At 38.3% G+C, this 288358-nt stretch overlaps 19 protein-coding genes and 2 long non-coding RNA genes across 37 annotated transcripts in view; 14 read left to right on the top strand and 7 right to left on the bottom strand.

Annotated features, from left to right (window-relative positions):
• The window catches only part of LOC128602329 (uncharacterized), a 3161-nt gene extending 1819 nt beyond the window's left edge, over positions 1-1342 (top strand). Inside the window, exons 3-4 of one of the 2 annotated variants that reach the window (XR_008384829.1) lie at positions 315-662; positions 750-1342. This is a non-coding gene — a long non-coding RNA (uncharacterized LOC128602329). Of the gene's footprint in view, positions 1-314 lie in introns of both variants that reach the window. The other variant, XR_008384828.1, reaches the window with a different exon arrangement.
• Positions 1343-3613: 2271 nt separating this feature from the next.
• LOC128601843 (natural cytotoxicity triggering receptor 2-like) lies at positions 3614-8152 on the top strand. Its single transcript, XM_053615239.1, has 7 exons — positions 3614-3623; positions 3670-3822; positions 4036-4158; positions 4230-4280; positions 5133-5237; positions 6476-6528; positions 7886-8152. The coding sequence occupies exons 1-7, from the start codon at positions 3614-3616 to the stop codon at positions 8150-8152; spliced, it is 762 nt and encodes a 253-aa protein (XP_053471214.1).
• Positions 8153-8309: 157 nt separating this feature from the next.
• On the top strand, positions 8310-18330 carry LOC128602323 (CMRF35-like molecule 5). 5 transcript variants are annotated; one of them, XM_053616066.1, is made up of 8 exons: positions 8310-8395; positions 10935-11111; positions 11869-11976; positions 13052-13150; positions 13225-13275; positions 15169-15273; positions 16629-16675; positions 17170-18330. In XM_053616066.1, the coding sequence occupies exons 2-8, from the start codon at positions 11078-11080 to the stop codon at positions 17434-17436; spliced, it is 711 nt and encodes a 236-aa protein (XP_053472041.1). In that variant the 5' UTR covers positions 8310-8395; positions 10935-11077; the 3' UTR covers positions 17437-18330. The 5 variants fall into 5 exon arrangements, with proteins under 5 accessions (XP_053472041.1, XP_053472038.1, XP_053472042.1 ...); XM_053616063.1 differs by having other exon boundaries at positions 11869-12189; XM_053616067.1 differs by having other exon boundaries at positions 11869-12189; positions 15169-15283; positions 17170-17299.
• A 142-nt stretch (positions 18331-18472) lies between these two features.
• LOC128602326 (uncharacterized) lies at positions 18473-23467 on the bottom strand. 2 transcript variants are annotated; one of them, XM_053616078.1, is made up of 6 exons: positions 22355-23467; positions 21935-22027; positions 20826-20924; positions 20665-20708; positions 19946-20062; positions 18473-19819 (listed from the first exon to the last, which is right to left on the bottom strand). In XM_053616078.1, the coding sequence occupies exons 1-6, from the start codon at positions 22422-22424 to the stop codon at positions 19601-19603; spliced, it is 642 nt and encodes a 213-aa protein (XP_053472053.1). In that variant the 5' UTR covers positions 22425-23467; the 3' UTR covers positions 18473-19600. The 2 variants fall into 2 exon arrangements, with proteins under 2 accessions (XP_053472053.1, XP_053472054.1); XM_053616079.1 differs by lacking the exon at positions 20826-20924.
• An 87-nt stretch (positions 23468-23554) lies between these two features.
• Positions 23555-27976, bottom strand: LOC128602322 (polymeric immunoglobulin receptor-like). Of its 3 annotated transcripts, none has more exons than XM_053616060.1 (7): positions 27810-27976; positions 27328-27624; positions 26499-26834; positions 25032-25052; positions 24835-24942; positions 24351-24418; positions 23555-24223 (listed from the first exon to the last, which is right to left on the bottom strand). In XM_053616060.1, the coding sequence occupies exons 1-7, from the start codon at positions 27850-27852 to the stop codon at positions 24038-24040; spliced, it is 1059 nt and encodes a 352-aa protein (XP_053472035.1). In that variant the 5' UTR covers positions 27853-27976; the 3' UTR covers positions 23555-24037. The 3 variants fall into 3 exon arrangements, with proteins under 3 accessions (XP_053472035.1, XP_053472037.1, XP_053472036.1); XM_053616062.1 differs by having other exon boundaries at positions 27328-27619; XM_053616061.1 differs by lacking the exon at positions 25032-25052.
• Positions 27977-29665: 1689 nt separating this feature from the next.
• LOC128601842 (CMRF35-like molecule 6) lies at positions 29666-34848 on the bottom strand. Its single transcript, XM_053615238.1, has 4 exons — positions 34563-34848; positions 32477-32818; positions 31190-31273; positions 29666-30132 (listed from the first exon to the last, which is right to left on the bottom strand). The coding sequence occupies exons 1-4, from the start codon at positions 34846-34848 to the stop codon at positions 29960-29962; spliced, it is 885 nt and encodes a 294-aa protein (XP_053471213.1). The 3' UTR covers positions 29666-29959.
• A 561-nt stretch (positions 34849-35409) lies between these two features.
• On the bottom strand, positions 35410-40145 carry LOC128601841 (high affinity immunoglobulin alpha and immunoglobulin mu Fc receptor-like). Its single transcript, XM_053615237.1, has 7 exons — positions 40077-40145; positions 37841-38176; positions 37720-37740; positions 36850-36942; positions 36268-36299; positions 35990-36175; positions 35410-35550 (listed from the first exon to the last, which is right to left on the bottom strand). Exons 1-7 carry the CDS (start codon positions 40123-40125, stop codon positions 35410-35412), a joined length of 858 nt encoding a protein of 285 aa, XP_053471212.1. The 5' UTR covers positions 40126-40145.
• A 726-nt stretch (positions 40146-40871) lies between these two features.
• On the top strand, positions 40872-55583 carry LOC128602189 (B-cell receptor CD22-like). Of its 2 annotated transcripts, XM_053615820.1 has the most exons (11): positions 40872-41181; positions 41406-41590; positions 41702-41788; positions 49505-49571; positions 50162-50506; positions 50817-51065; positions 51619-51876; positions 51954-52041; positions 52363-52408; positions 53056-53294; positions 54955-55583. In XM_053615820.1, the coding sequence occupies exons 4-11, from the start codon at positions 49517-49519 to the stop codon at positions 55007-55009; spliced, it is 1335 nt and encodes a 444-aa protein (XP_053471795.1). In that variant the 5' UTR covers positions 40872-41181; positions 41406-41590; positions 41702-41788; positions 49505-49516; the 3' UTR covers positions 55010-55583. The 2 variants fall into 2 exon arrangements, with proteins under 2 accessions (XP_053471795.1, XP_053471793.1); XM_053615818.1 differs by lacking the exons at positions 40872-41181; positions 41406-41590; positions 41702-41788 and adding an exon at positions 49077-49379.
• Positions 55584-56774: 1191 nt separating this feature from the next.
• LOC128602188 (B-cell receptor CD22-like) lies at positions 56775-65098 on the top strand. Its single transcript, XM_053615817.1, has 13 exons — positions 56775-57314; positions 58379-58539; positions 58621-58690; positions 61543-61800; positions 61991-62248; positions 62341-62598; positions 62689-62946; positions 63039-63296; positions 63385-63633; positions 63750-63831; positions 63939-63981; positions 64143-64229; positions 64718-65098. Exons 1-13 carry the CDS (start codon positions 57242-57244, stop codon positions 64817-64819), a joined length of 2157 nt encoding a protein of 718 aa, XP_053471792.1. The 5' UTR covers positions 56775-57241; the 3' UTR covers positions 64820-65098.
• A 2252-nt stretch (positions 65099-67350) lies between these two features.
• On the bottom strand, positions 67351-75246 carry LOC128601958 (B-cell receptor CD22-like). The gene is made up of 11 exons (XM_053615432.1): positions 75098-75246; positions 73990-74334; positions 73431-73679; positions 72620-72877; positions 72274-72531; positions 71926-72183; positions 71587-71835; positions 71416-71500; positions 71024-71069; positions 69725-69942; positions 67351-69632 (listed from the first exon to the last, which is right to left on the bottom strand). Exons 1-11 carry the CDS (start codon positions 75153-75155, stop codon positions 69584-69586), a joined length of 2073 nt encoding a protein of 690 aa, XP_053471407.1. The 5' UTR covers positions 75156-75246; the 3' UTR covers positions 67351-69583.
• An 11508-nt stretch (positions 75247-86754) lies between these two features.
• LOC128601959 (B-cell receptor CD22-like) lies at positions 86755-97435 on the bottom strand. The gene is made up of 11 exons (XM_053615433.1): positions 97271-97435; positions 91527-91597; positions 90419-90763; positions 89860-90108; positions 89077-89334; positions 88740-88988; positions 88569-88653; positions 88424-88466; positions 88227-88313; positions 87962-88015; positions 86755-87707 (listed from the first exon to the last, which is right to left on the bottom strand). Exons 1-10 carry the CDS (start codon positions 97288-97290, stop codon positions 87968-87970), a joined length of 1455 nt encoding a protein of 484 aa, XP_053471408.1. The 5' UTR covers positions 97291-97435; the 3' UTR covers positions 86755-87707; positions 87962-87967.
• Positions 97436-103338: 5903 nt separating this feature from the next.
• LOC128601840 (uncharacterized) lies at positions 103339-131240 on the bottom strand. Its single transcript, XM_053615236.1, has 24 exons — positions 130977-131240; positions 129742-129775; positions 125822-125906; positions 124847-125191; positions 122886-123134; positions 122095-122352; positions 121747-122004; positions 121412-121660; positions 121241-121325; positions 121096-121138; positions 120899-120985; positions 120642-120687; positions 114829-114923; positions 113947-114146; positions 108111-108181; positions 107003-107347; positions 106444-106692; positions 105661-105918; positions 105324-105572; positions 105153-105237; positions 105008-105050; positions 104811-104935; positions 104546-104599; positions 103339-104291 (listed from the first exon to the last, which is right to left on the bottom strand). The coding sequence occupies exons 1-24, from the start codon at positions 130994-130996 to the stop codon at positions 104249-104251; spliced, it is 3576 nt and encodes a 1191-aa protein (XP_053471211.1). The 5' UTR covers positions 130997-131240; the 3' UTR covers positions 103339-104248.
• Positions 131241-137966: 6726 nt separating this feature from the next.
• LOC128602293 (CMRF35-like molecule 1) lies at positions 137967-142071 on the top strand. 2 transcript variants are annotated; one of them, XM_053616004.1, is made up of 7 exons: positions 137967-138466; positions 138551-138859; positions 138951-139058; positions 139649-139696; positions 140220-140309; positions 141170-141210; positions 141292-142071. In XM_053616004.1, exons 1-7 carry the CDS (start codon positions 138427-138429, stop codon positions 141439-141441), a joined length of 786 nt encoding a protein of 261 aa, XP_053471979.1. In that variant the 5' UTR covers positions 137967-138426; the 3' UTR covers positions 141442-142071. The 2 variants fall into 2 exon arrangements, with proteins under 2 accessions (XP_053471979.1, XP_053471980.1); XM_053616005.1 differs by lacking the exons at positions 140220-140309; positions 141170-141210; positions 141292-142071 and adding an exon at positions 139975-140122 and having other exon boundaries at positions 139649-139703.
• A 5373-nt stretch (positions 142072-147444) lies between these two features.
• On the top strand, positions 147445-159760 carry LOC128602279 (adhesion G protein-coupled receptor E3-like). Its single transcript, XM_053615974.1, has 17 exons — positions 147445-147852; positions 147968-148021; positions 148720-149013; positions 149906-150040; positions 150284-150309; positions 150956-151033; positions 151132-151318; positions 151430-151543; positions 152215-152396; positions 153252-153410; positions 154546-154770; positions 155874-156103; positions 156226-156286; positions 156565-156656; positions 156803-156965; positions 157580-157680; positions 158736-159760. Exons 1-17 carry the CDS (start codon positions 147633-147635, stop codon positions 158737-158739), a joined length of 2325 nt encoding a protein of 774 aa, XP_053471949.1. The 5' UTR covers positions 147445-147632; the 3' UTR covers positions 158740-159760.
• A 3915-nt stretch (positions 159761-163675) lies between these two features.
• Positions 163676-193225, top strand: LOC128601839 (titin). Its single transcript, XM_053615234.1, has 23 exons — positions 163676-164241; positions 180579-180923; positions 181234-181482; positions 181929-182186; positions 182287-182535; positions 182683-182764; positions 182849-182891; positions 183002-183030; positions 183297-183350; positions 183605-183624; positions 187289-187409; positions 188192-188262; positions 188883-189227; positions 189538-189786; positions 190293-190550; positions 190661-190918; positions 191009-191266; positions 191354-191602; positions 191689-191773; positions 191877-191919; positions 191995-192116; positions 192328-192381; positions 192636-193225. The coding sequence occupies exons 1-23, from the start codon at positions 164184-164186 to the stop codon at positions 192676-192678; spliced, it is 3543 nt and encodes a 1180-aa protein (XP_053471209.1). The 5' UTR covers positions 163676-164183; the 3' UTR covers positions 192679-193225.
• On the top strand, positions 165484-172013 carry LOC128601684 (B-cell receptor CD22-like). Its single transcript, XM_053614959.1, has 8 exons — positions 165484-165908; positions 167728-167976; positions 169259-169516; positions 169605-169853; positions 169940-170024; positions 170254-170299; positions 170844-171061; positions 171154-172013. The coding sequence occupies exons 1-8, from the start codon at positions 165548-165550 to the stop codon at positions 171200-171202; spliced, it is 1515 nt and encodes a 504-aa protein (XP_053470934.1). The 5' UTR covers positions 165484-165547; the 3' UTR covers positions 171203-172013.
• Positions 193226-195770: 2545 nt separating the features above from the next.
• On the top strand, positions 195771-210824 carry LOC128601685 (B-cell receptor CD22). 4 transcript variants are annotated; one of them, XM_053614962.1, is made up of 10 exons: positions 196629-197651; positions 203600-203670; positions 204261-204605; positions 204916-205164; positions 205668-205925; positions 206138-206222; positions 206326-206368; positions 206479-206565; positions 206775-206828; positions 210743-210824. In XM_053614962.1, exons 1-9 carry the CDS (start codon positions 197632-197634, stop codon positions 206820-206822), a joined length of 1206 nt encoding a protein of 401 aa, XP_053470937.1. In that variant the 5' UTR covers positions 196629-197631; the 3' UTR covers positions 206823-206828; positions 210743-210824. The 4 variants fall into 4 exon arrangements, with proteins under 4 accessions (XP_053470939.1, XP_053470937.1, XP_053470938.1 ...); XM_053614963.1 differs by lacking the exon at positions 210743-210824 and adding an exon at positions 208249-209556; XM_053614964.1 differs by lacking the exons at positions 196629-197651; positions 210743-210824 and adding an exon at positions 195771-196343 and having other exon boundaries at positions 206775-209556.
• On the top strand, positions 210767-230460 carry LOC128601681 (uncharacterized). Of its 2 annotated transcripts, none has more exons than XM_053614955.1 (28): positions 210767-210889; positions 211637-211687; positions 212413-212444; positions 212682-212756; positions 212863-213046; positions 213204-213317; positions 214453-214562; positions 214672-214824; positions 216366-216449; positions 216548-216719; positions 216908-217018; positions 218135-218307; positions 218387-218545; positions 220987-221064; positions 221158-221326; positions 221519-221608; positions 223053-223237; positions 223322-223480; positions 225430-225498; positions 225618-225798; positions 226100-226216; positions 227817-227980; positions 228090-228248; positions 228398-228625; positions 228714-228946; positions 229101-229161; positions 229442-229714; positions 229952-230460. In XM_053614955.1, exons 1-28 carry the CDS (start codon positions 210871-210873, stop codon positions 230048-230050), a joined length of 3702 nt encoding a protein of 1233 aa, XP_053470930.1. In that variant the 5' UTR covers positions 210767-210870; the 3' UTR covers positions 230051-230460. The 2 variants fall into 2 exon arrangements, with proteins under 2 accessions (XP_053470930.1, XP_053470929.1); XM_053614954.1 differs by having other exon boundaries at positions 214381-214562.
• Positions 230461-232710: 2250 nt separating this feature from the next.
• LOC128601683 (adhesion G-protein coupled receptor G2-like) lies at positions 232711-251134 on the top strand. 3 transcript variants are annotated; one of them, XM_053614956.1, is made up of 23 exons: positions 232714-233123; positions 234236-234289; positions 236970-237013; positions 237174-237251; positions 237373-237544; positions 237679-237786; positions 238536-238726; positions 238826-238978; positions 239158-239235; positions 239377-239548; positions 239716-239829; positions 242064-242242; positions 243136-243294; positions 244454-244531; positions 244651-244834; positions 244950-245066; positions 245655-245836; positions 245935-246093; positions 247301-247501; positions 248731-248963; positions 249846-249912; positions 250040-250315; positions 250632-251134. In XM_053614956.1, exons 1-23 carry the CDS (start codon positions 233105-233107, stop codon positions 250737-250739), a joined length of 3126 nt encoding a protein of 1041 aa, XP_053470931.1. In that variant the 5' UTR covers positions 232714-233104; the 3' UTR covers positions 250740-251134. The 3 variants fall into 3 exon arrangements, with proteins under 3 accessions (XP_053470933.1, XP_053470931.1, XP_053470932.1); XM_053614958.1 differs by lacking the exons at positions 248731-248963; positions 250632-251134 and having other exon boundaries at positions 232711-233123; positions 250040-250219; XM_053614957.1 differs by lacking the exons at positions 234236-234289; positions 236970-237013 and having other exon boundaries at positions 232716-233123.
• A 16584-nt stretch (positions 251135-267718) lies between these two features.
• Positions 267719-287629, top strand: LOC128601838 (uncharacterized; the record flags this gene model as incomplete). The annotated part of the gene is made up of 27 exons (XM_053615233.1): positions 267719-268016; positions 268741-268791; positions 269543-269574; positions 269815-269889; positions 269996-270179; positions 270337-270450; positions 271926-272107; positions 272201-272353; positions 273373-273456; positions 273555-273720; positions 273916-274026; positions 276283-276455; positions 276536-276694; positions 278764-278841; positions 278935-279103; positions 279296-279385; positions 280837-281021; positions 281106-281264; positions 283213-283281; positions 283401-283581; positions 283887-284003; positions 285875-286038; positions 286148-286306; positions 286439-286666; positions 286755-286987; positions 287142-287202; positions 287483-287629. Coding segments are annotated over exons 1-27 (3543 nt in total), but the record flags the coding sequence as incomplete, so codon positions are not given.
• Positions 285951-286570, top strand: LOC128602204 (uncharacterized). The gene is made up of 3 exons (XR_008384813.1): positions 285951-286038; positions 286148-286306; positions 286439-286570. It is a non-coding gene; the product is annotated as an uncharacterized LOC128602204 (long non-coding RNA).
• Positions 287630-288358: the final 729 nt, after the last annotated feature.

Below are 288358 nucleotides of genomic sequence, written 5' to 3'. Positions count from 1 at the left end.
AATATTTCACTTTATGTGTAATGAATCTAGAAAATTCCACTTTTTGAATTAAATTACAGAAAAAAATTACTTTTCCATAATATTCTAATTTATTGAGATGCACCTGTGTTATATATATATACACACATACACACACACTGTATTTATAGGCTATAAATCTAGTGACACTGTCCACTCCCACATGGCCACCTCACCCCGATCTATCTTCTTCTAGACTCCCCCACTACACACGATGTATTTTAAGATCCATGTCTATTACAATGTTGTTTATGTGGTTTAAACATTTATATTCTGTGTTAAACATTTATGTCCAGGTATAAATAAGTACATCATGATCAGTACAGGTGTAGTGTTGTTGGCTGTTGGTGTGATTATAGCAATCTACTGCAAAATACATCGTCAAGGTAAAACTCACTTTAAATGTATGTTTATGATTGATTTATGGTGTTTTAATCTCACCCAGAACGACTGGACACACCTGTAAATTAAATTAAAGTCTTTGTTATAATCTCAGTGCTTCATTTAATACATTGGAGTACACAAAACTCGTCACTGTCCCAATACTCAGACTGCACTGTATATTTACTTTATATTAAATTAATCTTTGTTGCCCTTCTCATCTCTCTACAGGCTCTGAAACAGTGACACGATCTTCCACAGAGGTACAGGCCAATGATTTGCTTCAATGTTTTACTTTCACAAAACACTTTACTTACAAACATTTCAATAATTTTTGTTTTCTATTTCAGGCAAATGGAGATTATGACAATGACCAGAATTTACCTCCTCTCCAAGCGAAAGAAAAAGCCAATTTACCTGAATCTGTCTATCAGAGTCTAGACCTAACCACCAACCAATCAGTCTATCAGAGTCTGACCTTTACTAATAACCAATAAGATTCAGGATGCCACTGTTCACCATCCAACTGGACTGATCTTAACCCAAAGCTAACTACAACAGTGTTTATTTCCCCCCCCCAGTTATTCTACCTGGCCTGTGGATTACTCATTTTCAGTTTTTTTTTCTTCTTCTTGTTTCTAAATTGAGTTATTTCCTTCACCTTGCAAATGTCATGGTCATCTGATGCCAAGTCTGGATGTAACAATGCTGTACATAAAATTGTTTTTCTTTTGAACACCTTGTCATTTGTGGTTTGTAAAAAAGTTTTGTGGTCTAAATTATATTTTCTTTAATCATGTCTTTAACCTTTAGCCTATTTACAAAATGCTGTTTTGGCATCTCCATGGTATTTTACTATACATCAACAAAAAAACAAAGAAAAGCATATACTGTACCTTAGTTGCACAGGTTCAAATGATATCTGGAATCTCGGACAGGTTTCATTTCATTTTAACTGCCAGCAACAAAACCCCATCACATTTTTAATCTAGTCCAGAAGCTCACACCAGCCCTGTGTATTTTGTTTGAAAAGACACACATGCAGTGATGGATTCTTTGGTGAAGTGTTTAAAATACACTTGCTGTGGTTCACATCAGTTTGCCTACAGACGGTCTTCACTTGGAGTCCTGGAAAGTAAATGAAAGAACACAATCTCACAGGCTGATTAAATGTACATATTCACATAGCACTAGTACAGGGTTAAAAAAAATGAACCCACAAGAGATTTATCACAGAGGAGATGTGGAGATGATATTTCACTACAGACGCCATCCTGAGAAACAAACACTGTCCAAATAGGGAGGTTTACACAGTGTTTGGATCTGGTTCATATGGTCTATAAGCACAATAATGACTACTGCTGGTTAAAATGTGGTTCATGTTAATCACTTTTATTATTATAATGCTGGACTGAAAAAAATAAGTGAGCGTACACCTGTTAGAAACTAGATCCATGCTCATGTCCTTCTTTTGCCCCTTCCTAAATCATCCGTGTGGTTTCTTTGAGTCGAGGTCAGAGCTGCACAGGAATCATGATAATGACAGGAACAATAAACTCCTCTCCATGGCCTATTCCCTGGCTCTTAGCTGGTCTCCTGGTTTAACAACACTTATATGGAAAGCATGTAGGTTAGTAAACTTTATGATACATGAGTACGTGAAGGTGTTTCTCAGAGTAGCATCATGATCATCTACAATTCTGTCAAAGTCTTCCTCTTTCTAATTCTCATGAAGTACCTTTGTACTGTTTCTTGGAGAACATTGCAGTGTTCAGCCATGATTTGTTCCTGTTTCACACCTTCTCCTATAGAGGGCAGAAGGGGTTTTCTGTCACAGACTATTAAACAGTTCATGTAGGTGTATGGTGATGCACTTCACCTCACTAACACTACAGTTAATCCTGGAGTCCGTCTAGTTCACTCAAATAAAACAAACCATGTATACACAACACTAATATTAAAAGATATACATAAGCAAAAAAATAAATAAATACATTTGTACAGTAACACCATGGACTGAGAGAGAAAAAAAAAACACACGTGACATTACAGTTTACATTGCAGTACACACGTCCACTAATACTAGTTTAGTATCAGAAAGATCTGTTTAATATGAAAGCATTTTTACAGAGACTGTACTCAGCATTTCACACAGACACTTCCTGTGTGATTTTCTGTCCCCAGCCCTAAATAGGAAGTGGACGTTGCTAAACACACACTGTACAGTCTGAGGCAGAGGCGGTGAGGGTGTGTACGATAACAGAGCATTTTTTATTTTTATTTTCTGAAGTGAAGTTTGAGAGTCGGGACTTAGAATGAAGATCCTCCTCATCTTCACCTTCTGCCTGATTATAGGTAAGTAAAAGCACTTCACAATAAATCAGCAGTATCAGTGTTCAGTATCTGTCACATTAAAGCCTCGTACTGATGGACATTTAGCACAGAACTTTTATAGACGGGGTCCAGTGTTTAAACTAGTGAAGTTCTCAGGGGTGCTGAGACCTCCTGGTTATCTTCAAAAGCACACAGAGGAGGTTCCACTTCACTTACTGCAGGAGGAAACGTAGATGTTCACGTGACCTACACAGGGGAACATTCTCTCTACGTGTTTTCATCGTAAAATAGACTTTGAAGAGGTTTTGTATCTGTATATTAGCTGAAGAACAGTCCTTAACTACACATGATGTGATTAAAGATCAGGGCTAATGCTTCATCAGTGCAGTCGACCTGCAGCGTCATCTCTCTTGTTCCTGCGGTTAAACACTGAATATGAGTTTAGTATTTTCTACCGAGTGTAGCCGAGAGCAGATAGCCCTGGTGTACCACATGTATGAGTTAGATTATTAGTCTGAGTGTTATTTAAAACATCTGTATTGGTTATTGCAGATTATACCACAGTACACACACACACATAATTCGTAAATCCTTCACAGACTTATTATATTGTGCTGCATCTATGTATATCTTTTGTACCTGGTTCTTCTCTTACACGTGTCCCAATGTTTACACTTTAATATTCCTGGATACTGAGCTTCGTTCTGGTTTTATATGTTGCACCATCGTCCTGGATCATATTTCATTCCACCGTATATTATTCTCCAGCTGGTTCTGATGCTGTAACTACAGTAACTGGATATAGAGGAAGATCAGTTCAGATTAAATGCCCCTACGGATCTGGATATGAAGAATACAACAAGTATCTCTGCAGAGGTACATGTCCCCGTGTGGGGTATAATGATGTTCCTGTTCGTTCTGGATCTCCTGCTAAAGACACCAGATTCTCTCTGTATGACGACACAACAGCCAAAGTCTTCACAGTCACCATCACTGACCTGAGAACAGATGATGGAAACACTTACTGGTGTGTGATAGAGCGGACACTGAGTGATATTTACACAGAGCTTCTACTGCTGGTTAAAACGGGTGAGTTACACAGAGGATACTAAAATAATCTCACACATTAATTCATTGATTATGAACACATTGATATTGAGAGATTATTAAACCAGCATGTACAATGTAGAACAGACCTCATTTACGAAGTTTATACACTCAGATTGATAAACGAGACTCAACACCTGGATCTTTAATCTGAACGGTCTGGAATTTAAAAATGGACTGTTTCCATTCTTTCAGAAGATCCTGTCATCACTACTGTCTCACACACCACACACACCACACACTCCGCTTCAACACAGTCCGCTTCAACACAGTCCATGAGTCCATCAGTGCCTGCTGAGATCACACTTTCAACAATAGGTATGAAGATTTTGTCTGATCTCTTCATCACATTTCTCTCACATCATACATCATGTCTCGCTTTATTTCAGCTAATCCACTAAATGATGCTAACCATCCAACCATCGCTCCCTCATCTCAGGGTATGTACAATATCACATGTTATTCAAGCCTTTATTTAAATTATTGTACAGGAGACAGAGAACACAGATCAAACCAGCACAGGACAGATGACATCAGCTATAGGGGTGTAAATGTTTTAAGCATTTGGTACGAGCCCAGCATGTTGGTTTAGATATTCTGGCCTCATGACAGTATTTTAAATTTTAGTGTTCCAATTTGTAACAGACAGAACTTGCTGATTTGATATCCAGCCTGCTGCTTTCCTTAAAAATAAAGTTAGTCATCTATGTATATCCCGTGTAGTTGACTGTTTTCAGGTCATTAATGTCCACCTCTTTAATATTAATAAACTCCTCCCAGTCGGTTAACGTTAACGGATTTGAGGTGTTCAGTCCACTTCTAAACAAACTCTACAGTGGTTTTAATGCAGTGAGGAAACTGAATCAACTCCAGTAGGAACTGAATCAACCATGCCATGTTTCAGCATTTTCTGTAGATGTGAGATGCTAAACTGAGTCACGAGGCACAAACTATTCCAAAGAACAGAGCTGTAGCGCTGCAGAAACGCCATCTGTACAGGAAATTCAAACTGATCAAAAAAACAAAAAGAGAGAAATACTAGATGCGATACAATTTTTATGAGGAAATTCAGTTTTTCAGCCCATTTTTTTCTGGCATGAAAAAATGCAAATATTAGTTCCTATGTGACCAAAAATTCCAATTTCAGCCACATCAAGAGTCTGAACCCACAACGCCAATCACATAATCTACATCTTCAGTTTCACTTCACACACACACCAACCGAGACCATCTAAATGATGAGAATATGGTTTAAATTTGACTTTCACGTTATGATTGTGTTTCCCTTCCAGAATTTCCGACTTCCACTGCCATCATTGCAGTGTCTGTGGTTCTAGTTCTGCTTCTCGTTGCCTTTTTATTTGCCGTCGCCCTACAGAGGAAAAAGAAGACACAAGGTACCGCAAACACACAGTTTTAGTTTCATTCACACAATCACTTAATGTGTTACTAAATTAAGAGTGAACTCTTAAAAAGTTGGAGAGAATGATGAATGAAATATGCATTATATATGTATATATGCACACACACACCAGAGTATATAGTGTATAGTATGTCATTTGGGACACACTACACGAGTTAGCTGGTTAGCAGAGGCTAACAGCGTACACCTGTGCACCGGCTGTACACATACACAACACAAAACCACGCATTTAGAACACTCTGTAGAAGATATATACATAAATAATTAATCATACCTACAGGTTGTGATCCAGAGGTCCAGATAAAGTGTATATGGCCCCACGTTTAATGAATAATCGTTTCACAAATCCCGCGTTGACTTCAGTTAGATTTGAGCAGCAGTGTCGGTGAAATGGCGGGAACACAAACGAAGGTCAGAGTTGAACTGGTTTGATATGGTTTTAAAATTAATTCTAACCAGCGACTCTGTACATCCGCATCCTGTGGGAGTCTGTGCAAAGCTAACCAACAGCGTCCCCTAGACATGGGACAAGAGAAACCTAACCGTTTTCAGGGCAACGGGAAACCTGCATAATATGCTAATATGCTAATAAAAAACAAACTTAGGGCTCCTGGCGTTCTCCTGACAGAGCGAGGGCGTGACACTGCGCGCGCATTCTAGGTCGACTCTTGGAAATGGAGCGCGTTCATTGGATACGGAGTGAGGAGACGGTGACGTCATTTGTGATCGTTAACGAGTGCAGATTTTTATTTCAAGCCTGTTTTTTTTTAAGAGGCGCTGTTGCTGGTATTTATTATTATTTTATTATTATCATCATAGAAATATAGAAAATTAAATAATTGTAGTGGACATAGATTAACCATTAAAAATAATAAAATATTTTACACTTATAGAGGAGCACTGGACTTTGGTTGGATTGTTATATAATTTAGCATAATGAATAAGTTTCACTCCATTAATCAGGTCATTTATTGATAGTCAAACTAGTTTAAATATTTAAGTGCAGCTGGCCATGTTCTGTGTCACTTTTAACGACTAATTTATAAACATTTCTGTCGTCCCCAGTGACATAATCCCTCTAGTGGACAAAAATATACCTGCATCAGATATATAAAGACAAAGACCATTTACAAACTGTATTCATTAAATTGTTCTTTATTTCATATTATAATGTCTTTCTTAAAATGGTTAAATGCATCCCCCCCCCCACAGTCTCAGCCTCATCTCCAGCCCAGGCGCCACAAAGCTCCTCAAACCTCCATGTGGTGAGTTGTGCTTTTCCAAAATTATTTTTTGGTGTAAATAAAACCACAGAAACAAGTGTTTCGGTCACATCTGATGTATTGCACTAAATCACATTTACATTAGCTGACTTTCTGTTGAAGTTTGTATATATAACCTGCAAGGTGAATTGACTTTGTGAAGAAAACCTTGTATGTTCTAGGTGAGTATAAACAGACACATGTATAGAAATAAAATGGGGGTGTCTCACCCCATGCCAGATCTGAACCCAGGCCTCACTATATAGAAGACCTGAGCAAACTGAGTGAGTCACCACCTGAGTTAGGAAGTGAATAATTTACCAGTGTGCCACAAGGGGAACGTCTGACTGCTCACTACAGAGAACTAACCAGAAAACAAAAGTTAAAAAAAAAAAAAAAAAAAAAAAAAAAAAAAAAAAAAGTTTTTTGTTTTCTCCCCAAGAGAAGTACGCCAAAGGCTCTAAAGAGTGGCTAGATTGACAAGGCGAGGACAACCAAGCCCAGAAGAAAAGCTAGCGTACAGAGCCCGTTGCCGCGATACCCGTACCAACTTAGTCTTACCCTCACCATGTCAACGCAAGACTGAGCATTTTAGCAACTCTTAAGCAGCCCGTAAATAGGCCAGTCACAGGTGGAGCCAGTTATCATTAATTACCGAGAAGCAGCTCTCGGTCTCCCTCTGGTGGAGGGATATAGTCACTGTCCACTTTATTAGGAGGTGAACGCCTGCACATTCATGCAGTTATATAGTAACTCAGATAATGATAATAATAATAATGAGTCTTAATTGATCACATATACATTACAGCACAGTGAGATTCTTTTCTTCGTGTACCTCAGCATGTCAGGAAGCTTGGGTCAGCCATGATACAGCACCCCTGGAGCAGAGAGGCTCAGGGCCCAACAGTGGCAGCTTGGTAGTTTAAATCCAAGCTTGAACCCCCAACCTTCCGATCAGTAACCCAGAGCCTTAACCGCCAAGCCACCACTACTGTGATGAGCAGAAATAACAGTCATGTAGTATACAGTAATACAGTTCCAGTATTGTACTGTAACACAGTTATTTAATCCAGCTTTTTCTCAGACATGTCCAGAAATATTTTTCATTATGAAAACAATGAACACACACACATAAAATAATCCATTAAATCAGTTTCATTGAGCACAAATCTATTAATAAATATACTTTTATAGTTACTCTCCTTATGTCAGTGTTTCTACCTGGCTGAATTCTCTACCTGAGAATGCTGAAAAAACAATGTGTTAACTATTCTATGTGGAAATGCAAATTTAAACAGCTTAATGTTTTTTTTTAGTACACAACTTGAACACAGTTATTTCTTGTCCTTCTTCTGCTCAGGTCCCATGTCCTGTCTATGATTATGAGGAGATTAAAGACAGCAGATGTCTTTCTAACACACTTTACTCCACTGCTCAGCTACTCTCAACCCCCTCCGAGTTATATTCCAACACAGGATTACCCTCAGTTCCCTCTGATTCTTCACAAATCTTTATGCGACAGTACAACACCCATCAGATTCTCCTGATCAGGACGTCTACTCCACAGCTCAGTTACCCACAATTCTCTCTGATTCCTCAGTCAGTGCTGCTCCACCGTCAGTTATGAAATCTGGTGAAAGTCCAACATACGCAGCAGTGAGTTTTAACACCAGATCTAATGCTGCAGCTCCACCAGTGATCTACAAGAGCGACAGCAACTCATGTGACTACGCTACTGTTAATATTAACGGATGTGGCTAGTTAGCATTCATCAGAACGCTAATCATTCCGAGTTATTTGTCATTTGTAGCATGCATTATATTACTTTATACACAGTGCTGTTTAGTTCTCAAATCGGATTGGTCAGAAGGTGCTGATTCATTTTCTATAAGTACGCTGTATTATATTTTAATATATATTTTTAACATTTTAAATTGTTGGTAAATTGCTATGGTATGAGAAGAATATAACACCTGGGGCATGCGGTTATGTAAAAAATAATCAACTTTGGGGGTGTAACAGTAACTCCACTTCATCACACCACCCTGTCACTTTAGTATAACAGTAACACACACACTGTTTATTTCTTACTTTTTATATAATCCTCCTGCTTATCTACTGTGTTTATTCTTCGTTTATAGTTATACAAACTATTTCACTATATTCCAAGTTTCACCAGTTTCAAGGGATTTATAAAATCTGGGTTCAGTAGTCTATGTGTACTTATTTCTTGTTAAGGTTTATGTAGCTTTTAATAGTAAAATGTGTGGCATGTTTACACTTCCTCTTGGACATTGGGTATATCTGTGTGTATGGCTTCTTTCACTTTTGTTGAGCAATATTGCATATAGGTCATAGATTATATATTAGCTCACAGGCACACGCAATTGGCTGTTGTCTCAGTGATTGACGGGGAGAGACGGCAATGCCGTCCCTCCCACTTAGAGTTATTAGCTTTATTTACATCTACAAAAATTTTCTTACACACACACAAAATAGCAGTTGTGGCTTAATGAGAAGAAAAGCTTACATTAGTTTAGTGTCTACTGTATTGGGACCAAAGATTGCTGTAATTACAGTATGTCACTCTCACTCCAGCTCCTAAAACACAGCCATGTGGGTGTTCACTGTTCACATCTCCAATGGGTCATTGCCCTTTTTTTTTTTTTTAAAATGCATAGTTGTGAACAGATGCTGTGGGGCTTTTCTCACTCACCTTGCTTTTCCTCTCAGACTCTCTGACTACCTCTATGAGCATCTCCTCCAGATTCCTCCTTCTGTCCTCCAGGTTTCTCAGTTTGGACTCTTGAAGTCAGACAATAATTCATAATACAATATTGTATCTGAGGAGATTCTAACTACCAGGTTAACGCTTATTGCTGTGTTAATGAGTAGTGTGAGAGGTTGTATTGATTGGATTGGGGACATCCAGGTTTTCCAGATCTAATTTACTTGCCACAGATTTTATGGATAACGTTAGCTTGTTATCTGCTAAAAGAATGCTTGCTTATCTCTTCTAATTTGGTTTTCTACCACAAACGATGTGATTTAGTCATCAGTGAGAGCTTTTTGAATTGATTTGTTCATTTCGGAGGTTAGTTAGTTAGTTTACTTATGAAAATAATAATCAAACACACCTGCGTGTCATTTTCAAGTAATCCTAAAGGCTTTGGTTAGATGTTTCAGGTGTGTGTGTGATTAGGGATGGAGATCAACTCTGGTTTAGAAGCTAATTTCACACGTTCAGTGGCCTCTTCCAGTATAATGTCTGGTATTTGTGTAAACAAAACATAATGAATTTGTTTATGGGGTGCTGATGGACTAGGATTGGAGAGGGTTGGTTTTAAATGTAATGAGAATGTTTATATATGTGTTGTTTTATATACAGGGTATTTTACAAGTTACTGTGAAGGGATTTCAGGGACAAGCTTTGTATTTTTAATAATAATAATAATAATAATAATAATAATAATAATAATAATAATTCTCTTGTCTTTTTGAGCAGTGTATACTGAGTGTATACCTACAGGCATGTGTATTTATTTCAGGAATGTTAATAGAAATTGTGTTTGGTTCAAGTATCAAATATAAAATAAAATGTAAAGTTGCATTGATGAAGTTAATGTTGTTAGTAATTGTTTAAAAATGACCATGGGTAAAACCATGGGGGCCGTGCCCCAGGTGTGTAATTTATGGGAGGCCTGTACCCCAGTACTGATTCTCTTGTCACTCACATTATCCTTTAGATGGCAGCAACAAATCAGACCAACTCATAATGAATGCTATCACACTACTGGTACTGTAACAGTCAACATATACATGAAAGACATGACTTCTAAGGAACAGAAGAAGGTTACTGAGCACAGAACTTTTCTTCACACAGTGTAGCACCATACGTATCTACGATCCAGTCAAAATATTCCCCTTTCCGCCTCTCGTTAGTTATGTTTGTGTTCTCCATTGGAGAGCTTTGCAGTGTTCTCTCATGATTTGTTCCTGTTACACACCTTGTGCAATAGAGGGCAGTTGAGACCTTCACTCTCAGATGACTAAACACTGACAGGCAGCTGCTGATCTACAGTTGTCGGGTGTTACACATCTTCCCTCTAGCATTCCAATTAGTCCTGCAGTATATGTAGTTCATATAAAAATTCATTCTCAATGCAGAACACTAATATTAAAAGCTGGTACACTTTAGAAGCAGAAACATATTTTTTTTATTAATATTACATGTTTAATATTTTTTATTACTCACCAAAAGCTGCAAAAACAAGTGTCATTCCAGCATACATTGCAGGACACATATCACTTTAGTGTCAGATATACATGTATGAAAGCATTTGACTGTCTCCGTGCACCCTTTCATACATGCACTTCCTGAGGACGTTGCAACTTGTGTCTCACGCCAGCCCAGAAGTGGAAGTGGACATGACGTTGCCCTACTTAAACCACACATAAACCACACGCTGCACAGTCACAGAGGCAGAGACAGTGAGTGAGAGACCTAACAGAAACCTGTTGTTACTATTCTCTGAAGTGGAGAGTCTGGAGCATGAAGACCCTCCTCACCTTCTGCCTGATTATAGGTAAGTAAAAGATCTTCAATATATCTTATCAGTATCAGTGTTCAGTATCTGTTTCATATTAAAGCTTTGTATTGATTGGAATTAAGCACAGTCTAGGTTCTCAGGGATTCTGAGAGTTCCACTTCATTCTCTGCATTAGACACTGCATGTTCAAGTGACCTACTCTCAGGAACATCATGTCTAGTTCTTTTCAATAGATATTTGACATGGAAGAGTTTCTCTATCTGTGTACCATCTGAACAACAGTCATTAACAAGATGTTGTGACACCAGGAGCCTTGTCCTTGTCCACATTCAGACACAAAAACTTACTCACTCTAAATGGTCTGCACTTATATAGTGTGTTTTTAAACCTTAGCAGTTCTACAAAGCTTTACGGTCTGTCTCATTCACCCACACACTCACACACCAATGGTAGCAGAACTGCCGTGCAAGGCGCTAACTTGCATCGGGAGCAACTTGGGGTTCAGCGTCTTGCCCAAGGACACTTCAGTATGTGGAGTCACGTGGGCCGGGAATCGAACCTCAAACCCTACAATTAGTGGACAACCCGCTCTACCACCTGAGCCACAGCCGCACAAATAATGATAATACACTGTAGGATAATATCAGGTATATAAGGGCCAGGTGTAATACCAAAGGAAACTGAATCACTTGATACCTGAATTTTAAATATCCAGGTATAAATCACATGTGGTATATGCATGTCTCATCTACCTTTTGTTGTGCATTATTACATACAATAATCTTCTTTCCAGCTGGTTCTGATGCTGTAACTACAGTAACTGGATACAGAGGAAGATCAGTTCAGATTAAATGCCCCTACGGATCTGGATATGAAAAATACAACAAGTATCTCTGCAGAGGTAAATGTCCGTATGGGGGGAATAAAGACATTCCTGTTCATTCTGGATCTCCTGCTAAAGACACCAGATTCTCTCTGTATGACAACACAACAGCCAAAGTCTTCACCGTCACCATCACTGATCTGAGAACAGAGGATGGAAACACTTACTGGTGTGTGATAGAGCGGACACTGCGTGATAGTTACACAGAGCTTCGACTGCTGGTTAAAACGCGTGAGTTACACAGAGGAGACTAAAAAAAAAAATCTCGCACATCAATTCACTGATTACAAACACACTGTGAGTGCGACAGATTATTAAACCAGCATGTAGAATGTAGAATGGGCCTCATTTATCAAGATGGATAAGAATATTTTTTATTCGTACAGTTTTCACAGCCCAAAATACACAGGAAATGTTGCGCTCATTAAAAACATCTGTATCCAACATTTCACTCCAGAGGTTGCATAAATGTATGTACTGTATAAGGAAACTAACTAATGTAAACATTGGTTGATTGGCTTCAAATTCTATAATTGGCAGTGAGTTACTGCACATCTATATATAGACTACACGGTCACGTTTAAAATCACTTTTATTTTAGTTATAGACCTATTCGATAAATAATTTGTGACAATCAATTGTTTTACATTAATTATTTCAATGAAATGCCATCCTTAAATGAAGATGAATAAGATTAGCTGTAAAAAGAGGAACAGCTAGTGTGTGTATATCGTAGCTGACACGCTGCAATGGCTGAGCTGCATTATTGTAGTCCATACTGCGCTTAGAAGGTGCTCTTTTACCATTTAGTAGTCATTTTCAGCTGTCAGTGAGTTTTTATGGAATCTTGTAGGTATTCTTAAGTGTAAATCACGTGTACTGTGAACAAACTTGTCCATTTATCAATATACGTGCTTGCGTATGAAGGAAATCGATAAAAAAGGTATCTGGCAGAAATGTCTATTTCAGTGCTGCCATGAAAACATTGCTAAATGAGGCTCAATGCATGGATCTAGATGAATCTATAAAATGTGAACCTTTTGAGAATTTAAAAAGATTAAAAAGTAGCTTGATCCTGTTTCCATTCTCCTAGATGATCCTGCCAACAGTACTGTCTCACACTCCACACACTCTGCTCCAACCCACTCCATGAGTCCACCAGTGCATGCTGAGATCACACATTCAACAGCAGGTATGAACTTTTTTTGCTTGACCTCTTCATCATCACGTTTGATTATGTCATTCATTGCGTATCCTTTTTCTTAGGTACTCCACTAAATAATGCTAACCACACAATTAGTGCTGGTTCATCTCAGGGTAAGTAAAATATCACATTTTATATATTGAGCCTTTATTAAGATTCTTGTACATGAGAAAGTGAACACACGCCCAGCACCACAAGACAGATGTCATCAGCTGTGGTTGTGCAAATCATTTAACCACATCGCTCTGCCCTGTGGTTTACTGACTGACAGGAAGTTTCGTCAAGCATGCAACCATTATCTCTTAATACATTTTTTTGTATTTCCTTTTAGCCATTGCATCACAGTACCTTCCGATAACCTGCCCTACATTCTGTAGCCACAAAGTGCACATGCATTACTGAGAGCAAACTGTTGCTACTCAATTTATACCAAAAACAAGACATTTTGCCACAAACCTTTCTGCAGAATATTGTTCTATATGTCATATATTGCTGATGCAGAATGTAATTTTCTACAAATATATTGTGAGTATACGTGCTGAGGACCTCGGGCCTGTTGCTCAGTCTGTTGAAGGAAGTTGAAACCATTTCAGCAATGCCGAGCTGCTTGTGAAACTCAAAGCTGCAGTCACAATGACATTCCGATGTATTAGTGTGCTTCCACATATGTGGTGTTTATTCTATTTAAATCTGTGCCTGGAGTTTTTTTTTACCCCCTCAGTGTCGTTTGTCTGAGCAGGTGGGATTTTTACAGTTACGAACTGTGATCTGAAAACCTGCACCATAAACTCAAGGTGCTTTTACACATGCAGTGTTTCGTCTGTTTAAGTGGAACCCTGTTGTGTTCTCTGCCTCAGTGTGGTTCTTGAATGCAGTGAGGAAGAGAATCAACACTGAATAAACTCGACTGCAGGAACTAAAACATACCAGTTGTTCAAACTCAAATTTTATTGGTCACATACACAACCACAGACAGTACGACGTGCAGTCTCTACTTCTGTATCAGGTGCAGATATGTGCAGTTGTTTATGCAATATGTAAAATATGCTGTGCAACACCAGGCTGAGGTAGTGGGTGATGTGCAAATAAGTCCATGTTCTGGTCCTACTGTATTTGTTCCTGGTTGAGGACACAAATGGCCTGTGGGAAGAAGCTCCCCCTGAATGTAACAGAGAGAAGAGTCCATTGTTTGGATGACTGAGGTCCTTCATTATCTTCCTGGTCTTGGTCCATGCAGCACCGCTTGCTGTAGATCTCTCAGCTGATCGCACCACCTTCTGCAGATCCCGCCTATCCTGCTTGGTGCTGTTCCAAAACTAGGCTTTGATACGTCCTGTCAGGATGTTCTTGATGGTGCAGGTGTAAAACTTCCATAGCAACTTAGAGGGTAGTTTAATGTCCCTTCAGCATCTAAGGTGGTAAAGACTCTGACAGGCCTTCTTCACCAGGGTGTTGATGTGACAGGTCCTGTGTGATGTGAATGCTAAGGAACCAGAAACTGTCCACTCTCTCCACTGGGGTCTTAAGGGGGTGGTAGCTCCTCTCTTGCTTTGTACTGGAGTCCAGTATCAACTCCTTTGTCTTGCTGACGTTCAAGAGGAGGTTGTTGTCCTGGCATCAGTTCTCCAGGCTTGTATCGTTATCATATATCAGGCCCACCACAACAGTGTCATCAGCAAACTTGACAATGATGGTAGAGCTGGAAATCACAGTCATAAGTGTACAATAAGTACAGCAGGGCTGTTTTTGTGGTTCCGTTAGGTGTGAAAGCATGCAAACCGAGATTGAGTTCCTATATGGAGAAATATTCCTATTCATATATTCCAGTTTCAGCCACATCAGGACAGTCATCAACATTCTAAACACTAACCACATCCTCTTCAACTTCACTTTATCTCACCAAATGTACATTGTGGTTAATTGTTCAGACAAACTCATGAATGTCTGAATGATTAGAATATGATTTAAATGTAGCTTTCGCATTGATACTCTGCTTCCCTTCACAGAATTTCCAACTTCCACTGTCATCATTGCTGTGTCTGTGGTTCCAGTGCTGCTTCTCATGGCCTTGTTAATCGCTGTAGCTCTACAGAGGAAAAAGAAGACCCAAGGTATAAATTGGTAATATACTGGTTTAATATGCAGAAGTACATCGCTGCCTGTACAAGTTTACCGTCAGTGAGGCATTACGCATAACATGTGACCTTTAAAGCTGAAGGCATTTTTTTAGTCCAATTCTGACAAAATCTGGGGACCTGCAACTATCGCACCTCCTCAGCCTGGCAACAACTTGATCCATGTTGCTGTGGCAACTGCTCCTGTAGGGCTTCAGTGATGTGGTTTTCTTAGCGCATGTGATCTGACAAACGTATCATATCATGTTTTTTAAACTGAATCATAATCCACAATTTTATCATGAGGATGATGATGATGATGATGATGATGATGGTATTTCCTCTACAAAGAAAAAGAGTAACAGAGACCACTTAGATCAAAATCCCTTTTGAAACTAATTTTAATAAAGTGCATTTTACAGCAAAATATAAACAATTACTTTTAAATGAAAATATTCAAGCATGGATAACATATATTAAAAAAATCAGATAAAAAAGTATGTTATCTATACTAAAGTCTTCAGTATTTAAAAGTGCAATGAAGGGAAATTTGATTGACAGGTAAATTTAAATACCGAACACAGTAAATTCACTGAGTTGTTTTGACAATTATATTGAACATTTTTTATGATAATTTGATGAGTGTGATGAGTATTTCATGTTGCATTGTTTTGGTGCTTATTGCACATTTCTCAGCATTCTGTGTACAGATGAGGAATGGCTATAACATGACTTGTAACCAGCCATTTCTGGTTAATTGCTGTAATAAACCAATGAAACAGGAATCTAGTATAAGGTAAAAAAAATTATCAGTTGAAAATAATTTTTTAAGGGACCTTTTAAAAGTGATTCAGCTTTTATTTCCTGGTGTTTACATCTAGACGTGTTAAACAACATAAAACACAGAACCTTTCGTTTTGTATCAGATCACACAATTTTAGGTGAGCAAAAGTATAGGAACAAATAAGTCCTTTAGTAAATGAAAGTAAATAACACTTAATATTTGGTTGCATATCCCTTGCTTGCGGTAACGGCATCAATCCTGCGACTCACTGACATTGCCGAACTTTAATAATATTGGACTTTTGTTGTTACAAGAATTTGAGTGAGTTTTGTATTCTATATTAATTTTTTAATTCATGAGTCTCCAGTGCGAATAACAGTGACATAACAATACCACCCCCTAGTGGACAGAAATGGATATGCTTGAAGTATACATTCAAGAAACATTTACAAACTACATTCAATACTCTGCTTTTATGCATGAAATATAAATAGCTTTTATACTATGATGTGTCCTTTTTTTTTTTTTTTTGTTAAATTGCTTGAATGTATTTTCCTCTACTCTCCAGCCTTGTCTCCAGCCCAATCTCTACAAAGCTCCTCAACCAGTCATCTGGTGAGTCGTGTTTTTCCAAATCGGGTCATTACTGGAACCGGTGCACAGCAGTAGACGACGCTGAACCCCCTTAGAGAGGAAAGATTTAAGATGAAACAAAACCGAATGAACAACAGTGTAGCGATCACATCTGATGTATTACATAATCATAAACATAAATCATCAGAATTACTCAGATAGGCCTATTCGAATAAATCATATCCATATCCAGCATAATGTCATTTCCTCTCACGTGACATTATTATTTCACCTTAAATTCGATTATGAATTTTTTCTTCCTGTCTGAATTAACTGGTGAGAATGAGCGCAAAAATAGTAGTGAATTATTACACAGTTAATATGCAAATTAAAGCATACGACTGTGCTACATGAAAATATATAAGACTTGGTCTGTATTGGAGACTTTTTTGTTTGCTTTGCATAGGACTTTTGAAGACCTTAGTTTTCACAAAATGAATGCATTTTTATAATTTAATTTTTTTTCTTGCTCTCAGGTTCCACCTCCAGACCGCAGAAGCCTTTCTAACACACTTTATTCCACTGCTGAATTACCTACAATCTCCCCTGAACTTTCCCAAACTATTTACACCGGATTAGGCGCGGTTAATCCAGTTTCTGCTACGGTACACCGCCAGTCAGACGCTACCGTTGAGGACGTCTACTCCACAGCTCAGTTACCCACAATTCTCCCCGATTCCTCAGTCAGTGCGGCTCCACCATCGGTTGTGAAACCTTATGAAAGTTGTGAGGGAAATGATTAATTTCTTACTGTAATAGCTCTGTTCATGTTCATCAGTGAATAATGTCACTTGTGGTCATGTCATGGAGATTAGCACAGAACGTTCTTTCCTCTTACATTGACACAAACATGTTATTGTCTTCAGGAATGTCTGCACATCTGCTAAAACCTTGAAACCACCAAACTGGCTCAAACCTCCTAGAACTCCCTTTTTGAGACTCGCAGATGTCCAGCTCTCCTGATCTTAAAACTTATATAGGGCATGTGAGAGAGGAGTGCTTCACCGCACTTCTATCCTGTATTCATCCTTCTGTAATAGACCTAAAGGACCAGGTCTAAAGGTGCAACTCCATCAGTCACCTACTAGAATGAGAACAACTCATGTGACTGAATGTGGCTAGATAGCATGCATCATGTTGATAATCATTTTCCATTATTTGTCATTTGTAGTCCAGTACTTGTTTCTGATTGCTTAGAAGGTAATTTTTATATCAGCTCCACTGACATTAGTATGTCATCTTCCATTTTAATACATACAAAACTGTAATTGTTGGCAAATTGCTGTGGTATGAGAGGAATACAACACCCAGGGGATGCTGCTCTGTAAAATAATTAAATAAAACAAAATCAACTTTTAGGTGGTAACAGTAACTCCACTTCATCACACCACTCTGTCACTCAGTAGTTTAGTCAGTTTAATTTCTTACTTGTTAGAAATACAACGTATTCATATAATCATGGTTCAATACCTTTATTCATGTCTCATTATAGTGTATGCCTCTTTTAATAGTAAAATGTATAACACGTATACTCTTCCTCCTGCTTAACTCTGTGTAGATCTGTGTGTTTGGAATCTTTCACTTTTGTTGAGCAATATTATACATAGGTCACACATTATAAATCAGATTTATGTCTATCAGTTAGTGATTTGTTATATTTGTTATTTATTATTTCTGTATTTCCATTTGTTTCCGCCGAACTGTGAGTACACGTCTGTGGTGTTGGATATGATTAGATACGATTTGTTTCGCGTTTGCATTCAATAAAATTTAGCTTGCTCTGACCAGCTACCATCTGCCAAAAACACAGACTAAGCTGGTCAAACTGTAGATCATCGTGGTCAGCAGGTAGGTGCTGGTAGAGCGGATAGGAACCAGTTTCTGAAGTACTGCTACTCATGCTGCATCATAGAAACGTTATGAACAGTAACGCAGTTAAAACATTTAAAAAATTTCTTGATCGGTTTGGTCAAGTAATAAGTAACTTATTATAATCAGACTCCAAGTACCACTTGATTCAGAACCAAAAGTCCAGGGGATTAAGTCAGACCGGATCCAGCTCCTCCTACTGTACCTGTGCAGAGTCAGAGGGGGTGAACAGGACTCCGTGTGTTTCAGGCTGGATACACGTGTTTGTTATACGCATTGTACGATGTCTTTTAGGTTAAGCGTGAGGGTTATAGGAGGAGTTGGATCAGGTCCAGCTCCATCCCTGGATTTTTGCTTCTTATTGTTTTCATTGTTTCCTTGTCTTGTGTTTTCTTTTCATACTATATATACTACCCTCTCCAACAGGGTTTTTAGATTGATGGTACGGTAGTCTTAGTCCCTGAACTAGTGAACTAGCAGGACGATGCGTTTTCAAAAGAGACTACAAAGCACTTCTGTCAGTCGGTCTGGATAAGAGTATCTGATAAATGCTGTGAATGTAAAGGTAAATATAGGACACATCCACACTGCAAACACGAGAAACACTTCATTCCTCCCATTTCTCCACCTTTATTAATAAAGCATGGAGAATGTCAGAGAGAGAGAGAGAGAGAGAGAGAGAGAGAGAGAGAGAGAGAGAGAGAGAGAGAGAGAGAGAGAGAGAGAATGTACACAACAAAACCAGCAAGTAGTTCTCCTATTCAAGCAAAACACATCATATGTAGGCACACACTAGTATTTTATTCTATGATTATGAAGCCTATTGTAACTTACAACTAAAAAAAACCCCTTGATACACATACAAATCTCATTAAGGTAAGCATTAATACAATCTATAGAAAAGTAAGACATTTCTGCTACAAGACACTCAGATGAAGTGTAGTTACAGGAAAACACAAGAATCTAACTCACATGTGTGTATTTTAGTAAGACCAACTTACACTTCACATCTTCTGCAAGGACAGTTAAAGAAATCACTCATATCTCCTCTATTACAGAGCTGGAAGCAATTTCGGGATCAGAACAGAGTGAATTCGGCCAGGAGTTCACTGTGCCGTACTCGTGGCATTGAGTCGGATCTGCTGGCGGATCTGAGGGATCTGCTGGTGCTTCAGTGTTGGTGTTAACGTCGTTACATTGTTCTGGATGATATTTCATGTCTTTAATCTCCTCGAAATCCTCTGGAGAATGTTCAAGCTGATGAAATGTTTTTTTTAAAAAAATGAATGGAATGAGGGGGTCAAATAATGCAGATATAAACTATAGGTGAAATTAATGTGCGTTTTAATAACTGTGAGGATTTTATCTGAGAATGATGCTAACCCCAGTAGGTGACAATGAGGGATCTTTGGGTAGCTCAACATTGTTGAAAACAGTGCGTAGATCTGCTCGAAATCTGTAGTCTTCAATTTCCTCGTAGTCATCTGCAGTATGTCCAAGCTGAAGCAAGTAAAAAAAAAAACAACAAAAACAAACAAACAAACAAAGAACAACAACAAGAGATGGAAGGAATGAGAGAAATAGCACAGATTGTAATAATATATCAAATTTCTAATAATTTTGATGCTTGATATTTCACTTACTCTCATTCTAACCATTCTAAGCAACATTTCTTCATAACAATGAACAACACACTTTATGTACAAGCCTGTGTTTGTTTGTTTGTTTTTTTCCCCTAAAAGCCTTCGTTAGAAGAAATTTATACCACAGTGCTACTCAACTCTAGATTGTGATTGATCAGAAGGGTTTTTTTTTGCAAAGGTACATTTGCATTGTAAAATCAAAACGATGGACAAGAAGGACTAAGATCATAACAGACCAACAATTTAGATCCAATAAGTCTGTAGAAGAAACAAAAAGCAATAAAATGTTGGACCATTTCTTTGACGTTCGGCTAAAAAGTTGTTTTTATGCTATTGTTTCTTATTTTGTAATGTTCGACAGAGATGAATGAAGTTTATTAAATTACGAGAAAAGAAATATTCTGATCTCAGTGTATTTGTGGCACAGTGAATGATCAGACAGTCGTAGCAATGGCTCACCTCTCTGTTATTTAAGTGATCTGTGTGAGACGGCGAACTGCGATCTGTGGAGATCAGCAGAGAAAATATTCAACTTTGTTCAGCAATAAACAACAACACAATAAATGTTCTGCAATCAGGAATATGATAAGATGCATGTGACCATGGAACTAATCAGTTACCCTTTTTTTGTTTCCATTTAAGTAACAAACAGAGAACAATGGCAAAGAGCAGGAGAACCAGAACAACTGGGAGAATGATGACCACAGGGGTATCTGAAACTACATACAGGATTCAAATTATATATATATATATATATATATATATATATATATATATATATATATATATACACGTATTTACAGTATCTCACAAAAGTGAGTACACCCCTCACATTTTTGTAAATATTTGATGATATCTTTTCATGTGACAACACTGAAGAAATGACACTTTGCTACAATGTAAAGTAGTGAGTGTACAGCTTGTGTAACAGTGTAAATTTGCTGTCCCCTCAAAATAACACAACACACAGCCATTAATGTCTAAACCGCTGGCAACAAAAGGGAGTACACAAAAATTCACAAAAATACTCTGCTCTCATGGATATCAAACAATTGCAAACACAACACAGGTTTATAAAAAATATCTTTGTAAAATATAGGTGTGCAACAATTATTGGCACCAAAACTTTGTGCTAGCTCCGTTTGTCAAGATAACAGCTCTGAGTCTTCTCCTATAAGGCCTGATGAGGTTGGAGAATACATTGTGAGGGATCTGAGACCGTTCCTCCATACAGAATCTCTCCAGATCCTTCACATTTCGAGGTCCACGCTGGTGGACTCTCCTCTTCAGTTCACCCCACAGGTTTTCTATGGGGTTCAGGTCAGGGGACTGGGATGGTCATGGCAGGACCTTGATTTTGTGGTCAGTAAACCATTTTTGTGTTGATTTTGATGTATGTTTTGGATCATCGTCCTGCTGGAAGATCCAACCACGGCCCATTTTACAGTAAGCTTTCTGGCAGACAATAAAGACAATCTTTCACAGCCTTCTTTGCTCATATTACCAAGTATGCGAATATTAGTGTGTGTGTGTGTGTGTGTGTGTGTGTGTGTGTGTGTGTATATATATATATATATATATATATATATATATATATATATATATATATATATATATATATACACACACACACACACACACACACACACACACACACACACAAACACACTACATACACACTATATATACACTATACATATATAATCATTTTATGTATATATATTTTTACCTGACGCATGTGATAAAGATGATAGTGATGTCATGGTGGTCTGCGTAGTTGTTGGTGCTTGGATGGTTGGTTTTTTTGGTTTGACATCTGTAACTATCATGTGAGAAAGTTCATGCAGTGCTTTTAGAGCTTATACGTACCAAACATAATTTATGTACCAAATATATTCCAATTTAACCAATTAAGAGCAGATGAGTACTTGTCTTATATGTTAACAAAAAGTGCTTTTTTTCGTTTCTTTTCCCATTCTAGGTGATGACTGTATCATCATTGTGGCAGACTAAACAGTCGTATGCACGTTCCGCAGTTTAGTTCGTTGTGTTTCTCAGTTTTAGCTTTGGAGTCACATTACAATCGGTACATCCTCTGATGCTCAGTAACACAAAGGAGCACCAGCACACAAGTAAACTTAACACTTACCTAGGATGAGACAGATGAGAAGAATGGGCAGAGTATTAAACACAAGTTTTCCTGCAGGTGCAATCCACATTACTGCGTTATGCTCTAATCTTGTCAAGAAGATTTTATGTGAACTAAATATCCTGTTACTTCCTCCTCCCTCCCTCCCTCCTTCCCTAAAAGTGACAGCCTAGTCTTCTCCACCCTTCTATATAATAATAATAATAATAATAATAATAATAATAATAATAATAATAAACAACTTTATTTATATAGCACATTTGATACATATTACATGTACTGAATTACAATAAAGTAAAAAAAAAAACAGATAGAAGAACATAAACAAACAGTAGACATAAAAATAGTAATATAGGCAAATAATAGCAAAAAGAAATGTCACAATTAACACTTTCACTCATTCCCTTTGAGTAAGTGCTTCATCCTGATCAGGGTCACAGTGGATCGGGTGTCTAACCCGGGAACACCAGTGTGAGGTCAGGATACACCCTGGATGGGTCTCCAGTGCACCACATACTGTACACACACACATTCACACAGGCAATTTATCTTCTTAATCCACCTACTGGAATGTTTGGGAGAGGTTGGAAGAATCTGGAGAATCGGCATGAAACCCAAAAAGAACATGCACAACCCCACAGAGAGTAACCTGACCTCAGGATCCATCATGAGCTTGGGTTATATTAGATTAAGAAATAAAGCTGAAATGAAACTAATATATGTGTAATGTACCAGCAGAATTAATGAAAATAATGCAAAACTACTTCAATGCTAAAAATGATATAAAATTATTATTATTATTTTTTAGATTTTCAGTTACTATTTTAGCCTAAAAATGGAGAAGGAACACTTTTATCAGAGATCTCTGTAGTATGAAGGCACTTTGCTGTGAAAGATTTATAAACTAGTGACTTTAATATTGACTTTAATAAATGTTATGGGTAGCAGGCAGCCAGAGCTAGAACTCCTCTAATACGGTCTTGTTTTTGATAACATGCTAATATTCTTGCTTCTGCATTGTACACAAGTTGCAGAACATCATGTGAGTGATGCCTTGTAATAGTCAAAGTGAGAAAGGACAAAACCTGTGTGGATCAGTTTCTGAGGCAGGGTTTCACCAGTGCTATAAAGAAACTGATCATCTGCCATCATCGTAGTGAACTTTTAACAAAAACAAAATAGTTCAGTTTGATGCGGTCAGTCATTTTATTACTAGAAACATACTATACACACAACATTTGTGACTAATTTCAGTCAGGTGTTGATGCGCTGTGTAACAATAGTAAACAGTAGTGGTCACAAAAAGCAGAACAGCCTTGCCCTTCTTCAACCACTTCCTCTAGACATTCTGAAACGTTAACAGGAAGTGCCATGATATTTCTGCTTCACAAACTGATCATATGACAATTCATATGATTACAGAGGGGTTTGTGGGTAAATCAGAGGGCGTATTGGTTAATGAGAGAGTTTAGTGGGTAAATGAGAGGGCTTAGTGGGTAATTCAGAGAGTTTAGTGGGTAAATGAGAGGGGCTAGTGAGTAATTCAGAGGGGCTTGTGGGTAAATCATACTAGACCTGTGTACATGACTGATTTTTTAACAATTCTAATTTTATAACAATTAAAATGTGTAAAAATGATGATTATTCATTATTATCATGACCACATTTTTTTTATTATTATTATTACTTTTCTGTTTTGGAAAGGTGGACCATGGAGTAGAAATCTTGATCAACAGTGTTTGGAGATGAAGTGGCAGTTCTACCAGCTAGACTTGGAGAGATGCGACAAGTTTTGGGTTTCTTGGCGAAGGCATAAACAGTATTGGTTTGTGTGTCCTGAATCTCGTCATAGTAGGCCGAATAGGCACCCTGATAAACACACACAGAGAGAGAGAGAGAGAGAGAGAGAATAGTGTTTTATTATTTCATACTTTTACAGTATTATGCAGTTGGGGAGTTTAATATGGGGACACGCAATCAATCAATCAGTAAGTACCGTTTTTCCTCTCTCTGTCTCCCTCTCTTCACAGACGTTTCCTCTCTCGGCCGGCGAGGAGGAGGCGCCTATCAACCCAAAGTTACATGCAGGAATCACCACAATGTCTTCAAATTGCAGTCTGTAAAATGTGTCTTTACCTGACATCTCATTATATTATTTATCATCTGAAGGTTGTGTGTTGAGTTTGTTATATCTGATTGTGAAGCTTGAAATTGTCTTGTTCTATGAGCGACAAAACTTGTTTCAAGAAATAATTGCTTAACAAAATTATCTGCCTGTATTCTTTTCTTCAAAATGCCAAAATGTGTGTGTGTGTGTGTGTGTGTGTGTGTGTGTGTGTGTGGGTTAAAGATACTTAAACAGAAGATGTTTTTATGTCTTTGCTGGTGTCTAGATGAAAAAAACTTTTTCTTTACAAACAAAAACAAAACAAAAAAAACAACAGCTTCGAATAATGTGTGTTTTGTGTGTAAAATAAAACCTTTTGTCTTTGTGGACCACAGTTTGTAGAAAATCAGCACAAATCCTGCAATTAGCAATACAGCCAGACCAACGTACACGATGATGCCGATGACAGGAGACCCTGGATCTACAGGACACAGGAAGACGAATACAGACGTGATTCTGACTGCGAGCTCAGTACGGAAATATGTATGTTTGTAGAAATTTGGTTCTTACAAGGTGTGTTGCTTGATGTTGCTTGATGTCCATTGAGGTGTCGTTAAATAAAAGACAGAACACAGATTAATGAGGAATTGCTCAGTAATCAAATGGTAAATGGTCTGCACTTATACAGCACTTTTATAACCTTAGTGGTTCCAAAGCGCTTTACACTGGTTCTCGTTCATCCATTCACACACACACATACACACACACACACACCCCCCAATGGTAGCAGAGCTGCCGTGCAAGGCGTTAGCTTGCCATCAGGAGCAACTTGGTTACCCAAGGACACTTCGTCATGTGGGCCGGGAATCAAACCACCAACCCTACGGTTAGTGGACAACCCGCTCTATCACCTGAGCCACAACCGCCCACATGCTACAGTAAATGTAGTATATGGTATAGACCTGAATGTGATTATTTACTTTAGGGACCGAAAGCCTGAGTTTACGTGTGCATGAGGGATTTTTTAATCCTGCTTGCACTGAAGGAATTCTGACCCTTCACTTGAGCAGTTATTGTTTTTATCTTTGTTAACAATCTTAGGAGGGCGCACGGTGGCTTAGTGCTTAGCACGTTCGCCTCACACCTCCAGAGTTGGGGGTTCGATTCCCGCCACTGCCATGTGTTTGCGGAGCTTGCATGTTCTCCGGGTTTCCTCCGGGTACTCCGGTTTCCTCCCCCAGTCCAAAGATATGCATGGTAGGCTGATTGGCACGCCCAAAGTGTCTGTCGTGTATGAACGGGTATGTGTATGTGACACATGTCCAGGGTGTCCCCTGCTTTATGACCTGTGCTCCCTGGGATAGGCTCCAGGTTCCCTGCGACCCAGTGTTGGATAAGTGGTACAGAAAATGGATGGATGGATGAAATAATCTTAGTTGGTTCTATTTCCCAATAACGTAAAGGAACTAGTCATTTAAACTACAGGTTGAAGCAATTACTGAAGACATTGACACAAGATCCAATACGCTTTTGTGTCAATGATCTTTCTTTGTCCCACGAGCTTCATATCTGAACGTTTTGTTGGTTCCCATGTGACCACCTTAACCCGAGTCCATCGATAACATGTATTGAAAGGAAATACAACCATTTACCTTTAATACATGTATGAATCAAGTCTGGTGGTGTAGCATCTTGTGAGCACTAAAAATAACAAGCGATTAATTCAGTTTAATAGCTCGTGTCCTTCTCAGCTCTCAGAGGTCATAATCATGGTGAATCACTGCTGAATGGGCATCATGTTATCAGAATGTCATGGCGTCCATACTGAATTTGACAACTGCAGATGGTACAGTATGTGAAAAGTACAACCTTAACACCAAATCTAGCAAGGTCAGGCTATGAATTTTTTGGTAAATGCTAACACAGCTAACACGCTGTGTCTCCGGATGAGTAACTCAGGCTTTTGGACCCAACTATACATCAAATACTGTCATTTTTATTTTCCCCATAAAAACGTTCATAATACCAGATTCTCACCAGTAACTTGAAGCTGCATTTCACTGAAGATATGAAATATGTATGTCGCATATGTAGACCTTCTCATTGCAACTCCACACAGATAAAGTCCTCGATCCTCCACCGTCACGTTGCTGATGCTCATATTGATGACGTTATCCGTCGAGGAGACATTAAGAACATACCTGCCTTTCTCTTCAGATTCTGTGTAAGTGAATATGATGGCGGATATGCTCCGATTGGTCACTCTGTACACACTTTTCATGTCATTTTTATGCCTTTCTGGATATGTACAGCTGAAAGAAACCATGTCTCCAGGATGAGTCGTCTGTGAAAATGACTGTCCATCATACAGACCTTCCAGTCAAGACAAATGAGACAGGTACAACTTGTAAGAATAATACAGCTGTGACATGGGTTAATGAGTTCAATTTTCTTCTTTCAAACCATATTCATAGGCTAACTATAAGCAAAGGAGCTGGAGTAATAAAAATGAACTTGATCATAAAGTATAAATTTTCAAGAATGGCTAATAAAGCAAAGTTCCTGTTATCACCCCAAAAGATTTCCTCTTACACCATAACAATTTGCCAACAATAATTATTAAACAATGACAAGTCGTTCTTTTTATCCATTTATAGTTACATTTAATCCTGTGGATTGATTTGATCAAATTGTGTATTGATTTGATTGAATTGTGTAGCTAACTGAGGTGACAGTACATAAGCTGATAAGAATGTCAGAGCTGCTGTTGTAGATCCTTCTGACCAATCACAATCCAGATGTCAACAGCATTGTGGTGTAATTACAATCATTCGAACAGGCCTAGTTTTAAAATACAGACTCTCACCATTTTCCACTTGCAGCTGCACGTTTGATACTGTTCGGTTCTCCACTCCACATCTGTATTGTACTCCATCCTCCTGGCTTAAGTTTCTAATGAGCACGCTGTAAACTCCAGCCGAAATATCATCCGCAGCAAAGAACTTTCCTTTAATATCCCATTTTTGGACGTTCCTGCAATCCCCTTCTGTGATCCTACAGAAGTATTTTGTGTGATTGCTGTATTGTTGAGGATTGTAGCTATAATTTACAATGACACTTCCGCCTCTGTATCCTTTTACCATTTCATTACAGCCAGCCTGAGCTGCAACATAAAACAGAGTTCCTCTTTTAGACTCTTCTGATCTAAAACATGAGGCATTACATCTTACAAAGCAGAGACTTTATATATCGTTCACAAAACATAAACAGTACAATGACACAAGCTTAAAACCGAACCAGAACTATAAACTACACCTCATACTTTTAGTTTAAAGTAGAATATCTGACCTGAAATCAGGTACAAGGTGAAAATCAGACGCATGTTTATCATTGTCCTGTTTCTAACCAACAATCCAGATAGTCTGTGCTCAAAATTCACTAAGATAATAAATAAAAAACGAAGATTACAAAGTCACTACAGTCCTGCAGCCACTCAGAGAGACTGAAATGCTTTCCGTGCTGCTGAAGTGTCTCTCTCGATTTCTTAATGTGAGCACTGCCCCTTTACCTAAACCCTACTTTCAGTTACTTTACAAATGTAGAGTCACTAAGGTTTCCTGAAGTTGGCCACTTCCGCAGGTCTGAGACTCATTTAACCCACGTTATACAAATGTTAAACGTAACTGTGTTTAAAGATGATCAAGATTAAAAATACATAATTTTTTCACCCCCATAAAACAACAAAAAATTAAAAGCAACTCTGGAAGTTGGTGTTTGACGTATTCAGCTGATTTGCATATTTCATATATTTCAGTCTGGTTAATCAGGGAAGCTTTTCACTACAAGAGGAAACACATGTTATTTTATTTTATTTTATTTTTTAAAAGTAATAAATAAACCAATAAACAAACAAATAAGACACAATTTTGCATTCCAGTTTTTTTAGTCCAGTTTATTGTATACTTATTTCACTTTGAATTAAAATTTGATCCTTTTACAATAGGAAATTGTGAAAATTAAACCCATGTTTGTTTGTTTTTTGTTTGTTTTTTTCTCCAGTTCTTTTAAGGTTTACTTACTGTGAAGTGAGGTGTCACGTTAATATTCTTAGTAAGAGAACAGTGCCTCCTGGAGGATTATAGTGTAAAGTGTAACATCTGTATGGTTGAGATATTACTTCATATTATAAAAATAAGACACAGAAACAATAAAGTTTAACTAAAGAAAATGTCAAAATCATTATTATACTAGGAAAACAAAATCTGTGGGACATTCATACTTACTAAATTAAAGTTTATATATATATATATATATATATATATATATATATATATATATATATATATATATATATATATATAAATCATATAACTCAATGTTCAACATTTTTTTCAGCCTCATTTCTCTTGTTAATTTGTTGAGCAAAATGAAGCGAATGTGTTAGAGAAAAGCTTTCGTTACAAATCTTTTGTTATTGTTTTGACACACGCGTATCACATTCGATTCGGCCAAGACAGCGTTGCACTGTAATTTATTATAAAAGACAGATTTAGTTTAGAAGCTAAAGGAATAGTATCGAAGTGTTATCAGTGCCACTGGACAGTAGCGTAGACATCACATGAGTCCTCCGAGAAAGCAGAAGTGTCACTGAGGACATGTGATCTCTGCTCAAAGTGGAGTTTGGAGTAGTCTAGGGAAAGGGATTGCGTTGAAGTGAAAAGTGTTGTGTAACTCTGAGATTGTGGATGGGTTTGAGATAGCCGAATAGCGGAATACACCACTGCTTCATGATGCTGATGTCGGGTGTCTCGAGAGCAGCCCGTTGCTGCAGGTTCGGAGTGGGACGGAGGAGAGCAAGTCCGGGTTCGGTTCAGTGTTGGAGTGGCGTAAATGATGGAATCTGGGCTCTGGATAGTGGCTAAAGATGTGCTGCTTGTTGGGAAGATCTTGTCATACACATAGTTGTCCTGAAATGAAAAAAAGGGGATATATATATATATATATATATATATATATATATATATATATATATATATATATATATATATATAAATAATAATAAAATAAAACACACACACTAAATGTGTAACACAATGCCACTATCAGTATCTGTATTTGGTGTTATTATTATTTGACTGTACCTGCCTGTGGTATTTTCTAATGAATTTACCTAGTAGCATAATTTAAACTACAATGCCCCTGGCCAGCAGTTACTAAATATGAACAAATGAACTCACGTGAAAGTAAAAACTGCTGCAAAGTTTTTTTTTAGGATCTCAAATTTCTGCCAAGTTTCATCAAAAATAAAAACCTAACAGTGCACCTCTTATTCATATCTGTATTGGTATCTGTTTAGAAGGCATGATCTGTTCAAATAATGTTCACACACACACACACACACACACACACAGAGTGACCTTGTCCACTTACCACATCAGGCTCCGTGTAATTTCCAGGCTGTGTCAAGGCTGCGGGAAACAAAACAGCTTGTCTTTAAATCACAAAACATTTACGTTACAGAAGTAGAAATGTCGAGTGTGTTGTAAAGTACTTGTATCACCACCTGCTTTTGCCTTGTTGTTCTTCATAATGATGAATATGGCACTCGCAATCCCACACAACAGCAGACCTGCAGCCAGAGAGACTCCGAGATGCACAGATTTATCTGAAGCTATGATTTAACAAATAAAAAATGTCATCCACTGGTGTGACTGAAAACCTTACAGTACATGCGTTTGATGCTGGTTATTTTACCATGTGTGAGACATTCTGGTAATACTTCAGACAGAAACATTGAGTTTTTCCTGAATTATCACACCTAATCCAAATTAGGTGTTTAAACTATATAAAGGCAGTTCAGTACATGGAAAGTCCTGCCAACTTTAACATTCATGTCAGTTCTGAACCTTGTATTCTCTTATTGCATTCTGTGACTGTTCTTTGGATTTATATGGGCAAAAGTATGTGGACATCTGACCATTACACCCATATGTAGGTTAAGGTTGGAAGAAAGTAGAAGAACTCGAGTGTCCTGCACGGAGCCCTGATCTCGACCCCACTGAACACCTTTGGGATGAACTGGAACTGTAGCTTCCTCACCATCACAACATCAGCGCCTGACCTCAACCTCACTAACGCTCTTGTAGCTGAATGAACACAAATCCCCACAGCCACACCCCAAAATCTAGTGGAAAGCCTTCGCAGAAGAATAGAGGAGTTTATTATAACATCAAAGGGGAATAAATCTGGACTGAGATGTTCAACAAGCTCAAATGGCTGTGATGGTCAGGGGTGCACATACTTTTGAGGAAAAAGTGTAACTGCACTCTTCTGATTTGGCTGGAAAGAGCAGATATATTAAGACGAAGGGTAAGGAAGCCTCGTTTGGTTTATTCTGAATCAGCTGCTCCTGAAGAGGATTGAGCTTACAGATTTGGTTTCTTGCTAACAGTTCCACCAAGACCTCAAATAACAAACGAATCCACAATCATCAACAATCCAATCCAGCTACCCTAGTAATCTACATGAAGAATAGGATCTAGTTAGTGGACTCGGTGTCCTTGTCCTGCAACTGGAATTCAAACTTTAACCCCTAAGAAACTTGCTAGGTTAGCAAGGTAGGTTTAAATTGAAGCTATTTCAAACATTATGCATTAATTTATCTGTTTATAAACAGTCTCAACAAGTCACAGTCACACAGAGGAACCAGCATATTTGCATTGAGTCACCTATAATGTAGGTTTGCTGGTCCTGTGGTTCTGTGGTTCTCTGCCTGGTTGTGCTGGTTGAAGCTGTAGTTTGGGGAACAAAAGCTAGTGAGGAAAGACAGAGAGATAGGGTTAGGGGTTAGAGAGATAATCATACATTCCTGACTGTAAACATTATTTACAGTGTAATTAGGTGGTAACTCCAGGGCAAAAAAAGCCCAAGATTCTTTTCAGTTATGCAGATCGTTTCATCCTCTTTGAAACAGTGCCTATTAGTAGGTGATACTCTTTGTCTAACGACACATAAAATTGACATTTTGTAGTAATTTTTACAATATAAATAAAAAACAGATCAGTCACATGGAAAAAGTAAGTACACCCCTACATTTATCACACCTTCAAATCCATCTAATTAGAATCAGGTGTTGAATATCGGGTTCCAGTGATTAGAACCTGCTTAGGGAGTGCAGGTGGAATCTGTCTTATTTATACCTCTCTCATATCTAGTGTCTGGTGTTCCCTTTGTTATTGAGGTGTGTGATGTCATCATGCCAAGATCTAAAGAGTTCTGTAAGGCATTCAGAAAAGGCCGTGGATGCCTATGAGTCTGGCGAGGGATTTAAAAAGATCTCAGAATTATCTGAAATACATCATTCCACTGTAAGGAACATCATCTACAAATGACGCAGATTTCAAACGACTGACAATTGGTCCAAGACCAGCCGTCCCAGCTAGTTCAGCCCAAGAGCAGACTGTCTGAAGCAAAAAGAACTCTCCAAGAACCACAAAATTTCATCACAGGATCTGCAGTAAGTCTTGCAACTGTTGGTGTGAAAGCGCATGCTTCTACAATCAGAAAGAGATTGCACAAATTTGACCTGCATGGGAGGCGTGTCAGGAAAAAGCCTTCGCAAGACCAGAGTTTGCCAATGGGCATATAGGCAAAGACCAGGACTTTTGGAATAATGTGCTCTGGACAGACAAATCAAAGATAGAGGTGTTTTAACAACAGACATGTTTGGTGCAGACCAAAGACAGCTTTTCAGGAGAAGCACCTCATACCAACTGTGGAGCATGGTGGTGGAAATGTCATGGTTTGGGGTTGCTTCACTGCCTCAGGGACTGGACAGCTTGCATTCATTGATTTGTCTATGAATTCTGCATCATATCAAAGAGTTCTTGAAGTGTACTGTCTTAATTCTGGGCTTATAATGTGTTATAATGATGAATATTATCATCTTAATCCATTTTTTTTTTTGTTCAAATGAATTTGTATGACTGAAAAAAAAGTCATATCTCAGTTCTCACCATTCTCAGTGGGTACATCTTGGACTATGTGAAGCCTGAACTCTGTCCGAAAATCCGACAGCCACCTGTCCACCCCACACCAGTAAAGCCCAGCGTCCTCCAGACTCAGTTGCCTGATAGTCACGGTGAATACTTTGCTCTCCGTATCGTCCTCCAGAAAGAACCTGCTGTCCCTGGACCACATTACTCCTCTGTCCAGTCTCACAAACTCTTTTTCAGGTTTGCCTTTACTGAAGTACTTTGGGTTGATCTCACTTCCTTTGTGGTACGAACAGTGAAAAGAAATGTTTCCTCCTAGTGTCCCGTTCACTGTCATTCCTCCAGACAACATGATGGGTACGGCTGAGAGAAAGAACGAGAAAGACTTGTAAATTAAAAACAAATACGTTTCTTTTACACAGAAAGAACAGGAGAAATGAGCGACACATTCAGGAATAAAAGCTGTTAAGCTGTAGGTGTTCACTGCAATGTTAGCTAGACTCAAGCGGAAATATTTCATATATTTAACGTGGATGTTTTTCAAGGGAAGGTGTCATTAGTGTACAGAAAATACTTTCCAAGTTACACTTAAGACCTCACTGCATTTAATACTGACATTCTGCAGACACGTCACATCTAAACCCTCAGTGAATTATAAACGAGAGTGGTTAGGTGTGAGGGTTAAATGTTTTAAAAGGTACACTACGTTCACTTTCCAAGGTCACAAATTGTGATTGATGTGTCCAGCTGATTTCCAAATATGTAAAAGATATTATACCACAAGTCTAACACAAGTGTCCTGTACCACAACCCGTGTGCATAAACTTCAATCATGGATAAAACCTACAAAATCTACAGCATGTAGAAACAGTGATATACCATAGCGTTATCACTTTACCTTTGTATATCGTTGTTGTATTATTATTATTTTTTTCTCCAAATTATCAGATCTCAGAACAAAACAAACAAACAAACAAAATTATTCTCACCTCCAAAAAGAAGCACACTCACAGCAATAATGCTCATGATGTTGCTGGACGAGAAGAAAAACCCACCAAGAAAGAAAACACTAATATATTAAAATTATATTCGAAAAATGTAATAAAGCGGTGAGACTAGAGAATGAAGACAGGGTTTATGTGTGGCTCATTAAACAACGATTTTCAAAATGAATCACAATTCAGGCTGCTGGCCAGTTCTGCGAGGAAGTGAGAGACAGAGGGTGTGTGTGTGTGTGTGTGTGTGTGTGTGTGTGTGTGTGTGTGTGTGTGTGTGTGTGTATGTGTGTGTGTTTCAAATGTCACCACAAGAATAAGAAAATGTGATGATTACGAGCTGCATATGTAAATCAAAACAAAATGAAATAAAAAGAGCCGTAAGGTTTTCTTTTGGTTACTGTGGTTATGGTCAGGGTTCGATTTTGGTGCTGAGTGTGTGTGTGTGTGTGTTGTTCCGTGTGTGTGTGTGTGTGTGTGTGTGTGTGTGTGTGCGTGGATGCTCTATGAACCGTTGTTCTGTGTTTCATGTGGTTTACACTTAACTTTCCAACTTAGACACCACAGAATCAACAACATGCACACACACACACACACACACACACACACACGCATGCACACACACACAAACAGACACAGACAGACACACACACACAGACACACACACACATGCACACACACACACACACAGACACGCACACACAGACACATGCACACACACACACAGACAACACACACACACACACACACACACAGTTTATATAGGTATTTCTTAGTGATTTAATTTTAATTTTTATTTTTTACTTTTTGGCTTCACTGCTTTCTCTCTTAGTATATGGACCTACTGCAAATCACATAATGTTGACGACCCTGCAGCTGACCTATGCCATATGACATACCATCAGTCTTAAAATTCTGTTGGGAGGTAATATAGCACGAACATACAGACATTTTTTTTTAATGAAAAGTGCTAATTTATGTACTTTAATACTTAAATGGAGATGTCTTCCAGACATGCTGAGATCTGAGCAGAAAAAAGAGGATCTGAGGGAGGGAAGGAGAGGATGAGTTGAGTGTCATCTGCATACTCTAGCAGTGGCATGAGAACCCACGTGAGGATACGTCCTCACCAAGAGATTGAGTATAGAGTGAGAACAGAAGCGGACCAAGTACTGAGCCTTGTGGGACACCAGTGGAGAGCCTGCAGGGAGCAGATGTGGCTCCCCTCCACGTCACCTGGTATGAGTGACCTTCCAGGTGAATTCCGAGACTCATGAGGGTGGACAAGAGAGTCTTGTGGTTGACTGTGTCAAACGCTGCTGAAAGCTCAAGGAGGATGAGGCATATATTGGGCAGCGGTTGGTTATGGCTCAACGGCAGGATGAAAAAAGGAATCATGAAAGCTAGTGTGTTGATTCAAGCCAAACTTGACATATTACATATTTTAAACTATTACATCATTCACAATCGATGCATGTTTGTCATGTATACGCCAACTTGTGGCACAACATGCTCAAATTTCATTGGACAATGTGGAGCAGCACTGTAATTTCCCAGTCTAATTCATAAATCAGTCGAAAACTACATATTCGGTCTGTTTACATATTCGGTTCTTTTAGCCAGGTGAAATGGCTAAAAGAAAAAAAAAGATGACAAGTATCATTCATTCCAGTCCGAACGGAGGGACAAATCTGCATCTGTGCTTTAATGGTAACAAGTGTCCAATTTCAGTACTGTGTGTTGTACTGTGTTGATTCACCATGTGATGAAATGATCATAGTTGGTTAAATGACGTCCAACAGGCTGTTAGGTGAAGAACACGCCTTTATTACAGTAGCACTTTTTTATAATTCTGCAATAATAGTAAAGATAATAACGAGGAGACATATATAAAAACATCACAAATATATGTTAACTTTTCTCTGGTTCTTTAAAGAAAAAAAAATCATTTTTTGGCTTTTAGGTAGAAGTGAAGGTCTGGCACTTGTTTTCAATCTTCTCATCGTAAAAGGTGTCAAAGTCTCCAGCAGTTAGGGAGGACGGAGCAGAACTGGTGGGTTGTGTAGTGAAGAAAAGATGTTGTGGCGCTATAGCGAAGGTCTTGTGCAGATGTTTTTAGAAGGCAGTCTTAGCAGAAGAATCTTTACTTTCACTCAAGTACAGGATTTTTTCCATCACTGGTAAACACTTTATTTCACTGAAGAACATCCAAAATGAGATGATCTATAGAAGAGAGATTATCCAACACTCTGTCATGTAGAAACTGTGTAAGTGCCCCTACTCTGGAAACAATATAAATCAATCATACGGATGTTTTATCATCATGTGTGTCCTGATTTGGTGGCACAACATGTGTGTAATTAGAATTACTGTCCGATTCGGGAGCGAGGATTACTGCGTAGATTGGACGTTACTTATTATAGCTTTCTTGTACAGTTGAGTATGTAACATTGTGTCCCATGGAATAATTGAAAGCTCCAGCATCTGGAAATTGTTTTGGTTCTCTGTGGTTCTCAACGGCGTCGCTGTGGAATCTCACACTACAGTACACATGATTGGTTGATAAAGAGGTACTAAGGTGTGGTTCTTGCATGTGATTGGATGCTGTGGTGTATATTGTCTTCAATGCTGGAGAAGGATTCGGACCGGACATTCTGTCTGAGGTTTCTGAGGCATTTTCTTCTGCAGGGTCGCTGCGCTGTGTCTTCTCATAGAGGTGGACATCCTGAAATTATACAGAGGTAAAAAACAAAAAACAAAACTGTGTCTGTGTCTTTTTAACGTGATTTAATAAAAAGGGAATAAATATAAACAAACCATGTCCTCTGTTGAATTGGGCAAAGTTGTGTCTGAGAGAAAGAGAGAGAGAGAGAGAGAGAGAGAGAGAGAGAGAGAGATGCCAAATTACCTTGATTTTATTATTAAATTATTATTTAAAATGATGTATGTTACGAAGATGATTATTCTGTACCTGCACTACCTTTAATTGCTCTGCATATGAAGACACAGAAAATGAACACCACCACCAGCAGTACTGAACCAAAAGCCCCTCCAACAAAGATAAAGATCCCTGTATGTATATATATATATATATATATATATATATATATATATATATATATATATATATATATATATATATATATATATATATAAACAGATAGCAAACACTATGTCATGGTATTGAAGTATTTGTATTTGATCACATAAGAGCTGAATAACGACTGGATGCATTTCTGCTCCTCGTCTGATTGAGGATGTGTAGTATAGAGACGTTTATAGGGTCAGGATCAGACACAGATCTTTACAAGCAACGTGTCATAACAAAATATCTTCAGTACAGCCAAGTCAGGCTTTTTCTGTGGTTATATTTAACACATTTTTTTTTTTGCTCCTGACCTGAAAGTGAAATAGACACCGTGGGCTGAGATGAACTTCCTGTGCTGTCTGATGCATTTCCTTGTCTGCTTGTCACTGTTGAAATGGGCCTTTCTGTTCATAACCCACACACACACACACACACACACACACACACATACACACACATACACCCACACACACACACACACACACACACACATACACCCACACACACCCACACACACACACTTCGACATCAGATCTCCACTAACCCTAACACACGCATACACATTATAGATCAGCATCTTTCTAGCGTTGTGAGGTTTGTTTGTTTTTTGTTTAGATTAAAACGTATTTGCATGGTTCCTCTCACAGGATAGGGTGTGTTTATACACTAGCTTTGACATTACACATTCACACAAGTGCAATGTCTCAAATCGCAGACATTACGCCGTTGGTGTTGTTACTGATATAGCCGCTGTGACTTCTCTTTAACTGTGCTTTATCTTGCCACATGGTAGAGAAAGCCCCAGTGCATGACTAGCTTACGATAACATTTTTCTCCCAGAGTCCACTGAAGCTCAAATTCTCAAATTCTCCAGTGATTTCTTAAATCCTTTTATTTTCATTAACGAATGAAACGGCGTCCTTTTATCCATTTATAGTTACATTTAATTATGTGGAATGTCTGTGAAACGAGTCCTCGTTTATCAAACAGCAGCTAAAAATTTGTTGCCTCAAAAAAAAGCTGAGAAAACTTTATGAATGTAACAAGGCCCTGAAAAGTTAAGTAGTGCTAAAAAATGAATAAAAATCCTGCTTTTGACTGGAAATAGCTTTGACTGATGAAAGAACGAAGACATTTGTACATGTGTATATAGAAAATATAGAGAGAGCAGGTTCACTTACCTTCAGTAGTGAAACTGGAGTCTGTGGTCAAAAATGTAGGAAAATGTTGTTTACCACACAATCACAATTAAAAAAAAAAATGTAGATAATTAACATCAAAATATAGAAATTTAACACATACCTTTTCTCACAGTCAGATGGATGACAGTAAACAGGTCTTGTTCTGTTATGTTGACTCCACAGCCATACTTTCCATGATCCCCTAAGCTCAGGTTATTGATGTTCACCACAAACATGCTTTTCTCAGTGTCGTCAAACAGAGACAGTCTTCCTTCAAACGTCCAGGGATTCCGACTGTCAGATTTTATAAGAGTCTTGCAGTCTTCATAAATTCCTCTACAGAAATATTTAGTATAAGGTTGATATGATGCAGTGTAATGACACTTGATGACTGCAGCACCGTCTTCGATTCCTACCTCATGGACCTCATCGTTCAGCATGGCACCCATGACTGACACTACGAATAAGAAAACAGTCCTTTTTTTATTTGTTTACATAATTTAAATACATAAATAAATAAAGAAAGAAAATGTATGATAACCATTTATAATCTGCCCTTTTATGATGAATAAATAAATAAATAAACGGTAACTCATTATCTTATGTAAATGTGCTGTGCCAGTTTCTTTTGTGTTATACTGTTGTTTCAGTCAGTTATGTACAGTGAGGGAAAGAAGTATTTGATCCCCTGCTGATTTTGTACGTTTGCCCACTGACAAAGAAATGACCAGTCTATAATTTTAATGGTAGATTTATTTGAACAGTGAGAGACAGAATAACAACAAGAAAATCCAGAAAAACGCATGTCAAAAATGTTATAACTTGATTTGCATTTTAATGAGGGAAATAAGTATTTGACCCCCTCTCAATCAGAAAGATTTCTGGTTCCCAGGTGTCTTTTATACAGGTAACGAGCTGAGATTAGGAGCACACTCTTAAAGGGAGTGTTCCTAATCTCAGCTTGTTGCCTGTATAAAAGACACCTGTCCACAGAAGCAATCAATCAATCAGATTCCAAACTCTCCACCATGGCCAAGACCAAAGAGCTCTCCAAGGATGTCAGGGACAAGATTGTAGACCTACACAAGTCTGGAATGGGCTACAAGACCATTGCCAAGCAGCTTGGTGAGAAGGTGACAACAGTTGGTGCGATTATTCGCAAATGGAAGAAACACAAAAGAACTGTCGATCTCCCTCGGCCTGGGGCTCCATGCAAGATCTCACCTCGTGGAGTTGCAACGATCATGAGAACAGTGAGGAATCAGCCCAGAACTACACGGGAGGATCTTGTCAATGATCTCAAGGCAGCTGGGACCATAGTCACCAAGAAAACAATTGGTAACACACTACGCCGTGAAGGACTGAAATCCTGCAGCACCCGCAAGGTCCGCTGCTCAAGAAAGCACATATACATGCCCGTCTGAAGTTTGCCAATGAACATCTGAATGATTCAGAGGACAACTGGGTGAAAGTGTTGTGGTCAGATGAGACCAAAATGGAGCTCTTTGGCATCAACTCAACTCGCCGTGTTTGGAGGAGGAGGAATGCTGCCAAGAACACCATCCCCACCGTCACACATGGAGGTGGAAACATTATGCTTTGGGGGTATTTTTCTGCTAAGGGGACAGGACAACTTCACCGCATCAAAGGGACGATGGACGGGGCCATGTACCGTCCAATCTTGGGTGAGAACCTCCTTCCCTCAGCCAGGGCATTGAAAATGGGTCGTGGATGGGTATTCCAGCATGACAATGACCCAAAACACACGGCCAAGGCAACAAAGGAGTGGCTCAAGAAGAAGCACATTAAGGTCCTGGAGTGGCCTAGCCAGTCTCCAGACCTTAATCCCATAGGAAATCTGTGGAGGGAGCTGAAGGTTCAAGTTGCTAAACGTCAGCCTCGAAACCTTAATGACTTGGAGAAGATCTGCAAAGAGGAGTGGGACAAAATCCCTCCTGAGATGTGTGCAAACCTGGTGGCCAACCACAAGAAACGTCTGACCTCTGTGATTGCCAACAAGGGTTTTGCCACCAAGTACTAAGTCATGTTTTGCAGAGGGGTCAAATACTTATTTCCCTCATTAAAATGCAAATCAATGTATAACATTTTTGACATGTGTTTTTCTGGATTTTTTTGTTGTTATTCTGTCTCTCACTGTTCAAATAAATCTACCATTAAAATTATAGACTGATAATTTCTTTGTCAGTGGGCAAACGTACAAAATCAGCAGGGGATCAAATACTTCTTTCCTGCACTGTAAGTCAGACGAAGTGCCAATCTAAACGTCTACTGAAGATTGTTTTTCTTTCTTTGTTTTATTTATTTATTATTTTTTTTAATGAAATAGCTAGGCTTACCCGTCAGCAGGATGAAAGAGGTGCTAAAACATTTCTTCTTCATCTCCATGGAGCACAAATGAAACTCGAGGTTCCTCAAATGTGTTTAAGATCGAGTGAAAGCTGTTTGACAGTTCCTCTCACTGCAGTGTATCTCTCTCTCTCTCTCTCTCTCTCTCTCTGTGTGTGTGTATGTGTGTGTGCATGGTAGGATGTGGTTTTGAGTCACTGTTGCCTCTCATACCCTCCCTACCACACTTTATGACTCTCTCTCTCTCTGTCTCTCTGTCTCTCGGTGGCTCAGGGTTACTGATCGGAAGGTCAGGAGTTCAGCAAGGCTCTTTACCCTCTCTGCTCCGGGGGGGGGGGGGGGGGGGGGGGGGGCTGTATCATGGTTGACCCTGCACTCTGACCCCACCTTCCTGACATGCTGGGATATGCAAAGAAAAGAATTTCACTGTGCTGTAATGTATATGTGATTAATAAAGACTCATTAGCATTAACATGTGGAAATCCACACTAATATCAGTTTAGGAGATTTTCTACTCTAACACATCAGACTCACATGATTGAGAGCTAATTTTAGACAAAGCTTTGTTTCTAGACTGCCATCTGCAGTCCAATATGGAAACCAACAGCAACAATAAAAAAAGTTAAAAATTAAAAAAAAAAAACCAACCTGTTATTCAGTGGCTTAGTGGTTAGTGTGTTTGCCTCATACCTCCAGGGTCAAGGGTTTGACTCCAGCCACAGCTGTGTGCATGTCAGAGCTTGCATGTTCTCCCTGTGCTTCCAAAAAAAAAAGAGGATATGAAACTGATATGGTTGCTGTTGCTTTTGTTAGAAATAAGATCTCCTACCACATGCTCAGAACTCAGAAATGTGTTCACTCGTACATGATTTTGGGGCGTTTACATGCACTTGTGAAAAGTCATTTGAGAAGTTGTTGGGATCTGATGAAAGAACCGATGTGAGTTTACTCAAAGTTCTGAGCTGGTGAAGACTAGAACGTGGCTGTTATTTTATTTTACTATTATTATTATTATTATTTTACAGGGTTTTTTTTTGAGGATGTCGTTCATCATCACATTTCAGCTGCTTCTCATCTCTCAACTCATGAGTCTCAGTAAGTCAGTTCTGATCATTCATTCATTTCGTTATTTACTTATAATGTTCCTGAGATGTGTAAAGGATTCTACCTTGATATGAACATGGCTTACACCACAGCGCTGTTGAATTCTGGATTGTGATAGGTTATTATCAGTGTTGTCAGATCAGCAATTCTGACAGGTTTACTGTACATTAATGCGCACACACGTTCTAATAACAAACATGTTATCGTTTCTATAGTAACAGCTCATTCACAGGGACTCGTACAGGACAGATGAGTTTACAGTACACTTTGTGTTTACTTGGGCATTTACTGATAAATTCATCACTAATTCCTCTGAAGAAGCTCACGATGGATAAATATTTGACTTTGTGTGAGCAGAAGAAAGAGACAGAAGAAAAAGGCAGATGAAGGTGACTATCAGGTGAATTATTACAGAAATGTCCATCAGGTGGCTGCTTTTTTTCATAATAAACTCTCACTGTAAAGATCTTCAGCAGAACCTGCTCACGTTCTCCACCCCTCCTCTCCGCAGAACGTCAGGCCGAGCGCTAAAGACGACACGTACGCAGCTCTCGACCTCGCGGCCCGGACATCTGATGATGTGTATCACACACTTGCAGTAAGTGTTTTGTTGTGGATAAAAATGACTCTCCACTTCTGGAGTCATTTTGTCTCTCCACTTTTGATTCTATGTGTAATTTGAAAACCCCTGGTTTTGATTCTATGTGTAAGTTGAAAAGCCCTGTTTTTTGCGCTAATGGTAAGTTGAAAAGCCCTGTTTTTTGAGCTAATGGTAAGTTGAATAGCTCTTTTTTTAACCCTATTGGTATTGATATCATAGTCTTCTTGAAACATATTGGTTATTTACTGTGTAAATACAGTATAAATACTGGAGCTTAAGCTCAGGGTATCAGATCACTTCTGAGAATTCTCATTGGTGTGGATCTCATGTGGTGGAACAGAACAATAAATCTGGACCCTTGCTTCTTCTCACTCATGGCTGGTGTCTTTTTTTCTATCTCCAACTGGGCTCAGAGGTAGATGTGAGTATTGGCTTCTATGTTGAATTTTAAGTGTTTTTGGGTAATAGGCTAAATTTGAGCCAGCAGTTTACTGAAAACTGTCTGGGTTACACATGTAACCCTGTTTCCTGAGAAGGGAATGAGACGATGCGTGAGCTCCACACTGTGGGAAGTGCCCTGACGCGTGACCAGTGTCTAAAGCTTGTGTAACATCACGCCTATTTATAGGCCTGCTGTGATCAGGTGACATGGCAATAAAGCGCATAGTGTGATATAAAAACAGCACCTGTGAACCGTGCCGTCAGCCTCTATTATCTGAAGCAAAGATGCAATATGGCCCCAGTATGACAAAGCTACTGGCTACCTTCTCAGGGAACAGGGTTACAGACATTCCCTTTCAAAGGGACCTCAACATTGCGTGAGCTACACGCTGTGGGAACGACAATACCCACTCCGTCATACCGAGGGTATGGCCTGTATAAAAATATCCGAGCCCGAGGGTCACTGCAAGACACTCGAGCCCAGGATGGACTGTATGTCCAAGCTGTGATATAGAATGAATTTGTGTGGCACAGACCACACCGCTGCAGTAGAGAGACCACGCGCCTCATAAGCGATAGAGATAGCTTCCACTATCCAATTAGAGATGCGCTGCTTTGACACATCATCACCTCTACTCTCTCCACCAAAGCAGACCATCAGCTGCCCAGACTTACGCCACTAGCCAGAGCGGTGGACTTAAGTACAGAGAGCCCTTACTGGACACAGTAGGTGCAATTTCTCTTTTTCGGTGTGAGGAACAGAGGACAGAAAGCCTGCAACACTACTGGCTGGGCAGCAGATGTAGGCACTTTAGGAATATAATCCGGCCAAGGATATAGGAAGGCCATGGATAATCCAGGGACAAAGTCAAGGCAGAAAGGGGCAACAGAGAGAGCTTGTAGATCTCCTACTCACTTGAGAGATGCCAGGGCCAGCAGAAGAGCTACCTTTAGAGTCAGAAGCTTCTCTGAGGCTGACTCTAAGGGTTCAACTGGGGCACCTGACAGACCTTCCAAGACCACAGAAGGTCCCAGGAAGGTATGCATGGTCTGCAGATGGGCCTCAGCCACCTGATACCATGCATAAACCTCAAAGTTAGAGAATGTTGCTCCACAGAGGCTCCATCAATATAGGCGTGGCTGGCCAAAATGGCGGCCACATAGATGTAGAAGGAGCCACCTGTAGCTATTGCACAGTTTACTTGGTCTAGCTGACATTCATCATACCAAGAGACAAAAAGTCGCCACTTGAGCACATACAATTTCCTCATGGAAGGTGCTGTAGCATTCAAAATGGTCTCTAGAACCTCAGTTGTGAGACCAGAATCTATGACCTGGTGCCCCTCAGGGGCCAGACCCACAGTTTCCACAGTTCCGGCCGAGGGTGATAAATCAGCCCTCTGGCTTGAGACAGTAGATCCCTGTAGATGGGAATCTCTCAAGGAGTGCTGTTCAGCAGGGATATTATCTCTGAGAACCATATTCGAGCTGGCCAATAAGGTGCTACTAGCAGCAGACGTAGTCAGTCTTGGCAAACTCTCGCTAGAACTTGTGGGAGCAGAGCAAGCACAGAAAAAACGTGCAGATATGACCACAGCCACATGTGCACCATGGCATCCAGCCCCAATGCTGTGGGAGGAGTGAGGACAAACCATAGCTGGCAGTGCGTTGTCTCCTCAGAGTCAAAGACATCCACTTCCGCTTGGCCGAACCTCCACCATATGTACTCCACCACTTGAGGATGGAGCCTCTAATCCCTGGGCCTCAGCCCCTGCCTTAACAGGATGTCTGCTCCCATATTCCAGATGTACATTGCACTCACTGACAAAAACTTTCCCTCTGCCCAGAGAAGAATTAGTTGTGCTTGCCTGAACAGGGGGCTTGAACATAATCCTCCCTGGTGGTTGATGGGTGAGACCACTGCTGTGTTGTTTGTCACAACTAGCACATTAATGCTAGAAACACGGCCCGCATTTCTTTCAGCCACCACTGAAATAGTCTCCTGTGCAATAGGCCCAACAGTATGATGTTGGCTGCTGCTGCCATAAGCCCCAACAGTCTCTCATAGAGACTGGAGGGATGCCGAGATCCAGCTTTATCTTGCTCAATGTTGATAGGATTGACCCTACGCATGTTTGGGATAGAAACGCCCTCATTGTAGTAGAATCCTAATAACCTCTAGAAAAGTTGTCCTCTGCACTTGAGAAAGCATACTTTTCTTGAGGTTCAACCTGAGCCCCAAGCTCTTCATCTGGGCGAGAACAACATCTTGATGTTGAATCATCAGTTTCCTGGATCATGCTTGAATTAACCCGTCATCCAGGTAGTTTAGTACACAGATGCCCTGGAGTCACATTTGGCAGTAGTTTTCATGCTGCCAGATGGCCTTTTAGTGACGTTAACTTTTCCACATTCTACACGGCAGGCATGATGTCACACAAGCGTCAGATACCGGTCACGCACGAGGGCACTTCCCACAGAATTCAGCTAATGCAGCTTGGAGTTCCCTTTGAAAGGGAACACAGTTACTTGTAGTATGTTGTAATATTCTTTTCACTCTAAAATGAAACTCCATCATGGAATGAAATTTAAGAAAGCATAGCAAAACATTTATTTATTAAGACAGTGTTACAATAATACATATTGATTGATGACCGGCTAACCAACTGAAACCTTTTGTATTTTTGTAAATCTATGTCCTATTAAATTAAGCTATTTGGTATTTTGATGTTTTTACTTTGTTGTTACACAGCCGATTGGCCAAATTAAATAAGGTGTGCCCTCTTTCTTTTTAAACTCTCTCTCTTTTTTTTTTTTTTTTTTTTACAGATTTCTAATCCCAGTTGTCCTGCTGACACACCCATGTCCTCTGACTTGTAGAATATGGCAGTGAGTTTTTATATATATATATATATATATATATATATATATATATATATATATATATATATATATATATATATATAATGTCTATTGCATTAATCCTGCAGCTAAATATTTTTGGTAATCAGCAATATTCCCTCTTTTGGCTGCTCCAGCTTCTCATGGTCACCACATGCTAGCCACTAGTGCACCAGGGAACCTTGTAATCAGCGATATTAATGACATTAATTTTGGTGAAGATATCAGAGAGAGAGAGAGTGTGGTGATGATGACTGATGTAAATAAATGCTTGTGCACTATAACACACATTTAAAATGCTTCTGTGAGTTTTTTTCCCATTCAGACTTTACACATTGATGGAAAAAAAAAACAACAAAAAAAAACTTTTCTTTAACACTTGGTTTTGAGACTGAACACCAGAGGGAGATGTGTTTCATCACTTCATCAGTGTAAATCACACAAGAAATTGACACCACTCAATAAAAACTTGAGCAAGAATGTTAGGAACTAGACAATCACAGTTCACTCGTCACCACAGAGTTATTCATGAACATGGAGCTGCTTTTTTTTTAAACTCATACTATCTTTAATAATAATAATAATAATGATAATAGGTTGGAATAAAAATCTCCACCCAAACAGCTGTAGACCAAGCTTCGTCAACATTCATTCATCTATCCCCATGCATCCTCAGCTACAATATTTCTGTCAACACATAAATGTTGGAAATACATTTTGGGCACAAGTTTAATTTGCAGAGTTTACAGGCAATATCTCAGGACATGTACGCAGAGCAATCAGAGCTCATCTATCGATGGCATAGATACCCTCCATGCCTCATTTGCTTTTGGTCATTGTTTACAAAGCACATCATTGGCTGAGTGAGATCTGCCATGTTGGGGCGCTGAAAAAAAAAATCACTCTGTAGCACACAATTAGCACTGCAGTCTCATGCTGTGAGTGGATAATAGAAAATTCATTTCATGAAACTAGACATAAGACAGGATATTTTTGTCTTTTGACACTACTGTGTAAAGAGCATGGACACAATGTAATGGCCGTAATGTGATATTTACAGTGGAAACAGACTACACCACACATTACCCCATGTACCACTGAGAACATGCCACCAGACTGCATCACGTGTATGTTTACTGTATGATGAGAGCTGATTTTATTCAATAAGTCAAACGACTGAAGCCTAAATGAAGCTACTGTTGCACACAAGTAATGCATGTTTGGGGTAATGTAGCTTCTTTATTTGCTCACCGTTGTCTTTATGTTCTGTAATTATTTACAAGACATATTAATCATTAGAGACCATAACACACGCTGTGACAGTGCAGCTCAACCCCTCGAGCAGTGAGGTTCAGTAATTATAACAACAAAAATTACAGGCCTCCAGTCTTACTGATTACTGTCAATACCAATAGCCAAAATAATATTTGAGGGCGGGGGGGAGGGGGGTCTTATTATCAGTTTCCTCACACTACACTGCTAAAAAAAATTCTTGAAACAAGCAGAGCACACTTAAATCTAGTTAAAGTGTACTAAAATCAATCAAAAATAAAATCTGCCAATAGGGTAAGCAAAAGCAACTTGGTAAGAATTCTTGAAAATAGCATGAATATCAAGTGACTAAAAATGCTATTGGATCTTAAATCGAGACAAAAGTGCCAAAATTTAAAGCAAGCTGTGCTTATTACAAGTGACGAAAACTCAGTTATTGTAAAGTAAACTTACTTAAAATGAGTATTTCAGTCTCTTGATTGAGCTGACTTTAAGAATTTATCCTGTAATCTAAGATTAATAATTAGCTAAGAATAACACACATAAATAACTGACTTATTAAAGCACCAGAAGCATTGTTATGTGATTTAACATTGCTGTAGCACACATGAAAACAACAAACAACAAAAGCTTGACAATTAGGGGCTAAAAAACAAGAACTTCTGTAGGAGTGCTTATTAGTGGTACCACAGAACAGGTGCAAGTGATCAGTGGGATGCGTGACATGGTCATGTGACATGCTGGGGCTGATGGGTAATGTAGTTCAGTGTGGATTTCAGCGTAACCATGGCACACTGCTGCTTCATTGAAAAAAATTAAGTCCTGCAAGTAGTCTTAGTCTTTAAATAAGGAAAAACATCATTACATTTAGCTCAATATTTGCTGAAAGATCTTATTAAGACAAAGTTTCTTAATATTTTCTTAAAAATAAGATTACCGCTCTAATGCAAAACATGCTTGACAAGATTATTTTATCTTTTTTACACAAAGAATGAGACTCATTTCCCAGAAACAAGGCTTTTGTTTTTTTTTACTTTCTAATTTTTTTTTTTACAGTGTACTCAAACCTAAATAAGTGACTATTTGATTCATATTCTGTCATACACACTGAGCCCTACAGTGATCACAAATGTCCACAGCGTATTACAGTCCATGTATCATACATTAATAAAGCAACGTGATGCATGATGTTTGTTTTTTTTACATATTAATATGAGTGAAATAACCATAAAGAACCATCTAGATCTTACATTCTATTTCTACTACCATCCTTTGTGTTATGCTATGAACAACTATAGAGTCTAGACTATACACATGTACTGTACATGCATCAGAATGATCAATAACACATAAGTTATTAAAATAAAACGCCTGCTTGTGAAATGTACTGCCTTTTTGCTGGGCCTGTAAAGTCTACCATCCATACAGAACTTACTAGCAGACTGTATACTTCTCCAAAATGGCAGCAATTCAAAGCTGAATGATAGAAACTCATTTCAGCAGAAGTTATTTGGGGGTTCACAGTAACGGGGGCGGGGGGGTTAGGGGGTGTGAATACTCATGTAACCAAACTTTACATTTTTGACTGGATAATGATTTTCCAAGCTATTGAATTTGAATTTTTCCTCCATTTTCCCCCAATAACATGGTCTACTTTAAAACTAATCATGACCTGCAGTATAATCCCAGTTAAGTCCATTTCAATTCCAGCTAGTGCACGCTAAAGGCCCGAATACAATTTTGCTCTTCTTTCTTCTTCATCGTCTTCATTTTTAGCTGTGAGAACTAAATAAGAAAACCAGTGGACTGATGGGGAAGTTCCACTGTTCTGCAATTTTGAGGATCCTAATTTAAAACGGCGGAAACTTGCATGCTTTGCAGTAGAGAAAGTGCATTAGCCAGCAATAACCTGCTACTGGTTTCACACTCAGCATGGGCCATGTCTCTCACCGGAAAGTGTTCAGAGTCTGTTCAAAACTTTCATCACTATTTACACAGTTAAAGTTCTCCTTAAGAAAACTATACTCATGAAAGTTAATGTTGTTATCCTAACCCTAACCCTAACCCTATGTTGATTCAGATGATTAAAATGACCTGTGAGTGGGTTTATACTTTCGAGGCGTACAGTAGAGCCTCGATTAGGAGAACAGATTTTAACACAGTGTTTAGATCTGGATGTAAATACATGCACATGCATGCTGAAGCCTGGGATTTTTAACTTTTTTTTTAATCCAGGGATAGAAAATGTGGACTGACAAGACCGGATTGCTGTAGTGTCTTAATTTATTAAATAATGTAGTTATTTTTATGCTGTGTAGTTATAATCTGTGTGACGTAACCCGTAAAAATACATCATATCGGTTTATTGTATGTAAACGATTGATATACAAACCAGAAGGCGAAGGTCCTAATGAACACTGTGAACATATTAAACATGATTATCATGAGAGAACAATATTGAACAATACCGTGCTCTCCTACACCGCCCGTCCTCCAGCAGTTATATTTCAACGCTAATGTTGCCTTTGAGTGGCGTTTTGTGTTTTTTTCCAGAGCGTTGCTTAAACAAGTTGCGCAAATCTTCACTCACTTGCAAAATGAATAAAAAAGAGGAAATTGTGTCCCGGAAACACTCACTGCTCGTGTAGACTTACAATACAAACTATTTATTAATCATGCTCGTTATTAATCATTAGTTTGTGCAGGTGTGAGACAGATTTATTCAGATACAGTAATGCTAATGTAAGCAAGTCCATCCTCTAAACCTGCTAAAACCTCTAAAACTGTACAATTAATTTAGTTAATCAGCTTTTTAAAAAAAAAAAAAAAAAGGAAGAGAAACTTTTATGTGGCTGCTGTCGGTTTTGTTCGAAATGAGACGTCCTACCGCATGGTTAGACGTCAGAAACGTTTTCCCTCGTACACTCAGGAGAAGCAGTTTGAGAAATTATTGGCATCTGAAGAAATAACTGATGTGAGTTTACTGCTTCATGAGAAGAGTCATCTGTGTAAAGGTTATCATTAATATGCACTTCTGAGGTGGGCGAAGTCTACAACTTGGCTGTTTATTTATTTATTTATTTATTTATTTATTTACAGGTTTCTTTGAGGATGTCGCCCATCATCACGTTTCAGCTGCTGCTCTTCTCTCAACTCATGATTCTCGGTAAGTCAGTGCTGCCAATTTATTTATTTCATGATCTACTTACCTTGAAATGTGTACAGGGTTCTTCCTTGACATTAACATCGCTTACATCGCCATTGCACTGGTGAATTGTTCCGGATTGTAATTGATTAATTTTCCAAAACAGCTACAGATCGGTTTATATTAATGCGCTTGTTCTAATACATTATCATTTCTATAGCAACAGCTCATTCGCAGGGACTCGTACAGGACAGAGGAGTTTACAGTACGCTTTGTGTTTACTTGGGCACCATGGTGACGCAATGACTCTGTGTAGTTCCTCTAACCGAAGTGACAACATTAACTTGTTTTGTGTACGTTGTAACCGTAAAGAAATAAAAATATAACGTGGTAGAAGATGAATAAAACACTTGTGGTCATGCTGTTGTAGGAAAATAATCAACATCACACCATTTATTTTACTATAACAGCACCACACACAGCGGTTTATTCCTTACACATTGTATCTCCCGGAGTTCCAGAGGAGAGAAGTGAAGCTGTAAGATAACTCAGTGTTTTATGGGGCTCAGGATAATGACCTCTAATCACCTCTTTCATGTGTCATGTTTCAGGAGCTCTTGGGAATGAATGGAGTGTGACATACAGCAAACTAAATCTCTGTGCTTTAAAAGGATCTACAGTGTTTATGAACGTCACGTACACACACCCAACACATCTTACAGTGAAGAACAGGTTTTGGTTAATAAATGCAGTTCAGGGTAAAGAACCGACTGATCTGCGTAATGATTCAGGTTACTCAGGCAGAGTGGCGTATTCAGGAGATGAACAGAAACACTTCTCCCTCAGACTGAGTGACGTGAAGAAATCAGATAAACAGAAGTACTGGTTCAGAATCACAACAAATGAAGAAAAAGAAAGATACCAGGGTGAACCTGGAGTTACACTCACTGTTACAGGTAAATAAAATCATCTTATTTTCTACATCTATCACTCTGAACATAATCTCTCTTTAGATACAGGAGAGTCAGAGTTTTGAAGCGGATTACTGAAGATCTCTAACATGTTCTTTATAAATTAAATTGAACAATAGGTGCTTGTGGTAAAAGCGACTAGTCTCCAGAGTTGAGAAGGTTATTAACACTGAATGTAAAACTGAAATGATTATCATTAGATAGAAAAACACTGTGAGAGAGCAGAGTTTAACAGTAGACACTTTACTGTCTTCAGGACAGCTTTCCTGATTGAATGTTTCTCTCGGTGTGTAAGATCTTCAGGTGATCGCTCCTGCAGAAGTGACAGAGGGACAATCAGCCGTTCTGACCTGTAAAACCACCTGCAGTCTGACTGATCCAACATTCATCTGGTACAAAAACAGACGTGATTTAACCACAAACACCCCCAAGAGCAATGAACTCCACCTGCAGCCGGTCAGCAGTAAGGATGCAGGCAGTTATAGCTGTGCTGTAAGAGGATATGAACATCTCCCCTCTCCTGATCAAACCCTCAGAGTCAGATGTGAGCTTTATTTACCTTCTTATATATTTTATAACTCAATAGATCATAAATCTCTTCATATTTACAGAAATGAAGGAAAATGTACTGAAAACGTAATGACCTTGAAGTGCCTTCAGTGTCATTGTAGGACATAAAAATGTTTATTATATGAGCATATAATTAAAAAAGAAACACACACACACACACACACACACACACACATACACACACACACACACACACACACACACACACACAGGTGCTAATAACTTTAAGCATTTAGGAATAATAAATCTATACAGAATTGGATGTTGACCATGTGAAGGGAAAATGCGAGCACATACAGGCATGATAACAAGAAGGTGTCCCAGAATTATTACAGTATAAAAAGATTCTCAGATTTATGACTCTGTTGTGCAGTGAAGTGGGTTTTATTTTCATTAGGAGCCAGACATAATGTTAAATAAAAGCACTGAGATGAGCTGAAAATTATATTCAAGAGCTGAGGAAAGAAAAATCCACACTGCTTATGGCCTTGAACTGCTTTCATCATTCTTATCGTGGAACTCTCTAGATCCTCCAAAGAACGTCTCAGTGTCCATCAGCTCCTCTGGTGAAATAGTGGAGGGCAGTTCAGTGACTCTGACCTGCAGCAGTGATGCTAACCCACCTGTGAAGAACTACACCTGGTTTAAGGGGACGACATCAGTAGGAAAAGAAAAGACCTACACCATCTCCAAGATCAGCTCTGAGGACAGTGGACAGTACAAGTGCAAGTGCAGTAATGAAGTCGGACATCAGTACTCCATCAGTGTAACTCTGAATGTAGTTGGTAAGGGGGGAAACTTGCTACCTCGTTGATTATATGCTTAAAATGTGTGTGAGATTGACATCTTTCTTGGTTGACAGATTGGCCGAGTAAAGTGCTGAACGCAGTGATTCCAGTCATCGTGTGTCTATCAGGTTTATCACTTGTTCTCATCATTGTGCTTTTGAGGTAAGCTGTCAAAAATCTAGTCTACATATTAAAAAGTCTTGTACTGTATATATATATATATATATATATATATATATATATATATATATATATATATATATATATGTAAAGATGTTTCTGTATCTCCAGAATATACACTAGACACAGTAAGTGGAAAATATGAAAAGTAAAAAGCAAAGAAAAATGCCAAACCTGACCTTCTGGTTAAAGCTGACGGTTCATTGTCGTCCCAGAAGTCCTTGCATGTACAGTACAGTAGTATTTCAGCTCGTATGCAGTTGTGCGATTATTAGCGGGTTGCTAATCATTTTTTTCATACAGGAGAAAAAAGATGTACTGCTGGTCAGAACAGCGCACTGTTAAACACGTGAGTCGATAAGCTTTTCGTCTTTATTGCTGTTATGTGCATAATGATGACATTCTTTATATGAATATGTGCAAAAAAGCAACAATTTATTCTAATGCGGACGGTGTATATGATCAGACATCAGGTGGCTGGGAGCAGGTTAGTGACGGTGGATTCTGGGGAGCGTAGTCCGGGGCAGCCATGTTTGTAGGCCGCGGTGTGTTCTAGGAAGTAATGATGCAGTTGAAAAATGGTTCTTTTTTTTTTAATGTTAATTACTTATTTGTTTTCAATGAAAAGGATTTCTGATTTTAGAATGTAATTGTCAAGCAGAAATGTTTAAACAAAGTAGGTGGTCTTAGAGTTTCCTTTTTTAACTGCCTGTAAGTTTGCCGGGTTTAACCGCTTGGGAATAGTTTGCAAGATTTATTTTGAGTGGAAATAAAAATAATGTTTAAAAGGTGCATTTAAAAACATTTTTTTTACTAACTCCACTCCTGAGATGGAGAGAACAATGAAGAAAAAAAAAGCCATTGACAGTGATGTAGAGTTCACGGCGTCGTACTTTATATCAAACCTTGTAATTATTTATCTAATATAAATAATTCACCTAAATAAACACCTCAAATCCAGAATTTTCTGAAATGTGTTATTGTTTTATGATTCAGGATAGTGTCGCTGCTCAATCTGAAGCCAGTGACGCACCTCAGTCTGGCTCACACTCAGCCAATCAGGATGAAGTTCACTACGCAAGCATCGCACAACCGAGGAACACTGGGAGAACTGCAATGAGAGCTTCTGAGCAGGTTCTTTATGCTAGTGTCCAGCAGCGATGTGATAAAGTGGTGGAGAATCGTCAGGAGGATGATGTTCAGTACACTTCTGTACACTTATCCTCTTCACACAGGTGAGGTGAACTTAACCTTCATTTTTGCACCTGTAGAGTCTGTTCACTCATTAACATTAGATGTCCCATGCTGGTGTGTGTATGTTCACTCCTGATATTGTTTCTGATTCCATACTCTCTATTTTCAGCTTATTTCCAGGTTGGATTTATTCTATCACACCTGTTAATGCTGATTCATGTTTATCATATTTATTGTTTCTGTGATTTTCCCCTTATGTTGTAACAACCAATGTAATATTTATGATTTGTCATGGATTTTGTAAAGCGGCCGAGGCTGAATGACGCAACACATGTTTAGCCCCGGCTGCTTTACAAAATCCAGGACAAATCATAAATATTACATTGGGTTGTTACAAAATCAGGGGAAAATGACTGAACATTTAAGATGTATTGCATAATATACAAAACCTACTTTTGAGAAATAGTCCTTGGATTTTTTTTTTAATATCTTCACTATATTGGTGATGAAACACTCGGGAGTCTAACGCCCAACAATTATATATTTTTTTTAAACAAACATGTTGAGATGTGTAAATGCCGTGGCCATTCACATGCTAATCAGTCTTAGCGGTGCAGACCCTGGTTTGCATTTTACAGCATTAGCCTTGAGCAACCATGATAAAACATGAACAATATATATTTATCTGTGGTTTATATAGTGTACAGTGCCCTCCACTAAATATTGGCACCCTTGGCAAATATGAGCAAAGAAGGCTGTGAAAAATGTAAACTTTTGATCTTTTGTTAAAAAAGAAATTCACAAAACCACTCTGCTCCCATGGATATCAAAAAATTGTAAATAAAACAGTTTTATATATATATATATATATATATATATATATATATATATATATATATATATATATATATATATATATATACTGCATATAGAATTTTTTTTATATAGTGAAAATATATATATCTTAATCTGCAGTTCTGAACTTTTGCCTCTCTACCGCCATCTCTGGTTGAAAAATAAAATTGCAAGTTACTTGCGGAGTTTATTTATTTATTTATTTATTTATTTATTTATTTATTTATTTATGTGGGTTGGGCATCGGCACTGCTCCTCTGCGTGGATGAATCTGATGGTGTGAGTTATCCGTATGGGTTGTATATTCGCTCCAGTGCTTGACAACAGAGTATTTCTGTATTTCTCTTTATTTTTATTCGATCGACAAATTTAATGCAAGTGTTCCCTATGTCTCCTTGTCTGAGCATTTTGTCCTATTTGTTGTTTGGTGAGTACGAGGTGACTTTAGTCTTTACGGTTCTTTGATTACGCATTTGATTTACCAGTTGTTTGAATATGACTGGCATATAACTGGGGCCCCAAGGGATGCATTACAAACACTCCACCACCCTCAGCTCCCACACACCCCATACAGTAGCCGGCTCTTCTTCTTTCTGTTTACGGACCTGACATAACAACATCAATAATCAATAATTAATCGATAATAATCAATAATTGATTTTTGTTCATTTTTAACCAAAAAAAATCCCTACTGCAGCTTTAATATACATTGACAAAAACTGGCCATTGGAGTGCTTGGACCCTGCAGATCACTTCTGAAACTATATTTATTTTTTATTTTTATTATTATTATTATTATTATTATTATTATTATTATTATTATTATTATTATTTTCTCCTCTGCAGGCCTTACGATGAAACAACAGAGAGTAATTCAGTCATCTACGGCAATATTAAATGAACAACATTGGCACAAAACCCTTACACCTCAGTTTTGTGATATTTTAAGATTAGTTCACCCCAGGAGACCTCTCTGGATGACTGACCAATCAGCATCTTCGGAACAAGAAAGAAGAGGTGAAGAAATGGACACCTGCTTATACTCCGCTGTAATGAGCTATGCAGCTTTGTATCTTTTGTTGTTGTTGACATTTTAAATAAAGCTTGTACACACATTTTAGAATCTATTCAATTTCTATTGTTCTTAAAAGAAGGAAACAGGCACATCTGGACTGAAACGTTTGGACTTTCTCACTGTTTCCATGGTAAACTAGCTAAAAATATATATTAACCATTTACTGTTATTCTGTATATGTTTCACCATTATATACTCTGTATTATATTACTGCTGGCAACTTCTCTTATTATTAAAGTTTGTGTCTTTTACTCACACGTTTCTCTTTTGTCATAAATGAGTTCTAGAAAGAAATATACTCTTAAATGAAGCAATCACATTTCCACCGTATATTATTCAATTTATTACTACAACATACTATTTTAGAAATATTTGAATGCTAATTAATACTATCTTTATTCTCCCAAACTGGTGTGTTGTTCTAACTTGACTATCAGGTGAAGCAGTTTTTAGTTTACTTTCTTTTTGCTTCTTGCTCTCTTTACAATAAATGTAAAAGAAGTATTATTTTTTAATAAATGCTTATTTTATGACTTTTTTTTATTCAGTGCAAAAACATTTTAGATTTACTGTAGATACTTTTCCAAACAACAACAACGACAACAGAAACAGGAATAATAATAATAATAATAATAATAAGAAGAAGAAGAAGAAGAAGAAGAAGCTATAATAGCTAACTTTTTGACCTACACATTAGTTGGTAAATTAATTGGGCTCCTTGTCCATTCCATGACTGATAGTTTTAGGAGATTTAACTCCAGCACACAGTACGTGATGTGCAGTTATGTTTATGAAACACATTATTATAATATATATTATTATGCTCTGTGCCTTCTGTCTGTGTTTCTTGTGGCACTCTCATCAACTGGAGGCTACAGCCTGGAGATGCTGAGGATGGTACCACTTGAATTACCATAAAAAGGTTTTGGACCTCAGTTTCACATGGACGTTCTTGCTGTGGTTGCTGGGACTACGGTTGCTGCGATGGCCTTGGGACTGCAATGACCACATGCAGTTTTACACTCAGGTCTCCTTTAGTGAACAGTGGACTAGTTCAACAAACAGACTTCATATTAAACCATAATGAACTTTCTTTTACTCTCACACTATCCGTCGTTCCCCAGATGAGGACGGGTTCCCTTCTGAGTCCGGTTCCTCTCAAGGTTTCTTCCTCATATCATCTCAGGGAGTTTTTCCTCACCACCGTCACCACCGGCTCACTCAATAGGGATAAATTCACACACTTAAAATCTCTATCCTGTGTTTATTGTTTCTGTAAAGCTGCTTCAAGACAATGTCCATTGTTAAACACGCTATACAAATCAAATTGAATTGAATTGTGTTCACCAGCTTCTGGTATATTTTACATTATATTGCAGTTAAATTAACGTGCAGGACACTTTGCTTAATAGTAAAATGTATTTTTCAGTTCATTTTCATGCATGTTTGTACATACAATGTCCTGGGGACAGAAATGGCTTAAATTCTGTGGAATGGCTCTTATTATTTTGGCCTTGGTCAATCTGATGTAAGCTACTGGTTGCTCTTTACGTAAACCATTCTCATGGTACAGCTCCAAATCCATGAAATTCTTACAAGTGTTCTTTATTCATCCACAAGTCACATGTTTTCTGTTGCCCAAAACCTAGACTGGCACGGAACAACAAGCATCCACTGCTATTCAACTTTCTGGGCAAATCGAGACAAGACTAAGGTTTGTTCTGACTAAACAGCAATAATCCACATACAGTAGCAGTTAAAGAGTTACTCACCTCCTTAAGGGTGTAAGAGGAAGTTAATGGTTCAGTTTAACACTTTTTATTTCCCTTTCTCAGACACTCGGCAGGTCAGAGAGTCTTCGACATATTTAGAGTTCCCCTCCTAAGGACATAAAGACATATTATCTCATGGTAAGACAAATATTTCTTTAAGCCTTTATGTTTCTAAGAGGAATGTATTATGCTATGGCACTGATATCCTGTCTACTGGTAAAATATTGATAAAATGTAAAAAAAAAAAAAAACTAACAAACAAAAACATGTTCATCCTTTCTGACTCATGCAGGACTGCTCATCACTGCTGTTGCTCTTGTTACTCAAATTAATCGGCGTCCTTTTCCAAGTGATACCAGGTATGTATAGTATTTTTACTCAGTAGACTCTTTATAAGAAATAGAAGTTTAGTAAAAGAATGTTTCCTGTTAAATGTCGGGGGTGCGGCGTCATCACATTTAGCACTTACTGCACAAAACACCTTCCTCTTTTGCACTTCCATTTGTAAAATAAATTCAGCGTCATTTTTAACATACTGTAGAAAACGTGAACTACTTTCCTGAATACATGGCTGTTACGGCAATATCTGTAAGCTGCCATTGGGAGTGGTGGCTCAGTGGTTAAAGGCTCTGGGTTACTGATCAGAAGGTCAGGAGTTCAAGCCCAGCACTGCCAAGCTGCCTTGAGCAAGGTCCTTAACCCTCAATTGCTCAGTTGTATAAATGAGATAAATGTAAGTCACCCTGGATAAGGGCATCTGCCAAATGCCATGTAAATACATAATGACCTGCAGGTTTGTTGTACATGCTCCATATTATACTGATAGACTTCACACCTGTATAATATTTATTTCATATCTGATTCAGAGCTGTAATATTTCTTCACTGGGAGAGAAAAAAAAAACCCTAAACATGATTAAAAGCTTTATAAGGAATAAAACGCTGTATGTGTTGCTGTTACAGTAAAATACTGAGTGACAGTGCGGTGTGATGAAGCAGAGTTACTGTTACCACGGTTACAAATATTTATTTATTTATGAAAGAATATTGCATTATACTTTTGTATCCGTTTATAGTTACATGCAATGTTGGGGAACATCAGTGAAGTTAGTTCCTTTTCTCACTTACGTTATAGCAGCCAAATAAAATAAAATATCAGGAAACCACAAATTAGCATAAACTCCTCTGTCCTGAGGACATCTGAAAACGTAAAGTTACAACTCTGATAGTTTCAAAGCACTGACACTGGAGACTCCTTCCATAAATGTCTATTTACAGAAAACCACATCATTTATAAATCCATTTAGGTGGAGTCTGCGCTGTACAAGTCAAATTACGTATTAGTACAAGCGCATTTAATGCGAACCTGTGATTTGTAGCTGTCTCTTTCACTCTTTCATATATATTTCATATGTGTATTTCAGGGTCTCTGACTCAGAGGGTGTCTCATACACCAAGCAGATTGTGTGCTCTTCATCACACGTCTGTTGTGTTACCCTGCAAATACACCTACCCCAGCGGTCAAATGGTCACCAGTTCTGCATGGCATTATAGGAGGTCAAAAGGCACAGCGATTGAAAGACAGGTAGCACATTCTCTAACTAACGGGTCAAACTGCTCTGTCACGCTGGATCGTGTGACTCATGATAATGCTGGCGTTTATCAGTTCAGCTTCATGACCAGCGACTCAACCACTGATCTGACAAATGAAGATGGAGTTACGCTGGAGATAACAGGTGAGAAGTGACTGTAGAGAAAGAGTTTGGAAAAAAAAATGGACACTTTTCTTATGATGGGTGTAAATGTATTGCAGAGATTGCTGATGAAGGCTTCCTGTATTTTCTCCTAATTGTTTTCCGTGTAGGATATGATCAGTGATGTGTTTTCTGCTGTTTGATTTTATCCATTCTTTTTATGCAATATTGTACATTTTTAACTAGCACCAGAGTATTTCCTGTAGTAATAAAAGCCTAAATGTATCTACAGTGATACGTCCAAAAAAAAAGTCATTTCCATAAAAGGATATAAGTATCTGTTTATTTTGCATTAATTGACCAAACTGACCTCTTGACTTTAAGTCTTCATAAAATAGCTATATATGTAGGATATATTTATTAGGCAGCAAGTAAATAGTCAGTTCTCGAAGTTGACGTGTTGGAAGCAGGAAAAATGGTCAAGTGTAAGCATGAGCGATTTTGACAATGGCCAAATTGTGATGGCTAGACAACTGGGTCAGAGCATCTCCAAAAGTACAGGTGTTGTGGGGTGTTCCCGGTATGCAGTGGTTAGTACCTACCAAAAGTGCTTTAAGGAAGGACAACTGGTGAGCCAGCGACAGGGTCATGGGCTCCCAAGGCATGTGGGATGTGACAGTGGTGGGCAGTGGTGGCTTGGCGGTAAGGCTTTGGGTTACTGATTAGAAGGTTGGGGGTTCAATCCCCAGCACTGCCAAGCTGCCTTTAGCAAAGCCCTTAACCCTCTCTGCTCCAGGGGTGCTGTATCATGGCTGACCCTGAACTCTGACCCCAACTTCCTAGCATGCTGGGGTATGCGAAGAAAAGAATTTCACTGCATATGTATATGTGACCAATAAAGACTCATTAACATTATGTGCATGAGGAGTGAAGGCTAGCTTGTCTGGTCTGATCCCACAGAAGATCTACTGTAGCACAAACTGCTGAAAAAATTCATGCTGACTCTTATAGAAAGATGTCAGAACATACAGTGCATCACAGTTTGCTGCGTATGAAGCTGCGTAGCTGCAAAGCGGTCAGAGTGACCATGATGACCCCTGTCCACCACCGAAAGCTCCTACAATTGGCACATGAGCATCAGGACTGGACTATGGAGCAATGGAAGAAGGTGGCCTGGTCTGATGAATTAACTTTCTTTTACACCATGTGGTCGGCTGGGTGAGTGTGTGTCACATGGAGAAGAGATGGCACCAGGATGCACTATGGGAAGAAGGCGAGCCGGCGGAAGTAGTGTGATGCTCTGGGCAATGTTCTGCTGGGGAACCATGGGTTCTGGCATTCATGTTACTTTGACATGTACCACCTACGTAAACATTGCTGCAGACCAAGTACACCTTTTCATGGCAATGGTATTCCATAATGGCAGTGATCTCTTTCAGCAGGATAATGTGTCCTGAAACACTGCAAAAATTGTTCAGGAACGGTTTGAGGAACATGACAAAGAGTTCAAAGTGTTGACTCGGCCTCCAAATTCCCCAGATCTCAATCCGATCGAGTATTTGTGGGATGTTCTGGACAAACAAGTCCGATACATGTTGGCCCCACCTCACAACTTACAGGACTTAAACGATCTGCTCCTAATGTCTTTGTGCCAGATACCACAGCACACCTTCAGAGGTCTTGTAGAGTCCCTGCCTCGACGGGTCAGAGCTGTTCTGGTGGCGCAAGGTGGACCTACACAATATTATGCAGGTGGTTTAAACGGCTGGTTGGTGTATATAAAATTAAAACAGTATCTCTAAACTTTTAAAAAGTTTTTTGAAGATATATTATTACATTTTCACAACAGTAAGGGACAGATATGAAATGCTCTGAAACAACTATTTTGATTTCGAAGGGATATTTAACATAACATATGTCTAATATAGTTCTATAGCACAGCACCGCTGATTCTGGATGCTCACAAGTTGTTGATTAATTTTCTATAACTGCAGGTCTAACAATAATGCAGCTGCAAATCACAGATTTATTATAATGTTCCCGTTCTAATATGTTTTATTAACTACAAGAGAGAGAGAAATTAGAGAGGGTTCTTGAGGGAATGACTGTGTATACAATGGTGCTTGAGAGATTGTGAACCCTTTAGACTTTTCTAGATATCTGCATAAATATAGCCTAAAACGTCTGAAGATCATCAACAGCTTTTTTTTTTTCTGAGGTCCTCAGAAGTCTCCTTTGTTTGTGCCATGATACACTTCCACAAACCTGTGTTGTGAAGATCAAACTCTGATAGATCCCTGTTCTTTAAATAAAACAGGATGCTCACGACCTGATCATCATCCCATTGATTGAAAACACCTGACTGTAATCACACCTTCAAATTAACTGCTAATCTTAGACGTTCACATACTTTTGCCACTTTACAGATGTGTAATATTAGATCATTCTCCTCAATAAATAAATGACTAAGTATAATATTTTTGTCTCATTTGTTTAACACTGTTCTCTTTATCTACTTTTAGGACTTGTGTGAAAATCTAAATATGTTTTAGGTCGTAAATATAACTAAACTAAACTATAACTATGGTTAAATTTAACTCTAAATGCATAAAATATATGACATTGTTCTTAATAAATAAAAACTTTAATCATTGGCAATTTCCTGTGGTATGAGGAGAATAAACACTTGAGGGTGTGCTGTTATAGGAACATAATCAATTTGATTAACTCTGCTTCATCACACCACTCCATCACTCAGTATTTTACTGTAAGAGCAACATACTTTACATGGTGCCTTATTAGTTCTAGAATCCATGTTAACATTTATACCATTTATTTTAATATTGTTCAGCCAAGCTACACCTCTAATTAATAAAGTTTACTCTGTAATGCAGATCTCCAGGTGGACATGGAGCCAACGTTGGACATGGTGTTGGAGGGAGACTGGGTGTTGTTGACCTGTGGCTCCTGCATTCCTTCCCTCACTGTTCCCATCTACACCTGGTACAAAGATGGACGTCAGTTCAAGCAAAAGCGTGCAGACTATCAGCTGGAGCTAACAAACATTAAAGTGGAGGATGAAGGCAGCTACCAGTGCTCCATCAGTGGCCATGAAGGCCTGCTCTCCTCAGCTGTGAACTTCACTGTTAAATGTAAGACAGGCTAACAATGTCATTAGTCTAAACATGTTTACATTTACTCTCAAAGGTTTTAATAATGCCCTGCCGTTTTTGGTTTACTGCCTTCACATATTTAAGTTTTAGCATTTTATTTAAGTAGGGCAGTGAGAAATTTCTCAAAAAATCTATTTAATAAAGTTAATATTTTAATAAAATGTCTTAGATCGTCCAAAGAATGTCTCAGTGTCCATCAGCTCCTCTGGTGAAATAGTGGAGGGCAGTTCAGTGACTCTGACCTGCAGCAGTGATGCTAACCCACCTGTGGAGAACTACACCTGGTTTAAGGGGACGACATCAGTAGGAAAAGAAAAGACCTACAACATCTCCAAGATCAGATCTGAGGACAGTGGAGAGTACAAGTGCAAGTGCAGTAATGAAGTCGGACATCAGTACTCCATCAGTGTAACTCTGAATGTTCTGTGTAAGTTAAAGCTGAAGATCTCCTCACAGTTAATAAGATTAAAAAAAAAAAAACTATCATAGAAAGAAGTCTCACTTTCCTACTGATTGTAGATCCTCCAAAGAACGTCTCAGTGTCCATCAGCTCATCTGGTGAAATAGTGGAGGGCAGTTCAGTGACTCTGACCTGCAGCAGTGATGCTAACCCACCTGTGGAGAACTACACCTGGTTTAAGGGGACAACATCAGTAGGAAAAGGAAATACCTACACCATCTCCAAGATCAGATCTGAGGACAGTAGACAGTACAAGTGCAAGTGCAGTAATGAAGTCGGACATCAGGACTCAATCAGTGTAACTCTGAATGTTCTGTGTAAGTTAAAGCTGAAAATCTCCTCACAGTTAATAAGAGATAAAACTCTCATAGATTTACTTTAAAGTCTCACTTTCCTACTTATTGTAGATCCTCCAAAGAACGTCTCAGTGTCCATCAGCTCCTCTGGTGAAATAGTGGAGGGCAGTTCAGTGACTCTGACCTGCAGCAGTGATGCTAACCCACCTGTGGAGAACTACACCTGGTTTAAGGGGACGACATCAGTAGGAAAAGAAAAGACCTATACCATCTCCAAGATCAGATCTGAGGAGAGTGGAGAGTACAAGTGCAAGTGCAGTAATGAAGTCGGACATCAGTACTCCACCAGTGTAACTCTGAATGTTCTGTGTAAGTTAAAGCTGAAGATCTCCTCACAGTTAATAAGATTAAAAAAAAAAAAACTATCATAGAAAGAAGTCTCACTTTCCTACTGATTGTAGATCCTCCAAAGAACGTCTCAGTGTCCCTCAGCTCCTCTGGTGAAAAAGTGGAGGGCAGTTCAGTGACTCTGACCTGCAGCAGTGATGCTAACCCACCTGTGGAGATCTACACCTGGTTTAAGGGGACAACATCAGTAGGAAAAGAAAAGACCTACACCATCTCCAAGATCAGATCTGAGGACAGTGGGGAGTACAAGTGCAAGTGCAGTAATGAAGTCGGATATCAGTACTCCATCAGTGTAACTCTGAATGTTCTGTGTAAGTTCATGCTGAATATCTCTTCACAATTACTAAGTGATAAAACTCATATATTTAATTTAAAGTTTCACTTGCCTACCCATTTTAGATCCTCCAAAGAACGTCTTAGTGTCCATCAGCTCCTCTGGTGAAATAGTGGCGGGCAGTTCAGTGACTCTGACCTGCAGCAGTGATGCTAACCCACCTGTGGAGAACTACACCTGGTTTAAGGTGAATGAATCATCACCTGTAGGATCTGGACAGAGTTACGGAGTTCTACAGAGTGGACAGTACTACTGCGAGGCTCCGAATCAACACGGCTCTGAGAGATCAGCTGCAGTGTCCGTCACTTTAAACGGTAAGACACTGGATTATTTTTGTTCACTGAAATTTTTCTGATTCTAGTTAACTGGTGTGTGTGTGTGTGTGTGTGTGTGTGTGTGTGTGTGTGTGTGTGTGTGTGTGTACTATCAGGTGGCTCTGTAACTGTGTATGTGGCTGTTGGAGTTGGACTTTTTGGGCTTGTAGCTCTTCTCTCTGTACTCTTCTGGCTGAGGTGAGAATATTTGTGCTGGACTTACATGTAGTTATGAACATATTTACATTGAAAGCAATGAATGTTTTTATGATTAAAGTGGATAAATATTTGGTGCTTGTGAGCAGAAACAAGAGACAGAAGAAACAGAAAGAAGAACATGGCTGCCAGGTGAGTATTACGGAAGTGTAGAAGGAGAGATGCTCACCATCGTGTTCATTCGAAACAGTCAGAAGCTCACTCGGACACTCCGAGTCTCTTTTCATAATAAACTCTTACTGTAAAGATCTTCAGCAGAACCTGCTCACGTTCTCCACCCCTCCTCTCCGCAGAACGTCGGGCCGAGCGCTAAAGACGACACGTACGCAGCTCTCAACCTCGCGGGCCGGACATCTGATGATGTGTATCACACACTTGCAGTAAGTGTTTTAAGTGTTTGGATTCAACATTTGAATGTTTTTTTTTTTAAACTTCTTGAGCCTGTCCCGATTCCCGCCACTGTTCACAAAGCTCTGCCCACAGGACCTATGTTGGCCGGGAGAGTAACGTTCAACTTTACTTAATTCAGCTTTACATTTTACCCATTTTACTCACCTGTCTGTTCCTTGGCCTCTAATGTATCGCTTAGATTAGCATCTCCCTTCATCAGGCACTGATTTATTGTGTTTGGAGATTATTGACAATTATATTTCATTTATCCTGAGTGACTTTATCATCTCATCACGATACACGAGTATTTCACGTGATTGAAAGCAAAGGTATCACATTCAAAACACGCTAAATTCAACTGATTATGATTAATGACTAATATGATTAATATCTTTAATATTAAAGATAATATTTTATACATGGTTAAATCCAACATGGTAATTTATAATTTTTTAAATGCCTTTCCTCTCTCTCACAGATCGCTAAGCCAAGCCCTGCTGCTGACACGCCCACATCCTCTGACTATGAGAATATGGCTGTGTGTTTTACCCTTTTAAACTCGAATGCAACAACAGATTAAAGAGTAAACTGATGCTAATACTGGACTTTAAGTGAAGGTCTCACTGGAAGATGTGAGTGGAACGGGGTTATCTTGCATTGTGTGAGATGTTGCCTTGAAAATACAGAAAATTGCTCAATAAAAAAAAGAAAGAAAAAAAAAAACATTGCTCAATAAAAATGCTATTTGATATTAAGCCGTCAGTCATGTGTTGTGTGTGTATAATAGCACATTGAATGGCTAGAATGGCATTAAATAGATGTTTAGACCGGTCTCAGGATGATGTGAGCCAAATTTGATGAAGATTGGACAAAATTTGGAGTACTAGCAAAAATGGAACTTAGATGGAAGCATTTTCGGCATGTTACTGTAACTTTTGACCAGCAATTGTCACCATCATGAAATTTGCTACATAGCTTCAGGGAATGATCCTGAAGTTGCCTACCAAAATTTGTTTCAGTGTGCAAGGTCGTTGCTGAGATACAGCCTCACAAGTGAGTGCAGACCATATGTGCATATGCAATATTATCTTTGGTATACAACTCTCAACATAATTAGGATTGATGCTGATGACCTTCGACCTGATAAGATAATTATAATTGCTGATGACCTTTGACCTAGACCTGTCAAAACCAATTAGTGATATGGACCATACAAACTAAACCTCTCTCTCTCACATCGCGGCTTCATTGTCAGATTTGTTGACACATTACAGGAAAACCGTTCTCAAGATTCTTTTGATAACTTTTGCCCAGCTTGGTGTGAAGATGAAGTATGCCATAGTTGGTATTGATTGGACATAATATGTACCAGGTGTAATGAAAAAAACCTGTTTTGACACAATTTAAGATGTTCAACAGGAAGTAAACTTGAATTTCAGATGTTGGTAGGTGTTCACTTCAGCATTCTTCAGGGAATTATAAGAAAAATGAACCGTGAATTTAACACAAATCCTTCAAATGACATACGGACAAAAATTTGTTACAGTTTTTTGACCACAAGGTGGCGCAGTCACGAAACTTCTTGGGTACATTCAGTGCATGGTCCTGAATATAGTTATCATCTACATTTCATGATGATATGTAGATGCATTGCTGAGATACACCCTCACATCCTGTTTTTGCATTTGCCAGCATGTTATGAGAACATCAAGAGAACGGTTTTGAATTTCAAAATTCCAGTTTAGACTGGTCTCAACATGATGTGAGCCAAATTTGGTGAAGATTGGACAAATTTGGGAGGAGGAGTAGCACAAAGGGAAGATAAACGAAAGGATTTTAACATGTTATTGTAACTTTTGACCAGTAGGTGGTGCTGGCACAACATTTGTTGTCTGTTTCTTTGCCTACCAAGGCTTCATCCGAATAGCACTACTACCTTACAATACAGTAGGCCAAAAGAGTAGTATGTCTGAATTGTCTAAGTTGAGAAGATATTGGAAAGCCGTGAAGAGGCTGCCGGTGTTTTGGCTGTAGAGAAGTAGTATGTATGTACAGAAAAATATTGTGACATGATGTGTAAGCTTGGGCAGGAATCTTTTCAGAAATTTGAGGACAGGTTTAATGATTTGAACCCCTTCATGGAGGTGGATGTAAGTGAGATTGTGGAGCAGATGGCTGAACTGTTCAGTGTCAGTCAATAATCTAGTACTGGAGATGGAAATTGAGATTTTAAATCTCCATCATGATACCCTATTAAAATCTAAACTACATTTACATTTCTAGAGCTTGGTAGACTCAGAAAACTAGAATAATAATAAAAAGACATAGAAGAATAATATCTGCCTTATGTGGTTCACGTACCTTTTGTGAAGCAGAATGAAATCTGAACATTTAAACGACTCTATAAGAACGAGGTTAAGTGGATACACTCCACCATACACCTCTCATGTAGACGTCGTCTCACTAACTCTGCAAGAATGAGTGAATGCACACACATGAACTGTAAAGTAAGACGGAGCCATATGATTGGCCTATATTAAGAGACGTGATGTATGATGTATTGATTATCGTGCATGTAGTTTTGGATTTTCGTGTGAATTTAAGCTGGGTTGATGTGAGCTTGATACAACCCAAATTAAATTTACATATGATCAGGCCTACATTTGACGTATTTAATGTGTATTTCATGTGAATTTTAAAAAAAAGAAAGTTAAAAAAGAAAAAAAGTAAATGCCCTCATTTAAAGGCACACTGGATCAAAATGCACCAGTGTACACGTACGTTATAAACACTATACATTTATATATTTCACTGATTCCTGGAAGTCATATTCAGGATGAGCCTTCATTTTTAATATGCTGAGTTACAAGGAAAAATAAATCAAATATACAAAATAATGCTAAAATATCAGATATACACCAAACAAAGTAATAAACAATAATAAAACACACTTAGGCTTAGGGGTAAATATTTAAAATATTCCAGAATACTCTATATGTAAACATTAAACGTTTTATATATATATATATATATATATATATATATATATATATATATATATATATATATATATATATATATATGAATAGTTATATAGTTAATACACACGCGCACAAGGTACAAAAATATTCTTATAAATTATAAATCAACACAATTTTCATATAGCATTTTACAGATGAGTGATCTCACACCTGAACCTACATAAATGATGCATATACCTTTGTCTATCTTCCATAAATATAAATCTCTCTCTCTCTCTCTCTCTCTCTCTCTCACACACACACACACACACACACACTGCTATTAGACTTAATTAAATACTATACATACAAGAACAAGCAGTTTCCACGGATAAACGATAGACCCAGATGAGATCTATGCCCTTAGATGCCCTAATAATAAAACACCAGATCCTGATGGTTTGTTCTATAAACAGTTCTGGACTATCCTGACACCACTCTTCAACAGATTAGTATCTGAAATTAAACTGAATATGAAACTACTGATAGAAATGAATATCATCAGTATATCACTTCACCTAAAATCCATTAAAGACCCCACTTAAGCCTCTAGTTACCGTCCTTACCGATCCCATCACTGATCAACACAAACACAGCTCATTAAAAACTGACAGTTAACCACGAACATGTGTAGACTCCTCAACCTGGTACATTACATATCACATCAACATATAGAATCAGTAATAGTAACACTTGATGCAGAGAATCCTTTAATAAAGTTAACTGGACATTTCTACTCACCACTCTTCATAGATTAGATTTCAGTGAATCATTTATTCATTGGATAAAAATACTCGACACATCACCAAAGGCCACAGTTATCTCTAACGGACTGATATCACACAGTTTCACTCTACACAGAGGCACTAGACAAGGATGCCCACTCTCTACATCCCTATTCACCATTTTTATAGAACCATTAGCTGCAGCAATAAGACAGAATGTAAACATTAATGGGATCCAGACAGCAAACATGGAATACAAAATCAGTTTATATGCTGATGATATCGTACTCTTCTTACGAAAACCTATAGAATCAATACAAGAATAATAAAAAAAAATGTGTGGATAGTAGAGTAAAACTTTCAGTTACACACTTAACCAGTCCAAATCCTCTATGCTCCATCTCAACATGAAACTGCCCGAAAATACAGTACAATCTCTGTCTATCCCCATAAGCACTGACTACATCACTTATGTTGGTGTCAAAATCTCCACCAAGCTGTCAGACTTGCATAAACTCAATTTTAACCCTTTATTGAACACCAAAAATAATGATCTCCGACGCTGGATAACATTCCCCTGTCTCTCATTGGCAGAGTAACATCCATAAAAATGGCAATACTACACACAATTAATTACTTATATTCAATGATCCCAGATGAACCTCCTCCTTCCTGGTTCAAATCACTCACTTCCAGTATCGCTGAATTTTAAACCTCCCAGCATCAAACTACCCACTTTACACAGATGAAAATATCAGGAAGGACTTTCAGAGGCCCCGAACATTCAACAATATTACCTCACTAACCAAGACCAATATATAATCAAATGGATAAAGCCCAGTCAGATAAATGAGATTTGGCGAGATGCGGAACAGAAGCTATGCAATAAAATAAAAATCTCAGACCTACCATTCATCAACACCGCTATTAAATGCCACCCCTGCTTCAAAAGTCCAACAGCTTGGTGGAAATTTTATAAAACAATAAATTCACCACTCCAACTAACCGAAAACGCTCCCATATGGCACAACCCGACTTTGCAAACACAGTGAAGATAAACATCCCCGAATGGGTAGACAAAGGCATTACACACCTTAAACACATATGTAAAAAAAACAACACCTTTTCATCATTACCCTTATCTAGCTGAGAAGCATGGAGTAGAAATAAACATTTCCTTGAATTTCTACAACTTAAATCCATTATATGCTCTAAAAACAACCTAAAAGACAGCACATTATAGCCTACCACCCCCATTCGTATCAGAACTACTAAATCTCTCACAACAAATGAAAGTCTTATCCAAAATATATAAAATATTATCCAAATACAACTCCTCGATTACCATACCTTGTAAATAAAATGGGAAGACAACCGAACAATCACACCTAGAGAAGACTTTTGGCGATAACATGTCCATCGTAGCTAATAACACAAGTCTGCATCTGATACAATACAAAATAATCCATAGAATTCACTACTCAGGGCCAAAAAAAGGTATTTAAAAAATAAAAATAGAAATAGGCTCATGTGATTTTCTACTTTCCACTATGGCCAGGTGGAAGTTGTGGTGATGTTGAATAAATGGGTGAATGTTGTTTATTTCACTCTGCTGTAGATTGCAGTTGGATCCTCATCATTGGCAGGCCTACAGAAAGAGAGTAAATGATCACAGTAAGATCCAGCAGAAGATCATTTCCAGCTCTGTTAGAGTGGAGGAAACAGACCTGCTCCTCTCACCTGTAGTCAGCACCTCTGCGAGTAAATCTGACACTAGAATACTGAACCTCCTCGTCCTCAGAGGCAGAAGCTTTTACAGCAGAACTCTCAGCATTCCCAGGGTCAATGGCACTCCGACGTACAACGCTGGCATAGAGAACTTCATCCGGATTGGCTGAGGCTGAATCGGATGCCGTAGCGATTGGATTTGTCACTGCTACGTTGGCGTAAAGATCATCCTGAGGTGGGAGAACATGACATCACAGAGACAGAGGAGTGAACATGCCGAACATCTACATCGCAGCTTTGTTGAATTCTGGACTGTGATTAGTCAGAAGATGGTGATAAATAGTAGCGCTGCCCAAATCACAGCTTTATATTAATGCACTCGTTCTAATAAGTTCTAGTTTCTATAGTAACAGCTCATTCACAGGAACTCTGTTCCACCTAAACAGATTTAAAAACATGTATAATCATTGACATATTCGTTTAAGGAATCATTTATTTAACATGTATGGAAGGAGTCTCCAGTGTCAGCATTTTAACAGTCAGAGGTAAAGCTGGAACTTTTTTCCCAGCATTTTCAGGACAGAGGACTTTATGAGTTTCTCAGTAGCATAACAAGCTGGGTTTTTTTTTTACTAATTAACTTCAAGGGAGAGAATAAAGAGAGGGCTGGTGAGGAAATGTTTATCGCTGCTATAATGTCAATAAGAACAGGAACTAACCTGTTTTACAGATGTCCCACAACAATAAATGTAACTATAAACAGACAATAGTATGAAGTGTGATACATGAATAAATAAACAAGTAGAACTGGGGATGTCGGCACCACCATCTAACCCAGCCATTCTTGTTCCTAATTTATATGCCTGAGATATTTATGAAACATTCTTCAAACAAGAAGGAAGCTATTGATGAAAACATATTTCTGAGATTTGACCTTGATGTGACCATGACCTTGTTTGGATCCATTCCAAATGTAATCATTTCATCTGCTGCTTATAATGATAATTCCATATAAATCCGACAAACACCCAGCAGGTGTTCTTGAGATTTTTTGCTTATGAGAATGTCAGATGTAAGCACAGAAGGATAGAGTGGCAGAGGCAGTGCAGTCACTGGTAAATCGCTGTTTTATAAGTAAAAATAAAATAAATACAACACAAAACGCACATACTGTTATAGGAAATTAATCACCATTGTGGTGGAAACAGTGACTCATCACCCCGTGAGTTATTTCACTATAATAAAAACACGGTGAAGTTTTTAAATGACAGTACAGATACACTCCTCAACAATTATCTGTGCATTATTTACCTGTTTAAAACTTTGGTCTACTGTTGAATCAATTCTATTCTTTTTCCTGTTGAAACAAACAACAACAAAATATCAACAGTGTCCTAGTAAACACGAAACATACGCAGAGTGGTCAAAAGTATGAAAATCACACCAATATGTGGTTCTTCCACAAACTCTACCCACAAGGTTGGAAGCACACAATTGAATAGAATGTCTTTGTATTCTCTCACAGGCCCAAATCTGTTTCAGTTCACATTTTTTCATATAGTTTACATAAAACTTACTCAGTTAAAAACATGCGTGTTAAGTGGAAAAATATTTAAACATGCAGAAAATTCAGAAAAAATTCTAAATATAAACTCACTCACTTCATTTTTAAATGAAGATGAAAAAATCTTGTATTTTCTTACCTGATAAACAGGAAGGTGATGATGAGACAAACACACACAAAGACAACAGCCCCAACACCTGCGTACACACCTAAGCTCTGAACCCCTGTGTGGACGATGATGAGATAATGAATCAGTGTTAAATATTTATCAGTGTGATTCTGATTTATAGATTTACATCATCGCTCTTACTGTTTAAAGTGACGGACACTGCAGCTGATCTCTCAGAGCTTTGTTTATTCTGAGCCTTGCAGTAGTACTGTCCACTCTGTAGTGCTCCGTAAGTCTGTCCAGATCCTACAGGTGACGATTCATTCACCCTAAACCAGGTGTAGTTCTCCACAGGTGGGTTAGCATCACTGCTGCAGGTCAGAGTCACTGAACTGCCCTCCACTATTTCACCAGAGGAGCTGATGGACACTGAGACGTTCTTTGGAGGATCTAAAATGGGCAGGAAAGTGAGACTTTAAAGTAAATCTATGAGAGTTTTATCTCTTATTAACTGTGCGGAGATCTTCAGCTTTAACTTACACAGAACATTCAGAGTTACACTGATGGAGTCCTGATGTCCGACTTCATTACTGCAGTTGCACTTGTACTCTCCACTGTCCTCAGATCTGATCTTGGAGATGGTGTAGGTCTTTTCTTTTCCTACTGATGTCGTCCCCTTAAACCAGGTGTAGTTCTCCACAGGTGGGTTAGCATCACTGCTGCAGGTCAGAGTCACTGAACTGCCCTCCACTATTTCACCAGAGGAGCTGATGGACACTGAGACGTTCTTTGGAGGATCTAAAATGGGTAGGAAAGTGAGACTTTAAAGTAAATCTATGAGAGTTTTATCTCTTATTAACTGTGCGGAGATCTTCAGCTTTAACTTACACAGAACATTCAGAGTTACACTGATGGAGTCCTGATGTCCGACTTCATTACTGCAGTTGCACTTGTACTCTCCACTGTCCTCAGATCTGATCTTGGAGATGGTGTAGGTCTTTTCTTTTCCTACTGATGTCGTCCCCTTAAACCAGGTGTAGTTCTCCACAGGTGGGTTAGCATCACTGCTGCAAGTCAGAGTCACTGAACTGCCCTCCACTATTTCACCAGAGGAGCTGATGGACACTGAGACGTTCTTTGGAGGATCTAAAATGGGTAGGAATATGAGACTTTAAATTAAATCTATGAGTTTTATCTCTTATTGGCTGTGCGGAGATCTTCAGCTTTAACTTACACAGAACATTCAGAGTTACACTGATGGAGTCCTGATGTCCGACTTCATTACTGCACTTGCACTTGTACTCTCCACTGTCCTCAGATCTGATCTTGGAGATGGTGTAGGTCTTTTCTTTTCCTACTGATGTCGTCCCCTTAAACCAGGTGTAGTTCTCCACAGGTGGGTTAGCATCACTGCTGCAGGTCAGAGTCACTGAACTGCCCTCCACTATTTCACCAGAGGAGCTGATGGACACTGAGACGTTCTTTGGAGGATCTAGAGAGTTCCACGATAAGAATGATGAAAGCAGTTCAAGGCCAGAAGCAGTGTAAATTTTTCTTTCATCAGTTCTTCAATATAATTTTCAGCTCATCTCAGTGCTTTTATTTAACATTATGTCTGGCTCCTAATGAATATAAAACCCACTTCACTGCACAATAGAGTCATAAATCTGAGAATCTTTTTATACTGTAATAATTCTGGGACACCTTCTTGTTATCATGCCTGTGTGTGCTCGCATTTTCCCTTCACATGGTCAACATCCAATTCTGTATAGATTTATTATTCCTAAATGCTTAAAGTTATTAGCACTTGTGTGTGTGTGTGTGTGTGTGTGTGTGTGTGTGTGTATGTGTGTGTGTGTGTGTGTGTGTGTGTGTGTGTGTGTGTGTGTTTCTTTTTTAATGCTAATATAATAAACATTTTTATGTCCTACAATGACAGTGAAGGCAATTCAAGGTCATTACATTTTTGCCTTAATTTCTCTAAATATGAAGAGATTTATGATCTATTGAGTTATAAAATATATAAGAAGGTAAATAAAGCTCACATCTGACTCTGAGGGTTTGAGCAGGAGAGGGGAGATGTTCATATCCTCTTACAGCACAGCTATAACTGCCTGCATCCTCACTGCTCACCGGCTGCAGGTGGAGTTCATTGCTCTTGGGGGTGTTTGTGGTTAAATCACGTCTGTTTTTGTACCAGATGAATGTTGGGTCAGTCAGACTGCAGGTGGTGTTACAGATCAGAACGACTGATTGTCCCTCTGTCACTTCTGCAGGAGCGATCACCTGAAGATCTTACACACCGAGAGAAACATTCAATCAGGAAAGCTGTCCTGAAGACAGTAAAGTGTCTACTGTTGAACTCTGCTCTCTCAAAGTGTTTTTCTATCTAATGATAATCATTTCAGTTTTATATTCAGTGTTAATAACCTTCTCAACTCTGGAGACTAGTCGCTTTTACCAGAAGCACCTATTGTTCAATTTAATTTATAAAGAACATGTTAGAGATCTTCATTAATCCGGTACAAAACTCTGACTCTCCTGTATCTAAAGAGAGATTATGTTCAGAGTGATAGATGTAGAAAATATGATGATTTTATTTACCTGTAACATTGAGTGTAACTCCAGGTTCACCCTGGTATCTTTCTTTTTCTTCATTTGTTATGATTCTGAACCAGTACTTCTGTTCATCTGTTTTCTTCACGTCACTCAGTCTGAGGGAGAAGTGTTTCTGTTCATCTCCTGAATACTCCACTCTGCCTGAGTAACCTGAATCATTACGCAGATCAGTCGGTTCTTTACCCTGAACTGCATTTATTAACCAAAACCTGTTCTTCACTGTAAGACGTGTTGGGTGTGTGTACGTGACGTTCATAAACACTGTAGATCCTTTTAAAGCACAGAGTTTTGTTTTGATGTATGTCACTTTCCATTCATTCCCAAGAGCTCCTGAAACATGACACATGAAAGAGGTGATTAGAGGTCATTATCCTGAGCCCCATAAAACACTGAGTTATCTTACAGCTTCACTTCTCTCCTCTGGAACTCCGGGTTGCAGAAATAAAAACAATTCTTTACCGTCACGGCGTTTGGCTCGGTACAAGATGGAAAACCAGTACCGAGCACTGCCCGCTATTTAAATGCAGAGAAATGTGGAAATAATAATAAATCTAGTGCATGGAGAACAATATATAAAATGATATAATCAAATGTAATATAATATAATGTAAGATAATATTTGTTCTAAACAACCGGACAGAAAATCCAGAGCGCTACTGGCCAAGCCTTATTATATATTATTATATATTAAACACTGTTCATTGGTTCACCTGCAGATCAGCACCCCCTAGAGGCGAACCATCAACATTTCGTAACGTTTCGAAACAGTAATGACGTAAAGAAGCCTCGTTTACTGAAATCACGTGACTTGGATCGTTTGACATGCGTTCAGAACCAATGATTAGAAACAGAAGATTCATCAAGGTTTCAAAGCTTCAGGAAGCCCACTAATATTTAAATCGCTCTTTCACCAAGGATTCGAACCCTACCACTATCAGACCATGATTCGTACAATATCAGCTCAAGTGAGGAGCAGTGTTATATTATATTTATAATGTTGAAATTATAACAAACATCTAAATATACTGGTGGTTCTACTTGTATTTATTGTCTCTGGGGTGTGTAGTCGTGATGATGTTAATGTATGACTCACCTGAGATCATGAACAGAAAGACCAGATGAAGTGGAGAAGCCATTTTGAGGGACATCATTACTGGAAAGATTCTATAGAAACAAAATATATAAAATGTATTTATAATAAGTCACAACAACATACAATCTACTGAGCTGTTAAACCTCCTTTCTTTAGAGAAATTATTATGTGATGAAATACAATTATCACAGCATCCATCAGAAGTCTTTCATTAGCTGAGGGGTTATTTTTATACCACAGCGCTGCTGAATTTTGGATTGTGATTGGTCAGAAGGTGTCGATTAATTTCCTATAACAGCGGCTCTGACAGTAGTGCAGCTGCACATCACAGGTTTATATTAATACACTCGTTCTAATACATTATCGTTTCTATAGTAACAGCTCATTCACAGGGACTCGTACAGTGGACGCTCCACATGAACAGATTAAGGAATGTGAGTAATTGGTGATACGGTGAAGTTTTCTGTAAGGAGATGTTTATTTAACATTTATGGAAGGAGTCTCTAGTGTCAGCGCTTTGTAACAGTTAGAGGTAAAGCTGTAAGTTTGTGTCCTGATATCTTCAGGACAGAGGAGTTTATACTTTACATTACACACAGCATTAAAAGTAACAATATACATATAAAAAGTATGACATCATTATTTAAGAAAAATATTAATTAATGGCAGATTGTTGTGGTATAAAAGGAATAAACAGTAGGGACGTGCTGTTATAAGAAAATAATTAACTTCAGGGGTTTAACAGTAACTCATATTAATCACATCAGTATTTCACACACACACACACACACACACACACACTGTTTCACTTCTTACATAATAATCATATTATATTGTCATGAAACTCTTTCTGTGTGCAGATTGGCTCCCTCAACCCCGGCACAGCAGCCACACTTCTCCGTCTACATCATCCTTTATTATCCCGACTAACTCGCCAGCTATGGACTGCATGCACTACGAGATTTTGCATCCTAGCCCGGCAAACACTGACAATCAATTACAAATGCTCATAAACACAGTAAACACTGGTAAACACTAACAATCAATTACAAATGCTCATAAACACGGTAAACACCGGTAAACACTAACAATCAATTATATATGCTCGTGGACACTGACAAACACCGGTATACACAGACATATGTGGGTAAGTCAGTTAACGCAGACAAACACTGATGAATGCTGATAAACACAATAATGGCCAGTAAACGCTTATAATGGGCTGTAAACACCAATAATGGCTAGAATGGCCTGAACGCCCATAACGCCTTCTAAACACTAAGTATCACTGCAAAACACTTATATTGGCTGATGAACACTAACAAGTTGTAAACACACTTAAACACTGATAATGGCTGGTAAACATGATAACTGCTGATAAATGCTTACATAGAATGATAAAATGCAGATAGTGGTGGATAAACACTGATAATGGCTGGTAAACACTGATAATGGCTGGTAAACACTGGCTAAGTCTGTCATTAGTGAGATTTTTTATGATTGCTATGACAATTTTTTCAATACTTTTAACAATTTTCCTAAACTCTTAACACAGTTAGCACAACATCTGTCTGTGTAGGCTATACAATTAACACATTTCTGGTTGTTTTGACACAAAATGCATACAGTTAACACAAATTTTAAATGCTTGAACTTCTTTTACACACAAACTAAACCAAGAGCAAAACAATGGAACTTTACTGTCAAATTTACACATGCCTTCACACTGTATGTCAGAACAGATAACATCACGCTCTAAACCTAACCTCTAGGCTAAAGTCAAAGTGAACAGCTGTTCATATTGTGAACTGAAACACACACACACACACACACACACACACATATATATATATATATATATATATATATATATATATATATATATATATATATATTTATATATATATATATATATATATATATATATATATATCCCTGTATTTTATTCCATTTCAACTGAGAAACAGTTGATTGAACTTATGCAAATAGATCAATCACAGCTGATCCCCATCTAGGAAACACACTCAGGTGTTGAGGTTCTTTCAATCGCATGACCATATGGTACACAGTAAAAAAGGGCTTCTTTGGGCTGACCTTGTGTGGAAAAGGAACAATATAGAGCAACACAAAGAAAGTAAGGAAAATGCCTATACGAGGGAGAGGAAGATGAGTACCAGGACAAGGGTACGGGGTAATGGCTGAAAATGTTGGTAAACACAGATAATGGCTGATGAACGCCGATTAAGGATGATAAGCAATGGTAAACACTGGTAAATGCTGTTAAGAAATGCAGATAATGCCAATAATGGCCAGTAAACACTGGTAAACGCTGATAAAGGCAAAGGCTGATAAACATTGGTAAACACCGGCAAACCTTCTAATGGCTGATCAAGGCTGGTAAAAGGCCGATAAATGACAGTGGATGCTAATAAACACTGATAATGGCTAATAAATGCTGGTAAATGCTGATGAAGTCCTATAAATGATGGTAAACGCTGATAATGCCTGTCAAACATCGATCATTTCCGATAAGTGCTGGTAAATGCTAATAATGGCTGATAAACAAGGATAAATGCACATAACGGCTGATAAAAGGTGTTAAATGCCTTCGGATACCTGTTAAATACTGATTATCACTGAAAAAAACAACACCCTAATGAATTCCACACTATTTAGCAATGTAATGACCTGCCAGGTGGTACTGGGTTTTTTCACATTCAAGGAGCACAAATCCATATCTCTGTCTAGCGATCCCACAGTCACCATTCGATTATCCGTTCCACTGCCCTTCACTCACTACAACATGCACTAACCTCAACATCTGGACGCCTGCTTAGTTTAAATCCAGACATCAGCAGGGAACACATAGCCTCTAAATCACAGTTAAATAAGTTCTGGGCTCCCGGTCCAGGCACACATAGCCAACTAGGCCATTAGATATAGTACTCACACATAGTTCAGTAGAGTTAAGCCATTCAGCAAAGCAGGCCCAGGCACACATAGCTAGTACACACTCGAGTCCTATGGCTCATCGGAGCAGCAGCAGTACACAAGTTTTGTCAGTCAGATCTGTATCATCGGTCTGTGCACGTCTGTCAGAGCACGTATTCATACTCGCTCAGCAGCAGCAGCATAGCAGATCTGGTCTACAAGACTAAACCTACTTACACACTCCATTTCTATCAATAACAGCTGAGAATCTCATTCAGAGAGTTGTCATGACTGAACTTTTTATAGAGGTTTTAATTATTCACAATAATCAAACATTCACAAGCCACAAATGAAAACCTGTACATGAAGTCACTGTTATCAAATCTACTCAGAGAAGCTAACACATGCTTAAAACATTGCTTCATTATTATGCAGTAATTTGCATATTCATAGAAGTGTCATTATTTGCACAGCAGAATCTGATACTTGAAAGAGAGATTTTCTGGAAAGATGTCTAAAGTTAAATAAAATACAAAAATCACGCATATTTTACAAACCAGGATGTTTTAATACAGAAAGGTGCAGTTCTGTCAGTTAAGGTAAAGAATCGGGTAAAAACAGAATAATTATGTAAATTTATTATTGTGCATGAAGCTAAGTAAATATTTCAAGTGTAAATAGAGCGTGCACTAGTGGGACAAACAGCAGTGATAACCAATTCTCTGTCTCGCTGGTTCATAAGTTTCAATATTGTCACCAATAAACTCAATTAAACAGCAGAAGATTTCATCAGAAACTAAGAAAGGAAAGACCAAGTATATAGAAGACAAACTGAACTGAAACTCTAGCTGTATGAAACACATCTGATAAATGAATAGAGCTACATGTATTGGCCCCGATGGCCTTCCACACTCCATCATCACAGTACCACCAACAGCTGCAGCTACATAATCAGCCTTTCTCCTCTCTGCTCCTGGAGTACTCCTGCTCTACTAATGTCAGTGTTTTCCCTTTTCCCAACACACCTGATTCAACTCAGCAGATAATTAATAAAGCAGACCTGAGTGTGTTAAAGCAGGAAAATAATATATAAGATAAAAGTACTATATAAGATAACATTACTCCTGTATGAGGACTCAGAAACATGACAATAGAGGTGGGTCACATGACCAAAATGTGAGTGTTGATGTGATATATCCTTCAAGGTATTGTGGAGGGGAGGTATTTCTGAAACTCTACAACTCACAGCTGGGGTTCCTCAGGGGTCAGTTCTGGGTCCACTGCTCTTTTCTATTAATACTAAATCTCTGGGGCCTGTGAGAAGTTTCATGGCTTCTCGTATCATTGCTATGCTGTTGACACGCGGCTCTATTCGTCCTTCCAGCCTGAAGATCCATCTGTCACTACATGAATCTCTGCTTGCCTGTCTGAAATCTCAAACTGGATGAGGGAACACCACCTTAAGATCAGCTTGGCAAAATCTGAGCTTCTCTTCATCCCAGCCTGTCCCTCAATCAACCACAACCTCACCGTACAGCTCGGCTCAACCACACTCAAGTCAATCAGGACGGCCAGGAACCTTGGGGTGACTTTTGATGACAGCTTGACCTTTAGAGAGCACATTTCAACAATTACATGGTCCTGTAGGTTCATCCTGTACAACATCAAGAAAATCAGACCCTACCTCACCGAACAGGCTACACAGATACTAGTCCAGGCTCTTGTCATATCAAAACTGGACTACTGCAACTCACTACTCTCGGGCCTCCCGGCCAGCTCCATCAAACCTCTTCAGAGGATTCAGAATGCAGCAGAGCACCTCGTCTTCACCCAGACCAAAATAACCCATGTCACACCCCTCTTCATCTCCCTCCACTGGCTTCCTGTAGCCGCCCGCATCAAATTCAAAGCGTTGATGCTCACCTACAAGACCTTGTCTGGAACAGCACCCCCTACCTCAACTCTCTCCTGAAGGCTTACGTTCCCTCATGCAATCTGCGATCAATCAACGACCGACGCTTAGTAGTAAATACTCAGCGTGGCTCAAGGTCCCTTTCCAGAACCTTCAAATTAACTGTGCCTCAGTAGTGGAATGAACTTCCAACCTTAATCCGGATCACAGAATCTCTCATCATCTTCAAAAAACAGCTAAAGACCCACCTCTTCCGTGAACATGTAACTAACCCCAAAAATGACAACCCCACATTATTTAAAAAAAAACAAAAACAAACAAACAAAAAAAAAACATGCTGCCTGATTCTTACACCTCTACTCTGTGCACTTTGCTTTTCTAGAACTCAATTATAAATCTTGTACAGTAGCACTACTTGTATTGTTCTCCGCCTGATATATCGCTTTGCTTGTATTTCCTCATTTCTAAGTCGCTTTGGATAAAAGCGTCTGCTAAATGAATAAATGTGAAAAATAAGCATTAAACATTGAACATGAGGAGAAAAAAAATTTAAACATTTTTAATATTTGCCATTTTAAATTTTCAATATATTTTTTTAATGTTCCGAGTTTGAAATTGTTATAAAAATACACAAAAAGCAACAATTATCTCAGATATAATTCATCATGAAATCAGTATTATACTGTATATCCATAATTCCCAGTACAGATAAACAATCAGTAAAAACGGCTAAATATCACGTAGTTCCCAATTTAACACCACAAAGTACAACCGCACTGAAAACCCAACACTGAGCCTCTCCATGTTCAGGAAATGTACATATAATGAGGAAATTTAGTAAATAAAAATATTAAAGTTTAATGTTATCTTACGGTGCCTTCTCGACCCTCATGTCCAGCAACCAAACTACGACTAAATGAAAGCGTGAGAGAAAGAGAGTGTGAGTAAGACGTGCTGACGATGTACTGTATGTGTGAACACACCCCTTCGTTTCCTCTTTATTGCTAAATTTGTCCCTCCTTCTGAACTGGAGAAAAAAACACAGACAAAGAAAGATAAAAGATTTGCATTTTTAATGAATCTAAAAGAAAATACTCGACATGCTCCCTAAATATAATAAACCCTAAGAGACTAGCACTGAAGCAGAGAGTTTTCACCTCGAGTATGATAAAGTCATTTTTGTGTAATGTGTTGCGTGTTTGTGCATTTATTACCTCAGGTGTTTTACACAAAAGAAAATTAATTATACCAGACTTTTTATTATTTTTTTTATTAATTAAGCCTCAAAACTTTAGGCTTAATTACGATTTTCACAAAGGTCTCAATGCACCAGCAAGACTGTGTTTGCACCAGAGTAAAAAGTGTGCATGCACTTTGTACTGGACATTTTAACACATCAGTCCAATGTGTGAACAAATGAACCTACTGCCTTTCCACGTCAGGAAGTGAAACAACACCCCAAACCACCAAACACAGGCACTACAATGTTTTAAACTTTGTCTTAATTTGAAATAAGGTCTTATGGATATTTATCTAATTGTGTGGTATATTTGATCTTATTGTGAGACTTTCTATCCTCCCTAATGTGATACAACAAGCATGTGGTATTTTTATCGTCTATATCTAAATTAAGAAGTAAGCCAATGCCCTTCATAAATGAACAGCCTAGCTCATTGCTTGAAAATGATCTAATGCTAATGCTAATCTTTACTACTGCTAATGCTTGCTAATGCTAACTATCCATGAGTGGCGATAATACTGAATATAAGGCAGTAATATTGAAGATAATACTATAATGCTGAATAAAATACTACAATAGTAAATATTATACTGTAATACTAAATGTAATACTATAATGCTATAATGAGTATTATACTACTGTTTACTATATGCAAATGTTGTACTGTAATTATAATGCTGTAATACTTAAAACTGCAGTATGGATTTTTATTTTTATTTTTTTGTTAAAGTTGAAGGAGAAAAAATACAATTATTGTGAGTAAGTATATAAAAAAAAAATCAGTGTTCAAACTGTCTCCTTACCTTATCTCGATTCGCAACATTAAGCTTGCGGATGATGCTCAACTCATCCTCTCGTTCAGATCCTCCATCAGATCCCCTTGTTTCTGCTCAGATCTCAGCACATCTGGCAGACATCTCATCATGGATTGCAGATCATCAGCTGAAGCTTAATCCCAGCAAAACATCCCAGGTGATTCATCACTATGTCAGGATCTTGTGATCTCCCTGGACAACGCTCTGATCCCACCTTCGGTTACTGCAGGCAACCTTGGGGTAACCATGGACAATCAACTGTCCTTTTCCTCTCACATTGTTAATTGGACATGCTCATGTTGATTTCTCCTTTACAACATCAGAAGGATTTATGCATTCCTATCCATACAGGACACTCAGGTGCTGGTTCAGTCTCTTGTCATTTCGAGACTGGACTACTGCATCTCCTGGCAGGTCTGACTCTGAGTGCCATTCGACTTCTGCAACTGATCCAGAATGCAGCTGTTCGACTTGTTTTCAACCTTCCTAAATTCTCCCACACCACCCAAATTGCTACGCTCCCTCCACTCGCTTCCTGTATCTGCCCGCATCAGATTTAAAACTCTGGTGGACCAGCACCCACTTACCTCAAAGCACTTATCACACCCCGCACTGCACCACACTCCCTCCGAAACTCTAGCACCACTAGACTGGTGCCACGGTCTCTCAGGGTACAAGGAAGACAAGCATCAAGACTCTTCTCTGTTCTGGCACCGAGGTGGTGCAATGAACTTCCCCATGATGTCCGAACAGCTGAGTCACTGGAGATCTTGAAACGACGTCTAAAGACCTACCAAAGGAAATGGTGTAAATGGTGAACGTTTAGACTCACAGTAAGTCATCAAATATGAATATAGCACTCTGTGAGATTTCAATATACAAATAATGATTGGACGTTTGAGAAATTTTTCATTTTCATATTCTAAAAGCGACTCATGTAAACACCTTAATCACAATATTGTCTTATTCAGAATAAGATCAATAATTAGATTACTGCTGTCCATGTAAACGTAGTCACTGATACATGACTATGTGAATAGAGGTTTATTTCTGGAAGGAGTCTCCAGTGTTAGCGCTTTGTAACATTCAGCGGTAAAGCTGTAACTTTAAGTTTTCCGACCTCTTCATGACAGAGGAGTTTACACTTCACGGTGTCTCTGTTACACGACAAGCTGCATTTCTTTTGTTTTATTAAGTTCTAGATAGAGAATAAAGAGAGGCTGGTGCGGGAAAAGCCTTTATATATATACTGCTATGATGTAAGTGACAACTGGAACTAACTTGTTTCGTGACATTCCATAACATAAACTGTAACTATAAACGGATAGAAAAGTTTGCAAATCGCTATTGTATTAGAGAGAAAAAAAAAACACATGGAGACATGTTGTTATGGGAAAATAATCAGCGTCAGGGTGGTGACAGTAACTTTGCTTCATCACACCACTCCATCACTCAGTAGTTTACACCACATACACACTGTGTCTCATTTCTTACATAATAATCACATTATATTCTAGTAGTATGAGGACCACTCTTTACAGAAATTTAAATTAATTTAAAAAATAGTCGAACATTCACAAGCGACACATGAAAACCTGTGCATGAATTCACTAACTGACGTGCGCTAATTTGCATATTAATTGAATTGTCATAATTTACCTATCAGAATCTGATATTTGAAGGAGAGATTTTCAAAACACGCGTTAAATAGAATACAAAAGTCATGCACATTTTACAAACCAGCGGTCTTTAAACTATCATCATTTTACACCTTGCATGTGTACGTTATTCTTGTGCATGAGGATGTCTGTACAGTACATTTCGAACTGACCTCCTGACCAGAAACCCCTAGTGGTAGGAAAGTGTAATTACTCTAAACTGATTATGACGAGCTCGATCGCACGTAATCACATCAGCATAACGGACAGAGGAACTACTGACTTTGGTGGACACGATGCAGGTGACAGATGAAATGTAAAGTAAAATCATACAGAAGGTGCATCATAAGAGTGATTTAGATGCATAGCTGCACAGCTTGTGCAGGAATCACAGCAACTCACCCTACTTTTAGAGAGGCCAACAAAACACATGTATTCATATCAGTCACGCTGCAGTGATTTACTTTTCCAAACGTTGTAGCAGAAAAAAACAACAATAATGAAGGATTTTAACACCATCGCAAGGACAATAAATGTAAGTGGTTTGCCATATGTGGTTATTTGGGGGTGGTTAATTATATAAATGAATGTGGTTGTGCACAAACAGACAGGATCAGCGGACATTTCAGAGACAGATCTGCAAACATTTTTACAAATTTATGACAAGTATTCTGTACAAACATTTCAGTATTTAACGTACCCGCAGAGTGCGTATTCAAACTTCATGTGCAATGGCCCAATGGCGAATAAAGAAAAGCGTGAGAGGAAGAGTGTGTGGTGAAGATGTGTTGCTGATGTTGTTTTGTATAAACACCTTTCCTTTTTCCCCGAATCACTTAATCACTTCAACAGAAAGCTGTATTTTTACTACCAACACCACAATATCTCAGATATAATTAGTCACAGTATTGAAATCATATCTCAATATTTCCCAGCGCTGATAGGTGATCAGTAAAAGTTTCTGAATATAGCAGAGTTAGCAAAAGAAATGACAAAGTGCATTGAAAATAAAATGTACACTGAGCCTATGAGTCTATGTTCAGGAAATGTAGATATTAGACTAATGAGTGAATTTAGTAACTAAAAACTTTCAACTTTTTTCTTACCTTGTGTACTCGACCCTCCAAGTCCAACGGCCAAACAGGGAATAAAACAAAGCTTGAGAGAAAGTGTGTGTGGGGGTTAAGACGAATTGATATTGTTTTGCATAAACACACAATTTTATTTCATCATTTTTCTGAGGTAGTCACTTCTTCTGAAATGGACAAAATACTCCAAACAAAGAAAGAGAAAGAAAGAGATTTATTTATTTATTTATTTTCTGATTTACACTTTACCCTCTCGAAGCCCATCTCAACATTACACAACTATGAAGAACTGAAGCAGCACTCTGAACCTTGAATTAGGCTGAGAAAGGAGACCTCTTAGCATCTGATAGCGCTTCCCTGGAGTTGTTTAAGCCTTAAAAAAAGTTAGCATGGTGTCAGCATGAGAGTAAACAGTGTATGCATTGTACTTGGGGTGTTTTTATCACTTCAGTCCATATGTGTAAACAGAAAGGGAGGAGGTTCAGATGAATCCACTGCCTCAGCAACCGAGTAAGTGAAACACAGCACAGTCATCATCACCCCAAACCACGTAACACACACAGTACACAATGTTTAAAACTGTCTGTTCAACTTTAAATAAAGAGCTATAACACACGGTAGGATACGAACACATAGTGTATTTATAATATGGATAGCACAGTATGTTTTCCTGTCCTCTTTAACATTTATTTTAACAGTAAGAGAGAGTGTTGAATTGTCCTGTAGTGCAGTAACACTGCACTGCCACATGGGGCAGTCATGAGCAGCTACTTTTCTAAACACCTAAACACTAATCTCACAATTCAATCCTGTTTTTAGTAATTAAACAGAAAAAGGAATACATTGAATGTAAGATAAAAAATATAGATAAATAATAAAGATGTTGTGATTAAACTTATCGGGAGTGTGCATGTTGTTATTGAAGAAGTAGAAGAAGAAGAAGAAGAAGCCTTTATTTGTCACGTATACGTTACAGCACAGTGAAATGCATTTCTTCGCATATCCCAGCTTGTTAAGAAGTTGAGGTCAGAGCGGAGAGTCAGCCATGATACGGTGCCCCTGGAGCAGAGAGGGTTAAGGCCTTGTTCAATTGCCCGATTTGTAGTGAAAAGCAATGTATAATGAGGATGTATTTGTGTATGAGAAAAAGAGGGAAAGACTAAACACATGTAAGTGTCATATACAGTATCTCACAAAAGTGAGTACACCTCTCACATTTTTGTAAGTATTTGATTATATCTTTTCATGTGACAACACTGAAGAAATGACACTTTGCTACAATGTAAAGTAGTGAGTGTACAGCTTGTGTAACAGTGTAAATTTGCCGTCCCCTCAAAATAACTCAACACACAGCCATTAATGTCTAAACCGCTGGCAACAAAAGTGGAACTTTACTCGGGAAACCCCCAGCACGCCCTAGGCAACCCCGCTGCTACGAAACACTTCACCTCACACCCCCATTTCGACACACACACACACATGCACACCCACACCCTCTCACAACCTGTTGGTGTATAAAGATTTTCTCCACGAGAGACACTGAAACGGCCTCCTGTGTGTCTGTGCTCTGTGCCCTGCTGGCTAAGTTCCCTACAATAATTATCAGAACTAATCTTTTATCTGTCATTCACAGGTCGGATAAATAAATAGGACTCTTTTTTTTTTATATAAACTCCAGATCCTAACTTAAATCCAGTTTAAAGACCAATGAAATTCCAGACAGGATCTTTAATCCAAATACATTTCTTCTAAAGCATCAGATTGCAGACTGAAGATCAGAGCTGTAAAATCAGCCCTCTTTGGACATCATGTGTAACTGTTTTAAACATCTCAACTGTTCATGTGCAAAGACGAATATATTCCTGGAGCACAACAGCAGTGTAACACACATGATTCAGATCTGTAATTACTTACCCAAACCTTCATTTAAGTGTGATCGAGCCGCTGTAACATGGAGATTCTCTCTATGACTGAGCACTATAAACATGCAGCAGATCACACAGAGATTATTTATGTTTATTGCTTATTAACGTTTATTTTACTTTGTAAAATTAGTAGGAGGAGCAGCAGGAGTATTTTTACTCTACTCAGAGTAGATTATTTTGGGAAGTAACAGTACTGTTATGATATTTGACTTGAACAGCGACATGAACAGTTCACATAAAAAGTGGAATAATATGTTTTATCTTTTTATTTGGAGTGAGACAAAATGAAACAAGGATGTATATGAACAGCTTTGGCTAGTTAAAGTAGCTCTACTGCGATATATACAAGAGCTTTATCCTGGTCAGAGTCACAGTGAATCAGGAGTCTATTCCAGGATCACTGGCTGACAATCAGGAGCTCATGCTGTGTTTGAATAAAGCTCATAACTCGTAAAACAACCAAAGAAAACGGCCCCTCAACTCAGAATTCCTACTCAGAAGGTCAGGAAGGTCTCCTCAACCCTGAGTTCAGTACATGACATCAGACCAACATGGCCACTCACACCATCAACAGTAAATAAAACATCACTTCACTACTTTAAATGAGTTTATAGCAGTAATTACTTTAGATCAATCAGCACTGACACATTAGCTGCTTAAATCTATAACACTGACCTACAGCGTACAGTTCTGAGAAAGTTAAAACATAATTAGTTTTATTTCTCACTAAATACACATTCTCTGCTAAATATATTTACATTCTGGACTTCAGTTGAGCTTCAATCCCTTTATTCATTTACAATATTCACAATAAAGAAGCGATAACTAATGAGTGAAAACTCTACAGCTGACTGGAACAGTCCTAACCTGCTGGCAGTAGAAAAAGTACTTCACACACTGCTATAAAATGATTAAAGCTGCTTTAAATGGCTGTAAGATGCTGATGTCGCTGGTGTAAAGGAGCGATTCAGTTTCTCCACTTCAGTGAGGAGCTCTCTCTATTCATCAGCTGTTTCAGGACTCATTTCATTCATCATGTTCCTCAAAGAAACAACACACAGAAACATCAGAACTGTGTGTTAAAGCAGAACACGTTACTAACATTTATTTACATCAGTCATCATCACACACTCTCTGATTTACGTTTATTAATATTACTGATTAGGAAATAAATCTAAAATTACTGTTGGAGTTACAGCTGTGTATTGTAGCTCTCACATCTTCAGATTAAAAGAATAATATTATCACATTACTCGAATCTAATGGTGGTTTGGGGTTTGAAAGATAAAACTCACTGCTCTTTAGTCAGAGGAAGTGGGCGTGTCAGCAGGAGGACTGGGATGAGAAATCTGTGAAAAAAGAAAGAGGCCACGCCTTGTTGAATTTGACCAATCAGGTGTGTGACTCCAAAGTAAAATCAAAACCTGAGAAAACAGCTCTCACTGCATAAATCTGGATTTAATAGAACACAGATTTCCAACAATAAAATACATCATCATTCGGTTAGACCATCATCATCAAACATACTACAAGGAACTGTGTTTTTGAGTAAACACTTACTGCAAGTGTGTGATACACATCATCAGATGTCCAGCCCGCGAGGTCGAGAGCTGCGTACGTGTCGTCTTTAGCGCTCGGCCCGACGTTCTGCGGAGAGGAGGGGTGGAGAACGTGAGCAGGTTCTGCTGAAGATCTTTACAGTGAGAGTTTATTATGAACAAAGCAGCCAACTGATGGACATTTCTGTAATAACTCACCTGATAGTCACCGTCATCTGCCTTTTTCTTCTGTCTCCTGCTTCTGCTCACACAAAGTCAAATATTCATCCATCGTGAGCTTCTTCAGAGGAATTAGTGATGAATTTATCAGCACAAAGAAATACAAATTATTGTATGTTCTTACCTGATAAACAGGAAGGTGATGATGAGACAAACACACCCAAACACAACAGCCCCAACAGTTGCGTACACACCTAAGCTCTGAAACCCTGTGTGGACGATGATGTGATAATGAATCAGTGTTAAATATTTATCAGTGTGATTCTGATTTATAGATTTACATCATCGCTCTTACTGTTTAAAGTGACGGACACTGCAGCTGATCTCTCAGAGCCGTGTTGATTCTGAGCCTCGCAGTAGTACTGTCCACTCTGTAGTGCTCCGTAACTCTGTCCAGATCCTACAGGTGATGATTCATTCACCTTAAACCAGGTGTAGTTCTCCACAGGTGGGTTAGCATCACTGCTGCAGGTCAGAGTCACTGAACTGCCCTCCACTTTTTCACCAGAGGAGCTGATGGACACTGAGACGTTCTTTGGAGGATCTACAATAAGTAGGAAAGTGAGACTTTAAATTAAATCTATGAGTTTTATCTCTTATTGGCTGTGCGGAGATCTTCAGCTTTAACTTACACAGAACATTCAGAGTTACACTGATGGAGTCCTGATGTCCGACTTCATTACTGCACTTGCACTTGTACTCTCCACTGTCCTCAGATCTGATCTTGGAGATGGTGTAGGTCTTTTCTTTTCCTACTGATGTCGTCCCCTTAAACCAGGTGTAGTTCTCCACAGGTGGGTTAGCATCACTGCTGCAGGTCAGAGTCACTGAACTGCCCTCCACTATTTCACCAGAGGAGCTGATGGACACTGAGACGTTCTTTGGAGGATCTAGAGAGTTCCATGATGAGAATGATGAAAGCAGTTCAAGGCCAGAAGCAGTGTAAATTTTTCTTTCATCAGCTCTTGAATATAATTTTCAACTCATCTCAGTGCTTTTATTTAACATTATGTCTGGCTCCTAATGAATATAAAACCCACTTCACTGCACAATAGAGTCATAAATCTGAGAATCTTTTTATACTGTAATAATTCTGGGACACCTTCTTGTTATCATGCCTGTATGTGCTCGCATTTTCCCTTCACATGGTCAACATCCAATTCTGTATAGATTTATTATTCCTAAATGCTTAAAGTTATTAGCACCTGTGTGTGTGTATGTGTGTGTGTGTGTGTGTGTGTGTGTTTCTTTTTTAATTATATGCTAATATAATAAACATTTTTATGTCCTACAATGACACTGAAGGCACCTCAAGGTCATTACGTTTTCAGTACATTTCCCTTCATTTCTGTAAATATGAAGAGATTTATGATCTATTGAGTTATAAAATATATAACAAGGTAAATAAAGCTCACATCTGACTCTGAGGGTTTGATCAGGAGAGGGGAGATGTTCATATCCTCTTACAGCACAGCTATAACTGCCTGCATCCTCACTGCTGACCGGCTGCAGGTGGAGTTCATTGCTCTTGGGGGTGTTTGTGGTTAAATCACGTCTGTTTTTGTACCAGATGAATGTTGGATCAGTCAGACTGCAGGTGGTGTTACAGATCAGAACGACTGATTGTCCCTCTGTCACTTCTGCAGGAGCGATCACCTGAAGATCTTACACACCGAGAGAAACATTCAATCAGGAAAGCTGTCCTGAGGACAGTAAAGTGTCTACTGTTGAACTCTGCTCTCTCAAAGTGTTTTTCTATCTAATGATAATCATTTCAGTTTTATATTCAGTGTTAATAACCTTCTCAACTCTGGAGACTAGTCGCTTTTACCACAAGCACCTATTGTTCAATTTAATTTATAAAGAACATGTTAGAGATCTTCATTAATCCGGTACAAAGCTCTGACTCTCCTGTATCTAAAGAGAGATTATGTTCAGAGTGATAGATGTAGAAAATAAGATGATTTTATTTACCTGTAACATTGAGTGTAACTCCAGGTTCACCCTGGTATCTTTCTTTTTCTTCATTTGTTATGATTCTGAACCAGTACTTCTGTTTATCTGTTTTCTTCACGTCACTCAGTCTGAGGGAGAAGTGTTTCTGTTCATCTCCTGAATACTCCACTCTGCCTGAGTAACCTGAATCATTACGCAGATCAGTCGGTTTTTTACCCTGAACTGAGTTTATTAACCAAAACCTGTTCTTCACTGTAAGACGTGTTGGGTGTGTGTACGTGACGTTCATAAACACTGTAGATCCTTTTAAAGCACAGAGTTTTGTTTCGATGTATGTCACACTCCATTCATTCCCAAGAGCTCCTGAAACATGACACATGAAAGAGGTGATTAGAGGTCATTATCCTGAGCCCCATAAAACACTGAGTTATCTTACAGCTTCACTTCTCTCCTCTGGAACTCCGGGTTGCAGAAATAAAAACAATTCTTTACCGTCACGGGGTTTGGCTCGGTACAAGATGGAAAACCAGAACCGAGCACTGCCCGCTATTTAAATGGATAGAAATGTGGAAATAATAATAAATCTAGTGCATGTAGAACAATATACAAAGTGATATAAGCTAATGTAATATAATATAATGTAAGATAATATTTGTTCTGAACAACCAGACAGAAAATCCAGAGCGCTACTGGCCAAGCCTTATTATATATTATTATATATTAAACAGTGTTCATTGGTTCACCTGGAGATCAGCACCCCCTAGAGGCGAACCATCAACATTTCGTAACATTCTGAAACAGTAATGACGTAATGAAGCCTCGTTTGCTGAAATCACGTGACTTGGATGGTTTGATATGTGTTCAGAATCAATGATTCGAAACAGAAGATTCATCAAGGTTTCAAAGCTTCAGGAAGCCCACTAATATTTAAACTGCTCTTTCACCAAGGATTCGAACCCTACCACTATCAGACCATGATTCGTACAATATCAGCTCAAGTGAGGAGCAGTGTTATATTATTTTTATAATGTTGAAAATATAACAAAAATCTAAATATACTGGTGGTTCTACATGTATTTATTGTCTCTGGAGTGTGTAGTCGTGATGATGTTAATGTGTGACTCACCTGAGATCATGAACAGAAAGACCAGATGAAGTGGAGAAGCCATTTTGAGGAACATCATTACTGGAAAGATTCTATAGAAACAAAATATATAAAATGTATTTATAATAAGTCACAACATCATACAATCTACTGAGCTGTTAAACCTCCTTTTCTTTAGAGAAATTATTATGTGATGAAATACAATTATCACAGCATCCATCAGAAGTCTTTCATTAGCTGAGGGGTTATTTATTTTATACCACAGCGCTGCTGAATTCTGGATTCTGGATTGTGATTGGTCAGAAGGTGTCGATTAATTTTCTATAACAGCGGCTCTGACAGTAGTGCAGCTGCACATCACAGGTTTATATTAATACACTCGTTCTAATACGTTATCGTTTCTATAGTAACAGCTCATTCACAGGGACTCGTACAGTGGACGCTCCACATGAACAGATTAAGGAATGTGAGTAATTGTTAATGCGGTGAAGTTTTCTGTAAGGAGATGTTTATTTAACGTTTATGGAAGGAGTCTCCAGTGTCAGCGCTTTGTAACAGTTAGAGGTAAAGCTGTAAGTTTGTGTCCTGATATCTTCAGGACAGAGGAGTTTATACTTTACATTACATACAACATTAAATGGAACAATAAACAGATAAAAAGTATGACATCATTCTTTTAGAAAAATATTAATTAATGGCAGATTGTTGTGGTATAAAAGGAATAAACAGCGGGGACGTGCTGTTATAAGAAAACATTCAACTTCATGGGTTTAACAATAACTTTAATCACATCAGTATTTCACACACACACACACACACACACACACACACACACACACACACAGACACACACACACACTGTTTCACTTCTTACATAATAATCATATAATATTGTAATGAAACTCTTTCTGTGTGCAGATTGGCTCAACCCCAGCAGAGCAGCCACACTTCTCCGTCTACATCACCCTTTATTATCCCGACTAACTCGCCAGCTATGGCCTGCATGCACTACGAGCTTTTGCATCCTAGCCCGGCAAACACTGACAATCAATTACAAATGCTCATAAACACGGTAAACACTGGTAAACACTAACAATCAATTATATATGCTCGTGGACACTGACAAACACCGGTATACACAGACATATGCAGGTAACGTCAGTTAACGCAGACAGACACTGATGAATGCTGATAAATACAATAATGGCCAGTAAACGCTGATAATGGGCTGTAAACACCAATAATGGCTAGAAGGCTTTGCTAATGGCCTGAAAAAAACCCATAACGCCTTCTAAACACTATCACTGCAAATCAGTTATATTGGCTGATGAACGCTCACAAGGCTGTAAACACACTTAAACACCGATTATGGCTGATAAACATGATAAATGCTGATAAATGCTTACATAGTCTGATAAAATGCAGATAGTGGTGGATAAACACTGATAATGGCTGGTGAACACTGATAAATGCTGATAAATGCTTACATAGTCTGATAAAATGCAGATAGTGGTGGATAAACACTGATAATGGCTGGTAAACACTGGTAATGGCTGGTAAACACTGGCTAAGTCTGTCATTAGTGAGTTTTTTTTATGATTGCTATGACAATTTTTTCAATACTTTTAACAATTTTCCTAAACTGTTAACACAGTTAGCACAACATCTGTCTGTGTAGGCTATACAATTAACACATTTCTGGTTGTTTTGACACAAAATGCATACAGTTAACACAAATTTTAAATGCTTGAACTTCTTTTACACACAAACTAAACCAAGAGCAAAACAATGGAACTTTACTGTCAAATTTACACATGCCTTCACACTGTATGTCAGAACAGATAACATCACGCTCTAAACCTAACCTCTAGGCTAAAGTCAAAGTGAACAGCTGTTCATATTGTGAACTGAAACACACACACACACACACACACACACACACACACACACACACACATATATATATATATATATATATATATATATATATATCCCTGTATTTTATTCCATTTCAACTGAGAAACAGCTGATTGAACTTATGCAAATAGATCAATTACGGCTGATCCCCATCTAGGAAACACACTCAGGTGTTGAGGTTCTTTCAATCGCATGACCATATGGTACACAGTAATAAAGGACCTCTTTGGGCTGACCTTGTGTGGAAAAGGAACAATATAGAGCAACACAAAGAAAGTAAGGAAAATGCCTATACGAGGGAGAGGAAGATGAGTACCAGGACAAGGGTACTGGGTAATGGCTGAAAATGTTGGTAAACACAGATAATGGCCGATGAACGCCGATTAAGGATGATAAGCAATGGTAAACACTGGTAAATGCTGTTAAGAAATGCAGATAATGCCAATAATGGCCAGTAAACACTGGTAAACGCTGATAAAGGCAAAGGCTGATGAACATTGGTAAACACCGGCAAACCTTCTAATGGCTGATCAAGGCTGGTAAAAGGCCGATAAATGACAGTGGATGCTAATAAACACTGATAATGGCTAATAAATGCTGGTAAATGCTGATGAAGTCCTATAAATGATGGTAAACGCTGATAATGCCTGTCAAACATCGATCATTTCCGATAAGTGCTGGTAAATGCTAATAATGGCTGATAAACAAGGATAAATGCACATAACGGCTGATAAAATGTGTTAAATGCCTTCGGATACCTGTTAAATACTGATTATCACTGAAAAAAAACAACACCCTAATGAATTCCACACTATTTAGCAATGTAATGACCTGCCAGGTAGTACTGGGTTTATTCACATTCAAGGAGCACAAATCCATATCTCTGTCTAGCGATCCCACAGTCACCATTCGATTATCCTTTCCACTGCCCTTCACTCACTACAACATGCACTAACCTCAACATCTGGACGCCTGCTTAGTTTAAATCCAGACATCAGCAGGGAACACATAGACTCTAAATCACAGTTAAATAAGTTCTGGGCTCCCGGTCCAGGCACACATAGCCAACTAGGCCATTAGATATAGTACCCACACATAGTTCAGTAGAGTTAAGCCATTCAGCAAAGCAGGCCCAGGCACACATAGCTAGTACACACTCGAGTCCTATGGCTCATCGGAGCAGCAGCAGTACACAAGTTTTGTCAGTCAGATCTGTATCATTGGTCTGTGCACGTCTGTCAGAGCACGTATTCATACTCGCTCAGCAGCAGCAGCATAGCAGATCTAGTCTACAAGACTAAACCTACTTACACACTCCATTTCTATCAATAACAGCTGAGAATCTCATTCAGAGAGTTGTCATGACTGAACTTTTTATAGAGGTTTTAATTATTCACAATAATCAAACATTCACAAGCCACAAATGAAAACCTGTACATGAAGTCACTGTTATCAAATCTACTCAGAGAAGCTAACACATGCTTAAAACATTGCTTCATTATTATGCAGTAATTTGCATATTCATAGAAGTGTCATTATTTGCACAGCAGAATCTGATACTTGAAAGAGAGATTTTCTGGAAAGATGTCTAAAGTTAAATAAAATACAAAAATCACGCATATTTTACAAACCAGGATGTTTTAATACAGAAAGGTGCAGTGCTGTCAGTTAAGGTAAAGAATCGGGTAAAAACAGAATAATTATGTAAATTTATTATTGTGCATGAAGCTAAGTAAATATTTCAAGTGTAAATAGAGCGTGCACTAGTGGGACAAACAGCAGTGATAACCAATTCTCTGTCTCGCTGGTTCATAAGTTTCAATATTGTCACCAATAAACTCAATTAAACAGCAGAAGATTTCATCAGAAACTAAGAAAGGAAAGACCAGGTATATAGAAGACAAACTGAACTGAAACTCTAGCTGTATGAAACACATCTGATAAATGAATAGAGCTACATGTATTGGCCCCGATGGCCTTCCACACTCCATCATCACAGTACCACCAACGTCACAGCTACATAATCAGCCTTTCTCCTCTCTGCTCCTGGAGTACTCCTGCTCTACTAATGTCAGTGTTTTCCCTTTTCCCAACACACCTGATTCAACTCAGCAGATAATTAATAAAGCAGACCTGAGTGTGTTAAAGCAGGAAAATAATATATAAGATAAAAGTACTATATAAGATAACATTACTCCTGTATGAGGACTCAGAAACATGACAATAGAGGTGGGTCACATGACCAAAATGTGAGTGTTGATGTGATATATCCTTCAAGGTATTGTGGAGGGGAGGTATTTCTGAAACTCTACAACTCACAGCTGGGGTTCCTCAGGGGTCAGTTCTGGGTCCACTGCTCTTTTCTATTAATACTAAATCTCTGGGGCCTGTGAGAAGTTTCATGGCTTCTCGTATCATTGCTATGCTGTTGACACGCGGCTCTATTCGTCCTTCCAGCCTGAAGATCCATCTGTCACTACATGAATCTCTGCTTGCCTGTCTGAAATCTCAAACTGGATGAGGGAACACCACCTTAAGATCAACTTGGCAAAATCTGAGCTTCTCTTCATCCCAGCCTGTCCCTCAATCAACCACAACCTCACCGTACAGCTCGGCTCAACCACACTCAAGTCAATCAGGACGGCCAGGAACCTTGGGGTGACTTTTGATGACAGCTTGACCTTTAGAGAGCACATTTCAACAATTACATGGTCCTGTAGGTTCATCCTGTACAACATCAAGAAAATCAGACCCTACCTCACCGAACAGGCTACACAGATACTAGTCCAGGCTCTTGTCATATCAAAACTGGACTACTGCAACTCACTACTCTCGGGCCTCCCGGCCAGCTCCATCAAACCTCTTCAGAGGATTCAGAATGCAGCAGAGCACCTCGTCTTCACCCAGACCAAAATAACCCATGTCACACCCCTCTTCATCTCCCTCCACTGGCTTCCTGTAGCCGCCCGCATCAAATTCAAAGCGTTGATGCTCACCTACAAGACCTTGTCTGGAACAGCACCCCCTACCTCAACTCTCTCCTGAAGGCTTACGTTCCCTCATGCAATCTGCGATCAATCAACAACCGACGCTTAGTAGTAAATACTCAGCGTGGCTCAAGGTCCTTTTCCAGAACCTTCAAATTAACTGTGCCTCAGTGGTGGAATGAACTTCCAACCTCAATCCGGACCGCAGAATCTCTCATCATCTTCAAAAAACAGCTAACTTCCGTAACTAACCCCAAAAATGACAACCCCACATTATTTAAAAAAAAACAAAAACAAACAAACAAAAAAAAAACATGCTGCCTGATTCTTACACCTCTACTCTGCGCACTCTGCTTCTCTAGAACTCAATTATCAATCTTGTACAGTAGCACTACTTGTATTGTTCTCTGCTTGATATATTACTTTGCTTGTATTTCCTCATTTCTAAGTCGCTTTGGATAAAAGCGTCTGCGAAATGAATAAATGTGAATCTGACTTTAAAAATAAGCATTTAACACTGAACATAAGGAGAAAAAAAAATTAAACATTTTTAATATTTGCCATTTAAAATTTTCAATATTTTTTTAATGTTCCGAGTTTGAAATTGTTATAAAAATACACAAAAAGCAACAATTATCTCAGATATAATTCATCATGAAATCAGTATTATACTGTATATCCATAATTCCCAGTACAGATAAACAATCAGTAAAACGGCTAAATGTCACGTAGTTCCCAATTTAACACCACAAAGTACAACCGCACTGAAAACCCAACACTGAGCCTCTCCATGTTCAGGAAATGTACATATAATGAGGAAATTTAGTAAATAAACAATATTAAAGTTTAATGTTTTCTTACGGTGCCTTCTCGACCCTCATGTCCAGCAACCAAACTACGACTAAATAAAAGCGCGTGAGAGAAAGAGAGTGTGAGTAAGACGTGCTGACGATGTACTGTATGTGTGAACACACCCCTTCGTTTCATCTTTATTGCTAAATTTGTCCCTCCTTCTGAACCGGAGAAAAAAACACAGACAAAGAAAGATAAAAGATTTGCATTTTTAATGAATCTAAAAGAAAATACTCGACATGCTCCCTAAATATAATAAACCCTAAGAGACTAGCACTGAAGCATAGAGTTTTCACCTCGAGTATGATAAAGTCATTTTTGTGTAATGTGTTGCGTGTTTGTGCATTTATTACCTCAGGTGTTTTACACAAAAGAAAATTAATTAATACCAGACCTTTTATTATTTTTTTTATTAATTAAGCCTCAAAACTTTAGGCTTAATTACGATTTTCACAAAGGTCTCAATGCACCAGCAAGACTGTGTTTGCACCAGAGTAAAAAGTGTGCATGCACTTTGTACTGGACATTTTAACACATCAGTCCAATGTGTGAACAAATGAACCTACTGCCTTTCCACCTCAGGAAGTGAAACAACACCCCAAACCACCAAACACATGCACTACAACGTTTTAAACTTTGTCTTAATTTGAAATAAGGTCTTATGGATATTTATCTAATTGTGTGGTATATTTGATCTTATTATGAGACTTTCTATCCTCCCTAATGTGATACAACAAGCATGTGGTATTTTTATCGTCTATATCTAAATTAAGAAGTAAGCCAATGCCCTTCATAAATGAACAGCCTAGCTCATTGCTTGAAAATGATCTAATGCTAATGCTAATCTTTACTACTGCTAATGCTTGCTAATGCTAACTCTAGCTGAAATGTACTCTAGCGGCCGCCGTACATCCTGGGGGCAGATCTTTGTGAACAAGAGTGTGAGTGTGTCGCGTGAGAAGATATTTGAAGACGAACACACTCTACACTGAAAACACAAACACTGCAGTTACAGAGAAGATTATATCTAGAAATATCCGTGAGTGGAGATAATACTGAATGTAAGGCAGTAATATTGAAGATAATACTATAATGCTGAATAAAATACTACAATAGTAAATATTATACTGTAATACTAAATGTAATACTATAATGCTATAATGAGTATTATACTACTGTTTACTATATGCAAATGTTGTACTGTAATTATAATGCTGTAATACTTAAAACTGCAGTATGGAATTTTTTTTTTTTTTGTTAAAATTGAACAAAAATCAATTATTGAGTATATTAAATAGATCAGTGTTCAAAACTGTCTCTTTACATTGTCCTGATTCACAAATCAACTCATCCTCTCGTTCCCTCCCTCAGATCCCCTTGTTTCTGCTCAGATCTCAGCACATCTGGCAGACATCTCATCATGGATTGCAGATCATCAGCTGAAGCTTAATCCCAGCAAAACATCCCAGGTGATTCATCACTATGTCAGGATCTTGTGATCTCCCTGGACAACGCTCTGATCCCACCTTCGGTTACTGCAGGCAACCTTGGGGTAACCATGGACAATCAACTGTCCTTTTCCTCTCACATTGTTAATTGGACATGCTCATGTTGATTTCTCCTTTACAACATCAGAAGGATTCATGCATTCCTATCCATACAGGACACTCAGGTGCTGGTTCAGTCTCTTGTCATTTCGAGACTGGACTACTGCATCTCCTGGCAGGTCTGACTCTGAGTGCCATTCGACTTCTGCAACTGATCCAGAATGCAGCTGTTCGACTTGTTTTCAACCTTCCTAAATTCTCCCACACCACCCAAATTGCTACGCTCCCTCCACTCGCTTCCTGTATCTGCCCGCATCAGATTTAAAACTCTGGTGGACCAGCACCCACTTACCTCAAAGCACTTATCACACCCCGCACTGCACCACACTCCCTCCGAAACTCTAGCACCACTAGACTGGTGCCACGGTCTCTCAGGGTACAAGGAAGACATGCATCAAGACTCTTCTCTGTTCTGGCACCGAGGTGGTGCAATGAACTTCCCCATGATGTCCAAACAGCTGAGTCACTGGAGATCTTGAAACGACGTCTAAAGACCTACCAAAGGAAATGGTGTAAATGGTGAACGTTTAGACTCACAGTAAGTCATCAAATATGAATATAGCACTCTGTGAGATTTCAATATACAAATAATGATTGGACGTTTGAGAAATTTTTCGTTTTCATATTCTAAAAGCGACTCATGTAAACACCTTAATCACAATATTGTCTTATTCAGAATAAGATCAATAATTAGATTACTGCTGTCCATGTAAACGTAGTCACTGATACATGACTATGTGAATAGAGGTTTATTTCTGGAAGGAGTCTCCAGTGTTAGCGCTTTGTAACATTCAGCGGTAAAGCTGTAACTTTAAGTTTTCCGACCTCTTCATGACAGAGGAGTTTACACTTCACGGTGTCTCTGTTACACGAAAAGCTGCATTTCTTTTGTTTCATTAAGTTCTAGATAGAGAATAAAGAGAGGCTGGTGCGGGAAAAGCCTTTATATATATACTGCTATGATGTAAGTGACAACTGGAACTAACTTGTTTCGTGACATTCCATAACATAAACTGTAACTATAAATGGATAGAAAAGTTTGCAAATCGCTATTGTATTAGAGAGACAAAAAAACACATGGAGACATGCTGTTATGGGAAAATAATCAGCGTCAGGGTGGTGACAGTAACTTTGCTTCATCACACCACTCCATCACTCAGTAGTTTACACCACATACACACTGTGTCTCATTTCTTACATAATAATCACATTATATTCTAGTAATATGAGGACCACTCTTTACAGAAATTTAAATTAATTTAAAAAATAGTCGAACATTCACAAGCGACACATGAAAACCTGTGCATGAATTCACTAACTGTCGTGCGCTAATTTGCATATTAATTGAATTGTCATAATTTACCTATCAGAATCTGATATTTGAAGGAGAGATTTTCAAAACACGCGTTAAATAGAATACAAAAGTCATGCACATTTTACAAACCAGGGGTCTTTAAACTATCATCATTTTAAACCTTGCATGTGTACGTTATTCTTGTGCATGAGGATGTCTGTACAGTACATTTCGAACTGACCTCCTGACCAGAAACCCCTAGTGGTAGGAAAGTGTAATTACTCTAAACTGATTATGACGAGCTCGATCGCACGTAATCACATCAGCATAACGGACAGAGGAACTACTGACTTTGGTGGACACGATGCAGGTGACAGATGAAATGTAAAGTAAAATCATACAGAAGGTGCATCATAAGAGTGATTTAGATGCATAGCTGCACAGCTTGTGCAGGAATCTCAGCAACTCACCCTACTTTTAGAGAGGCCAACAAAACACATGTATTCATATCAGTCACGCTGCAGTGATTTACTTTTCCAAACATTGTAGCGGAAAAAAACAACAATAATGAAGGATTTTAACACCATCGCAAGGACAATAAATGTAAGTGGTTTGCCATATGTGGTTATTTGGGGGTGGTTAATTATATAAATGAATGTGGTTGTGCACAAACAGACAGGATCAGCGGACATTTCAGAGACAGATCTGCAAACATTTTTACAAATTTATGACAAGTATTCTGTACAAACATTTCAGTATTTAACGTACCCGCAGAGTGCGTATTCAAACTCATTCATGTGCAATGGCCCAATGGCGAATAAAGAAAAGCGTGAGAGGAAGAGTGTGTGGTGAAGATGTGTTGCTGATGTTTTGTATAAACACATCATATTGTTTCCTTTTTCCCCCGAATCACTTAATCACTTCAACAGAAAGCTGTATTTTTACTACCAACACCACAATATCTCAGATATAATTAGTCACAGTATTGAAATCATATCTCAATATTTCCCAGCGCTGATAGGTGATCAGTAAAAGTTTCTGAATATAGCAGAGTTAGCAAAAGAAATGACAAAGTGCATTGAAAATAAAATGTACACTGAGCCTATGAGTCTATGTTCAGGAAATGTAGATATTAGACTAATGAGTGAATTTAGTAACTAAAAACTTTCAACTTTTTTCTTACCTTGTGTACTCGACTCTCCAAGTCCAACGGCCAAACAGGGAATAAAACAAAGCTTGAGAGAAAGTGTGTGTGGGGGTTAAGACGTATTGATATTGTTTTGCATAAACACACAATTTTATTTCATAATTTTTCTGAAGTAGCCAGTTCTTCTGAAATGGAGAAAATACTCCAGACAAAGAAAGAGAAAGAAAGAGATTTATTTATTTATTTATTTTCTGATTTACACTTTACCCTCTCGAAGCCCATCTCAACATTACACAACTATGAAGAACTGAAGAAGCTCTCTGAACCTTGAATTAGGCTGAGAAAGGAGACCTCTTAGCATCTGATAGCGCTTCCCTGGAGTTGTTTAAGCCTTAAAAAAAGTTAGCATGGTGTCAGCATGAGAGTAAACAGTGTATGCATTGTACTTGGGGTGTTTTTATCACTTCAGTCCATATGTGTAAACAGAAAGGGAGGAGGTTCAGATGAATCCACTGCCTCAGCAACCGAGTAAGTGAAACACAGCACAGTCAGCATCACCCCAAACCATCAAACACACAGTACACAATGTTTAAAACTGTCTGTTCAACTTTAAATAAAGAGCTATAACACACGGTAGGATACGAACACATAGTGTATTTATAATATGGATAGCACAGTATGTTTTCCTGTCCTCTTTAACATTTATTTTAACAGTAAGAGAGAGTGTTGAATTGTCCTGTAGTGCAGTAACACTGCACTGCCACATGGGGCAGTCATGAGCAGCTACTTTTCTAAACACCTAAACACTAATCTCACAATTCAATCCTGTTTTTAGTAATTAAACAGAAAAAGGCATACATTGAATGTAAGATAAAAAATATAGATAAATAATAAAGATGTTGTGATTAAACTTATCGGGAGCGTGCATGTTGTTATTGAAGAAGTAGAAGAAGAAGAAGAAGAAGCCTTTATTTGTCACGTATACGTTACAGCACAGTGAAATGCATTTCTTCGCATATCCCAGCTTGTTAAGAAGTTGAGGTCAGAGCGGAGAGTCAGCCATGATACGGTGCCCCTGGAGCAGAGAGGGTTAAGGCCTTGTTCAATTGCCCGATTTGTAGTGAAAAGCAATGTATAATGAGGATGTATTTGTGTATGAGAAAAAGAGGGAAAGACTAAACACATGTAAGTGTCATATACAGTATCTCACAAAAGTGAGTACACCTCTCACATTTTTGTAAATATTTGATTATATTTTTTCATGTGACAACACTGAAGAAATGACACTTTGCTACAATGTAAAGTAGTGAGTGTACAGCTTGTGTAACAGTGTAAATTTGCCGTCCCCTCAAAATAACTCAACACACAGCCATTAATGTCTAAACCGCTGGCAACAAAAGTGGAACTTTACTCGGGAAACCCCCAGCACGCCCTAGGCAACCCCGCTGCTACGAAACACTTCACTTCACACCCCCATTTCGACACACACGCACACATGCACACCCACACCCTCTCACAACCTGTTGGTGTATAAAGATTTTCTCCACGAGAGACACTGAAACGGCCTCCTGTGTGTCTGTGCTCTGTGCCCTGCTGGCTAAGTTCCCTACAATAATTATCAGAACTAATCTTTTATCTGTCATTCACAGGTCGGATAAATAAATAGGACTCTTTTTTTTTTTTATAAACTCCAGATCCTAACTTAAATCCAGTTTAAAGACCAATGAAATTCCAGACAGGATCTTTAATCCAAATACATTTCTTCTAAAGCATCAGATTGCAGACTGAAGATCAGAGCTGTAAAATCAGCCCTCTTTGGACATCATGTGTAACTGTTTTAAACATCTCAACTGTTCATGTGCAAAGACGAATATATTCCTGGAGCACAACAGCAGTGTAACACACATGATTCAGATCTGTAATTACTTACCCAAACCTTCATTTAAGTGTGATCGAGCCGCTGTAACATGGAGATTCTCTCTATGACTGAGCACTATAAACATGCAGCAGATCACACAGAGATTATTTATGTTTATTGCTTATTAACGTTTATTTTACTTTGTAAAATTAGTAGGAGGAGCAGCAGGAGTATTTTTACTCTACTCAGAGTAGATTATTTTGGGAAGTAACAGTACTGTTATGATATTTGACTTGAACAGCGACATGAACAGTTCACATAAAAAGTGGAATAATATGTTTTATCTTTTTATTTGGAGTGAGACAAAATGAAACAAGGATGTATATGAACAGCTTTGGCTAGTTAAAGTAGCTCTACTGCGATATATACAAGAGCTTTATCCTGGTCAGAGTCACAGTGAATCAGGAGTCTATTCCAGGATCACTGGCTGACAATCAGGAGCTCATGCTGTGTTTGAATAAAGCTCATAACTCGTAAAACAACCAAAGAAAACGGCCCCTCAACTCAGAATTCCTACTCAGAAGGTCAGGAAGGTCTCCTCACCCCCGAGTTCAGTACATGACATCAGACCAACATGGCCACTCACACCATCAACAGTAAATAAAACATCACTTCACTACTTTAAATGAGTTTATAGCAGTAATTACTTTAGATCAATCAGCACTGACACATTAGCTGCTTAAATCTATAACACTGACCTACAGCGTACAGTTCTGAGAAAGTTAAAACATAATTAGTTTTATTTCTCACTAAATACACATTCTCTGCTAAATATATTTACATTCTGGACTTCAGTTGAGCTTCAATCCCTTTATTCAGTTACAATATTCACAATAAAGAAGCGATAACTAATGAGTGAAAACTCTACAGCTGACTGGAACAGTCCTAACCTTCTGGCAGTAGAAAAAGTACTTCACACACTGCTATAAAATGATTAAAGCTGCTTTAAATGGCTGTAAGATGCTGATGTCGCTGGTGTAAAGGAGCGATTCAGTTTCTCCACTTCAGTGAGGAGCTCTCTCTATTCATCAGCTGTTTCAGGACTCATTTCATTCATCATGTTCCTCAAAGAAACAACACACAGAAACATCAGAACTGTGTGTTAAAGCAGAACACGTTACTAACATTTATTTACATCAGTCATCATCACACACTCTCTGATTTACGTTTATTAATATTACTGATTAGGAAATAAATCTAAAATTACTGTTGGAGTTACAGCTGTGTATTGTAGCTCTCACATCTTCAGATTAAAAGAATAATATTATCACATTACTCGAATCTAATGGTGGTTTGGGGTTTAAAAGATAAAACTCACTGCTCTTTAGTCAGAGGAAGTGGGCGTGTCAGCAGGAGGACTGGGATGAGAAATCTGTGAAAAAAGAAAGAGGCCACGCCTTGTTGAATTTGACCAATCAGGTGTGTGACTCCAAAGTAAAATCAAAACCTGAGAAAACAGCTCTCACTGCATAAATCTGGATTTAATAGAACACAGATTTCCAACAATAAAATACATCATCATTCGGTTAGACCATCATCATCAAACATACTACAAGGAACTGTGTTTTTGAGTAAACACTTACTGCAAGTGTGTGATACACATCATCAGATGTCCGGCCCGCGAGGTCGAGAGCTGCGTACGTGTCGTCTTTAGCGCTCGGCCCGACGTTCTGCGGAGAGGAGGGGTGGAGAACGTGAGCAGGTTCTGCTGAAGATCTTTACAGTGAGAGTTTATTATGAACAAAGCAGCCAACTGATGGACATTTCTGTAATAACTCACCTGATAGTCACCGTCATCTGCCTTTTTCTTCTGTCTCCTGCTTCTGCTCACACAAAGTCAAATATTCATCCATCGTGAGCTTCTTCAGAGGAATTAGTGATGAATTTATCAGCACAAAGAAATACAAATTATTGTATGTTCTTACCTGATAAACAGGAAGGTGATGATGAGACAAACACACCCAAACACAACAGCCCCAACAGTTGCGTACACACCTAAGCTCTGAAACCCTGTGTGGACGATGATGTGATAATGAATCAGTGTTAAATATTTATCAGTGTGATTCTGATTTATAGATTTACATCATCGCTCTTACTGTTTAAAGTGACGGACACTGCAGCTGATCTCTCAGAGCCGTGTTGATTCGGAGCCTCGCAGTAGTACTGTCCACTCTGTAGTGCTCCGTAACTCTGTCCAGATCCTACAGGTGATGATTCATTCACCTTAAACCAGGTGTAGTTCTCCACAGGTGGGTTAGCATCACTGCTGCAGGTCAGAGTCACTGAACTGCCCGCCACTTTTTCACCAGAGGAGCTGATGGACACTGAGACGTTCTTTGGAGGATCTACAATAAGTAGGAAAGTGAGACTTTAAATTAAATCTATGAGTTTTATCTCTTATTGGCTGTGCGGAGATCTTCAGCTTTAACTTACACAGAACATTCAGAGTTACACTGATGGAGTCCTGATGTCCGACTTCATTACTGCACTTGCACTTGTACTCTCCACTGTCCTCAGATCTGATCTTGGAGATGGTGTAGGTCTTTTCTTTTCCTACTGATGTCGTCCCCTTAAACCAGGTGTAGTTCTCCACTGGTGGGTTAGCATCACTGCTGCAGGTCAGAGTCACTGAACTGCCCTCCACTATTTCACCAGAGGAGCTGATGGACACTGAGACGTTCTTTGGAGGATCTAGAGAGTTCCATGATGAGAATGATGAAAGCAGTTCAAGGCCAGAAGCAGTGTAAATTTTTCTTTCATCAGCTCTTGAATATAATTTTCAACTCATCTCAGTGCTTTTATTTAACATTATGTCTGGCTCCTAATGAATATAAAACCCACTTCACTGCACAATAGAGTCATAAATCTGAGAATCTTTTTATACTGTAATAATTCTGGGACACCTTCTTGTTATCATGCCTGTATGTGCTCGCATTTTCCCTTCACATGGTCAACATCCAATTCTGTATAGATTTATTATTCCTAAATGCTTAAAGTTATTAGCACCTGTGTGTGTGTATGTGTGTGTGTGTGTGTGTGTGTGTGTTTCTTTTTTAATTATATGCTAATATAATAAACATTTTTATGTCCTACAATGACACTGAAGGCACCTCAAGGTCATTACGTTTTCAGTACATTTCCCTTCATTTCTGTAAATATGAAGAGATTTATGATCTATTGAGTTATAAAATATATAAGAAGGTAAATAAAGCTCACATCTGACTCTGAGGGTTTGAGCAGGAGAGGGGAGATGTTCATATCCTCTTACAGCACAGCTATAACTGCCTGCATCCTCACTGCTGACCGGCTGCAGGTGGAGTTCATTGCTCTTGGGGGTGTTTGTGGTTAAATCACGTCTGTTTTTGTACCAGATGAATGTTGGATCAGTCAGACTGCAGGTGGTTTTACAGGTCAGAATGGCTGATTGTCCCTCTGTCACTTCTGCAGGAGCGATCACCTGAAGATCTTACACACCGAGAGAAACATTCAATCAGGAAAGCTGTCCTGAAGACAGTAAAGTGTCTACTGTTGAACTCTGCTCTCTCAAAGTGTTTTTCTATCTAATGATAATCATTTCAGTTTTATATTCAGTGTTAATAACCTTCTCAACTCTGGAGACTAGTCGCTTTTACCACAAGCACCTATTGTTCAATTTAATTTATAAAGAACATGTTAGAGATCTTCATTAATCCGGTACAAAGCTCTGACTCTCCTGTATCTAAAGAGAGATTATGTTCAGAGTGATAGATGTAGAAAATAAGATGATTTTATTTACCTGTAACAGTGAGCGTAACTCCAGGTTCACCCTGGTATCTTTCTTTTTCTTCATTTGTTATGATTCTGAACCAGTACTTCTGTTCATCTGTTTTCTTCACGTCACTCAGTCTGAGGGAGAAGTGTTTCTGTTCATCTCCTGAATACTCCACTCTGCCTGAGTAACCTGAATCATTACGCAGATCAGTCGGTTCTTTACCCTGAACTGAGTTTATTAACCAAAACCTGTTCTTCACTGTAAGACGTGTTGGGTGTGTGTACGTGACGTTCATAAACACTGTAGATCCTTTTAAAGCACAGAGTTTTGTTTTGATGTATGTCACTTTCCATTCATTCCCAAGAGCTCCTGAAACATGACACATGAAAGAGGTGATTAGAGGTCATTATCCTGAGCCCCATAAAACACTGAGTTATCTTACAGCTTCACTTCTCTCCTCTGGAACTCCGGGTTGGAGAAATAAAAACAATTCTTTACCGTCACGGGGTTTGGCTCAGTACAAGATGGAAAACCAGTACCGAGCACTGCCCGCTATTTAAATGGATAGAAATGTGGAAATAATAATAAATCTAGTGCATGTAGAACAATATACAAAGTGATATAAGCTAATGTAATATAATATAATGTAAGATAATATTTGTTCTGAACAACCAGACAGAAAATCCAGAGCGCTACTGGCCAAGACTTATTATATATTATTATATATTAAACAGTGTTCATTGGTTCACCTGGAGATCAGCACCCCCTAGAGGCGAACCATCAACATTTCGTAACATTCTGAAACAGTAATGACGTAATGAAGCCTCGTTTGCTGAAATCACGTGACTTGGATGGTTTGATATGTGTTCAGAATCAATGATTCGAAACAGAAGATTCATCAAGGTTTCAAAGCTTCAGGAAGCCCACTAATATTTAAACTGCTCTTTCACCAAGGATTCGAACCCTACCACTATCAGACCATGATTCGTACAATATCAGCTCAAGTGAGGAGCAGTGTTATATTATTTTTATAATGTTGAAAATATAACAAAAATCTAAATATACTGGTGGTTCTACTTGTATTTTTTGTCTCTGGAGTGTGTAGTCGTGATGATGTTAATGTGTGACTCACCTGAGATCATGAACAGAAAGACCAGATGAAGTGGAGAAGCCATTTTGAGGAACATCATTACTGGAAAGATTCTATAGAAACAAAATATATAAAATGTATTTATAATAAGTCACAACATCATACAATCTACTGAGCTGTTAAACCTCCTTTTCTTTAGAGAAATTATTATGTGATGAAATACAATTATCACAGCATCCATCAGAAGTCTTTCATTAGCTGAGGGGTTATTTATTTTATACCACAGCGCTGCTGAATTCTGGATTCTGGATTGTGATTGGTCAGAAGGTGTCGATTAATTTTCTATAACAGCGGCTCTGACAGTAGTGCAGCTGCACATCACAGGTTTATATTAATACACTCGTTCTAATACGTTATCGTTTCTATAGTAACAGCTCATTCACAGGGACTCGTACAGTGGACGCTCCACATGAACAGATTAAGGAATGTGAGTAATTGTTAATGCGGTGAAGTTTTCTGTAAGGAGATGTTTATTTAACGTTTATGGAAGGAGTCTCCAGTGTCAGCGCTTTGTAACAGTTAGAGGTAAAGCTGTAAGTTTGTGTCCTGATATCTTCAGGACAGAGGAGTTTATACTTTACATTACATACAACATTAAATGGAACAATAAACAGATAAAAAGTATGACATCATTCTTTTAGAAAAATATTAATTAATGGCAGATTGTTGTGGTATAAAAGGAATAAACAGCGGGGACGTGCTGTTATAAGAAAACATTCAACTTCATGGGTTTAACAATAACTTTAATCACATCAGTATTTCACACACACACACACACACACACACACACACACACACACACACAGACACACACACACACTGTTTCACTTCTTACATAATAATCATATAATATTGTAATAAAACTCTTTCTGTGTGCAGATTGGCTCAACCCCAGCAGAGCAGCCACACTTCTCCGTCTACATCACCCTTTATTATCCCGACTAACTCGCCAGCTATGGCCTGCATGCACTACGAGCTTTTGCATCCTAGCCCGGCAAACACTGACAATCAATTACAAATGCTCATAAACACGGTAAACACTGGTAAACACTAACAATCAATTACAAATGCTCATAAACACAGTAAACACCGGTAAACACTAACAATCAATTACAAATGCTCATAAACACGGTAAACACTGGTAAACACTAACAATCAATTATATATGCTCGTGGACACTGACAAACACCGGTATACACAGACATATGCGGGTAACGTCAGTTAACGCAGACAGACACTGATGAATGCTGATAAATACAATAATGGCCAGTAAACGCTGATAATGGGCTGTAAACACCAATAATGGCTAGAAGGCTTTGCTAATGGCCTGAAAAAAACCCATAACGCCTTCTAAACACTATCACTGCAAATCAGTTATATTGGCTGATGAACGCTCACAAGGCTGTAAACACACTTAAGCACCGATTATGGCTGATAAACATGATAAATGCTGATAAATGCTTACATAGTCTGATAAAATGCAGATAGTGGTGGATAAACACTGATAATGGCTGGTAAACACTGGTAATGGCTGGTAAACACTGGCTAAGTCTGTCATTAGTGAGTTTTTTTTATGATTGCTATGACAATTTTTTCAATACTTTTAACAATTTTCCTAAACTGTTAACACAGTTAGCACAACATCTGTCTGTGTAGGCTATACAATTAACACATTTCTGGTTGTTTTGACACAAAATGCATACAGTTAACACAAATGTTAAATGCTTGAACTTCTTTTACACACAAACTAAACCAAGAGCAAAACAATGGAACTTTACTGTCAAATTTACACATGCCTTCACACTGTATGTCAGAACAGATAACATCACGCTCTAAACCTAACCTCTAGGCTAAAGTCAAAGTGAACAGCTGTTCATATTGTGAACTGAAACACACACACACACACACACACACACACACACACACACACACATATATATATATATATATATATATATATATATATATATATATATATATATATGTGTATATATATATATATATATATATATATATATATATATATATATATATATATATATCCCTGTATTTTATTCCATTTCAACTGAGAAACAGCTGATTGAACTTATGCAAATAGATCAATTACGGCTGATCCCCATCTAGGAAACACACTCAGGTGTTGAGGTTCTTTCAATCGCATGACCATATGGTACACAGTAAAAAAGGGCCTCTTTGGGCTGACCTTGTGTGGAAAAGGTACAATATAGAGCAACACAAAGAAAGTAAGGAAAATGCCTATACGAGGGAGAGGAAGATGAGTACCAGGACAAGGGTACTGGGTAATGGCTGAAAATGTTGGTAAACACAGATAATGGCCGATGAACGCCGATTAAGGATGATAAGCAATGGTAAACACTGGTAAATGCTGTTAAGAAATGCAGATAATGCCAATAATGGCCAGTAAACACTGGTAAACGCTGATAAAGGCAAAGGCTGATAAACATTGGTAAACACCGGCAAACCTTCTAATGGCTGATCAAGGCTGGTAAAAGGCCGATAAATGACAGTGAATGCTAATAAACACTGATAATGGCTAATAAATGCTGGTAAATGCTGATGAAGTCCTATAAATGATGGTAAACGCTGATAATGCCTGTCAAACATCGATCATTTCCGATAAGTGCTGGTAAATGCTAATAATGGCTGATAAACAAGGATAAATGCACATAACGGCTGATAAAATGTGTTAAATGCCTTCGGATACCTGTTAAATACTGATTATCACTGAAAAAAAACAACACCCTAATGAATTCCACACTATTTAGCAATGTAATGACCTGCCAGGTGGTACTGGGTTTTTTCACATTCAAGGAGCACAAATCCATATCTCTGTCTAGCGATCCCACAGTCACCATTCGATTATCCGTTCCACTGCCCTTCACTCACTACAACATGCACTAACCTCAACATCTGGACGCCTGCTTAGTTTAAATCCAGACATCAGCAGGGAACACATAGACTCTAAATCACAGTTAAATAAGTTCTGGGCTCCCGGTCCAGGCACACATAGCCAACTAGGCCATTAGATATAGTACCCACACATAGTTCAGTAGAGTTAAGCCATTCAGCAAAGCAGGCCCAGGCACACATAGCTAGTACACACTCGAGTCCTATGGCTCATCGGAGCAGCAGCAGTACACAAGTTTTGTCAGTCAGATCTGTATCATCGGTCTGTGCACGTCTGTCAGAGCACGTATTCATACTCGCTCAGCAGCAGCAGCATAGCAGATCTGGTCTACAAGACTAAACCTACTTACACACTCCATTTCTATCAATAACAGCTGAGAATCTCATTCAGAGAGTTGTCATGACTGAACTTTTTATAGAGGTTTTAATTATTCACAATAATCAAACATTCACAAGCCACAAATGAAAACCTGTACATGAAGTCACTGTTATCAAATCTACTCAGAGAAGCTAACACATGCTTAAAACATTGCTTCATTATTATGCAGTAATTTGCATATTCATAGAAGTGTCATTATTTGCACAGCAGAATCTGATACTTGAAAGAGAGATTTTCTGGAAAGATGTCTAAAGTTAAATAAAATACAAAAATCACGCATATTTTACAAACCAGGATGTTTTAATACAGAAAGGTGCAGTTCTGTCAGTTAAGGTAAAGAATCGGGTAAAAACAGAATAATTATGTAAATTTATTATTGTGCATGAAGCTAAGTAAATATTTCAAGTGTAAATAGAGCGTGCACTAGTGGGACAAACAGCAGTGATAACCGATTCTCTGTCTCGCTGGTTCATAAGTTTCAATATTGTCACCAATAAACTCAATTAAACAGCAGAAGATTTCATCAGAAACTAAGAAAGGAAAGACCAAGTATATAGAAGACAAACTGAACTGAAACTCTAGCTGTATGAAACACATCTGATAAATGAATAGAGCTACATGTATTGGCCCCGATGGCCTTCCACACTCCATCATCACAGTACCACCAACAGCTGCAGCTACATAATCAGCCTTTCTCCTCTCTGCTCCTGGAGTACTCCTGCTCTACTAATGTCAGTGTTTTCCCTTTTCCCAACACACCTGATTCAACTCAGCAGATAATTAATAAAGCAGACCTGAGTGTGTTAAAGCAGGAAAATAATATATAAGATAAAAGTACTATATAAGATAACATTACTCCTGTATGAGGACTCAGAAACATGACAATAGAGGTGGGTCACATGACCAAAATGTGAGTGTTGATGTGATATATCCTTCAAGGTATTGTGGAGGGGAGGTATTTCTGAAACTCTACAACTCACAGCTGGGGTTCCTCAGGGGTCAGTTCTGGGTCCACTGCTCTTTTCTATTAATACTAAATCTCTGGGGCCTGTGAGAAGTTTCATGGCTTCTCGTATCATTGCTATGCTGTTGACACGCGGCTCTATTCGTCCTTCCAGCCTGAAGATCCATCTGTCACTACATGAATCTCTGCTTGCCTGTCTGAAATCTCAAACTGGATGAGGGAACACCACCTTAAGATCAGCTTGGCAAAATCTGAGCTTCTCTTCATCCCAGCCTGTCCCTCAGTCAACCACAACCTCACCGTACAGCTCGGCTCAACCACACTCAAGCCAACCAGGACGGCCAGGAACCTTGGGGTGACTTTTTATGACAGCTTGACCTTTAGAGAGCACATTTCAACAATTACACGGTCCTGTAGGTTCATTCTGTATAACATCAAGAAAATCAGACCCTACCTCACCGAACAGGCTACACAGATACTAGTCCAGGCTCTTGTCATATCAAAACTGGACTACTGCAACTCACTACTCTCGGGCCTCCCGGCCAGCTCCATCAGACCTCTTCCGATGATTCAGAATGCAGCAGCGCGCCTCATCTTCACCCAGACCAAAATAACCCATGTCACACCCCTCTTCATCTCCCTCCACTGGCTTCCTGTAGCCGCCCGCATCAAATTCAAGGCCTTGATGCTCACCTACAAGACCTTGTCTGGAACAGCACCCCCTACCTCAACACTCTCCTGAAGGCTTACGTTCCCTCACGCAATCTGCGATCAATCAACGACTGACACTTAGTAGTAAATACTCAGCGTGGCTCAAGGTCCTTTTCCAGAACCTTCAAATTAACTGTGCCTCAGTAGTGGAATGAACTTCCAACCTCAATCCGAACCTCAGAATCTCTCACCATCTTCAAAAAACAGGTAAAGACCCACCTCTTCCATGAACACCTAACTAACCCCTAAAATGCCAACCCCACATTATCCTAAAAATAAATACATAAATAAAACTACCCTAGCTCTTACACCTCTACTCTGCGCACTCTGCTTCTCTAGAACTCAATTATCAATCTTGTACAGTAGCACTACTTGTATTGTTCTCTGCTTGATATATTACTTTGCTTGTATTTCCTCATTTCTAAGTCGCTTTGGATAAAAGCGTCTGCTAAATGAATAAATGTGAATCTGACTTTAAAAATAAGCATTTAACATTGAACATGAGGAGAAAAAAAAAAAACATTTTTAATATTTGCCATTTAAAATTTTCAATATTTTTTTAATGTTCCGAGTTTGAAATTGTTATAAAAATACACAAAAAGCAACAATTATCTCAGATATAATTCATCATGAAATCAGTATTATACTGTATATCCATAATTCCCAGTACAGATAAACAATCAGTAAAAACGGCTAAATGTCACGTAGTTCCCAATTTAACACCACAAAGTACAACCGCACTGAAAACCCAACACTGAGCCTCTCCATGTTCAGGAAATGTACATATAATGAGGAAATTTAGTAAATAAAAATATTAAAGTTTAATGTTATCTTACGGTGCCTTCTCGACCCTCATGTCCAGCAACCAAACTACGACTAAATGAAAGCGTGAGAGAAAGAGAGTGTGAGTAAGACGTGCTGACGATGTACTGTATGTGTGAACACACCCCTTCGTTTCCTCTTTATTGCTAAATTTGTCCCTCCTTCTGAACTGGAGAAAAAAACACAGACAAAGAAAGATAAAAGATTTGCATTTTTAATGAATCTAAAAGAAAATACTCGACATGCTCCCTAAATATAATAAACCCTAAGAGACTAGCACTGAAGCAGAGAGTTTTCACCTCGAGTATGATAAAGTCATTTTTGTGTAATGTGTTGCGTGTTTGTGCATTTATTACCTCAGGTGTTTTACACAAAAGAAAATTAATTAATACCAGACCTTTTATTATTTTTTTTATTAATTAAGCCTCAAAACTTTAGGCTTAATTACGATTTTCACAAAGGTCTCAATGCACCAGCAAGACTGTGTTTGCACCAGAGTAAAAAGTGTGCATGCACTTTGTACTGGACATTTTAACACATCAGTCCAATGTGTGAACAAATGAACCTACTGCCTTTCCACCTCAGGAAGTGAAACAACACCCCAAACCACCAAACACAGGCACTACAATGTTTTAAACTTTGTCTTAATTTGAAATAAGGTCTTATGGATATTTATCTAATTGTGTGGTATATTTGATCTTATTATGAGACTTTCTATCCTCCCTAATGTGATACAACAAGCATGTGGTATTTTTATCGTCTATATCTAAATTAAGAAGTAAGCCAATGCCCTTCATAAATGAACAGCCTAGCTCATTGCTTGAAAATGATCTAATGCTAATGCTAATCTTTACTACTGCTAATGCTTGCTAATGCTAACTCTAGCTGAAATGTACTCTGGCGGCCGCCGTACATCCTGGGGGCAGATCTTTGTGAACAAGACTGTGAGTGTGTCGCGTGAGAAGATATTTGAAGACGAACACACTCGACACTGAAAACACAAACACTGCAGTTACAGAGAAGATTATATCTAGAAATATCCGTGAGTGGAGATAATACTGAATATAAGGCAGTAATATTGAAGATAATACTATAATGCTGAATAAAATACTACAATAGTAAATATTATACTGTAATACTAAATGTAATACTATAATGCTATAATGAGTATTATACTACTGTTTACTATATGCAAATGTTGTACTGTAATTATAATGCTGTAATACTTAAAACTGCAGTATGGATTTTTTTTTTTTTTTTGTTAAAATTGAACAAAAATCAATTATTGAGTATATTAAATAGATCAGTGTTCAAAACTGTCTCTTTACATTGTCCTGATTCACAAATCAACTCATCCTCTCGTTCCCTCCCTCAGATCCCCTTGTTTCTGCTCAGATCTCAGCACATCTGGCAGACATCTCATCATGGATTGCAGATCATCAGCTGAAGCTTAATCCCAGCAAAACATCCCAGGTGATTCATCACTATGTCAGGATCTTGTGATCTCCCTGGACAACGCTCTGATCCCACATTCGGTTACTGCATGCAACCTTGGGGTAACCATGGACAATCAACTGTCCTTTTCCTCTCACATTGTTAATTGGACATGCTCATGTTGATTTCTCCTTTACAACATCGGAAGGATTCATGCATTCCTATCCATACAGGACACTCAGGTGCTGGTTCAGTCTCTTGTCATTTCGAGACTGGACTACTGCAACTCACTCCTGGCAGGTCTGACTCTGAGTGCCATTCGACTTCTGCAACTGATCCAGAATGCAGCTGTTCGACTTGTTTTCAACCTTCCTAAATTCTCCCACACCACCCAAATTGCTACGCTCCCTCCACTCGCTTCCTGTAGCTGCCCGCATCAGATTTAAAACTCTGGTGGACCAGCACCCACTTACCTCAAAGCACTTATCACACCCCGCACTGCACTACACTCCCTCCGAAACTCTAGCACCACTAGACTGGTGCCACGGTCTCTCAGGGTACAAGGAAGACATGCATCAAGACTCTTCTCTGTTCTGGCACCGAGGTGGTGCAATGAACTTCCCCATGATGTCCGAACAGCTGAGTCACTGGAGATCTTGAAACGACGTCTAAAGACCTACCAAAGGAAAGGTGTAAATGGTGAACGTTTAGACTTACAGTAAGTCATCAAATATGAATATAGCACTCTGTGAGATTTCAATATACAAATAATGATTGGACATTTGAGAAATTTTTCGTTTTCATAGTAGTAATATGAGGACCACTCTTTACAGAAATTTAAATTAATTTTAAAAATAGTCGAACATTCACAAGCGACACATGAAAAACCTGTGCATGAATTCACTAACTGTCGTGCGCTAATTTGCATATTAATTGAATTGTCATAATTTACCTATCAGAATCTGATATTTGAAGGAGAGATTTTCAAAACACGCGTTAAATAGAATACAAAAGTCATGCACATTTTACAAACCAGCGGTCTTTAAACTATCATCATTTTAAACCTTGCATGTGTACGTTATTCTTGTGCATGAGGATGTCTGTACAGTACATTTCGAACTGACCTCCTGACCAGAAACCCCTAGTGGTAGGAAAGTGTAATTACTCTAAACTGATTATGACGAGCTCGATCGCACGTAATCACATCAACATAACGGACAGAGGAACTACTGACTTTGGTGGACACGATGCAGGTGACAGATGAAATGTAAAGTAAAATCATACAGAAGGTGCATCATAAGAGTGATTTAGATGCATAGCTGCACAGCTTGTGCAGGAATCTCAGCAACTCACCCTACTTTTAGAGAGGCCAACAAAACACATGTATTCATATCAGTCACGCTGCAGTGATTTACTTTTCCAAACGTTGTAGCGGAAAAAAACAACAATAATGAAGGATTTTAACACCATCGCAAGGACAATAAATGTAAGTGGTTTGCCATATGTGGTTATTTGGGGGTGGTTAATTATATAAATGAATGTGGTTGTGCACAAACAGACAGGATCAGCGGACATTTCAGAGACAGATCTGCAAACATTTTTACAAATTTATGACAAGTATTCTGTACAAACATTTCAGTATTTAACGTACCCGCAGAGTGCGTATTCAAACTCATTCATGTGCAATGGCCCAATGGCGAATAAAGAAAAGCGTGAGAGGAAGAGTGTGTGGTGAAGATGTGTTGCTGATGTTTTGTATAAACACATCATATTGTTTCCTTTTTCCCCCGAATCACTTAATCACTTCAACAGAAAGCTGTATTTTTACTACCAACACCACAATATCTCAGATATAATTAGTCACAGTATTGAAATCATATCTCAATATTTCCCAGCGCCGATAGGTGATCAGTAAAAGTTTCTGAATATAGCAGAGTTAGCAAAAGAAATGACAAAGTGCATTGAAAATAAAATGTACACTGAGCCTATGAGTCTATGTTCAGGAAATGTAGATATTAGACTAATGAGTGAATTTAGTAACTAAAAACTTTCAACTTTTTTCTTACCTTGTGTACTCGACTCTCCAAGTCCAACGGCCAAACAGGGAATAAAACAAAGCTTGAGAGAAAGTGTGTGTGGGGGTTAAGACGTATTGATATTGTTTTGCATAAACACACAATTTTATTTCATAATTTTTCTGAAGTAGCCAGTTCTTCTGAAATGGAGAAAATACTCCAGACAAAGAAAGAGAAAGAAAGAGATTTATTTATTTATTTATTTTCTGATTTACACTTTACCCTCTCGAAGCCCATCTCAACATTACACAACTATGAAGAACTGAAGAAGCTCTCTGAACCTTGAATTAGGCTGAGAAAGGAGACCTCTTAGCATCTGATAGCGCTTCCCTGGAGTTGTTTAAGCCTTAAAAAAAGTTAGCATGGTGTCAGCATGAGAGTAAACAGTGTATGCATTGTACTTGGGGTGTTTTTATCACTTCAGTCCATATGTGTAAACAGAAAGGGAGGAGGTTCAGATGAATCCACTGCCTCAGCAACCGAGTAAGTGAAACACAGCACAGTCAGCATCACCCCAAACCATCAAACACACAGTACACAATGTTTAAAACTGTCTGTTCAACTTTAAATAAAGAGCTATAACACACGGTAGGATACGAACACATAGTGTATTTATAATATGGATAGCACAGTATGTTTTCCTGTCCTCTTTAACATTTATTTTAACAGTAAGAGAGAGTGTTGAATTGTCCTGTAGTGCAGTAACACTGCACTGCCACATGGGGCAGTCATGGGGCAGCTACTTTTCTAAACACCTAAACACTAATCTCACAATTCAATCCTGTTTTTAGTAATTAAACAGAAAAAGGCATACATTGAATGTAAGATAAAAAATATAGATAAATAATAAAGATGTTGTGATTAAACTTATCGGGAGCGTGCATGTTGTTATTGAAGAAGTAGAAGAAGAAGAAGAAGAAGCCTTTATTTGTCACGTATACGTTACAGCACAGTGAAATGCATTTCTTCGCATATCCCAGCTTGTTAAGAAGTTGAGGTCAGAGCGGAGAGTCAGCCATGATACGGTGCCCCTGGAGCAGAGAGGGTTAAGGCCTTGTTCAATTGCCCGATTTGTAGTGAAAAGCAATGTATAATGAGGATGTATTTGTGTATGAGAAAAAGAGGGAAAGACTAAACACATGTAAGTGTCATATACAGTATCTCACAAAAGTGAGTACACCTCTCACATTTTTGTAAATATTTGATTATATTTTTTCATGTGACAACACTGAAGAAATGACACTTTGCTACAATGTAAAGTAGTGAGTGTACAGCTTGTGTAACAGTGTAAATTTGCCGTCCCCTCAAAATAACTCAACACACAGCCATTAATGTCTAAACCGCTGGCAACAAAAGTGGAACTTTACTCGGGAAACCCCCAGCACGCCCTAGGCAACCCCGCTGCTACGAAACACTTCACTTCACACCCCCATTTCGACACACACGCACACATGCACACCCACACCCTCTCACAACCTGTTGGTGTATAAAGATTTTCTCCACGAGAGACACTGAAACGGCCTCCTGTGTGTCTGTGCTCTGTGCCCTGCTGGCTAAGTTCCCTACAATAATTATCAGAACTAATCTTTTATCTGTCATTCACAGGTTGGATAAATAAATAGGACTCTTTTTTTTTTTTATAAACTCCAGATCCTAACTTAAATCCAGTTTAAAGACCAATGAAATTCCAGACAGGATCTTTAATCCAAATACATTTCTTCTAAAGCATCAGATTGCAGACTGAAGATCAGAGCTGTAAAATCAGCCCTCTTTGGACATCATGTGTAACTGTTTTAAACATCTCAACTGTTCATGTGCAAAGATGAATTTATTCCTGGAGCACAACAGCAGTGTAACACACATGATTCAGATCTGTAATTACTTACCCAAACCTTCATTTAAGTGTGATCGAGCCGCTGTAACATGGAGATTCTCTCTATGACTGAGCACTATAAACATGCAGCAGATCACACAGAGATTATTTATGTTTATTGCTTATTAACGTTTATTTTACTTTGTAAAATTAGTAGGAGGAGCAGCAGGAGTATTTTTACTCTACTCAGAGTAGATTATTTTAGGAAGTAACAGTACTGTTATGATATTTGACTTGAACAGCGACATGAACAGTTCACATAAAAAGTGGAATAATATGTTTTATCTATTTATTTGGAGTGAGACAAAATGAAACAAGGATGTATATGAACAGCTTTGGCTAGTTAAAGTAGCTCTACTGCGATATATACAAGAGCTTTATCCTGGTCAGAGTCACAGTGAATCAGAAGTCTATTCCAGGATCACTGGCTGACAATCAGGACCTCATGCTGTGTTTGAATAAAGCTCATAACTCGTAAAAAAACCAAAGAAAACGGCCCCTCAACTCAGAATTCCTACTCAGAAGGTCAGGAAGGTCTCCTCAACCCCGAGTTCAGTACATGACATCAGACCAACATGGCCACTCACACCATCAACAGTAAATAAAACATCACTTCACTACTTTAAATGAGTTTATAGCAGTAATTACTTTAGATCAATCAGCACTGACACATTAGCTGCTTAAATCTATAACACTGACCTACAGCGTACAGTTCTGAGAAAGTTAAAACATAATTAGTTTTATTTCTCACTAAATACACATTCTCTGCTAAATATATTTCCATTCTGGACTTCAGTTGAGCTTCAATCCCTTTATTCCGTTACAATATTCACAATAAAGAAGCGATAACTAATGAGTGAAAACTCTACAGCTGACTGGAACAGTCCTAACCTGCTGGCAGTAGAAAAAGTACTTCACACACTGCTATAAAATGATTAAAGCTGCTTTAAATGGCTGTAAGATGCTGATGTCGCTGGTGTAAAGGAGCGATTCAGTTTCTCCACTTCAGTGAGGAGCTCTCTCTATTCATCAGCTGTTTCAGGACTCATTTCATTCATCATGTTCCTCAAAGAAACAACACACAGAAACATCAGAACTGTGTGTTAAAGCAGAACACGTTACTAACATTTATTTACATCAGTCATCATCACACACTCTCTGATTTACGTTTATTAATATTACTGATTAGGAAATAAATCTAAAATTACTGTTGGAGTTACAGCTGTGTATTGTAGCTCTCACATCTTCAGATTAAAAGAATAATATTATCACATTACTCGAATCTAATGGTGGTTTGGGGTTTGAAAGATAAAACTCACTGCTCTTTAGTCAGAGGAAGTGGGCGTGTCAGCAGGAGGCCTGGGATGAGAAATCTGTGAAAAAAGAAAGAGGCCACGCCTTGTTGAATTTGACCAATCAGGTGTGTGACTCCAAAGTAAAATCAAAACCTTAGAAAACAGCTCTCACTGCATAAATCTGGATTTAATAGAACACAGATTTCCAACAATAAAATACATCATCATTCGGTTAGACCATCATCATCAAACATACTACAAGGAACTGTGTTTTTCAGTAAACACTTACTGCAAGTGTGTGATACACATCATCAGATGTCCGGCCCGCGAGGTCGAGAGCTGCGTACGTGTCGTCTTTAGCGCTCGGCCCGACGTTCTGCGGAGAGGAGGGGTGGAGAACGTGAGCAGGTTCTGCTGAAGATCTTTACAGTGAGAGTTTATTATGAACAAAGCAGCCAACTGATGGACATTTCTGTAATAACTCACCTGAGAGTCACCTTCATCTGCCTTTTTCTTCTGTCTCCTGCTTCTGCTCACACAAAGTCAAATATTCATCCATCGTGAGCTTCTTCAGAGGAATTAGTGATGAATTTATCAGCACAAAGAAATACAAATTCTTGTATTTTCTTACCTGATAAACAGGAAGGTGATGACGAGACAAACACACACAAACACAACAGCCCCAACACCTGCGTACACACCTAAGCTCTGAAACCCTGTGTGGACGATGATGTGATAATGAATCAGTGTTAAATATTTATCAGTGTGATTCTGATTTATAGATTTACATCATCGCTCTTACTGTTTAAAGTGACGGACACTGCAGCTGATCTCTCAGAGCCGTGTTGATTCTGAGCCTCGCAGTAGTACTGTCCACTCTGTAGTGCTCCGTAACTCTGTCCAGATCCTACAGGTGATGATTCATTCACCTTAAACCAGGTGTAGATCTCCACAGGTGGGTTAGCATCACTGCTGCAGGTCAGAGTCACTGAACTGCCCTCCACTATTTCACCAGAGGAGCTGATGGACACTGAGACGTTCTTTGGAGGATCTAAAATGGGCAGGAAAGTGAAACTTGTTTCTATGATAGTTTTTTTAATCTTATTAACTGTAAGGAGATCTTCAGCTTTAACTTACACAGAACATTCAGAGTTACACTGATGGAGTCCTGATGTCCGACTTCATTACTGCAGTTGCACTTGTACTCTCCACTGTCCTCAGATCTGATCTTGGAGATGTTGTAGGTCTTTTCTTTTCCTACTGATGTTGTCCCCTTAAACCAGGTGTAGTTCTCCACAGGTGGGTTAGCATCACTGCTGCAGGTCAGAGTCACTGAACTGCCCTCCACTATTTCACCATAGGAGCTGATGGACACTGAGACGTTCTTTGGAGGATCTTAAATGGGTAGGAAAGTGAAAGTTTAAAGTAAATCTATGAGAGTTTTATATCTTCTTAACTGTGAGGAGATTTTCAGCTTTAACTTACACAGAACATTCAGAGTTACACTGATGGAGTACTGATGTCCGACTTCATTACTGCACTTGCACTTGTACTCTCCACTGTCCTCAGATCTGATCTTGGAGATGGTGTAGGTCTTTTCTTTTCCTACTGATGTCGTCCCCTTAAACCAGGTGTAGATCTTCACAGGTGGGTTAGCATCACTGCTGCAGGTCAGAGTCACTGAACTGCCCTCCACTACTTCACCAGAGGAGCTGATGGACACTGAGACGTTCTTTGGAGGATCTAGAGAGTTCCATGATAAGAATGATGAAAGCAGTTCAAGGCCATGAGCAGTGTAAATTTTTCTTTCCTCAGCTCTTGAATATAATTTTCAGCTCATCTCAGCTTTTATTTAACATTATGTCTGGCTCCTAATGAATATAAAACCCACTTCACTGCACAATAGAGTCATAAATCTGAGAATCTTTTTATACTGTAATAATTCTGGGACACCTTCTTGTTATCATGCCTGTGTGTGCTCGCATTTTCCCTTCACATGGTCAACATCCAATTCTGTATAGATTTATTATTCCTAAATGCTTAAAGTTATTAGCACCTGTGTGTGTGTGTGTGTGTGTGTGTGTGTGTGTGTGTGTGTGTGTGTGTTTCTTTTTTAATTATATGCTAATATAATAAACATTTTTATGTCCTACAATGACAGTGAAGGCACTTCAAGGTCATTACGTTTTCAGTACATTTTCCTTCATTTCTGTAAATATGAAGAGATTTATGATCTATTGAGTTATAAAATATATAAGAAGGTAAATAAAGCTCACATCTGACTCTGAGGGTTTGATCAGGAGAGGGGAGATGTTCATATCCTCTTACAGCACAGCTATAACTGCCTGCATCCTCACTGCTGACCGGCTGCAGGTGGAGTTCATTGCTCTTGGGGGTGTTTGTGGTTAAATCACGTCTGTTTTTGTACCAGATGAATGTTGGATCAGTCAGACTGCAGGTGGTTTTACAGGTCAGAACGACTGATTGTCCCTCTGTCACTTCTGCAGGAGCGATCACCTGAAGATCTTACACACCGAGAGAAACATTCAATCAGGAAAGCTGTCCTGAAGACAGTAAAGTGTCTACTTTTAAACTCTGCTCTCTCAAAGTGTTTTTCTATCTAATGATAATCATTTCAGTTTTATATTCAGTGTTAGTAACCTTTTCAACTCTGGAGACTAGTCGTTTTTTTCTCCCAAGCACCCGTTGTTCAAGTCAATTTTGTAAGAATGCTTATGTTTCCCGTTTGGTTATTTTTTGGCAATCAAATAAAAACATATTAGGAACGTTCTCTCTAGGTTCATTTTTTTTTTCGTAACCAAAAACGAACCGTCCCAGAACATTGCAGGGAGACTTTTTTTTGTATTCTCTAAAGGTCATTTCAGGTCAATTTAGAGAATTTCCATTTGCTTCAAGCACTGGCAAATCCAGGGGTGGGGACAGAGGGGTACTGGCCAGCCCTAGCTGAACAATGAGAGAAACATTAAATCTGCTTCAGTGAACAATCTACACCTTTAACTCTTCCCAACCAGGTACAGGTACAGACGAAGCCCCTCACCATTTGGGCATTCCTTTGTCTCTCCGAGTACCATTTGCATGCATTTACATACCTTCCTCAATAACAGCTCATATTCCTATGACTTCCTGAAAACCATATATGGAGTTGTTCCTGTCTTACATTGCTATTCCTTTTGTTTTAAGCAAATATTCCCTTCTGCCTAGCCAATCAGTAGTTAAACCATTGTCTCTATTGTGTAACTCTTGGAAACACTTGGTGCGGGAAGTGTGTAGCATATCGAGGGCTCTGTCTTTTTGTGTACTATCTTTTTCTCTTTTCCTAACATAGCAACCATCTCTTCACAAATCCTAACAGTATATCTACTGTCAAATCGTAACAATAAATAAACCTGAAAAGTTGTTAAATAAATAAATAACATTCAGACTCTGACTTACTAAATCTCTGTGTGTGTGTGTGTGTGTGTGTGTGTGTGTGAGATAATAATAGTGAATGGTCAATTTTGTGTTGGAATATGAGATTTGGAGTTTTAGAATGTACTAACTACGGAAAAGTCTTGGCAAATAAAATAATTTCACACAAATAATGTCATTTATTAATACAACCAAATGGTAGGTATTCGATTGTAAGAATAAATACAAATAATAATAAAAAACCTGAATTCAGTAAGTAGCAATAAAAAAAGTTTATCTTGATAAATTATCGTCTTATAGAAATTTAAACTGACTTGAAATTCTCACAGTAAAGTTTTACGCTAACATGTGTACTCTGATCCTCCTTCACATTGTGGTTTGAAGTTTTCAGCACATCATATAATTTTTTACTGATATTATACTCAATTTATAATTAAACATACATTTTTATACAGCATTTTTTAATCGCATTAATATAGTATGTGTATACTGTATACTGTATGTGACGTATAAAAAAGTGGTGGCTCAATGCTTAAGGCTCTGGGTTACTGATCCATAGGTTGGGGGATCAAGTCCCAACACCACCAAGCTGCCCCTGTTGGGCCTTTGAGCAAGGCCCTTAACCCTCTCTGCTCCAGGGGCACCATATCATTGCTGACCCTCTGCTTTTACCCCAACTTCCTAACAAGCTGGGATATGTGCAGAAAAGAAGTCCACTGTGCTGTAATGTATATGTGACAAATAAAGGCTGCTGCTTCTTCCTCAAAATATATGTGATAGGTGTAGAAAATAAGATGATTTTATTTACGTGTAACAGTGAGTATGACTCCAGGATGACCCAGCCATCTTTCTTTTTCTTCATTTGTTATGATTCTGACAAAGTACTTGAGTTCATCTGTTTTCTTCACGTCACTCAGTCTGAGGGAGAAGTGTTTCTGTTCCTCTCCTAAATACTCCACTCTGCCTGAGTAACCTGGTTCATTACGCAGATCAGTCGGCTCTATCCAGTCAATTGGGTTTATTACCCAAAAGCCGTTCGTCACTGTAAGATGTGTTGGGTGTGTGTACGTGACGTTCATAAACACTGTAGATCCATTTAAAGCACAGTGATTTAACTGACTGTATGTCACACTCCATTTATTCCCAAGAGCTCCTGAAACATGACACATGAAAGAGGTGATTAGAGGTCATTATCCTGAGCCCCATAAAACACTGAGTTATCTTACAGCTTCACTTCTCTCCTCTGGAACTCCGGGTTGGAGAAATAAAAACAATTCTTTACCACTGGAAGAAAATTGTGTGCAGGATCTGGACATAGCGGTGTGTTCTGAACTCAGGACTCGTAATGTGGAATTAAAATTTAACAGCATGCACTACTATTCAGTCTTCACTTACATCTGTTTTACACTTCTTTATATGCGGTGTCACTGATTTACACACGCACACACACGCAAACACACACACACACACACACACACACACAGACATATATCTGTATTCAGACCTCAGATTTAACTACAGACTTAAACACTATTCAGACGTTATGTGAGAGTTATGTACGGGGGCGGAGTTTTTCAGAAACAGAGGCGTGTCTTAGTTAAACGTGATTCTGACCTTGAACTTAAGTCCATTTTACTCACACAATATCAGCTCAAGTGAGGAGCAGTGTTATATTATATTTATAATATTGAAATTATAACAAAAATCTACATATACTGGTGGTTCTACTTGTATTTATTGTCTCTGGGGTGTGTAGCCGTGATGATGTTAATGTGTGACTCACCTGAGATCATGAACAGAAAGACCAGATGAAGTGGAGAAGCCATTTGGAGGGATATCAACGCTGGAAAGCTTCTCTCTCTCTCTCTCTTAAAATAACAAAAAACAACTACTTATAATAAGTCACAAAAACAACAAACAATCTACTGAGCTGTTAAACCCCTTTTATGTGATGACATACAATTATCACAGCATCCATCAGAAGTCTTTCATTAGCTGAGGGATTATTTATTTTTTATACCACAGTGCTGTTGATTTCTGGATTGTGATTGGTCAGAAGGTGTTGATTAATTTTCTATAACAACAGCTCTGACAGTAGTGCAGCTGCACATCACAGGTTTATATTAATACACTTCATTGTCACCTACAGTGTTTCCATTGACAGAGTAAAAATAACCAAAATATTTGGCCATATTTTGTCTCAGGTCAGTTACTTCATATTAATTTCTTATTAATAGTCACACTAGCAGTCGTGCTGTTTATCTGTGGCCTCGTGCCTGCGGCTGAATCACAGCCGATATTCAGTAGAACAGCATTCTTGCTCATATTGCTTAGTTAACTTTAAAAATAAGCATTTATCATTGAAAATAAGGAAACATAAAAAATATTTATAGGAAAAATTGCGAGGTTTTGCCATTTTAAATATTCAAGAAGAGTTTAAAATTAGTATAAAAATACACAAAAAGCCACAATTATCTCAGACATAATTTTTCATGAAATGTAACCCTGTTCCCTGAGAAAGGAACGAGACGTTGCATTAGCTGAACACTATGGGAAGTGCCCTCGTGCATAACCGGTATCTGAAGCTTGTGTAACATCATGCCTATTTATAGGCCTGCTGTGATCAGGTAACGTGACAAATAAGCACGTCACGTGATATATAAAAGACACCTGTGAATCAGCCTTATTATCTGAAGTGAAAAGCTACACTTTTCAAAGCTACGCAATGTCTCGTTCCCTTCTCAGGGAACAGGGTTACATGTGTAACTCAGACTTTCCCTATCAAAGGAAAGTCAAGCTTGCATTAGCGGAACACTGTGGGAACGAGAATACCCACTCCGTCATACTGAGGGTATGGCCTTTTCAAAAAGATCCGAGCCCGAGGGTCACTGCTAGACACTCGAGTCCGGGCCGGAATGTATATACAGGCTGTAAAATCGAATGAATATGTGGGGCGTAGACCACCCCGCCACAGCACACACATCCTGTAAGGATACCCCTTTGGACAAAGCCTTCAAAGAGGCGGCCCCCCCCATGGAATGAGCCCTTATGCCCAGATGCGTAGCGAGACTGTGCACCTCATAAGCGACAGAGGTTGCTTCCACTATCCAATTAGGGATGCACTGCTTCAACACAGAGTCACCTCTACTGTCACCACCCAAACCGACCAGCAGCTGCTCTTACTTACACCAGTGGCCGGAGTGATGGACGTAAGTACAGAGATCCTTTACTGGACCTAGTCAGTGCAATTTCTCTTGTTCCGGTATGAGGAACAGAGGAGGGCAGAAAGCCTGCAACACTACTGGCTGGGCAGCAGATGTAGGCACTTTAGGAATATAATCCGGCCTAGGATACAGTATGGCCTTGGCTAATCCATAGGTAAAGTCAAGGCAGGAAAGAGCAACAGAGAGCTCTCCTACTTGCTTGAGGGATGTCAGGGCCAGCAGAAGAGCTTCCTTTAGAGTCAGAAGCCTCTCAGAGGCTGAATCTAAGGGCTCAAATAACCCTCAAATTTAGAGGATATTGCCCCACAGAGGCTCCATCAATAGGGGCATTGCTGGCCAAAATGGCAGCCACGTAGACCCTGATTGTAGGAGGAGCCAACCCCACTGAGAAACGTCCTTGTAAGAACTCCAGGACTGTAGCTATTGTGCAGTTCGCTGGGTCTAGCTGATGTTTCTCACACCACGAGACAAAAATTTATATGCCACTCCATATGAGGGCCTCTCCAGAAACCCTGAGCTGGACAGCCATCTAAGACTGCGCCCCAGCCCATGAGGGAGGTGTCTGTCATTACCGTCTTGCGATAAGGAAACAGCCCTAGAGTGTGACCCAAGGCTAGAAACTGGGGACACTTCCAAATTCTCAGAGCACGTAGGTATTGCCGCGTGACACAGATTACTCTCAGAGGTTTCGTCCTCGGACGAAACCCCCAACTTTTCTGCCACCACTGAAACGGTCTCCTGTGCAATAGGCCCAATGGTATGATGTTGGCTGCCCATAAGCTCCAACAGTCTCTCTTACAGACTGGAAGGGATGCCAAGATCCAGCTTTATCTTGCTCAATGTTAGTAGGATTGACCCTATGCATGTTGAGGATAGAAATGCCCTCATCGTAGTAGAATCCTTATAACCCCTTGAAAAGTTGCTCACTGCACTGGAGAACGCATACTTTTCTGTTGTTCAGCCTGAGCCCCAAGCTCTTCGTGGGGGCGAGAACAGCATCTCGACTGAACGATATTTCTATGTGGAAATATGCACCATTTAAATCTCTCATCACAAACCAGTCCTCAAACTGAATCTGTGGCATGATAAGTTTGAGCGTCAGCATCTTGAACTTGTATATCCGAAGAGTATGGTTCAGATGATGCATATCTAAAATTGGCCACATACTCCCATCTTTTTTGCGGACCAGGAAATAATGGCTGTAGAAACCTCCTTCCCTTAGGGAACAGGGTACATGTTCTATGATCCCATTGTCCAAGAGAGATCTTACTTCCTGCGCTAACGTCGGGCTCTGCTCTGTGCTGACTACTGTGGTGAACTGGACCCGGTAACCTTTTTTATGGTAGACAGATCCCATGGAGACACATTTGGCAGTAGTTATCACGCTGCCAGATGGTCTTTTAGTGACGTTAACTTTTCCACAGTCTATTGAAGGGAAAGCATCAGATTTTCGTTCCCCTGTTACAGAACACTGAAAACTTGGGACAGCCTTGGCTAGGGGAGGCCCTACAGTAGCACTGGGGGCTAACTGCCCTAACAACCTCATGTCCCCTGATACGTCCCTCCACGGCCCCTCAGGACCGCTCCTCTTTGTCTGCTTAGCCTTTATGACCATTCTCAGATCAGGCCTATTAGCAGGCCACGACTGTGGCTGCCTGGTTCCCCTGGCTGTCTGAAGGACCTGGAAGAAAGAGCAAGAGATAGAGCAGCACTCATCTCCAGCTCCTCTTCAGATCCATACGAGATCCCCTGGACCTGAGACCGCTGGCTGCCTCGGCAGCGGCTGGCCCAGATCTGCGAGGCTCTGAAACCCAACTCACTTTGGCTTCCGAGAAGAGAGCGAGTCGCAAGCTGAGTTGCCTAATGAAAGGCGTTCACAATGCGTACAGTCAGACCTCTCAAGGGCTGCCCTGGCATGCTCCAACCCTAGACACTTCACACAGAAAGTGTGCAGTCCTCCCTGTGATGAAACGGGAGCAAAGCGTAACATACTTCCTGAACTCACTCACTCATACTTTTCTCCCTTTTTTTTTAAGGGACAGAAAAGAAAAGAGATTTTCCCTTTTTTTTGGAAAAGAAGAGTCTTTTTGTGAGCATTACACAAACGACCGACATGCAGTCTCGCTGAAGATAATAAGGCTGATGGTGCGGTTCACAGGTCTCGTTTATATATCTCGCGACGTGCTTACTTGCCACGTCACCTGATCATGGCAGACCTATAAATAGGCATGATGTTACACAGGCTTCAGATACCGGTCATGCGTGAGGGCACTTCCCACAGCGTTCAGCTAATGCAACGTGGAGTTCCTTCATATAAGCAATAAGTAAAAGCTGCTAAATGTCACGTAGTTCCTAATTTAACACCATAAAGTACAACTGCACTGAAAAGCCCAACACTGAGCCTCTCTATGTTCAGGAAATGTACATATAATGAGGAAATTTAGTAAGTAAAAAATATTAAACTTGGATGTTTTCTTACTGTGCTTTCTCGACCCTCAAGTCCAGCAACCAAACTACAATTAAATAAAAGAGCGAGAGGAAGAGTGTGTGGTTAAGATATGCTGACAACGTACTTTGTGTGATCACATTTTGTTTCCTCTTTATTGCTGTATTTGTCCCTGCTTCTGAATTTTTGTGAGAAAAAAAACAGACAAAGAAATATAAAAGATTCACATTTTTAATTCATCTAAAAGAAAATACTCTACACTGAAGCAGAGAGTTGTGTGATAAAGTCATTTTTGTGTAATGTGTTGCGTGCTTGTGCATTTATTACCTCAGATGTTTTACACAAAAGAAAATTAACTACACCAAACATTGAATAAGATTAAAAACTTTACTAATATTTACCAACATATGTAAATGCAAGATTGTGTTTGCACCAGAGTAAAAACTGGTTGCATGCATTGTGTACAGGACATTTTAACACGACAGGCCAGTGTGTGAACAAATGTAAACCCACTGCCTTTCCAACTCAGGAAGTGAAACAACACCCTAAATAACCAAACACATGCACCACAAAGTTTAAAATGTTCTATCTTCCAGACATTTTATATACCACTTATCCTACAGGGTAATGGGGAACCCATCTCAGGGAGCATCAGGAACAAGGTGAAGTACATCCTGGACAAGGTGCCAATCCATCGCAGGTCACAATCATACACATTCATATGGACACTTTGGACATGCCAATCAGCCTACCATGCAGGTCTTTGGAATGAGGGAAACCAGAGTACCAGGAGGAAATCACCGCAGCACGGGGAGAACATGCAAACTCTGCACACACAGGGCGGCAGCAGCAGGAATTGAACCCTCAGCCCTGGAGGTGTGAGGCAAACATGCTAACCACTAAGCCACTGTGTGCCCTGTGTCTTATCTTAATTTAAAATAAATAATTTAGAAGGTATTATGGTTATTTATGTAATTATGTGGTATATTAATGTGATACAACAAACATTAGGTATTTTTATCATCTATATCTAAATTACAAAGTAAGCCAATGCCCTTCATAAATAAAAAGACTAGCTCACTGCTTGGAAATGATCTCAAGAATGGTGTCAGCTCAGGTAGTAAAAAAAAAATAATTCAAATGTTGAACCTAACTACTTAACCTTTAGAGTGGTGACTAATGCAGCTTTAACTAATGCAGTTCAGGAAATGTACATATAATGAGCAAATTTAGTAAATAAACAATATTAAAGTTTAATGTTATCTTACTGTGCCTTCTCGACCCTCATGTCCAGCAACCAAACTACGACTAAATAAAAGAGCGAGAGAGAAAGAGAGTGTGAGTAAGACGTGCTGACGATGTACTGTATGTGTGAACACACCCCTTCGTTTCCTTTATTGCTAAATTTGTCCCTCCTTCTGAACTGGAGAAAAAACCTCAGACAAAGAAAGATAAAAGATTTGCATTTTTAATGAATCTAAAAGAAAATACTCGACATGCTCCCTAAATATAATAAACCCTAAGAGACTAGCACTGAAGCAGAGAGTTTTCACCTCGAGTATGATAAAGTCATTTTTGTGTAATGAGTTGCGTGTTTGTGCATTTATTACCTCAGGTGTTTTACACAAAAGAAAATTAATTATACCAGACTTTTTATAATTAATTAAGTATAAATACTTTACTAATATTTTCAAACATGTGTTAATGTATCATCAAGACTGTTTGCACCAGAGTAAAAAGTGTGCATGCATTGTGTACAGGACATTTTAACACATCAGTCCAATGTGTGAACAAATGAAGCCACTGTCTTTCCACTCCAGGAAGTGAAACAACACCCCAAATCACCAAACACACATATTACACAATGTTTTAAACTTTAAAAAATAATTTTAAAATAATTAAAATAAATAATTTAAAACGTATTATGGTTATTTATGTAATTGTGTTGTATATTTTATCTTATTATGAGACTTTCTGTCCTCCCTAACGCGATACAACAAACATTAGGTATTTTTATCATCTATAACTAAATTACAAAGTAAGCCAATGCCCTTCATAAATAAACAGACTAGCTCATTGCTTGAAAATGTTCCCAAGAATGGAGTCAGATCAGGTAGTAAATATATATATATATATATATATATATATATATATATATATATATATATATATATATATATATATATAATTCAAATGCTGAACCCAACTACTTAACCTTTAGAGTGGTGACTAATGCAGCTTTAACAGGAAGTGTCAGTGTTGAATTGTCCTGTAGTGCATTGCCGCTGCTCTGCCACACGGGGCAGTCATGAGCAGTTACTCTTCTAAATACTAATCACATTTCAATCCTGTTTTTAATGCCTCCCTTCATCACTCAGAAGTGTGTGTCACCTACATCACATGGGTGTGACTGTGTAGTGTGGAGAACATTATTCAAGATAAACACACTCGATACTGAAAGCACAAACACTGCAGTTTCAGAGAAGATTATATCTACAAATAATCATGAATGAAGATAATTAATTTAAATACTGAATATTATACTATAATACTTAATATTTTATCAGTATAAGTTAATGATGATGTGACAGGAAAAAAGCTCACAATTCATAACAAAACAGATTTTTATATAATGCTGAATGAATGTATTAGACAATGAAAGTTTATATTTGCGTAAGCAGAACTCAGAATAAATGTGTAACTCAGATCTTTACACATGACTGAGTGAAATTATCTCAACAGCTCCTCCTTCAGACCAAAGGAGTCACAGCAGGAGATGGTCATAGAGAGAAACACATGAACCCAGTGTTAATTATGGCTTCACAGGACTGTAAACACTGATACACACCGGCATGATGAAGTACAATCAATATTTTAGATGCTCATTTATCATACACACTTCATTGTAAATGACCTCATTTAATCACACACTGCAACTTAATGCACCAGTGTATACATGGTAAACACTATATATTTAGATATAGATTTAGTTATTTTATATATATTTCACTGAAAGAGTTACAAATAAAGAAATAAAACACATAACAGAAAGTAGTCATAAAATAACATATTTAAACTAGCAAATGTAATATTTATCATAAAATATAGTACACAATAGGATTGTGTTTAAATATTCAAAAATACTGCTGCATATTTAATGAACATAATAATGGTAATTTATCATAAATATGTTTCAAAATATAATTATATCTTATAAACTAGTAAAAACAATTACATTAATGCATGTAGCAGGTAACTGTTGTTGCTCACAACTGGCATTCCACAGGGGTCAGTTCTGGATCCACTGCTCTTTTCTATCTACACTACATCTCTAGGGCAGGTGATTGAGTCTCATGGCTTCTCATATCATTGCTATGCTAATGACACCCAGCTCTATTTGTCCTTCCAGCTTGACGATCCATCCGTCTCTGCACATGTCTCTGCTTGCCTGTCTGACATCTCAAACTGGATGAGGAAACACCACCTTAAGCTCAACCTGGCAAAATCTGAGCTTCTCTTCATCCCAGCCTGTCCCTCAATCAACCACAACATCACCGTACAGCTCAGCTCAACCACACTCAAGCCAACCAGGACAGCCAGGAACCTTGGGGTGATTCTTGATGACAGCTTGACCTTTACAGACCACATCTCAACAACTGCATGGTCCTGTAGGTTCATCCTGTACAACATCAAGAAAATCAGACCCTACCTCACCGAACAGGCTACACAGATACTAGTCCAGGCTCTTATTATCTCCAAACTGGACTACTGCAACTCACTACTCTCGGGCCTCCCAGCCAGCTCCATCAAACCTATTCAGATGATTCAGAATGCAGCAGCATGCCTCGTCTTCAACCAGCCCAAGAGAACCCATGTCACACCCTCTTTATCTCCCTCCACTGGCTTCCTGTAGCCGCCCGCATCAAATTCAACGCCTTGATGCTCACCTACAAGACCTTGTCTGGAACAGCGCCCCCTACCTCAACTCTCTCCTTAAGGCTTATGTTCCCTCATGCAATCTGTGATCAATCAACGACCGACGCTGAGTAGTACTCAATGTGGCTCAAGGTCCCTTTCGAGAACATTCAAACTAACTGCTCATCAGTGGTGGAATGAACTTCCAACCTCAATCTGGACCGCAGAATCTCTCCATCTTCAAAAAACAGCTAAAGACCCACCTCTTCCATGAACACCTAACCAACCCATACAAAATAAATAGATAAATAAATAATTTACTCTGGCACTTACACCTCTACTCTGCGCACTTTGCTTCTTCTGGAACTCAATTAATGGATCTTGTACAGTAGCACTATTTGTATTGTTCTCTGCTTGATATATCGCTTTGCTTGTATTTCCTCATTTGTAAGTCGCGTTGGATAAAAGCGTCTGCTAAATGAATAAATGTAAATGTAAATGTAATGTATTCCGTCATGTTGGTGGCTTTTACAGAATAGAAGGAATTTTATTAAATTGGACCTTTACAATATTTTATTGAATATTCATGCTTTAGAAGAAAGCTATTTGATTAAAGATCCTATCTGGAATTTTAATGGTCTTTAACCTGGATTCTGAGCTAGGGTGCAGAGTTTATAATGAGTCACCTTTATATATCTAAACTGTGAATGGCAGCTAACAGTTTAACCCTGATAAATATTTGCACTTATCCAATATTCTCCAGTTGTGTTGTTTAAACTTGTCATGATTTGAGATCTTGTGGTTTTTATCCAGCAAGTGTCCAGAAGACATCAGAAGGTTTAAAGATGGCTTTACACTGTATGATATTCAGCCTGATTTTGCTGACACAGAAAAAACTTACACACTGTAAAAGAACTGTTTGGTTGTGAGCTGAGATCGGTGGTCTTACAACACATAATGCGACACGCTCACCAGCGGATGATTAAGTGCCACTGGTCTGGCAGTATGAGCGCTCTTAAAGCACTGCCGAAATCACACCGTGTAAACCCAGCTTCATTTACAAATTATCCATCAAAGTTTCTAGAAGCGTTCCACTATGACCAGGTGGAAGTTGTGGTGATGTTGAATAAATGGGAGAATATTGTTTATTTCACTCTGCTGTAGATCACAGTGGGATCCTCATCATTGGAAGGCCTACAGAAAGAGAGTAAATGATCACAGTAAGATCCAGCAGAAGATCATTTCCAGCTCTGTTAGAGTGGAGGAAACAGACCTGCTCCTCTCACCTGTAGTCAGCACCACTGCGAGTGAATCTGACACTAGAGTACTGAACCTCCTCATCCTCAGAGGCAGAAGCTTTCACAGCAGAACTCTCAGCGTTTCCCGGGGTCAACGGCACTCTGGTGTACAATGCTGGCATAGAGAACTTCATCCTGATTGGCTGAGGGTGAATCAGATACAGTGTTGATAGGATTTGTCACTGCTACATTGGTGTAAAGATTTTCCTGAGGTGGGAGAACACGACATCACAGAGACAGATGAGTGAACATGCAGGAAATCTAACTTTATACTGCAGCACTGTTGAATTCTGGACTGTGATTGGTCAGAACATGTTGATTAGTGTTCTATAACAGCAGAACTGACAGTAGCGCATCTACAAATCACAGGTTTATATTAATGCACTCTTTCTAATCCGTTATGCAGTATCAGGGCTTTGCAACAATCAGATGTAAAGATTTCAGACACAGGAAAGTCTTCAGGACAGAGAAGTCTGTTAGAATGCTTTGCTGAATTTTTCCCTCATATTAATTTCAAGAGAGAGAAAAAAGACACTGGTGAGGGAACGACTGTTTATAGCTGCTATAATGTAAGTGACAACAGAACTAACTTATTGTTTTGTGGATGGTCCCCAACATTAAATGCAACTGTAAATGGATAAATTAGTTTGGTATGATCTTTATTAAAAAAAACAAAAAAACAAAAAAACAAACAAACAAAAAAACAAAACGGAAAGAAATGTTCATAAATTGGTATATGAGGAATAAAACATTTGGGGACATGCTGTTATAGGGAAATCATAAACGTCAATGTGGTAACAGTAACTCATCTTCATCACACCACCTCATTGACTACGTTTACATGGACAACAGTAATCTAATTATTGACCTTATTCTGAGTAAGACAGTATTGTGATTAAGGTGTTTACATGAGTCGCTTTTAGAATATTCCTTTCATGTTCCTGTTTTACATGTTATAGAACATAGATCGATTAATGGCACACGTCATTACGTCCCCACGCCACGCCGTCTGACGTCCCTCCAGAATTTCATGTATCGACACACAGTTCGTCTTCATTATGGTAACGTATACAGTTTGGGGTGTTTTAATTTTATGAAAGCTTCAAGTGCGGTTAATTATTTGTCATGCTGTACGTGCAAATAGACGACTGCTTGAAGCCGTGGGCTGCGTCCCAAACCGTGTACTTACCGTCTATATAGTAAATGAGATGCATGTATTTCTCTTACTATATAGCAGGTAAGTATGTGGACGCATGCATGGATGCATCCATGCTCTCTTGTTTGGTGTCAAACAGTTGAGCACTGACATGTGTGTATGTGTCCTGTCGCACAATGCGGTGAAAACTCTCACACGACGTTAATAATGTGATTAAGGTGTGTACATGTCTGTAATGCACGTCGATAATGCGACTGAAAAAGATTGCTCTGGGTTACTAATCAGACCCCAGAACTGCCAAGCTTCCACCGTTGGGTCCTTAAGCAAGGCCTCTTAACCCTCTCTGCTCCAGGGGTGCTGTATCATGGCTGACCCTGTGCTAGGGGATGGGGGGTTTGTCCTGACCAATTCCCACCCTACCAGCCCTGCACTCGTGTGTCCACTTGCACAAACCAGAGTTTGTAATGTAGACAAGATTTTGAACACACTCGTCATTAAGAGTAAAATCAGAGCAGTTGCTGTGACTATGAGTAAGTATAGATCAATAAATACATAACATGTATTATACATTTCAGTGTTTTGCTTACTCAAATGTTGGGAAATTAAAAAAGAAATAAAATGTAAATAATAAAATCCATCCATCCATTTCCCATATCCTACACAGAGTCGTGGGGAGCCTGGAGCCTATCCCAGGGGACTCGAGACACAAGGACGGGGAACACTCTGGACAGGGTGCCCATCCATCGCAGTGCACAATCGCACACACTATGGACAATTTGGAAACGCTTATGAACCTACAACGCGTGTCTTTAGACTGGGGGAGGAAACCGGAGTACCCAGAGGAAACCCCTAATGCATGCAAACTCCACGCACACAAGGTGGAGGTGGGAACCAAACCCCACCCTGGAGGTGCGTGGCAAACATATTAAACACTAAAAAAAAAAGTATAAATTAATGAAACAGAATAACTTAAAAGTAAAACACAATTACACTGAATCTTAAAATATAATAGAGCTGCAGAGGTTTTAGTAAGTGAACGCTCAGAAAAGGAAACCATCTGAATGTATGCGTAAAGAACTGTGTATTTAAAATAGGTTTAAGAAAGGTCAATGTTTTGACTTATCAGTCCTTAAAAGGGTGTGTGTGTGTGTGTGTGTGTGAGTGTGTGTGTGTGTGAGTGTGTGTGTGTGTGAGTGTGTGTGAGTGTATGTGTGGGTGTGTGAGTGTGTGTGTGTGTGTGTGTGTGCGTGTGAGTGTGTGTGTGTGTCTGTGAGTGTGTGTGAGTGTCTGTGAGTGTGTGTGAGTGTATGTGTGGGTGTGTGAGTGTGTGTGTGTGTGAGTGTGTGTGAGTGTATGTGTGGGTGTGTGAGTGTGTGAGTGTATGTGTGTGCGTGTGAGTGTGTGTGTGTGTCTGTGAGTGTGTGTGAGTGTATGTGTGGGTGTGTGAGTGTGTGTGTGTGTGTGTGCGTGTGAGTGTGTGTGTGTGGGTGTGTGAGTGTGTGTGTGTGTGTGTGTGTGCGTGTGAGTGTGTGTGTGTGTCTGTGAGTGTGTGTGAGTGTCTGTGAGTGTGTGTGAGTGTATGTGTGGGTGTGTGAGTGTGTGTGTGTGTGAGTGTGTGTGAGTGTATGTGTGGGTGTGTGAGTGTGTGAGTGTATGTGTGTGCGTGTGAGTGTGTGTGTGTGTCTGTGAGTGTGTGTGAGTGTATGTGTGGGTGTGTGAGTGTGTGTGTGTGTGTGTGCGTGTGAGTGTGTGTGTGTGGGTGTGTGAGTGTGTGTGTGTGTGTGTGTGTGAGTGTGTGTGTGTGTGTGTGTGAGTGTGTGTGTGTGTGTGTGTGTGAGTGTATGTGTGGGTGTGTGAGTGTGTGTGTGTGTGTGTGTGTGTGAGTGTGTGTGAGTGTGTGTGTGTGTGGGTGTGTGTGTGGGTGTGTGTGTGTGTGCGTGTGAGTGTGTGAGTGTGTGTGTGTGTGAGTGTGTGTGTGAGTGTGTGTGTGTGTGTGTGTGAGTGTGTGTGTGTGTGTGAGTGTGTGTGTGTGAGTGTATGTGTGGGTGTGTGAGTGTGTGTGTGTGTGTGTGTGTGTGTGAGTGTGTGTGAGTGTGTGTGTGTGTGTGTGTGCGTGTGAGTGTGAGTGTGTGGGTGTGTGAGTGTGTGTGTGTGTGTGTGAGTGTGTGTGTGTGTGTGAGAGAGAGTGTGGTGAGGGGAGACTGACGTCTTCACTTCCTTGAACTGAACCACAATGTGTGAGTTGTTCATCTTGAGCAATGATCATTCCCACAACTCCGGACTTCGTAACCATCTCAAACAGCTGAACACAGACGAGCTTTAAAAGGAACTGGATCATTTCGGATTATAATGAAGCTCCTTCTCGGTGTTATTTGTGTCCTCCTCTCGGGTGAGTTGCACCTTTTTATTACATAAAATTACAAGAAAATATGAGACACTCCAAACTTTAAATAAATTATGATCTGTTCGACAGCACGAAGCTTCGTGACATCTGGGATTAAAATGAATGAATATGAAGGACAGTCAGTCACAATAGAGTGCTCTCATGTGTGGGCAAACGGTAACAGGAAGTACTTCTGTAAAGACCCGTGTAAAGAAGAAAAGGATGTTGTTGCTGACTCGGTCAAACCTCTTCATGTGAGATATCAGATACAGGACAGAGGGAACGTCTTCACTGTGACTATTGCTGACCTGAAAAAGACGGACTCCGGGAAATACTGGTGTGCAGTAGACAGAATGTTTGGTGACACGTACACTGAGGTCAGCCTTACAGTTCTTGAGGGTACGGTCTAAAAGTTGTAGAGAAATGACTGCAAAAATACTAAAACTAAAAACTAAAAAACTGTAACATGATTCACTTTTTTCCCTCACAGCGCTGCCGAGTTCTCCATCACTGAGCACACGAACTCACATTTATTCTCCAAGTACTATTAGTTATCTGGGAAGTACTTCAATAACACCCAATGCCACATATACAACAGGTACGCACACTTATACCACAGCACTCAATTCCGATTGGTCAGAAGGTGTTGATTAGTTTTCTAGAACAGTGGCACTGACAGTAGCGCAGGTTTATATTAATGCTCTCATTCTAATACGTTATCGTTTCTATAGCAACTGCTCATTCACAGGGACTCCGACGGCAGACGCTCCACATGAACAAATCGAAAAAAGTGCGTAATTGTTGATAGGGTGAAGTTTTCTATAAGGAGAAATGTGTTTATTTAACGTTTATGGAAAGAGTCTCCAGTGTCGGAGCTGTGTAACAGTCAGAGGTAAAGCTGTAACTTTAGGTTTTCCGACGTCTTCATGCTTCAATGATTTCCTCTGCTTACTCTGGTTTCCTCCCCAGTCCAAAGATATGGGTTGATTGGTGTTTCCAAATTGTGTACGATTGTGTCCTGCGATGAGTTGGCACCCTGTTCAGGGCGTCCCCCGCCTTGTGCCCCGAGTCCTCTGGGATGGGCTTCATGCTCCCCCATGACCCTGTATTGAATAAGCGGTACAGAAAATGCTGGTGAAAGTGATTTCAACCTGTTTTAAGTGAAAATTCTTTTTCTTTCTGCTTCAGTTACTATAGCAACAAATCAGCCAACTGACAACAACAACCAAACAACAGGTGAGAGGTGCTAACATTTGTTGTCTTTTTGCTTTTTGACTCCTTTCTTTCCCCCCAAACCACAAATTCACAACATTATTCAGTCTTTGCCTGTATCACTAAAATCTTACTCTAAAATAAGACTTACAAGATAACATTACACATTGCATAGCCTGTATGCATAAAAAAAATCTATTTAATTTAGTGTAAAATCATAACAAGTAGCAATGCAGTCCAGGCCTTATACTGAAAGTTTTTTGTGTTTTTTTTTTGTTGTTGTTGTTGTTGTTGCTAAAAAGACAGAAGACAGGTATAGAACCTTACATTACTGCCAGGCCTCGATTAGTCTACAGGAGCCTTAAAGGAGGTTTACACAGAGCGAGGAAGAGTTCAGAAGGTGGTTGCGTTCTGTCAAGGCTTTCTTCAGGAAGTTGTGGTTTTGCTTAGCAAGTTGAGCTAAGACAGTGCATTCTACAGAGCATGTCATATCATGTAACATGCCATGATAACACTGAGAAGAGAAATAATGTGTTTGTTTTGTTAGATTGGCGACTTTACCTCTATGTGTCTGTGGGGGTTTTACTGCTCACTTCACTGGTGTGGATTCTGGTGTTTTTAACTTTATGTTATAAGGGTAAGACACACACACACAAACACACACACACACACACACACACACACACACACAAACACACACACACACACACATGCACACGTACTTTACCACTGAGTGATTCATGCTGTTACAGTAAAATACTGAGTGATTGAGTGGAGTTACTGTTACCACCCTGAGGTTTTCCAATAATATCAAATCCCTGAGTGCTTTATTCATCTTAAACCACAGCTATTTGCATAAATAACAATTTTTAATTATTAAAGAATGATACAGCATATTTTTTTTATCCATTTACAGTTACATTTAATGATGTGGAAAGTCAATGAATCAAGTCAGTTCCTGTTCTCATTTTATGTTAGAGCAGCTATAGACAGTCGTTCCCTCACCAGCCCTCTCTTTATTCTCTCTCTTGATGTTAATAAGACAAAAAACAACAATGCAGATTGTCGTGTTATCGAGAAACCGCAAAGAAGCATAAACTCCTATTTCCTGAAGATGTCGGAAACCTTAAAGTTACAGCTTCACCTCTGACACTGGAGACTCCTTCCATAAACGTTAAATAAACATCTCCTTACAGGAAATTAACAATTACTCACATTCCTTAATTTGTTTATGTGGAGTGTCCACTGTCCACTTCCCTGTGAACTAACTGTTGCTATAGGAACGATAATGTATTAGAACGAGCGCATTAATATAAACCTACGCTACTGTCCAAACTGTTATACAAAACTATTCAATACCTCCTGACCCATCACAATCCAGGATTCAGCAGCACTGTGGTGGATCAAATGCTAGGGTTTTTTATTATGTGTCGTGACTAACAAGAGAAAAAACATTAGCATTTTTCTGATATTAAGTACAAGCCTCTTGCATTTCAGAGACTTCGGTGATGTTGCGGTGTTGCCCAGGAAGACCAAAGGTGAGCAACCAAGAAAAGAATTCTCTGGAATTGACAAATCGTGAGAATACTTTGAATAACCTCATCTGTTTCCACTTCAAGGCTTCTGACTCTGAAGGCAATTCATTTGAGATCCAGAACTCCATTTCCCATAATCCTTGTCCTGCCAGTACACACACGCTACCTGAATACGAAAACATTCTGAACGTCACCACCACATCGCCTACCTACAATATATACACTGTTCAATGAAATAAATGTCTATCTAGTTGATTATTAATTTTCATATCACAACACTATATATTGTTCTATATTTTGTATGTATACCTTTTGCAATGAATTTGAAAATGTCATTTCCTGCTTACTGTCTGTGAGTAATTTATGCCCAAGAGTTTTCCAGTTAAATAAAATAAATAAATAAATAAATAAAATACGGTGCAATGCACAGGTAATAGCATGTGTGTGTGTTTGTTCAGGGAAAAATAACTAAAATATAAATAAATGGCCTAATAGATAAATTAACAGATATACATATTTTAAAATGACAAAAATGTTATGAATGTTGTCTAATTATGTGTTCATTAATTTATTAACTCATTTTTAAAATTATATTTATTTTATAATTTAATTTGCCATTTATTTGTATAAATGATAAATTATTCATAAGGTACGTTTTTATTGATTTGATTCACAGTTCTCTAGATTTGTTTTTTTTTTTTTCTGAAATGATCAACGCCACTCAGTGGCTTGCTCAGTTGGGATAAATTCACACCTTTAATATTTGTATACCATGTTGATATTTCTGTCAAGCTGCTTTGAGACAATGTCTATTGTAAAAAGTGCTATACAAATAAAATTGAATTGAATTGAATCATAAAAATTCACACGTTCCTTCCTGTGTTTGTTTATTTATTCATGCATTTCCTTGTCCTTACACTAAAAAGTGTATCAAGTGTAGCATAGCTGAAATTCAAATACCTTCGTAGTTGCACAAAAAAAAAAAAAAAAAAAAAATACAAATAAATAAATAAAAATAGACAAATATTAAGCCTGGCATAAACTTATTTAAAATTTTATAGCATAAGATTAGCTATAATTGATTGGAAAAGTCTAAATTGCCATTTTTGTTCATGTTGCAATGTTTTTCTCATTATTCTCTGTTTTAATTTTGTATTTTATATGTGTACTGTAACTTGAAAATCAGGTCCATGCTTTGTTTGCAATCGAGTGTGTGTGCAGTTACACACTGTAGAGGGCAGTGTACCTCGGAGACGTACTAATTAGGCCCTATACATCTATAAATATAAAATGAAAGGTTAAAATCTATTCTGTTTAAGTCTGAATACTGGGCTAATGAATGACATGTTTGGGAAATAAAACAGATTTGGATGCAAACATCAACTTCATTTCAAATTCAACTTCATTTCCTAAAATTAATACCCTAATTATGTTCAATGAATGTGTGTAATTACATGTAATAAAAACCGCCAAGCCACCACTTCCCCTATCTATCTATCTATCTATCTATCTATCTATCTATCTATCTATCTGTCTAGATAGGATCTAGGTGTGTGTGTGTGTGTGTGTGTGTGTGTGTGTGTGTGTTATTATTATTATTATTATTATTATTATTATTTATAATATTAATATAGTTAAAGTGTTATAAGTGTACTGTATTGAACTTCTGCTGAAGTTTTTGTCCTGATACTGTGTCATTGTTTAAAGCACTCTCCTATGTGTGTGTGAGAAGGTCACAGAAGGGTCAAAGACAACATTTGCACTGGTGTGTGCGTGTGTGTGCGTGTGTGTGCATTCCTGTTGGTCACATGGCTGGAGTTGGGATGTCGGGAATCATACTGTTCATCCATTAAACACAAAATTGTTAATACTTTTCATAAAATCAGATTTTATGGTTCATTTATATCCACATGTATGAATGAATTAACTATATAGAACCTCATCCTCAATACAGTATTACACAGTATTATACTATAACAGCAGCATACACAGTATTTTATTCCTCACATTTTTGATCAGAAAATTAAACAGAGGTTTTTCCGCAGTAGCACAGGGTTATAAAGAGTCAAGCCAGCTTAATATTTCATTATAATCTTACTAAACTACCGTTATAATTCCTGAGATGATCTGATTATCTTCTGCGATGTCCTTCATTCTCAGGAAATCTCTGTAGTCATGTTGAAGTGAGATAAAAAAAAACCCTACAAATTTCCTTGAAGAAATTCTGAAGATATAGTCATACTCATACTTCAGCACACATAATTTAACCTGATTAGAGAAGTTTATGGAAACACGGACATCCCTGTAAGTGTTGATGTACTAGAATTAAGCATAATGTCATTGATCGTGTAACTGTGCTTATGTACATTATGTGTGATTTACTTTTCACTATTATACATTTATCCCACATCAGTGATGAATTCTGGACTCCGGTTGATCAGAAGGCATTAATTCGTTTTCTATTACAGCAGAGAGTCTTTATACAGAATATTAAACATCCTGCAGGTTCAAATTTGAATAGTCTCGGTGAATTATATACAAGCCATTGTAAACTTTTCCTTTATACAGGTTTCCATTTTATGGCTGCTTCAGTGGTTTGGTGATGTGCATGTAAATGTTGCATTGCCTTTGGATTTAAATAATTATCGACCCATGTCAAAATGACCTTTTCTTTCTAGACTTTTTTTGGAGAAGGTTGTCTTTCATCAGATTTTCTTGTTTTTACAGTAAAAATCACATAATCGACAAATATCAGCCTGGTTTCCGAACAAGACAGAGTACTAAGTCTGCCCTCTTGAAAGTGACAAATGGTGTATTGGTATCTGTGGATTCATGGAAGCGTGCTAATCTAGTTTTGATAGATTTTAGCCCAGCCTTTGATACAACTGAACATACCATTCTTCTGAAGCGTTTATGGCAGTTGGATGGAATTCAAGGCAGTGCGCTTTATTGGTTTGCTTCTAAGCTGAAGGATAGATCTTTCTTAGTTGAAAGAGAAGTGGTAGACAGTAGTGGTTAAGACGTTGAATTTTTGATTGAAAGGTTGTGAGTTCAAATCCCAACACTGCCAAGCTGCCACTGTTGGGCTCTTGAGCAAGGCCCTTAACCCTCAAGTGCTCAGATCTATAAATGAGATAATTGTAAGTCGCTCTGGATAAGGGCTTCTGCCAAATGCTGTAATGTAACGTCATGAAATTGGGAATTTCTCCTCGTTTTCTGCTCCTATCACTGGTGGAGTACCTCAAAGCTCTATTTTAGGCCCTATTTTCTTTTTCTTTGTACATGCTTTACTTTTTGGGTGCTAATTTTTCAGAAATATAACATTTCCTATCATTCAGCTTTAGCTAGTTTAATGCTGTCTCTGCTTTACAATCTCTTTTTGTCTGTTTTGAGTATATTAAAAGATGGACCGTGGCTAATTTTCTCCAGTTAAATAAATCAAAGATGGCCCCCGTGACTCTAATACTATGGTAAATAGTAACATGGGACCTTTATCCTCATAACTTACACTCACAAGCCAAACATCTAGATGCCATTTTTCATTTGCCTTTCAAATTTGACAGTCAAATTAATCTTGTACTCAAGTGCAGTTTTTATCTTTTAACTTATGGATATTGACAAATTAAAAACATTTTTAACTTTTAATGATTTGGAGACTGTGATACATACTTTCATTTAATCTAGACTTGACTATTGCAATGCACTTTATATGTGAGTTACTCAATCTTCCGTCTCACGCCTTCAGCTGGTTCAAAACGTTGTTGCTAGGCTTTTGACTGGAACCAGGAAATGTGATTCTATTACTTCCTGTACTAGCTTTGTTCTGGCTTATAATCTCATACAGGATCCAGTTTAAAGTGTTATTAATTGTTTACAAGGGCTTGCTTGGTTTCGCACCGCTCTATATTTCTGACAACAGTAATCTAGACGTCACGGTCATCACATAGCTTCAATGAATTGACCCTAGGTCATGATTAACACTGAAGGGTGATAGAGCTAATTCAATTGCAGGACCTAGTCTTTGGAATAAATTGCCACTTTACATTAAGTCTTCACCAACTCTCGAGTTTTTTAAATCACGTCTCAAAACCCAACTTCTTGTTTTAGCTTTTGAATCTGTCTAAATGTAGTATTCTTACTTGTATTGTCATGTGTCATTTTTAGTTCATCGGTACGGCACTTTGGTCAACAGTTGTTGTTTTTGTATGTGCTTTAGAAATAAATGTGACTGATTTGACTGAACAGTAACAAATCAAGTGAGGAACAAATCAAGACCAGACTGACCAGACTCCCTACAGCAGTGTTTTTTCAAGCTGGACCCTAGACAGCACACATTTTTGTTGAATCCATGGTACTGATGTGTTGGGGAGCTGGGAGAGAGCTCCAGCATGTAAAAGCTGAGTTACCAGAGAACCGACTGGGAAACATGAACAGCAAGGCAGCTCATTCAGAGTAATTCCGTCCACAATAATGTTAATCATTTATAATCATCGATAATGTCACTGATTTGCCATTTTATTAGGTCCCTTGTATCTGCACTCATTAGCAGAAAGCCCCAAAAAGCTCAGGAAAAAAAAATGCTTCAGTGATTTTGAATAAAATACTTTAACAAACAGGATAGTTTCAGAATGTGAGCATGAACACAAGCAAAGCATGTATCGAATAGCTCTAGAAGATAACTCTGCCTATCTACCTATCTGACTGAGATGGACAGTCCAGACTTCTCCATCCAAAGCTACAGTTTGTAGCACCTTCTGGAGGATCCCAAGATGTTCCCAGGCCAGCTTTGAGATATAATCTCTCCAGCAGGTCCTGGGTCTGCCCCAGGGTGTCCATCCAGTAGGATGTGCCTCAAACATCCTTCCAAAATTCCCAAATCACCTCAATCACCTCAATCCACTCAAACCAGAGGAGCAGCAGCTCTACGCTGAAATTCTCCCAGATTGTCAAGCTACTCAACCTATAATAAAGCGTAAGCCCAGAAACCCTGAAGAGAAACCTTATATCCAATGCTTGTGACCTTTTTCTTTCAGTCATTACCCCCAGCTTGTGACCGTAGATGAGGACAGGGACATAGACTGTCGGCAAACTGAGCCCCTGTTTCACTTCACAAACTGGTATACTGACCATAACACCGCTGCAGCTGACATGATCCATTTGTCAATCTAACATTCCATCACTTATGAATAAGATCCTAAGGTACTTAAATTCCTTCCCCATGTACAAGGTCTCTCCCTCACCTGCCTGTAGCATCCCATTCATTTCCATGGGAAAATCATGGCCTCAGACATGGAGGGGATGATTTTCATCCCAGCAGTGAAACTTTGTCAAGTTTGTGAGGCCCAGTGCAGAAGGTGCTTAGACCCTTATCTGATGTTACCTCCAGCCCCACCTCCCATACTAGACACGTGCAAGGGCTGTAGCATGAGTATTGTTTTGGTCACCTGGTAATTCAAACACGCTTCAGCGACACATGAAGCCAGCCAAACAGATCATGCTGCATCGCAGGGCAGTGTGACACATGAGCTCACGGATGAGTACAATTGGCTAGTGTTGCTATGATTCACAGAGTATGCTCCTGCCACCCAGAGAACACAGCCGATTTTTCTGTCTTTACTCCCTGCCATGAATGGCCGTGGTGTCATCATAATTTCAACCTGTGAGCTGCCTATAATGCTTTTGTTTAGGGTGAACGCTTTTGTGTTGCACCAATCAGGAGTACTGGTATGAGTATTTTAAGAATCTAGTTGATTGAAAATCATTTGCAAATAAATATTCAGGCAGAGCAGTCACATGTTGTTGAGGGTGGGGTGGGAAGTTCAGTTAGTGAAGGCCCACCATCAACAAACTAATGATTATTAGATTTAATGGAAGATGGAATGAACTGTTATTATAGTTGGCACAGATTTATGTCTTGAGTATCACAGTCATGCTTTAAACACCTCAGTTTATCCATGAATGGTTTGTGCATAAGAAAGTAGGCTTATATTTAAAGATGTAAGGAAAATGATGACTCGACTACATAGAGCTACAGGTGTTAATCCAAAGACACACATGCACAGAGAAAGAGGCCCAACATCACAACCACAACATTTGACTATGGCATGAATTTCCTGGAATACATGCAGAGTTCTTCCACCCAACGTTGACTAATGATAAGAGCCTTTGTTTGTTTGTTTGTTTCACTGGAAAGCTGTTGATACGACATTGCCATAGAAACTCATAAACATTTGTGGTACACAACTTTCTGTCACCATGACCAAAACCCAGCCAGAATCTGGCAAGCTCCTATTCACTTGCATTGTAGAATAGTGTAGTACAAATATTCCAGCGTTTATTTCTACATAAGGAGATTTGAGGAAGCTTCTAAATCTGGTGTTTTTTTCAATTTACAAAGTTTTTAAAGTATCTCTCTAAAGCCATGCATGAGAAACAAAGATGGGAGAGTGAGAAAGAGAGAGAGAGAGAGAGAGAGAGAGAGAGAGGCCACACCCAGCTACTGCTGCTCTCTTATCGGTCCTTGTGCTGATGATGTCATCACAACCGTTCAGTTGGACAGACCTGAGCTTGTCCACCATCACAGTCTCACCATACAGGTGCAACAGTACAGAGCAGAAAGAAGAAAGATGAGCTGTTTTTGGTCATGTGAGTGTACACTCTTTATTCTTCATTCGAAACTAAATCTATACGAAGAAAAGACGTAGCATAACATTAAATTTATCAGCGATATATGAGGATTTTGTTTGTATTACTTTAACAGGGATTGCCATGATTCTACTGACTGCACATGCAACCGTCAGCACTGCTCAATACCGTAAGTTTACTAAATGAATGTATATATATATATACACACACACACACACACACACACACACACACACACACAGACATATGCATTATATGACAATGCCATATATTTATTATTCTTCCTTTAGTTTTAAAGTAGCATTTTTAGCTACTTTTAGGCTTTTACCATATTACCCACTTCCTTTTATGTTTAAATTATTATTATTATTCTTTCATTCATCCTTCATTTACGTTGCTCGTGAAAATGAAGTCACACAAATAATTTTGACTTGTAGCCAGAACAGAAGTGTCCATTACAAGAAACTTTTTAGAGATCATTTGACTAAAACATTCCATTATCCATTAAATCGATTTGAATTTATCATTAGTGAATGATTTATACTATTCCTATCACGACGTTGAAAAATAGGAGTTTTTGAATTTGTTATGAGTTATGAAGTAAGGAATAAAACATTCTGTCGGTGATTGCGTGGATTTTTTATTTATTTATTTTTTTTACGTGGAGCTTTGCTGTTCAAGCGAATGCCCTGTAACTATAGAAACGATACTCTAAAACGATAACCTTCCGACCAACCATGATACAGACTTCATGAGCACTGTGGTGTATGTAAATGTGCTTATCCTTAATCTCAAATACAATATTTATTTTCCACACTTATCATTTAGCTACATTAATAGAACATCTATTTATGTCTTGTCCCTCAGCTTCTTGTCCAAGTTATACAAACAAATCTGAGCCATGGCGGAATGTTGGCTTTTGCTCCACCTTTTGTAATAACACTGACATTAAGCTGAAGGAGGGATGGTACCGCTTCATCGGTATTGGAGGAGACCAGGTGATCTCTTCCTGCGCACGTGCCCAGAATAACACCGCTGGAAACATCACGGATTACAACTTATTCACGTGTAACTCAAACATCAACTACACGGATTATATAACCTGCAGCCAAGGATTCACTGTCTACTACCTCCGCCCCACAAAAAGAACTTATGCTACACGTGAGAAAAACTTTGACTATGCTAATAAAACAAAAACCATCAATGTTTTTGATATTTGTTGTATACTTACTTATTTACTTGTTGTATAGTCTCATCAGTTCATTCTGCACATTTATATATATATATATATATATATATATTTATATATTTATATCACATTAGCATAGTTTGTACAAATTTGTTTACCAGCAGTGTAAATATAAACAAAAGAAATCTGCGCATTTTTACTAAGTTAGCACGTTTTTTGTTCCTTATAGTTATTGCGGTTCGAAATCCCTGAAATCTCTCTATCACTGCTGTAAAATAAACTAATAAAAAAGAAAACAACAACAATATTTTAAGAGTTATACAAACCTAGCTTGAATTACTCTTTTATGGTTATGCACTAACATTATTAAGATTTTAAATTAATATTATTTAGAAACTATGCAAATATGAACAAAAACATCACAGACTGAAATCCCTGAAATCCTTACTTCACTGTTTCAAATAAACAAACAAAACAAAAAAAAAGCACAAATAAAAAATAAATAAATAAATAAATAAATAGATAAATATATCCAATAAACAAATAATTGAATTACAAAAAATTGTAGCAAAGTCCCGCTACAATCAAGATTTCCCGATAACCAAACGTTAGTTCCTCGGACAGGATTTCTGACAAAAATAAAGTCAACAAAATAAACATAATTAGTTGTTGTTTTTCCAACAGCTTTAATATTTTGTAAATCATGCAGAATAAACCCACGTGAATTAAATGACATGATTAAATGAACGGTTGGAGTGTAGGAAGTCTGTCAACACGTTATTTACACGTCTGAACGTCTAGAAACAGCAACAATTAAAGCAAAAAGTGTAAAAGAGTTTGATTTGTTTATCCTCCTGTCGACAGGTCATTCATCCTGCAGCAATTCCTCTTCCTGTGGAGACCATGCTCAGTGCGGTACTGTTTATGGCAGCTGTGTGTGTGAACCTGGCTTAACAGTGTCTACAGACATAATGGGAAACAACACGTATGGATGCTCAGGTACGAGCTCTGCTTTAAAAAACAAATAAAACAACAACTTAACCCCCCCCCCCCCCACCCCCACAGTGACGTCATGCGGTAATGCAGTGCTTTTGGGGATATGTTAGCACACTGTACGAGTAAAATGAGGATGGGGTGCATTACAAAAAGATGACCTTATTCAAACAGCTTTGAGACATTCTAATTCTAATTTATTCATATTAAAATGATCATTTATTCTCTCACTCTTATTTTTTTTTCCAGTTCTTAAAGTGTCACCTGGTTGCCAGGTAAGATTAAACGAAACAGGTGTCAATTTTTGGCTTTATAATATTATTTTTAAAGTGAATTATTAGTATTTAGTCTTTCTTGTTTTTCATATTCAGCGTTGGAAAATCTTGATGTAAATGGATTCAGTAATGCTTTAAATGCTATGCACCTCACATGTTTATTTATTTATTTAATTCTGCATTTTGTTTAACCATCAATACATCATCTGGCCTCGTATTCCAACATTTATTCAAATTCAAATGCATATATATATATATATATATATATATATATATATATATATATATATATATATATATATATATATATATATCGAGACTTGCACTGCAGTACATTTGATTGTTAGTTTCAGAAATATTTAGCTAGCTAGTTTTGATGTGCTACGGCAGTACTTGGCAGGTAGCATGTTATGGGAAAAGCTACGTTTTGAAAAGAAGAAAGAAAACATGGGAGAAAATGCAGTTATATTTGTAGCTAATTGGTAGTTTTATATTTTATCCATATTACATGTATTTTCTCAAAAAAAGCTATGCTAACATTTTAGCAGTGTGGTCGGTTGATATTTGACACGTTTACATTTATGAATAAATGGAAATGATATGGTACTTTAAGTTCATTTTAATAGTGATTTTTTTTTTTTTCTAGACAGCAGCTTGCGCACAGGACTTTCTGAACAACATTGATGCAATTCTAAACAATACAGATGAGCCTCTACCACAGAAGGTAAGATATATTTGTGACGTAATTATCCGATTCTGAATTTCCGGATGATCATTGCATGTGGATATGTGCTCACTGGATGTCTCTCTTGCTTTTGATAGACTGTGGAATTGTATTTGGGCGCAATGATGAATATTACAGCTACCATTACTGGACAAAATTCTACTGACAGCAAGGAGTTAATCGACTATGGAAATAATTTACTGGCTGTCACTGGGAAACTGCTGTCTGCACTAGTGGCACCAACAGACACCAACAGCACGACAAAAATTGCCGTCAACGATATGGGTATGGAACCTGCTTGAAAAATTGCAAAAATTGAAAAACGACTGAATTTAAGTTAGTCTACATAATCTACTAATTACACTGGACTACAATCCCGTTTCTGGATTTTTCCAGAGGCTCAAATATTTTCGGTTGGAATGAACACTACCTTGGTGGAAATCCCCCTGCTCTACGCAAATGGTTCTTCCCTGAATATTGATCTCATTGGGATTTCCCAGAATAACAAAGGTACAGTAGTAATCTTTTTGTATTTACTCTTGTGTCTGACAAATATATGTATATTTATGTATATAATGTATATTTAAGTCAGTGTGCAGAATATCTGCTACTTTATTTTAATATTATAATACAATTATTGATCCTGTTTTCATAGTTCAAACTGAGCAAAAAAAAAGTTTGGCAGATTTGAAATGTTTTCTATAATAATACTTTTCTTCACACTCATGTGAGTATGTTGATCAGTGGGGACAATGGGGCAGTGGTGGCTCAGTGGTTGAAGGCTCTGGTTACTGATCAGAAGGTCAGGAGTTCAAGCCCCAACACTGCCAAGCCCTCAAGCAAGGCCCTTAACCCTAAACTGCTCAGTTGTATAAAATTAGATAAATGCAAGTTGCTCTGGATAAGGGCATCTGCCAAATGCCATAAAATGTAATGTAAATGTAATTTATCTATAAATTACCGAGTAAATTATGTTATTTACAAAAACAAATTCAAAATTGACATACAGATTATATCATAAACTCTAACCACATTTGATTCACAGCATGCAAAATACAAATTTCCAAATTGTGACAGTTGTAGTTTTAATTATTATTATTATTATTATTATTATTATTATTATTATTATTGTTGTTGTTGTTGTTGTTGGTGGTGGTGGTGGTGTTTGTTTGTTTTTCCAGGATCAGCTTCTGCGATCTTTGCGAGCTACGCGAGCATGGGCAGCATATTGAAACCCAACTTCTTCAAGGCCACTACAAACACAACTAAAACCATGATGTCCACTGTGGTGTCAGCAACACTTCCTAAAACTGCCAACACAAATCTCACCAAACCAGTCAGCTTCACCTTCATGCACAGCATTGCAAGTTATTTTGACTTAATCATATCAGATGAGTTTATTTGGTAACGTTATTTGGACAGTCCCCTATTGTACACGCTTCAATACATTGAAAGACCATCAACAACTGCTCATGTGACTGCCATCAACGAGCCATCCACTAAAATTAAACATGTCAATCTTTTACAGTTGTTGTTATTCAGTAGGTAGTCTATGCACTCTCTATAAATCAGAGCTCATCAGCTGGTGGACAAATTTCAGCAGGTTGAACCATAGTAGTCGATAAATACTGTAGTAGAGCTGATAAATGTATGAATAAAGTCATAAATCAGAGACAGGTGGAGACATTAAATCGTCACGTCCAAGTTGGCAGGCAGAATATTGTTGCATATTGTAAAGTTAACTAATTAAAAACAAATTAAATAGCACACTAATCTGTGTGAAAACTGGTCGATTTACGTTATGTGCTCAGCTTCATACCGGCATTGTTTTCAAATTAGATAACAAAAACTGTACTAGCGACACACACTCACCTGAGCCACCAACAATCTGGTACAAATCTACATGCGTTGTATGTGAACGCTCATATAACATTAGTGAGAACAGTGGGTTAATGGTTAAGCATTAAAGGCTAATTGATGTCGTCATTCAATCATGTTATTCACTTAGACACCAGACTTTTGTAAACAACGTAGCTGAACCTACAAAGTTTACTTGATGACCCTGACAAGAATGAGAAGGTTTTTTGTTTGTTTGTTTGATTGTTTGTTTATTTTTACAATATTTGGATAGTACAGCTAATCACTCATAATGTTTAGTAGATCATCTATAAACTATTGATAAATAAGGTGTCATGGTTACTTTTCTTTCATTGGCCAGGCATTAAACAGTGCGGGACAGCTCTCCTGTGTGTACTGGAAGGACACTGAATGGGTTGAAAATGGTTGTAGCATCACAACGAATAGCAGCAACTTCACGGTGTGCTCCTGTACTCACCTGTCTACCTTCGCTCTCATCATGCAGACCAACCCAGACAATGTAAGAGACCAGTAGATTCTGGTATGAGAAATGTAAGGTTTTAACGTCTATTCCTTTTACATGAATGAATATTATTTGTCAATTTTTACATCAAAAGGTTGATGGAATGCAAAACTTGTTATTTTTCATGAAATCACCACCCACTTTTGACCACCCCTTGTGGTCAAAACTGGTATAACATGAAAGAAGCATTTAGCTCCCGCAATTTTTTTTTTTTTTTTTTTAACCAGGCTTCATAAAAGGTCAGGCCTGGTTCATACAGTACTTTTATGTTGATGTGTAATTGAGTTGTGATACAGAGAGGGGGTTTATGGTTTATAAATGTGGAATGTGGAGAGACACGGTGACACTTTTTTAATGCAGCAGCCTTCAGGTGACTGCTGATCCTGTAGGATCACACACTTTACTTTCTCTTTCTTCTAACAGACTCCCAATTAAGTCAAGATGTAGGTGATGTAAATCACAGTAAATAATTATCCCATGCTTGCTAGAACTGTTTATTATTGTGCCCCTTGCCCCCTGGGATAGGCTCCAGTTTCCACGTGACCCAATAAGGATAAGCAGTACAGGAAATGGATGGATGGATGGATGTAAATGCTTTCAGTGAGCAGTGACTTGGTTTATAATTGATCAAACAAATTTACCTTCTATTTTTATTCCTACAGTGAAACATGGAGCTCTGCTTTGTTTTCGCTGATTTTTGTTTGCCTTTTCCTGTAAATTCTGGTGTGGCTCATGCAACACTGTCCCCTAGTGGACACTCTCACATTATTTGCAAATATAAAAACTTCAAACTTTGAGAAAGTCCACACTCAATGTCCTGACATGTTCAGCTCTACATGCTGACAGAAGTATAAATCACCCCTAAGAAGAAAGAAAAGACAGTTCCCACTTGTGGTCAAAGTTGGTATAGCGTTAATTGTTACCGTATGCTTTCAGTTTTGGGTGGAAAAATTGAACGTGCATTATATTTATTTCATACAATCCTTCTTATTCCTTCTTATTAAGGGAATCCAATACATCCATAGTTTACTGTTTAATAAATAAATAAATAAATAAATAAATAAATAAAGTGATCACTGAAATTTTATTTATTTTTTTTGTCAGATGTATTAAAATGTGATGTGTATTTAAGTTGCAGGATGGTGGTGATGATAGTGCCATGGATCTCATTAACACAGTGGCTGTGTCCGTGGGGTTGGTGTTCCTCATCTTGACTATATTGACTCTTGCTGTGTGCCAGCGAGGCCAGAATGTGACCAACACAGCTTTGCTCAATCTGTGTTTAAGCTTGTTTCTTGCGCACCTGTTTTTCCTGCTCACACAACAATACCTGGAGACCGTAAAAAAAACATATCAGGTAAGTGTGATTACTAATATACAGTCATCTGATGTGAGTTTGATGACTTCCTCTCTTTAAATACCCTCACTACGATTAGTGTTTGTCAAGTCAATCTGGACTCTTTAACTACTTCCTGTGTCTTTGGTCTATCATGGTTCTCCTTCACTGACACTTTGGGTTAGTAATGGACTCTCCTGAACTGAATATCCTCCATCTAACTAACACAACAAAAGCATAAGACTATACCCAGTCATAGCAGAAGTTTGTAGTTAATCCTCGAGGGATCGTACAAGGTGGGATATATTTGCCATTGGCCCTATAGACGTACTGTACAGTGCTGTACATAAATTTTCAAGTTTGTAGTGTTACAAACAGTAGCTCAAAATTGGGATTATTTTTCATGAAGGTACACATAATAACCCAGTGTGGGGAAATCAATACAGATTGCAAAATTATCTACAATTCAACACTATTAAAGTTGTGTTTGTGTATGTGTTCACCCTGCTGCTGTGAGCAGTTACCATCAGAAGTTACACAATTAGACAAATTGAGTTGACCTTTGTGCAAATAAAGTGCCATATGATCTCAGTGTAAAACCATCAAAAGGCCAGCAAGATGCTACCATCAAGCTCCTTCGCTGTGAGGATTAGTCACCTTCAGCCTCTTTGTTGTTTCTCTGATTAACCCACTTTTTTACACGCTCAATGACTTTTGGTTGAGAGATTCCTGTAGGCACATCGGTGTCACATCAGTGTCATTTGCTTTCAGATTTTAATAACGGATTTAGCCTACCTCTGAGAGATGTTCAAAGTTAGTGATTTCTAGTGTTTTTAAACCAAAGCCTAATTGATTGATTAGGACAAGACTACTTCAGTCACTCCTTGGACTTCATGATGCTGTTTGTTTGTCTATCGAACTCTGCGTTCGTCCAGGAACAGGTGTATTTATATTGAGATCACGTGACACTTTTATTTGCACATGACTCCGTTTAACTAATCATGTCACTTTTGATACAATCCCAGCTAAAAATAATATTATCCCACTCTCTGTCTTTCTTTCTATCTCTGTGTCTTACCCTATATGCCTCTCTCTCTCTCTCTCTCTCTCTCTCTCTCTTACAGCTGTGTGTAGTGCTGGCTGGTGTCATACATTTCCTCTTTTTATCAGCGTTTGTCTGGATGTTGACTGAGGCGGTTTTGCTCTACATCTTTGTGAAGAACCTATCAAGGATCACTTCAAAGCAGCAAGAGGTGCTTAGCTGGAAATGCATGCTTGTGATCGGATATATCATCCCCCTGTCTGTGGTGGGCGTGACTTCTGGACTGTATCCTGATGCCTACGGTAATGATAGGTAAGAGACTGGTTAAAGCTTTAGCTTTGAACTGTTGTACCATAACATGATCTATTATGATCTGATGACACTATGCACAAAATTGTACTTAATTTAAGAACCCCTGGTTTACCTGTGTGCAGATGCTGGCTTAAGACTAAATTCGTCTGGAGTTTTCTGGGTCCCGTGACTTGCATTCTTGCTGTAAGTCCTAAATACAGATGCATCGAGCTGTAGAGCTGTCAGATGTATTTATAATATCTATTGCTTAACTTACAACTTAACATTTGCAACAACGACCTACTAATATCAGTAAAAGCAAAACAAAGAATTTTTTTTATTTTTTATTTTACTTTATTAATATACAGTATGAATAAGATATACTTGTGGATCATGTTGCAAATATTCAAATTTGGAATTAAAATGTACATCCTTGTCTAATCATTTAGATCTAATCTAATTCATTTCCATCACTCTTACAGATCAACTTGCTTCTTTCTTGTGTGATCACCGTAAATCTCAGGATGGCTTTATCAAAGCTGGATAGAAACGTTTCGCACCTAAAACACACCCGGTAATACACATCACACACCTTAGCTAATTCACCTAACAATATATTTACATATTTACATAAATACTTTCTGTAAATTCTTTCTGATTTTCCTCCTCTCTCTCCATCTCTCTCTCTCTCCATCTCTCTATCTCGTTCTCTCTCTGTAGGACCCTTGTGTTTAAAACCCTGCTCCAGTTCATCATTCTTGGCTGCCCTTGGACCCTGGGCTTCTTCGTTGGGAACAGCCGCTTGATAGATATTGTCTTCCTGTTCTTCAATTCGCAGCAGGGAACCTTCATCTTCTTTGTTCATTGTGTCCTCAACCAAGAGGTGAGAAGTTACTGGTTCATGAGGGAGCAGATAGAGTCGTACCCACTCAGTCGAATTGTAGTGCCGTGCCTCGTAACCCTTAAATATTCTGCTTATTTTTATTATTGTTATTTATATTACTTATTTTATTTACACATATTGAGGTTAACCGCAGTGCTGTTGGATTCTGATTTTTATGGCGGACGCTCCAGATTAAAAAAAAGCAAGTCATCTTTGATACAGTGACGTTTTCTGTAACGAGGTGTTTATTTAACGTTTACGGAAGGAGTCTCCAGTGTCAGCGCTTTGTAACAGTCAGAGGGAAAACTATAAGTTTTCTGACATGCGCGGTACAGAGATGTTTGGTCTTTGTGGAGAGGCTGGTGAAGGAATGAATGTTGATAGCCGAGTGAGAACAGAAGCAAACTTGTCTCACGGATGTTCCACGCCATTAACATGTAACTATACAAGGCTGAAAGTGTACTTTAATCAATGTAGAATTGTAAGTATTGGCAGATTGCTGTGGTGTAAGTGGAAAACAACATGCTGTTATAAGAAAATAATCAACTTCGGGTAGTAACAGTATGCTAACATCTGTAACATTGCACCATCGGTTTGATTTTACTTGATTTTAGATCAGGCAGCAGTACAGGAAGTGGTGGATTGCCCTTCGCCACAGCTCCATGTACAAGTCCATGGCAGAAGACCAGAAGAGTGCTTCATATTCACATTCAAAGTAATATGAAACAACATGAACGTCTTGTTTAAAGAACAGTCAGTGTGTCACATGACCAAGGAATATGAAAGCGAATCTAACCCTAACCCTAACTGTAGCTGTTTTCACTCTTAAATGTACTTTAATCAAGATTTGTATGCAAACAGTCGGTGAATTTCGGCCGTCATATTTCGGCTAACCGTTTCTGTACAAAATACGTAATTACACTGAGAATCTGAAAGGAAATGAATGACGCAGAACACACGATACAGCTATTTGTTTTTATATCCTTTGACTAAATAGCTAGCGGTAACTTCACCCTGTACAACATGTGATACTGGACTACAAAATCATCCGTCTAAGTATCTGAATTCTTACGTAAACCTGAAAAGAACCTAAAATAATCAATTATGATGTTGTGATGTAGGATTTATTCTACAACATCGGTGGTTTGCTGTTAAAGGCCTTTAATTTCACAAGCTTTTGTAAATACGTTCAAATGTTAACGACAAAATTAACCAAGTTTTACCAATGTAAAACGACAAGTTAATTCCACTTTGCCTTTTTGACAAGTATATTTAAAATTTATACTCATACTCATGTTCTTAATGTGGAATATATAATAACGTGATATAATAATGTATCATTTATCATTTTGTGTCTCAGAAGAATAACGTATAATAACCGAAGCTCTTAAGCACATTTGTGACATTATTTTAACTGATCATCTTATTATTTTAAGCAGTTTAAGAGAATGTTTTTTATTTTAACTACACATTTCAGGGTTTTAATTATTACCTGGTATTTCAATATAATAATAATAATAATAATAATAATAATAATAATAATAATAATAATAATAATAATAATAAATAGAAGAGGAAGAAGATGGCACTTCAGCATTTGTTTCATAACTTTTTTGTGTATTTGAAAAAATAATAATTTGCATTTGTAAAATTATATTGTTAAATATATAACATGTTAAAGTAAATACATAAAGACAATCACAAATAATTAAACATTTCTGTTTCTGCATCTTGTTGGTGTTGTTGTGAATTCAATTTTTGTTTTTACAGATGATCTTGAAGAAATGTAATTGAAAGTCATGGAAAAATCACAAAGATTCTGATATAGCTCCTGAGATGCAACATGTGTGTGTCCTTTTTATAATTGTTTTAATAAATCTGGAATTCAAAGCGTTTCAATATTACATTGCAAAAAAAAAAAAAAAAGAAAGAAAAAGAAAAAAAAAGAAAAGAAAAGGAATAGCTTTTTATAAATAATTCGTGTCCTACAAGTTTTTATAGCAAAATGACAAATGCAATTTACTTGAATTATTCAGTGATGACATTTTAAATGATTAGAATGCCTTTATAATATTTCATTAATATTTTGGTCAATTTATAATTACTCACAGGCCATTATTATACAAAGATTATATTATATTATATTATATTATATTGTACTATATTTGAAAGGAAATTCTCTTATATCATGTACCCTCTTATATTATAAACTGCTATCAAATGCCTATGATGAATGTATTCATTTAATTACCTCTTTAAATAAGCTGATCAACTGCTATCCTTGATTATAGCTATATACTTGAAATACACATGTATTTCCGTGTCAACATGACACAGGACTTATTTTGTATTTTGACTATGTGCTGTGTGTTTTGTTTAAATCTGTCTGACACCTGGACCAGTAGAAACTGTCCACGCACTGCTGTTATCAAAGTATATAAATACTCTTGGTTTGCATGAATAAAGTGGGATGTCTATTTGAGCATGCATGTGTCCGTGTGTGTTCACTTAGGCTTCCCAGATCGATCTGAAGCTCTCTGAGGAGAACCACACTTTCTAAGCACAGAACTAAAAGTTAATAGAAGTAATGGTAGAACAGGTTGAAAGGGCTGACGGAGATCTGAAGACATAAATATTTACATTGTGATAAATGAAAATCTAACAATATTATACCTTATTATACTATATTGCATTATATTATATCATGTTATATTATATAAAGGTTGTGAAGTTCAAGCATGTGGCATTATATTTTATAAATAAGGCATTAATTCTAGCCCATCATTAGAGCTTTAAAGGTTACTGATGTAAATGTAAAAGTAAATCTAATGCATTATAAGTGCCTGCAAGTATAAGTGCCTGAATTACTAGAAATGCCTAGAATTTCTCTCTAGGTATATAGTTATGCTTTTTGGAATGAACTTAAATGGCATTATCTAATTTATCACAGATGATAATTGTTCTTAGACTAACTTACGAGTCAAAAAACAAAGGTTTCTACACAGAACCGTTATTCATTTAGGTTTTATGAAGACTCATTTTCAAAATCAGTGTAATCAAACACCAAATTACAAACTAATATTTAAAAAAACCACAACCACACAGCTGTTTATTTATGTTAATTATATGGTTCTGTGTCACCAATAGCATAGTCAAATACTGTAACATTTTGATATATATATATATATATATATATATATATATATATATATATTTATATATATATATTTATATATATATATATGCTGATCATAATGAAAACACAGTATGTTTTAATGTATTTAAACAGATCAAAACTGACTACTCGAGTCATTCAGGTATAAATATAAATTAATTATTAATTAAATATAAATTATATATATATATATATATATATATATATATATATATATATATTAGAGGGAAATATTCCATAATTAGTCTATATACAGTGGGGCTTTTCTATATTTCTGCATTAATATGACCTAAAACATATTCAGACCTAAATGCAGACCACACAAACCTATTTAAATAAAAATGAGACAGAATATTATACGCTGTCATTTATTTACTGAGGAAAATAATCCAATATTACATATAATACCCTCTCAGCTCCAGGGGCGCTGTGAGTCTGCCTCTGCCCTCTGACCCCAGCTTCCTGACATGCTGGTAAATGCAAAGAAAAGAATTTCACTGTATATGTGATCAATAAAGACTCATTATTAAAATGTGCTTCAGTGCTTATTCAGTTCTTCCAGAGTAATAGTTGTGAGAGGGTAAAGAGTTAATAGATAGATCCTTTAATAGATCTGTGCTCTGACTATAACTGAAAATGTAAATCCACACTTGATGTCATCACTGAGGCCACATTTACACGAATGTATTTTAGCATAAAAGAATAAGGAAATGGTGCAGTCTGTTGCAAAAGAGCACTTTTGAGCAGAGGAGATCATTCAAGCATGAAGCTGCAGAGGAAATGCTAACTTTAACAGGAAAATGCAAATAACTTCATCACAGTCGAAAAAGCAGCTCTGAAACTTTCTGCTTCAGTGCTAAAGGTGCTAATCTTTCTCTGCTTCAGCGCTAATGGCAACAATAATCTTTTAAGAGTATGTTTAATATTTTGAGCGTGTTTATTTTGAGATTTAATTTTGCATGGGTAGGGGGAAAAAAATTCTGGTGTGTTTTCTCTCTTCCTTTGTCTGAGCATTTTCTCCTTTTCAGAAGACGTGACTACTTCAGCAAAAAGAGGAAGCAAAATTGTGTGTTTATGCAAAACAACAACATCTTAACCCTCAAACACACTTTCTCTCACGCTTTGTTTTATTCCCTATTTAGCTGTTGGACTTGGAGGGTCGAGTACGCGCGGTAAGAAAAAAACAGTTGAATGTATTTTATATGTAATTTACCGTTAGTCTACGTCACTCATTATATCTATATTTTCTGAACGTAGACAGGCTCAGTGTTCATTTTATTTCAATGTACGTGCCATTTCTTTTGCTAACTTTGCTACACTTAACTATCAGTGCTGGGAAATATGGAGAAATAATATCAATATCGTTATAAATCATGTCTGATATATTATGGTGGTGATTGTAAAAAATGCACCTTTCTGATTTCTGCCACCCCATACACACACACACACACACACACACACACACACACACACACACACACACACACAATTTTCAGTGTTAAATTATTTCTCAAATATTTTATGTTATAAATGGATAGAACTGTTTGGGTTTTTGTTTTTGTTTTTTTGCTGACAGTTTATTATAAATCTGTTTATATTGTGACACATATCGTATACCTTTAAATTTCTTCAAGTCCTATGATATTATTGAGATATTTGTTCTGCTATGGGAGTAATTTTGTCTTGTATAGTTTAATATTTTCCTGCTTTAATACACACACATCTGCTTTGTTAATTATTTAATGAGTTGAATCAGGTGTGTTGGGAAAAGGGAAAAAATTAACAGTAGTATAGAGCAGCTACTATCAATAATATACTATCAATAATCACCGCTGTTTGTCCCACTAATATTTGCTTAACTTCATGCACAACAAAACATTTTACTTAATTATTCTTATTAATAACTTTTTTTTAATTTACCGATTTCTTTACCTTAACTGCTAGCACTGTGTCTTTTTTTGGTTTAGAGGTCCAAAGTTCTAAATGTGTGTGTAAGAAGTATCGGTATGCATAAGGAAATCAACATTTATCACACATGCACATACGTTGATCAATCCTAGACTTTGTAAACTGCTCTGATTGTGCACAACCATATTCATTTGCATAATTAACCATCCCCAAATCACCATATACAGTAAACCACTTCCCCTTTAAAAGCCTAGTTACCTGCTCATGGGACTGCTTGCTGTGGAGAATGTCAAAAGGTCTAAGAAGACAAACTTTCCGACTGTTGCACACAGAATTGACTCACTGATGTTCTGCACAATGAAAGAATTATGAGTTCCACCTGGACCACGTTCAGGAAACTCACCTGTGCATCACCACTTACCTGTACAGTAACGGAGTCATGGCCGTTTATGTTCACATACGTGAATTTCTAAGAACTGGGCAATTGTATGACTACATGTGTGCAATTCAGGTGTGGCTCATATCAATGGGCTAGCAGGGCTAAGCCCCCAAGGTAACAATAAATAAATAAATACATATAAGGTTTTGTTTTTTTGGCAACCATATTGTCTTATTTGCAGTTAAAATGTTTTAAAGAGGGTTATTTTGGATTTTATTTTTTTAAACCGAGCACAATAGCGCCACTAGCGGTCATAAGAAAAACACACAGAACTATATGAAGTGATACTGTGGGTTAACCGTAAGCGCTGTAGATTCACACAGCCAATCAGTGACAGTCTTGGCAGGTAAATACACAGAGTGACACGCCCACTACATTTGAGCTTTATTAGAGATAGTATATTTCAGTTTCAATGACGTGTTTTAGACTGAATGTGAACAAAGTGGATTATTTACTCTATTGGCATTACATTTACAGTGTTTTACAAAAACAATTTACAGATGATGATGATGATTATTGTTGTTGTTGTTGTTGTTGTTATTATAATTATTATTATTATTATTATTATTATTATTATTATTATTATTATTATTATTATTATTTTATCAAGAGACATCAGTAGCCTATATAATATACTGGTCAACCCTAATAGTTTAACTGTTGAGTTATTGATAGATTTTAGCCCTGCCATTTAATATCACTACTAGCTGCCACTGGTGCATCAGACACTTTTTATTTATGAGACAATTGGCTGCCAATATTGCTGTTAACACTTATTTATATCTACACTACACAATAGTTTGCAGTCCATGTCCTGTGTATGTATTGTCCTTGCGATGGTGTTAAAATCCTTCATTATTGTTGGGGTTTTTTTTCCGCTACAATGTTTGGAAAAGTAAAGCACTGCAGCGTGACTGATATGAATACATATGTTTTGTTGGCCTCTCTAAAAGTAGGGTGAGTTGCTGAGATTCCTTCACAAGCTGGGCAGCTATGCATCTAAATCACTCTTATGATGCACCTTCTGTATGGTTTTACTTTACATTTCATCTGTCACCTGCATCGTGTCCACCAAAGTCAGTAGTTCCTCTGTCCGTTATGCTGATGTGATTAAGTGGGATCGAGCCGGTCATAATCAGTTTAGAGTAATTACACTTTCCTACCACTAGGGGTTCTTGTCAGGAGTAGTTCGAAATGTACTGTACAGACATCCTCATGCACAAGAATAACGTACACATGCAAGGTGTAAAATGATGATAGTTTAAAGACCCCTGGTTTGTACAATATGCATGACTCCTGTATTCTATTTAACACGTGTTTGGAAAATCTCTCCTTCAAATATCAGATTCTGATATGTAAATTATGACAATTCAATTAATATGCAAATTAGTGCACAACAGTTAGTGAATTCATCAGTGAATTCATGCACAGGTTTTCATGCTTGTAGTATTACAGAGAAACTGGAAAGTGTAAACTCCTCTGTCATGAAGATGTTGGAAAACTTAAAGTTAAAGCTTTACCTCTGAAAGTTACGAAGCGCTGACACTGGAGACTCCTTCCATAAATAAACCTCTCCTCATGTATCATTTTGTCTAAAGAAAGTCAGTTTAACCATTTAGTAGCTTCTATTGTGATTTTGTTACTTGGTGTAATGTTATTTTATGATTTTATTTGCATCTAGAATCTTTACTGGAGAATGATGCCTTTTAAAACGACTTCTCTGCTTTGTCTGATCTTTCTCCTCATGATCACGGGTGAGTCAAACGTTTACTTTATCACAGTCGCACACACTGGACACAATAAAAACACATTTAACCACCAATATTTGAACAATGTCTGAACAATTTCTCAAAAGTCCAATCAGTGGACATCAGGGGGTTTTTTTTTTAGTTTTTTTTTTTATTTTATTTTATTGTTGCTATATTAAAAACTCACTTACTGCTGTATTCAGATCTGATGCCTTAAGTCTAAACGTTATGTCAGTATTCACACAGGGAAAAGTTCCATGTATTTGGGTGAAGCAGCTGGTTAAATGGATTGTCAGGGCTCCCTATTCAATTTCACATGTTCAGTAGTGTGTAGACCACGACTTTAAACACTCACTTTTAAACCTTAAAATAATCAGTGATAGAAAATACTAACCAAAGAAGGAGATAGAATGTTGTCTTTGCTGTCAAATATATGATATCACATTAAAGCAGGAGAGAATTTTAAAATGAAAATACATTAAAAAAAAAAAAAAAAAAAAAAACACTAACACAATCGTATAATAATGAGAAAACGGCATTGAAATAAAACTAATAAGAGTCTAGTATATTGCCAATATTGTTGTGTGAATAGTCCTAATTGTAATTATCACATAAATCAATGCAAATTTGTTAATATTTACATTATGCTCCACACTCATTATTCAGCAACACATAAAATACTGAGCATTTGACTAAGATATCCTCTAAGGTCTGAGAAAATAAAAATAAAACTTTTGGTGGACTTAAAAAAGTATTATATTCTTAATTAATTAATAGTGTTATATTGATGTATTTAATATTGGCCCTGAATGGCATTCTGTAGTGTGTTTGAGTGTATTTAAAGCTAAAGCATACATTTCAGCATGATATATTGTGGTTATAATACACTGTCAGACAGTGGTGCTAAGTTCAAGGTAAGAATCACGAGTAACTACTGTAATTTCTACATTTATAAAGGACCTAAATTTGTGAAATAGACAAAAGGTATTTTATATGCCTGTGAAAACTTGAATTCCAGGATACAGAAATACTGTGGTTACTAAACGGTGTCTGTCAGTGACACTGGACTTAAAATATAAAATAGTGTGAATAGTGGATCATGATGCAGATGCACAGTTTGAATATTAATTCCACATTACGAGTCCTGAATTCAGAACACACCGCTATGTCCAGATCCTGCACACAATTTTCTTCCAGTGGTAAAGAATTGTTTTTATTTCTCCAACCCGGAGTTCCAGAGGAGAGAAGTGAAGCTGTAAGATAACTCAGTGTTTTATGGGGCTCAGGATAATGACCTCTAATCACCTCTTTCATGTGTCATGTTTCAGGAGCTCTTGGGAATAAATGGAGTGTGACATACAGCGAAACAAATCTCTGTGCTTTAAATGGATCTACAGTGTTTATGAAGGTTATGTACACACACCCAACATATCTTACAGTGAAGAACAGGTTTTGGTTAATAAACGCAGTTCAGGGTAAAGAACCGACTGATCTGCGTAATGAATCAGGTTACTTAGACAGAGTGGAGTATTTAGGAGATGAACAGAAACAGTTCTCCCTCAGACTGAGTGAGGTGAAGAAATCAGATGAACAGAAGTACTGGTTCAGAATCACAACAAATGAAGAAAGAGAAAGATACCAGGGTGAACCTGGAGTTACACTCACTGTTACAGGTAAATAAAATCATCTTATTTTTTATGTACATTTGCCCCAAAAAGTATTTGGACAATTAAGCCACATTTACAATTTTATGACATTTCTTTTTCTTCAATAAATTTCACACTTAGTATTTTCACTGCATTAGAAAATAACATCAAATCAAATGGCATTTATTTTAAAGATGCCACAAGTACACTTTTCAAGCAAGACACGTTCCAAAAACTATGTTTAGAAATATTAAAATAATAGATATACTGTTCATAATTAGACAAAAAGTATGTGGACACTCAACAGTAGCTTCATTCAAGTTCACAGTTACAGTGGTATAGTGTTTGTATACTGTAGTTTCATCCTTTGATTTGATTTGCAGAACGTCTTGACAATGTCTGCGCCTGAAATTAAGCAGTTCATGTAACTGTTGTGGTGGATTTCTTTTCTAAGTTTTAACCAATAAAACTATTAGTTCCTCCACAATAGAGCCTGAACAGTGCGTTCGTTTCTTCTTCATTGCATCATCCATGGATGCTCTATAGAGTTTAGGTCAGGGATCTGGGAAGTGTTCTTTAAAAAGGCTGCTGGTGCTTCAGATCCTCATCCTGCTGAAATATCCACTTCTATATCTTTAACAGTTTCTTTGCTGATTTCTGCAAATTCATAATGCCAACAATGAACACAAACTCACCAACACCAGTGTAGGTTCCCTTAATGCAGTTTGGTTGGAAATCTTCTCCTGGCTTTCTCCACACAAACACTCTACCATCAGATCCATCCAAGTTCCATTAGGATTCGTCTGAAAAATAAGACGGTTCTCAGAGGCTGCTGTCTTTCTGTGCATGTTCTTTGTGAATTTCACTCTTGCTTTCTTATTCTTGAGGCTGATTAATGGTTTCTGTTGCATTTTTCTCTCTCTTTATTCATTCTCATTGATGCTGTTTTGAGTAGTTGGTGCACTAAGTTGTGTCTGAACCATTGAGATCTGAAGCAATCCTTGCTGCTGTTTCACATCTGCTTTTCTTGATTTTACTCAGATTTATCCTGTCCAGTTTGCTGGTGGTATTTTTGGGTCTGCCTGTATGTTGTCTGGTTTCACTCATAAGTCCTTCCTCTTTGAGCTTAAAGCTGATCCAAGCAAATTTATAGTGGATGTACAGTATGTAGTCAGTTACCTTTAATTTCATAAACACGCCCCTAGCAGAGTAACACCGTGCGGTTCATCATATTACTATGAGGAACTCATTTCATTATATGGATTGTTTGTGACAACCAGAATAATATTAAGTGTCTAAATACTTTTATTTTGTATCTATTATTTTTAAATTTGTAAACATATCTGTTTTTGGGAAACTTTGTTCTTGAAAATTGTGCTTGTGATTTTCGTTCATTAAAATAAATGGCATTTGGTTTGAAATGTTGTTTTCTAATGCAGTGAAATTGCTTATATTTTTGTAAGTGGGGCTTCAGTATTCAAGTACTTATTCCGGCCACTGTATATCCCTCAGGTCATAACCTCTCTTCACACACAGGAGTGTCAGAGTTTTATTCTAGATTAATTAATGTTCTTACTGAAATAGGTTTCAGAGGTTTGTACCTGATTAATGAGAGTCTCTGAAACATTCATACTGGATTATGGCAATGTATACCAAGTGTTGTCTCAGATTGATCTGATAAAATAGCGACTATTCTCCAGAGTTGAGAAGGTTATTAACACTGAATATAAAACTGAAATGATTATCATTAGATAGAAAAACACTTTGAGAGACCAGAGTTTAACAGTAGATTCTTTACTGTCTTCAGGACAGCTTTCCTGATTGAATGTTTCTCTCGGTGTGTAAGATCTTCAGGTGATCGCTCCTGCAGAAGTGACAGAGGGACAATCAGTCGTTCTGATCTGTAAAACCAACTGCAGTCTGACTGATCCAACATTCATCTGGTACAAAAACAGACGTGATTTAACCACAAACACCCCCAAGAGCAATGAACTCCACCTGCAGCCGGTCAGCAGTGAGGATGCAGGCAGTTATAGCTGTGCTGTAAGAGGATATGAACATCTCCCCTCTCCTGATCAAACCCTCAGAGTCAGATGTGAGCTTTATTTACCTTCTTATATATATTTTATAACTCCATAGTTAAAAAAAAAAAAAAACACATTGATGTAAATATATAAATAAAATAAGAAGTAAGGAAGGGGCAAATTTATTTCAATGACTGACTGATTCATAAAAGTAAAAAATAAAATAAAATAAAATAACAGACAAGGTGATCAGAGTTGAATGGCTTTACCATAAGCTGAAGAGCTAGCTTATTTGCTTATTTAATTTATCAGGTCTTTCATCAGATCCATACAATGTTTTTTCCACCATCCCTCAATATCCTCTGCCTTTGTATTCATCTAACGCTTCTGAGGGGGTGAGAAGTTTGGTGCGGGTGGTGGTTATCTGCCTCAGCTGAAGATTGGTGGTTAGATATTGGAGACCTGTCCGATCCCCATGACTAAGAGGCTGTTGGCTTTAGTCACACCATTCGTGCTGTGCACTTACCCATGTGTTCACCACAGCAGTCAGGAGGAGCTAGATGTTAGGGTTGCTGGGAGAGGGCATGCATTGATGATTTACCTTTAACTAGTAGGAGATGTGCAGTTCTGCTGGAGTAGCAGCTGCTGACCACATTGTTGTGTCCACGTGGAGGGTGCAGTATACACCGATCAACCATAACATTAAAACTACTGACTGACAGGTGAAGTGAATAACATTGATTATGTTGTTACAATTGCACCTTGTAAGGGGTGGGATATACTAAGTGAGCAGTCAGTTCTCGAAGTTGATGTGCTGTAAGCAGGAAAAATGGGCAAGCGTGAGGATCTGAGCGGCTTCGACAAGGGCCAAATTGTGATGGCTCAATGACTGGGTCAGAGCATCTCCAAAATGGCAGGTCTTTTGAGGGTGTTCCCGGTATGCAGTGGTTAGTACCTAGCAAAAGGGGTCCAAGGAAGGACAACCGGTGAACCAGCAAGAGGGTCATGGTCACCAAAGGCTCACTGATGCACGTGGGGAGCGAAGGGTCATGCTTGATAAGGTCCCGTAAGGTCCAGATCATAGAGCACCCCAGACAGTTCCCAGAACAAATGATCCTTTGGACGCAATGTGTCTTCTGACTACATGTAAAAATTAGAAATAAAATAGCATAACCCCCTCCACCATCTCTATCCTATACCTTTGATAGAAGCCACACATAATGTTGAAAATAAGTGGTGAGAAGTGCTGAAAATAGTTAAAAATCTTCAAGTACTGATGGAAGATAGTAAAGGAAAAAAACATTGAGTATGGTCATAAACTGCTCTCCTCCCTCGTATAATGGAACTCTCTAGATTCTCCAAAGAATGTCTCAGTGTCCATCAGCTCCTCTGGTGAAATAGTGGAGGGCAGTTCAGTGACTCTGACCTGCAGCAGTGATGCTAACCCACCTGTGGAGAACTACACCTGGTTTAAGGGCACGACATCAGTAGGAAAAGAAAAGACCTACAACATCTCCAAGATCAGATCTGAGGACAGTGGAGAGTACAAGTGCAAGTGCAGTAATGAAGTCGGACATCAGGACTCCATCAGTGTAACTCTGAATGTTCTGTGTAAGTTAAAGCTGAAGATCTCCTCACAGTTAATAAAATAAAAAAAAAACTATCATAGAAACAAGTTTCAGTTTCCTACCCATTTTAGATCCTCCAAAGAACGTCTCAGTGTCCCTCAGCTCCTCTGGTGAAATAATGGAGGGCAGTTCAGTGACTCTGACCTGCAGCAGTGATGCTAACCCACCTGTGGAGAACTACACCTGGTTTAGGGTGAATGAATCATCACCTGTAGGATCTGGACAGAGTTACGGAGCACTACAGAGTGGACAGTACTACTGCGAGGCTCAGAATAAACAAGGCTCTGAGAGATCAGCTGCAGTGTCCGTCACTTTAAACAGTAAGAGCGATGATGTAAATCTATAAATCAGAATCACACTGATAAATATTTAACACTGATTCATTATCACATCATCGTCCACACAGGGTTTCAGAGCTTAGGTGTGTACGCAGGTGTTGGGGCTGTTGTGTTTGTGTGTGTTTGTCTCATCATCACCTTCCTGTTTATCAGGTAAGAACATACAAGTTTGTTTGTTTTTGTTTACCACATTGAGTCAGATTTTTTTTTACAGAATTGTCTGTTGTTTCACTGTATGTGTCTGTGTGTGAACAGTTTACTAGTAAACATTCCTATTTTAACTGCATGAGTTTATGCATGTTTAGTGTTTACTGGGACAGCACTAATGTATTTAACATATTTCCTTCAATGTTGATTATTTCTTAAATGTTTTTTTCAACAGGAAAAATAAAAGAATTGTGTCAACAGTTAACCAAAGTTTAAAACAGGTAAATAAATGTACAGATAATTGTTGAGTTGTGTATTTATATTGCTATTTAAACACTACACTGTGTTGCTCTTATAGTAAAATAATCAGTTACTGTTACCACATTGACGTTTATTATTTTCTGGTAACAGTATGTCCCCAAGTGTTTTATTCCACATATACCAATTTACCAACAATTAAATTTTAATAAAGATCATGTCAAACTAATCTATCCATTTACAGTACATGTAATGTTGTAAAAATAAATAAATAAATAAATAATTTCTTATTCTCTCTTGCATTAGTTCACCACTAGCCTCTTCATGCTAAGATATTTAATTCAGCAAAGCATTCTCACAGACTCATCTCTCCTGAAGACTTTCCTGTGTCTGAAATCTTTACCTCTGACTGTAGCAAAGCCCTGATACTGCATAACGGATTAGAACGAGTGCATTTATGACCTTCTGACCAATCACAATCCAGAATTCAACAGTGCTGCAGTATAAAGTTAGATATCCTGCATGTTCACTCCTCTGTCTCAGTGATGTCATGTTCTCCCACCTCAGGAAAATCTTTACGCCAATGTAGCAGTGACAAATCCTATCAACTCTGTATCTGATTCAGCTTCGGCCAATCAGGATGAAGTTCTGTATGCCAGCATTGTACACCAGAGTGCCGGTGACCCCTGGAATGCTGAGAGTTCTGCTGTGAAAGCTTCTGCCTCTGAGGATGAGGAGGTTCAGTACTCTAGTGTCAGATTCACTCGCAGTGGTGCTGACTACAGGTGAGAGGAGCACGTCTGTTTCCTCCACTCTAACAGAACTGGAAATGATCTTCTGCTGGATCTTACTGTGATCATTTACTCTCTTTCTGTAGGCCTTCCAATGATGAGGATCCCACTGTGATCTACAGCAGAGTGAAATAAACAACATATAGCCATTTATTCAACACCACCACAACTTCCACCTGGCCATAGTGGAACGCTTCTAGAAACTTTGATGGATAATTTGTAAATGAAGCTGGGTTTACACGGTGTGATTTCGGCAGTGCTTTAAGAGCGCTCATACTGCCAGACCAGTGGCACTTAATCATCTGCTGGTGAGCGTGTCGCATTATGTGTTGCAAGACCACCGATCTCAGCTCACAACCAAACAGTTCTTTTACAGTGTGTAAGTTTTTTCTGTGTCAGCAAAATCAGGCTGAATATCATACAGTGTAAAGCCATCTTTAAACCTTCTGATGTCTTCTGGACACTTGCTGGATAAAAAAACACAAGATCTCAAATCATGACAAGTTTAAACAACACAACTGGAGAATACTGGACAAGAGAAAATATTTATCAGGGTTAAACTGTTAGCTGCCATTCACAGTTTAGATATATAAAGGTGACTCATTATAAACTCTGCACCCTAGCTCAGAATCCAGGTTAAAGACCATTAAAATTCCAGAGAGGAGCTTTAATCCAAATAGCTTTCTTCTAAAGCATGAATATTCAATAAAATATTGTAAAGGTCCAATTTAATAAAATTCCTTCTGGTCTGTAAAAGCCACCAACATGACGGAATGGTGGCAACTGTTACCTGCAACATACTATATGATGATAATTGTTTTTGTTGAGTTCATTTCACTCAGTCATGTGGAAAGAACTACATACATTTATTGAGAGTTCTGCTTATGAAATTTTCATTGTCTAATACATTCATACAGTATTAAATAAAAACGTGTTTTGTTATGAATTGCAAAGTTTTTCCTGTCACATCATCCTAAACGTATACTGATGAAATATTCAGCATTACAGTATTTTATTCAGTATTTAATTGAATTATCTTCACTCGTGGTTTATTTTAGCTATACTGTTCTCTGTAATTGCAGTGTTTGTGCTTTCAGTGTCAAGTGTGTTTATCTTGAACAATCTTCTCCACACTACACACTCACACCTGTGTGATGTAGGAGACACACACTTCTGAGTGATGAACGGAGGAATTAAAAATAGGACTGAAATGTGAGATTAATAGGTGCTTCTCATTTCTTATTCATACAACCTTGTTTGCTTTCCTTGCTTCCTTTCCTTGCTTCTTAGCTCCACCCCTTTAGGATGTGAGAGAAGGATGCAAGGATGAGATGCGAGGAGAGAGGAATCAAAGTAAGCCGAATGGACTCAAGCGTCACATCAAAGCGACGTCAATTAATGATGGCTGTGCTCAGCCGGGGGACCTCACAGCGCTTCAGCGATCTGCCGTTATGTTGTTGGAGTTTGGTTAATAACAACATTCTTAATAAAGCAAAATGCACTGATAGTATGGGAAATATCTGGGTTATATAATGTGACAAATTTTAAAGTCAGGAAAGAAGGACAACAGAGGCAGGCTTAACACTCCGGTTCTTTATTGCGTTCTTTCCGAGATCACTGTTCTGTTTGCAATTTTTGACACAAAATTTGACACTCTTCCTTGCTCTTGGCGTCTCTCTCTCTCTCGGCACGTGCCTTTCCCTTTTTTATCCTCGCCTCACTGCAACAGAGAATATCCATTAGTAAACATTCCCCACAGGTGTGCACTCCTTAACTCTTGACTTCTCCTGCTCCGCTCTCCATTCACAAATCAGCGCTCGTCCACGCCCCCGCCTCCACAAAACCCCACCGCCCGACTCAGGCCTGCCGTCTGGGCCAAAATAAATGGGAGAGAGAAGTTAGAAGCATGCAGAAGTGGTCCGCCACACTTTGCCGCTTTTACCTGCATGATATGCCTGTTGGTATGGCTTAGTCCACTGGACCGGGTCTGGTGCCCACTTTTTAGTGAGATCAGTCAACGAGCTGGTGACTATAATAATTAGGCACGGACCTCCCAGAAACTGTCTCACCTCCTTTTTGGTCTTGGGTCTTGTACAGGTCGCAATCGCTGCGGTTTTGTTAATTTGGTAAATAAATGGTAAATGGCGCACTTATATGGCGTTTTTATCCAAGGCACTTTACATTGTGTCTCATTCACCCATTCACACACACTCACACACCAATGGTAGCAGAGCTGACATGCAAGGCGCTAACTTGCCATCGGGAGCAACTTGGGGTTCAGTGTCTTGCCCAAGGACACTTCGGCATGTGTAGTCATGTGGAGTCACGTGGGTCGGGAATCGAACCGCCAACCCTACGATTAGTGGACAACCCGCTCTACCACCTAATCCACAGCCGCCCGTTTTGGGGCGCACCTGCACCTGCACCTGCCCATGACCTAAGTGGAAGCCCAGATACTGTACTGCCACCCGTCCAATCGTGCACTTCTTCGAGTTCACCGTGAGCCCCGCCCACCTCAGCGACCTCAGGACCACTCGTAAATGCTGCATGTGCCACGGCCAATCATGACTATAGATAATAATATCATCTAAATAGGCAGCGGCACATGCCGCTTGCGGACGAAGCACCTTGTCCATGAGCTGCTGGAATGTCGTGGGCGCCCCAAACAACCGGAAAGGAAGGGTCACGAATTGGTGTAATCCAAGCGGAGTGGAAAAAGTCGTTTTTCACAGGACATGGGAGTTAAGGGGATCTGCAATATCCCTTGGTTAAATCCAGTGTCGAGTAAAAGTGAGCTGCGCCTAACCAATCGAGCAGTTCATCAATGCGAGGCATTGGGTATGCATCAAATTTAGACACAGCGTTGACTTTGGGGACCAAAACCACCGGGTTGCTTCAGTCACTGTGGGATCCCTCAATTACCCCCATGTCCAGAATAGCCTGGAGTTCGTCCCGTACCTCCTTTATTTTGTGTTCAGGCAGTCAATATGGGCAGGTGCGTATCACCACGACTGGGGTTGCCTCATTGTGGCGTTTTATGAGGTGTGTGCAACCGGGAATGGCGGGAACACATCAGAAAATTCCATCTATACTTTAGACACATCCGTGATTTGGGACGGAGAGAGGTGGCCCCACGCAGGACAGGGTGCCTTGAGGGCCCACTTTTCGGAGCTCCTCTCTCCCAGGCACTACGGTTGCCAAAGCTACAGGCACTGCCTCCCTCCATGGCTTAAGGTGGTAAATTTGGTGCTCTCCGCCTCTATCCGTTTGCTTTACTTCATAGTTGATATCCCCGACTGGTCATGTGACCTCAAATGGCTCTTGCCACTTGGTGAGTAATTCTGAGCTCGACATCGGTAGTAAAACGAGTACGTGATCTCCCAGTGTGAATTCCCATAGCTGAGTACCCCTGTTATACAGCTGGGATTGGCGTTGTTGCGCCTGTAGTAAATTCGCATGGGTTATTTGTCTGAGGGTGTGGAGATTTGCTCTCAGGTCAAGAACATACTGAACTTAATTTTTACTCTTTGAAGGTCCTTCCTCCTCCTAATTTTCTCGAATCACGCCGAGCACGCAGGCGGCCTGTGGCCGTATAATAATTTGAAAGGGGAAAATCCTATGGAGGCTTGTGGGACCGCTCATACTGCGAACAGCAGGGGCTCTAACCACTTATACCAATTTCGTGCATCTTTGTGAATGAACTTCCAGATCATGTTCTTAAGTGTTTGATTAAAACGTTCCACCAGCTTGTCCGTTCGTGGATGATAAATGCTGGTGAGGATGGATTTTATCCCCAACATCCCTTACAGATCGCCTAGTGTTCATGACATTAACAAGGTGCCCTGGTCAGTCAGGATCTATTTTGGGATCCCGACCTGGGAAATAATGCGGAAGAGCACCACTACAATATTCCGTGCCGAAATGCTGTGGAGCGGCACGGATTCTGGGTATTGCGTTGCATAGTCCATTAAGACTAACACAAAGCGATGCCCACGTGAAGACCGCTCTAATGGCCTGATGAGGTCTGTCCCACCTCTTTCAAAGGGGACCTTGATTAATGAGAGTGGGGGCAACGGTGCTTTTGTCATTGATGGTGGATTCACCAGCTGGCATATGTGGCATGGCGCACACCTCCAGCGTACATCGGAATCGGTCCAGTGTTTTCCCCTGCTTTAAGTGCCCTGCCATGGGATTATGGTTAGCCGCCTGGAATACCAATTCCAGACGGCTCCCCAGAACCAACATTTGTTTGACCTCTTCTTGTGCCACCCTATCGTGATTTACTGAAAAATACGGGTGGGAGAGCATAGCATTAGGCTGGGCCCGCTGACCATTGATTACTCTCTCTTGGTCAAAGGCGTGCTTTGGTGTTTCGTCACGTGACAGCTCCAAGGGAAAATCCCCAAGGGGAATCCACGCCAAGATGGGCGGAGCACCGCTGTGGTGTGGTGAGGTTGAATAAATGGGTGAATGTTGTTTATTTAACTCTGCTGTAGATCACAGTGGGATCCTCAGCATTGGAAGGCCTACAGAAAGAGAGTAAATGATCACAGTAAGATCCAGCAGAAAATCATTTCCAGCTCTGTTAGAGTGGATGAAACAGACCTGCTCCTCTCACCTGTAGTCAGCACCGCTGCGAGTGAATCTGACGAATCTGACACTAGAGTACCGAACCTCCTCGTTCTCAGAGGCAGAAGCTTTCACAGCAGAACTCTCAGCGTTCCCGGGGTCAATGGCATTCTGATGTACAACGCTGGCATAGAGAACTTCATCCTGATTGTCCAAGGCTGAATCAGATACAGAGTTGATTGGATTTGTTACTCCTTCTGGTTTGGAAAAGCAACCAACATGGAATAGCGAAAACAGTCACCTGCTACATGCTATATGATGATAATTGTTTTTGCTGATTTATCAGTTATAATTATATTTTGAAATATATTTATCATAATTCACCATTATTATGTTTATTACATATGCAGCAGTATTTTTAAATATTTAATAACAAGCCTAAGAACATTTTATTGTAAATATCACATTTATATCTGTTATTTTATGACTATTTTGTGTTTTGTGTTTTATTTCTTTATCTGTAACGCATTCAGTGAAATATATAAATATATAGTGTTTATCATGTATACACTGCTGCATTAAGTTGCAGTGTGTGATTAAATGAGGTCATTTTCTTGAAGTGTGTATGATAAATGACCATCTAAATTCTTTATTGTACTTCACCATGCCGGTGTGTATCAGTCTTTACAGTCCTGTAAAGCCATAATTAACACTGGGTTCATGTGTTTCTCTCTATGACCATCTCCTGCTGTGACTCCTTTGGCCTGAAGGAGGGGCTGTTGAGTTCATTTCACTCAGTCATGTGTAAAGATCTGAGTTACACATTTATTCTGTAAATATTAAGTTATACATTTATAATGTAAACTTTCATTTTCTAATACATTCATTTGGCATTAAATAAAAATATGTTTTGTTATGAATTGTGAGCTTTTTTCTTGTCACATCATCATTAATATATATTATATATGTATATAAATACCCATAACACCTACAAATTATTTATTTTAAAGTAAGACTATTCATTGTGTAGCAAGTGAGAGAGAGAGTGTGTTTGTGTGTGCATGTGTGTGTGCATGTGTGTGTGCATGTGTGTGTGCGTGCTTGTGTGTGTATGTCTGTGTGCGTGCATGTGCGTGCATGTGCGTGCATGTGCGTGCATGTGCGTGCATGTGCGTGCATGTGCGTGCATGTGCGTGCATGTGCGTGCATGTGCGTGCATGTGCGTGCATGTGCGTGCATGTGCGTGCATGTGCGTGCATGTGCGTGCATGTGCGTGCATGTGCGTGCATGTGCGTGCATGTGCGTGCATGTGCGTGCATGTGCTCGTGTGTAGGTAGCTCAGAAGGTCATGAGTTCAATCCCCAGCACCACCAAACTGTTGGGCCCTTTAGCAAGGCCTTTAACCCTCAACTGCTCTGATGTATAAATGTAAGTCGCTCTGGATATGAGCATCTGCCAAATGTTGTTTGTGTGTGCTGGGGTGATGATTCACTTCCTCAGTAGGTTCATTTGTTCACACATTGGGACTGATGTGTTCAAATGTTCTGTACACAATGCATACTGGTGCAAACACAGTCTTGCCGATGCATTAACACATGTTTGAAAATGGCAGTAAGTTTTTAGTCTTAGTTAAAAAACAAAACAAAACAAAAAGTCTGGTATAATTAATTTTCTTTTGTGTAAAACACCTGAGGTAATAAATGCACAAACACCCAACACATTACACAAAAATGACTTTATCATACTCGAGGTGAAAACTCTCTGCTTCGGTGCTAGTCTCTTAGGGTTTATTATATTTAGGGAGCATGTTGAGTATTTTCTTTTAGATTCATTAAAATGTGTATTTTTTATCTTTCTTTGTCTGTGTTTTTTTCTCCGATTCAGAAGGAGGGACAAATTTAGCAATAAAGCGGAAACAACACGGTGTATTCACACTTACATCATCAACACATATTAACCACACTCTCTTTCTCTCTCGCTCTTTTATTTAGTCGTAGTTTGGTTGCTGGACATGAGGGTCGAGAAGGCACAGTAAGAAAACATTCAACTTTAATATTTTTACTTTTTTATTTTACTAAATTTTCTCATTATATGTACATTTCCTGAACATGGAGAGGCTCAATGTTGGGTTTTCAGTGCGGTTGTACTTTGTGGTGTTAAATTGGGAACTACGTGACATTTAGCCATTTTTACTGATTGCTTATCTGTATTGGGAATTATGGATATACAGTATAATACTGATTTCATGATAAATTATATCTGAGATAATTGTGGCTTTTTGTGTATTTTTTAGAACAATAATCAAACTCTGAATGTTAGAATAGTTGTATTGAATATTTAATATCCCAAACTGTTGCATTTTTTTCATAAAATTGTTTGTTTCCTTATATTCAATGATAAATAATTCTTTTTAAAGTTAATTAAGCAATATCACATGAGCAAGAACACTGTTATACTGAATACCGACGTGGCTATGATTCGGCCGCAGGCACGAGGCCAAAGATAAACAGCACGATCACTAGTGTTACAGTTCTATTAATAATAAATTAATATCAATTATCTGACCGCAGACACAATATGGACAAATATTTTGGTTATTTTTACTCCGTCGATGGAAATAGATCCTAGAGAAGCCAGTACTGCATGTTTCCATGGTAACGCACAGACTGACTGACAGGCCATAGTAAGTGTAGGAGCAGTTTCAGTGTTTGTTTTTTTGCTGTTTTTTGCTTTTTTTCTGACAGTTTCTTAGCAAGTGTTTATATAGTGATCATACTGTGTACCGTGAAAATGTCTTCTGTTGTGTATGTATAATGTATAACATTTTTGAGTAAGCAAATTATATATTTGAATACTGTTAACTTTGTTGGAGTTAACTTTTGACCTTGCTTGTGATTGGCTGTGAGAATACAAAATAAAAAAGGTGGTGCTCCATGAGGCAGCACACTGAAATAGAGTTTTCCTCAGGTAGATTTGTACAAGTGTTCTTTATTGGCAATTCTTTTAGTTAATCACCAAATAAAAGCCATCACTTGAAAAGACAGTCCGTAATTGTATTTGTTTTTTTTTTTCTATTAAATACATCTTCAAGTATGGTCTGAAGTGTGATTTGATATTTTGGTCATGTGACCCACCTCTATTATCATGTTTCTGAGTCGTGCAACAGGAGTAATGCTATCTTATACAGTACTTTTATCTTACAACCCAAATTCCAAAAAAGTTGGTACAGTAAGGAAAATGCAAACAAAAAGAGTTGTTTGAAAACGTCTGGGTTACGCATGTAACCCTGTTCCCTGAGAAGGGAACGAGACTTTGTGTTTAGCATAACACTATGGGAGCGCCCTTGCGCGCCACCGGCATCTGAAGCTTGTGTAAAATCATACCTATTTATAGGCCTGCCGTGATCGGGTGACGTGGCAATTAAGTGTGTCGCGTGATATATATATGGCACGTGTGAACGCCTGCCGTCAGCCTCTATTATCTGAAGTGAAGACGCAATTCACAGGCCTACCATGATATGAAAAAGCTACGTAACATCTCATACCCTTCCCAGGGAACAGGGTTACATGCATAACCCAGATGTTCCCTTTCAAAGGGAACTCCACGTTGCGTTTAGCATAACACTATGGGAACGAGAATACCCCCTCCATCATACCATGGTTTACGGCCTGTTCAAAAAGACCCAAGCCCGAGGGTAACTGCAAGACACTCGAGACCAGGTGAATGAATGAATGAATGAATATCCAGGCTGTAATATCGGATGAATGTGTGTGTTGTAGACCACCCTGCAGCAGCACACACATCCTTGTAAGGATACCCCTTTGGACAAAGCCTTCGAGGAGGCAACCCCCTTAGTGGAATGAGCCCTTATGCCCAGAGGCGTAGCAAGACCATGCGCCACATAAGCGATAGAGATTGCTTCCATTATCCAATTAGAGATGCGCTGCTTTGACACAGCATCACCTCTACTGTCGCAGACCAGCAGCTGCTCCACTTTAAGGGCCCAAATAGGGCACTTGACAGACCTTCCAGGACCACAGAAAGGTCCCAGGAAGGTATGCGTGGCCTGCAGATGGGCCTCAGTCGCTTGACACCACGCATAAACCTCAAAATTAGAGGATTTTGCCCCACAGAGGCTCCATCAACAGGGGAGTGGCTGGCCGAAATGGTGGCCATGTAAACCCTGATTGTAGAAGGAGCCCGCTAAGAAATGTCCTTGTAAGAACTCCAGGACTGTAGCTATTGCACAGTTCACTGGGTCTAGCTGGCATTTCTCACACCACAAGACAAAAAGCTGGCACTTGAGCACATACAATTTCCCCGTGGAAGGTGCTCTAGGGTTCATAAAAATAAATAATCCCTCAGATAATGAAAGACTTCTGATGGATGCTGTGATAATTGTATTTCATCACATAATAATTTCTCTAAAGAAAAGGAGGTTTAACAGCTCAGTAGATTGTATGTTGTTGTGACTTATTATAAATACATTTGATATATTTTTTTTCTATGGAATCTTTCCAGTAATGATGTTCCTCCAAATGGCTTCTCCACTTCATCTGGTCTTTCTGTTCATGATCTCAGGTGAGTCACACATTAACATCATCATGACTACACACCCCAGAGACAAAAAATACAAGCAGAACCACCAGTGTGTTTAGATTTTTGTTAAAACTGCAACATTATAAATATAATATAACAATGCAAGTGAAGACTGAATAGTAGTGGATGCTGTTAAATTTTAATTCCACATTACAAGTCCTGAGTTCAGAACACACCGCTATGTCCAGATCCTGCACACAGTTTTCTTCCAGTGGTAAAGAATTGTTTTTATTTCTCCAACCCGGAGTTCCAGAGGAGAGAAGTGAAGCTGTAAGATAACTCAGTGTTTTATGGGGCTCAGGATAATGACCTCTAATCACCTCTTTCATGTGTCATGTTTCAGGAGCTCTTGGGAATGAATGGAAAGTGACATACATCGAAACAAAACTCTGTGCTTTAAAAGGATCTACAGTGTTTATGAACGTTACGTACACACACCCAACACGTCTTACAGTGAAGAACAGGTTTTGGTTAATAGACCCAGTTCATGGTAAAGAGCTGACTGATCTGCGTAATGATTCAGGTTACTCAGACAGAGTGGAGTATTTAGGAGATGAACAGAAACACTTCTCCCTCAGACTGAGTGACGTGAAGAAATCAGATGAACAGAAGTACTGGTTCAGAATCATAACAAATGAAGAAAAAGAAAGATGGCTGGGTCATCCTGGAGTTAGACTCACTGTTACAGGTAAATAAAATCATCTTATTTTCTACATCTATCACTCTGAACATAATCTCTCTTTAGATACAGGAGAGTCAGAGTTTTGTACCGGATTAATGAAGATCTCTAACATGTTCTTTATAAATTAAATTGAACAATAGGTGCTTGTGGTAAAAGCGACTAGTCTCCAGAGTTGAAAAGGTTACTAACACTGAATATAAAACTGAAATGATTATCATTAGATAGAAAAACACTTTGAGAGAGCAAAGTTTAAACGTAGACACTTTACTGTCTTCAGGACAGCTTTCCTGATTGAATGTTTCTCTCGGTGTGTAAGATCTTCAGGTGATCGCTCCTGCAGAAGTGACAGAGGGACAATCAGTCGTTCTGACCTGTAAAACCACCTGCAGTCTGACTGATCCAACATTCATCTGGTACAAAAACAGACGTGATTTAACCACAAACACCCCCAAGAGCAATGAACTCCACCTGCAGCTGGTCAGCAGTGAGGATGCAGGCAGTTATAGCTGTGCTGTAAGAGGATATGAACATCTCCCCTCTCCTGATCAAACCCTCAGAGTCAGATGTGAGCTTTATTTACCTTCTTATATATTTTTTTATAACTTAATAGACCATAAATCACTTCATAGTTACAGAAATGAAGGAAAAAGTAATGGTGTAAGTAATGAAAGCAAAAACGACAGACAATGACCTCATCATTGTAGGATTTTTTAAATTGCATTATATTAACACAGAATCCCATCTCTATAGATCATTTAAAGGGAAAATACGAGCACACACAGGCATGATAACAAGAAGGTGTCCCAGAATTATTACAGTATAAAAAGATTCTCAGATTTATGACTCTATTGTGCAGTGAAGTGGGTTTTATTTTCATTAGGAGCCAGACATAATGTTAAATGAAAGCACTGAAATGAGATGAAAATTATATTCAAGAACTGATGAAAAAAAAAATCCACACTGCTTATGGCCTTGAACTGCTTTCATCATTCTCATCATGGAACTCTCTAGATCCTCCAAAGAACGTCTCAGTGTCCATCAGCTCCTCTGGTGAAATAGTGGAGGGCAGTTCAGTGACTCTGACCTGCAGCAGTGATGCTAACCCACGTGTGAAGATCTACACCTGGTTTAAGGGGACGACATCAGTAGGAAAAGAAAAGACCTACACCATCTCCAAGATCAGCTCTGAGGACAGTGGAGAGTACAAGTGCAAGTGCAGTAATGAAGTCGGACATCAGGACTCCATCAGTGTAACTCTGAATGTTCTGTGTAAGTTAAAGCTGAAGATCTCCTCACAGTTAATAAGATTTTAAAAAAAAAAAAAAAAAAGCTATCATAGAAAGAAGTCTCACTTTCCTACTTATTTTAGATCCTCCAAAGAACGTCTCAGTGTCCATCAGCTCCTCTGGTGAAAAAGTGGAGGGCAGTTCAGTGACTCTGACCTGCAGCAGTGATGCTAACCCACCTGTGGAGAACTACACCTGGTTTAAGGAGAATGAATCGTCACCTGTAGGATCTGGACAGAGTTACGGAGCTCTACAGAGTGGACAGTACTACTGCGAGGCTCAGAATCAACACGGCTCTGAGAGATCAGCTGCAGTGTCCGTCACTTTAAACAGTAAGAGCGATGATTATTCATTCCTGTTTGATCACTGCTCTGTTATCCTCTATGGATGAACTTTTAAAGAACGGTTTTTCACTTGCCCTGTGTGTGTGTGTGTGTGTGTGTGTGTGTGTGTGTGTGTGTGTGTGTGTGTACTATCAGGTGGCTTTGTAATTATGTACGTGGCAATTGGAGTTGGACTTTTTGGCCTTGTAGCTCTTCTCTCTGTACTCTTCTGGCTGAGGTGAGAATATTTGTGCTGATAAATTCATCACTAATTCCTCTGAAGAAGCTCACGATGGATAAATATTTGACTTTGTGTGAGCAGAAGCAGGAGACAGAAGAAAAAGGCAGATGAAGGTGACTCTCAGGTGAGTTATTACAGAAATGTTCATCAGGTGGCTGCTTTGTTCATAATAAACTCTTACTGTAAAGATCTTCAGCAGAACCTGCTCACGTTCTCCACCCCTCCTCTCCGCAGAACGTCGGGCCGAGCGCTAAAGACGACACGTACGCAGCTCTCGACCTTGCGGGCCGGACATCTGATGATGTGTATCACACACTTGCAGAAGTGTTTACTGAAAAACACAGTTCCTTGTAGTATGTTTGATGATGATGGTCTAACCGAATGATGATGTATTTTATTGTTGGAAATCTGTGTTCTATTAAATCCAGATTTATGCAGTGAGAGCTGTTTTCACTTTTTGATTTTACTTTGGAGTCACACACCTGATTGGTCAAATTCAACAAGGCGTGGCCTCTTTCTTTTTTCACAGATTTCTCATCCCAGTCCTCCTGCTGACACGCCCACTTCCTCTGACTAAAGAGCAGTGAGTTTTATCTTTTAAACCCCAAACCACCATTAGATTCGAGTAATGTGATAATATTATTCTTTTACTCTGAAGATGTGAGAGCTACAATACACAGCTGTAACTCCAACAGTAATTTTAGATTTATTTCCTAATCAGTAATATTAATAAACGTAAATCAGAGAGTGTGTGATGATGACTGATGTAAATAAATGTTAGTAACGTGTTCTGCTTTAACACACAGTTCTGATGTTTCTGTGTGTTGTTTCTTTGAGGAACATGATGAATGAAATGAGTCCTGAAACAGCTGATGAATAGAGAGAGCTCCTCACTGAAGTGGAGAAACTGAATCGCTCTTTACACCAGCGACATCAGCATCTTACAGCCATTTAAAGCAGCTTTAATCATTTTATAGCAGTGTGTGAAGTACTTTTTCTACTGCCAGCAGGTTAGGACTGTTCCAGTCAGCTGTAGAGTTTTCACTCATTAGTTATCGCTTCTTTATTGTGAATATTGTAACTGAATAAAGGGGTTGAAGCTCAACTGAAGTCCAGAATGTAAATATATTTAGCAGAGAATGTGTATTTAGTGAGAAATAAAACTAATTATGATGTATTAACTTTCTCAGAACTGTACACTGTAGGTCAGTGTTATAGATTTAAGCAGCTAATGTGTCAGTCCTGATTGATCTAAAGTAATTACTGCTATAAACTCATTTAAAGTAGTGAAGTGATGTTTTATTTACTGTTGACGGTGTGAGTGGCCATGTTGGTCTGATGTCATGTACTGAACTCAGGGTTGAGGAGACCTTCCTGACTTTCTGAGTAGGAATTCTGAGTTGAGGGGCCGTTTTCTTTGTTTTTTTGTGAGTTATGAGCTTTATTCAAACACAGCATGAGGTCCTGATTGTCAGCCAGTGATCCTGGAATAGACTCCTGATTCACTGTGACTCTGACCAGGATAAAGCTCTTGTATATATCGCAGTAGAGCTACTTTAACTAGCCAAAGCTGTTCATATACATCCTTGTTTCATTTTGTCTCACGCCAAATAAACAGATAAAACATATTATTCCACTTTTTATGTGAACTGTTCATGTCACTATCAGGATCTGAAGCAAACAGACATAAATTTGGTGTCAGCAACTTTTTTTTTTAAAAAAGTATATTTTGGTCTGTGAGTGATTTCTGTAATCACAGGACAGTTATTATAGATAAAGGAAAAACTTGTGCTGCCAGACCTCACAGAAGTGTTTGAAATTTAATCAGTTATATTAATCATTATTCAGCTTACATAATAAACAATCCAGAAGTGTATTTAGTGTAGGTTTAATTTATTATATATTGAGCTTAAATGTTGATCTGCCTTAAAGTGCTGAAAATGCTTGAAATTTCACTTACTAGTGATGGCAGAATGAAGCTTTTGCTCCAACTGTACCGATAAAGAGTTCATTACTCAAAGCTTTTCATCGCAGTGTGTGGGGCGCACGGTGGATGAGTGGTAAGCACGTTCGCTTCACACCTCCAGGGTCAGGGATTTGATTCCCACCGTGGCCCTGTGTGTGCGGAGTTTGTATGTTCTACCCGAGTTGCGGGGGTTTCCTCCCCCCAGTCCAAAGACATGCATGGTAGGCTGATTGGCATGTCCAAAGTGTCCGTAGCGTATGAATGGGTGTGTGAATTTCTTTGCACGGAAGGAGCCTCCCTGGCGCACCCTGGGTAACGTTCAGTATGGTACTGCTGAGCGGCTGATCCTTCCACCACGATGGTTCCACGAAAAGAGGAAGGTCTCAGTGTGTGATAGTGACACCTGGTGGACAAAAAGGTGAATCACTTCTGTTATTGTACTTCATCCTGCTGCAGGTCTTTAAACTGGATTGGAGCTAAGACCTGAAGTTTATAAAGAGTCATATTTATTTATCCGACCTGTGAATGACAGATCAAAGATTAGTTCTGATAATTATTAGCACTAATATGCTTGTAAAGTGTGACAAGCAGGCCTGGGGACTGACAGATCAGGATAAAAAAAGAAAATGGTAAATTTAATCCATTACAGTTAGGTCACAAAACAAAGTAATCAGATTACAGGTACATTTTGTAACAAATGGGAATACTATCAGGATTTTTATTTATTTATTTATTTTTTCATTTAAAAGGAAAGAAAGGAAATGTCTTTTTAATTGGGTGCAGAGTTGCATATGGCACTAGTAAATGCCTGAAATTATTGTATTCTTCATATTACTTGTGTAACAGGGTATTTCAAAAGGTAATTAAATAAGCTTGAGTGAAAATCATTCATTTTGACATGGACAGAACGATCCATTCATATAAAGTGAGGGAGTAAAATGTGCATAAGGACACTGTGTGATAGGATCATCACTAAATCATTAAATGTGCTTCTGAGACTTGGCAGTGATAGTGCTTGTGTAACTGGGGGAATGACAGAAAGGTGACAAGGTAGTGTTTAATGGTTTTTATTAAGAAATAAGAGCTGTTTGACAGTGTTGATTCTATTTCTCCTCTTTGTCAGAACTTCCCCTGGCTTAGAGAACGCTCTTTCACATGGTAAAGAGGAGGCTGGTGTACAAAGGAACTGCAATGCCAAAGTGTATAAATGACCAAAACTAAACCAAAAGTGCAAAAATTCACCAAGAAAAAAAAACGTAAACAAAAACAAGAAATAATTTGTGACAAATAATTAGTGATTATTTAAATGTAGTATATTGATTATCCAACTTTCAGAGTACAGTACTCCTCACATCCCAAACCAATCAGACTGATCCAAAAGATCTGGGGTTCTGACAGGCAAAGTGAATCGAGCACGTGATTGGACAGAAAGTGAGGTTTCGTTTGTCATCTATCACGTGATTCTGTGAAACCAGTACACTCCCCAGTACTGGTTTCACTGGAGATGGTGTTGCCTCCTCGATACATGCCTCGAAGCTTCAGTGTCGTACCTAATGTCACTACTACAGGTTTGTCTGATCAAGCAAGTGTCAGAAGTTTGCGAACTCTCTGTTTAACACTTTTAAAGGGGCAGTTCACATTTAAAATGTCCAGTGGTGCGGCGTTTAGCAACTCCAGATGCTGGTCGACATCCAGATCAGGGAACAGCAAATCCAGCTATAGTTGTGAACTAAGTTATTAAATTGCAGGTTAAAAGTCAAATGAAACTGAGATGAACAGTGCCGAGACAGGATTTGAGCTTCAACAGATGAGAAAGGTAGTTTGTGGAGAGACACAGAGAATAAAATCGGCGTGTGGTCCGAGAATATCGTGTCAGAACTGGAATAAAGTTGATTTGATGTTCGATATTCACGGAAATGTTTCAATTTGCAATTTGCAATGCAATTTGTTTCCCTTGTTTCTATTTCTTTACTATTCTCTCTGGAGAATCTGCTCAGGTCCCCAAGTAATCTGCTACTCCAAAGGGGGAAAAAGTCTGTAAATATCAAAAATCTAAAAGGTGTGCTTCATACCTGACAGCTAGATGAATACTTTACAGTTGGTTTTGTGACTGTAAGTCATTCCATTCAAATGGAAATGAGCTTTAAATAATAGTATATTTTGTGTATGGGCCCATGCTGCAGTGAAATTCATGTCTAATTTAAATGTGATTTAATAGTTTATTTTGATAAATATCAAAAATCTAAAAGTTGTTTCTCATACCTGACACCTAGATGAACACTTTACAGTTGGTTATATGACTGTAAGTCATTCCCTTCAAATGCTATTGAAGTTAGAAACGTGTTTAACAATGTAGTATGTAACTTTAGAGACGGTCCCTTAATGTCCGCGAATATCGAACGTACAGCCAACTTTATTCCAGTGAATATCGAACGTCCAACGTCAAACCAACTTTATTCCAGTGAATATCGAACGTCCAACGTCAAAGCAATTTTATTCCAGTCTCATTTAGGATCAGTTTAGAGAAGGGACTTAAATCTCCCACCCGTGACCAGGATTCGGTTATAAACATAACATCCAACTTGTGAAAGAAGGAAAAGTCGAACCGAGGACCAGGAGACCAGCAGGAAGTGCGCAACAATTCGGGAGCAAAGGATTCTGCTTTAACACACTCAGGTCTGCTTTATTAATTATCTGCTGAGTTGAATCAGGTGTGTTGGGAAAAGGGAAAACACTGACATTAGTAGAGCAGGAGTACTCCAGGAGCAGAGAGGAGAAAGGCTGATTATGTAGCTGCGGCTGTTGGTGGTACTCTGGTGATGGAGTGTGGAAGGCCATCGGGGCCAATACATGTAGCTCTATTCGTTTATCAGATGTGTTTCATACCGTTAGAGTTTCAGTTCAGTTTGTCTTCTATATATTTGGTCTTTCCTTTCTTAGTTTCTGATGAAATCTTCTGCTGTTTAATTGAGTTTATTGGTGACAATATTGAAACTTATGAACCAGCGAGACAGAGAATCAGTCAACACTGCTGTTTGTCCCACTAGTGCACGCTCTATTTACACTTGAAATATTTACTTAGCTTCATGCACAATAATAAATCTACATAATTATTCTGTTTTTACCCGATTCTTTACCTTAACTGACAGAACTGCACCTTTCTGTATTAAAACATCCTGGTTTGTAAAATATGCGTGATTTTTTATTTTATTTAACTTTAGACATCTTTCCAGAAAATCTCTCTTTCAAGTATCAGATTCTGCTATGCAAATGATGACACTTCTATGAATATGCAAATTACTGCATGACAATGCAGCAATATAATATTACAATATAATATCTAACAGCACATCCCCACTGTTTATTCCTTTTATACCACAACAGTTTAACAGCTCAGTAGATTGTATGTTTTTGTTGTGACTTATTATAAATAAATTTGATATATTTTGTTTCTATAGAATCTTTCCAGTAATGATGTCCTTCAAAATGGCTTCTCCACTTCATCTGGTCTTTCTGTTCATGATCTCAGGTGAGTCACACATTAACATCATCACGACTACACACCCCAGAGACAATAAATACATGTAGAACCACCAGTATATTTAGATTTTTGTTATAATTGCAACAGTATTAAATATAATATAACACTGCTCCTCACTTGAGCTGAAATTGTGTGAGTAAAATGGACTTAAGTTCAAGGTCAGAATCACGTTTAAGACACGCCTCTGTTTCTGAAAAACTCCGCCCCCATACATAACTCTCACATAACGTGTGAATAGTTTTTAAATCTGTAGTTAAATCTGAGGTCTGAATATTGTGTGTGTGTGTGTGTGTGTGTGTGTGTGTGTGTGTGTGTGTGTGTGTATGAGAATCAGTGACACTGGATATAAAGAAGTGTAAAACAGATGTAAGTGAAGACTGAATAGTAGTGGATGCTGTTAAATTTTAATTCCACATTACGAGTCCTGAGTTCAGAACACACCGCTATGTCCAGATCCTACACACAGTTTTCTTCCAGTGGTAAAGAATTGTTTTTATTTCTCCAACCCGGAGTTCCAGAGGAGAGAAGTGAAGCTGTAAGATAACTCAGTGTTTTATGGGGCTCAGGATAATGACCTCTAATCACCTCTTTCATATGTCATGTTTCAGGAGCTCTTGGGAATGAATGGAGTGTGACATACAGCAAACTAAATCTCTGTGCTTTAAATGGATCTACAGTGTTTATGAACGTCACGTACACACACCCAACATATCTTACAGTGAAGAACAGGTTTTGGTTAATAAACCCAGTTAAGGATATAGAACCAACTGATCTGCGTAATGAACCAGGTTACTCAGGCAGAGTGGAGTATTTAGGAGATGAACAGAAACACTTCTCCCTCAGACTGAGTGACGTGAAGAAATCAGATGAACACAGGTACTGCTTCAGAATCATAACAAATGTAGACAGAGAAAGATTCCTGAGTTATCCTGGAGTTAGACTCACTGTTACAGGTAAATAAAATCATCTTATTTTCTACATCTATCACTCTGAACATAATCTCTCTTTAGATACAGGAGAGTCAGAGCTTTGAAGCGGATTACTGAAGATCTCTAACATGTTCTTTATAAATTAAATTGAACAATAGGTGCTTGTGGTAAAAGCGACTAGTCTCAAGAGTTGAGAAGGTTATTAACACTGAATATAAAACTGAAATGATTATCATTAGATAGAAAAACACTTTGAGAGAGCAGAGTTTAACAGTAGACACTTTACTGTCTTCAGGACAGCTTTCCTGATTGAATGTTTCTCTCGGTGTGTAAGATCTTCAGGTGATCGCTCCTGCAGAAGTGACAGAGGGACAATCAGTCGTTCTGATCTGTAACACCACCTGCAGTCTGACTGATCCAACATTCATCTGGTACAAAAACAGACGTGATTTAACCACAAACACCACCAAGAGCAATGAACTCCACCTGCAGCCGGTCAGCAGTGAGGATGCAGGCAGTTATAGCTGTGCTGTAAGAGGATATGAACATCTCCCCTCTCCTGCTCAAACCCTCAGAGTCAGATGTGAGCTTTATTTACCTTCTTATATATTTTATAACTCAATAGATCATAAATCACTTCATATTTACAGAAATGAAGGCAAGTTTAATGGTTTAAGTAAGAAAAAGCAAAAGATGCCTGACAATGACCTTATCGTAGGAAATATTTTATTTTTTATTATATTAACACATGATTAAAAAATCTAAACACAAGTATTAATAACTTTAAACATTTAGGCATAACAAATGCATACAGAATCCTATCTCTATAGACCATTTAAATGAAAATGCGAGCACACACAGGCATGATAACAAGAAGGTGCCCCAGAATTATTACAGTATAAAAAGATTCTCAGATTTATGACTCTATTGTGCAGTGAAGTGGGTTTTATATTCATTAGGAGCCAGACATAATGTTAAATAAAAGCACTGAGATGAGCTGAAAATTATATTCAAGAACTGATGAAAGAAAAATTTACACTGCTTATGGCCTTGAACTGCTTTCATCATTCTTATCATGGAACTCTCTAGATCCTCCAAAGAACGTCTCAGTGTCCATCAGCTCCTCTGGTGAAATAGTGGAGGGCAGTTCAGTGACTCTGACCTGCAGCAGTGATGCTAACCCACCTGTGAAGAACTACACCTGGTTTAAGGGGACGACATCAGTTGGAAAAGAAAAGACCTACACCATCTCCAAGATCAGCTCTGAGGACAGTGGAGAGTACAAGTGCAAGTGCAGTAATGAAGTCGGACATCAGGACTCCATAAGTGTAACTCTGAATGTTCTGTGTAAGTTAAAGTTGAAGATCTCCTCACAGTTAATAAGATTAAAATCAAAAAAATAAATAAATAAATAAAAACTATCATCGAAACAAGTTTCACTTTCCTACCCATTTTAGATCCTCCAAAGAACGTCTCAGTGTCCATCAGCTCCTCTGGTGAAATAGTGGAGGGCAGTTCAGTGACTCTGACCTGCAGCAGTGATGCTAACCCACCTGTGGAGAACTACACCTGGTTTAAGGGGACGACATCAGTAGGAAAAGGAAATACCTACAACATCTCCAAGATCAGCTCTGAGGACAGTGGAGAGTACAAGTGCAAGTGCAGTAATGAAGTCGGACATCAGGACTCCATCAGTGTAACTCTGAATGTTCTGTGTAAGTTAAAGCTGAAAATCTCCTCACAGTTAATAAGAGATAAAACTCTCATAGATTTACTTTAAAGTCTCAGTTTCCTACTTATTGTAGATCCTCCAAAGAACGTCTCAGTGTCCATCAGCTCCTCTGGTGAAATAGTGGAGGGCAGTTCAGTGACTCTGACTTGCAGCAGTGATGCTAACCCACCTGTGGAGAATTACACCTGGTTTAAGGGGACGACATCAGTAGGAAAAGAAAAGACCTACACCATCTCCAAGATCAGATCTGAGGACAGTGGAGAGTACAAGTGCAACTGCAGTAATGAAGTCGGACATCAGGACTCCATCAGTGTAACTTTGAATGTTCTGTGTAAGTTAAAGCTGAAGATCTCCTCACAGTTAATAAGATTTTAAAAAACTATCATAGAAACAAGTTTCACTTTCCTGCCCATTTTAGATCCTCCAAAGAACGTCTCAGTGTCCATCAGCTCCTCTGGTGAAATAGTGGAGGGCAGTTCAGTGACTCTGACCTGCAGCAGTGATGCTAACCCACCTGTGGAGAACTACACCTGGTTTAGGGTGAATGAATCATCACCTGTAGGATCTGGACAGACTTACGGAGCACTACAGAGTGGACAGTACTACTGCGAGGCTCCGAATCAACACGGCTCTGAGAGATCAGCTGCAGTGTCCGTCACTTTAAACAGTAAGAGCGATGATGTAAATCTATAAATCAGAATCACACTGATAAATATTTAACACTGATTCATTATCACATCATCGTCCACACAGGGTTTCAGAGCTTAGGTGTGTACGCAGGTGTTGGGGCTGTTGTGTTTGTGTGTGTTTGTCTCATCATCACCTTCCTGTTTATCAGGTAAGAACATACAATAATTTGTATTTCTTTGTGCTGATAAATTCATCATATAATTCCTCTGAAGAAGCTCACGATGGATAAATATTTGACTTTGTGTGAGCAGAAGCAGGAGACAGAAGAAAAAGGCAGATGACGGTGACTCTCAGGTGAGTTATTACAGAAATGTCCATCAGGTGGCTGCTTTGTTCATAATAAACTCTCACTGTAAAGATCTTCAGCAGAACCTGCTCACGTTCTCCACTCCTCCTCTCCGCAGACCGTCGGGCCGAGCGCTAAAGACGACACGTACGCAGCTCTCGACCTCGCGGGCCGGACATCTGATGATGTGTATCACACACTTGCAGTAAGTGTTTACTGAAAATCACGGTTCCTTGTAGTATGTTTGATGATGATGGTCTAACCGAATGATGATGTATTTTATTGTTGGAAATCTGTGTTCTATTAAATCCAGATTTATGCAGTGAGAGCTGTTTTCTCAGGTTTTGATTTTACTTTGGAGTCACACACCTGATTGGTCAAATTCAACAAGGCGTGGCCTCTTTCTTTTTTCACAGATTACTCATCCCAGTCCTCCTGCTGACACGCCCACTTCCTATGCCTACTGGACAGTGAGTTTTATCTTTTAAACCCCAAACCACCATTAGATTCGAGTAATGTGATAATATTATTCTTTTAATCTGAAGATGTGAGAGCTACAATACACAGCTGTAACTCCAACAGTAATTTTAGATTTATTTCCTAATCAGTAATATTAATAAACGTAAATCAGAGAGTGTGTGATGATGACTGATGTAAATAAATGTTAGTAACGTGTTCTGCTTTAACACACAGTTCTGATGTTTCTGTGTGTTGTTTCTTTGAGGAACATGATGAATGAAATGAGTCCTGAAACAGCTGATGAATAGAGAGAGCTCCTCACTGAAGTGGAGAAACTGAATCGCTCCTTTACACCAGCGACATCAGCATCTTACAGCCATTTAAAGCAGCTTTAATCATTTTATAGCAGTGTGTGAAGTACTTTTTCTACTGCCAGCAGGTTAGGACTGTTCCAGTCAGCTGTAGAGTTTTCACTCATTAGTTATCGCTTCTTTATTGTGAATATTGTAACGGAATAAAGGGATTGAAGCTCAACTGAAGTCCAGAATGTAAATATATTTAGCAGAGAATGTGTATTTAGTGAGAAATAAAACTAATTATGATGTATTAACTTTCTCATAACTGTACGCTGTAGGTCAGTGATATAGATTTAAGCAGCTAATGTGTCAGTGCTGATTGATCTAAAGTAATTACTGCTATAAACTCATTTAAAGTAGTGAAGTGATGTTTTATTTACTGTTGACGGTGTGAGTGGCCATGCTGGTCTGATGTCATGTACTGAACTCAGGGTTGTTCATATACATCCTTGTTTCATTTTGTTTCACTCCAAATAAACAGATAAAACATATTATTCCACTTTTTATGTGAACTGTTCATGTCACTATCGGGATCTGAAGCAAACAGACATAAATTTGGTGTCAGCAACTTTTTTTTTTAAAAAGTATATTTTGGTCTGTGAGTGATTTCTGTAATCACAGGACAGTTATTATAGATAAAGGAAAAAACTTTTGCTGCCAGACCTCACAGAACTGATCAGTGTTTGAAAATTAATCAGTTATATTAATCATTATTCAGCTTACACAATCTTACATACACAAGAAAGACGATAAGGATAATCCAGAAGTGTATTAACGTAGGTTTAATTTATTTTATATTGAGCTTAAATGTTGATCTGTATTAAAGCACTGAAAATGCTTGAAATTTCACTTACTAGTGATGGCAGAATTAAGCTTTTGCTCCAACTGTGTTGATAAAGAGTTCATTACTCAAAGCTTTTCATCGCATTGTGTGATAGTGACACCTGCTGGTCAAAAAGGTGAATCACATCTGTTATTGTACTGCATCCTACTGGCGACTGTGGGGTCTTCTAAGTGTGAACAGTACTGAAATATCATAACAGTACTGTTACTTCCCAAAATAATCTACTCTGAGTAGAGTAAAAATACTCCTGCTGCTCCTCCTACTAATTTTACAAAGAATAAAATGTCATACCTAAAATAAGCAATAAACATAAATAATCTCTGTGTGATCTGCTGCACGTTTATAGTGCTCAGTCATAGAGAGAAACTCCATGTTACAGTGGCTCGAACACACTTAAATGAAGGTTTGAGTAAGTAATTACAGATCTGAATCATGTGTGTTACACTGCTGTTGTGCTCCAGGAATAAATTCGTCTTTGCACCTAAACAGTTGAAATGTTTAAAACGCAGTTACACATGATGTCCAGCAGGGCTGATTTTACAGCTCTGATCTTCAGTCTGCAATCTGATGCTTTAGAAGAAATGTATTTGGATTAAAGATCCTGTCTGGAATTTTATTGGTCTTTAAACTGGATTTGAGCTAGGATCTGGAGTTGATAAAGAGTCATATTTATTTATCCGACCTGTGAATGACAGATAAAAGATTATATTTGTCTGATAATTATTTACACTAATATGCTTGTAAAATGTGACAAGTAATAATTTTAAAAGACCCTCTAAAAATCACACAGTCTAAAACCTGCTTTTTTTTTTCAAATTAGTTCAAATCATAGGTAAATCATGTGAAGATGTCCATCTGGAGAGTTTCTAGAAGCGTCCCACTATGACCAGGTGGAAGTTGTGGTGATGTTGAATAAATGGGTGAATGTTGTTTATTTCACTCTGCTGTAGATCACAGTGGGATCCTCAGCATTGGAAGGTCTATAGAAAGAGAGTAAATGATCACAGTAAGATCCAGCAGAAGATCATTTCCAGCTCTGTTAGAGTGGAGGAAACAGACCTGCTCCTCTCACCTGTAGTCAGCACCGCTGCAAATGAATCTGACATTAGAGTACTGAACCTCCTCATCCTCAGAGGCAGAAGCTTTCACAGCAGAACTCTCAGTGATCCCCAGTCAACGGCTCTCCGGTGTACAATGCTGGCATATAGAACTTCATCCTGATTGGCTAAGGCTGAATCAGATACAGAGTTGATTGGATTTGCACTGCTACTCTGCCAATTTCATTAAATTTATTCTGGTTTGTAAAAGCCACCAGCATGACAGAATAGCGACAACAGTTACCTGGTACATGCTATATGATGATAATTGTTATTGCTGATTTACAATTATATTTTGAAAAATATTTATGATAATTTACCATTATTGTTTATTACATATGCAGTAGTAATAAGTATATTTTATTGCAAATATCATGTATCTGTTATTTTATGACTATTTTGTGTTTTGTGTTGTATTTCTTTATTTGTAACTCATTCAATGAAATTGATAAATATGTAGTGTTTATCATGTATACACTGCTGCATTAAGTTGCAGTGTGTGATTAAATGAGGTCATTTACTTGAAGCGTGTATGATAAATGACCATCTAAATTTTTTATTGTACTTCACTATGCCAGTGTGTATCCGTGTTTACAGTCCTGTAAAGCCATAATTAACACTGGGTTCATGTGTTTCTCTCTATGACCATCTCCTGCTGTGACTCCTTTGGCCTGAAGGAGGGGCTGTGGAGTTCATTTCACTCAGTCATGTATAAAGATCTGAGTTACATATTTATTCTGAGTTCTGCTTACGCAAATGTAAACTTTAATTTTCTAATACATTCATTCAGCATTATATAAAAATCTGTTTTGTTATGAATTGTGAGCTCTTTCCTGTCACATCATCATTAACTTATACTGATAAAATATTCAGTATTACAGTATTATATTCAGTATTAAAGTATTAAATTCAGTATTTAATTGAATTATCTTCACTCATGATTATTTGTAGATATAATCTTCTCTGTAACTGCAGTGTTTGTGCTTTCAGTGTCGAGTGTTTATCTTGAATAATCTTCTCCATACTACACATTCACACCCGTGTGATGTAGGTGACACACTTCTGAGTGATGAAGGGAGGCATTAAAAACAGGATTGGAAGGTGATTAGTATTTAGAAGCGTAACTGCTCATGACTGCTCCGTGTGGCAGAGCAGCGGTACTGCACTAGAGGACAATTCAACTGGGCGCTTGTATATTATGTATATTATCTTTTATTGCAACCGCAAAAAGTCTTCAACAATAGAAATGTAGGGTAAACATGTCGGATCTTCGGCTTCATGCTATAACACAGGCGACATCTGTTAACAGCTGTTAGGCTGCGAAAAAATAGCTGTAAAATAAACATACACTGCAAGAGGGTTGCCAGATTGAATTCGTTAGCGCCTACGATTTAGCTCAGCTATGTTAAAACGTAATTCCTAGAATAATATTATCGCAAGGATCACCGGTAACCTCAAGGTAATTATATTTAAAAAGGAAAAAAAAGAGAGAGAAAGTGGGTACGGTGGGAGAAAGTAATGTCCCAATCTGGCAACCCGGTGCTCTGTGATCTCTCTCATCTCTTTGCTGAGTGAATGAGTGAGGGGGTGAATTTGGGCGGAGACGCACGAGAAGTTTGGCAACAACTTTAGCTCGTCTCTTCCTGTTAAAGCTGCATTAGTCGCCACTCTTAACGGTAAGTAGTTTGGTTCAACATTTGAATGATTATTTTACTCCCTGAGCTGACTCCAACCCTGGGAACATTTTCAATTAATGAGCTAGTCTGTTTATTTATGAAGGGCATTGGCTTACTTTGTAATTTAGATATAAATAATAAAAATACCCAATGCTTGTATCGCATTGGGGAGGAGAGAAAGTATAATAAGATAAAATATAACACACAATTACATAAATACCCATAAAACCTATTCATTACTTATTTTAAAGTAAGGCAGACCGTTCTAAGACACTGTGTGTGTGTCTCTCTCTGTGTGTGTGTGTGTGTGTGTGTGTGTGTGTCTCTGTGTGTGTGTGTGTGTGTGTGTGTGTGTGTCTCTGTGTGTGTGTGTGTGTCTCTGTGTGTGTGTGTGTGTGTGTGTGTGTGTCTCTGTGTGTGTGTGTGTGTGTGTGTGTGTCTCTGTGTGTGTGTGTGTGTGTCTCTGTGTGTGTGTGTGTGTGTCTCTGTGTGTGTGTGTGTGTCTCTGTGTGTGTGTGTGTGTGTGTGTGTGTGTGTGTGTGTGTGTCTGTCTGTCTGTGTGTCTGTCTGTCTGTGTGTCTGTCTGTCTGTGTGTCTGTCTGTCTGTCTGTGTGTGTGTCTGTCTGTGTGTCTCTGTCTGTGTGTGTCTCTGTCTGTGTGTGTCTCTGTCTGTGTGTGTCTCTGTCTGTGTGTGTCTCTGTCTGTGTGTCTGGGGTGGTGTTTCACTTCCTGAAGTGGAAAGGCAGTAGGTTCATTTGTTCACACATTGGACTGATGTGTTAAAATGTCCTGTACACAATGCATGCACACTTTTTACTCTGGTGCAAACGCAGTCTTAATGATACATTAACACATGTTGGAAAATGAAAGTAATTATTTTTAGCCTTAATTAATAATACAAAAAATAGTTTGGTATAATTAATTTGTTTTTGTATAAAGCATCTGAGGTAATAAATGCACAAACACGCAACACATTACACAAAAATGACTATCATACTCGGGGTGAAAACTCTCTGCTTCAGTGCTAGTCTCTTAGGGTTTATTATATTTAGGGAGCATGTAGAGTATTTTCTTTTAGATTCATTAAAGTGTGTATTTTTTATCTTTCTTTGTCTGTGTTTTTTTCTCCAGTTCAGAAGGAGGGACAAATTTAGCAATAAAGAGGAAACAAAATGTGTTCACACATATAGTACATCGTCAGCACATCATCACACTCACATCGTCAGCACGTTTTAACCAGTCTTTTTCTCTCTCACGCTTTCATTTAGTCATAGTTTGGTTGCTGGACATGAGGGTTGAGAAGGCACAGTAAGAAAACATTAAAACTTTAATATTTTTACTTACTAAATTTCCTCATTATATGTACATTTCCTGAACATAGAGAGTCTCAGTGTTGAGTTTTTTAGTGCGGGTGTACTTTGTGGTGTTAAATTGGGAACTACGTGACATTTAGCAGTTTTTACTGATTGCTTATCTGTACTGGGAACTATGGATATACAGTATAATACTTGTTTCAAGATAAATTATATCTGAGATAATTGTGGCTTTTTGTGTATTTTTTTATAACAATTTCAAACTTGGAACGTTAAAATATTTGTATTTTTTTTCATAAAATTGTTTGTGTCCTCATTTTCAATGATCAATAATTATTTTCAAAATTAATTAAGCAATATCACATGAGAAAGAACACTGTTATACTGATTATCGGCATGGCTGTGATTCGGCAGCAGACACGAGGCCACAGATGAACAGGACGATCACTAGTGTTACAATTCTATTAATAATAAATTCATATCAAGTAACTGACCTCAGACACAATATGGTCAAATATTTTGGCTGTTTTTGCTCCATCAATGGAAATAGTTCCGATAGAAGCCTAGGCAGCATGTTGCCATGGTATCACACAGACTGACTGACAGGCCGTAGTATATGTAGGAGCAGTTTCAGTGTTTGTTTGTTTTTTTGCTATTTTTCTGACAGTTTCGTAGCAAGTATTTATTTAATGATACATAATGCGTACCCTGAAAATGTCTTCAAGTATAGTCTGAAGTGATTTGATATTTTGGTCATGTGGAAAACTTATGAACCAGCGAGACCAATAATCAGTAACCACTGCTGTTTGTTCCACTAGTGCATGCTCTATTGAAATTTGAAATACAGTGGGGGAAATAAATATTGGACGCATCAACATTTTTTTTTTCAGTAAATATATTTCAATGAGGCTATTCACAGGAAATTTTCACCAGACATCAGAATTACCTCAAGAAATCTGGAAATATAAATAATTCACAACATTAAAGTCCATAAATAAAGTTTTGTGTTATAAAGTGGAATGGCACGGGAAAAAAGTATTGAACACGCTAAGAAAAAGCAGTTCTCCAAGGCAAGGTAAGGCAAGGAACCAGCTGAGGTATCCAGGGTATCACACAAGAAACATCTCATGATGGGTAAAAGCAAAGAGCTCTCCCAAGACCTTCACAGCCTTATTTTTGTGAAACATATTGATGGAATCGGATACAGAAATATTTCAAAACTTCTGAATCTTCCAGTAAGCACCATTGGGGTCATTATCCGCAAGTGGAAGCAACATCACTCCGTCAACTACCGGCCATGCACAGGAGCTCCTCACAAGATTTCTGACCAGGGAGTCAGAAGAATAGTCAGAAGAGTAGCCCTAGAGCCAAGGACCACTCGGAAAGAGCTCCAGAAACACTTGGAGGCAGCAGGTGCCATCGTCACAGAGAAAACTATAGGCAATGCACTCCACTGCTCATGCTCACCCCGCAAGACTCCATTACTAAAGAAAAGGCATGTCGAAGCTTGTTTTAAAGTTTGCTACAACTCATTTGGATAAGCTTATGAAATACTGGGAGAGTGTAGTCTGGTCAGATGAGAGAAAAATTTAACTTTTTGGCTTCCATACTACACACCATGTTTGGAGAAGAAATGGCATGGCACATCACCCTAAAAACATTCACCAGGATGATGAAGACGAGATGTGGGTGGACCTTCCTGCAGGACAACGATCCAAGCATACAGGAAAGGAAACTCTCAATTGGATTCAAAGAAATAAAATCAAGGTGAAGAATGGCCCAGCCAATCACCTGACTCGAATCCAACTGAACATGATTTAAAGACAATATGTTTGGAAGACTGCGGCCCATTAATTTCTTCATACAGGAAGCGTCTTGAAGCTGTCATGACAAACAAAGGCTTCTCCACTAAGTATTAAATACATTTCATTTAGCGTGTTCAAAACTTTTTTCCAGTGTCATTCCACTTTATTACACATAAGTTCATTTATGGACTTTAATCTTTGGTTCCCTTTCAAAGGGAAAGAGACATTGCATTAGCTGAACACTGTGGGAAGCGTGTGATCGGTATCTGAAGCTTGTGTAACATTATGCCTATTTATAGGCCTGCCGTGATTAGGTGACATGGCAATTAAACGCATCATGTGATATATAAATGGCACCTGTGAACCGCACCATCAGCCTTGTTATCTTCAGAAAGAGTGCATCTCAGTCGGGTGTGTAACGAAAACAAAAAGACGCTTCTATCATTTCCAAAAAAAAAGAAAGAAAAATCACTTTTCTTTTCTGTTTCTTTAAAAAAAGGAGGAAAAGTATGAATGAGAGAATTCAGGAAGTGTGTTATGCTTGCTCCCTTTTCATCGGGGGGGTCATGACACAATTTCTGGATGAAGTGTCTAGGGATGGAGCATGCCACAGCTGCCCTAGAGAGGTCTGACTGTGCGCATTTTGAACGTCTTGTGAACTCGCTGTCTTCTCGGCCGAAGCAAGTTGGGTGTCGGAGCCTCGCGGATCTCAGGTCCTGAGGATCTAGTATGACCTGGAAGAAGAGACGGAGATGAGCGCTGCTCTTTCTCTCGCTCTGTCTTCCGGGTCCGGCTCTCATCTGGATTTTGGAGCTCGCATCGCGACTCCTCCCTCCACTATGGAGAGCCAAAAAAACACCCCCAAAAAAACGCAGGCACAACTAATTCTTCTCTGGACAGAGGGAAAGGTTTTGTCAGTGGGTGCAATGTACATTCTGGGCAACTGGAATGTGGGGGTAGACATCCTGTTGAGGCAGGGGCTGCGGCCCAGAGATTTGTGCCTCCATCCACAAGTTGTGGCGTCCATATGGTGGAGGTTTGGCCAAGCGGAAGTGGACGTGTTCGCCTCCAAGGAGACAACACACTGCCCGCTATGGTTCGCCCTCAATCCTACCGCACCTTTGGGGCTGGACGCCATGGTGCATATCTGGCTGAGGTCACATCTATTTGCTTTTCCCCCGATGGCTCTGCTCCCACAAGTTCTAGCAAGAGTTTGCCAACACTGTCTACGTCTGCTGCTAGTAGCACCATATTGGCCAGCTCGAATATGGTTCTCAATGATAATATCCCTGCTAGACGGCACTGCTTCCCATCCTCAGGAATCTAATGTCTCAAGACGGAGGGCTGATTTATCATCCTCGGCCGGAACCATGGAAACTGTGGGTCTGGCCCCTGAGGGGCACCAGATCATAGATTCTAGTCTCACAATTGAGGTTGAATGTTGAATGCTAGAACGCCATCCACGACGAAATTGTAAGACAAAAAGTGGCATCTTTTTGTCTCAAGGTGTGAGGAACGTCAGCTAGACCCAGCGAACTGCGCAATAGCTACAGTCCTGGAGTTCTTACAAGGACGTTTCTCAGCGGGGTTGGCTCCTCCTACAATTAGGGTCCACATATTCACCATTTCGGCCGGCCATGCCCCTAATGATGGAGCGTCTGTGGGGCAACGTCCACTAACTTCGAGGTGTATGTGTGGTGTCAGGCGGCTGAGGCCCATCTGCAGACCATGCATACCTTCCTGGGACCTTTCTGTTCTGTCAGGTGCTGCATTTGAGCCCTTGGGGTCAGCCTCTGGAGAAGCTTCTGACTCTAAAGGTAGCTCTTTTGCTGGCCCTGACATCTCTCAAGCGAATAGGAGATCTACAAGCTGTCTGTTGCCCCTTCCTGCCTTGACATTACCCCTGGATTAGCTAAGGCTTTCCTGTATCCTAGACCAGATTATATTCCTAAAGTGCCTGCATCTGCTGCCCAGCCAGTAGTGTTACAGGCTTTGTGCCCTCCTCCATTCCTCATAACGGAACAAGAGAAATTACACCAACTTTGTCCAGTAAGGGCTCTCTGTACTTACGTCCACCGCTCCAGCCAGTGGTGTAAATCGGAGCAGCTGCTGGTCAGCAACAGTAGAGGTGATGCTGTGTCGAAGCAGCGCATCTCTAATTGGATAGTGGAAGCAATCTCTATCGCTTATGAGGCGTGGTCTCGCTACACCTCTGGGCATAAGGGCTCATTTCACTAGGGCGGTCACCTCCTCAAAGGCTTTGTCTAAAGGGGTATCCTTACAGGATGTGTATGCTGTGGCAGGGTGGTCTACCCCGCACATATTCATTTGATTTTACATCCTGGATATACATTCTGGATCGGGCTTGAGTGTCTTGCAGTGACCCTCGGGCTCGGATATTTTTGAACAGGCCTTACCCTCGGTATGACACAGTGGGTATTCTCATTCCCACAGCGTTGAGCTCACGCAACATGGAGTTACCTTTGAAAGGGAACGTCTGGGTTACGCATTTAACCCTTTTCCCTAATAAGGGAATGAGACGTTGTGTAGCTTTCCCATACTGGAGCATGCCTGTGAATTGCATCTTCGCTTCAGATAATAGAGGCTGATGGTACAGTTCACAGGTGTCATTTATATATCACGCGACATGCTTAATTGCCACGTGACCTGATCACGGCAGGCCTATAAATAGGCCTGATTATACACAAGCTTCAGATACCGGTTATGCGCATGGGCGCTTCCCAAAGCGTTCAGCTAACGTTATGTCTCATTCCCTTCTCAGGGAACAAGGTTATATGCGTGACCCAGACGATTTCTTTATATGTGCAGATTTCTTGAGTTAATACCAAAGTCTGGTAAAATTTTCATGTGAATGTCCTCATTGGAAATATATTTACTGGAAAAAATGTTGATGCGTCCAAGACTTATTTCCTCCACTGTAATTGCTTAGCTTCATGCACAAGTAATAAATATACATAATTATTCTGTTTTACCCGATTCCTTACCTTAACTGACAGCACTGCGCCTTAGTGTATTAAAACATCCTGGTTTGTAAAATATGCGTGATTTTTGTATTTTATTTAACTTTAGACATCTTTCCAGAAAATCTCTCTTTCAAGTATCAGATTCTGCTATGCAAATAATGACACTTCTATGAATATGTAAATTACTGCATGATAATGAAGCAATGTTTTATGCATATGTTAGCTTCTCTGAGTAGATTTGGTAACAGTGACTTCATGTACAGGTTTTCATTTGTGGCTTGTGAATGTTTGATTATTGTGATTAATTAAAATATCTAATTAAAAAAATGATTAAAAAGAGCGATTGTCATATTCAGTGGATATAATATGATTATTTTGTAAGAAATGAAACACTGTGTGTGTGTGTGTGTGTGTGTGTGTGTGTGTGTGTGTTTGTGTGTGTGTAAAATACTGATGTGATTAATATGAGTTACTGTTATCACCCTGAAGTTGATTATTTTCTTATAACAGCACGTCCCTACTGTTTGTTCCTTTTATACCACAACAATCTGCCAATATTTTTTTTTTCTTAAAGAATGATGTCATACTTTTTATCTGTTTATTGTTACATTTAATGCTGTGTGTAATGTAAAGCATAAACTCATCTGTCCTGAAGATATCAGGACACTTAAACTTACAGCTTTACCTCTAACTGTTACAAAGCGCTGACACTGGAGACTCCTTCCATAAATGTTAAATAAACATCTCCTTACAGAAAACTTCACCGTATCAACAATTACTCACATTCCTTAATCTGTTCATGTGGAGCGTCCACTGTACGAGTCCCTGTGAATGAGCTGTTACCATAGAAACGATAACGTATTAGAACAAGTGTATTAATATCAACCTGTGATGTGCAGCTGCACTAATGTCAGAGCCGCTGTTATAGAAAATTAATCGACACCTTCTGACCAATCACAATCCAGAATTCAGCAGCGCTGTGGTATAAAAATAAATAATCCCTCAGATAATGAAAGACTTCTGATGGATGCTGTGATAATTGTATTTCATCACATAATAATTTCTCTAAAGAAAAGGAGGTTTAACAGCTCAGTAGATTGTATGTTGTTGTTGTGACTTATTATAAATACATTTTATATATTTTGTTTCTATAGAATCTTTCCAGTAATGATGTCCCTCCAAATGGCTTCTCCACTTCATCTGGTCTTTCTGTTCATGATCTCAGGTGAGTCACACATTAACATCATCACGACTACACACCCCAGAGACAATAAATACAAGTAGAACCACCATTATATTTAGATTGTTGTTATAATTGCAACATTATAAATATAATATAACACTGCTCCTCACTTGAGCTGATATTGTGTGAGTAAAATGGACTTAAGTTCAAGGTCAGGATCACGTTTAACTAAGACACGCCTCTGTTTCTGAAAAACTCCGCCCCCATACATAACTCTCACATAACGTGTGAATAGTTTTTTAAATCTGAGGTCTGAATATTAGTGGTGTGTGTGTGTGTGTGTGTGTATGAGAATCAGTGACACTGGATTTAAAGAAGTGTAAAACAGATGTAAGTGAAGACTGAATAGTAGTGGATGCTGTTAAATTTTAATTCCACATTACGAGTCCTGAGTTCAGAACACACCGCTATGTCCAGATCCTACACACAGTTTTCTTCCAGTGGTAAAGAATTGTTTTTATTTCTCCAACCCGGAGTTCCAGAGGAGAGAAGTGAAGCTGTAAGATAACTCAGTGTTTTATGGGGCTCAGGATAATGACCTCTAATCACCTCTTTCATGTGTCATGTTTCAGGAGCTCTTGGGAATGAATGGAGTGTGACATACAGCAAACTAAATCTCTGTGCTTTAAAAGGATCTACAGTGTTTATGAACGTCACGTACACACACCCAACACGTCTTACAGTGAAGAACAGGTTTTGGTTAATAAACTCAGTTCAGGGTAAAGAACCGACTGATCTGCGTAATGATTCAGGTTACTCAGGCAGAGTGGAGTATTCAGGAGATGAACAGAAACACTTCTCCCTCAGACTGAGTGACGTGAAGAAATCAGATGAACAGAAGTACTGGTTCAGAATCACAACAAATGAAGAAAAAGAAAGATACCAGGGTCACCCTGGAGTTACATTCACTGTTACAGGTAAATAAAATCATCTTATTTTCTACATCTATCACTCTGAACATAATCTCTCTTTAGATACAGGAGAGTCAGAGCTTTGAAGCGGATTAATGAAGATCTCTAACATGTTCTTTATAAATTAAATTGAACAATAGGTGCTTGTGGTAAAAGCGACTAGTCTCCAGAGTTGAAAAGGTTATTAACACTGAATATAAAACTGAAATGATTATCATTAGATAGAAAAACACTTTGAGAGAGCAGAGTTCAACAGTAGACACTTTACTGTCTTCAGGACAGCTTTCCTGATTGAATGTTTCTCTCGGTGTGTAAGATCTTCAGGTGATCGCTCCTGCAGAAGTGACAGAGGGACAATCAGCCGTTCTGATCTGTAACACCACCTGCAGTCTGACTGATCCAACATTCATCTGGTACAAAAACAGACGTGATTTAACCACAAACACCCCCAAGAGCAATGAACTCCACCTGCAGCCGGTCAGCAGTGAGGATGCAGGCAGTTATAGCTGTGCTGTAAGAGGATATGAACATCTCCCCTCTCCTGATCAAACCCTCAGAGTCAGATGTGAGCTTTATTTACCTTCTTATATATTTTATAACTCAATAGATCATAAATCACTTCATATTTACAGAAATGAAGGCAAATTTAATGATTTAAGTAAGAAAAAGCAAATGATACGACAATGACCTTATTGTAGGAAATTTTTTTTAATTATTTTATTAGCATATAATTAAAAAATCTAAACACAGGTACTAATAACTTTATGCATTTAGGCATAACAAATGCATACAGAATCCCATCTCTATAGACCATTTAAATGAAAATGCGAGCACACACAGGCATGATGATAAGAAGGTGTCCCAGAATTATTACAGTATAAAAAGATTCTCAGATTTATGACTCTATTGTGCAGTGAAGTGGGTTTTATATTCATTAGGAGCCAGACATAATGTTAAATAAAAGCACTGAGATGAGCTGAAAATTATATTCAAGAACTGAGGAAAGAAAAATTTACACTGCTTATGGCCTTGAACTGCTTTCATCATTCTTATCATGGAACTCTCTAGATCCTCCAAAGAACGTCTCAGTGTCCATCAGCTCCTCTGGTGAAATAGTGGAGGGCAGTTCAGTGACTCTGACCTGCAGCAGTGATGCTAACCCACCTGTGAAGAACTACACCTGGTTTAAGGGGACGACATCAGTTGGAAAAGAAAAGACCTACACCATCTCCAAGATCAGCTCTGAGGACAGTGGAGAGTACAAGTGCAAGTGCAGTAATGAAGTCGGACATCAGGACTCCATCAGTGTAACTCTGAATGTTCTGTGTAAGTTAAAGTTGAAGATCTCCTCACAGTTAATAAGATTAAAATAAATAAAAAAATAAATAAAATAAAAACTATCATCGAAACAAGTTTCACTTCCCTACCCATTTTAGACAGTCACTTTAAACAGTAAGAGCAATGATGTAAATCTATAAATCAGAATCACACTGATAAATATTTAACATTGATTCATTATCACATCATCGTCCACACAGGGTTTCAGAGCTTAGGTGTGTACGCAGGTGTTGGGGCTGTTGTGTTTGTGTGTGTTTGTCTCATCATCACCTTCCTGTTTATCAGGTAAGAAAATACAAGAATTTGTATTTCTTTGTGCTGATAAATTCATCATATAATTCCTCTGAGGAAGCTCACGATGGATAAATATTTGACTTTGTGTGAGCAGAAGCAGGAGACAGAAGAAAAAGGCAGATGAAGGTGACTCTCAGGTGAGTTATTACAGAAATGTCCATCAGTTGGCTGCTTTGTTCATAATAAACTCTCACTGTAAAGATCTTCAGCAGAACCTGCTCACGTTCTCCACTCCTCCTCTCCGCAGAACGTCGGGCCGAGCGCTAAAGACGACACGTACGCAGCTCTCGACCTCGCGGGCTGGACATCTGATGATGTGTATCACACACTTGCAGTAAGTGTTTACTGAAAAACACAGTTCCTTGTAGTATGTTTGATGATGATGGTCTAACCGAATCATGATGTATTTTATTGTTGGAAATCTGTGTTCTATTAAATCCAGATTTATGCAGTGAGAGCTGTTTTCACTTTTTGATTTTACTTTGGAGTCACACACCTGATTGGTCAAATTCAACAAGGCGTGGCCTCTTTCTTTTTTCACAGATTTCTCATCCCAGTCCTCCTGCTGACACGCCCACTTCCTCTGACTAAAGAGCAGTGAGTTTTATCTTTCAAACCCCAAACCACCATTAGATTCGAGTAATGTGATAATATTATTCTTTTACTCTGAAGATGTGAGAGCTACAATACACAGCTGTAACTCCAACAGTAATTTTAGATTTATTTCCTAATCAGTAATATTAATAAACGTAAATCAGAGAGTGTGTGATGATGACTGATGTAAATAAATGTTAGTAACGTGTTCTGCTTTAACACACAGTTCTGATGTTTCTTTGTGTTGTTTCTTTGAGGAACATGATGAATGAAATGAGTTGAAATCTCCTTGATAGATTAGAAAATGTTGTTGGTATTAAGGGAACAGTCCTCTCCTGGTTCAGGTCTTTTCTCACCGATCGTTATCAGTTCGTAGATGTAAATGGTGAATTCTCCATGCGTACTGAGGTTACTTTTGGAGTTCCACAGGGTTCTGTTTTAGGCCCACTGCTCTTTACTTTATATATGCTACCCCTAGGTTAAATTATTCGTAAACATATAATTAGCTTCCACTGTTATGCTGATGATACACAGTTGTATGTTTCAGCGAAGCCAGAGGACAGACAGAAGCTTAGTAAAGCTGAGGATTGTGTAAAGGACATTAGACATTGGATGTTAACTAACTTCCTTCTACTTAATTCTGATAAAACAGAAATACTTTTATTAGGCCGACGTGTAGCTAGAAGTAATCTTTCTGATCACATGGTTACTCTGGATGGTCTTTCTGTTTCATCATGTGCAGCAGCAAAAGACCTTGGAGTGATTATTGACTCCAGCCTATCATTTGATGCTCATGTAGATAATATTACTAGGATAGCCTTCTTTCATCTCAGAAATATTTCTAAGATAAGAAACATATTGTCACTACATGATGCGGAAATACTAGTTCATGCATTCGTCATCTCTAGATTAGATTACTGTAATGCCTTACTGTCTGGATGTTCCAGTAGGAATATAAATAAGCTCCAGTTAGTCCAGAATGCAGCTGCTAGAGTCCTAACTAGAACTAGAAGGTACGACCACATCACACCGATATTATCAATACTGCATTGGCTCCCAGTAAAATCTCGCATTAACTATAAAATACTTTTATTAACCTATAAAGCACTAAATGGTCTCGCACCATAATATCTAAGCGACCTTTTGGTTTTCTATGATCCGCCACGCCTACTTAGATCAAAAGATGCAGGCTATTTGACGGTACCTCGAATAGTGAAGGCTACAGCAGGGGGAAGAGCTTTCTCTTATAGAGCCCCACAGTTATGGAACAGTCTTCCTATTAGTGTTCGGGACTCAGACACAGTCTCAGTGTTTAAGTCTAGGCTTAAAACGTATTTGTTTACTCAAGCCTACCCTGACTAGATTCTGTTCTACTACTTCGCAGTCATAATTATCTTTTTTCTCCCTCTCTCCTTTCGCCGAGCCCCACATGAATTTATGGAGATACTAGAGATCCAGATCCTTTCTGCCTCTGGATGGAGCTCAGATCTTCTCTAATTCCAGACTGCTGCTAAGGCCATACAGACTTCATATAAATCCATAATGAACTTTTTCACACTATCTGTTGTTACCCAGATGAGGACGGGTTCCCTTCTGAGTCGGGTTCCTCTCAAGGTTTCTTCCTCTTAAAACATCTTAGGGAGTTTTTCCTTGCCACCGTCGCCACTCAGTGGCTTGCTCAGTTGGGATAAATTCGCACCTTTAATATCTGTATACCATGTTGATATTTCTGTAAAGCTGCTTTGAGACAATGTCTATTGTAAAAAGCGCTATACAAATAAAATTGAATTGAATTGAATTGAGTTGAAACAGCTGATGAATAGAGAGAGCTCCTCACTGAAGTGGAGAAACTGAATCGCTCCTTTACACCAGCAACATCAGCATCTTACAGCCATTTAAAGCAGCTTTAATCATTTTATAGCAGTGTGTGAAGTACTTTTTCTACTGCCAGCAGGTTAGGACTGTTCCAGTCAGCTGTAGAGTTTTCACTCATTAGTTATCGCTTCTTTATTGTGAATATTGTAACTGAATAAAGGGATTGAAGCTCAACTGAAGTCCAGAATGTAAATATATTTAGCAGAGAATGTGTATTTAGTGAGAAATAAAACTAATTATGATGTATTAACTTTCTCAGAACTGTACGCTGTAGGTCAGTGATATAGATTTAAGCAGCTAATGTGTCAGTGCTGATTGATCTAAAGTAATTACTGCTATAAACTCATTTAAAGTAGTGAAGTGATGTTTTATTTACTGTTGACGGTGTGAGTGGCCATGTTGGTCTGATGTCATGTACTGAACTTGGGGGTGAGGAGACCTTCCTGACTTTCTGAGTAGGAATTCTGAGTTGAGGGGCCGTTTTCTTTGTTGTTTTACGAGTTATGAGCTTTATTCAAACACAGCATGAGCTCCTGATTGTCAGCCAGTGATCCTGGAATAGACTTCTGATTCACTGTGACTCTGACCAGGATAAAGCTCTTGTATATATCGCAGTAGAGCTATTAATCATTATTCAGCTTACGCAATCTCACATACACAAGCAAGACAGAGTAAGAACAATCCAGAAGTGTATTAACGTATGTTTAATGTATTTTATATTGAGCTTAAAATGTTGATCTGTATTATCTTAAAAATAAAGAAGTTTATTATCTGTTTATTGTGACTGTGACACAGCAGTGAGCATTTTATCTGTGACACAGTGTTCATGGTGAAAATTAAATTGCTGCTTTAACCATTTTGTATTTTCTGCAATGGAATGTTTGTGTGTGCACACACTGGCCACTTAATTAGGAACACCCATAAGCCTGTTCATAAAGTAATAACAACTGTTTGTTCCAGAACATTACATCTAATGATAAATGGTTTAAAAAAAGAAATAAAATACTAAGACTAATAAATAAATAAATAAATAAATAAACTCTAATGTCGAAGTGCAGGGTTTTGACAGGAATAAAACACTTGGGGATGTGCTTTTATAGGAAAATAATCAACTTTGCAGTGCCATCATTAGCTCTGTTTAATCACACCACCCAGTTACTGTCTTTCACTAAGTTGTATTCATAACCTTGTGATTTCGGATCATTTGGCCATCGTGGGGAATGAACGACACGGTTATACAGCTATGCCGAAGGTGGAGGAGGTGCGGGGTGGTCTATGCTGCACACATTCATTCAATATTACAACCTGGGTATATGTTCCAACCCAGGCTTGAGTGTCTTGCAATGACCCTCAGGCTCTGACTTTTTGAACAGGTCGTGCCCTCAGTATGACGGGGAACGGGTATACTCGTTCCCACAGCGTGAAACTCACACAACATTGAGTTCCCCATGGGGTGCACATGTAACCCTGTTCCATGAGAAGAAACGAGGCGTTGCGTAGCTTTGTCATACTGAGGTGTGCCTATGAATTGCGTCTTCGCTTCAGATAATAGAGGCTGATGGCGCGGTTCACAGGTGCCATTTTTATATCACGCAATGCGCTTAACTGACACCTGATCACCACAGGCCTATAAATTCTGGGTAAGAGAACTCAAACAAAACTTGGACCAATCAGCTGTGAGCAAAGTGAGAGAAATCTGACGCATCAAAGTTAATCCTTTAGTGTTTGCGTTGGCTTTTCCTGATGACCATCTGTGACAAATATATGGATTTTCAGCAGATGGTACAGTTTATCTCTACCGGCTTCTTGATACGCACATTAAAAATCTGACTCAATGCCTGGTTTACGCACAAAAAATATGCATACAGTATGAACCGGCCCAGGAGTTTTCCCCTCTTTACACTCTCCAAGGCATTTCATTAAAGACACGGTTTGCACTCTTGTTTCTTTTTCATCATAATTCTGTGATTCTACTTCTCTGGAACTTTGTATATGCAAAATCTGCTCCGCTGCCTCTCTAACAATGGTGTATCACATTTCAGATGCCAAATGCAAATGATTTACAGATTTACTGATATGGAGACAAAAAGAATTTTCCAGCTTCATTTGGACCACACTTCGCTTACCCTCTCTGTAAACAAGAGAAGATTTCACCAAAATACCGAACGACATGACTCTTCTACTGAGAGGTGAGTATTTCACTGACAGACTGACGGGCTGGGTGTTTCTCTTTCTTTCTTATGCCCATCGTTAATACGGGGGACTTAATTAAATTATTTTAAAAGCATAAAGCAATTTATCATCAATGCTTTTCTCTACACACTTTCTGTTATCATACAGTAACAGGAAGGAAAGTATTTAAAAATAGGTGTAAAATAGGTGTTTGCTTCTGCCTTATTTTGTTTTGTGTCCTTTTTATGATTACATACTGTATGGGGACCAGGATCACCTGTTAAAAAGAAAAGCTATAGTTAGTTTCATTTTATTGAATAATTTAATTTGTATTTAATAAAATGAGGTCAAACATATTTTGAAACATATTTAAAATCATTTAAAAATTGTGTTATCATATTGGCAGGATTTAAATATAATTTAATATTTTAATTTCATAATATACATTCATTTAGTCCAGATCAGTGTCAACAGAATCAATATTGTAGTGTCAATATTGATATTACTACTACTACTACTACTACTACTACTACTACTAATAATAATAATAATAATAATAATAATTGTTGTTGTTGTTGTTGTTGTTGTTTATGTCATTGTTTTGTTTAGTTTTCCAGTGATTTTTTTTTATTAAATGTATATATAGTTCATCCCACTAACACAGGAAATCATTTCTTACACTTTATATTATAATTATAACAGATTTGCAGATGAGGCGTGTAATGGATAACAGAAATAAATTAATTCCTGTGTCTCCCCTCCAGGAGTCACTGTTCTGTTACTAACATTTACAGCATGTGATACTTCACTTGACAGTAAGTAAACCATAAAAGAACCAAAGGAACTGTGAATTCACTTTATTTATTTTTTATTTCATATTGCTTGTTTAATGTACAAAAAGAAAAAAAAAATCATAGTTAAATATTTTTACGATAAACTGGACTCGATTGGAAACGATATGGTTTAAGATTGCCCATTTTTATGCATCTTGTATCTGAATTGTATCCTGATAACACTTTTTATAAGCACGTGTATTCACACTTGTAGCCAAAAGCATCACTGATTAGCCAGACTAAAATCTGAAAGCACCAGGCATTAATACGTAAACCAGCTCATTGCATTGAAAGACTATCTTCTTGTGTTGCTCTTTGTTTTCGGTTGTTTTATGAATAAGATGATTGTTACATTGTTGCTTCACACATTCATGCTTGTTGTGCTGTTTTTAATCTCGATTACCTGTTTGTTGTTGTTGTTGTTGTTGTTGCATTTACACTTGTATAATGTGGTTAAAATGAGACTTTATGCTGAATCAATATCTCAACTGCCTAAATATTCACAAAAAACAAAAAACTGCCAAAAAAAACAAAATCCTTTTGAAATATTGCATGTCTGTATTCATAAATGTCTGTATTCATGAAAGAACGAAAGAAAGAAAGAAAGAAAGAAAGAAGGAAGGAAGGAAAGAGGATTAGAGGATGGATGGATGGATGATAGCTAGATTATAATTCTGTAATAGTGCACTTGTTTTTTTTTTTTTCAGGTGTCACTTTGGAATTGCTTGAAAAATGCCAGGTATGTTTAACTGGAGAAATAACTGGCAACCTTTAAGCAATTATTGTCCTTTGTGCATTTGCTATTGCATTTTCTTCTTAGTATTTGATCATTCCTTCACGTTTCAATCAATTTCTAACGACACATCCTTAGGTATAAAATGAATACACTTCTGAAAAAAATATTCATATTAAGGCATCTTTAAAAACATAAGAAAATGAGAGTTTTTATACAAATATAAATAGTTTTTTGCTTTAGGATGATCCGGAAACACTGGACTTCTTGGACCAAATCTGTAACATTACAGAGCAGATATCAGACTTATCTCAGGAGGTGAGATGCATTTGGTTTCTTTATTGTGAATATAAATGTATTAATTGGCAGGATTACTATTACATTTCAATGTGTAAACATCGGTGTCTCTCTACCTGTTGTGTAGGAAGTGGAAAGTTGTTTGAGTTTAATCATGTATCTCACAACTTGTGAAATAACTGATGCTCCTGACCAAACTACTCTAAGATCCTTGGGAAATAAGTTATTGCAGGTAAATGAAAACCTGGTGTCTAATCTAGTGAAGGAAACAGACACCTACAGCAACATCAGCTTCTCTGTCCAAAATTTAGGTAAGAAATCTGTTTGTAAATTGTAGAACACTACGGCTACAGTACATGTACAGAACGATTTCCTGTTTGATTTGGGAAACCAGTGAGCAACTGTGTACCCTATAGAGTAAGGTTGGCACTAAAGAAAATCGCTTGGTCTTGATTATTATCTTTCCAGAAGTTCAAGTTTTCATGATTGGACCTAATGTCACCTTGAATGAAATCCCCACACTCATCACAAGCTATGCGTCTTTGTATATCGATCTCATCGGGATTTCAGAGGAAACAGATGGTAAAGTAGTCATTTGTTTCCAGCTAATTCCTTGATAATTGAGTCGTAGGCATAAGGAATTAACACGGAGGGGCTGTATATGTTTGGATCATAATTTCTCAAAAACAAATCCAGCTTGTCATGCTCCAAAGCATATGTTGTAATACTTGTTTAAATTCTCCTCATATTTTGGCTGTTCAATTAAAATATCTGATGAGTGGACAAAATAAAATCTGTCCCAGTCTCTGTATGAAGAATACATGAAAATTGAGTAAAAATAATGTGTACCACCATGTTACCCATCAATTTTTACCCATTGAAAGCTTCCTTTCTTCATGTTTCAAAGTTCACCAAAATTCTTAAGTACATGGGCTACAGTCCTCTTTCAAAATCCCTTAAAAATGTTTCAAATATTCAACCCAATTTCTAATTATACCATCTCCTCTGAAAGTATTGGAACAACAGGGCAAATTGTTTTGTTATTGCTATACACTGAAGATATATTTGTATATTTGGGTTTGAGATCAAAATATGAGGAGATAGATACAATATAATATAAGGAGATAGATCAGAATTTCAGATTTCATTTCCTGATAGTTACATCTAGATGTGTTAAGGCAGACCACACAATTTTTAGGTGAGCAAAATTAGAGAAACAGATAGTTTTACTGTAAAGTTCTCCCTTCAGTCTCCTCTTCAGGAGGTGAAATGCTGCTCAGTTGGGTGAAGGTCTAGTGACTGACTTGGCCAGTCTAAAACCTTCCACTTCCCCCTGTGATGAAGTCCTGTGTTGAGGTGGATGTGTGTTGTGGATCGTTGTCTTGCGGCATGATGAAGTTCCTCCTGATTAATTTGGAAGCATTTCTCTATAAATCTGCAGACAGAATATTCCTGTAAACTTCTGAGTTCATTCTGCTGTAACCATCATGAGTTCCATCATCAGTAAAGATTAGTGAGTCTGTTCCAGAAGCAGCCGTGCAAGCCAAAGCCATGACACTACCTCTACCTCCAAAAGAATCGGCTGTTCCGATACCTTCGTATATATGCACTTGGTAGCTTTTAATCAGTATTTTTCTTTACTCAGGATCAGCTGCTGTGGTCTTCATGAGTTACACAAACATGACAGACATCTTTAAACCTAGTCTCTTTGACACAGATATCATCTCAAAAAAAAGTTTAATGTCAGCTGTGATCTCATTCTCACTTCCTCAAACCTTCAACACATGGATCCTTGAGACAATCGACTTCACTGTTAGTCACATCAAAGTATGTTAGTGTTTTTTTTTGTTGTTTTTTTAAAAATTATTCCCAATACAGTAAATATTAATTGTAATACATTTATAGTGTTTATTTTTCTATTTTCACAACTGGCTAGGAGTTAGACCCAAGGGCCATTCTGTCTTGTTTGAACTGGGAGATAAACGATTGGCCTAGCTGTTTCATCTCACAGACCAACAGAACTCACTCTGTGTGCTCTTGTTATTATGGGACTACATTTGCTCTCATCAGTGAGACTGAGCCATGCATGGTAAGACACCTGTATGCACTTATAAAATACAGTTAACTCCAGAATTATTGGCAACCTTCATGAAAATGAGATAAATGAATATATAACATGAATATAAGCCGCTAGAAGGTTATGACTTGGCTGTAAATACACAAAAAATACATAAAAAAGGGAATCAACGAAGGTTAGGTTAGGTGGGGTTTAACTTTATTGTCATTGACAGAGTATGAGTACAGAGACAATGAAATGCAGTTAGCATCCAACCAGTAGTGTCAATAGTAAATAAGTTAAATGAAATGAACCTATTAAGCGATGCTAACATAACGCAGGCAACACTCTGCATTTATTTAACGCCTATCATCTCAACATGCTTTGATTTTTGGCATGGAAGTGTCCTTTATATCTCTTGCTCTCCTCAAGCAACGCTTAAAAAAAATCCGTAATTTTCCTTAGGGAACATGTCAACACAACATCATTTTAAAATCATTCACTTATTTCAGCCATCCTTGAGTAAGTCAGTGCCCCATGTCATACAGTAAGCAGATTCAGCTCAATTTTTTTATCCTATCCATAAATTGGCATAATCTGCTTTTTAAAGTGTGTCTAGTAACCCACAACTAGCCATAATCTGAGTCATCAGAAGGTGTTGATTAATATACATTTATATTACATTTACATTTATTCATTTAGCAGACACTTTTATCCAAAGTGACTTACAAATGAGGAAATGCAAGCAAAGCGATATATCAAGCGGAGAACAATACAAGCAGTGCTACTGTACAAGATCTTTAATTGAGTTCTAGAGAAGCAAAGTGCGCAGAGTAGAGGTGTAAGAGTAAAAATATATTTTTTTTAAATTATGTGGGGTTGGCATTATAGGGGTTGGTTAAGTGTTCACGGAAGAGGTGGGTATTCTGCTTGTTTTTTGAAGATTTTTGAAGCAGTCCAGATTGAGGTTGGAAGTTCATTCCACCACTGAGGAACAGTTAGTGTGAAGGTTCTGGAAAGGGACCTTGAGCCACGCTGAGTAGGAACTACTAAGCATCAGTCGTTAACCAATCGCAGATTGCGTGAGGGAACATTACCTTAAGGAGAGAGTTGAGGTAGGGGGGTGCTGTTCTAGACAAGCTCCTTTATGTGAGCATCAAGGCCTTAAAACTGATACGGACAGCTACAGGTAGCCAGTGGAGGGAGATGAAGAGGGGTGTGACATGGGTTCTAATTTTCTATAACAGCAGCTCTGACAGTAGTGCAGCTGAAAATCACAGGTTTATATTAATGCACTTGTTCTAATACATTATTGTTTCCATAGTAACACAACATTCACAAGGACTCCTATTCGTCATCACCATTAACATTATTTGCAAGATGTTAGATCTGACACTTTATTGTAGGCCTGTTTAATCCTTTAAAGCCTGTTTTTTTTTTTCTTTTGGACGAAAATCTAAACCTATGGAGTCAACATTTATCTTTTTAAATGAGAAAGGCATTATATTCATTTTGATCTCCGACATCAGAATTTATTTAAAATCAAATCTGTTGATTTTTGTTATTTTATCTAGGTTAATTCAACTGAATACTGTGAAGAGGATTTCCTGTATCGTATGTTGGACTACATATATTCCATAGAACAATTACCACAGGAGGTAAGACTGGTGATTCTGTTATTGTTCAAGTCTTAGTAAAAAGGATGGTCTTTTGATTTTAATATGTATTTATGGAAATATCTCTGCTTGTTGTGAAGGCTGTGGAACATTATTTGAACACAACATTGAACCTTATTACACATGGTGAAAAACAATCTGCGTCATTATACTTTGGAGATATATTACTGGAGGTAAATGAGATGCTGCTGTATATACTGGAGAAGCAAACAGATACCTACAATTCCATCAGCATCTCTCTCCAAACTTTAGGTATGGAACCTGCTAGTAAATTATATCTTATATTTACATTTACAATATCTCTTTCCTTCACACTTCTTAGTTCAGTGGCCTATGTTTTGTTTCTGTGCAAACCTTTGAACATTTAAAAAAAAATTAAGATGCCATTAAAAAAAACATAGACCTAGAACTAGGTTGAATCTTGATTTCTATCTTTCCAGAGGTTCAAGTTTTTGTGGTTGGACCTAATGTCACCTTGAGCAAAATCCCCACACTCATCACAAGCAATGCATCTCTGGACATCGATATCACTGGGATTTCAGACAACCAAAGTACATAAGTAGCAGTTACATGTTTAATATTGTGTGTTTCCCTTTTAAAGGCTTGGGTCAATGAATTTTAAATCAAATAACATTTTGTAATATTTCAGCAGCTTCAAATAGGAGTGGGCAATCTAGTAAAAATTTCATATGGACATCGATCTCATTGAGATTAGAAAGTACAACTATGTTATAGTGGTAACTTGTTTCTGATTAATTGTGGAGGGTTGTCAGCCTGGACAATTTTTTCCATGTGTTTTGGGAGCATGGCTTTGGAATGAACACTGAATGGAGAAGCTGTATTGTTTAGATCATGGATTTATAAAATGCTGGTTATACAAAAATGGCAGACTCTTAAGCAGATAGACATTTTTTTTCCTCAAATAAATTAAAATGCTTTATATTCATTTGAAGGAATTAATAATATAATTTCAGAACAGTAGGGAATATGTGGTCAGTCAGATTTAAGAGAACTTATACAATACCAATAACATTACAGGGGTGGAGACAGGACAAAAACCAAAGCAAGAACACACATGGTAACATATACAGAGACACGCCAATATGGAAGCACGTGCTGCACTGCACGCTTCCTCAAGCAGCACTCTGCGTCTCACACTCAGTGCTCGGGGTAAATCCCTGACAGATGTTTATATAACTACTTCAAAAACAGCGACTTACAACTTAAACAACTGGTGTCTTCACTCAGTGCCCAAACACTTAATACGTAATTACTTAATAATTAATAATAATAATTAATTAATTAATAATAATTAATAATAATTAATTAATTAATACTTAATACATGCTATTAAAAGAAAAGGTGATGTTACACAGCCGTAAACTGTCGACTGTCCCAACTTTTTTGGAGTGTGTTGCAGTCATCAGATTTGAAATGAGTGTATATTTCCACAAATAAATAAAATTCACAAAGTAAAACATCAAATAGTGTGTTAATAATGTGATTTCAATAAAGTACAGGGTGAATTGAATTTTCAAATCACTTTTTTTGTTTGTTTTGTTTTGCAAATCCACAAACTTCACATGTCCTACCAAATAATAATAATAAAAAAAATTATCTCAGAACTGAGGTCAAAAGTGTCATTTGAATTTCTATTTCAATTTCAGGATCAACTTATGTGGCCTTCATGAGCTACACGACCTTGGGAGGCATCCTAGAACCTTACTTCTCTGACCAATTTGATGACTCAATTAAAACCATTATATCTACTGTGGTGAAAACAACAACCTTCAACTTGCTCAAGGGCTTCACCCTCAACTACACCCTCAAACATGTCATTGTAAGCTATTTGACCTTTCAATTTTTTAATTTTTTTTTAAGAATTTAATAATCACTTTTTCTCATTTGTCATTGGCCAGGAGTCAGTCCCTGAGGGCATTCTCTCCTGCGTACACAGGGATTGGTACATGTGGGATACAGGTTACTGTACCGTCACACAGACCAACAGCACTCACACTGTGTGTTCTTGTAATCAGCTGATACCCCTGGCTCTGTTCGTGCTGACTATCCCATGCCGGGTAAGAGATCCTCACTACATACCATCAAGCCTAAGTATCAGCCTAGTTGACTGGGATAAAAATACTGGGTGGCCCTGAGTAAGGATAAAAACTCATTTAGGACATAACATTTTACAGTACTGTTCAGTAACTCATATGTTACTTTGCAGGAACTAAAAAAGCAGGAATATATGAGTGGTTCTCCATTAACACTTATCTTATTCCTATTAATTAGTGAGAACTACTAGGTAGTTAATCAGTAAGTATGTTAGTTGGAGTTCACTATTAACTATGCAGTAATTACTGAGTCCCACATTTCTCCTGCAGAGCTACTAGATAACTATGGCTGTTTTATTCAAACTACTGATTATTTACTGATCCCATCATCATTAATTACCATTAACATATCCGTACAATCCTCCCGGAGAGCTACTGTCTAATATACCTCAACCTATTTCAATACTTCAATGTCCAAAATGTAAATATCTATGAGTTATAATAGGTCTGCTCAAAGGAGCATAGGGTCTGAGTGGGATTTTATTTAGCCAGTCAAGGTCTAAAGAGAGAAATGGATAACAATAACCTCCAAAAGTACAAGACTGTAATATAGCAATAAGCAACAAATATATTTCATTAACCTACTTTAATTTTTTTTTTGTAAATTTCTTTTAAATAACAAAAATAATTAAGGAATTACTGTATGTAATATTGTTCTACATCATTATTAACTACTGAGTAACGTCACAGTAACACTGCACAAATTACTGATAAATCTGTTTAGTAAATCAATTTCTTTTGCAAGCTCTTTTAAGGTTTTTAACAGAGTACACTTTCAGACCACAAGCTTGTCTGTAGAGTATAGAAAGTACTAGATGTGATAAGGGCAAATTTCATTGTTTACACATTAGATGTATTTTGGACAGTATTACTCTGCTTTAAACAACATTTAATCAACCTTATTTTAATGTTGATTAATTGAACAATTTAACAATGTTACCCTTCGGTAAAAACGTCCCAATGTCACACAGGTTTCCGTGTACATAACCGCTCCGTGTACATAACTGCTCCGCCAACCAATCAGTGTTAACCGATGCACTGAAAAGATGCACAACATGTAGTCAGCTCATGGGAAGACTGCAAGCTAGCATGAGTCTGTGTCTCCGTATGCTACATTTACCCATGATCTGCCTCTATGCATTGTGACACACAAAAAATACAAATAAGCGTTAAAGTAGAATTATTAATCGGCCAGCCTACTTGAATTTCTACAGAGCCCCACAATACCCAACATCAGTCTCGAATTAACTTCCTCTTTACTAGCGCTTCTCACTACTCATTTACCTCGCCCGACACCAGTGCGTGAACCTCACTAATGCTCTTGAATGCGTCTGATTGAACACAAATCCCCAGAGCCACGCTCCAAAATCTATTGGGAAGCTTTCCCAGATGAATGGAGCTTATTATAAGAGCAAAGGGGGAATAAATCTGGAATGGGCCGACATGGGTGTGATTGGTTAGGTGACCACATACTGTTAAATATAGCATACATTAAGGTAAGAGATCTTGAGGAGGAAGGTTTGTTTCTGCATACAGACCTATGAGTTGTTGAACAATATTGTAAAGCATTAGGAAAATCAAGCTAAAAGTTCAGAAAGCTAGCACTCACCACTTCTGCATTTAAGTGCACAGTAACATTTATCCTTCTATTGGTGCAATTATATATGGTTAAAGCCTTCGTTATGCACAAGCAAGATGGATAAGTGGTGTATTCAGGAATTAATTTCGGTGGTGGTGGGGTGGGAGATATGATAAATAAGATTGCACTCTACAATTAAATGCAATGCTTGTGCAGTTTGGGCGGATAACACACACCACTAGAAGTAGAGAGTATTTTAGAATTTGTTTCATCTAACACGATGCGCCATCAGCTCATTTTATTTCATATTAATAACATTAATAGGTATGTGGAATAAAACACCTTTATGACAGTTCCACTTAAATGATTAAAGTAACACGCTAATAGGTGGAAAATTAGATCTTACCTTATAAAACCAGATCTATGCTTCCTCCTGCAATAAACCTCCACTCCACCACACCTGAGTATCAAAGCAGAATCAGAGAGGAACCAGAGCAGAACAAATTTCTCAGCCTCAAAGAAGCATAAACAAACAAGCTAAAGTTTTTGACCTAAAACTTAGAGTGGAGAACAAAATTCACACTGGCAGCTATCCATCCACCCAACATCGGCTAGCTAATACATTAACATCACAGCTGGGCTAGGTCTCATTTGGGTAGCTATCTAGCTTACTGAAAAATAGGGGAAAAAATGTCTCAGCCAGAGATTTCACTTTGATTAAACATGGTTTTGATGCATCCAAACAAAACATTTAAGACTCTTTTCTGGATGCTAATGATATATTTGTGTTCACAATAATAACTGCCTATGATTTATGTTTATCTAGGATAATGTGACAGTACAGTGTGCAATGAGATTCCTGGATCAAATTAGGTACAATACAGCTGAACACTTACCGCAGAAGGTAAGCCTGTCTTGTCAGTATGAGGTGTTCATTTTATTTTTGTTCAATGCCTTTTGATATGTACTCATTGGAATTTCTCTGGCTGTTGGACAGCTTGTGACACTTTATTTCAACATGACAGTTAATCTCATGAGTCATGTGAAAGATGTTGCTTCGGAAGAGAATGATCTAATATCCTTTGCAAATAAAGTATTGGAAGTCACTGAAAAACTGGTGTTTACCCTGATGGAGAAAACAGACAACATCTCTCTACAAAATTTAGGTATGGAACCTGCTTGTTAATGTTAATGCTACTTCATACAATCTACTCCTTTTAGTTAAGAGTTTTGTCTTCCTATAGTTCTTAGTTTCAGTTTTAAACATTTTGCCATATAGGATTTAAAACACATGATAGACTATACACCCTAAAGAATATGGGTAGATCACAGCTGACTCTTTATTTCTATCTTTCCAGATGTTCAAGTGATTGTAGCTGGACCTAATGTCACGTTCTTCACAAGCCATGCATCTCTGGATATCACTAGGTTTTCAGAGAATAACCAAGGTGCAGAAGTAACATTACATGTTAAATGTTGTGTCTGGCTAAATGTTGCCCCTTTAAAGGTTTGAATGAATGTTAAATCAAATAACTTTTTGTAATATTTTGGCATGTTCAAATTGGACTAGGTGATCTGCCTAAATGATCATGTTGCGTTTTTTTGTGGCTCATCATCCACAATGTGATCAGGATTATTCCATGGTATTTAAAATAATATCTGATTTCCCTTTTGGTGAAAAAGTAGCTCTCTGAGGAAACATAACCTCAAAGAAAAAGAATGACAAGAGTCCACTTAACCCAAAGTACGTTTTCAAACAAATTTTAATGAAGTGAACTGCCCAACAAAATGTAAACAATTTTTTTTCTAAAATGAAAACAATCAAGCATGGATAGCATATTTAATAATGCAAAAGAAAAAGTATGAAATATATAATATTTCTAGTAGACAGATTTGAACACATTGAACACTGTGAAAGCAGCAGCTGAATTTAGCCACAAAGACGTCTCAGAGCACACAGACATGGTATAAAAATGATCATCTTTGGCTTCATCAGTTTGGAGAACCTATATTATGTTAATTATTGCCTACATGCAATGTATTGAAAACACTAAACTCACTTGTGCACAAACAATAGTCACCTCATGTTTAGTGCTACTAGGCTCTCGCAGTCTTATAGAACAAAAAAGAAAAACACAGCTTATTACAGTTCTTACACAACTTACTTATTTATGGACTTTAATGTTGTGAATTATTTATATTTCCAGATTTCTTGAGTTAATTCTGATGTCTGATGAAAATTTCATATAAATAACCTCATTGGAAATATATTTACTGAAGAAAATGTTGATGCGTCCAATACTCATTTCCCCCGCTGTATCTTGCAATTACAGTTACTTTAAGTAACTTATTAGTATGTCAATCATGTGAATTCTAACTTGTGCATCTACATGGTCAGCGATGTTTGGCGATGCCCATTAACAGCAGCAACAACTGTATTGCTTTTTGTCATAATTATACATTTGAGTTGTTTAAAGAAATTAATTATCATTTTTTCTACTGTAAAATATACACCCTTAATCAAGTCCGTCTCCAGCTTTACCAGCAATCATTTACGCCAGTGTGAGATTCACCTTCTTTAAAGTGAACACCCATAGGATTTGTGATGTTACGTGAAGCTTTTACTTTTTCTTTTCTTTTTTTTAAAATAAAGCTTGCTTCCTGGCACAGCCCTCTGGACTAGTGAATAGGGTGCATAGGCTAAATAGAATAGAGTAAGTCTGGTTCATAAAACAACTTGGGATGCCATGTCTGGGGTTAATTTGACAATAAGGTATGAAATGTACAAAAATTTTGACTTGGGCTTAATGATATCTTAAAAACTACAGAGTTAAAATAAAGTTCTTAAAATGTATATTGTATTTGCATATTGAACTTTAATTTTTCATTCAGTCCCAGGTTCTGTGGCCTTTGTGAGCTACACTAACATGTCAGACATCCTCAAACCTGCATTCTTCAAAACAATTATCAACACAAACAAAACGCTGATATCCCCTGTGGTATCAGTTTTACTACCCCAAACCACAAAAACGACACAACTCACCAAATCAATCAAGATCACCTTCATGCACACCAGTGTAAGTTATTTACATTTTTATTGAGCACATTTTAATGACAATTTTAATAATCCCTTTTATGTATCACCATTCTTCACTTTCTAGGTGTTAGAACCTGAATTCAGTCTCTCCTGTGTGTACTGGAAGGAAAAAGAATGGCTTGAAGATGGCTGTGAGATCATACAGACTAACAGCAGTCACACAGTGTGCTCATGTAATCGCCTGAATACGTTTGCTCTCATAATGGAGACTGACCCATGCAGGGTAAGACACCAGTGTACTGTACATAGTACATTGGTATATGTGATATATAGTATGCACAGTAAGCGTCACAAACAATACAACTGCCTTTTCATTCGTTCTCCATATAGTAACTATAATTGTAGCTGGGCAGTGATGGCTCAGTGGTTAAGGGTCAGGGTAACTGATCAGAAGGGTGGGGGTTCAAGCCCCAACAGCACTACACTGTCACTATTGGGCCCTTGAGAAATGCCTTTAACCCTCTCTGCTGCAGGGGTGCCATATCATGGATCATAACAAGCTGGGACATGTAAACAATGTGTATACAGTCAAGAATTTGGACTGCGACACTATTTTCATAATTTTGCCTCTGTACACCACCACAGTGGATTTCCAGTTCCAGACGTCAGGCAGTCATTGACTACAAAGGATTTGCATCTAAGTATTTAAAATAATACTAAGATTTATGATTATGTAAGCTTGTCCAATTGTGTTTTAGAGCCTGTGACAATGGAGGGACTGTGCAAGAAAATAGCTGTAATTCTTGAACAGTTCTTTTTTTTTTAAAAGCTCTTGAATTAAAGCTGAAAGTCTGCACTTCAGTCACATCTTGATTGCTTCATTTCAAATCCTTTGTGGTGGTGTACAGAGGCAAAATGACAAAAATCATGTCGCTGTCCAAATACTTATGGAGTGACTTTATGTGACAAAGAAAGGCTTCATGATATAAGGAACTCTGGCACATCCGGTGTAATAGTATGAAGTAATGGAATAGAGGTTTTAGGTATGAGTCTCTGGTTGTATCCCAGTAACCTAATAACCTGAGGCTTGGTGATAGGTAAGCTCTTTATGGCAGCAACCCAGCATCTGTGGCTGGTCTGCTTGAGACATCAGTAGGATGTGGGCCCATGGAAGCCATAAAGAAGGATCTGGTATAGCCAGATAAAGTTGGGGTGTGCATCTGGTTCCACTTACTTTTTGTTTTTGGGAATAGCATTACAATTTCCCTCCACTGGAACTAAGAGGCCCAAACACCGTTCCAACAAGACAGTTCCCTTGTACACAAAGCAAGCTCCATGAAGACATGGTGTGTTAAGTTTGGAAGAAGGTCGAAGAACTCAAGTGTCCTACACAGAGCCCTGACCTCAACCTCACTGATCACCTTTGGGATGAACTGAAACACCAACTGCACCCCAGACCTCCTCACTCCTCAACATCAGTGCCTGACCTCATCCTCAGAGTGGAGAAATTAAATCTATAATGTTCAACAAGCAAATATGGGTTTGATTGGTCAGATGTCCACATATATTTGGCAATATTGTGTGTGTCCACTTATGTCCAATGCCCAAGTATGTCCACTGATTTTTGTAAGCACAGTGTTGTATTTAGTTAACTCTGAAAGTATGCACTGTGGGCATCACTGTATGTAAGCAATATTTAACCAATAAAACTGTCATGCTTCGTAGGCGGAGACGGAAGCAGTTGCAGGTATGCAGATCAAAGCAATATAATCCAAAGGGGAAAGGCAAAGTTCGTGGTCGTAAAACAGGCAGGGGTCAGGTGATCAGGCAAACAAACAAAACAAGGCAAGGCAGAAATCAGGGTCGAGAGCAGAAACAATGGTCAAAGTCACTTGTCAAAAACATGATCAAAAGGCTTGGAGAACGGCAGAGAACAAGCCTACTGAACGTTTACTTCGCGTCATCTGAGTGTTCCCAAAGTTCCTTTTATGCTGTGAATGAATGTGTGTGTGATTAGGTGCAGGTGTGTGAGGTTAGAACTCTGGGGAACGTGAGCACATGCGTGTGTGGGAAGTGTAGAGGCCATGTTTGTAGTTCGCGGTGCCTCCTGGGAAACTGAGTCATGGTTTGGCTGTGATATGACAAAAACTGATTATCTTTCCATTTCTGATTCTGAAATCTAGATTATCACGATATACTATTATTCACGGGAATAATATTCTTTTTACCTAGGTTAATTTGACAGAATCATGCATCAAGAATTTCTTGAATCAAATCTCAGCTCAAGAATTACCACAGAAGGTGAGACCCATGTGGCGCTGTTATTTCTTTATTTTTAATGTGAAGTGGGGCTTTTTTGGACAGGATGGTCATTTTGTTTGAAAATGTAATCATTGTGTATCTCTCTCGCTGTCGGTTAGGTTGTGGAACGTTATTTGAACATCACAATTAATCTTCTGACTCGTCTAATAAAACAAGCTACTGACAAAAACATACTCACATACTATGGAAATGCTGTATTGGTTGTAAATGAGAAATTGGTGTCTACACTCGTGACAAAATCACACACCAACAACATCAGCATCACTCTCCAACATTTAGGTATGGAACCTGGTTATAAATTATATATAACACCAGAGCTAGCTTTCTAGCATTGTACATTCACAAACATGCATTACTTTTGACTTCTTTTAATGAAGAGAATTTAACGTGTACCTTAATTCCATAATCTTTCACTTTCACATCTTTGTATTACGTATTTGAATTGGTACTAACATAAATATCATTTTCATAAATATGTTTCAGCTTTTCTTAGGTGGGCATTTTTTTTGTTGTTGCATCATTTCCCATGTACCCTACAAAATTAGAGTTAGTAGCTGACCCTTCATTTATATCTTTTCAGAGGTTGTAGTATCCATGGTGGAGGCACCTGTTGACACTGTAAACAACATTTCCCAACTCAAAACAAGCAACGCTTTCATGGATATCGATCTCATTGGGATTTCAAGGAATAATAAAGGTATAGTAGTATAGTAGTAACATTTACATGAGTAATATTAATATTGTCTAAACTAACTATCCCTCTTTAAAGGTGCAGAAAGTGAATTTTAATACTTGTTTTATAATAGTGCTTTTGGAGAACTTTTAAAGTAGAGGCAAAATACATTCACAACAAAGATAGATCTTGTACAATAAAGTGGACCAAGACTTTATGAAGTCTCCAAAGGAACCACTCATTAGGCATCTCATTATTTTGAGTTTCATAACACATTCAGGACCTCCACATGACATCAAAGAAGGTGATCGTGACATTTGGCTCAATAAGTTTCCCTACAATAACCTGTTAATTATATAAATATTACTGTTCAGTATAAGCATAGAGAAGGGCAAGACAGCTAGACCATAGTAACATCTAATCAAAATTACTATAGATATTAGAGGGACTGACTTGCATCACACCATGTTTAGCAGAAATAGAAGATTTATGGAACCTCTCAAGACTCTCTCACCATCCCAAAATGCTTCTGGAAATCTCCCCTTGCAGTTCTGGTTTCCAAAGGGGTTTTATAATAATAATAATAATAATAATAATAATAATAATAATAACTAGACTGGTACATTTCCTGAAGAAAATGTGAGTGGTGCTTGTGGTGGCGAAACCAGGATGGGGTGCCAATATTTTTGAGAGTCGACAGCGTAGGGTGCCAATACTTTTAAGAGTCGGCAGCGTAGGGCACAATACTTTTGAGAGCCAGCCGTGTAGGGTGCCAATATTTTTGAGAGCTGGATGTTTAGGGTGCCAATACTTTTGAGAGCTGGACAGGCTGCCTCTCAAAAGTATTGGCACCCCACACGGCCGGTTCTAAAAGTATTGGCTCTAAAATGTATTGCTGCCCCAATCTGTCTAAAAAGTATTAAAGCCCTATCTGGCCAGCTGTCAAAAGTATTGGCACCCTGTGTGTCTGGCTCTTGAAAGTATTGGCATGCTATGCGGTCTGCTCTAAAAGTATTGGCATCTTGCACGGCCAGCTCTAAAAGTATTGCCTCCGTACAGATTCGGCACTACAATTTATTGCTGCCCGATCTGTCTAAAAAGTATTAAAGCCCTATCTGGCCAGCTGTCAAAAGTATTGGCACCCTTCACCTCCGGCTCTCAAAAGTATTGGCGCCCCACGCGTCCAGCTCTCAGAAGAATTGGCGCCCTGCGCAGCCAAGTCTCAAAAGTATTGGCACCTTTCGCGTCTGGCTGTCAAAAGTATTGGCGCCCTGTGCTTCCGGTTCTCAAAATTGGACCTGACTGTATATCAACTTTCTGCTTTAACGGTTTAACTAGAGAATACTGATATTAATTAGTCCACATGTAGTTTGTTCAAGGTCTGAAATGATTTCTAGTCACTTGTGAAGGTTTTACATAGTGAATGTAAAGGAAACATTTAATCCAATCAGGCTATTACATAACCACCAACACTACTGGTGCATGTATGCTTCACATCATTCCTTAATCCAGATTCCAGATTAATCTAAAGCAGCATGGTGCTTAAATCACAAAGCAGTGATGGAATTAAAGTATCAATGTAGCTTAAAACGACAGCAATCTTTCAGCTTTACTGTAACTTCAGGATCAGCTGCTGTGGCCTTCATGAACTACGCTGGCATGGCAGAAATCCTGAAACCTAGCAACACAGAGAAAACCATGATTTCCACTGTGGTGTCAGCAACACTTCCTAAAACCCCGAACACATGGTTCACCCAACCAGTCAACATCACCTTTAAACACACCAAAGTAAGTTAGATGACTTCTGCAGCACTGGCAGCTGCCATTTTTCTTTTATAATAAGTAAGTCTTGGAATCCTTTTCAATCATCACTTTTCACATCTTCTCTATTGGTTAGGAGTTAGACCCTGAAGGTAGACTCTACTGTGTGTACTGGATGGATAAAGAATGGGTTGAAATTGGCTGTGCTGTTCTACAAATTAATAGCACTCACACTATGTGTTCCTGTAATCACCTGTCAGTGTTTGCTCTCATCATGGAGGTTGTTCCATGTAAGGTAAGAGACCAGGATGTATGTATAGTTGATCAAAAATGATCAGGCTAGTTAACTAATTAAAAATCAGCTAATGAAGACTACAGCTAATGCCTACAGCATATCTGACCATTTAAACATGGTTGTGTTTGTTCCTCTCTCTGTTTTCTTAGAAACTATTTGGAGCCACATTGTCTCTGCACTGTAACCCTCTGCTGGACATGTCCATTGCTCAGGGAGTGGGAGTTTTCTTCCTGTCCTTGTGTCTACTGTCATTTGATTTTTGTTGTCAGGACCCAAATAAAACCAACACAGCCATAATAAACTTGTGTTTAAACCTCCTGATGTTTCACCTTCTCAACCTGCTCAAACCTCTTTTCCAACCCCATCTACGGCCCCCGGTGAGTGTTGGTACCACCTGTATACACCTTTAGCAGGACAAAATCAATATTTCGATATTTCCTAACCATTTCCCCCGTCTCTTTCCAGCAAGCATGTGCAATTGTGAATGGTATCCGGTGGTTTTTCTTCATCTCTGCATTTGTGTGGATGTTCATCGAGACTGTGCTGCTCTTCCTATTCTTGAAGAATAAATCCCAGATCAGATCAAACCTGGGACAGGGGATTATGTGGAAATGGTTAAATATGATTGGATACCTCATTCCCCCTGTAGTGGTGATTGTGTGTGCTGTAGTCCAACCACAACAATCTATTAACGAAGAGTAAGTGTGGAAAGTGGGTAGAAGAAGTTTAGTTCATTTTCATATCAATGCTTTAAAAAAACTTTTATTGAAAATATGTTTTTTTTTCTTTATGTTTTTATACCAGTGTCTGTTTTAAATAGAATATGAACTGTATGTCTTTTTCTCTTTGTAGATGCTGGGGATCTAAGGATATAGACATGATCTTTGTCGTTCCTGTACTTTTCATTGTTGCAGTGAGTACTATAGACATCTTTTTTAGTAAACCTAATGAACCATGAAACATGGCTTATTCAGTGAAACAATACAATATAGTTTTCTAATATTGTTGCAAGCCAAAAATGTTAAACCGCATACGTGTGTCTGGTCTGCGCTAGTAGCAATAATGAAATTTAATCTGGTTTAATAAAAATCTAAACTCTCTCTTAGAGGTTACATAGCACTCGTACCATTTATGATAAATTGCATCTAACAGAGCAGCTGAATTGATCAGATTTATCTTATTGTTGTGTGCAGTCAAATGTGCTTCTCTTCATCATCATCATTACGATGATGATCTTCACCTTGAAACAGCTGAGAAATCAGAGCATACGGAGGCGCAACAGAAATGACACAGATCTCATGATGCGTGTGATGTTTAAAAGCCTGGCCCAGTTTATCATCCTTGGTTGCTACTGGATACTCCAATATATCCCCAGTGATAATGCGGCTTTATATAATGTCTTCCTGTTCCTCAACTCCCAGCAGGGCACCTTCATCTTCATCGTCCACTGTCTCCTCAACCAAGAGGTCATTTACCTGTCTCACTTAAAGACTTTTCAACTATTTCACCTACTCTTCTACGGTGGATTTACACAATATTAGTAAACAAATTTGTTTCATTGAAGGATTTTGAGCATTTAGGAGGCTTAATGAAAACTTTATCAGAACTGAAGAATTGCGTTTTGTAATAGACAAGAAGTACAGACTTTCTATTGAAATTTGTGAGCCTATTCTGATCAATATGCTTTCTTTATCCTCTTCCAGGTCAGGCAGAAGTACAGGAAGTTTCTGTGTGATATTTTCTGCTTTAAATCCCTTGGAACCACTACAGAAGTTGAGCAGACTCACGAGACTCAGCACTGAATTCACAATAACAGAATTTTAGAAATCAATACAAGTGACACAAATTTCAACACCCATATCAATACAAATAACAAAGCCAAACATATTTCTTCACTTAAAAATAACAAAAACAATTTAATAGGTAATAAGTGAGGAATGAACAGCGTGTATGTGTGTTGCTATTAGAGTAAAATACTGAATGATGGAGTGGTGTGATGTGAAGTTACCGTTACCGCCCTGAAGTTGATTATTTTCTTATAACAGCATGTCTCCATGTGTTTTCTTCCTCATATACAACATCAAATAGCCAATGATTACTTCTTATTTACTTAAAGACGCATTATACTTTTGTATGTTTTTACTATTTACATATTCATAGTTACATTTAATGTTGTGGAACATCCTTGAAATAAACTAGTTCCTATCACTTGTGTTATAGCAGTCATGGACATCATTCCCTCTACAGCCTCTCTCTCTCTCTCTCTCTCTCTCTCTCTCTCTCTCTCTCTCTCTCTGAAGTTAATAAGACAAAAAATCAGCTTGTAATGTTACTGAGAAACCATCAATTCCTCTGACCTGAAGACTAGTTTCAAAACTAAAAGTTATGACTTTACCTGCATCATCCACAACAAAAAGTCCCTGTGAATGAGTCATTACTATAGAAACAATAACACAGAAAATATATAGCTGCAAGCAGTAATTAAGGGGGCCAAGCACTATCTGTCCCCACCCCTTAGTTACAGAGGTTGACCAAAGGCACTGGGACCATCAGCACTTCTTCCAAAGAAGATACTAAATTTGAAAGCAAAATGCCCAACTGTTGCTGAGATATCACCTCACTTCCTGTTTGGCAACTTAGCCATGAAATTTGTTTGCAGGATATAGACGTCATACATATAAAAAAAAAAAAATTGAGGAACTGTTTTTTGTTGTTGTTTTTTACTGATCTCATGAAGCTGTGATTCAAATTATGTGGTGTTTGGACTAAATTAAAAAAAAAAAAATTCTGTATGGAAGATTATGAATTCTTACATGTCAAACTCTCTGCACCTTCCAAGGAACTAAGAGAAAGAATCATGATTGCATGTTAAGCAGTTCAAAAGGTATGAGCAGTTCTACTAATTTGTGAATTACAGTGCACCCGAGAGGGGATTTAGACAAAACCTCCTGGAGTCTCTTAGGACAGTGTCCTTTACTCACCTACTTTACTCAAAGTTTGGTCAAAATCCATCATACCCTAGCTGAGATATGTGCTCATGAGATGTCATAAATGTACTTGTTGTTGACGTTGCTGGTCACTGATGGCGTGTATTCCTCCAAGTTGGTGGAGTCGCTGTCGGTTGCAGCCCTGAATATGTGCCACTCAGTGTCCTCATAAAAGTCTTGAGGAACAGAGATGGCTCCTGCTGGCTAGGTTTTTCACCTGCTTCAAAACCGGTTTGGAACATCTGATGAGCGGTCTGTATGTTGGGATTAGCATAACAGAGATGTGGTCTGAGTAGCCGAAGTGGGGACGGGGCTCCGCCCAGTATACGATGGGGATGTTTGTGTAAACAAGATCCAGTGTTTTCGTCCCTCTCATTGCAAAGTCCACATGGTGATGGAATTTAGGACTGAACATCCATCATACCAAAAGCACATTTTGATCCGGTTGGTTTCCCGATGCTCTCTTCCAAATATCATCCTTAGTCAACAAAATTTGTCAGAGGAGAAGTGAAAGTCTTTGTTCAAATTGAAAATGGCCAGTTTTCTGTATGAGAAATCATAAATTTATTACATCAAGAATTCTCAGCAAGAAATGTTCCAGGAAATCAAGAACAACAAGAATCTTGATTTGATCTTGAGTGGTTCAAAAGTCATGAGCAGTTTGACAAATATGTAAATTATACTGCCTCCTTAAAGGTGAATTTAGACAAAACTTCTTGGAGACCCTTCAGTAATATATGGGACAAAGTTTGGTAAGAATATGTCACACCTTGACCTATTAGAATACAGAATTCTATATTACTGTGGTATTAAAAACTAAAAACATACGACTGCTAGTGTAATAGTAACAACTTCAGTTAGTAAAGTGATTTTTTTTGTTTGTTTGTTGAGTTATCGCTTTGCAATGCACACCTTTCCATATGCAGCATGAGTAACCATTCAAGAAAATGAAAAAGTCTGAGACAAGCGATAAGATATGCATTTTAAGATTTGCATACTCATGACCCTAAATGAGGAAAGTCAAAAAATGTAAAAGAAAGACAGAGAAATTAACCAGTATTTCAGACATCTCCAATGTGGAAATGGGTCAAATTGACTGATAACATAACAGGAGGGTTAAATACTTTCAGTTATCTCTTCTTTTTCCTAGAAACATGCTGTTATTATTTCAGAGCCTTTAATTGGTGTTAATCACTAGAATATTTTAAAAGTCAAAGTTTTAAAAAATGTATGTTAGCTTCAGGGCCCTTCAGGGTCTCACAAAAATGGTGATGTAGCCCAGACAGAATTTGAGTTTGATATTTGAGTCGTATGGCCAAAAATTCACTATGATACAAATATTATATTTTATCAGAAAGCATGATTTGTGAAGGAGCCCCAACTGGACATTTTGACTGCACACTTAATTAAGACAGGCTAAATCCAGCCCTGATGGGAACAAAATGGGACATACTTCAGAACCAGGGTTCGATGAAATTAATGATTTTGAGGTGAACATCACCATTAGTAACGTGCATACATGTGAAGCGGAGTCGGATTCTGCCGGCGAACCATAATTCAGCACAACATCCGATGTGCACAACGTACTAAAGATTTATCTCATGTAACTTTTTTTAATCCATATCGTACAGCTCTGATGTGAATGTACTGTATAGGCAAATGCTTTAACGGTGTTAGTGCAACACTAACAATGATGCACACACATAATTTGCCAAATGCAAATGATTATGGTTTGCAGATATGTACACATACGAAGAGGAATTTTCATATCCAGCTCCAGTTGAATGATCACACTCATATTTACGTTCTCTGTCAACAAGAATTTTTTCATGGACTATCCAGGACACTTCACCTAAAATAAATAGAAAAATGATTCTGCTATTAAAAAGTGAGTATTTTACTTTTAGACATAACAGTGTGGGGTGTTAGGAATGGGTTGGTGTCTGCTTGCATAGAAAAGATGACTGATTTGTGTATTGTTATGTATGTGTATGTAATGATATGTGAATTGTTATGTGTGGGTTTTTTTCTTAACGTGAAGTATGTTACGCTTTAAAACTTGGTTGGATTTAAGCAGTGAAGTTTACATATTCTAATTAATATTTCATATCAATATTTCCAATTTCATTTCAATTATATGTTATGCCCCTTAAGAGTATGTTTAGTATTATAACACGATGAAAATAGGGAACCTATTTAAAATCTAATAATAATTCAATTCAATTCAATTCAATTTTATTTGTATAGCGCTTTTTACAATAGACATTGTCTCAAAGCAGCTTTACAGAAATATCAACACGGTATACAGATATTAAAGGTACGAATTTATCCCAACTGAGCAAGCCACTGAGTGGTGACGGTGACAAGGAAAATCTCCCTAAGATGTTAAGAGGAAGAAACCTTGAGAGGAACCCGACTCAGAAGGGAACACGTCCTCATCTGGGTAACAACAGATAATGTGAAAAAGTTCATTATGGATTTATATGAAGTCTGTTTGGCCTTAGAAGCAGCCGTAGTCCCAGCAATCTGGAATTGTTTGGTTTTTTTTCAAACTGCTCCAGGTTTCCTGTGACCCAGTAGGATAAGTGGTATAGATGGAGTAGTAGTAGTTGTAGTAGTAGTAGTAATAATAATAATAATAATAATAATAATAATAATAGAATGAATTTATGGACATTATTGTTGTTGCTGTTGTTGTTGTTGTCATCATTGCTATTTATAAAAGGTTTTTTTTTGTTTTGTTTTTTTGTTTAATGAATAATTAGTTTTAAAAGAACAAGTAGTATCCCAATGGATGATTTTATTTATTTATTTATTTATTTATTTATTTATTTATTTATTTGCCCCCTCATTTTACAATTACTTTTAGTCCATTTGAATAATTCTATGTATTATATATCTTCCTAACATACGAAATACTCATTTAGTGGACAATGGAAGGTAACAGCATGATGTGTATAACAGATACTAATACAATTCATTCATGTGTCTCTCCTCCAGAAGCTACTCTTCTGTTAGTAACAGCATTTACAATGTGTGCTACTTCATCTTTCCGTAAGTAAACCAAACTATAAACTATATTCTAAAAACTAAAAGCACAAACTGTGGATTAAGTCAAAAACATGCATATATGGCCAAAAGTATGTGGACACGTGACCATCACAAAATCTAACCACAACACTGTATGGAACATCTTTGTACGCTGTAGCATTAGAGTTTCCCTTCACAGGAATTAAGCGGCCCAAACCTGTTCACCATGAAGACAATGTGTGTGAAGGTTGGAAGAAGGTGGAAGAACTCGAGTGTCATGCACAAAGCATTGACCACAACCCCACTGAACACCATTGGGTTTGGGTTGAACTGGAACTGGAGCCTCCTAACCCTAGCCCTAACCTGGCCTCAACCTCACTAATGCTCTTTTAACTGAATGAACACAAATCCCCACAGCCACTCCCCAAAATCTAGTGGAAATACTTCCCAGAAGAGTGAAGCAAATTATAACAGCAAAGGGTTAATAAATCTGGAATAGGACGTTCAACAAGGACACATGGGTGTGATGGTCAAGGGTACACAAACTTTTGGCAATATTGTGTATCTCTTCTAAAGAAACAGAATCTCATTCATATTTCATATTTGGCGTTGGGCATGCAAAGATAAAATTTGAATGTTTAAAAGTTTCAAATAAACAAAAAATTGAACTGAATCTGGAATCAAATTGTTTAAGGACATCTTTGTTGAGCCAAGATTCACACATGAGGTTATATCAAATGTTGCTTTTGTTAGCTCATTGCTCTGTTACTGTATGTTTTCATGAATAACATCTGTAATTTGCTATTAATCACTGTTTAGACATGATGTTATGATATAGAGCTCTTGGTAATGTTAGACTAGCTACATTCTGTGGAGATAATGAGTGCATATAAGCTAATAATTAAACTTCTAGATAAATTTGTGATGGTTTGTAAATATACTGCTGCACTCCTAAAATTGCAGCAAAAATAATAAATAAATAAACAAATAATAATAATAATAATAATAATAATAATAATAATAATGAAAGCTGCATTTTTGGGGTCAAACACCCAGCCCCAGTGAGCCGCACATTCACAGACACGCTACAATTGTTGCATAAGCAATCACAGGAAAGCTACATTACTACATGGCAAAGGGATTCAAGAATGATTTGTACTTTCACACATTTGCCAGTATGTTATGGGAGAACAGTTTTGAATATCAGAGTTCCTCTGATAAATTTTGTTTAGAAAGTTATCAAGATGATATGAGCCAAATGTGGTGAAGATTTGGACAAAATTTGGAGAGGCAAAAAATGGTGCACAGATGGATACATTGTTAGCATGTTATTTTAACTTTTTAGCAGTAGGTGTCACTGTCACAAAATTTGTGTCAGTGTGCCAGGTTGTTGCTGAGATACAGCCTCACTTCCAGTTTTCTGCATTTGCCAGTGTGTTACAGGAGGAAGGTTTGAATATCAATATTCCTTTGATAACTTTTATTTGGACAGATCTCAAAATGATGTGAGCCAAATTTGGTGAATATTGGACAATATTTGGAGGAAGAGTAGCAAACACTGCAGTTAGATGTAAACCTTTTTCAGCATGTTACTTTTTACTTTTGACCAGTAGGTGATGCTGGCATGAAATTTGTTGCATAGCCTCAGGTCATGGTCCTGAAGATTAATATCAAGTTTTGTGTTGGTGTGCAAAGACATAACTGGGATAGCCTCACTTCCTGTTTGGCAACTTTACTGTCAGATTCATTGGCCCATTACGGGCAAATTGTTTGGAATATTCAAAATTATTTTGATAACTTTTTTGAGAATTACTCTGCGGATGATGTATGCCAAATTTGGTGATGATTTGACAAAATTTATAGGAGGAGTAGTGAAAAAACAGTTTTTGACAAAACCCAAGATGGTGGAAAATCCAATCAGGCAGAAATTGATGTCAGGGTGGACTGAAGAAGAAGAAGAAGAAGAAGAAGAAGAATAAACATAGAATAACAATAGTGTGCCTGTGGTCCTTCGGCTTGGCCCCCTAATAATAATAATAATAATAATAATAATAATAATAATAATAATAATAATAATACACAAGGCAACTCAAAAGTTGGGTCATCTTTAACCCAATAGGATATTTATTCAAATACATAAAAATCACACATGAACTCTTGATGTCGGTAACGTCTCTCATCAACAAGTCATTTCTTTGCACAGAACTGCCGCTTAGTGGTTGTATTTTTTTTGCACCATTCTTAGTAAAGAGAATGTTGTGTGTGAAATCTCAGGAGATCAGCAGTTTCTGAACAACTAACCAGATCAAAACACATATTTCAGCAAAGTATTGGATGAGCCAGCAACAGTATTTCTTTGAAAATATTCCAGTGACTGGACTGAAAGCCTAAATATTTATTCATAGGTTTTGAATAATTTGGGGCCCTTTCACCAAAGGCCCAGGTCAGTCTGTACGTAAGTCCAGCTGTTGTGGTAACAGTAACTCCTCATCACCACACCACCCTGTGTACTCGGGGTAGGATTCCAGTTGATAGCGATGAACAGATGATTCTCATGTGTTCCTTGTCTCAATAAAGGATTTGTCTTGTCTATTCTGAAAACCAGCAGTATGACTGAAAATAAATAAATAAATAAACAAATACATAAAGCTTGACTTTTTAGATATCTTTAGAGAAGGTTTACAGGATTATAATTCTTGTGTAGAGGATTTTTTTTCAGACTGCTGGACATTGCCTGAATATTGCCAGGTATGATTTAGTCCTTCATATCCACTCTCTGTGGAGAAAATAACGAAGTCTTTGGTTAATCGAATTAATAAATGAAAATGAATAATAATATAAAATAAACGATTGATTAATTCATTCATTCCTTCATTGTTTGCTGATTTTTTTCTCCTTCTTCTTCTAGGCTAATCTCACAGCAGAGTGTGCAACAGACTACCTTGATGATGTTAAGAACTGCATACCAAAAGAATTATCTAAGACAGTGAGGGATATTTGGTGCTATTATATCTTTACTGTGAATATAAATACAAATATAAATTGCCATGATTTGAGTTACATTTGAATATGTAGTCATTGGTGTCTCTTTGGCTCTGTTTGGGCAGGAAAGTTATTTAAACAAAATAATGACTCTTGCAACAAATGTGACGAACGGCACTCCTGACCAAAATAATCTAAACTCCTTTGGAAAAGCTGTGTTGGATGTAAATAAACAACTCGTGTCCGTAGTCCTGATGAAAACAAACAACAATACCAAAATCGTTGCCCAGAATTTAGGTATGCAGACTGTGTAACACTGCACCTACATTTCTACAATATCCAGGGGTGGAGATGGGAGATGTGAAAATGCTTCATCGATATAGGTTTTGAACACTGATACTGAACACTGATATTGATTTATATCTTTCCAGAGGTTCAAGTGTTTATGATTGGATCTAATCCCAACGGGTATTATAGCCCCAAACTCAATTATGTATCTGCAGATGTCAACCTCACACAGCTTCCACAGATGAATGCCGGTACAGTAGTAACCTTTCCAATTGTCCCTTTATCATTTTTCCTTCTCTAAAGGTGGAGCCAGGTCATTTCTAATCAGAGCACTTTTTGTAGTACTTCAAAGCTTGATGGACTTGATTAAAAGATGTTCAAAGGACACACGGTGGTCTCTGTGGTAACCCCTGGTTATGGAAATAGACTGTTACCACCTTACTACCCTCTTGATGTAGAGCCCACCTCCCTGAATCCTTTGTGCAGACATAATTACTTTATTGAATGCTTAACACTCAAACCAAAATAATAATAATAATAATAATAATAATAATAATAATAATAATAATAATAATAATAATCTACAGGAAAAACTTACACCACAAAATAAAAACTATAGTTGGTCATGTATAATATATCATTTCCATTTTGGAGCAATGGCAAGAAAACAGCAGTATCCATGTTGCTCAGCATGAGAAAAGAGAAGAGAAGAGGCTTTCCAGGTTCAAAAGTTATAAAAGTTATAAAAGTGTATTTTTTTTTTTGTTGTAATTATAAGTTCATTTGAATGAAATCCAACTATATCAGAAAAAAAGTTATTATTTTTCTTCCCCTGTAAAAGGTAGGTTTAATTCTCTAATATGTACATGTATGTGAATGTACAGTACATATATATTATACGTATGCACTATGTGTAGTTTTTTTTTTTCCCATGGAACGTGATAGCGTAACATTGCATGTGAATTAAATAAACCAAATTTTCTCTTCAATTTAATTTCAGTTTCAAGATCAGTTGCGGTGGCCCTCATGAGCTACACCAACGTGACAGACATCCTTAAACCCAGCTTCTTCAAGACAGTTACCAGCGCAACGAATACCACCATTATGTCCGCCGTTGTGTCAGCAGTACTTCCCATAACCACCAATAAAGACCTCACCATACCAGTTGACTTCACACTCACACACATCACAGTTATTATTATTATTATTATTATTATTATTATTATTATTATTATTATTGTTATTATTATTATTGCAATTTCTATCATTTTCTATCTTGTGACTTTCTAGCCATTAGACCCTGAGGCCTTTCTCTCCTGTATGGACTGGGAGACGAACTCATGGGACACGTGTTCCCTCACACATACCAATAGTACAATGACTGTGTGCTCTTGTAATCGCCTGACTACATTAGCCCTCATCAGTCAGACTGACCCATGCAGGGTAAGATAACTCTATAAACTTATATACATGCATATAGAGATAACTGGTGGTGCAGTGGTGCTGAGCGGTGTAGAGTTTCACATGTTCTAACAGTGTTCATGTGGGTTTCATCTTGGTTCGCCAATTTGTTCCCACTTCTCAAAAGCATGCTAGCAAAACTAACTAGTGTTTTCCTCCAGTTTAATTTGACAGTGCAGTGTGCAATGGCCTTCCTGAACCAAAGGCAGTATAACATAGCTCAAGACTTACCACAGGAGGTGAGAAGAGTCTGATGCTGTTATTTTCTAATTGTGAACATAAATGCTTTTATGGACAGCGTGGTCATTTCATGTCATGTACTCACGGGAATCTCTCTCTGTCTCTCTGTCTCTCTGTCTGTCTTTCTGTCTGTCTGCTAGACTGTGGAAAGATATCTGACCACAATAATGAATCTAACAGCTGGTGTTATGAACAAATACGAGCAAAACTCTTACGGAAATGCTTTGATGGATGTCACTGAGAAACTTGTGTCTGCACTGGTGAAGAAAACATGTAACTACAATTCCACAAACATCACTCTCCATAATTTAGGTCTGGAACCTGCTAGTAAATACTACACCTATATTGTGCATTTTATATGCTCATATTTATCTATCTTTATACAAACCATATCCTTCTTACGTCATCTTCTTGGCTATTGTGTTTATGCTTATTTATTTTTGAACACAGACAAACACTCCTGATTTATTTCTCCCCAGAGGTTCGAGTTTTCATGGTCGGACCCCGTGTCAGCTTGACCAAAACCCCTACACTTATCACCAGCAGTGCCACTATGGATATCAATCTCATTGAGATTTCAAATAAAAACGAAGGTATAGTAGCAAACTTTATATCTTTAATATTGCCTCTGGATAAAAGTCCCCCATTTTAAGGTGCCATCAGTGATTTCTTCAGTCTTTCTTCATCGCTGTGTTCCCATGCTTCTTTACATAGTAGAAAATAATTAAATGAAGATGTAGATCACCTCTGTCCAACCATTTAGTGCAAAGCCATGCCAATCATGTTACCTGCTGATTCTGAAAGCACAAGCTTTTAGGCTTCTAGCCTCAAAAACGTGCATGTGGCCTTGAACAGGTCGTGAATTACCCCTCTCCCCACCTATAGGTGGAGGCATATAAACAATAATAACTTTATGAGCTCTGCATCAACTGCAATCCAGCTTTACGTGAGTGGTAGTGGGTAACGTTTTTTTTTGTTGTTGTTGTTTTTTTTCCTGGTCTCTGTGCTGCTCTTAACAGTATGAAACACCTCTAAAGCAAAATGCATTTTATATTTACAGGTGTTAAAATTATTCAGCCATACAGGTCACACCCGTGCGTTCTCTCAATCCTGCAGACAGAATTAGCATGCACAAACTCTGAAAGCTATGCTAACGATTAATGTAGAGATAAGGGCCTTGCTCCAGGGCCCAGCAATGGCTGTCTGGTAGTGCTGGGATTTGAACTCACGACCTTTTGATCAGAAGGCCGATGTCTTAACACCTGAGATACCCCTTCCCCTAGTACCAAGAAGGATTAGACATGTTGTCTGCAGAGGAATCCCAAAGTCCTACTTGTTTTAAAAAATGTCAGGAAAAATAACATCAGAAAAATATCTCTAGTTTCCTATTTATTTTTTTTTTCTTCCCTGGAACAAATTATGGTCTTTTTTTTTTTTTTTTCTTCTTTTTTTTTTTTTAAACAATTTCTTCCAGTGATGAAGTCACAGTTACATGCATTTAAAGAAAACAAAGCTGTTACGATTGCCCTGGTTTTTTTTTTCATTACGCTTATTTTAATACAGTCTGATGCGGTCCTTCCCCTGCATCCCAGGATCCTTTTCTGCGGTCCTTAAAAGCCACTCATTTTCGTTTTTAGATAACTGCAGAATTCTACCCATCATCCCACTTTTACTCTGCCCTTCATTCACAGCCTTTTCACTCATCATCCAAACTCCTCCTCACCTTTCCTTTACACTCTGAAAGATCCTTCCATTCTTCCATTCTTGCACATCCTAAACATTTTACTGCTGCTGATACACCAGTCCCATTGCTTCTTGAACGGTAGACTACCTCAATATCTTTGAGATCCCCAGATCAGAATATTCTTAAGATAGAATCAAGCATACATCAGTGCACACCACACTCACAGGATATAAACACAGAGATCCTGCTACAGGTTTATGATCCCATAAGTGCATTATTCATAATTTTCTGAAGCCTAACAAGAGTTCCTCCTTCACCGTAAGGATTTTTTTAAAAAAAGTAATTATATTGTATTTATATAGATTTTCTCTTGTAAATTAAACATGTTACGGCCCAGTCTAGGTTAGGCCTCACAGAGTAACCAGCTCGGGATTCAGTGGAATTTGACCTTTAAATGAGGGAGGCCAGGAATAACAACATAAACAGGGTTGTTCAAAAAAGTTGGGGTATATTGTAACACATGATTATATACATATAACTGTACAAATGAACCAAACCAGGCGTAACCAGGCGTAACTTCAAAATAATAAACAAAAGAATTCTATTGTTAGGTAGCTAGCTTATCTAAAAGGAAAACAACAAAGAAAATACAAATACTTCCCTAACTACCTAAGCCAAAAACAGAGACAAAAAGACCCTCTCCCAAAAGAAATGGCAGCCACACCCCTACTGCCAGTGAACCAAGTGAACATATATACAATGGTGAATAAAATGCACATAAACAGAAACAGGGACAACCAAACTCAAAGTCAAAAACCAGGCAAGAATCAAAACCAGAACAGCAGTCAGAATACAGAATTTGATAGTCACAAGGGCAAGCAACACAAACCAAACAATCTCCTAACAACTAATCACACATAACCATCTCCAACATCCCACACCATTCTCACTCCTCTTCCTCTTTAAATATCACCTCCATTTAGTGATGTTATCTGGGGAGGCGGGAGCAAGGCAGGCTAGGGCAGGCTGGAAACTCTGGGAGGGAGTTCGGACCTGCACACAAAATATGGCACAGCACACAAAAAAAACTTCCCATCCCCAAGATAGCGGGTTGTAACAAACATCAAACTTAATGTATTTCAGGGTCAGCTGCTGTGGCCTTCATGAGCTACACCAATATGGCAGACATCCTAGGACCTAAATTCAACACATTTACAAACACAAATAAAACTGTGATGTCCATGGTTGTGTCTGCAACACTTCCCAAAACCACCAACACGGAGCTCACTGAACCCGTCAGCTTCACTTTGAAACACATCAAAGTAAGTTACTGGTTCTTTAAAATGTTGTTACGTACAGTGCGAATTCTTCTACTTGGCATTCTTTTTCCGATCGAATACAACGATTTTCATTACAAATGATATTATTTACAACAACTTACGTGAAAACTTTCAAATATTTCCATGAATTTCAGAGTTTCTTAGTATCACGTTCGTCCCCTTTGTGCTTTAACGACAGTGTGCACTCGAGCTGCACGGACTCCAAAAGTTTGTGTAAAACTTTATGATCCATTTTAAATCAAATCCATTGGCATGTCATCCGAACACATGCTTCAATAGAAGAGATTAGACCTTCAGAAAATCTGATCCTTTGTACAAAGCAGTTAGCATGGCCAATAGCACAAATGTGCTTACATATAAATAGGAATCTAGAGATAGTGCAGAATATTAAATATTCAGTTTATTGAACATTTACTTTCTTTGTTATAAATACTTTTATTTATTTCCAATTTGAAAAATAATAATAATTTAAATCCCACATTTTCAATGTTGGGCTCAGACATTTGGACCCCACTGTATGTTTCAGAATATTATTTTATATATAATCGTGTTTGGTTTAGGGTGCTATGGTGGCCCAGGTAGAGTTGGTGCCTTGCAGCTTCAGTGTCCAGGATTCAATCCTGAGCTGTTTACTGGCTGTGGAGAGTTTTCCATGTTCGCCCCATGTACATTTGGTTACAGGTACTTCAGAAAAACATACCAGCAGGTGAATTGCCCCTAGGTGTATATAATTATATGATGAACAGGGTGTATTCCTGTCTAGCACCCTGTGTTTCACTTCGAGACCCCCGCCATTATAAAGTTCTGGTGAAGATGAATGAGTGAATTAATAACTTTGCAGACTGTTTATTCTTTCTTCTTTTTCTGTTGGCTAGGAGTTAGCTCCTGAAAACATTCTCACCTGTATGAACTGGCATGAAAACACATGGAAAGCAAATGACTGTAATGTCACAGAGACCAACAGCAGTCATACTGTATGCTCATGCAGTCGCCTGGGTACCATCATGCTCATCATGCAGACTGATCCATGCATTGTAAGACATCTCCATACCTACTGTACATAAATATATATGTATAAATATTTACAATTGATTAAAATATTCAACATGTACAATAAGTGAAACCTAATGAAAGTGTTTATGATGAGTCGTAGAAGCATATGATGAAGCAAAAGCTGTGCATTAGAATTTAACACTAGAAGTTAAACATGGCTAAGCTTTCACTGGTGTGACTCATTTTACTATTTCTTCTATTACCTAGTTGCACAGTCAGAGTTACTTAGCTCTCTGTAGCGCTAACTATCTTTGAATTGAATATGAACTTCATATTTGCCATGGGTAGATCTTTATCCTGGATTGAATTGATGCATATGTTTGTGTGTGTGTGTATTTTAGCAATAATTATGCAGTATTAGCACCAATGTATTGTACACATATTGTATTTGTCAGATTTGACACACTGCAATGTTTTGGTCCACCATTCACTGGCTGTCAGTGATGTACCTTGCCAAGAACCTGAAGTGCTCCCAAACCCCAGACCTTAAATTTGGGGGGGAATTTTATAGCTTCTGCTTGTTGATGAAAGCCATTGCTGGTGTTGGTTTTCTCAAGCTAGTATGCTAGTATGCCAAAAGCAGCATGCTTTTCTAAATCCACTTTGTCCTTTCCCAACTCAAGACAAACAAAAACACATAATTATGTCCGATGTGAGGCTCTCGATTCGAAACATCTGCGTATCAAACAGTACATTCAACAGGCTGCATAAAAATGTAGGCTCGTCCTCATAAAATACTGCTTCTATGACATGAAGTGAAACAAATAATACAATACACTATATCACAACGATACTATACACCAACAAGACCCTGTGTAAACTCCAGAAAGTACTTAATTTTTTTATTTAATAACATCTGTAACAGCATGCTGCTTCAGGAAGTGATGCCCTTACATAAAGCACGTATAATAACATACTGTATAATGAAAAGGAGATGCTGGCGGGAAAGTTCACAAACATTTTGTCAATGCATTTTCATTTAATTGCTTACATGACACGTAAAAAATTGGGGCAGAATTGAAACTAAATGAACAGTTTTCAACGTTATATTTTTGATGCACAAAAATGAAAAAGGTAAAACCTGTGTAAATTTCTTCTAATGGCGTATTAGTGCTCACAGAAATAACGATTTTTATCTAGGGTTCTTTGACAGGACTATGCACAAAGAACTTCCTGCTTCAAATTCCTGCCAACATACCTGAAGAATTACCAGAAAAGGTGAGACATATGTGGTTCTGTTATGTCCTAATCATTGTTGTCAAGTGGGGTTTTTTTTAGGCAGGAACCAGCCTGTCCATTTCATTTGAATTCTGAATCTCTCTCTGACTGTTGGATAGATTGTGAAAAACTATTTGAGCATCATGATGAATCTTACGACTCGTGTGTTAGTCAGTGTTCCTGACCAAAAATATCTAATGTCCTATGGAGATTATCTATTGAATATAACCGTGCAACTGGTGTCTACGCTGGTGAGGAAAAGAGACACCTACAGCAACATCAGCATGTCTCTCCAAAATTTTGGTAGGAAAAGCTGCTTGCAATTTGTAGCTATGTTTTTAAACATTGATGATGCCGATAAGAAACTAAATTCCTGACTGAAGAGAACTTGAACTTCACAAATTTTATATCTTTCTAGATGTTCAAGTATTTATGGTGGTTGGACTCAATGTCTCCTCGAGTGAAATTCCTCAATTTAGTATTAGAAACACTTCTATGGATATTGATCTTGTCGGAATTTCAAAGAACAACAATGGTACGGTAGTAATCTTACCTCATTTTAACATTGTGTCTGGCTAAATGTTAACATGATTTTTAACGTCTGGCTTAAGAGTCCGAAACAAACTCTCGGAAGCCTTGAGTGTCCATGTCCCGAATAAACTTTTACATGATAGACAGGCAACTATGTTCTTATAAAAAGAAAGGTGCATACCATAACATAGCTGAGCAACCACTTAGAATGGTGCATCACTAGGGGAGGCTGTGGCTCAGGTGGTAGAGCGGGTTGTCCACTAATCGTAGGGTTGGTGGTTTGATTCCCGGCCCACGTGACTCCACATGCCGAAGTGTCCTTGGGTAAGACACTGAACCCCAAGTTTCTCCTGATGGCAAGTTAGCGCCTTGCATGGCAGCTTTGCTACCATTGGTGAGAGTGTGTGTGTGAATGGGTGAATGTAAAGCACAGTGTAAAGCACTTTGTAGAACGGCTAAGGTTAACAAAGCGCTATATAAGAGCAGACCATTTACTGTAAAACCACCTTGGTTTAAAAGCTGAAGAATCCTCATAATTTTCATTTTTATCTTCGTTTTCTTTTTATTAATTTCAACTTTATTTTGACTTCAGGATCAACTGCAGTGGCCTTCATGAGTTACACCAACATGACAAACATCCTCAAACCTACCCTCTTTAAGACAAATACAAACACAAGTAAAACCATGATGTCCACTGTTGTATCAGCTTTGCTTCCCAAAACCACCAACAAAAGCCTCAACAAGCCAGTCAACTTTACCTTCAAACACATCAGTGTAAGTTCATTGTCTTGAACAACTGAACAGAATTTCCTTTTAAAATATGTTTAATAATCACCTTTTGTGTTTACTTTTCTCATTTTCCCACTGGCTAGGACTTAGACCCTGAAGGCATTCTCTCCTGTGTGTGCTGGAAGAACGAAGCATGGCTTGTAGAAGGTTGTAGAATTATACAGACTAACAGTTCTCACACCGTGTGCTCTTGTGATCGCCTGGCTACCTTTGCTCTCATCATGCAGACTGACCCGTGCAGGGTAAGAGATCAGTATTTACACATACGCAGTGGTACATATATCGTACTGTAGAAACGGTATGGTTTGAAGCGGTATAAAAATACTCATGAAAAATCAGGTGGGATGTATTTAAAGATTGCAGCTTTATATTTTTGAGTTATTTGAAGTCGCATGAGAAAATGGTGAACTTCTTTTCAGCAATGCATTTGCATGTTCAGAGTTTTCATAGCCCAAGTGGTCATAGTTTTTTGATTATCTTAGCTTTTAAAAATGAAGTCACTGCCATAGACCTCTATAGCAGCTGTAACACCAGCTTCCAGCTCGATGTCACAATCTTTTCCCATTACTTGTGAAGAAGATGGATAATTAATCTCATCTATCTACCAGGGACAATGTCTCTCCTCTCACCTAAATGATCCAGTTGGAAAATCCAACTCTTTTTCATTCAACTATTGGAGTATCGTCTCTAGAATGCAGGGTGAAATGAACCTGATGCTTTTTTACTAAGATGTTTAAGTGAGTCAGTCAGTGTCACCAACCAGATTGTCTATTACCAGTGTTAGCTAGTTAATAAATGTTATCTAGACACATTAGCTGATCCATCCATATAATGTAGATTTTGGGGCGTGGCTGTAGGGAGTGTCTGGATGGTGTAGGAATGAACGGTGGACAGTGAACCGTTTATGTTAATGGTGTAAAAATTACTGGACTTTTTATGGTCCCCTACTTTTTAAGGCAGGTAAATTGGCTGCTCAGATGTTCCTCTGCCGGATGTGTGTTGTTCCATCATTATTTCACTTACAGGCAATCAGATAAAAAGCTCTAGAGACTATTTCAGGTGTGGAATTTGGATTTGGAATCTGTTGCTGTTTACGCTCAATAGTTAAGTTGAAAGAGCTGCCAATGCCAGTGAAGCAAGCCATAATTAGGCAGAACATGTGGCCAGAAAGAGTTAGTTGGTGAGTTCAGGAACACCAAAAGGCTCAAGAAGAGCACATAAAACAACTGTGGTGGATGAGAGAATAATTAATTTCCTGATGAACAGTTTGCTAGATCAAGAACGTGCCTTTCATTCAATTCCTGTTTATTTTTTATTTTTATGATTTTTGTGGAATATTTATTAACAAATCATGCGAAAATAATGTTCTTCCATGTTTAACGTTCTCTTTCTATACATACCTCTACCTCAGCACCAGTACTTTATTGTCGCTGCCCTGCTTCTCTGCAGAGTGACCGTCTCATGAACATGCTCATTGCAGTGGCTATAATAGTGGGACTCGTATTCCTCAGCTTGTCCATACTGACATTCAGCTTTTATTCTCGGAACCCAGTGACCAACGCAGCTCTGATAAACCTGTGCATAAACCTTCTGCTGTTTCACCTTCTCAGTCTGATCAAAACTCTTTTCCTGGCCCAAATACATGCCCTGGTGAGTTTTATCACATCATTATTCCCCACACTGTTGAACTCTGTATTCTGACTGATCAGAATGTGTTGATTATTTGCCTATAACGACAGCTCTGACAGTAATGTAGCTGCAAATCAGGTTCATATTCATGCACCTGTTCTAATACTTTATCATTTCTAGAGTAAAAGCTCATTCACAGACGCGGATTCAAAATGTATGTTGTTTTTGATACAGTTTATATAGTAAGGAGATGTTTATTTAACATTTATATAAGGGATCTCCAGTTTTAACACTTTATAATAGTCAGAGGTATTTAAATATATATATATATATATATATATATATATATATATATATATATATATATATATATGATAACATTTCTCCATCTTCAGAGCGGAGGAGTTTACGCTTGCATTTGTTTTCATAAGAGAGAAAATATTAGAGGATGGTGAGGGAATGACAGTATGGCTGAAAGTATGACCATCACACCCATATGTGTTTGGTGAAAATCCCATTCCAAAACGATGTATATAAATATAGAATTGGTCCTGTTATAACAGACTCCACTCTTCTGGGAAGGCGTTTCAGAAAGTGGGTATTCAATGGCCATGGGAATTCTGCCACAAGAGCAGTAGGGAGGTTGTTAGGGCGAGAAGAAGAAGACAAGGTGTTCAGTGGGGTTGAGGTCTGGGCTCTGGGTTGCAGGCCTCGACCTTGGCAAAACAAGACTTTTGGACCTCACTTTGTGCACAAGGGCATTGTCATGCCAGGTGTGAACAGGTGTGAACATTTTAGTTCAAGTGAAGGGAAATTGCGGTTCTACAGCATACAAAGCATTTCAAGACAAATATATACTTCCAACTGTAGCACCAGTTTGGGGAAGACCTGCATATGGGTGTGATGGTCCTTTTGTCCCTGTAGTATAGCTGCTATAACTTGGTTCACAAGTGGTTCCCAACATAAAATGTGACTGTAAATGTATAAAGTGTGATGTTTCGTTCTTTAATTAAGAAGGAAATGGAATAGTATGCAAATTCCTGTGGTTTAAGGGGGAAAAAACACTCGGAGATAAGTTGCTATAGTAACAGTGGCTTCACTTTTTCACACCAGTGTTGTTGATATAACTGTAATGGCACACCACAAGTGTTTTATTTCTTACATACACTGTTAGCTGATGAGAATTATGATCTATCTGTTCCCTAAGGTTCTCTCTCTCTCTCTCTCTCTCTCTCTTTCTCTCTCTCTAGCCACTGCGTGCAGCGCTGGCTGGTGTCCAGTGGTTCTTTTTAATGTCTGTTTTTGTATGGCTGTTCATTGAAGCTGTGCTGCTCTACATCTTTGTGAAGAACCTGTCAGATATCAGATCAAACCCGGAGGAGGTGTTTAGCTGGAGATGGTTAACTGTGATTGGATACCTTGTTCCTCTGGGAGTTCTGGGCATGTCTAGTGTACGCTTTCCTGAGGGTTACATCGATGAAGAGTGAGTGTGCCTTCAGCTCTGACAGTAGTGCCGCTGCAAATCACAGGTTTATATACTGCATGGCCAAAAGTATGTGGACACCTGACCATCACATTCATATACGTGTGCTTCTTTCCCAAACGGCTGTCGTAAAGTCGGAATCGCACGATTGTATAGAATGTCTTTGTGCGCTGTAGCATTAAGATGTCTCTTCGTTGGAACTAAGGGGCCCAGACATATCCCAGTATGAGAATGGCTGTGTGCACAGAGCGAGCTCCATGAAGACACGGTTTGCCAGAGTTGGAGTGGAAGAACTCGAGTGTCCTGCATAGAGCCCTGACTTCACTGCCTAACCTCACTAATGCTGTTGTGGCTGAATGAACACAAATCCCCACAGCCACGCTCCAAACCTAGTGGAAAACCTTCCCCAAAGAGTGGAGGCTGTTCAAGCCAAAAACTGGGGACCAACTCCATAGTAATGCCCATGGTTTTGGAAAGAAATGTTCAGCAAGCACATCTGGTTGCCATGGTCAGATGTCCACATACTTTTGGGCATATAGCATATTAATGCACTCGTTCTAATGTTATCACATCTCTATTAACAGCTCATTCACAGGGATTTGTATGGCAGTCACTTGTACACTTGTACGATGATAAAAAAACAATGTGTGTAATCACGTTTTTTTGTAAGGAGATGTTCATTTAACATTCATGGAAGGAGTCTCCAGTGCATAATAGAAATAAAAGACATATTCATATAGGGAACAGATTAACGTCAGGGTGGTAACAGTAACTCTGCATCATCACACCAACCCGTGACTCAGTATTTTACTATAACAGCACCATACAGTGTTTCTTACAGCATTATTTATGAACATGCACTATATATTTTTCTCTTTGTAGATGCTGGGTAAACGAGGACAAAAGTGTGATCTTTATTTTTGCAGGTCCTGTTCTTTTCACTGTTACAGTAAGTCGTTTTTTTTTAAAACCGCATATCTGATTGAAGCTAGTAGCAGGTGTGAAATCCAGAGGGGTTAATCTCTCTCACAAGTTAACTACCAGGTGTGTATTTTATTTTCATTTTCCCTGTGCAGGTAAACCTGATCGCTTACCTTCTCATCATCATCATCATCGTGATCTTCACTGTTAAACACCTGAAGGACGAAGTCTTACAAATGAGTAACACCTCTTATAGGAATCTCTTAATGTGTCTGACGTTTAGAAGCCTGACCCAGTTTATCGTTCTCGTGTGCTACTGGATACTCCTGTACATCCCCAGCAAGGACGGGATTTTATACCACGCCTTCCAGTTGCTCAACTCCCAGCAGGGCACGCTCATCTTCCTCGTCCACTGCCTTCTCAACCAAGAGGTCAGCACTCACCTGAGAGACACTTACCTGTCTTCTCACTTAACGTCTCGCCTACTCTGATACAATGGCATTAGAACATATGTATTGTATTAAACATTCCATATTTACATTCAACATTTAGATTTATTTCTACCATTTACATTTCGATTTATATTCAGATTTCACAGGAAACCTTCAAATCACTCTCTAAACATAATGCGAACAGCCTCAAATGTTCAAGAAAAGGTCTTTTTTTACATTTGGTGCCCCATGTTGTAGGAGTCTAAACTTCTAAACTTATAATTAACTATTTTGGCCTCTCTTTCTCTATCTCCAGATCAGGCAGAAGTACAGAAAGGTTCTGTGTGCTTTCTGTCTCGCCAATAATCCAGTAACAACCTCCCGGAGTGTCAGGGGACAACCTGAAGCTTCACAGAACAACTGATAAAATGTTACGTTAATAATATATCTTGTGAGGAATGATGCTACACTTGTCTTGTTAGTAAATGGGATATTTTATTATACATGAATCTTAAGTAAAGAATGAAATAGTTGTATTTTTCTATAACAGCGTGCCCTAGACAATTTCGACCAGTAATTGTATTACGACACGTTACACTTTTTTTTTTCTTCCACTCATAGCTACATTTAATGTTGAAGAAGCTCCTCAAAACAAGTTAGATCAGGGTCCTTAACCTTTTGGGCAAATGGCCATAAATAATAGATATCATGAATTTTCTTAAACAGCGTTTTTGTTCCAATGTATACCAGCTATATAAAGGAATAACAAGTAAAAAAATTAATAAAAAGTTAAAAATAAACATTTCTATGTCATTATGATTCAATTGGTTTGTTTTCTTATAGTAGAAATATCAACATTATACATATTTTTGGAAGTAAAACTCAGTTTTGTCCAAAATTAGATGCAGAAAAAAATAAAAGAGCTGAAAGCCACTTATAGAATGAATAGTGTATTTTATTTTATTTTATGTTATTTATTTATTTTCTTACTGCATTTGTATTATTTCTCTTGGGTATTTTACGGAAAGGGAATTTTGTACTTCTCGGTTTACCTTTTTAAAGAGTTTATTTGATCCTTTTTGTAGTAAAAGGCCTATACCATCTGGACATAAGTCATATTCTCGTATATGTATACTGTATATGTATACTGTATTTATTTTAAGAATGTTATAGGGAATTATAAAAATGTCACACAACTCATCCATTTGAAGATGTTTAATGTTTGAAGAATTATACATCATAAAAATGGAAAACTATTTAAAAAAAAAAGCTAACTTGTGGATTTTCATTATGCAAATATAAGTGTAACGACACAGGGTTATATGCAGGAAGTAAGTGTAGGAGCAATGTCTTTATTAACACAACACAAGCAGACAAAACACAGGGAGCGTGGTCTATACTGAACAAGATTAACTAGATCAAACGTAAGGCTAAAGTCTAGGCATTGCACGAGAACAGGACATGGAAATAAGACCGCTTCGCGAACGTAACGCGTTCACTGGCAAACACTCAGTTAACATGACGTAACCATCTACAAATAATACTGCGCGAAGTGCACAGCAACACAAGGGGTTTAAATAAACAACATACTCAAACTAAAATACAGACACCAGGAGTAAATGAAGACACACCCCAAACATGAACCAATGCTTAAACAAGGAGAGAATCAACACAACCAACGGCACATGTCCATACACAAAAATCTTGTGCATGCGCGCACTCAGAAGCCGCGCCGCAGTGCCATCTGGCGGCGAGGGCGTAACAATAAGACATAAAAGTAACAGTACAATAAAGTAAAATCATACTGTACGTCAATAAATCGTGTTAAGAATTTGAGTGGAAAATGTGGTAAAAATGAATAAATAAAAGCTTTGTATCTGCAGCCTTTACGCAAATACAATGTATTTATATTATATAAGGTACACTATGTTACGTGTCAGTTATATAAACGATGAGCGAAGTTACAAAAAATGAAAAGTCAAAATGAAAAAAAATGAAAAGGGCACACGGTGGCTTAGTGGTTAGCACGTTCGCCTCACACCTCCAGGGGGTTGGGGGTTCGAGTCCCACCATGGCTCTGTGTGTGTGGAGTTTGCATGTTCTCCCTGTGCTGTGTTTCCTCCCCCAGTCCAAAGACATGCATGGTAGGCTGATTGGCATGTCTAAAGTGTCCATAGTGAATGTGTATGTGATTGTGCCCTGCGATGGATTTGCACCCTGTCCAGGGTGTACCACGCCTCGTGCCTGATGCTCCCCGGGATAGGCTCCAGGTTCCCTGTGACCCTGAAAAGGATAAGCGGTATAGAAGATGGATGGGAAAATCATAGTCATAAAACGCTATGTTATAGAAAATTATTTTACTCGCCATCACCACTTCCTAATAATGTCTGGCTTGTGGTCTGTATTTTACTGCTACATTCTAGAGTTTCTTTAGTCTGTCACGCTTCGTGACGTGATGAAGTTCAGGCGGATGCAAGTGCAGTATGAACAGGTTTTATTTAAGAGAGAGAGACAGGCAGACAAATCCAAAACGTGATCCATAAACGTAATCCAGTAACATGCAAAGTTCAGGCAATCGGTAAACAGGCATACACAGGGCTAGGGCTAGGCAGGAATCAAGGTCGTGGTCACGGACAACAGGGTCGAGATACAAAACATGAAACGTAAACTACAGCCAGGGACTGGTCGCGGAAAAACCAGCGTGAACTAAACTAACAAACCTAAACATGACATGAACTATGAACTAAGACTAAAACTAAAACTAAGAATCGAAACATGAAACTATGAACTGTGGTTCTCTATCGTAATGACTCTAAACCAATCTCCTATCTAACTCAATATTCCGCGTTGTGTGCCGGGAGGTGCGCGGTATATATGCGGAAACCTAATCAGCCTCGTAATGGCTGACGGCTGAGGGCAATTCAGACACACATTAAACAACAACCAATGACAGGACGGGGAGGAGACGTAACAGAAACATAAACAAATGCACGTGTCAAAATGTCACGATTGTCCACAAGGGAAAAGCAGGTGCTCGTGCACCTGCTCATGCAGGCGCGCTCGCTCACATGCTCCACAGCGCGCTGCTTAAAGGGGAACTCGTGACAGAACCCCCCCCCCCAAACATCCATCTTCATTGGTGGCCCCGGCCCCCTGGGCAGAATGTCCCAAGCAGAGCCAGGAGACCGCACGGCGTTCTTGGCAAAACAAAAAAGCAGAGTGACGTTCACGGCGAAGCAGGAAAGCACCATGACGTCCCCGGCGGAACAGGAAGGCAGAGCATCGTCCCCGACGAAACAGGAAGGCAGAGCGACGTACACGGCAGAGCAGGGAAGTGGAGCGACGTCCTCGGCGGAGCAGGAAGGCAGAGCAATGACCACAGCTGAGCAGGCAGGCTGAGCGAAGTCCTCGGCGGAGCAGGGAAACAGAGCGCTGTACTCAGCAGTGCAGGAAAGCGAAGCGACGTCCCCTGCGAGGCCAGGGAGAGGAGCGTGGGTCTCCACGAGGCCAGGGAGAGGAGCAAGGGTCTCCGTGAGGCCAGGGAGAGGAGCAAGGTTCTCCGCGAGGTCAGGGAGAGGAGCGAGGGTCTCTGTGAGGCCAAAGGGAGGAACGAAGCTCTCCGTGAAGCAGGAGGGGGGAACGAAGTCCTCCGTGGAGCAGGAAGGGGGAGTGACACACGGCGCGCAGCAACGAAGAGGAACGACATCTTCAGCGAAACATAGAGGCAGAGCGACGTCCTCCGCGAAGCAGGATGGCATAGAGACAACCTCAGCCGAGCAGGAAGGGAGAGCGACGACCTCAGCCGAGCAGGAAGGGAGAGCGACGACCTCAGCCAAGCAGGAAGGCAGAGCGACGACCTCAGCTGAGCAGGGAAACAGAGCGCCATACCCAGTGGTGCAGGAGTGCTGAGCGACGCTCTCGGCTGAACAGGAGTGCCGAGCAGCATCCCCAGCAGAGTGGGCAGGCTGAACGAGATCCATTACAGGGGAGGGAGGGTGGGAGATGACCTCATACGGGGGCACTGAAGTCACCAGGTTAACCTCAGGCTTGAGCGGATCTTGGTCGGCCGTGTCGGTAGACTTGGGCTTGAGCTGAGCTTGGTCAGCCGTGTCGGTAGACTTGGATGTGAGCAGAGCTTGGGCGGCCGGGTCAGTAGACTTGGGCGTGAGCAGAGCTTGGTCGGCCGTGTCGGTAGACTCGGGCGTGGGCAGAACTTGGTCGGCCGGGTCGGCAGGCTTGGACGTGAGCGGAACTTGGTCGGCCGGGTCGGCAGGCTTAGATATGAACGGGACTTGGTCGGGTGGGTCAGCAGGCTTCTACATGAGCGGAACTTGGTCAACTGGGTCAGCAGGCTTGGACATGAACGGAACTTGGTCAGCCGGGTCAACAGGCCTGGACATGAACGGAACTTGGTCAGCCGGGTCGGAAGGTATGGATATGAACGGGACTTGGATGGCCGGGTCAGCAGGCTTGGACATGAGCGGAACTTGGTCAACTGGGTCAGCAGGCTTGGACATGAACGGAACGTGGTCGAAATGTCACGATTGTCCACAAGGGAAAAGCAGGTGCTCGCGCACCTGCTCGTGCATGCGCGCTCGCTCACATGCTCCACAGCGCGCTGCTTAAAGGGGAACTCGTGACAACGTCCCATTTTCATTGCACTAGTACTAGACCAGTAATTTTTTTTATTTATTTGTGCATACATACACTGACTTACAGCCTACAAATGTTAGACTAGGTTATAAGAAAAACAAACAAACAAAAAAAAAACATTAAAAATTCATAATAGTTGTGTTTACATGCACTACATACTTACTATATTAAGGAAGATATTAATATTTTACATCCATAATAACTGTTGCATTTGGATGTCCTTCCTGTTGATTTGTTTGCTTGCGAACAGACTTCAGTGGAAACTTCATTTGAAACTTCAGTGAAACTTCAGTGGAAACTTCAGTTGAAACCTCAGTGAAAACTTCAGTGGAAGCTGCTTAGTTCCTTTAAAAATAAATATACCATGGTTTTAAATGCAAATGCCTTAGATTTACAGATAAACGCACACAAACAGTGCCCTGTGTCCAGCTACGCTCGTGCGAACACACTCCATTTTGTAAATGAGAAAATTTACATTTAACCCAACAGTGCGTGCTGATAAAAACAGTCCTTCCACTTACTGCCCAAGTAGAAATAGTGTTTTTTGTGAAAACATACAAAGTAAAAGTAACTGCAGTGGAAGAGATCGCTTATTTCCCTCAGAGTAGTTGTTTAAACGTTTATAGTTTAGCATCGTGGCCCGGCTGTAGAAATAAAGAATCGGTTTAGAGTATCGTTTCAGCTGTGACACAGTGTTCACGCCGATAATTAAGTTGCTGCTTTATCCACTTTACTAAAAGAAGCACCGAATCAAATGTTTTCATATACTCGCTGGCCACTTTATTAGGAACAGCTGTAGATCCTCCGCCTGTTCGTTCATAAGACTGTACGATCATGCGGCAGCTGAGCAATTCGCACACCCATGCAGATACAGGTCAAGAGCTTCAGTTAACGTTTATGTCAAACACCAGAATGTGGAAAAATGTGATTTCAGTGACTTTGACCGTGGCATGGTGGGTGGTGCAAAGGTGGAGTGGGTTGAGGTATTTCAGAAACTGCTGGGATTTTCATTCACAACAAAAAAATATTTAAAAAAACAAAAACAAAAAACAAGCAAAAAAAAACAATACAACATAGTAATCAATGACAAACGGCTGTGGTATAAGATGTATAAGACTCTTGTGGGCCTACTGTTACCACCGTACTTCATCAGACCACGCTGTCACTCAGTATTTTACTATACCAGCACACACCAGTGTTCAGATCCATGCAGCTCTGAGGAATACAGGAAGTTGTTCATGATAATAGTTACCAAAACCAAGCTGTGATGGGTTCGTGGTGATTATTTAAGGCTCACTGTAGGAGTGAAAAACTGCTGGTCATGAGCTGACTCTAACTGTCGTAAATTAAGTAAACGGGGAACACAGAAGAATCAACGTTTTTAAGAATTTTAATGAGTGCTCGGAAATAGCATTGCAACATGCACAGGTAAACATTTCTTCTCTTATTCATTGCTGAACTACAGCAGGAAACTTGACTGCCATCTAGTGGTGCATTAATGTAAGGATCAGCAACAAAAAACAAAGCTAAAAGCCATGAGCCTCATGCCGCGCGCGCATGTGTGTGTGTGTGTGTGTGTGTGTGTTTTATAACTATCTCCATTTTAGTCAGTCTTGAGATTATTTAATACACACAGACAGGGCCGGAGTGGGACTCATTTTCAGCCCTGGAGTTTCATGCCTCAGACCGGGCCACTTTAGTTCACGACTGACTATAATAAAATAATGTAATTAAAACCTCAGTATACAAGTCTGCAATAGTGCACTGTTCTCCACAGCCTTGTAATTCATTGTATTTTTCAAAAATATCATCATTTCCAATTCAAATACAGTAGCCTAAGTGTTGCTTCACAGTGAAGATTTATTTAACAACAGTATTCTTTACAACAACACAATGCAATGTTTAACAGTATCAGAATCTATTTTCTGTAAAATAATAATAATAATAATAATAATAATAAATAATAATAATAATAATAATAATAATAATAATAATAATAAATAGTGTTAATAAATATCTAAACCTTGAAATGAAAAAATATCAAATAAATACAAATATAAAATAAAAAAATAAATAATAAAGAATAAAGTAAAATGCATTGCACTTTCTAATGACACCATCGTCTATTTTTCCTTTGCATAATTTAAGGAAACGGCTGCTTTACAACTTCAACACAAATATGAGAACATTAGTTAAAGGGTAAATCTCCAACACTATTCTTTAAAACATCACAATGTCCTTTTCTGCAATATCTGAATATATATTCTGTGCAAAATTATTCACAGATATCCAATCCTTAAACACAAATAAAGAATAAAACAAGTGTTGCACTGTTCTCTGCGAGAATTCTTTTCACAGTATAACTTTCTAATGACGACTTCATCTCTTTTTCCTCTGCAGAAGTGTAGCTTCAAGGACACATGGCCAACCCTAAAACATTAATAAACGCCTGAACAATGCACTGGTCTCTGCAACTTTGTTTATCACAGTGTCATTGTCCAAAGACATAAGAATTTCAATCCTTTGGTGAATGTGTTTCCAATCTTTCATGCCTCCCTTTATGAAAGGGCCATCACTTACCAAAGGTGCAAATGCCAAACAAACGGAACAGTACAGAGATTGTGTTTTTGTTGTTGTTTTTGTTTTGTTTTTTTTTTCACAGTAAGACAGCCACTTGCAGTTTGTGCCATCTTGGCTATTGAAAACCTTTGAGGTTTGTTGAGGATGATAAGAAATAAATGTATGTATATTTTGTGACTGAGGTTGAGCAAAGTGATCAAAAATATCAACAGAATCATCTTCATCTGCCTTGTTCATAGCTTGTGGTTCTGGGTTGTGATGCTGAATTGTTATCTCTGTTATCAGTCTCGAGTAGACTCTGCTGCTCCCTTTCACATGTCCTTCTGTATCCCTAGACTCGAGTGCACCTTAATCACAATAAAAAGCATTCTGTAAGCTTTAACATATTTGACATGGAAAGCACATTTAATTTAAACTACTAAAATATCCAAATGGCAAAATATGCAGACTTATTTCATATGACTTTTATCCTATTCCCATTCAATCATGGGCTTTGTATATTTAGGCTACTATCTTTTGATAAAAGACATATAATGGGTCACTAACACTTGGGCATAGAAAATTGTTATAGGCCTAATGTAACTAATGTGGTCATGTTTGCTAATTCACACACTGTGGTACAACCGCTTACCTGTGTCTTACACAGTGAGAGCGTCAATCTCCTGCATAGGCCTACAACTGCGTCCTGGCTCTGCTTCTGACACTAAATCAACTTTCACTAATTGTCATATTTCTCACCACAAATCTCCCCTTTTTACAAAGCTTTCTGATCAAGTCAAGTCAGTTTCACTAATGTAGTGCTGAATCATCTGGTATCATTCATTATCTCAGGGCATGTTTTATTGAGCAGGTGTAGCCTACACCATACTCTTCATTAATATTAATTCTTCTCATTCTTATATTCACTCAATGAGCAATAGAGGCTTCTGCTGCTGAAGAGCTACAAGAAAAAGTTTGATACAAAAACATGAACGGTGGTTTGCAGACAACGTTGTTTTGCACGGCTTCTAGCTTCTTGCACTGCTCCTAACTAGCTTAACTTTAGTTTACTAAATTTAGTTTAATTTAGTTTACTAGTTTAATCTTGCCTTTTCAGCGCCGCCTTTGCGCTTTCTATTATCCATTTTAGCCTATATCCTTTTATCAAGGTGCCGCTGTTGGGGGAGTCAAAAGATAATTACATCAAGTGGACTGCGGTAAAATAATCAATAAAAAGAGTGGGGCTGCAGGAAAATAATCAATAAAAAGAGTGGGGCTGCGGTAAAATAATCAATAAAAAGAGTGGGGCTGCGGGAAAATAATCAATAAAAAGAGTGGGGCTGCGGTAAAATAATCAATAAAAAGAGTGGGGCTGCGGTAAAATAATCAATAAAAAGAGTGGGGCTGCGGTAAAATAATCAATAAAAAGAGTGGGGCTGCAGGAAAATAATCAATAAAAAGAGTGGGGCTGCGGGAAAATAATCAATAAAAAGAGTGGGGCTGCAGGAAAATAATCAATAAAAAGAGTGGGGCTGCGGGAAAATAATCAATAAAAAGAGTGGGGCTGCAGGAAAATAATCAATAAAAAGAGTGGGGCTGCGGGAAAATAATCAATAAAAAGAGTGGGGCTGCGGGAAAATAATCAATAAAAAGAGTGGGGCTGCGGGAAAATAATCAATAAAAAGAGTGGGGCTGCGGTAAAATAATCAATAAAAAGAGTGGGGCTGCAGGAAAATAATCAATAAAAAGAGTGGGGCTGCGGGAAAATAATCAATAAAAAGAGTGGGGCTGCAGGAAAATAATCAATAAAAAGAGTGGGGCTGCGGGAAAATAATCAATAAAAAGAGTGGGGCTGCAGTAAAATAGCGCAGGCAGCCTAGCGACATTATCTATATTTCAACCCAGTGCCATGACAACACCGGCCCTCGCGGCCCAAAATACAGACCGGCCCACCGGGAATTCTCCCGGTGCTCCCAATTAGCCAATCCGGGCCTGCGCCCACTACATGTGAGCTTTATTAGAGATAGTGTATTAGTTTCAGTGACGTGTTCTAGATTCAGTCTCAGGAGTAATGAATGTGAACAAAGTGGATTATTTACTCTATTGGCATTACATTTACAGTGTTTTACAGAAACCCAGAGCAATTTACAGATGATGATGATGATGATGATGATGATCATTATTATGATTGTTATTATTATTATTTTTATTTAGTTATTTATTTTTATCAAGAGACATCAGTAGCCTATATAATATATTGGTCAACCCTAATAGTTTAACTGTTCAGTTATTGGTAGATTTTAGCCCTGCCATCTAATATCCCTACTAGCTGCCACTGGTGCATCAGACACTTTTTATTTATGAGACAATTGGCTGCCAATATTGCTGTTAACACTCATTTACTTAATAATAATACACTACAATATGGTGTTAAAATCCTTCATTATTGTTGTTTTTTTTTTCGGCTACAATGTTTGGAAAAGTAGATCACTGCAGCGTGAGTGATATGAATACATGTGTTTTGTTGGCCTCTCTAAAAGTAGGGTGAGTTGCTGAGATTCCTGCACAAGCTGTGCAGCTATGCATCTAAATCACTCTTATGATGCACCTTCTGTATGGTTTTACTTTACATTTCATCTGTCACCTGCATCGTGTCCACCAAAGTCAGTAGTTCCTCTGTCCGTTATGCTGATGTGATTACGTGCGATGGAGCTCGTCATAATCAGTTTAGAGTAATTACACTTTCCTACCACTAGGGGTTTCTGGTAAGGAGTGGTTCGAAATGTACTGTACAGACATCCTCATGCACAAGAATAACGTACACATGCAAGGTTTAAAATGATGATAGTTTAAAGACCCCTGGTTTGTACAATATGCATGACTCCTGTATTCTATTTAACACGTGTTTGGAAAATCTCTCCTTCAAATATCAGATTCTGATATGTAAATTATGACAATTCAATTAATATGCAAATTAGTGCACAACAGTTAGTGAATTCATTAGTGAATTCATGCACAGGTTTTCATGCTTGTAGTATTACAGAGAAACTGGAAAGTGTAAACTCCTCTGTCATGAAGATGTTGGAAAACTTTAAGTTAAAGCTTTACCTCTGAAAGTTACGAAGCGCTGACACTGGAGACTCCTTCCATAAATAAACCTCTCCTCATGTATCATTTTGTCTAAAGAAAGTCAGTTTAACCATTTAGTAGCTTCTATTGTGATTTTGTTACTTGGTGTAATGTTATTTTATGATTTTATTTGCATCTAGAATCTTTACTGGAGAATGATGCCTTTTAAAACGACTTCTCTGCTTTGTCTGATCTTTCTCCTCATGATCACGGGTGAGTCAAACGTTTACTTTATCACAGTCGCACACACTGGACACAATAAAAACACATTTAACCACCAATATTTGAACAATGTCTGAACAATTTCTCAAAAGTCCAATCAGTGGACATCATTTTTTTTTTTTTTTAGTTTTTTTTTTAATTTTATTTTCTTGTTTCTATATTGAAAACTCACTTACTGCTGTATTCAGATCTGATGCCTTAAGTCTAAACGTTATGTCAGTATTCACACAGGGAAAAGTTCCATGTATTTGGGTGAAGCAGCTGGTTAAATGGATTGTCAGGGCTCCCTATTCAATTTCACATGTTCAGTAGTGTGTAGACCACGACTTTAAACACTCACTTTTAAACCTTAAAATAATCAGTGATAGAAAATACTAACCAAAGAAGGAGATAGAATGTTGTCTTTGCTGTCAAATATATGATATCACATTAAAGCAGGAGAGAATTTTAAAATGAAAATACATTTTTAAAAAAAACACTAACACAACTGAATAATAATGAGAAAACAGCATTGAAATAAAACTAATAAGAGTCTAGTATATTGCCAATATTGTTGCGTGAATAGTCCTAGTTGTAATTATCACATAAATCAATGCAAACTTTGTTAATATTTACATTATGCTCCACACTCATTATTCAGCAAAAAATAAAATACTGTAGCACTTGACTAAGATATCCTCTAAGGTCTGAGAAAATAAAAATAAAACTTTTGGTGGACTTAAAAAAGTATTATATTATTAATTAATTAATAGTGTTATTTTTATGTATTTAATATTGGCCCTGAATGGCATGCTTCCTGTTTTTCTACATGTAGCTTTAGAGCTAGCGCTCGTAACCGCATCCGGGGACCTTTGAGAAAGCATTGCGATTTTGAGCAATAGCTTTGACCCTAGCGCCCGAAACCGGAATCAAAAAACTGTATGTATACTGAGGAAAGGTGAGTGTATAGTTGTCATTTCCTTGGGTGAAGACTTGGTCGTGTTAATTTCTTGTGAAAGAAAAACCATTATCAGACCCTGTGTGGTCTACAGTTGTTCTTTATTTTTCTCCTTAAAAGAAAACCATTATTAGACTCTGTGTAGTGTCTGGTTGTTCTTTATTTTATTTTATTTATATTTTGAGTTAAGATAATTGTAATCCTTTTTGTTCTTTAATAAACTGAAGTCCATATAAAGGACGATTCATATACCTTACTTCAAGAGTAAATTCCTTTGTTACCAACTTCTTCAGTGAAAGAGAAAGGAATTCAAGGGTTCTCGATCCCAGCGGTACGAAGACTCCACCTCCTGAGAAGGTAAGAGGAAGTAGTTCTACAAGCTCTATCAGTTGTATGACAGAGTAGCAGGTAGAAGACTAAAACCTGGGATACGGAATTCCCGGGAAAATACAGTAACTACAAAAACTACAGTAGACTGCAGTTTTGATTTTTTTTTATTTTCTTGTTTCTTTATTAAAATCTCACTTACTGCTGTATTCAGATTTGATGACTTAAATCTAAACGTTATTTCAATATTCACACAGGGAAAAATTCCATGTATTTGGGTTAAGCAGCTGCTTAAATAAATTTTCTGGGCTCCTTCAATTTCACATGTTCAGTAGTGTGTAGACCACAACTTTAAAAACCGACACACACTTATAAACCTTAAAATAACCAGTGATAGAAAATTCTAACCAAAAAAGGAGAAAGAATGTTATCTTTGCTGTCAAATATATAATATCACATTAAAGTAAGAGAGAATTTTAAAATGAAAATACATTAAAAAAAACCACTAATACAATCATAAAATAATGAGAAAATGGCATTAAAATAAAACTCATAAGAGTCTAGTATATTGCCAATATTGCTGCAAGAATAGTCCTAGTTGTTATTATCAAATAAATCAATGCAAACTTTGTTAATATTTACATTATGCCACACTGATTATTCAGCAATACATAAAATACTGTAGCATTTGACTAAGATATCCTCTAAGGTCCTCTGAGAAAATAAAAATAAAACTTTTGGTGGATGTAAAAAAGTATTATATTCTTAATTAATTAATAGTGTTATATTGATGTATTTTATATTGGCCCTGAATGGCATTCCGTAGTGTGTTTGAGTGTATTTAAAGCTAAAGCATACATTTCAGCATGATATATTGTGGTTATAATACACTGTCAGACAGTGGTGCTAAGTTCAAGGTAAGAATCACGAGTAACTACTGTAATTTCTACATTTATAAAGGACCTAAATTTGTGAAATAGGCAAAAGGTATTTTATATGCCTGTGAAAACTTGAATTCCAGGATACAGAAATGCTGTGGTTACTAAACGGTGTCTGTCAGTGACACTGGACTTAAAATATAAAATAGTGTGAATAGTGGATCATGATTGAATGTTTGAATATTAATTCCACATTACGAGTCTTGAATTCAGAACACACCGCTATGTCCAGATCCTGCACACAGTTTATTCCAGTGGTAAAGAATTGTTTTTATTTCTCCAACCCAGAGTTCCAGAGGAGAGAAGTGAAGCTGTAAGATAACTCAGTGTTTTATGGGGCTCAGGATAATGACCTCTAATCACCTCTTTCATGTGTCATGTTTCAGGAGCTCTTGGGAATAAATGGAGTGTGACATACAGCGAACCAAATCTCTGTGCTTTAAAAGGATCTACAGTCTTTATGAACATCATGTACACACACCCAACACATCTTACAGTGGAGAACAGGTTTTGGTTAATAGACCCAGTTCATGGTAAAGAGCTGACTGATCTGCGTAATGAATCAGGTTACTCAGACAGAGTGGAGTATTTAGGAGATGAACAGAAACACTTCTCCCTCAGACTGAGTAACGTGAAGAAAACAGATGAACACAAGTACTACTTCAGAATCATAACAAATGAAGAAAGAGAAAGATACCAGGGTTATCCTGGAGTTACACTCTCTGTTACAGGTAAATAAAAAATCATCTTATTTTCTACATCTAGACAATTAGACGATTTAAATGAAAATACGAGCACATACAGGCATGATAACAAGAAGGTGTTCCAGAATTATTACAGTATAAAAAGATTCTCAGATTTATGACTCTGTTGTGCAGTGAAGTGGGTTTTATATTCATTAGGAGCCAGACATAATGTTAAATAAAAGCACTGAGATGAGCTGAAAATTATATTCAAGAACTGATGAAAGAAAAATCCACACTGCTTATGGCCTTGAACTGCTTTCATCATTCTTATCGTGGAACTCTCTAGATCCTCCAAAGAACGTCTCAGTGTCCATCAGCTCCTCTGGTGAAATAGTGGAGGGCAGTTCAGTGACTCTGACCTGCAGCAGTGATGCTAACCCACCTGTGGAGAACTACACCTGGTTTAAGGGGACAACATCAGTAGGAAAAGGAAATACCTACAACATCTCCAAGATCAGCTCTGAATACAGTGGAGAGTACAAGTGCAAGTGCACTAATGAAGTCGGACATCAGGACTCCATAAGTGTAGCTCTGAATGTTCTGTGTAATTTAAAGCTGAAGATCTCCTTACAGTTAATAAGATTAAAAAAACTATCATAGAAACAAGTTTCACTTTCCTACCCATTTTAGATCCTCCAAAGAACGTCTCAGTGTCCATCAGCACCTCTGGTGAAATAGTGGAGGGCAGTTCAGTGACTCTGACCTGCAGCAGTGATGCTAACCCACCTGTGGAGAACTACACCTGGTTTAAGGTGAATGAATCGTCACCTGTAGGATCTGGACAGACTTACGGAGCACTACAGAGTGGACAGTACTACTGCGAGGCTCCGAATCAACACGGCTCTGAGAGATCAGCTGCAGTGTCCGTCACTTTAAACAGTAAGAGCGATGATGTAAATCTATAAATCAGAATCACACTGATAAATATTTAACACTGATTCATTATCACATCATCGTCCACACAGGGTTTCAGAGCTTAGGTGTGTACGCAACTGTTGGGGCTGTTGTGTTTGGGTGTGTTTGTCTCATCATCACCTTCCTGTTTATAAGGTAAGAACATACAAGAATTTGTATTTCTTTGTGCTGATAAATTCATCATATAATTCCTCTGAAGAAGCTCACGATGGATAAATATTTGACTTTGTGTGAGCAGAAGCAGGAGACAGAAGAAAAAGGCAGATGACGGTGACTATCAGGTGAGTTATTACAGAAATGTCCATCAGTTGGCTGCTTTGTTCATAATAAACTCTCACTGTAAAGATCTTCAGCAGAACCTGCTCACGTTCTCCACCCCTCCTCTCCGCAGAACGTCGGGCCGAGCGCTAAAGACGACACGTACGCAGCTCTCGACCTCGCGGGCCGGACATCTGATGATGTGTATCACACACTTGCAGAAGTGTTTACTGAAAAACACAGTTCCTTGTAGTATGTTTGATGATGATGGTCTAACCGAATGATGATGTATTTTATTGTTGGAAATCTGTGTTCTATTAAATCCAGATTTATGCAGTGAGAGCTGTTTTCTCAGGTTTTGATTTTACTTTGGAGTCACACACCTGATTGGTCAAATTCAACAAGGCGTGGCCTCTTTCTTTTTTCACAGATTTCTCATCCCAGTCCTCCTGCTGACACGCCCACTTCCTCTGACTAAAGAGCAGTGAGTTTTATCTTTCAAACCCCAAACCACCATTAGATTCGAGTAATGTGATAATATTATTCTTTTAATCTGAAGATGTGAGAGCTACAATACACAGCTGTAACTCCAACAGTAATTTTAGATTTATTTCCTAATCAGTAATATTAATAAACGTAAATCAGAGAGTGTGTGATGATGACTGATGTAAATAAATGTTAGTAACGTGTTCTGCTTTAACACACAGTTCTGATGTTTCTGTGTGTTGTTTCTTTGAGGAACATGATGAATGAAATGAGTCCTGAAACAGCTGATGAATAGAGAGAGCTCCTCACTGAAGTGGAGAAACTGAATCGCTCCTTTACACCAGCGACATCAGCATCTTACAGCCATTTAAAGCAGCTTTAATCATTTTATAGCAGTGTGTGAAGTACTTTTTCTACTGCCAGCAGGTTAGGACTGTTCCAGTCAGCTGTAGAGTTTTCACTCATTAGTTATCGCTTCTTTATTGTGAATATTGTAACTGAATAAAGGGATTGAAGCTCAGCTGAAGTCCAGAATGTAAATATATTTAGCAGAGAATGTGTATTTAGTGAGAAATAAAACTAATTATGATGTATTAACTTTCTCAGAACTGTACGCTGTAGGTCAGTGATATAGATTTAAGCAGCTAATGTGTCAGTGCTGATTGATCTAAAGTAATTACTGCTATAAACTCATTTAAAGTAGTGAAGTGATGTTTTATTTACTGTTGATGGTGTGAGTGGCCATGTTGGTCTGATGTCATGTACTGAACTCAGGGTTGAGGAGACCTTCCTGACCTTCTGAGTAGGAATTCTGAGTTGAGGGGCCGTTTTCTTTGTTGTTTTACGAGTTATGAGCTTTATTCAAACACAGCATGAGGTCCTGATTGTCAGCCAGTGATCCTGGAATAGACTTCTGATTCACTGTGACTCTGACCAGGATAAAGCTCTTGTATATATCGCAGTAGAGCTATTAATCATTATTCAGCTTACGCAATCTCACATACACAAGCAAGACAGAGTAAGAACAATCCAGAAGTGTATTAACGTATGTTTAATGTATTTTATATTGAGCTTAAAATGTTGATCTGTATTATCTTAAAAATAAAGAAGTTTATTATCTGTTTATTGTGACTGTGACACAGCAGTGAGCATTTTATCTGTGACACAGTGTTCATGTTGAAAATTAAATTGCTGCTTTATCCATTTTGTATTTTCTGCAATGGAATGTTTGTGTGTGCACACACTGGCCACTTAATTAGGAACACCCATAAGCCTGTTCATAAAGTAATAACAACTGTTTGTTCCAGAACATTACATCTAATGATAAATGATTTAAAAAAAGAAATAAAATACTAAGACTAATAAATAAATAAATAAATAAACTCGAATGTCGAAGTGCAGGGTTTTGACAGGAATAAAACACTTGGGGATGTGCTTTTATAGGAAAATAATCAACTTTGCAGTACCATCATTAGCTCTGTTTAATCACACCACCCAGTTACTGTCTTTCACTAAGTTGTATTCATAACCTTGTGATTTCGGATCATTCGGCCATCGTGGGGAATGAACGACACGGTTATACAGCTATGCCGAAGGTGGAGGAGGTGCGGAGTGGTCTATGCTGCACACATTCATTCAATATTACAACCTGGGTATATGTTCCAACCCAGGCTTGAGTGTCTTGCAGTGACCCTCAGGCTCTGACTTTTTGAACAGGTCGTGCCCTCAGTACGACGGGGAACGGGTATACTCGTTCCCACAGCGTGAAACTCACACAACATTGAGTTCCCCATGGGGTGCACATGTAACCCTGTTCCATGAGAAGAAACGAGGCGTTGCGTAGCTTTGTCATACTGAGGTGTGCCTATGAATTGCGTCTTCGCTTCAGATAATAGAGGCTGATGGCACGGTTCACAGGTGCCATTTTTATATCACGCAATGCGCTTAACTGACACCTGATCACCACAGGCCTATAAATTCTGGGTAAGAGAACTCAAACAAAACTTGGACCAATCAGCTGTGAGCAAAGTGAGAGAAATCTGACGCATCAAAGTTAATCCTTTAGTGTTTGCGTTGGCTTTTCCTGATGACCATCTGTGACAAATATATGGATTTTCAGCAGATGGTACAGTTTATCTCTACCGGCTTCTTGATACACACATTAAAAATCTGACTCAATGCCTGGTTTACGCACAAAAATATGCATACAGTATGAACCGGCCCAAAAGTTTTCCCCTCTTTACACTCTCCAAGGCATTTCATTAAAGACACGGTTTGCACTCTTGTTTCTTTTTCATCATAATTCTGTGATTCTACTTCTCTGGAACTTTGTATATGCAAAATCTGCTCCGCTGCCTCTCTAACAATGGTGTATCACATTTCAGATGCCAAATGCAAATGATTTACAGATTTACTGATATGGAGACAAAAAGAATTTTCCAGCTTCATTTGGACCACACTTCGCTTACCCTCTCTGTAAACAAGAGAAGATTTAACCAAAATACCGAACGACATGACTCTTCTACTGAGAGGTGAGTATTTCACTGACAGACTGACGGGCTGGGTGTTTCTCTTTCTTTCTTATGCCCATCGTTAATACGGGGGACTTAATTAAATTATTTTAAAAGCATAAAGCAATTTATCATCAATGCTTTTCTCTACACACTTTCTGTTATCATACAGTAACAGGAAGGAAAGTATTTAAAAATAGGTGTAAAATAGGTGTTTGCTTCTGCCTTATTTTGTTTTGTGTCCTTTTTATGATTACATACTGTATGGGGACCAGGATCACCTGTTAAAAAGAAAAGCTATAGTTGGTTTCATTTTATTGAATAATTTAATTTGTATTTAATAAAATAAGGTCAAACATATTTTGAAACATATTTAAAATCATTTAAAAATTGTGTTGTCATATTGGCAGGATTTAAATACAATTTAATATTTTATAATATACATTCATTTAGTCCAGATCAGTGTCAACAGAATCAATATTGTAGTGTCAATATTGATATTACTACTACTACTACTACTACTACTACTACTACTACTACTACTAATAATAATAATAATAATAACAATAATAATAATAATAATACTTGTTGTTGTTGTTGTTGTTGTTGTCATTGTTTTGTTTAGTTTTCCTGTGATTTTTTTTCCTGTCATTTCTTCATTTCTTACACTTTATATTATAATTATAACAGATTTGCAGATGAGGCGTGTAATGGATAACATAAATAAATTAATTCTCCCCTCCAGGAGTCACTGTTCTGTTACTAACATTTACAGCATGTGATACTTCACTTTACAGTAAGTAAACCATAAAAGAAACAAAGGAACTGTGCGTTCACTTTATTTATTTTTTATTTCATATTGCTTGTTTAATGTACAAAAAGAAAAAAAAAATTCATAGTTAAATATTTTTACGATAAACTGGACTCGATTGGAAACGATATGGTTTAAGATTGCCCATTTTTATGCATCTTGTATCTGAATTGTATCCTGATAACACTTTTTATAAGCACGTGTATTCACACTTGTAGCCAAAAGCATCACTGAATAGCCAGACTAAAATCTGAAAGCACCAGGCATTAATACGTAAACCAGCTCATTGCATTGAAAGACTATCTTCTTGTGTTGCTCTTTGTTTTCGGTTGTTTTATGAATAAGATGATTGTTACATTGTTGCTTCACACATTCATGCTTGTTGTGCTGTTTTTAATCTCGATTACCTGTTTTGTTGTTGTTGTTGTTGTTGTTGTTGCATTTACACTTGTATAATGTGGTTAAAATGAGACTTTATGCTGAATCAATATCTCAACTGCCTAAATATTCACAAAAAACAAAAAACTGCCAAAAAAAACAAAATCCTTTTGAAATATTGCATGTCTGTATTCATAAATGTCTGTATTCATGAAAGAACGAACGAAAGAAAGAAAGAAAGAAAGAAAGAAAGAAAGAAAGAAAGAAAGAAAGATGGAAGGAAAGAGGATTAGAGGATGGATGGATGGATGATAGCTAGATTATAATTCTGTAATAGTGCACTTGGTTTTTTTTCCAGGTCTCGCTTTGGAATTGCTTGAAAAATGCCAGGTATGTTTAACTGGAGAAATAACTGGCAACCTTTAAGGAATTATTGTCTTTTGTGCATTTGCTATTGCATTTTCTTCTTAGTATTTGATCATTCCTTCACATTTCACCCAATTTCTTACGACACATCCTTAGGTATAAAATCAATACACTTCTGAAAAAAAAAAAATTCATATTAAGGCATCTTTAAAAACATAAGAAAATGAGAGTTTTTATACAAATATATATAGTTTTTTGCTTTAGAATGATTCGGAAACACTGGACTTCTTGGACCAAATCCATAATGTTACAGAGCAGAGATCAGACTTATCTCAGGAGGTGAGATGCATTTGGTTTCTTTATTGTGAATATAAATGTATTAATTGGCAGGATTACTATTACATTTCAATGTGTAAACATCGGTGTCTCTCTACCTGTTGTGTAGGAAGTGGAAAGTTATTTGAGTTTAATCATGAATCTCACAACTTGTGAAATAACTGATGCTCCTGACCAAACTACTCTAAGATCCTTGGGAAATAAGTTATTGCAGGTAAATGAAAACCTGGTGTCTAAACTGGTGAAGGAAACAGACACCTACAGCAACATCAGCTTCTCTGTCCAAAATTTAGGTAAGAAATCTGTTTGTAAATTGTAGAACACTACGGCTACAGTACATGTACAGAACGATTTCCTGTTTGATTTGGGAAACCAGTGAGCAACTGTGTACCCTATAGAGTAAGGTTGGCACTAAATAAAATCACTTGGTCTTGATTATTATCTTTCCAGAAGTCCAAGTTTTCATGATTGGACCTAATGTCACCTTGAATGAAATCCCCACACTCATCACAAGCTATGCGTCTTTGTATATCGATCTCATCGGGATTTCAGAGGAAACAGATGGTAAAGTAGTCATTTGTTTCCAGCTAATTCCTTGATAATTGAGTCGTAGGCATAAGGAATTAACACAGAGGGGCTGTATATGTTTGGATCATAAAAAACAAATCCAGCTTGTCATGCTCCAAAGCATATGTTGTAATACTTGTCGAAATTCTCCTCATATTTTGACTGTTCAAATAAAATATCTGATGAGTGGACAAAATAAAATCTGTCCCAGTCTCTGTATGAAGAATACATGAAAAATGAGTAAAAATACTGGGTACCACCAGCATCCAACCAATCAGAACAAGGTGGTGTGTCTGATTGCCTGTAAATCATTTTATCCATCAATTTTTACACATTGAAAGCTTCCTTTCTTCATGTTTCAAAGTTCACCAAAATTATTAGGTACATGGGCTACAGTCCTCTTTCAAAATCCCTTAAAAATGTTTCAAATATTCAACCCAATTTCTAATTATACCGTCTCCTCTGAAAGTATTGGAACAATAGGGCAAATTGTTTTGTTTTTGCTGTACACTGAAGGTATATTTCTATATTTGGGTTTGAGATCAAAATATAAATATAAGGAGATAGATCAGAATTTCAGATTTCATTTCCTGTTAGTTACATCTAGATGTGTTAAGGCAGGCCACACCATTTTTAGGTGAGCAAAATTAGAGAAACAGATAGTCTTACTGTAAAGTTCTCCCTTCAGTCTCCTCTTCAGGAGGTGAAATGCTGCTCAGTTGGTTGAAGATATAGTGACTGACTTGGCCAGTCTAAAACCTTCCACTTCCCCCCGATGAAGTCCTGTGTTGAGGTGGATGTGTGTTTGTCTTGCTGCATGATGAAGTTCCTCCTGAGTAGTTTGGAAGCATTTCTCTATAAATCTGCAGACAGAATGTTCCTTTAAACTTCTGAGTTCATTCTCCTGCTATCATCATGAGTTCATCATCAATAAACATTAGTGAGAATGTTCCAGAAGCAGCCATGCAAGTCCAAGCCATAACACTACCTCCGCTATGCTTAAGTGATGACCTTGTATGTTTTGGATCATGAGCAGATCCTTTCCTTCTCCACACTTTGGCCTTTCCATCACTTTGGTAGAGGTTCATCTTGGTTCCAGAACTTTTGTGGCTCATCTCTGTATTTCTCTGTGAATTCCAATCTGGCTTTCTGATTCTTACTGCTGATGACTGGTTTGCTCTTAAATGTTTAAACTATCACTCTAACAGGGCAACAAGAAACCCCTGTTAGTCAATTGTGTTTTGATATTTTTGATCACTTGAAAAATTGGTGGGTTCAAACAAAATGTTCTACATTGTTCAAAACATCTAGGTGTAAATATCACAAAATGAAAGCTGATCTATTGTTTCATTTGAGGTCAATCCAAAAAATGTCATCAGTGTATGAAAGAAAGAAAGAAAAAGAATCGGCTGTTCCAATACCTTTGTATATATGCACTTGGTAGCTTTTAATCAGTATTTTTCTTTATTCAGAATCAGCTGCTGTGGTCTTCATGAGTTACACAAACATGACAGACATCTTTAAACCTAGTCTCTTTGACACAAATATCACCTCAAAAAAAAGTTTAATGTCAGCTGTGATCTCATTCTCACTTCCTCAAACCAAAAACACATGGATCTCTGAGAAAATCGACTTCACTGTAAATCACATCAAAGTACGTTAGTCTTTTTTTTTTAATTCCCAATACAGTAAATATTAATTGTAATACATTTATAATGTTTCTTTTTCTCCTATCACAACTGGCTAGGAGTTAGACCCAAGGGCCATTCTGTCTTGTTTGAACTGGAAGAAAAGGGGATGGCCTACCTGTTCCATCTCACAGACCAACAGAACTCACTCTGTGTGCTCTTGTCCTTATGGGACTACATTTGCTCTCATCAGTGAGACTGACCCATGCATGGTAAGACACCTGTATGCACTTATAAAATACAGTTAACTCCAGAATTATTGGCAACGTTCATGAAAATGAGATAAATGAATATATAACATGAATAGAAGCCACTAGAAGGTTATGACTTGGCTGTAAATACACAAAAAATACATAAAAAAGGGAATCAACGAAGGTTAGGTTAGGTGGGATTCAACTTTATTGTCATTGACAGAGTATGAGTACAGAGACAATGAAATGCAGTTAGCATCCAACCAGTAGTGTCAATAGTAAATAAGTTAAATGAAATGAACCTATTAAGCAATATGTCACGCTAACCTAATGGCTGGCAACACTCTGTGTTTATTTAATACCTTTCGAAGTTATCTCAACACGCTTGCATTTTTGGCATGGAAGTGTCCTTGATAATACCTCTTGCTCTCCTCAAGCAACACTTAAAATTAAATCCATAATTTTCCGTAGTGCCTTCTGGTCACACACTGTGCAGTTGATGCAGTTTGTAACGGTGCTTTCAATGGTACATTGATAGAAGTTGACATGATCTGAGTCTCCTCAGAAACAAGGAGGTGTTTGGCACTGAGGTGCCAGAATGGTCATGAACTGATGGATCATACCACAGGTGCAAATAAGCAGCTAATGCTAGTGAACTAGTGACTAAATCTGTTTGATCAGAAGGTGTTGATTAATTTTCTATAACAGCAGCTCTGACAGTAGCACATCTGCAAATCACAGGTTTATATTAATGCACTTGTTCTAATACATTATCATTTCTATAGTAACAGCTCATTCACAGGGACTTCTATTCTTCATCACCATTAACATTATTTGCAAGATGTTAGATCTGACACTTTGTTGTAGGCGTGTTTAATCCTTTAAAGCCTGTTTTTTTTTTTCTTTTCTTTTGGATGAAAATCTAAACCTATGGAGTCAACATTTATCTTTTTAAATGACAAAGGCATTACATTCATTTTGATCTCCGACATCAGAATTTATTTAAAATCAAATCTGTTGATTTTTGTTATTTTATCTAGGTTAATTCAACTAAATACTGTGAAGTGGATTTCCTGTATCGTATGTTGGACTACATATATTCCATAGAACAATTACCACAGGAGGTAAGACTGGTGATTCTGTTATTGTTCAAGTCTTAGTAAAAAGGATGGTCTTTTGATTTTAATATGTATTTATGGAAATATCTCTGCTTGTTGTGAAGACTGTGAAACATTATTTGAACACAACATTGAACCTTATTACACATGGTGAAAAACAATCTGCGTCATTACTATACTTTGGACATATGTTCATGATTGTAAATGAGATGCTGATGAATAAACTGGAGAAGCAAACAGATACCATCCGCATCTTGCTTCAAACTTTAGGTATGGAACCTGCTAGTAAATAATATAAAACTACATCTTATATTTACATTTACAATATTTCTTTATTTCACACTTCTTAGTTCAGTGGCCTATGTTTTGTTTCTGTTCAAACCTTTGAACATTTAAAAATTTTAAGGTGCCATTAAGAAAACATAGAACTAGAACTGGGCTGAATCTTGATTTCTATCTTTCCAGAGGTTCAAGTTTTTGTGGTTGGACGTAATGTCACCTTGAGCAAAATCCCCACACTCATCACAAGAAACGCATCTCTGGACATCGATCTCACTAGGATTTCAGGCAACCAAAGTACATAAGTAGCAGTTACATGTTGAATATTGTGTGTTTCCCTTTTAAAGGCTTGGGTCAATACATTTTAAATCAAATAACATTTTGTAATATTTCAGCAGCTTCAAATAGGAGTATGCAATCTAGTAAAAATATCATATGGACATCGATCCTATTGGGATTTGAAAGCACGGCTCTGGTATAGTAGTATCTTGTTTCTGGTTAATTGTGGAGGGTTGTCAGCCTGGACAATTTGTCCATGTGTTTTGGGAGCATGGCTTTGGAATGAACACTGAATGGAGAAGCTGTATTGCTTGGATCATGGATTTCAAAAATGCTGGTTATACCAAAATGGCAGACTCTTAAGCAGATAGACATTTTTTTTCCTCAAATAAATTAAAATGCTTTATATTCATTTGAAGGAATTAATATTATAATTTCAGAACAAAAGGGAATATGTGGTCAGTTAGATTTAAGAGAACATATTATGTATCGTTCAATCATATTTGATTTCATGCGCTGAATTACAGCATTAGGAGGGTCGAAAACAATGTGAGATCCATGTTTCATTGTAGGAATAATAAATAGAAGATAACAAGCGAGTTTGTGGCTTTCAAGCTGGTGGCATTTGTAGACTGAGCAGCTCGGTGCACTCCACTAAGTAGCAGATTTGTTGTTTTATGTGTGTTATGTCTACTGATCCAAGAAACTGGTGTTCATCCATCTATTCCATCTATTTCATCTATTCCACTGGAGCTCATCCCAGTGGAACTACCATCTGCTCAGCGAGGTGACACAGGCAGCAAGGGAGAGAAAAGGAAGGTGTGGCAAGAAGACTGGGATATGCGCTAGGCTACAAGCTAACCAGTACAAACCAGCTCTACTTTCTATCTTTCTTGTCAACTCCTGCTCACTAACCAACAAAATGGATGAAATCAGGATGAAGATCACCTCACAAAACATGCACAGTCATATTTTGATAATAATGGAGACCTGGCTGGATGGAAATATCTCTGACACTGCTATCGAGCTAGCAGGCTACACAAAGGGAGAAGGATTGCGCATTTAAATCAATAACGGATGGTGCACAGCTACACACATCATTGAAAAACACTGCTCTCTCGACATAGAATACCTCATGGTGAAGTGCAGACCCTTTTTTCCCCGAGGGACTTTGCAATCATCATTGTTATGGCTGTATATGTACCACCACAGACTAATGCTAAGATAGCCCTTTTCAAGCAACATGATGCCATTAAGTCAGATTACTGCATACCCAGATGGAATGGCTGTGGTAACAGGAGACTTTAATTACATGAAACGAAAGTCAATTCTATTGACTAAATTCTACATGTATGTTCATTGCCCTATGAGAGAAGGTAACATCTTGGACTAGGCCTACACCAACATTCCAGAAGCCTACAAAGCCTCACCATCCCACACCTAGGACTGTCAGACCACAAGTTCGTACTCCTGACCCCGTCCTAGAAACCAGTAATCTGCAGAGCAAAACAGACTGTAAAGATTGTACAAGTATGGACCAATGAAACCACTGAAATCCTCCAAGACTGCTTTGACAGCACAGAGGGGTCCCTCTTTACACAGGAAGCAGAAGTCAAGAACGTTTTTATTGTCATTCCTCTATATATCTTGTATACATTGGAATCAAATGACGTTTCTTCAGGACCATGGACTTAACATGAAACAGGTGAGATGATCATGACATGTGAAGGATACAACCATTAACATTACAGGAGTGGAGACAGGACAAAAACCAAACCAAGAACACACATGGTAACATATACAGAGACATGCCAATGTGGAAGCACGTGCTGCACTGCACGCTTCCTCAAGCAGCACTCTGCGTCTCATGCTCAGCGCTCACAAAAAAAAAAAAAAACAACTTACAACTTAACCAACTGGTGTCTTCACTCAGCACTCAAACGCTTAATACGTGTTATTAAAAGAAAAGGTGATGTTACACAGCGGTAAACAGTCGACTGTCCCAACTTTTTTGGAGTGTGTTGCAGTCATCAGATTTGAAATGAGTGTATATTTACAAAACAAACAAACAAACAAAATTCACAAAGTAAAACATCAAATAATGTGTTAATAATGTGTTCTCAATAAAGTACAGGGTGAATTGAAATTTCAAATCACTCTTTTTGTTTGTTTTGCAAATTCACAAACTTCACATGTCCTACCAAATAATAATAAAAAACCATTATCTCAGATCTGAGGTCAAAAGTGTCATTTGAATTTCTATTTCAATTTCAGGATCAACTTATGTGGCCTTCATGAGCTACACGACCTTGGGAGGCATCCTAAAACCTTACTTCTCTGACCAATTTGATGACTCAATTAAAACCATTATATCTACTGTGGTGAAAACAACAACCTTCAACTTGCTCAAGGGCTTCACCCTCAACTACACCCTCAAACATGTCATTGTAAGCTATTTGACCTTTCAATTTTTTTATTATTTTTTTAAGGATTTAATAATCACTTTTTCTCATTTGTCATTGGCCAGGAGTCAGTCCCTGAGGGCATTCTCTCCTGCGTACACTGGGATTGGTACAGGTGGGATACAGGTTACTGTAAAGTCACACAGACCAACAGCACTCACACTGTGTGTTCTTGTAATCGGCTGATACCCCTGGCTCTATTCGTACTGACTATCCCATGCCGGGTAAGAGATCCTCACTACATACCATCAAGCCTAAGTATCAGCCTAGTTGACTGGGATAAAAATACTGGGTGGCCCTGAGTAAGGATAAAAACTCATTTAGGACATAACATTTTACAGTACTGTTCAGTAACTCATATGTTACTTTGCAGGAACTAAAAAAGCAGGAATATATGAGTGGTTTTCCATTAACACTTATCTTATTCCTATTAATTAGTGAGAACTACTAGGTAGTTAATCAGTAAGTATGTTATTTGGAGTTCACTATTAACTATGCAGTAATTACTGAGTCCCACATTTCTCCTGCAGAGCTACTAGATAACTATGGCTGTTTTATTCAAACTACTGATTATTTACTGATCCCTTCATCATTAATTACCATTAACATATCCGTACAATCCTCCCGGAGAGCTACTGTCTAATATACCTCAACCTATTTCAATACTTCAATGTCCAAAATGTAAATATCTATATGAGTTATAATAGGTCTGCTCAAAGGAGCATAGGGTCTGAGTGGGATTTTATTTAGCCAGTCAAGGTCTAAAGAGAGAAATGGATAACAATAACCTACAAAAGTACAAGACTGTAATATAGCAATAAGCAACAAATATATTTCATTAACCTACTTTACTTTTTTTTTTTAAATAATAAATATATGTACCGAATTGGCTTATGTAATATTGTTCCACATCATTATTAACTACTGAAGAACATCACAGTAACACTTCACAAAATACTGACGAATCTGTTTAGACCACAAGTTTGTCAGTAGACTATAGAAAGTACTAGATGTGGTAAGGACAAATTTCACTGTTTACACTTTAGGTGTATTTTGAACAGTATTACTCTGCTTTAAACAACATTTAATCAACATTATTTTAACTAAAGCATCAGTCTCGAATTAACTTCCTCTTTACTAGCACGTCTCACTACTCATGTACCTCGCCCGACACCAGTGCCTGAACCTCACTTATGCTCTTGAATGCATCTGAATGAACACAAATCCCCAGAACCACACAAGGAAAGCCTTCCCAAAAGAGTGGAGCACAATTGTAAGAGCAAAGGGGAATAAATCTGGAATGAGCAGATATGGGTGTGATTGATATGGTGATATGGTGACCACATACTGTTATATATAGCGTAAATTAAAGTAATAGATTTTTAGGAGGAAGGTAAGGCTTAGTTAAGATAAGTGTTAATGAAGAACTACTTATTTGTTTCTGCATAGTTACCTATGAGTTGGATTAGGAAAATCACGCTGAAAGTTAAGAAAGCTATAACTTCTGCACTTAAGTGCACAGTAACATTTATCCTTCTATTGGTGCAATTATATATGGTTAAAGCCTTCGTTATGCACAAGCAAGATGGATAAGTGGTGTATTCAGGAATTAATTTCGGTGGTGGTGGGGTGGGAGATATGATAAATAAGATTGCACTCTACAATTAAATGCAATGCTTGTGCAGTTTGGGTGGATAACACACACCACTAGAAGTGAAGGAATGTATTTAGAATTTGTTTCATCTAACACGATGCGCCATCAGCTCATTTTATTTCATATTAATAACATTAATAGGTATGTGGAATAAAACACCTTTATGACAGTTCCACTTAAATGATTAAAGTAACACGCTAATAGGTGGAAACTTAGAGCTTACCTTATAAAACCAGATCTATGCTTCCTCCTGCAATAAACCTCCACTCCACCACACCTGAGTGACAAAGCAGAATCAGAGAGGAACCAGAGCAGAACAAATTTCTCAGCCTCAAAAAAGCATAAACAAACAAGCTAAAGTTTTTGACCTAAAACTTAGAGTGGAGAACAAAATTTGCACTGGCAGCTATCAGTCCACCCAACATCGGCTAGCTAATACATTAACATCACAGCTGGGCTAGGTCTCATTTGGGTAGCTATCTAGCTTATTGAAAAATAGGGGGGAAAATTCTCAGCCAGAAATTTCAACCATAAACATGGTTTTGATGCATCCAAACAAAACATTTAAGACTCTTTTCTGGATGCTAATGATATATTTGTGTTCACAATAATAACTGCCTGTGATATTTGTTTATCTAGGATAATGTGACAGTACAGTGTGCAATGAGTTTCCTGGATCAAATTAGGTACAATACAGCTGAACACTTACCGCAGAAGGTAAGCCTGTCTTGTCAGTATGAGGTGTTCATTTTATTTTTGTTCAATGCCTTTTGATATGTACTCATTGGAATTTCTCTGGCTGTTGGACAGCTTGTGACACTTTATTTCAACATGACAGTTAATCTCATGAGTCATGTGAAAGATGTTGCTTCGGAAGAGAATGATCTAATATCCTTTGCAAATAAAGTATTGGAAGTCAATGAAAAACTGGTTTCTACCCTGATGAAGAAAACAGACAACATCTCTCTACAAAATTTAGGTATGGAACCTGCTTGTTAATGTTAATGCTACTTCATACAATCTACTCCTTTTAGTTAAGAGTTTTGTCTTCCTATAGTTCTTAGTTTCAGTTTTAAACATTTTGCCATATAGGATTTAAAACACATGATAGACTATACACCCTAAAGAATATGGGTAGATCACAGCTGACTCTTTATTTCTATCTTTCCAGATGTTCAAGTGATTGTAGCTGGACCTAATGTCACGTTCTTCACAAGCCATGCATCTCTGGATATCACTAGGTTTTCAGAGAATAACCAAGGTGCAGAAGTAACATTACATGTTAAATGTTGTGTCTGGCTAAATGTTGCCCCTTTAAAGGTTTGAATGAATGTTAAATCAAATAACTTTTTGTAATATTTTGGCATGTTCAAATTGGACTAGGTGATCTGCCTAAATGATCATGTTGTGATTTTTTGTGGCTCATCATCCACAATGTGATCAGGATTATTCCATGGTATTTAAAATAATATCTGATTTCCCTTTTGGTGAAAAAGTAGCTCTCTGAGGAAACATAACCTCAAAGAAAAAGAATGACAAGAGTCCACTTAACCCAAAGTACGTTTTCAAACAAATTTTAATGAAGTGAACTGCCCAACAAAATGTAAACAATTTTTTTTTCTAAAATGAAAACAATCAAGCATGGATAGCATATTTAATAATGCAAAAGAAAAAGTATGAAATATATAATATTTCTAGTAGACAGATTTGAACACATTGAACACTGTGAAAGCAGCAGCTGAATTTAGCCACAAAGACGTCTCAGAGCACACAGACATGGTATAAAAATGATCATCTTTGGCTTCATCAGTTTGGAGAACCTATATTATGTTACCATAATATGCCTACATGCAATGTATTGAAAACACTAAACTCACTTGTGCACAAACAATAGTCACCTCATGTTTAGTGCTACTAGGCTCTCGCAATCTTATAGAACAAAAAAGAAAAACACAGCTTATTACAGTTCTTACACAACTTACTTATTTATGGACTTTAATGTTGTGAATTATTTATATTTCCAGATTTCTTGAGTTAATTCTGATGTCTGATGAAAATTTCATATAAATAACCTCATTGAAAATATATTTGCTGAAGAAAATGTTGATGCGTCCAATACTCATTTCCCCCGCTGTATCTTGCAATTACAGTTACTTTAAGTAACTTATTAGTATGTCAATCATGTGAATTGTTCTAACTTGTGCATCTACATGGTCAGCGATGTTTGGCGATGCCCATTAACAGCAGCAACAACTGTATTGCTTTTTGTCATAATTATACATTTGAGTTGTTTAAAGAAATTAATTATCATTTTTTCTACTGTAAAATATACACCCTTAATCAAGTCCGTCTCCAGCTTTACCAGCAATCATTTACGCCAGTGTGAGATTCACCTTCTTTAAAGTGAACACCCATAGGATTTATGATGTTACGTGAAGCCTTTACTTTTTCTTTTCTTTTTTTAAAAATAAAGCTTGCTTCCTGGTACAGCCCTCTGGACTAGTGAATAGGGTGCATAGGGTAAATAAAATAGAGTAAGTCTGGTTCATAAAACAACTTGGGATGCCATGTCTGGGGTTAATTTGACAATAAGGTATGAAATGTACAAAAATTTTGACTTGGGCTTAATGATATCTTAAAAACTACAGAGTTAAAATAAAGTTCTTAAAATGTATATTGTATTTGCATATTAAACTTTAATTTTTCATTCAGTCCCAGGTTCTGTGGCCTTTGTGAGCTACACTAACATGTCAGACATCTTCAAACCTGCATTCTTCAAAACAATTATCAAAACAAACAAAACGCTGATATCCCCTGTGGTATCAGTTTTACTACCCCAAACCACAAAAACGACACAACTCACCAAATCAATCAACCTCACCTTCATGCACACCAGTGTAAGTTATTTACATTTTTTTTGAGCACATTTTAATGACAATTTTAATAATCCCTTTTATGTATCACCATTCTTTACTTTCTAGGTGTTAGAACCTGAATTCAGTCTCTCCTGTGTGTACTGGAAGGAAAAAGAATGGCTTGAAGATGGCTGTGAGATCATACAGACTAACAGCAGTCACACAGTGTGCTCATGTAATCGCCTGAATACGTTTGCTCTCATAATGGAGACTGACCCATGCAGGGTAAGACACCAGTGTACTGTACATAGTACATTGGTATATGTGATATATAGTATGCACAGTAAGCATCACAAACAATACAACTGCCTTTTCATTCGTTCTCCATATAGTAACTATAATTGTAGCTGGGCAGTGATGGCTCAGTGGTTAAGGGTCAGGGTAACTGATCAGAAGGGTGGGGGTTCAAGCCCTAACAGCACTACGCTGTCACTATTGGTCCCTTGAGAAATGCCTTTAACCCTCTCTGCTGCAGGGGTGCCATATCATGGATCATAACAAGCTGGGACATGTAAACAATGTGTATACAGTCAAGAATTTGGACTGCGACACTATTTTCATAATTTTGCCTCTGTACACCACCACAGTGGATTTCCAGTTCCAGACGTCAGGCAGTCATTGACTACAAAGGATTTGCATCTAAGTATTTAAAATAATCCTAAGATTTATGATTATGTAAGCTTGTCCAATTGTGTTTTAGAGCCTGTGACAATGGAGGGACTGTGCAAGAAAATAGCTGTAATTCTTGAACAGTTCATTTTTTTTTTTTAAGCCCTTGAATTAAAGCTGAAAGTCTGCACTTCAGTCACATCTTGATTGCTTCATTTCAAATCCTTTGTGGTGGTGTACAGAGGCAATATGACAAAAATCATGTCACTGTCCAAATACTTATGGAGTGACCGTATGTGACAAAGAAAGGCTTCATGATATAAGGAACTCTGGCACATCCGGTGTAATAGTATGAAGTAATGGAATAGAGGTTTTAGGTATGAGTCTCTGGTTGTATCCCAGTAACCTAATAACCTGAGGCTTGGTGATAGGTAAGCTCTTTATGGCAGCAACCCAGCATCTGTGGCTGGTCTGCTTGAGACATCAGTAGGATGTGGGCCCATGGAAGCCATAAAGAAGGATCTGGTATAGCCAGATAAAGTTGGGGTGTGCATCTGGTTCCACTTACTTTTTGTTTTGGGGAATAGCATTACAGTTTCCCTCCAGTGGAACTAAGAGGCCCAAACACCGTTCCAACAAGTCAGTTCCCCTGTACACAAAGCAAGCTCCATGAAGACATGGTGTGTTAAGTTTGGAAGAAGGTCGAAGAACTCAAGTGTCCTACACAGAGCCCTGACCTCAACCTCACTGCTCACCTTTGGGATGAACTGAAACACCAACTGCACCCCAGACCTCCTCACTCCTCAACATCAGTGCCTGACCTCATCCTCAGAGTGGAGAAATTAAATCTATAATGCTCAACAAGCAAATATGGGTTTGATTTGTCAGATGTCCACATATATTTGGCAATATTGTGTGTGTCCACTTATGTCCAATGCCCAAGTATGTCCACTGATTTTTGTAAGCACAGTGTTGTATTTAGTTAACTCTGAAAGTATGCACTGTGGGCATCACTGTATGTAAGCAATATTTAACCAATAAAACTGTCATGCTTCGTAGGCGGAGACGGAAGCAGTTGCAGGTATGCAGATCAAAGCAATATAATCCAAAGGGGAAAGGCAAAGTTCGTGGTCGTGAAACAGGCAGGGGTCAGGTGATCAGGCAAACAAACAAAACAAGGCAAGGCAGAAATCAGGGTCGAGAGCAGAAACAATGGTCAAAGTCACTTGTCAAAAACATGATCAAAAGGCTTGGAGAACGGCAGAGAACAAGCCTACTGAACGTTTACTTCGCGTCATCTGAGTGTTCCCAAAGTTCCTTTTATGCTGTGAATGAGTGTGTGTGTGCTTAGGTGCAGGTGTGTGAGGTTAGAACTCTGGGGAACGTGAGCACATGCGTGTGTGGGAAGTGTAGAGGCCATGTTTGTAGTTCGCGGTGCCTCCTGGGAAACAGTCATGGTTTGGCTGTGATATGACAAAAACTGATTATCTTTCCATTTCTGATTCTGAAATCTAGATTATCACGATATACTATTATTCATGGGAATAATATTCTTTTTACCTAGGTTAATTTGACAGAATTATGCATCAAGGATTTCTTGAATGAAATCTCAGCTCAAAAATTACCACAGAAGGTGAGACCCACGTGGCGCTGTTATTTCTTTATTTTTAATGTGAAGTGGGGCTTTTTTGGACAGGATGGTCATTTTGTTTGAAAATGTAATCATTGTGTATCTCTCTCGCTGTCGGTTAGGTTGTGGAACGTTATTTGAACATCACAATTAATCTTCTGACTCGTCTAATAAAACAAGCTACTGACAAAAACAGTCTCACATACTATGGAAATGCTGTATTGGTTGCAAATGAGAAATTGGTGTCTACACTCGTGACAAAATCACACACCAACAACATCAGCATCACTCTCCAACATTTAGGTATGGAACCTGGTTATAAATTATATAAATTATATAACACCAGAGCTAGCTTTCTAGCATTGTACATTCACAAACACGCATTACTTTTGACTTCTTTTAATGAAGAGAATTTAACGTGTACCTTGATTCCATAATCTTTCACTTTCACATCTTTCTATTACGTATTTGAATTGGTACTAAAATAAATATCATTTTCATAAATTTGTTTCAGCTTTTCTTAGGTGGGCATTTTTTTTGTTGCATCATTTCCCATGTACCCTACAAAATTAGAGTTAGTAGCTGACCCTTCATTTATATCTTTTCAGAGGTTGTAGTATCCATGGTGGAGGCACCTGTTGACACTGTAAACAACATTTTCCAACTCAAAACAAGCAACGCTTTCATGGATATCGATCTCACTGGGATTTCAAGGAATAATAAAGGTATAGTAGTAACATTTACATGAGTAATATTGTCTAAACTAAACTATCCCTCTTTAAAGGTGGAGAAAGTGAATTTTAATACTTGTTTTATAATAGTGCTTTTGGAGAACTTTTAAAGTAGAGGCAAAATACATTCACAACAAAGATAGATCTTGTACAATAAAGTGGACCAAGACTTTATGAATACTCCAAAGGAACCACTCATTAGGCATCTCATTATTTTGAGTTTCATAACACATTCAGGACCTCCACATGACATCAAAGAATGTGATCATGACATTTGGCTCAATAAGTTTCCCTACAATAACCTGTTAATTATCTAAATATTACTGTTCAGTATAAGCATAGAGAAGGGCAAGACAGCTGGAGCATAGTAACATCTAATCAAAATTATTATAGATATTAGAGGGACTGACTTGCATCACACCATGTTTAGCACAAATAGAAGATTTATGGAACCTCTCAAGACTCTCTCACCATCCCAAAATGCTTCTGGAAATCTCCCCTTGCAGTTCTGGTTTCCAAAGGGGTTTTATAATAATAATAATAATAATAATAATAATAATAATAATAATAATAACTAGACTGGTACATTTCCTGAAGAAAATGTGAGTGGTGCTTGTGGTGGCGAAACCAGGACGGGGTGCCAATATTTTTGAGAGTCGACAGCATAGGGTGCCCATACTTTTAAGCGCCGGCAGCGTAGGGTGCAATACTTTTGAGAGCCAGCAGCGTAGGGCACCAATATTTTTGAGAGCTGACAGCATAGGGCGCCAATACTTCTGAGAGCCGGACCCGCAGGGCGCCAATACTTTTGAGAGCCGTAGGCGAAGGATGCCAATATTTTTGAGAGCCGGACGCACGGGGCGCCAATACTTTTGAGAGCCGGACGTGCAGGGTGCCAATACTTTTGAGAGCTGCATGCAAAGGGCGCAAATACTTTTGAGATCCGGAGGCGAAGGGCGCCAATACTTTTGAGAGCCAGAATCAAAGGGCACCAATACTTTTGAGAGCCGGAGGTGAAGGGTGCCAATACTTTTGAGAGCCGGAAGCCCCGGGCGCCAATACTTTTGAGAGCCACACACAAAGGGCGCCAATACTTTTGAGAGCTGGACAGGCTGCCTCTCAAAAGTATTGGCACCCCACCCGGCCGGTTCTAAAAGTATTGCCTCCGTGCACATTTGGCTCTAAAATGTATTGCCGCCCCACTCTGTCCACCTCTAAAAAGTATTGGCACCCTGTGTGTCCGGCTCTTGAAAATATTGGCATCCTATGCGGTCTGCTCTAAAAGTATTGGCACCCCGCGCGGCCAGCTCTAAAAGTATTGCCTCCGTACAGATTCGGCTCTACAATTTATTGCTGCCCGATCTGTCTAAAAAGTATTAAAGCCCTATCTGGCCAGCTGTCGAAAGTATTGGCACCCTTCGCCTCCGGCCCTCAAAAGTATTGGCGCCCTGCGCAGCCAAGTCTCAAAAGTATTCTCACCTTTTGCGTCTGGCTGTCAAAAGTATTGGTGCCCTGCGCTTCCGGTTCTCAAAAGTGGACCTGACTGTATATCAGCTTTCTGCTTTAACGGTTTAACTGGAGAATACTGATATTAATTAGTCCACATGTAGTTTGTTCAAGGTCTGAGATTATTTCTAGTCGATTGTGAAGGTTTTACATAGTGAATGTAAAGGAAACACTTAATCCAATCAGGCTATTACATAACCACCAACACTACTGGTGCATGTATGCTTCACATCATTCCTTAATCCAGATTCCAGATTAATCTAAAGCAGCATGGTGCTTAAATCACAAAGCAGTGATGGAATTAAAGTATCAATGTAGCTTAAAACGACAGCAATCTTTCAGCTTTACTGTAACTTCAGGATCAGCTGCTGTGGCCTTCATGAACTACGCTGGCATGGCAGAAATCCTGAAACCTAGCAACACAGAGAAAATCATGATTTCCACTGTGGTGTCAGCAACACTTCCTAAAACCCCGAACACATGGTTCACCCAACCAGTCAACATCACCTTTAAACACACCAAAGTAAGTTAGATGACTTCTGCAGCACTGGCAGCTGCCATTTTTCTTTTATAATAAGTAAATCTTGGAATCCTTTTCAATCATCACTTTTCACATCTTCTCTATTGGTTAGGAGTTAGACCCTGAAGGTAGACTCTACTGTGTGTACTGGATGGATAAAGAATGGGTTGAAATTGGCTGTGCTGTTCTAGAAAGTAATAGCACTCACACTATGTGTTCCTGTAATCACCTGTCAGTGTTTGCTCTCATCATGGAGGTTGTTCCATGTAAGGTAAGAGACCAGGATGTATGTTAGTTTATCAAAAATGATCAGGCTAGTTAACTAATTAAAAATCAGCTAATGAAGACTATTAATGAAGACATTTAAACATGGTTGTGTTTGTTCCTCTCTCTGTTTTCTTAGAAACTATTTGGAGCCACATTGTCTCTGCACTGTAACCCTCTGCTGGACATGTCCATTGCTCAGGGAGTGGGAGTTTTCTTCCTGTCCTTGTGTCTACTGACATTTGATTTTTGTTGTCAGAACCCAAATAAAACCAACACAGCCATAATAAACTTGTGTTTAAACCTCCTGATGTTTCACCTTCTCAACCTGCTCAAACCTCTTTTCCAACCCCATCTACGGCCCCCGGTGAGTGTTGGTACCACCTGTATACACCTTCAGCAGGACAAAATCAATATTTCGATATTTCCTAACCATTTCCCCCGTCTCTTTCCAGCAAGCATGTGCAATTGTGAATGGTATCCGGTGGTTTTTCTTCATCTCTGCATTTGTGTGGATGTTCATCGAGACTGTGCTGCTCTTCCTATTCTTGAAGAATGTATCCCAGATCAGATCAAACCTGGGACAGGGGATTAGGTGGAAATGGTTAAATATGATTGGATACCTCATTCCCCCAGTAGTGGTGATTGTGTGTGCTGTAGTCCATCCACAACAATCTATTAACGAAGAGTAAGTGTGGAAAGTGGGTAGAAGAAGTTTAGCTCATTTTCATATCAATGCTTTTAAAAAACTTTTATTGAAAATGTGTTTTTTTTTCTTTATGTTTTTGTAACAGTGTCTGTTTTAAATAGAATATGAACTGTATGTCTTTTTCTCTTTGTAGATGCTGGGGATCTAAGGATATAGACATGATCTTTGTCATTCCTGTACTTTTCATTGTTGCAGTGAGTACTATAGACATCTTTTTTAGTAAACCTAATGAACCGTGAAACATGGCTTATTCATTGAAACAATACAATATAGTTTTTTAATATCGTTGCAAGCCAAAAATGTTAAACCGCATACGTGTGTCTGGTCTGCGCTAGTAGCAATAATGAATTTTAATCTGGTTTAATAAAAATCTAAACTCTCTCTTAGAGGTTACATAGCACTCATACCATTTATGATAAATTGCATCTAACAGAGCAGCTGAATTGATCAGATTTATCTTATTGTTGTGTGCAGTCAAATGTGCTTCTCTTCATCATCATCATTACGATGATGATCTTCACCTTGAAACAGCTGAGAAATCAGAACATACGGAGGAGTAACACCAATGATACAGATCTCATGATGCGTGTGATGTTTAAAAGCCTGGCCCAGTTTATTATCCTTGGTTGCTACTGGATACTCCAATATATCCCCAGTGATAATGCGGCTTTATATAATGTCTTCCTGTTCCTCAACTCCCAGCAGGGCACCTTCATCTTCATCGTCCACTGTCTCCTCAACCAAGAGGTCATTTACCTGTCTCACTTAAAGACTTTTCAACTATTTCACCTACTCTTCTATGGTGGATTTACACAATATTAGTAAACAAATTTGTTTCATTGAAGGATTTTGAGCATTTAGGAGGCTTAATGAAAACTTTATCAGAACTGAAGAATTGCATTTTGTAATAGACAAGAAGTACAGACTTTCTATTGAAATTTGTGAGCCTATTCTGATCAATATGATTTCTTTATCCTCTTCCAGGTCAGGCAGAAGTACAGGAAGTTTCTGTGTGATATTTGCTGCTTTAAAACCCTTGGAACCACTACAGAAGTCAAGCAGACTCACGAGACTCAGCACTGAATTCACAACAGAATTTACAAAATAAACAGCATGTCTCCATGTGTTTTCTTCCTCATATACAACATCAAATAGCCAATGATTACTTCTTCTTTACTTAAAGACGCATTATACTTTTGTATGTTTTTACTATTTACATATTCCTAGTAACATTTAATGTTGTGGAACATCCTTGAAATAAACTAGTTCCTATCACTTGTGTTATAGCAGTCATGGACATCATTCCCTCTACAGCCTCTCTCTCTCTCTCTCTCTCTCTCTCTCTTTGAA

The sequence above is a fragment of the Ictalurus furcatus genome, chromosome 26 (genome assembly GCF_023375685.1).
Source record: "Ictalurus furcatus strain D&B chromosome 26, Billie_1.0, whole genome shotgun sequence".
Taxonomy (NCBI): Eukaryota; Metazoa; Chordata; class Actinopteri; order Siluriformes; family Ictaluridae; genus Ictalurus; species Ictalurus furcatus.
This window is presented reverse-complemented; position numbering and strand designations above follow the sequence as displayed.

Coding starts and splice junctions, on each gene's coding strand:
- LOC128601843 (XM_053615239.1), top strand. Junction 4,281..5,132: donor CATCGCTCCCTCATCTCAGG/GTATGTACAATA, acceptor TTTCCCTTCCAG/AATTTCCGACTTCCACTGCC. Junction 5,238..6,475: donor GAGGAAAAAGAAGACACAAG/GTACCGCAAACA, acceptor CCCCCCCCACAG/TCTCAGCCTCATCTCCAGCC.
- LOC128602323 (XM_053616063.1), top strand. CDS start 11,078: ATGAAGACCCTCCTCACCTTCTGCCTGATTATAG. Junction 11,112..11,868: donor CACCTTCTGCCTGATTATAG/GTAAGTAAAAGA, acceptor TCTTCTTTCCAG/CTGGTTCTGATGCTGTAACT. Junction 13,151..13,224: donor GATCACACATTCAACAGCAG/GTATGAACTTTT, acceptor CCTTTTTCTTAG/GTACTCCACTAAATAATGCT.
- LOC128602326 (XM_053616078.1), bottom strand. CDS start 22,424: ATGTGGATTGCACCTGCAGGAAAACTTGTGTTTAATACTCTGCCCATT. Junction 20,709..20,825: donor TAAATGGAAACAAAAAAAGG/GTAACTGATTAG, acceptor TGATCTCCACAG/ATCGCAGTTCGCCGTCTCAC. Junction 20,063..20,664: donor ATCACTTAAATAACAGAGAG/GTGAGCCATTGC, acceptor TACTTGCTTCAG/CTTGGACATACTGCAGATGA.
- LOC128602322 (XM_053616060.1), bottom strand. CDS start 27,852: ATGATAAACATGCGTCTGATTTTCACCTTGTACCTGATTTCAG. Junction 26,835..27,327: donor GCAGCTGCAAGTGGAAAATG/GTGAGAGTCTGT, acceptor CTTGACTGGAAG/GTCTGTATGATGGACAGTCA. Junction 24,943..25,031: donor AACATCAAGCAACACACCTT/GTAAGAACCAAA, acceptor TGTGTCCTGTAG/ATCCAGGGTCTCCTGTCATC.
- LOC128601842 (XM_053615238.1), bottom strand. CDS start 34,848: ATGATTCCTTTTTTCATCCTGCCGTTGAGCCATAACCAACCGCTGCCC. Junction 32,819..34,562: donor TGGTGAGGACGTATCCTCAC/GTGGGTTCTCAT, acceptor TCTTTCTCTCAG/CCGTACCCATCATGTTGTCT. Junction 31,274..32,476: donor AGATGTACCCACTGAGAATG/GTGAGAACTGAG, acceptor TTTCCTCACTAG/CTTTTGTTCCCCAAACTACA.
- LOC128601841 (XM_053615237.1), bottom strand. CDS start 40,125: ATGGAGATGAAGAAGAAATGTTTTAGCACCTCTTTCATCCTGCTGACG. Junction 36,943..37,719: donor CTCCAGTTTCACTACTGAAG/GTAAGTGAACCT, acceptor GGTTATGAACAG/AAAGGCCCATTTCAACAGTG. Junction 36,300..36,849: donor GGTGTCTATTTCACTTTCAG/GTCAGGAGCAAA, acceptor TCTTTCTCTCAG/ACACAACTTTGCCCAATTCA.
- LOC128602189 (XM_053615818.1), top strand. CDS start 49,296: ATGGTTAGACGTCAGAAACGTTTTCCCTCGTACACTCAGGAGAAGCAG. Junction 51,066..51,618: donor TCAAACCCTCAGAGTCAGAT/GTGAGCTTTATT, acceptor GGAACTCTCTAG/ATCCTCCAAAGAACGTCTCA. Junction 53,295..54,954: donor CACTTATCCTCTTCACACAG/GTGAGGTGAACT, acceptor TCTCCTCTGCAG/GCCTTACGATGAAACAACAG.
- LOC128602188 (XM_053615817.1), top strand. CDS start 57,242: ATGCAGGACTGCTCATCACTGCTGTTGCTCTTGTTACTCAAATTAATC. Junction 58,540..58,620: donor GCACAGCGATTGAAAGACAG/GTAGCACATTCT, acceptor GGCGTTTATCAG/TTCAGCTTCATGACCAGCGA. Junction 63,634..63,749: donor AGTGTCCGTCACTTTAAACG/GTAAGACACTGG, acceptor GTGTACTATCAG/GTGGCTCTGTAACTGTGTAT.
- LOC128601958 (XM_053615432.1), bottom strand. CDS start 75,155: ATGATGTCCCTCAAAATGGCTTCTCCACTTCATCTGGTCTTTCTGTTC. Junction 72,184..72,273: donor TGTAACTCTGAATGTTCTGT/GTAAGTTAAAGC, acceptor TACCCATTTTAG/ATCCTCCAAAGAACGTCTCA. Junction 71,836..71,925: donor TGTAACTCTGAATGTTCTGT/GTAAGTTAAAGC, acceptor TGCCCATTTTAG/ATCCTCCAAAGAACGTCTCA.
- LOC128601959 (XM_053615433.1), bottom strand. CDS start 97,290: ATGAGGGTCGAGAAGGCACC. Junction 88,989..89,076: donor TGTAACTCTGAATGTTCTGT/GTAAGTTAAAGC, acceptor TACTTATTGTAG/ATCCTCCAAAGAACGTCTCA. Junction 88,016..88,226: donor ATGTGTATCACACACTTGCA/GTAAGTGTTTAC, acceptor CTTTTTTCACAG/ATTTCTCATCCCAGTCCTCC.
- LOC128601840 (XM_053615236.1), bottom strand. CDS start 130,996: ATGAGGGTCGAGAAGGCACA. Junction 107,348..108,110: donor CTTTCTGTTCATGATCTCAG/GTGAGTCACACA, acceptor GTCATGTTTCAG/GAGCTCTTGGGAATGAATGG. Junction 104,600..104,810: donor ATGTGTATCACACACTTGCA/GTAAGTGTTTAC, acceptor CTTTTTTCACAG/ATTTCTCATCCCAGTCCTCC.
- LOC128602293 (XM_053616004.1), top strand. CDS start 138,427: ATGAAGCTCCTTCTCGGTGTTATTTGTGTCCTCCTCTCGG. Junction 138,860..138,950: donor CAGCCTTACAGTTCTTGAGG/GTACGGTCTAAA, acceptor TTTCCCTCACAG/CGCTGCCGAGTTCTCCATCA. Junction 139,059..139,648: donor CAATGCCACATATACAACAG/GTACGCACACTT, acceptor TTTCTGCTTCAG/TTACTATAGCAACAAATCAG.
- LOC128602279 (XM_053615974.1), top strand. CDS start 147,633: ATGAGAAACAAAGATGGGAGAGTGAGAAAGAGAGAGAGAGAGAGAGAG. Junction 152,397..153,251: donor TCACCTTCATGCACAGCATT/GCAAGTTATTTT, acceptor TTCATTGGCCAG/GCATTAAACAGTGCGGGACA. Junction 156,966..157,579: donor ATTGTGTCCTCAACCAAGAG/GTGAGAAGTTAC, acceptor ACTTGATTTTAG/ATCAGGCAGCAGTACAGGAA.
- LOC128601839 (XM_053615234.1), top strand. CDS start 164,184: ATGATGCCTTTTAAAACGACTTCTCTGCTTTGTCTGATCTTTCTCCTC. Junction 189,228..189,537: donor AGTTAGACTCACTGTTACAG/GTAAATAAAATC, acceptor TCGGTGTGTAAG/ATCTTCAGGTGATCGCTCCT. Junction 192,117..192,327: donor ATGTGTATCACACACTTGCA/GTAAGTGTTTAC, acceptor CTTTTTTCACAG/ATTACTCATCCCAGTCCTCC.
- LOC128601684 (XM_053614959.1), top strand. CDS start 165,548: ATGTGTCATGTTTCAGGAGCTCTTGGGAATAAATGGAGTGTGACATAC. Junction 165,909..167,727: donor AGTTACACTCACTGTTACAG/GTAAATAAAATC, acceptor TCGGTGTGTAAG/ATCTTCAGGTGATCGCTCCT. Junction 169,517..169,604: donor TGTAACTCTGAATGTTCTGT/GTAAGTTAAAGC, acceptor TACCCATTTTAG/ATCCTCCAAAGAACGTCTCA.
- LOC128601685 (XM_053614962.1), top strand. CDS start 197,632: ATGAGGGTTGAGAAGGCACA. Junction 203,671..204,260: donor CTTTCTGTTCATGATCTCAG/GTGAGTCACACA, acceptor GTCATGTTTCAG/GAGCTCTTGGGAATGAATGG. Junction 206,369..206,478: donor CAGATGAAGGTGACTCTCAG/GTGAGTTATTAC, acceptor TCCTCTCCGCAG/AACGTCGGGCCGAGCGCTAA.
- LOC128601681 (XM_053614954.1), top strand. Junction 221,327..221,518: donor CATCTCTCTACAAAATTTAG/GTATGGAACCTG, acceptor CTATCTTTCCAG/ATGTTCAAGTGATTGTAGCT. Junction 225,799..226,099: donor CATCACTCTCCAACATTTAG/GTATGGAACCTG, acceptor ATATCTTTTCAG/AGGTTGTAGTATCCATGGTG.
- LOC128601683 (XM_053614956.1), top strand. Junction 242,243..243,135: donor TCACTTTGAAACACATCAAA/GTAAGTTACTGG, acceptor TCTGTTGGCTAG/GAGTTAGCTCCTGAAAACAT. Junction 243,295..244,453: donor TGCAGACTGATCCATGCATT/GTAAGACATCTC, acceptor ATTTTTATCTAG/GGTTCTTTGACAGGACTATG.